Here is a 288,358-nt window from a genome sequence, read left to right as displayed (position 1 = left end):
TATTATCCCAAATGTCTCCATGTCCGTGAAATCCAGGTTTAAAGCAATACTCAAAATGACCTCATGTTTTACTTACCCTCTATTAATCTGAGATGCATATGTCCATCATCTTTTAGACGAGTTATTTTAGTAAATATCCTTACTTTTCTAAGCTTACAACGGTAGAAAACCGGGATCAGGGAACAACTTGAAGCTCAAAAAAGTGCTAACATCCTTCACAGAGGTAATACACTTGACTCCAAGGGGTTAATAAAGGTCTTTTGCGGATAATCGATGTGATTTTGTACGAAAAATATCCCTATTTTAAACTATAATAACTAGCACTTGGTAACTTGGACGCCATCACGCGATTCACGAAAGTCACTGCACAACGTAGCTATGGCGACCAACTCTCACTACGCTAACACACTCTCCAAGTCCAATATGGCGTTGGTTAGATTCAAGTTTAAAATATGGATATTTTTCTTACAAAATTGCATTTATTACCCACAGAAGACCTTTATTAACTATTTGGAGCCATGTGGATGACCTCTGTTAAGGATGAATGCACTTTTTGGGGGTTTAAAGTCATAAGTTGTTCCCTGATCTCTGTTATTTACCATTATATAGACCGTTTCAACGGACCCACGTGCGTTTGGACTTTACTTCCGGTTTCAGTTTTTTTAATGGTCTGACTAGTTGCTAAACTGAACTCTTAAACAAATACCTCGTCAAAATAACAAATGTTTTGGTTTCCTAGGTAATCTACCTGTTGTTAATTTAGTTTGTTATATAAATAAACTATGTTGAAAGGACTTTGTTGTTATTTATTCTTAGAGGCATCTACTGGAAGTTACATGTTGACCACGAAAGCCGCTTGTTTATGTTGTTACTGCTGAAACCGTCTGTAGGTATGATGACATAATTTTCAAAAACCCCAAAGCTCAAAATTTATCACATGGCTAGACAGACTTTTCCATTTACAAAGATACCTGGATTGTAAAAATCTAATAATAAAGATACTTTTAATATTAGAAATCAGAGGAAAAGGTTATATGGATGTGAATGGAAGGTGTGTGACCGAAAATCCTGCTTATTCACATGTTTTTGCTTGTAACTTTCTCATTTCATCAGATATTTGCATGAAATTTTAACAGACAGTAGAATTTTGTTAGTTCTTTCAAATAAAACATGTACTTATCATATTCAGCCTCAGACCCAGGCCCGGATTAACACAGTGCAGTGAAGTGCCCCAGGGTGACCAAATTTCAAGTGCCCCCTCCCCAAAAAATTATACATTATATATATGTAGCCCCTGACTGAAAATTTTTAGGAGTGCCAGCAGAAAATTTAGGGCACACCTTAAATTAACCTGCAATGCAATTATTCACATTTTTTTCCAAAATAACTGCATTACTGAAAAATACTAAATAGACTTAACTCTATGCAATTGCTGCACATGTCATTATGCACAACTGATGAAACTTTTAGAATAGGAAGTTATGAACCAAAGAATCATACAACCCCTTCACTAATTCTAGGCATAAGATACATACATACAATAAGTTATATCCAGATAGCATACTGTAATGAGGGGGCAACATACTTGTATCCTTTACACGTTTCTAATCTTTTATCTGGTTTTTCTTAACTTGGCACTGATGTCTGAAACCTTTATTCTCATCTATAATGTTGTTGGTGTTAATGTAGGGTAAAAGTTCTCCCGCTCTCTTTGTCTCTCATCTCTGCAGTTTAATTTTAAATCAGTGCCAGCGCATCTCCTCGCAGTTTTGACTGAGATGTGTTGATTTTACCCAGGCTGCGTAAACCCATCGGTAAAATCAACTGAGCGCATGGTAACATAAAACGATATACGTGTCATGCAAATGAGCGTTCACAACCCGATCACGCATTCCGTAGTTTTGTCATGGGTGCCGCACATTTGCGAGTACTTGTACAAAAAAAATACATTTTGGCCGCAGTCTGGAGTCCTTGGTGCCCCCCATTGCCTGGTGCCCCAGGGCACTCGCCCAATCTCGTTTATGGATAATCCGGCCCTGCTAAGACCCATGGTTTTTAGAACGATAAATACCTTCTCCTTACTAGGTTTCGATGAAATTTCATTAGTACCAAGATAAAAGAGATACATTTTGTCAACCCTAATTTTCAGTTGTGCCCCAAGTCTAGCGTGAGCACACCGACCAGTTGAAAGAGACACAAATTTTCAAACAGTTGCTGTAAATTAAAACCATCTGAGGACTGAAAGCTCAAAATATCAAACGCTTCCGGTGGTTTTTCTATACGTATTTATTGTAGTATTTAAATACTACAACCATGCGGTGAGAAGTGGATATTGCAAGACACGCATCTTAAAGTAACAGGCCGGATGAAACAATGTTTCGCCCCAGAAATTTGAAGCGCTTGCCCGCAAAGTCACCATTGCTACATAATAAACCTTGAAAGAGCAAGGACATTTCCTAAAATACCTCCAAATGTGCTCGTCTGAAAGATGATGGACATATGCATCTCGGGTTGCTTGAGGATGGGTAAATCATTTGATATTTGGCTGGAGTATCCCTTTAAGTTTAATCATCTACTGTAGTATAACATTGGGAGCTGTTGTTTATGTTAGGTGGTGTTTATATGTTTCGTTAGAAAGGAAATTTGACATCAATAAATCCTTTTAGTGGAAAACTACCTCTGTTTAGTGAAAATAGAGACAAATTAAGAATTAATTTGTTGCTAATTAAAAATTTAAGGTGTGCAGTTGCTGTTATACAGTATTTGTGTATTGGCTGAAGTAGACATTTACAACTAGTAAACTTATAAAAAAGTTTTTTGTATAACATGTCCTTTACCGAGAACTTATGTATTCTGTCATTAAATACTGGTGCAGGCTGGTGCTCGCGGCGACCTGGGAAAAAGGCTATCCATGTCTAAGAGAGAAAAAATCACAACCATTTTTCACAAAGGCAGATAGGAAGTAGGGCAAAGCGTCCATGTGAAACCTACCATTTTCATCTTTAGTCATTTTGAAGCCCACTCCAGTCATGGGTAAAAAAGCAAGATTGTTTCATCTGTGCACGGTGAAAAATGGCCCGAGCTCCAAATTGGTTCTCCCATTCAGGGGTGGAAGTGGAGGACGGGTGCCACAGAAGAGCTCTTTGTGACAATCACTGTAGTATTTGCCTCTTGCAGCAGGACTAGACTTCTTCTTCTGAAACTCTCATGACCGTAGAAAGACACCTGCCAAAGGGCTGGCGCCTCGCGTTAAGCATGGCTGCACGAAAAGGTAACGGCGTTCTGTTCTTTTAAACAGCCGTAACCCTCGCTTGCAAATTCGTCGCACGTCACTGGACATTCCAGCAGTTTACCGTGTCCTCTGACCAGCAGAGGTTTGGACAAAACAGCCCCAGGGGACGAGGCTTTTAAAGCTGAAATAATTGTTCCCAGAGGACACAATAAGACCTAACAAAAACACACCAGGAGGAGAAAATAGCACAGGTGAGAAAAAAATTGCATACTAATTTTGAAACTAATTTGAAAGCCAGCGGAAGGGCCTGGGGTGAGGTCACAGGATCTGGAGCCAACTGGTTTAGTCAGAAAGCATTAGGGTAGGGGAGAAGGGCAGACTTGTGACATCCATGCAATGCAGCTATTAAAACACATCTGTGTGCAATGCCAGCGTGCATGTAACCAATGCTTAAAAACATGGACTATTATGTTGGGCAATATTGAATATCTATTTACAACATAAAAATAACATTAAGATTTTAAGTTTTTAAGACAAAATTCACTGTGTTTAGATGGCTTTTGGAATTAAAATTGGCTAAATGTGTTTTTGTGGAAAAGGGCTGGACAGCCGGGCGTCTCGTGAGACTGTAGAAAACGAAATTTTGCTGACAACTCGGTTTGGTGAAGAACAGCGGGGGACGCCTGAAAACGACTCCCTGAGCAACCTGTTCTGACTCCAGTCTTACTGCTTTATTTAAGAAGCTCGGCGTTACCGGCGTGTTTTGACATGGGAGACAGTGTCAGACTTTAAGCAGCTCTCCTAAAATGTCGTTCAGAGCCAGAAGTGTGTTTTAGTGTCGGTGTATAGCAGGAAGGTGAACAAAAGATTTGTTTGATGGATATTGTGTGTGCGACAGCTGAAAACTCATAGCTACAGCACGGTGAGAAGGAGGGGATTTTTAGAGGCTCAGTAAGCTTATTGGTCGCGTCTCCGCCCCCGCCGTCAAGCAGAATTGGAGCTCACGGTAAAAAGAGTAATTATTCATGACTGAGCTGTGCACTGCAGACTCTGAGGAGCAGTTGAGATTGGATGCCTAATTAGCTCTGTGTATCAAAATAGAGAGAGAGAGAGAGAGAGAGAGAGAGAGAGAGAGAGAGAGAGAGGCTGGCTCCTCCCTATTCGGTTTCGGCTGACCCATTTAAGAAACACAGCGAGGCACGAAACGCAAAATCAGCTGAAACATCTAACACCTTCCACCCTCTGGGAAGCCTTTGTTGAAATGTGGATTGAGAAAGACGTGTTCGAGTTTGAAATCAAAAACTGGCTCTTATTCAGAACCATTTTGCTCTTTTCTTTTTCAAACTGTTCAATTAAAAAATCTAAATATTTTGTTGTATACATAGGCATTGAAGGACATTTATGGTTTAAATAGTCAACACGTATTTCTGTTGTGATGTCACATCCTTGAACATGCCAACTAGCATGAGCTGGTTCTTTTGATGAATCAGTCAAGCAGTTTTCAAAATCGGTCTTGAATTCATGAGTTACTGGTTTGAATCAGATTAATGACTCACTCGCTTGAGTGAATCAGTCAGAGTGGTTTCTTGACTTATTCACTGCACCGCGAGTCATTACGTGAGTCACAGTTTAAAATGATCTGAGGACTGGTACGGTTACATATAATGTGTATATTCAATAATCTTCAGTGAAATTACTAACTGTCCGTTAGTTGACAATGTGAAATAAAGATTCATATTTAATGTACTCTAATGAAGCAGAATGTACTGTAATAAATGATACTGTCTTTAAAAATAAATTAAACTAATAGTAGGGGAGAGCTGGGCACAACCTAACGCTTTTTGACTTCAGGGGTATCATTTAAAAAATATTTAAACCTTGTATTGTGTTTCATTTGTGTGACGATTTTGATGGAGCAGGTCAAATTGACCCGCATTGGATTCAATGCAATTCCTTAAATATCACATTATGAAAAACATGAAGGAATTACATATGAACAGGACCATTTTAGTATCAGTATTTGTCACATATTAAATACACTTAAAATAAAAAGTATGATTAAAAAAAATGCATTTAACCACATTTTTTAACATTTTTTAAATCAATTTGTTTTAACAAATGTTGCACAAAAACTGTTGCATTTAAACATTTAAAATTTTAATTCATTGTGCCAAAAAACATGCATGTTCATGGCCCTAAATGAGAAAAAGTGACAAAATGTCACTACAAGAAAATGGTAACTATTAGTAGTATTTCATATGCATTGTATATAGAAATGAAAGCTCACTTTTACAATCTGTGTCTGTAAAAGTCATTTTCAGTACTCAAAAGAGTGAGGAGAAGCATTTTTACCCCCATTTCAGGATAGTAAAACAACAATATAGCAACAAACACTAAAAATATATTTAATTTAGGTCTATACAGTTGCTTTGGAACAAAACAAAATGCGGGTCAAATTGACCCGCGAACCTCAAAATCGTTACAAAATTATTTTGGTACACTTCAAATTATATCAGCATCTCCAAACTTTGCATGCATGTTCATGGCCATAAATGAGAAAAAGTCACACAATTTCAAGAATAAAATCACAGGTTAACTGGTTTATCCGACAGCTTAAAAATCAAAACAGGTCAAATTGACTGAACATAATATGAGGGTTAAATTATTTATCATTTTTTTACAGAATCAACACACACCTGTCTGCTACAAATGAACACTTAAAGTTTGTGGGACCTATGTTATTGTTCAATTACACCAAAAGTGACAGGAGGGAAAACATGACAACTTACCCCATATGTGGGGCTAATTGTAACAAACAGAGGGTTTGTTGTAACACCCAAATGTAGTTTAAAATTCTGTCTATATACTAAAGGTGGGAATTGTTTATATATCTGCCTATAATACATATCCACACATTCATCCATTCATGATCCTTCATCTAACCATCTTTGTATTATGCATCAATGCATATAAATAGATTTTTTGAAAGGGCTGCACAATTAAAACAAAACAAAAAAAAAACGTAATTGTGAGTTATTTCCTCTGATATTGTATTAACAGTTATCATTATGTTTAATGGTATTGTTTTCATTTCATTATCAGTGTATACTGGAGGCAGTTGTAACGCTGTGTTACAACTAACCCCACTGTGTAAAAAAAATTTTCAATCCCAGCTATCAGTTACTAGGAGTTGCTGACATGTTTCAAAATGCTGTTATGTTTTAGGTAACTAGACAGTGATTACAATAATATAGGGTTGGATTTGGTGACTTACACGTCCAACTCAGAAATCGCAAAAAAAAACATAAGATGAATAAATGTACTTTTATGCCTCCGAAACACTCTTTGTTCAATATCTTAACCAAAACACATCAAATCTTTTCACAAATTTACAAGAGATCATCTTACAGTAAGAGAAAAAAACCAAAAGCACAGATTGCTCGGCCCTGTATAAATATGTAAAGTAGCTGCGTTACAATTAACCCCGCGTTAGTTTGTGGCCTGCTCACCCCTACTGTTGAAAAAGCACAAATCTGTTCTTTTTACAATATGTTATAATGTAGCGATTGTCCTTGTTCACATCTTAACAACAACACACAAGAAATGTACAGCAGTTTGTGAAATATAGACTGCAATGATTCTTTGTTACATCGAATGTTCAAAATAAGATATTTACAGTTAATTCAGGCGTATGCCTTTGGGATAATCTGTTTACATGACATATACATAATAGAAAGGGACCGAATTCTGATTACCACTGCAATATTCTTGTTTATGTAAACGCAATCAATGTGTCTCTTGTACTTCATAGATGTACTTCCGTCTCAATTGACATCATGTTAAATTACCTTTGCGAGGGGAATTGGGGAAGGACAAACAGGGATACGTGTTTATGAAATTACAGATGTTCCATTTAAACACCTTTTAAGCAGGTCGATTTGCCTGGGGTTTGTGGACAGTTTGAGCGTATTAAGATTTAGGAAAACAATTTAGATACTCATCAGCGGGTTTTTAAACAGCAAATGAATATTTGAAAAAAATTATACTAAATGTGTGTATGTGTAATTGCTCGGACAATTTACAAATCTAAAGATATATATATTAAATATTGATATTTTGTTAGAAACTAATTTTGAACTAAACTCTCTTTTTCTCTCTCTCTCTCTTTCATGTGCTGTTTATTATCTGCTGTTGTCTCCAATTAAAGGTAAGCTCGTTATATTATTCTTTACAATTCATATGGATGTTGTTGCATGGTTTTTATGCATCACTAGCTGTTGTAATTCACCACATTTTCAATGATTTATGTACAATTTACATCGATTCAATGCCCCATAACATACATTATGGTTACAGACGGTAATAATTACAACTAAAATGAATTAATACAATTTTATTCTTATGGACTTGGGTTTAACTTGTGGCATAATCTCTACTCTAATACAATAAATCATTATATGCAGCATGTTGCTTATTATTAAACTAAAAAAGCCACAACCCATACATCAGTGTATGCGACCATTGCTTTTTTTCAATAACCACAGCAGCACAAATACATTTATGGAAGAATTCACTAAACAATCACGCTTCATTCCCAGAAATTGACCGCAATTTGTATCGTGCTATTACTGCAAATTGAAAGCAGGCAGTGAACATTGCCTAGGTCGGCTATATATGAAAGAGATGTTTAGGTGAATATAGCCCTCAGTGATGCTGAATCAGAAAAAACGAATAAATTGATTTCAGGTTTTTTTTACATTCTTACTATATGTGTAGTTATGATTTATTAGCTCTTTACTAGCTCCACTCTTGACTTTATCTGTATATCTCTTTTCACAAACTCTCTCTTCTTCACTGGCCGTTAAATGGATGTCAGTGCTGATTACAGGACGTTACAGTGTTGTGTGCCAGTGCGAGTGTTCTGGAGAGACTGCAGCATTATTGAACTGACATCTGTAGAGCGCTCTTAAATGTGCTCTGAATTGGCTTTCTCTGCCTACCAGTGTCTCATCTCTCATAGGGTTCTTCTCCAAAAAACCTTCCATTAATCCTAATAAGCTTGAACTTCCCGTGAAAGGTTGTCAATTCTTTATCCTCTTTTTAAATATACAGTAAAAAATGTTAGCAGCACTTTGTGTTGTGTCAGGAGGGATTTTCACGATTCGTAATTTCAGCCTAAAATTGGTTTATGGTATATGTATCACAGCATATTCACCCTTGCACCTTTTTTTTAATAAATTGGGGTATGCAAATAGGTCATAAGCAAAACATACTTCACAACAATATGAATGCAGTATATTCATAAAATCAATTACCTTGTAGACATTTCATGTGGGTACTGCATATGCTTAAATCTACATACAGAAACTGACAAATGTTTTATTTCTGTATTGTGAGTGTATTTCTTCATTTCCTGAAAATAACAGTATGCATTCATCTTATAATTGGGTGATGCTCTGTATTGTGAGTGTGTTTTATTACAGAAATCAATTTGGATTCACAGCCCATTTAGGCTGTAAAGCACAACAAACTCATGGCTAAATGAGATTTCCAAAGGCTTTGGCTTTCAAAGCTTGTAAAACTAGTAAAATATTTTTTTTTCTAAATGATGTCCTCAACACTTTAAAAAATGATGGGTTAATTTGATGGTTTGGACAAATCCAACCCATTGGATTGTAATTTAACTTATGCTCGTTTGTTTCATTCCAAAATGCTTGGTCGTTTAAAGGAAAATACCACAATTTTTTAAATATTTTAATAAGTTCTTACCTTAAGATGAATTAATACATACCTATCTTTTTTTAATATGTGCACTAAATCTTTGTACAGCGCGTTGTGAATGTGTTAGCATTTAGCCTAGCTCCATTCATTCCTTAGGATCCAAACAGGGATGAATTTAGAAGCTACCAAACGCTTCCATGATTTTAAGTGGATAAAAAATGAGAACTATATGTGCAGTAACATCATTATTCCTGACTACTTCCCCTCTCGCTCAAACTTCCGGCAATATTACTGCAACCAAGGCCAAAGTCCTGCAAACTAAGTGCTCTTTCGCCATACAATATAGTTCTCTTTTTTTCTAACCTGCTTAAAAATCGCCACCTTTTTTATGCCACCATATTTACTTGTATAACTACTCATGTAACAGTCTTTAAATAGGGAAAACTTGGAAGTGTTTGTGTCAGGAATTGCGGAAAATGAACCCAAGTGCAGACAGGGGGGTAGAAAATCAATGAACACTTTATTAAACAAAAACAGCAAAACAAAACCCCACGATGGGGCAAACAACAAGAAACAAGACTTAAATACAAAAGACTAACAGGACTAGACTAAACTTGACAATAAACTAGAGACTTGACACTTAACTGATAAACTAGACTAGGAATAAATGGTCACAAAACTCACAAGAAGGACAAACGCACGAGTAAGGAACATCAAACACAAGGACTTTCAATAGGGACAAAATAAATAACAAACACCTGAAACAAATCACAAGTAAGGGACCGGGGAAAAAGTGACGAGACCCGGGAAATGCGTGGTCAGAATAAATCAATACTAAAACCACGCATCTCCCACATACTGACAGGACCCTGTCACAAAGACTAGATATAATTCAAGACACGATTCTGACAGGATCCTGATAGTTTGGTGGCTTCTAAATTCATTCCTGTTTGGATCCTAAGGAATGAATGGGGCTAGGCTAAATGCTAACACATTCACAACACGCTGTACAAAGATTAAGTGTACGCATTGAAAAAAGATCGATATGTAGGTAAGAACATAGTAAAATATTGAAAAACTGTTGTGTTTTCCCTTTAAGTTTGTCCATTTTTTACCCAATGCTGCACTGTCAGAAAAACAAAACTGTACCTATTAGGTTCCCTTTTGTATCTCTACAGGTATACAAAACATAATACAATGTTGTACCCTTTTGGGTACATTCTGTAAGAGATACGGTACTGTGGGTGTTATGACAGAAATAAGCTGACAGTATGATCAGGACTCGATGTGAAAAATTAAATATTGATTTGAAAACTCATTTTTTTAACTAATGTAAACCTTCCACACACTGTAAAAAATACTTTGCCGCCTTAAAATATTTTTGTTAAATCAACTCAGATTTACAAGTCATGTCAACAAAGATGAGTTGTCACAACTTATAAAATATAGTTGAGAAAAGTCAACTTAATTTTATAAGTTATAACAACTCACCTGTAGTTATAACAACTCATCTCTAGTCAAGATAAATAATAGTAAGTTGAAATGACTGGTAAATCCAAGTTGATTCAACAAAATGTTTTAAGGCAGCAAAGTATTTTTTACAGTGCAAGGAAAACCTGTTTACTTTGGGTTTTAAGATAAGACAAGACGTTTAAATGTCGCAAGCACACTATTTGGTTTAATAATTTGTGAATATAATGTTATATGATTAAAAAACCTATTTAAATGTATTTTTGTGTAATATATTAAACTGTACCTGTCAAATTGACTTGCAGCATCCGGGTTTTGTTATTAGTTTTGAGCGGTTGTTATCTGTGAATAGCACGAGTCTTGTAATAATGTACCATGATAACCTATTGTGAACCTTTTAAGGTACAGGTAAATGTTTTGTACCCCTAACATTTAACTAGTACAAAATTGTTTCTTAAAGGTACGCAATAGGTCCTATAGGGTTTATTATTGTACCCAAAAGATGTGTTGTATACCCATAAATGTACAAAAATAAACATTTGAAGCTACCCCAGTGACAGAAAAGGTACAGTTTTAAACCTGACAGTGTGGGTTGAAAATAACCCATCATTTTTTTGAGATTTTTTTCTGCACACCTCTACAAAGATCACAGAGAAAGATAATCAGATTCCAATATCAGTCAAACCTTCCTGGCAGCTTGCCATCTGTGAATTCCTAGAAATGTAATCTGTGGTGTTAAATTTAATTTGCACCTTTTGCCAAACATAATTATATGCTTTGAGAAAAAAGGTGTTCATGATCTTTACATACAGAAGATTATATTCAATGTATCTTTTAGTAAAACACTGTACATGTTTCTTTAATCTGCATATTTCAGTCTTATTGCACGAGAGGAGTGAATGGAGCTGTTCATGTCAGGTTTGTATAGAGGGTGGAGGGTTGAGGAACACACACTGAGCCCCTGTGGAAATGCTTTGATTTGTTTATCAAAGCTGCCTACCAAAATAGGACACCCTAGATATCGAAGCTTAATAAGTTATAGATACGGCTTACAGCTCTACAGCACAGCGGCGAATCAAAAACCTCAAGAGTCTCCACTGTTTACAGTAGCATTTAGTTATTCTTTGTAGACATCCAAGTCATAAAATGAAAATCTGACCCCTGTTAAAGCATTGTAACAAGTTTTTCCCTGATGTCAAGGCAAGACGTGTTTATTTTGTTAAAAGTGTGAAGCAAATATCCTCATTTGAACACACAGATGCGAGCAACACAGCTGAGAGCCATGCATCAGTGAGTCAGACAAGTTTTCAGAGAGCCACAGATGTTATTAAAGAAATATCACACTAGCATAAGTGTGTTATGACTGTATATCAGCTCAGTGTGATTACCTGCGTCTGCCATAAAAAAAATCTGTCCAGTAAGGGAATAACAACATGTCGTAGTATCTTTTAAATAGATAATGACATATAAAATGGCATCCTACAGTGCTTTTCTGGTCTTCTTATTGATTAAAATTGTAGGATTGGAACTTTCTGCACAGTATAATAGTCAAAGGTAGAGCATAAAATGTTGTAAGCTTTGTCATCAGGTTTAAAGGAAAACACCACCATTTTTCAATATTTTATATGTTCTTACCTCAACTTAAACAAATTAATACATACCTATATTTTTTCAATGCGTGCACTTAATCTTTGTACAGCACGTCGTGAATGTGTTAGCATTTAGCCTAGCCCCATTCATTCCTTAGGATCCAAACAGGAATGAATTTAGAAGCCATCAAACACTTCCATGTTTTCCTTATTTAAAGACTGTTACGTGAGTAGTTACACGAGTAAGTATGGTGGCACAAAATAAAACGTGGCGATTTTTTAAGCAAAAAATAAAATAAAAAAATATTGTCAGTCCCTCCAGAAAAACGTTATTATGCGATTGCACGATTCAACACTTAATCGGGCCGCATTTTTTCAAATATGCCGCACTTTCCCAGCATAAATTGCAGATTTCCATGCACAAAATATGCGGGGCTTGCATGATTTCATAATCCCTGCATTTTTGAAGCAAAAATCACATAAATCTAAGCAGAAAGTTGAAAATGGTTGCATTTACTTCACACAAGCGCAGCCATGTCCCCTGTTGCCATGGAAACATTATGAAGTGACGCGATTATGTGACATGAACATCATTCAAAAGCTGCATACAGATTTTGCAAGTTCCCGCAATTCTTGCAAGTTCCCAGAATTTCATTGCATAAAATTGCATAAATATGCAAATAATATTGACAGAAGTTTGAGCGAGATGGGGAGTAACCAGGAGTGATGATGTTACTGCGCGCCAATGTCGAAGTGCTGCAAACTAAGTGCTCTTTTCCGCCATACAATATAGTTTTTATCCACTTAAAAAATTGGCAAAAAATTGGTTTTATTTTGTGCCACCATACTTACTCGTGTAACTACTCATGTAAGAGTCTTTAAATAAGGAAAACATGGAAGTGTTTGGTGGCTTCTAAATTCATTCCTGTTGGATCCTAAGGAATGACTGGGGCTAGGCTAAATGCTAACACATTCACGACGCGCTGTACAAAGATTAAGTGCACGCATTGAAAAAAGATAGTATGTATTCATTTGTCTAAGTTGAGGTAAGAACATAGTAAAATATTGAAAAACTGTGTTTTTCCTTTAAAGGCCCTAAATTATGCAAAATCCACTTTGACAAGTTGTTAAGAAATAAATGTGTGTTGGCAGTGTGTGAACAGAACAATTTTACAATGAAAAAATCCACCATCTCCTTTTTTTTAATCCCCATTAAACCAAAGCAGTCTCCTTAGACATGCTGTTTTGATTCTTATGTTAATATGACATCACATTGATAAAGCCCTGCCCACAGCCAATGACTAACTGTTTTTTTTACCCCAAAGCTTTTGTAAATGTGTTTGTTAACACATTGTATTGCTAATATGGCTCAAACTACTATTGTCTCAGACTGTATTCACAGGATTCAGATTTATTTTTAAAAGGAGTGAGGAGCTGTAGCTCATTTGCATTTAAAGGTACAGACATGAAAACAACACGTTTTTGCTCCCACCCAAATAGGGGCATTTTTGACATGTTATAATAAATGATCTTTAGGGTATTTTCTTCACAGACACATTCTAGGCCAACCTGACTTATATTACATCTTGAAAAATAGACATAATATTTGCCCTTTATACAAAATAATAATCAACATTTACACATTTGACAGACGCTTTTGTCCAAAGCAACCTACAGTGCATTACAAGCACTGATTTCACATTGGCACATCAACCTTACATTCAGAAGTTTCCCCAACTGTCTCAAATCAAAGTAAAGAGAATTAGATGCCTGCTACTTCATAAAACATCTCTTTGAAGGAACTACGGTCCCTTGCCGAAGCGGCTCACACTGCGAGTAATTCACCGCCAGGTTTCCACAATTACAGAAAATTGCAAATATTTCAGTACTAGGCAGTTAGCCTAACTGCAGGGTACGAGTCTTCATTTGATTTCCATCCACACTGTCAAGTAAAAGTGCCATTAGATTTGATTAACCATGGTAATATGGTAATCTAGAGAAGTTCTCTAATAATACAGTGATGTTCAGGTGAAAATAACTTGCGTTAATTTGTTTGCTTTCTTTGTGATTAGCTATCGAAAAATGCCTATAGCGAAAGTTGCTATTTATTTATTTATTAGTTAGTTAGATATAGTGTAGCTTTTTAAATGGCTTATTTCTGGTTATGGCTGAGAGCCCAGAGTATTGTTATTGGTTCACACAATAAAGTGAATTACATTCGCAGCATTGGAAAAACCGACGATAAAATGCATCGCAGGTCCTGTGGTTTCAATTAAATTTTGTATAGCCGGCTATTTCGCATTTCTTTTTTATTGTAAATAGCTTTGTCAATATTAACAGACCCTACAATAACGCTAACAGGAATTTTTTAGATCCGATTTGGTTATTCTTGCATCCTCCCTTGCCTTGTCTTATCATAATTTTATATGCGCAGTTCCTGTTTGAAATGTGCAGGACGTTCTTGGCCTGCAGAGCTTATTTATCAAGTCTCAAAATTCTTCTTCCACACTGTAGGAAAATAAGCGTAAATCCCGGTGTGGTTTATCCCGCGTAATGTAGGAGGTTAATACACCCTGGCACCCGTGGAATGGTTTTTTGGGAGAGATGCATATATTGTGTTGCCAGACTTTACAAACATGTGAGTGGCTGTAAGGAATGCTAAGTAGATTGCGTCTGTTTCTTCTCTCACAATATTGAACTGCGACAGCAAGACAAACAACAACTCTGCCCAATTTTTTATAAGATTTCATAGTATTGCTGCCTTGCAGATGTGTGTATTGAAATGTTCTTGCCAACACTCAGCATGATCTTGGTTTAGCAGTAAATTTAGATGTTAGACTTGTGATCCTCAGTTGATGGGCGTGCAGATTTAACAGATCAATGCTTTTACTAAAAACCAAACCTTAAGGTTGCTTAGCCTTTCACTAAAGATTGACCTGGGTTTCGTACCGCATACATTCTGTATTTGAATTGCTCTGTTGTGCTATGGTACACAAGCTTGACACTACACTTCACGTAATTACATAGCTCAGAAATGAATGGCTTGGATGTTTGCCGTGTAGTTCGGGAAATTGTGCAATGCATGGTTAAAATATTTACCTTGTGAATCGGTCACAGAGATGTTATTCTGATGTATTTTTTTAATATGATCATTAAATTTGCATTACTCTTTTATGAATACACAATAAAGACACTGTTCAAACTTGTCTCCGCCAAAAAATAATTGTCAAATATAATTTTGGCAATAGTGTTTTCCCCAAACACAAAGAGAAAAGTGCAATGGAAAAACCCTTGATGAATATCACAATAACAGTCGAGTTGTCCCAACAGTGATTGCTTGTTTGTTTTTGGCATGCAGTCCACATCCAACAGGGAAAGGTCTTTTTATAATTTCTTTTTATCTTAATTACTTTTTGTTATGGAGCTTTAAATGGCTTTAATCATTTTAAACACGGGATGTACAAATAACTAACTTAGAACCAACTTTTCAACCTCTCTGACATAACACCACCCATGTTTAATATAACATAATATGTGACCCTGTCTGTGAAAACCCAGCTAAATTATTTTTTTAATGATTTTACTGTTTATCATCCTACATTTGTGAAAAATAACCTTAATATCTATAATATTGACCGAGTAAGGTCATGTCAAAGACTTTAAAAATAAATGACTGAAATCTAAATTTCATGCACCAAATTTCAAATTTAGATTATGAGACTTTAGCCTTGAGTTCACAGACAGGGGGACATACATTATCCTAACAGTAAAATGACATACTGTACTGGTAATTTTAAACTAGCTATTTTGGGCCTTATGAAAGAATATGAAGTTGGGCCCCATACCACACAAATTTTGTACAAAACATACAACTAAGCTAGCTATCCAAAATCTTTGACTGCAATTTAATAATAAAGACCTATTACTTTTGCTATTGCTTTTGGCCACTATTATCAGTATTTAGTCAGAGACCTACGATGTCTGTAGCTATAAGATGATTTATTGTGCACATGTTAATTTAAAGGGAAAATACTGAACAGTAATCAAATATTCAGAGAAAATTCAACTTTCTTCAAATTTTAATCATACATTTTATGGTGTGTATGAACCTTAACCCAAAAACCTTAATTTTCATATAAAAAATAGATAATTTTGACTCTGCCTGTGAAAACCCAGCTGAAGTATTTATTTGTTGTCTACTGTTTTCTACATAAAATCATCGTAAAGAACATTCTGTGAAAATATAACTTTGATATGTTAAGTATTGACAGTCATGCTCTTTATCTCACAATTAGATTTGAGACTTTAGTCTGGTTTTCACAGGCAGAGTCTAAGTGACATCCTGATTACCCCCTTCTTTATCTGGGAGAAGAGTCAGGGAACTTCCCAGGGAAGAGCAGGTGACAGCGATGCTTATCTGAGTCTGCTAGTATACACGACCATAGTAAGCTAAAAGTCCGCTAGCATAGTTTGCTTACAGGAAAATGCTAGCAGGTGCACTGAATAAAAGTATTTATTCAAAATACTCAATTTTTTAAGGTAAGTGGTTGCAATCAATTTATTTAAGCTACATTTAAACTAAAAAAATAGAGTCAGAGTAAATTTAATGAATAATTTATTTTAGTGTGGTTACAAATTCAAGATCTATCTGGACTGTTTGAATTGACTATTAGGTAGTGGTTGGTAACATTACAGCAAAATAAATTTAAAGTAAATAAATTTTATATACCTTTCTAAAAAATGTCTGATATCCAGACTTATAATTCCTCATCAAAGACATCTCTAATTTTACAGTTTACCATCTCTCACTCAGTGACTGACTGCCTCTAGTCTTGAGGCTACACTGTAAAAATACTTTGCTGACTTAAAATTTTTTGTTGAATCAACTCAGATTTATAAGTCATTTCAACTTACTATTATTTATCTTGACTAGAGATGAGTTGTTATAACTACGGGTGAGTTGTTATAACTTATAAAATTAAGTTAACTTTTCTCAACTATATTTTATAAGTTGTGACAACTCATCTCTGTTGAAATGACTTGTAAATCTGAGTTGACTTAACAAAAAATGTTAAGGCAGCAGCAAAGTATTTTTTACAGTGTATGGACGAAAGCATGCAGTGAATGGGGGGTTTATTTTGTCAGAAATGCTAAAACAAGCAATTAACATTGTTTTATTGCTAACTCATTGGTAGATACTTTTGTAATTTTTATAGCATTACTATTACTGTTGGGGCCCCCAAAAGTGCGTAGGCCCTTAAATCGTCCTAACCCCTACTACCCCCCCCCCCCCAAGTGGCGCCCCTGATAAATGTATATCCAGCTGCCTAAAAGCCAAATGGCGCTTTTCCATTGCATAGTACCCCACGGTTTGGTTTGGGTCGGGTCAGCTTACTTTTGGGGGCTTTTCCCCAAAAACATAGTACATAGTACCCGATACTTTTTTAGTACCACCTCAGTTGCGGTTCCAAGCGACCCAAGCTGATACCAAAACGTGACACAAAATCACTATTGGTTTGGGAGAATCATCACGACCAGCATCATCGCTACAATGTAAAATATAAGCTTTACCTTCATGCTAGCTTGCGCTGTCTCGAGCAAACATGTTGTCATCTGTGCTCTGCTATAAGTTCCAAAACTCCCTTTTAGCGATGAAAAACATCCACAGGTTGAGAATCAGGAACACCATAACTGTCATGACACGGTACATGGGGAAGACGAGGAAAAACCCAAAAGCAGACTTAAATAAACAATACTTTAATGGACATGAACATATGGAACAAAAACACCCACGAGGGGGTAAAACATAACAATGACAGTCATGAGAACTAACTAACTAACATTAACACTGGGAAACACTAACTACATAAACTTACACAAGAGACCTGGAACAGAGAGAAAACACAGGGACCTGGAAAGGGAACAGAGAATAATACCAACGCACGGAGGACAGGACAGAAGGGAATTAAATAGGGAATTCTAAACAACAAACTCCTGAAGCTAATCAAACATAAGGGAGCGGGAAACAATTCACGAACCCTGAGAGAAACGTGGACCGCGGAAGGGCCTGTCACACAACTCTCTCAGGGCAGACATGTACTGTCACAACCTAATCTCCCAAACTCGGATAAGACAAGAAATGGAGAGACCAGGTCGTGACAATAACAGTGTTTTTTCCAGACTTGCTTATATATGCATAAATCCAACTTAAATGGGGCTCAGAGGAGCGTGTCGACTGACGCCACGGGTGTTTATACAGAAACTGTCATGTGAGACAGAGGTAGTGATAAACTTGATGTGCAAACATCTATTTGTGGTGAAATAACGTTATATGAATGTATGGGGATGTATTCCAACAATGCTCTCATTTGTATGATGTCACAGCAGTAGACAGCGCAAATATAACAATGCGCCTATAATCCCTCCCACTTCAAAGTGTTACTTAACTCGATGGAAAAGCCAATCAAGCCAAAGTGAGGTGAGCTGACCCAACCTGACCCAAACCGTTGGGGTACAATGCAATGTAAGGGTCAAAAGTATAGTCAACTATTTACATGTATGTATTTTTTAAACACTGCATACATTATACGTGCGCGAGCAGGACTATGTAGTATGTAGCTCAGGAGATGCATTACATTTGGTCACAACGTCTGCATACACGTACGACTCAAATAAACTACTTTTCAAGGCTCTGCGTTCAACCGTGCACGTACGTTCGCGACTGCACTCCGAGCTTTAGGCTTACCTTTAGATGCCCACATTTATCTATATAACAAATAGGCTATTTTCTCCATACATGATACAGTACTGTTTGATTTATTGTACAATCACCTATAGCAGAAAGCTTTTTACAGCATATATCATCCTTTTATGATCAAACAGTCTTGTGGCGGGATAAAACCATTTATACAAAGACTATAATAAGCTACCATTAATACCACAAAGACACTGTTCTTTCAATTTTATGCCACGCTGTACTCATGCTCTTTAACGCATTACTGCAGCATTATTTGATAACCCTGAACAATTAATTGAAGGAAAATCTCCACTGTATGCGAGAAAGCCTGGCTGTTGTGTTGTGTTTATCGGCAGCAGAATCTACTGGCTCTGCTTTCAAGTCTGACTTTGATTTCCAGCACTGTGAGAAATCTCAGGTCCAGAAGGACTGAGCCTGTGCACACATGATCCAATGGACACAATTTCAATATCCTGCTCTGTGGGCTCCTGGGAAAACACAGCAAATAACTACATTGCTCTAAACTCACTTCCCTGAAGCCACCGTACGCGGGTTTTATCTAATCACAGCATCTCACCGGAGTGCTGAAGATATGAACTCTCACTGGAACACAATCCAAGGGTGCATGAAAAGTACGAGAATGAATCACTTCGCTGAAGTGTTCAATTATTAGGTAGGGCCGTAGCCAAAAAACGTTGTTAATTTATTTTTTTGTTTTTGTGTGTTCAGTATCCTATAAGGTTTTTTGTTTAGGCAAAATTACATGCACGGACTGGTTTTTATCAGAGGGACAATAAAAACTATTTCAAATTTCATCAGGAAGAAACATTAAGAACCCCATGAAATCAAAATTTCATCCGTGTCTATTGTTTGTCATGCTCCCTGTAGCCTGGTATACTTCTGAACAGAATAAATTACAGGTTTTTGAAAAGAGACTCATTTCAAATGTGTTTTGTGAAAAAAGATGAACATACTTGATGACTCATCGTGCACTACCCAGATTTTGTCCAATCAGACTAAGTGGGTGTGTACATTAAAACGCGGTTGAAAATTGACAAAATCTTGTGAAATCTCGCCTGATAAGCGCTGTTTTCATTTTAATCCTACCCCCAAGCCCAACCATAAACCCAACATTTCACTGTATTTAGGCCATTGTTGTATCCTATGTAGCCAGAATTACTGTTTTTAACCCTAATCCTACCCCCAAACCTAAACCCAACATCTCGCGAGATTTGGCCGTAGCTGTATCCCTTCTAGCTGAAAACAGCAGGCCAATGCTTAATAGCATTTCCTTAACTGAGCGCTTTGGTTGCATGATACTTCTGTTCTGTTTATCAGTCATTACGATGGGCTGTTTTTTGTCGTATTTGTCCCACCCCTCCTCAACTGTGGTTGGATGGCTCAGTGAAAAGTGACATTGACAAGCTGACCGTTTCAACCAAAGTTTAACATTTTTTAACCTGCCCGTTGCTGCCGTTTTTTAAAAGTGTGGTTCTTCCATTGGAAACAATTAAAAACATATGCTGGCAACAGGTGTAAACGCCTTAAAGGGGACATTTCTCAAGACTTTTTTAAAATGTAAAATAAATCTTTTGGGTCCCCAGAGTACGAATGTGAAGTTCTAGCTCAAAAACCATATAGATAATTTATTAAAGAATGTTAAAATTGCCACTTTGTAGGTGTGAGCAAAAATTTGCAGATTTAATGTACACGGCCCCTTAAGCTGCGTTCACACCAGCCGCGGTAGAGGCGTCAAGCGTGAGTGCTTTCAAAGTTAAATCAATGTAACGAGTTGAAGCATGTCTGGAGGTCTCGCGGCGCAAATGAGGAGTTTAGCGCAGGGCGGTAGATGTGATTCCGCCTCATTGGCCCGTCTAGTTTGCGCTAATGGCGCAAATTGAGCGTTGCCGCTGGAAACGCGTGACTTGAAAAATATTAACTTTGGCGGAAAATTGTGCCGCCCTAGTAGTGACGTGATTACAGGAAGCCAGCGGAGTTGCAGAAGCCCCTCCCATGACGCGAATTTCCGTGTGAATGTCTCGATGACTATTTCACGTGCGAATGAAGCGAGTACACTCAAAATGTTCAAGCCTCCACCTACGCGCGGTAGAAGCGAATTTGACGCATAAAACGCGTCTGGTGTGAACCCACAGTTAAAATTAAAATGACCCTTACCCAACATCACCTCTACCTGTCCAGCGATTAAAAAAGTTTATGGCTATAACTAAACCCTGCTGGCTATTTTCAATATCCCACCTGCACTTTAAAAATGTCACCAAAGAAAACGCTGCTCATCTTTCAATTACATGAGGTCTTTAAGTTTAGCATCTGTAGCTCATTGTCAGCTGACATCAGAGCATCCAAACAGCTGCTTGGGTCACATTGTGACTAGACTTACCTACTCTGCTCCCTATACCCTTTTAAAACCACATTTCCCCTAAACTTTAATAAAGGGCTGAGGAAGCCTATTACTTCCGTCAAATCACAAAGGGAGGTTTAAAAAAGTCATTTTATGATTGGCACTTTTAAATGCCACATGGCTCAGGCAATGTGGCAAGCTAGAAAGTCAAGCCGGACATGTTATCTTGCACAATACACAGGCCAAGTCTTTGTAGTCGAATTGCGGGAAGTAACTGAAGCAGGAAAATTGAATTTTTGCCTCAAAGAACTTTTCCCCCAAAGACTATGTGTGCGTGCGGACAATTTATTTAGTCTGTTTATTGAATTAAATGCTGTTTACACATACTTATCCTATCAGGTACTTAAAAGCACTGACCCTTACTTGTTCCAGTACAATAAGGCATAACAAAGAGTTGGAGTGCACAATAATGTCGGCATCTAAATCCTCTTTGTTTGAACAGAAGTTTATTCCCAAGAAAGATTCCTTTTCAAGAGAAATAGGGTACAGAATTACAAATGAGCAGACTATCAAGGTCAGATAAACAAGTATAGGATATATATTAGTATCCAACCCATCTAAGGGATATATAGTGAGACAATGTTATCGCAGGAAAACCTGAAGTGATATTGATTTATTCAGTGCAACCACAAAATGATATAGAGTGGAATCATATTCCAGTATTTAGAAAATAAGCAGACCGATAAGTTATTATTTCTTCTAAGCAAGGAAATCAATTCTGTTTTGGAGACTTTATTTACTTTTTGATTAAATCATGATAGTGTTTAAGTTTCACCTTCTGTGAGGCTTAAACTAAGCATGTCATCGATGCAATGCCCTTGGATCAACATCCCAACGTGGTCACACGGTTCAGCTAGCTTCTATATGCTTCATATACTGAGGCAGACTAAAATTTTAACCCAGTTTATATGAATAAACCTGCATGGTCTGCTAAAATCTAAGTTTTCATTGTAACGCCATAACTTGTGTTTTTCGTTCAGCACCTCTAACAGGTGTTGTGATGTGTATTGCCCCAAACTCAACAAGTTGGTTAGCAGCTTTTATGAGCAGGTGTTCACCACTCTATAACCCACAACCTGCCTAAGGGACGGCACGCCAGATAAGTTAATTACATTCCCCACACCTCTTCTGTTTGCTCATTTAGATGGCCACAGCCACCAGAAATGACAGGTGGCTCCACTTTGGCATCCTAATGGTTAGGTGAGATTCGAGGAAAAGCGGAAGATCGGTCGTTTTAGCTGAGCATTAATCAGTCAGGAATGCATTCGAGGAAATCGTAGCAAAGATAGACCAGTGATAACAAAAAATATACTCTTAAGGAAGTTTAAAAGCATCTAGCGTTAAAAAAAAAATTTTGAACACCAATTACAGATGCCTTGCTAGAAAGACCAGTATCAAAAATATATATTTATGAAACAGTATTTAAACTGTTAAAAATGCATGTAACATGTACTGGTAACAAAATGTACAGTAGCACATGCACTGTAAAAGAAGCTTGTTCAACTTAAAAATGTAAGTTACCCGGCTGCCTTAACATTTTGAGTTAATTTAATGATTTGACACAACAATTTTTTTTTGTTGGCTAATATTTTTTATGAATTAATTCAAAATGTTAAAGCAACCAGGTAACTTACTTTTTTAAGATAAACCAACAAATGCAAAACATTTTACAAATTAAAGCATGCAGGTTGTGCATACAGTGTAATGTTCATTTGTCCATTTAGTATTTTCTTCCCTCATAATAAATGGTCCATTTAGGGTTTTTTTTCAAATCTAATGGTACTCTTCACAACTATGATTAAAATGATTACAGTTATTTTAGTGTCTAAATAAAAAGCAATTTTACTGTGCATTAACCTCCTAAGACCCGAGCTTTGGATGGTCTTTTTTCAGATTTCTTCCAGCTATTTGGGGTTTGGAAGAACCAATAAATTTAATAACCAAATATTTTTCTTTAAACATGAAGCAGTGTAATTGTCCATGTTCATGTACAACAGGTTCCAGTTACACAGAAATAAGTATTAAGGTGCAAACAACAAAAAAAATTGAGGTCTTAGGTGGTTAAAGGCTCTTCATGTTGAGGACACATAAACAAGTATTTTGACCAAATTTGTCTTTATCGCTGCCACAAATAATAAATACATTAATACTTATAATCATTGTAGTGCTTTACAAAACAGAAACATAAAAAACAGGCTGGCATGAATGTATTGGGACCAGTATGTGACATCAAGCTGAATAAATATGAAAATAATTAGAGCTGCCTAACAATTAGTCCAAACTAAATTTTGACGTAGAGTCAAATCCTTCGCAATTTAGCATCGCAAAGGCCTTAAGATGACACTCACCAAATATGAAGATGATCCGACGAAAACTGTAGGAGGAGTTTGTTAAAGTATGACGCCTCAAAATGACAAAAACTGCAGCCAAATCACAAAAATAACTCAGAATAGCTGACTTCCTGTTTGGTTTACGGCTTCGCTCCAAGAGACTTTTTTGTAGGTCTTGTCATGCTACAGAAGCGTACCAAATTTCATAACTGTACGTCAAACACAGTCCGAGGGCTGTTGAAAATTTGTAGACGGTGCTATAGAGCCATTTTCCCACGCCTAATTCCAAAGCCTACACCACATGTAAATTTTCACCACTCTTGACATCTGTGCAAAATTTCATGAATTTTCGGGCATGTTTGGGCCCTCTAAAGTCCCGCTGAATTCGGAGAAAAATAATAATAACTCCTTGAAGAACAATAGAACGATGTGCTCAGGCCCTAAATATCTTGATGGAACATAATGTTTACTTAATATCCTAATGATTTTTGCCATTAAAAATGGATAATGTTGACCCATAAAATGTTTAGTTGGCTATTGCTACACATTATACCCGTGCGACTTATGACTGGTTTTGTGGTCCAGGGTCACATATATCCCTGCGACAGAGACTGACTTTTGAGCACAAAAGGTATTACAATATATGAAGTCACGCTTGACACTCTTTCATCCATTATCTGAAGAAACCATGAATCGCCATATATTATAATGGTCTGCCAGCCACTGCAGACCGGCACCAAACCAGCACTAGAAATTGATGTTTTCAACAAAAACCTTCTAGACCTTGGAGCTAATGTAGATTGGATAGATGGTTGTGCATTTCTCATGCATTGTTCATTAAATATATTTGGACTTTATTCACCCAGCCCATTTCTACCCTGGCAAAGCGGGCAGCACAGTTGCCCAGGTTAAATCCCTAAGGTTGTATCAGTGCTGTTAGCCTGGCAGTTCAAAATATGCCGGGCATCGTTCCCGCCCTGCGGTGATTTCTTACCATGCTGACGCAGCAGAGCCCTGGATCCATTTCAGATCACGATTGCTATACAGCTGCTGTGAGTCCATGCCACATTTAATCGAGATGAAATATTAGTGTCCAAGTTTGCAGCGCGGGTAACAAGAGGCTGAGATGTTCATGAAAGTTTGCAGCGTCCATTTTACCTTGAAACCAGTGCGGTGTGCTCCGGTCTGAAATTACAGTCTTGGAGATGATTGGCTTGTCACTGAGGAAACATGTTGCAAATGAGCATTCAAGGCACATCTGAACAGATGGCAACTTAAAGATAGAGGCACTTTTATCTCACATGAGGCCAAATGTGCAATATGAGAGTGTTCTTTAGCATCCATCTTTCCACACATGTACTTGCTGTTCCACCCCACCTGCTGTTCTGTTACTTTCTCTTCTCACTTTTCATTATTGCTTTTCTTCATCTCTTGTAACTTCTTAGATCTTATTAGACCATCCTCAATGTCTTGCTTTTTTTCTCAATTTGGCAGCTGGAACCACATATATTTTTGGTAGAGGCGGAGCTCTCATCACGTACACCTGGGCCCCCAATGATAGGCCAAGCACAAGGGCAGACCGCTTGGCGGTGGGCTTCAGCACCCAGCAGAGTGATGCCATCCTGGTGCAGGTGGAGAGCAGCCAGGGTCTAGGAGATTACCTGCAATTGCACATTGTGAGTATTACAGTTTGAATTAAAATAAATAAATACAATAACAGACAATGAACAGTACAGTTTTTCATCATTTTTTTACATTTTGTTAACATAAAAATTAACATAATTAAAAAAACATTTTTTTTACTTTTTTTGCAGTTAAATTTTATACTTTTACACTATTATCATATTATGTGTGAAGCTACCTGTGAACATTATTTTGTGATTTACTGTTTACATAAAATCATCCTACACAATGTTAAGAGCATTCTGTAAAAATATAACCTTGATATCTTAAGGTAAGGTCATACAAAAGATTGAAATCAATGTGAAATCCAACTTTGATGCTCTTAATCTCATAGTTGCATTAAGAGACTTTAACCTGGATTTCGCAGACAGGGTCACATATATTTTAAACTATCAGCTATCATTCAACCAGAAAGAAATGGCTTACGGGAGCAAGAGGTCCCTTAAAGAGCTAATAAGATTACATTTACACCTGCTGTTAAGATGCACTTTGGGTAATCAGATAAAACGTCAGTAAGGAAATGCAGGTGTAAACAAAATCCAAAATGTGAACTAAAACCGCATTCTGTATAAAAAAAAACACATGTGACTATTAATACCAGATGGAAACGGGGGTCCGACATCCTTGAGTTTTGATAAACACCTGTGACATTCTGTTATGATAAAACTGCAGTATGTATTTTATCTGTGGGCTTGCACAGATGTAGTCTGGCAGTATTATAAGATCTGCTGACAGGGAAACTGATGCAAGTTTGGATAAAAATCTTGAATAATTTCACGGTATGCTTCAAAGTCCCCACACATAGAAGGCTATATTTATACGATAATATATCATGATATATTCATATCAAACCATTAAAGGAAGCTACGTCAGTTGTTCCTGATGAGATCCAAAAACACCCCACCTACTGTATAACCCCCAACCAAAGGAAGAAAATATACATAAATATTCTTTTAAAAATAGACAGACTCATTAATTACTGTACAGGTTATGAAGAAAACATATTAATTTAGCCTATTAAAACAACATAGGGCTGAAATAGTATGACGGTAGATCTAGCTTGTAAATGCCTCATTGACCTCTTGGCTTATTACTTGCAATTATATTTCAGGGGAGTAAAAAAAGCTGCATTTTAATAAGGTTCCTATGAATGAATAATTAATTCAGCGTGAACTGTCGACTTTCACACTGTGAGCCTCTATGGCAGCACAGCCCTTAACAGTCTAAGAGCAGCTGCTCTGCTAGACACAGACTGGGGTTTGTTTTCACAGAGTTCTTCCTCTCCATGCAAGCACACAAGACTCCCATTCTGTGGATTAAAGGACGGATCTGTGTGGGATTTCTCAGAGAAAACTTGATTGCTCAAAGCTTGCTCTTTCATAGCCTCCGAGACTTAATGGAGCACTCAGTTATGTTTTATTTATGTAGTGATTTTTCTCAGATGTTTTCTCTTTAGCTCCTGCTCTTAATTTGCTGCATGAATCCATGAGTACAGAGCTATGAAGATGATGCGCAAAGCATAGCACTGATAATTTGGTCTTGATGAAAAGAGGCCTAGAAGATTGGGGGTGGGATTACTGGGGTCTTAAGAAAAATCACATGAGACTAAAGTCAGGCCGACTACCAAAACACACTTTGTAGCCAATTAGCAGTAAGGGGCGTGTCTACTAATTGACATCGTTACCTGATTGCGTATGTGTGGGGCGGGTCTAGCAAATGAAGGTCCAGATTCTATTGGGGTAGGGGCGTGTTTGTTTAGGTGATTTAAAATGTCAACATTGGCTTTCAGAGATCATGCACCCCGCCTTTAAAGGTGTAATGTGGGTTTTAGCAGCATCTAGTGGTGAAATTGCCCATTGCAACCAAGTCTTTGAACTGGTTCACGAATCGAAAACAAAAACTTTTGATGTTTTGCAAGGAACAGAAACGAAACCAGAAACTTAAAAAAATATATATGTTTCGGAACAGAAACGTTTATTTAAAATAATGGTAACTGGTTAATACTGTTATTTTTTCATTCTTTGACAAGATTTCTGTGCAATATGACTCGGTGAAGTTCACTTCCGGTCGTCGTTGACTTATCGAAGAAATGAAAAGCTTGCCACCAGCAAGTAGCCTACTCAAGTCCAAGTCTCTATTGCTCAAGTCATAATCACATTTGGCGAATAAAGCACTGAAAAGAGCGTAATTTTCACTAAATGTGGAGCGAGTGTTTATGCTGCATCTTCTTCCCGAAGCACCGGTTGAAATTTGTCCTTCGTCTGTGTATGTGCGCGTGTTTAAGTGCACTCAAAAGTGCATGCACGGAGAGACGCATTTTAAAAAGCAAGCAAACAATCTTTCTGTTCTTAATTTAAGTATAATGTCCTAATGATCAGCCTACTTATTTGTATGTCCCACAGCTGACATGGAACGTTATTAACCGGTTCAGGAACATAAATTTTAGGGTTGAACCGAAAACCGAAAACGTTAAAATACTGTTTCTGTTCGGAACGAATAAATTGAGGGAAAAAATCTGGTTCAAAGCCCTGATTGCAACCAACCTCAATTTTGTAACGCAATGAGAAGCTACAGTAGCTGCCACTGGACAAACATGTCATTGTCTGAGACAATGTAGGGATGAAACGCGCTCTGTTGAACAGTTTGTCCCTTTAGGGCTACTGTAGAAATATGGTGGCGACTTCCATGTAAGGAGATCAATAATAACGGCTCATTCTAAGGTAATAAAAACCATACAGTTCATTACGTAAGGTCTTTAAACACCACTGATAATATGGTTATGTATAATATATTGCATTTCTGTCAAGAGATCCTTCTATAAAGTTCCACATTGCACCTTTAGGTAAAATTTAAACTTACTACACTCCAGGAGAAACACTTAAGAAGTTAAAGAGATCTGATGGTCTTTCTCTGGCGACTCTTATGTTGGAAGCTATGAAAAAGAAATCTTCCTTCCCCATACCGTCACTCTCGATTACAGTGCCCCTTTATTTGACTCGGATCATAAATAAAATTTGGTAGTATATAAAAACAAGTGTGTAAACTTTATGGTAGACATAAACGACGAGTGGAGGCGTGGCGAATGGCATTTGAGGTTTCACGCTGCTCTCGAGACAACTCGGCTTACGCCTTGAACTTCGTCCTTCGTGTAGCAGGATTTACTCGAGCTTGTAAATTACAACCAAGGACAGATAATCCAATTGGTCGTGAGCATGACAGATGTAAAGAATGACTGACTACAGTGGGCGTAGCAAAACCCAACAACCCTTTGGCGGCTGACTTCAGGGTTTTCCCTTATTTTCCTTTCCGGCAACTCTTCCCACTATCCCTATCTCGCTCGCTGATGATGCTGGAGCATCTTTTATTCGCCCACGGAGGCTGAGGCTTGATGATAGTCGAGCAGAAACAGCCATGGCTGATGAATGAGACAGAAGTAGGGGTTGTTACTGCTTGTAATGAATAGCAGAGTCATTTCGAATTCCGGATGGGTGCGTATCGATCCGAAACGAGGTTCTGGCCTCCCTCTGTCTTGCTGGCATTGTGCATTTAGGGTGCCCTATTGCTCACCTGCCCACATGTCAGGGGTATAGAGTGATGGATTAATAGAGCTTTATGGTCTTGCGGGCCATGTTAACCAAGCAGCCAGGACGCCTAGAGAGGGAAGATTGAAACTGCGTAGTTTCACTCAAGACTGTGACCCTGCTGGTCGTGACATTGGCGCAGTGAGTTGTGTGAACTCGTGACCCTGATGCCATCTGCCAGCTGGCCCAGACCTCAAAAAGTGAACCCGGCAGGATGGCGGATTCATCGGTGGCCATTTGTTATCCTGCTTACCGATGTGTTTCTGTTTGTTTACATTACAGTGGGATCTTGGATTTGTGTCAGTCTGTGTTTTGCACCGTATACACTCAGATCTTAGCATAACTATACAGTTGGAGTGAATGAAGCTAAATGGGTATTTACCATTTTCTATGGGAGCTGAGAGACGGCGAGCATAGGTGACACAAGCAAATACTTGTGCAATAAGATGTGCAAATTGGCAGGTGGCAGTCAGATGCGGTGAAGGCATTAACCATAATTGTTTCATAATGTGCAGATTCTCTTACTTGTGGATTCAATGCTTAAACAAGATAGGCATTTCATCAGGACATAAGATTAGATGGGCATTATTCTGAGCTTGTGAATGATCTCTCTGAAAATGTAAGCTGGTGCGCCTCCCACTATAATTAGCTGCTCCCACAATGTGTTGGACTAATAGGCAGATTAAATTGCCCTTCGTCAATCACAACCCACTGTAAAGCCCCTTCATTAATAAACTTTAGAGAGCTACCCGTGGCAGAGGGCATGTCTGTTGAAGGAAACCTGAAGTAGTGCACAAAAGAACGGTTAAAATCTGTTATTAGAACATTCACATGAACACATTGTGCTGGAAGATAGACGAAGGCAAACTTTGTTTTCATTGCTGGAGGGAAAATGAATTATTCATTTCATTTGAATTTTATCTTACCAGCCTCCACGTACAATTAAAAAATAGAAGTGTTTTATTCAATAACGAAAAGCATTGTCTTCTAGAAATCATTTTAGTTCCTTTGTAGTGCACCAACTGGACGTGATGTGCACAGGTGATACCTACAGTTACAGCCTCTGACACTGAGTTACTGTCAATCTGGGGTACGTGCACCCCAAGGGGTGATTAAAACAAGAGGTACTTTGGGTTTTGCTTTTGTTACAGAATTTAAGGCTTAAAAATAAAAACAGGGTTGTAAACGATTCAAATAATTAACACTAGTTAATCTTGTGGGGTTTTTGTAATTAACACTTTCAGTCCCATCTGATGTCTTAGACGGAGATGTAATCAGAAATTCAAAATTAGAAAGACCAACTCATATAAAAGAAAATCATAGATGAGATCTCTTTAATATCTCAATTACTCTCTTAGGTTTAAAGAAGAGCACATTTTCCAGATATTTCTCTAGAGAAAAGATCAAGAAATATCAGCAATGTTTCCAAGCATCAGAGTTTCAGAAGAGATCCCAACAATGTCACAAACTGAGCTCAGATTTGCCCAGTCATGAAACCTCAATATTATTGAAGATTTCAAGATGAACTCATAAATTTCTGAAACTAACCCAAATTTAGATTATCTAAATTAATTTTACAGCTCTTTTTAATTTTTTTTTATTATTGAAGAGCTCAGAGGCAAAACCCTCTAAGTGCGTCTGACATGTTTTTTTGTAAATTAGTGGATTTTCTTGAAAATCTTAATGGATTCTGCCAACAAACCAGTATTTCTGAATGACCTGAAATAATATTTGGTGAGAGCATTTGGTTAAAATCATTATCTCATCAATGAAGGTGGCGTTTAGCAGCTTTTGCATCTGAGCTCCTCATAAAAAATTTTTTTATTTCTCCTAAGCATTTTCTAGGAGAAACATACATGAAAAACAACTGAGAACTCATCATATCTTTTGAGCTATGAAAGATAACATCTGAGCAATACAGTTTACCTCTAGATGTACGCCTCAACATTAAATTACACATTAAATTAATGACAATGTTGTTACAATGCAATGTTAAAGTTTTGACTTCTGAGTTAGCGATATATGCTAGTTAATGCTATATGCTAATGTTTAGGCTGAAGTTCTACTATTAACGTCACAGTTACATTTTGCTTGTCCATATGGAAAAAAACAAATAAACTTACCACTCATAAACGTCAATTTCCAATCACAAAAAATTGGTTGTTCCTCGAAATCTGTATCTTCCTCTGATACAGGTTCAAACATATTTAAGTCTGTTTACTTATGTTAGCTACTGACATGAGCCTAGCTGTGAAACAGCCAATCAGAGCAGAGCTCAACATTATTATTCATGACCCCTTCAAAGAAGGTAATAACTAGGGATGTAACGAATAATCGTGTGTCACATAAAAAATACCTGAAATCGATTCTGAATCGCAAGGCTGCGATTTTGTGTTTCATGCGCAGCTTGTGCATTTGGTCAGTAGGAAGTCCATATCAATCTAAAATCATTATGAGTCGGAGTCGTTTATAATGTGCATTTAAAAAAGCAACACTCGTTAAATAAAAATCATTTAAAATATTCTTTATTATCACAAAAATACCTGAAACAATTTGAAGAACAGCGATATAAATATTTCTGTAGACATTTCCTGGAATAGCGTTTGTAATGCTACTTCTTCTGTGGCACAAAGGGAGTTCTGCACGAGAGCGCCCCCTGGCTTTAGGATGTGCCGGGATTTTGCCGTAATTCATTCAAATTCATTTATTGAGAAAACACTCATTTGCATGATTAATCGTTACAGCCCTAGTAATAACAGACCATTTTATTGTAGAGAAAATTCTAAATGGACACATAACAACACCTCTGGATAATTTTTGCACTTAACAAAGTCATATACCTTCTATGTACAGTACTGTAAAAAAGTCCTAGGCCACCATGTCACCGTTAGATTTGTTATTTTTGCTATTTTTGCAATGGTATAGTGATCGTATATAACTATTTAATAGTCTCTTTATTATAATACAACCAGAAAATTGGTATGTAGTATTAAAAACAGTATAAAAGAATAAACTAAAGTGTCAAGTATTTATCAAATAAGGAGGTAAACTCCCTGTCTACTTGAGCAATAGCAGGCAACTGCTAACCTAAATTAAATAAAATCCTAATTTCTAATTCTAATCGAATGACTTCAGGACTTCAGTCTCCTCAAATTGATCAAGATGTGTTTCGTGCCAATAGAGGTCACACTAAATACTGACTGATGTCTGAAGCAGACGTTTAGTTCTGAAAATTGTTTTGTTTTTTAACCTTGTGTACATATATCCTGTATTGTTTTTTGTTTGTATATTAATAAACAGAGGAAAAATGCATTAAGACATGGTGGCCATAGACTTTTGAATAGTACTGTAGTTATCAGAAAACAGAAATTTAACATATTGTACCAATACATTCTTTGGCTCTTTTAATTTTTTACATAACACTTTTAAGTAGCTTGGAGTCCAAAACACCACAACTTCAAATGTGCAGAGATTATGGATTATCAGATCACTGGATACTACGATTGACCAAACACAATCAGGTATTTCAGATATCTGTGTAATAAAAGACTATGTTGACCGAGCACAACCTAAACATTTGAGGTGTTACGTTTCACTCAATGCCCATAAAGGTTATGCCCCTGATCTGAGCCAGTCATACCATTATCAAACTAAATACACTTATAATACACAACCTGGGGTGCGTTTACCAAAAGCATCGTTAGCCAATGAACATCGTAAGTTCCATCGTTACTAACATCATTCAACGATTTGGTGTTTCGACCCAAACGACCCAATTTTTTACAGAAAATGGTTTACCGAAATAAGGTTTTGGGTTTTCTAGGTTGATAGAAGCACTGGGGACCCAATTACAGTACTTGAACATGGAAAAGCCAAATTTTCACGCTATGACCCCTTTAATCCAAAACGCAAATCTCCTCCTCTCCTCGAAACGATCTCTCTTTACTTCCGGTGATGGGGTATGGTGGTTGGGTCTGGGAAAAGATTGCAGTGATTAGCAAATATCAACACGACCCAACTTTCAACGATCCAGCACAACCTGGGGTGCGTTTCCCAAAAGCATCGTTAGCCAACGAACATTGTAAGTTCCATCGTTACTAACATCGTTCAACGATTTGGTGTTTCGACCCAAACGACCCAATTTTTTTTACAGAAAATGGTTTACCGAAACAAAGTTTTGGGTTTTCTAGGTTGATAGAAGCACTGGGGACCCAATTACAGTACTTTAACATGGAAAAAGCCAAATTTTCACGCTTTGACCCCTTTAATCAAAAACGCAAATCTCCTCCTTTCCTCGAAACGATCTCTCTTTACTTCCAGTGATGGGGTATGGCGGTTGGGTCTGGGAAAAGATTGCAGTGATTAGCAAATAACAACACGACCCAACTTTCAACGATCCGGCACAACCTGGGGTGCGTTTCCCAAAAGCATCGTCAGCCAACGAACATCGTAAATTCCATCGTTACTAACATCGTTCAACGATTTGGTGTTTCATGAAACCATCGTTCAAACGAACATTCGCAAACTGCATCGCTAACTTGTGTCATTGGAACGACAGCTCTTCACCTGTCGTTAGAAGCATCGTTCCTTATTATCATATGTAGACTTACGTTGATCATGCTTTTGATCAAAATAAGCAAAAACATGTAGTAAAGTCTATATCCATCATTCGAAATATATTACAATTTTATTTTATGTCTTTAAATTTGTAAACAGAATGAAAGCGCTGCATTGGAAAACTGCGCATGTGCACAGTCTACAAGCTTTAAGACCCTGGGGAATCTCTTGGAGGACTGATGTAAGAGGGAACTTTCGCGGAAATTAAATATCTTGAAAATAAAGAACAGATAACTAAATCACGATAACACAATCAATCTTCCGATGCAATATATATTATTTACTGGAATAATCTGACATCAAATCGATGTGCACAGATTAATTAGTACTTCACCTCCCACGTGACATCATCAACTATATTGTTAAACCAACATGGTTCAAACGACGAATGTGCAACAAAGTTACTATGCTTTCGGGAAAGAGTCGTGACAAGGTAGTTCGTTTCTCCAACGATGCATCGTACTATGGTTGTTCAGCAACGAGTTACGTCATTGTTTGGGAAACACACCCCTGTATTTTTTTTCATCTGTTCCTGTTTGAGAGAAAGCTCATTTCTGTTTCATTTCATTCCCAGTATTGAATGTTTTTTGTTTAAAAGTGAGTAATGTGTACCTAAGACGACAAAGGTTGGGAAACACTGCCCTGTGGTATTTTTCATGGGCCATTGTGGCTTGGCTCAGTCAGCGTGTCTCAAACCATCCATCTTGTGACTGGTCGAGGTTCACTTTGGCTATGGAGCAGATGCCAGGGGTGGTAGCAGACCTGAGGGAAATCATTCTTTTTAGTGGTGCGTATCCCCAAGACATATGTGCCGTGATTAAAAAAAAGGAGGGAAAATCTGTCAAAAGGAAGTGTCTGGCGTAATAATTAAAGGTGCAATTGTTGTGAAAAGAGCAGACACCTGACCTTATAAACAGAGGTGGATGGTGAAGACAAAAATAGCTTTGCTTGGTATCAGAATAGTAGTTAATATGACTTTCTGTTTCGAAAATTAGATATAGATGCCCATACTTATCATATCATTTTATAATTGAGATACAGACCACTTTGACAGTTGCCGGTTTAGGAGTATCCATAAACTTTAAACATGATAAAGAAGACTGGTTTCTAGTAAATAGTAAATGGTACCAAAATCAAAGATGTCAATTTGCACCTAATTCATAGTAGTTCATATTAGAGTTCATTAGTACCTCATATTGGTACCAAATCTGTACCAAAATTGTATATATTAGGACTTTTTAAAAGGATTCTGCCTCAGTGACAGCTTGGGAACATTTTTTGACAGTTTTGTCTGACCATTGCGCCACAACTGTCCCATGACATTAATAGGGAACCATAGCAAACTGTTGTCATCTCCTGGTGTGGGAATCAGGCATACATTTTTTAGCCAAACTGCAGTAATATTAGTGACTAGAGACGGATTACCATGCAGTGTTTTTAAACAGTGCTCTCACTGGTCTGAAATGTATGGGTTAGGGCGCACTCACATTATCCCAACCAAACCAAACCATGCCTGGGCGCGATTGCCACCCCTCCCTACTCCCCCAGGTGCACGCACTCACACTGTACTTCTTATTGATCCGAGTCCGGGCGCGCTTTCGTCATTAAGATGCGATTGTTTTGAAAAAGCAGGAAGTAAAGCGCTCTCTTAACACTGGAACCCACCGTAATGATAAGTCTGTGTTTTTTTATTCGGAGTCGTTTGGTACGCGATTACAGACAGCCCTCTCACATGTCATCATATTGCTTAGTTCATCTGTCACGTGCGCAGCTCGGACATTCACGTAACCCCGCTGCGCGCATCAAAAGGTTTTTACGGAGGCAGATGAAGGTGAGTGGTCGCGCAACTGACGTCTTCACCTTTTGAATCGCGCTCAGGCGCGATTGCGCTCACACCACAGCCTTCCGCGCCTGAGCCCAAGTGAACCGCGCTCCGGCCCACCTCTGCAACCCGGCCGCGGCGCGATTAAACAATCCGCGCCCGGGCGCGGAACGAAGCGATCACACTAGTCAAACAAACCAGGCTTTGGGGGTCAAACGCGCCCGAGCGCGGTTTGGTTTGGATAATGTGAGTGCGCCCTTACACCGAGACCACAGATCAAAGTCTGCAGGCAGCTACCTCTTTCCCTGTGATCTCATGTGCGCTTTTATTTGCAATGTTGTCAACTAGATGTTCAGTCTGGCTTTGTACAGACCAAACAGATTTTGTGTAAATACTGTTGTCACTACAGTACCAACATTTTTTTTGAAGTTGAATTCAGTATGCATTTGTCCCTTCTGTAAATAATTAAATTTTGTGTATAATCCTGAACAGGATTTAGCACTCAGAAGAGGGGTGAAAGCCATATTTACAGTAGTTGATGTGTGTACATGGCATCTATGTGTACAGAATGGGATTAGACATTTAGAAGCCTTCTACAGTTACGCACTGGCTAACGCTTTTATCCAAAGCGACATAAAGCACATTTTTTATCAGCATGTGCATTCTCTGGAATCAAACCCGTGACGTTTATGACACCGTCATGCTTTAACAGTACCAGCAGCACGAACGACTACCATGTTGTGTGTATGTGGTCACGATTTGGATTATGTTTAAAATGGGCTTTGTTATCCTTAGTGAGATTAATTTAGCAAAACCTAGTGCTCATGTAGTTCAGTTGGTATGGGATTGTGTAAGCAGCCTAAAATGTTGCAGGTCTGAATCCCAGCGAACACACTGTGGATGAAAGCATCTGCCAAATGCATAAATGTAAAACAATAATTATGCTGCATTAAGGTGGTAAAGATTAACCACAAGGACAGTTAGCAAACATTAGCACCACATAAATACTCACTATAAGTCTATGAAGCCTGAGCAGAGGTTGTTTGCGGGGTGTCTTTTTGACCTCTATATTCAATTGAGCCGGATTCTCAAAATGGAGGCTCGGATTTGATCATAATCAACCATGAAGCAGATAATAACTCTGGAAAGCAGCTCTACCGTGGTGATCTTAGAGCGCTATGTCCCATTTGTCAAGCCGTTCGGGGGAGAGCTCAGTCGCTTGTCAGTCCCAAAGATGACAATTGATTCATAAATTTGCTTTGATAAATTGTGCAACAGAGCTGCGTGCTTCTAGTGCTAAATCTACACAGACCCCATGCTGCCTTCCTGTTTATTAGCAACTTCCTGAAAGACATCATGGGCTATACATTTTACATGAGATATTTTCAGCTGCGGCGAATAAATGCGGATGCCATTGCACGAGCGATGGTACGTCTCGATTGCGGGTTCGGTTATGTGTCTCTGGGCGCTTAACCATGACACGAAAACTGAAATGAGACATGTGATTTATGAATTCGTTTTCTTTTGAAATGCTTCATTCTGCATGCCTATGGCACATTAATGTTTTCAGCCGGAATAATGAAACGCATATTTTACACACACTCATGGAAAATATACTGTTTTTATGTTAATGTTCACAAGTTTTGGCTGCTGTTTTTCAATATATCGCATCATGAGCGCCGTGCCATAAAAGTAGTTGTTACAAACAACTGTTGTGTTTTTATTATTCAACATTGATTTCGCTCATGAGTGCCACTAGGTGTTAATAAATCAAATCTGTGAACATTTATCATAAAAATGTAACAGGATTTATTTTGATTTATTCATTAACATCGTTCATTTAAAAGTGGCAATGAAATTACATTTAAAAACTTAATTGTTTGGGAATGTTGTGGTAGGTTTGAGCTTCATTACTTAAAATCATGTGCCCTCATCATCTTTAAAGGGGTCATATTATTATATTTTTAAGATGTCAAATAAGTATTTGGTGTCCCCAGAGTGCATATGGGAAGTTTTAGCTCAAAATACCCCACAGATAATTTATTATAGCATGTTAAAATTGCCACTTTGCAGGTGCTAGCGAAAATGTGCCGTTTCTGGGTGTGACTCTTTAAAGAGTAACTAAACCCTAAACCAACTTTTTTTAGTTAATGATCTGTAAGAATGATGCTTTATTAGTGCTGTTCATTGATTTTAGTAACTTTTTTGACATTTGGATATAAAGTGTTTCAATACTACAATATATGGTGTAAAAACGTCTGAGTGCTGCCCTCTTCAGTTTGAACAATGGCTACTGCAGTTGAATTTTCCTATTGGATGTTGGGTCCAAAAAATGCCTTGTGACGTAAGCAGGTTCAAGCTCACCACGCCCTGGTTACGATCTTACCACACACTTGATACGAGCTTAGTTCGTCCCCTCGATCTCCGTTGGGATCTGCCCACTTTTCTTGCATTTTTCAAATATTGCCAGTGGGTGGAGTCAGGCTCAGACCATGGGTTTAGTTACGCTTTAAATGCAAATGAGCTGATGAAATGCAGACACTGATCGCATGGTGATGGTGGTTTGTTGAAATTGAAACTCAATTGTGTTGTCAATTATTTCTTCTCTCTTTCTTTCCCTTTGCACTAAATGGTAGTGCCGTGGTTGGATAATGCAGATTAAGGCGCAGTATTATTGTAATTGGACTTGCTACCTATGTCATAAAACAGGCGAAATCTAAACGACCCAATTTTTTTACAGAAAATGGTTTACCGAAACAAAGTTTTGGGTTTTCTAGGTTGATAGAAACACTGGGGACCCATTACAGTACTTTAACATGGAAAAAGCCAAATTTTCACGCTATGACCCCTTTAATCCAAAACGCAAATCTCCTCCTCTCCTCGAAACGATCTCTCTTTACTGCCGGTGATGGGGTATGGCGGTTGGGTCTGGGAAAAGATTGCAGTGATTAGCAAATAACAACACGACCCAACTTTCAACGATCCAGCCCTACTGTACCTTTTTCATTTAAGGAGCCGTTTTACTCAGTTATACGTCACAACAGCGAAATTAAGACCATTGCTACTTTCGTTTCATTGTGATTTTAAGCAGATATTGCTTTACAAAGTAAGACTGCATGTAGTTCTGCAGTACTGTTACTGTCAATGGGAGAAAGTGCAATGCTTACAGTCACTCTTGTAAATGAAGTCCCGCCTAAAGTAAAAAGAGCTAGCAAATTTATTTTACAATGTCAGGTTTAATATGTTTTTTTGTGACCTAAGCAAGTGATTTTATTAAAGTAGATAGGACTTGGTCTTGCATTTCTGAAAAAAGTCTTTGTCCAACATTTTTCGGATGGTACAGAAATCCAGGGCCGGCCCATGGGGTTATGGGGCCCTAAGCGAGATCTTGAAAATGGGCCCCACTGGTGTAAACAATTTCATAGCAATGCAATTTGACAAGTGAAATTAAAACAGACAAAAATTAAAATGTAAATATTTAAGTGTAGATGTTTTTATTAAGTGAAACATATTAAGCAATGTTGTTAGTGCAACAACTGTAGTGAAACAGAACTACAGTAATGTATGTATCAATACAAATATCATGGATATTAATACAAAATAATTACTATAGGGTGATACAGTATTCTGTATACTGTTTTTGAACCCTACTATAGTATATTTTTAGTATCTAAAATATTTACTATACAGTTTACTGTAATTAATTAATTAAGAAAGGGTGATGGACATTTTTCTAAAGTTTTTAAATTAGGCATTAGTGATAGGCCGATATTTGCGAGTTTTATGTGTATCGGCATCGGCCGATATGTGGCTGCCGTGTTTGCCGATTTTTTTCCGGCATTATTTACAGACTGGAAGCCGCAAGCGATTGCAGGTCATGTGACTAAAAACAACCAACGTTTCAAAAGATGGTTCCATAGCACCCTCACCTGTTTTGACTATTTGTTAAATATAATTTTTTAAGTTCTATACATGTTACTTTTTTAAAATTGAGACTTGTAACATTTGGCGTCATCATTGTGTCATTTTTATAATGTAAATTGATTGAGCAAAAGCAGTATCGGCTCAAAATATCAGCTCAAGAAAATCGGCAGCCTGTATGGGTCATCGGCTAAGGCTGATAAAACAAAATTCGGTATTGGCATCGGCACTGAAAAATCCATATCGGTGGATCCCAAATACCTTTACCTGTGATTGCTTTTCTTTCTCTGCTTTCCTCTTTTTCTCTTCAGCTCCTAAAAGGTATCGTTTTAATGCCATAGTTTGCCAAAGCCTACCACCGCAACCTCACTGAAATAAGTCTTGTTTTTATCTTTATTGAAAGATGTAACATAAACATTGCATTGTTATACGATACTACATTACCCATGATCCAAAACGTTTCATTTCCAAGCATGCGCAATGAGACACACATCCGGAAGCGCAATCGTGTCATTAACATTATGCAAATTAGCCCACTCTGTTCTTATTTTGTAATGTTTTATGTCTTTACTTATACTAAGGTTTTGTATTTATTATCATTTTAATGTAGATTGTTGTGTGGGGAATTTATTCTGTTGTTCAATCCCTGTGTTTTTTTCACCTATCGTCTTTATGATCCCTATTTTAATCAATAAGGTCCTTGCGCATGCAACGCATACTGCCTGCTGATCGCGTCTATGAGATTTGTGCAACGACAAAATATTTTTTTATGCATGGAGGCCCTCGTCTTGTCGCGGGGTCCCAGGCAATCGCCTGTATTGCCTGTTGGATGGGCCGGCCCTGAGTAATACAATTATTTCTCATGCTTTTTAATAGTATAAAACTGGAAAATATGAGAAATTTGTATGCAGTATTAAATATAGTGTCAAGCCATAACTATACACTTGAGCAAAAGCAGGAACCTGCAGCAGGTACAACAAAGCTGTTGGTGGCATATTCACAATACTGTAGCTGCCAGAATGGTTGCGAATATGTCCACCAAGCGTAGTGGCTTTCCTTAAATAGACTTTGAATAAGCTCATGTCATCTGTGAAATATTTGTCAAATCTGACCTTTCATCATTGCCTTAACATACACTCCAAGTTATGCATAAATGTGGGTTTTCATCTTGCTATGAAAATGTGTTCTCATTGTTTTTCATTCGGCAAAATGCGAGGGACGCGCCGTAATAATTTTATAGCGTAGTCCTTTGAAATTGTCATGACACAACCCTGTTATTCAATCAGGATCTCCATCTAAGAGCCATCGCAAGTGCATAATTCCAAACAAATGATTCATGTGAACATCCACCTCGCTGTCTCATTGCATTTTCTATAGAGATAGGATTGCTGCGAGTAGATGTGATTGGAGGGAACAGATATTGCTTCTCTTCAGAACGTTATAAATATAAGAACACACCCAGTCTGTGTTTTGCTTTTATTGCTTGTATCACACACGGTTTGTGCATGCGTCTGAGTGTCTATGGGTGGGAACGGTCGTTCTAGCTGTCACTCTCGTATTGACAGAGTGGCTTAGAGAGTTTGAAAGTCCCAGTCTCTTCTCCACAGTGTTTACTTTATATCAGACTCTCTTAACAGTAGCTATTGCACGGTGATTACTCAATCAATGTGACACAGGTGACCCTGCTATGGATGTCTCACCCCCACCCATGTATCCCACAATCCTTTGCGCACAATCTCCTCCTCTACCAAACCAATCGTCTCCTTCTGCGCATTCGAATCTGCAGTCCTTGCTCAGATTCAGCAGACTAAAATAAAGAGGATGTGCCGTGGGCCCGCAGATGATTTATTGTCGTCCGATATGCAGGGCCACTGTCAGAACCCGACCCGCCTCAGCCTCAGACTCTGCTCTGAATGCAAGACGGCACACCTTTAGGGAATGAGAATTTTGCCTGGGGCAGTGCTGCAGTGTTGCACCGGTGTGCTTTAAGGACGCTGAGAGCGAAAAAAACACAAGGTGACTTTCCACATCCTTTCTGAGGTGAATAAGATTATCTTATGGGCTTTTTATATTTCATTTAGACTCTGCGTTTGAGAATATTTAGCCATCTGTGTGATAAAAAATCCTGTTATAGTGACTGCATATCAGCACATTATATACGGTCACTAAACACACACTATTACAATTGCTCATACATTTATATTGGAGTTGAAATGAATACACATTGAAGACCAGTCCCAAGCCTGATCTAATGACACGAGTATCTTAGTAATTTGGAGGTGGGCTCTTTTGGACCTGTGTGGACAAGTTGGCAAGCACCTAGCAATTATCCAGAACACCCTAGCAACTCTTTAGCAACCAACATGAACGCTGCATTGTAAAGCCTGATTTATACTTTTGCGTCGGACCTATGCCGTACCCTCTACGCTGTACCCTCTACGCCGTAGGCTATGCGTCAGTTTTCATTTATACTTCTGCTTCAAAAAACAGGGCCTTTTACTTGTGTAACCCACAGTAGGAGCCGCAGCTTGTTGTGTTGTTGGAGAAGCATCAGCTGTGATGACAGCTAAAAAGCAGCAAATTTTGTTATAGCATCCTCAGTTTGATCCATTTTTATTTTTATGGCAAGCAGAAAAGCATATGAGGAAATGCAATGCTATATATTGCGCCCCCTGGAAAATTGATGCATTGTTAAATTTTTGTGGTGCGTGTCAGGGTACGGCTTGGCTACGGCGTACCTTATGCATAGGCTATGGCGTATCTCAAAGCAGAAGTTTAAATTGGGCTTAACTCACTAAAATGACTAGCAACACCATAACATCTGCATAGAAATGCCCTCGAAAACACTTTTTTATGGCAAGCACCACACTGCATATTTCAGTAGAGCATAAATCTAGCTAATTTTTGTGCATTTTCACCTAAAAGAGTCTCCTTTTAAAAAGCTGTTAGTTGTTGGTGATAACACTAACAGTCACTGTATTTTGATGGTCCTTTTTAGGAGATATTTTGACTTTATTCAGTATATTACGCTTCACCTACATCAACAAAATCTCAAGAGTATTTATTTATTTACGCCATCCCAACATCTGTGGCTATATTCATGGCGAGAACCAGTTAAACTCGACGATGTATAAACAAGTTAATCTAGTCTAATTCATCTGCATGTCTTTGGACTTTGGGAGGAAACCGCAGTACCCAGAGTAAACCCACACTGACACGGAGAACATGCAAACTTCACACAGAAACGCCTTCTGACGCAGGTCGTGGGCTTGAACCAGGGACCATCTTACTGTGAGGCAACAGTGCTACCCACAGAGCAACTGTGCCACCCCTCATTATTAATTTAGCTTGTTAGTGGTAGAGGTTAACTGCGATTTATAGTCGTGCATAGGCAGAGGCGGTCTTAACAAAGAGGCATAGGTAGGCGGCTGCTTGGGGCCCCCTACCAGCGGTCATATTAGGGGGCCCCCAACTAACCTAATAAATAAATAAAACCCTCATCATCATGAACACTTAAAAAGCATTGTAAATTGTATTCATATTCTTAATAAATACGTTGAAACTTTGAAATAATAGTTAAAATGTCTAGTTCATGTTTATCTGTCACTACACACATAGACCCCCTTCTTTCATAATCAAATATGGACTAGTCCGTGATGGTGAACGCTGTGCAGGGGCGAAAGATAAACACAAAGTGACAGGAGGACTGGGAAAGTGCATGAACAGAGATAGAGATGAATCAATATAAATATAAACCCGAAAATGGGGCTTTGGTGAGTCAACCGCCTAGTTCTGCTAGTAAAAGCCTTATGGTGCATTCCAACCAGTCGCGGTAGAGGCGGCAAAAATTAGTAGTTGGACGCTTGAACATTTGAGTCCACTCGCTTCATTCTCGCGTGAAATCCACGCCTGAAATTCTAGTCATTCGAGACATTTACGCGGAAATTCGTGTCATGGGAGGGGCTTCTGCGACTCGGCTGAAGCTCCACCACTCCGCTCGCTTCCTGTAATCATGTCATTACTCCAGCAAGGTCCTGATTGGTTAACGCGGCGCGGAAATCCACCGAAGTTCAGATTTTTCAACTCACGCGTTTCCCGTGGCAACGCTCAATTCACGCAGAACGCACCATCTGCGCCGTATCATTCGTGCCTCGCTTACCGAGTGTACTACACCGCAGGATGCCTAATCACGTCTTTGCATTGACTTAACATGTAAATCACTCACGCTTGCTGCTTCTACCGCTTCTGGTGTGAACCCTGCATAAGCCCTACACTGATAAAAATGATTTTGTGGTAAAGTAAATAACGCTACAGCAGAAAAACATGATTAACCCTTATGTTATGTTAGGGATGTTTTCGTCCACTATGGGAAGCTCCTGAGCGATAATTTCTCTGTGTTTCAGCAAATGGAATGATTTTTGGTGACACATCTTATTTTGACACATATTTTGGGAAAATGCTTTGAAAAAAATAAAATAACTCAACAATACACTGTGGGCAAATTCACAATCCTTTCGTTATGTTCGTGAGGAAAACATCCACTAAATTAAACTGCTGTAAAATAATTCAGGATCACATTTAAATTTTTTCTCCCTCATTTACTGTTCGTAGCAGTTTTTGCCCCATACATACCTTCGCCTTGGGCCCCCAATTTGCTTAATCCGCCACTGTGCATAGGTTCTACGCCGTACTGCTACTGTGGATTAAACATGTGGATACTGCCTTCTAGCAGTCTGCATGTATAAGTGCATGTCGACGCGGACGATGACGCAGAAGTATGAATGAAAACCGACATGTCGAGGCTACGCCGTAGAACTATAATGAGCCCTTTAGGGTCAGTAGAATAAGTTAACATGTATTAGGATAGTCGGTTACATGCTTTTGGGCAACCATTTTAATAAAGTGTTACCAGATATTAAACAGACAGTCCCTTTATACTCTTATGATAGTTAGTTGACGTAGGTGCAACATTTCTTATAAGAATATCAAAGGAGACCACCAAAATAAAACATGCGTTTGTAGCCTCATCTCCTCCAATTTGCAACGTCTGCCTTCTCAATGCAATATTAACATGTGCTGCAATTTGAACAGGCCACGGGGCTGCTTTCGCTTGCAGCGTCTTGCCCGTGTGCATGCCGCAATAGAGACGTGCCTTCAGGCTAGATTAGTCACAAGTCAGTCCTTCAGCCTGTGCTCAGACTTTAATTAGACTCTCTTCTTCTACTTCTGCACTGAGGATAGCAACCCTACGTCCTTTTGTTTTTTATATCTTCTCCCCTGAATTTCAATAAGATGCCAGGGCCTCATTTGTGTCGTACAAATCACACTTCTGGATGGCTCTCTCGGAAGTTTAGCTCATTTGCACAGATACAACCTACTGTAGGCACTCCTGTCAAGCCTTACCATTCACAGAATTGTTTTCTGTTTTGCGCAACTGTTGCTTTGCCTTATTACGACAGTCTGCATTAGTCGTCCATGCACCGTGCAGTGAGATGTCTAGACGTAGTCTCGTAGATTGAGGCCATTTCGTTCCTCACATTAGGAGGTCTGACTCAATTCTGCTGCGGAACCACAAGTCGTGACACGGCACACGACAAAAGCGGCCCGTGGCCACGGCGCATTTCTATTAGAAAATCTCATTAGACAGTGCCGTCGTTAAGCCCAAACACACGAAACACAAAAAGGAACTTCCTGTTCTTCGAGCTAAATGACGGGGAGGTCAACTTTCAGTAATACAAAAAGGAATTCTATTATTGGATGTAAAAGAGGAGCTAATAACTTGGCATTCAAGTGGGCCGCTCGGCATCAGATCTGCGTTATGCACAAAAACAGCACAGCTCATTAGCAGGAGAGCATCTGAAGAATATATTGCGGCAGCGTGATCTGTTGCCGAATGGAAAAAATTGAACCTCACGTGGGACATGCCAAAGAATAAAAATGCCCTCTCTGCTTCTCATAAAAAGCTTTTTTGTCTGCGCACAGACTTAAAAGGATGTGTTTCATTACCAGCCAGTGTGGCCAATATGAGACCCAGTCAGTCTCCAGAGCTCCATCTTAAGGAGAGATCCCTGCATCGCTCATTTTCCAGTGCTGCCATTAAATGATTAGTTTACATAGAAATAGAAATTCAGTCATTATTTAGCCACCCACCCACATGACTTTTAAGGTGCAACACAAAAGGTATTGTGATGGTTACTCTTTTTCATGCCGTTATAATGAAGGATCTGAAAGCATAAAACTAGTTCATCTTTATCTTGTGGAGCCATATGTGTGAGAAATAGCCTTTCCTCTCAATTTATTTAAGATCCTGACATCTGCCCTAGTTCTCCATGCCGCATTTATGAGAGAAGTAACAATGTCTGATTCATCAACAAATCTATTGAGTTTTCATTTCCAGTTCACAAACCAAGCCAAATGATACAATATATAGCACATACAGAGTCATTTAGAGCCTTTTTATGATATTTTAATGGTGCTTTTGCATCCCTATTGAAGCTTGAAAGCTTTAGTCCCTATTATTTGTAAATGCATGAAAAATGTTCTGTTCCACGTACATACAAAATTATTTGTACAGTTTTAGTAAGACGTAATAACATAAAAGCCAATTTTCGACATGACGGCAACTCTGACAACCCAAACAAGCTCAATCCCTGTGTAAGGGTCAATGGAACGTGGTTACATAACACAAAATTACAACCGGAAAAGAAACCGGACATTAGGGGACAATAATATGCTATAAAAGTGTTAAGTGGTGATATTTAAGAAAACGTAAGACAGAATTGAAGCTATTAGGCTCTAAATGCAGATTATTGGAAATGGTGGTGTGTTTGAGCTCGTTTAATTTTGCCAAATTAGCCGGTGCTTAAAAATATAAAACCCTTAGAGAACAATGGCACTTGTCTCTTTAAGCTTATCTTTACGCTCTGACTGACTGTGAAGGTCATGTTCGGTAACACCATTAGCCTTGGCGTGTGTGGGTAAACAGACAGGTGAGCCCATGCGTTAGAGCGGCACAGCCAAAGGTCGCAACGGCTGGCCCTCGTAACGCGCTCCCGGCACACCGATCCCGAAGACATGTTTACCTTTAATTAGTGTTATCGGTAATATGCAGAGCAGCCTGACGCTTATCAGATAGACTCTTCACCGGCAGAACAAAAGCCTGCGGTTCAATTTGCCTCTAGGGTTTACGGGCTCTCTTATTCCGAATTAGCTTCCTTAATAGTCATTGTCTCCTCCTCCTTACCTCTCTTTTGCTCCTTCGGAAAGTAGGGCAGAGATCTTCAAAGTGTTCATGCAAATGAAAAGAGGGCTATTCCAATTTGGAGCGAGGAAGGGTAAACACATCCCCTCAAAACAAGGTTGCCTGCCTCGTTTTGGAGCAGAGATATTGAAGTTGAATTGCCGCAGGCTCAGAGTTGTCTATTTAGACGTGTGATTTTCAGCTATACTCTCAAGATGCAGAGCTGAATAGTGGTCATGGGCAGGTAAATGCTGACAGGTAATGAATCTCTCAACTGGTTTATTTCTATGCTGGGTGTTTTCGAAACACCCATCATTCTGTGTCAGATATGTTAACCTCTTTCGGTTTCAGACGCAGCGAGCGTTTCTTAAACAGTAATTTTATACCTTAAAACAAACAATTGTAGCTCCATTACAAAGTGCTTTTCAAGAAGGCAGTGGAAGAGTGTTTTCATCAGGCGCGCTAGCTGTTATCACATTTTGATTACTTGCTTTCAATCCGTAGCAATTGTAGGTGTATTTTCTAAGAATTGACGCCTGTTTGATTTTTATTTTACTTTTTTTATTTACAAGTCAGAAAAAAGATATAAAACTGTACCATTTCTGTTATTGGGGTGGAACCCTCAACGGTTCATTTTTGTACCTTTATGGGTATACAACACATTGAAATGTTGTACCGTTTGGGCTACAGTATTTTACATTAAGGGGTTGTGCACACCAAAACTTTTAAACCTGTCTGAAAACGCCTAGAGGACGCCGAATGCCAGCTGTTTTTTCAGCTTTTCTTCAGCCGAGCGCTTTGGTAGCTGTGATACTTTAGCTGTGAGCTGGTTGGTTGCTGTGGTAATGTCTCGCCCCTCCTCCACTGTGATTGGACGGCCGTGTGAGAACTGACCTTGACGAGCAAAGCTTTTCACCCACAGTTGATTATTTTTCAACTCTCAGCGCTGAGCGCGGAAAAACCGCCGACCGCCAGTTTTCAATGCGGAAAAATGCTGTTTTAAAAAAAAAAATTGTTGAGCTTTCGTTGGAAAAAATTGAAAACATGCGCCAGCCGTGGTCGTAAAAGCTTTGGTGTTAGGGTGGCCATTCGTGCCATTACCGCCGGACACGTCCCGAACATGTTTTCAGGTTCGTTCTCTGGAAGTCACGTTGGTCGACCGCATACGTCATCAAGGTTTAATATTTCGGGTTTAATTTCAGAACAGCAACCGTTACATTTCAAGGTACGAATGAAACTATAATGATTGTATGTCTAAAAGAAATAAATCTTAATTTTCTAATGTATTTTAACTGAAATGTGAGAACCTCGATGATGTATGCGGTCGACTAACGCGACTTCCGGAGATGAACCCGAAAACATATTCGGGACGTGTCCGGCGGAATTGGCACAAATGGCCACACTATTTGGTGTGAACCCCCCTGAGGACCTATTGTGTACCTTTAGGAACAATTTCAATTAAATGTTAGGGGAACAAACGGTACACAACAGATCATAAAGGTACAGTAATGCACCCAAAAATGTACAACATTTTATATTATGTTTAGTATTCCTGTAAAGGTACAAAATGGAACCTTAGGGTACTTTTTTCTGACAGTGTGAGGAACAGGACTAGTGAAAGAGGTTAAACACAGTACAGTATATACTGGTTCCTTGTACATGTACATATCAGTACCAAAATGGTACATATATGGGACATTTTGAAAAGGTACCGTCCCAGTGACAATTTTTGTACCTTGTAGATTTAAACCTGTGCTAGGTTCCTTTATTTATTGCCAACACCCACTCCACCACAACTTTGACCTTATATTGCTGTTTTATTTTATTAAACCCACAAAAAAGTTCAATTACTAGGTATTCTCTTAGTATCTCTATGGCAAGTCATTTCACTTGGCGGCCATATTGTTGACACACCAGCCAGCTATTGTATATGCTACCCTGGACCACAAAACCAGTCATAAGGGTCATTTTTTTATTTAGATTTACACAACTTTCAATTGATGCATAGTTTGTTAGTATAGGGCAATTTTTGGCTGAGATACAACTATTTAAAAATCTGGAATCTGAGGGTGCAAAAAAATCTAAATATTAAGAAAATCGCCTCTAAAGTTGTCCAAATGAAATCCTTGCCAACACATTATTACCAATTATACATTTATATATATATATATAATAACAAAATGATCTTTACATAATATCCTAATGATTTGTGGCACAAAAAAAATCTATAATTTTGACCCAAAGTGTTGTGGGGTAATGATACAAATATATGCGACTTATAACTTGTTTTGTGGGACAGGGTCACATATGAAAATAAGGCTTCTATTTATTTGTATGGGGCATCTATTACAGTACATTACCATACATTATATCTATGAATTTGGCAGATGCTTTTAAAGTGACCTACAGTACATCTAAAATGTCAATTTTTGTGTTGCCTGCTAATTAAACCCACAACTGATTTGCCAACACAAATCTCTTTCAATTAGCTACAGGACCACTAATAACGATTTGTAGTATCTATTTGAATGGGTAAGTTAAAAACACCCAGAACCTTTTAAAAGTTTTTTTTAGGATAGTACGCAATAAATCAGATTGTTAAAGGGATATGTGCCAAGATTGGTCACCCAAAAATTTTAATTCTGTCATTATTTACTTACCATCATGTTGTTTCAAACCTACATTAATTTCTTTGTTCTGCTGAACACAAAGGAAGATACTTTGAGCAATGTTTGTAACCAAACCATTTTGAGCACAATCGACTTCCATAGTAATAGTTTTCCTACTATGGAAGTCAATGGTGCTTCAGTTTCCTGCTTGATTGTAAATATCTTCCTTTGAGAAATGTATACAGGTTTGTACTGTAAGGGTGAGTAAATGATGACAGAATTTTCATTTTTGGCTAAACTATGCTTTAAAATGAGCATGACATATTTCTACATTTACCTTTAAAGATGAAACTACCGTCGCCATATTGATTGTTACAGTTTCTCCATTTCATTTCCCTATGTGGTCCATCTCATTTGCTGTGTTCAGTCACTGGTATCCTCCAATTGATGGTCAAGTCGGTTTTAAACCACACAAACATAAAGTCTGCAAAGCTTTGCACTCTGTCTATTTCCCCGTCTCTCTGGAGTATCTGCAGTATCTGAGCTACAGTAAGTAACACAGCCAGCAGATGTCTGCGTATGAGCTGCGGCCGCTCCTCTGGCAGCTATACAGCCATGATAAATCATGTCCTGCTGGGCTGTAATGGTACAAAAGGTGTTGAGCAGCTCTGTGTTGTAAGGCATTTATACTACGAGAACCTTTATGAGCTGGTTTAAAAATTGAGGGTACAGATGGTCATAGTAAAGGTTGGGCCAACACGAGGTTATATTGCGAGAAATATCACAGGTCTTTAGGTTTGTTTAATGCTTTGAAAACCAGACAACTGTGTCATAGATAGCAGTGGAGATTTGAGTGCCTTCCTCAGTTAATCCCTTTCCTAGAGAATATTGGGAAATAGCTTGATGTCATAAATCCCAATTTTTAAGAACTGAGGTCTATGACTGTTCATGTTGTGGTCCCTTGGTGGTTTCTATCTTCAAAAAACAGATCACCATCGTCGGATACCCGCTCAGTCACCTTGCACTGAGGACATTGTCCATTTTAAAGCAGCATTGGGGTTACCCGCAGGGCAATAGGGGTGGGGATGAAAATGATTGTGTCCTCTCTTTCACCTTCCTCACTCTGCCTGTATCAGCATCCATCCCATCATGCTCCAACTCCTTCCCAGTCAATCCAAACACTCCCATCCCAAGCCAGAGCAGCAGCAGGTGGAGATGGCAGCTCACTGCCTGTGCAGCCAGATGGGGTCAGGTAGTAGCAGTGGGATGATGTGCATGAGAAGCCATGCGGAAATAAGAGAAATGCGCTTTATATCACATCGCAAGGGCAAATCGGCGCTCATCATGACAGTTTGACCATTGTGGTGTGTGGGTGAGATGATTATTTTCAGAGAAAGATTAAATGGGTTCACTGTTTAGGAGAGCAGAAAACTTTAAGCTTATCATCAAATCTAAGCATTTATAACTACAATAATGTTTGTTCAAAATAGACAGATTCACCCCCTTTTCCTTTTTCCTGTTAAAAGATCAGATTAGACACATACAATTCCGGTTTTATGATGTTTTTAACCTGGTTTGGCGTTATTTTAGCTGTTAGATCAGTATACCTATGCTGCACATTTACATTTATTCATTTAGCAGATGCTTTAATCCAAAGCACCTTAAAATAGACACAGTATACAAAGTTGTGTTTTCAAGTCTGAAAAGTGTTAAAGCTAGGAGAAAAAAATTACCAATGCTGTGCAGCTCATGCACTGATAGTAAATGGCAATAGTGAACATACACCTGTAGGAGTGTTTGGCAGCAAAAAATTTAGCATTTCTCAAGCTGATTAAGCAAGGAGTTCTTGCTGGTAAAACTAGTTAAGGAGCCTGTTGGTGGCACAATTACACTAGCATCCCACGCTGGGGACCAACTTCCAAAACAACACATGTTGGTGAGCTGCAATGGCAGGCTTTCAGTCGTGTTTTAGTGCCCTTGTATATCTTGGCATTTTATCTACATTATTTACTGACCTTTACGAAAATTTCTCTGTCGGTTTTGTTTTATGTTGTTTTTCCAGGTGTTTGACATCTGGGTGTTTTGCACTTTAGCCAACAGGGACAGGCTTTTGACAAGTGAATCTCCGTAGCAGCATTCGCTCATCGCAGGACACTCTAGAGAGATTGCTCACCCACAATGCCCTTCACTCATATGCATCATCAGTATTACATTCTGCTTCATACATCACTGTCATTTCCCTTTTTAGTTGTGAACGATAGCTTGTGTGATAAAACTGTACAACACATAAAGCGGTCAGACAGTCGGTGTGCTCCCAGGGGACCATTACTCGACTTTGGGGCCATAGGTTGCGCATTGGACTGAGAGATGCAGAATAAAGCACTCAACTGTGTCCTTCAGTGTTTCTACTGTACTTCATTTTTAAAGAGAGCCATCAAGCCACGTTGTACAGCCGAGGTAAACAACATTTAGGTTTTCTGTCTTCAGTTCATTTACATTTATGCATTTGGCAGATGCTTTTATCCAAAGCGATCCAAAGTGACTTAGAGTGTATTAAAGGGTAAATTTTTGTTAGTGTGTATGTTTTTTAGTGCTCTTCCAGCTTAGCTGCACTTGCTGTAGCCTTGCTGAAGAAAAACATCTTTCTGAAGATCTTTGCTCGGGGGCTAAAGAGCTTTAGAAAACACTTCAACGCAATTTTTTATATTGCAGGTGAAGGGAGATATTCCTTGAATAATCTTTTCTGAGAAGTAAAATATATCACTGCAGAATGGCAAGCAGAACCAGCATTAACCAGATACATAAAAGGATAGTTGAGAAAATAAAAGATAAAAAAATAAGGCAACCTGATGCACTGAGTTAAGTTTTAACATTTAACCAAATTAATTATGTTCGTTTATGTGATGCAGATTTATTTATTTTGCTAATTAAGTTAAAAAATAAAAAAATATTTGTTTTTATTTAACTTTGTTAGAAAAATAAATAAATAAATAAATATTATATATAAATTAAATATTATATTATATCTTCGATATAAGGGAGACCAAAACATTGGTCAAATAACTGAAGAGCTCAGATGCAAAACGTAAAATAATGATATTGACTTAAAGAGATAGTTCACTTTATAATGAAAATTCTGTCATCATTTTCTCATCCTCATGTTGTTCTAAACCTGTATGAAGTTCTTTTTTCTGATGAACACAAAAGAAGATATTTTGAGAAATGATGGTTAACACACAGCAGATAGTAACAATAGACTTCCATAGTAGGAAAAAATTATGATGGAATTTAAGGATACCGTTAACTGTGTGCTTACCATCATTTATCAAAATATTTTCTTCATCATTTATCACAATACTTCCAAAAAAAACATTTACTACTATGGAAGTCTATGGTCACTAACTGCTGTGTGTTGACCATTATTTCTCAAAATATCTTCTTTTGTGTTCATCAGAAAAAAGAAATTCATACAGGTTTAGAACAACATGAGGATGAGTAAATGATGACAGAATTTTCATTTTACAGTGAATCCCTTTAATGCTTTTTTGCACGTATTACACATTCATCAAATACAGTACTTTCAATTCAAAATCCATCAAGGTGCATGAGTTTTTAACCCATTTAAAGGTGGTTTACCAAATATATTAGTATATTGACAAAATTTTGGGAGATTTTTACATGTACTAGTTACAGCAAAAGACAATCAAATTTGATAACCATATTAATACCACTGAAATAACTAAAGTGACATTTGTGAAAATAAGGCATTTCAATTACTGACTAATAACCTTTTCAATGCCATTAAAGTGACAATACCCTAAACATAAGAGCCGATAAAAAAATAGCTCATTTAAAGAAAACATGTCAGACGCACTTAGAGGATTTCACCACTAGCAGTTGCTTCTTGGACTTTGACTTTAATACTGGAAAACAAACCTCAACCATGGTGACAACCATCAAATATCATTAATTTAAAAAACTACTCTACATACACAGATAACTAACAGAGACATCAACAACAACAACAGGATAAATATAGCAAGCAAGTACTAAACCAGTAATCATTAAAAAAACACACACACTGAAATAAACATACCACAATGGGAACCTTCAAAAAAAAAAGTAAAATAGTTTGTCCAGTGAACCAAAAAATCTCAAAAAATGTCTAATTTTATTTAGTATATGCAGAAATAATAAATTGACTCCAGGGTTGCACAATTAATTGAAAAACTAATTGGGATTACAAATGCCGGTGTAACAATTACATAATCGCCAAAAGCCTCAATTACAGCTGTATATTTGTGCAAATTTCTGTGCGTTTCGGCAGTATGTTTGGGCAACAAATACAGTGGTGAATCAGAGATTTTAAAATGGATAAGTTGACGTGTCCTTTGTCCATTCGTTTTGGATATTTTACTAAGAACATAACTCCCATAATTATTTGTTATTTATGTTATATCATTTAGTTTTGGATGTTTAGAATTTACCATGCAGCTGCTTCACAGAAAGTTACAAAACTTCAATAAAAATCTGTTAATCTGCAATAATTATCACAATTACAATTGTGAAGGTGAATAATCAACAATTATTTTTGTCACAATCATGCAGCCCTTAAAATATAGCCAAAATCTCCTTCGGGAGCAGCATTCAAGGCAATCCAATGTTGGTTTACCTTCCATCTCCTGAGATACCCTCATCGTCTTGTCCCAAAATTCTATGAGAGTTCAAAATATAAAATGATGGCCAAGAAAACGTCTGGATTCTCAAATGCATTTCCCATAGATAGTTGCTTTTATGCGCCCAATATCATCCCGCATTTCTATATCTGGTTGTCATAAACAAATGAGTAACGTCCACTCCAGTAACTGACAAGAGATGGATGACGTTAACTCCACTGCTCCGTTTCTCAACTTTGTCACTCAACTTTGTCACCAACGGTCACTCTTGTCAGTTTCAAAGATGATGTTTGAAGCGGGGTCGAGTGCATTGTCAAAACGAGTTAGTTAGCAAAAGTTTTCAAAGGCCGAAGGGGTCTAAAGTATGGAAGTACTTCAGATTAGCTGGTAATAAAAGGCTGGTTTGTAAACTCTGTAAGGTTTCATTAGCATATCACAGCAGTACCAGCTCGATGCATGAACATCAGAGAAAATTTACTGGGGCTATTCAGGATGATAAACCTCGGAAAGGGCAAAGCTTATTGTAAGTTTTTTTTTTTTTTTTTTTTGGATTAACTCATCCTTTTAGGCCAGGGGTTTCCAATCCTGCTCTTGGAGGGCCGGTGTCTCTGCAGAGTTTTATTCCAACCCTAATCAAGGTCTTAGGCAGACTATATACTTTGAGGCAGGTGTGTTGAGGGAAGTTTTAGCTAAACTCTGCAGTACACCAGCCTTCCAGGACCCACTTTGGACACCCCTGTTTTAATCAGAACTTTTAAAACCTGCTGTTCGTTTTAAAGAAAAGGGTCGCGAGGACTGGAATTTAATTGATGTTTCTATTGATCTGTGCCTGCATTTGTTTATGTTCAGGCTTAAAGGGATAGTTCACCCAAAAATGACAATTCTCATCATTTACTCACCCTCGTGTTGTTACAAACCTGTATAAATTTCATTGTTCTCATGAATACAACATAACCGTTCGTGGACTTCATTTACTTCCAGGGTTTTCCCGCAACACATTTCAGTTTAGGCGGCCCGCCTAAGCTTGGAAACTCTACCGCCTTAACTAGGTCATCCAAAAAAAAAAAAAAATGCTGCACAAAAGGCCGTAAAGTGCATCTCGGAGAATAGCGCGTACACGCTTCACACCGCGAGCAGGTCATCCAAAAAAAAAATCGCTGCACAAAAGGCCGTCAAGTGCATCTCGGAGAATAGCGCGTACAGGCAGGGACGCGCGCCACACGGCCGAAATGAGAAAGACGTGGTCTGGACTGTCACTATCTGGAGAATAACTAGCCAGTTAATAAAACATCTCGGAGAATAGTGCGGACACGCTTCACACCGCGCGCGTGCACGCGCGCCACACGGCCAAAATGAGATACGGACGTGGTCCGTCATGTCTGGAGGATAGCCAGTTAATAAAACGCATGTCCGTGAGAACTGTAAGTGGACTTATGTTTTGGGGTTATTTAAGCTTGTTATTGTATTAGTCTATAGTTCTTGCAAATTTAAAGTAAGTTAGCTCGTGATTTGGTTGTTTGAGAAACCTGCTAGCTAGGTTTCACGTGCCTGTTGATTAGATATAATTGTTGAGCGCTCTTGCTCACGTTCTATAACATCTGCTTCAGTTTGTGTTTATTAACCCTTTAGTTTCACTTCATTATGCAGCTATATATGTTAGAGGTAAAAACATTAAATTCATTAATAATCTAGTATGTGTTCACTTTCTGTCAAAATTCCGTTTTATTTGAGTGTTTTAAATAAAAATATTAAAATTTTCATCATGACGCATACGTCCGGCCCCTTCGATTGCCACGCCCCCAGCCCCGCCCACCTACCCAACCCTACCATCTAACTAACAAATTTTCTGCGGGAAACCCTGACTTCCATAGTAGGAATAAGAATAAAGAAGTAAATGAGGTCCACGAACGGTTTGGTTCAGTGTAATGAAGACAGTTTAATGGATATCTGCATATGTTCGCTTTTATAATGCTCATCTCTATTATTTGCAATATTACTGCTGCCATAGTCAATCGATGTTGTACATAAACATTCATTGTAAATAAAATTTTGATTACAGCCTGTAATAGCTCGGTGTTTATTGCACCAGACAAATAGCTTTAAGTTTTGTAAATACAACATCCATCTTTAAACAGTGGCTCAGTTAGTCTCTGTCACAGTGAAATGTGCTATCAGCTGGCAGCTTCAGTCAGATTAAGTCATACTCCTGTGATGAAGTCAACCATTTTCTCATGTCGTAAGAGACAATTTGTCACCAATGTCTTTCAAATTTCTAGACCCAAGTTTTTTACACAAGACACAAAACGGATCGACAAAGAGAATAAAAATGAGTCTTATAATGTGGTCCCATCCTAGCAGCTGACAGCTTGAAACTCTGAAATCTGCTTTGATATACCTGTTATAGGTGCAAAATGAATTTGGATGGTTTGGGAATGTTTATAACAGCCGAGGCAGAGCTTGAATTGATGTGACATTCAAATGATTTGTTTTGGAAGAATTTATCTTCCTTGTCTTAGCTGTAAAAATACACTACTGAAAAAGCTGGACATCAGCATATGTTGTGTTTTGGTTGGTGGTCCCATCATGAGATGGTAGGGTTTTTTAAACCAGGTTATGATTTACTTCCTTAGCCTAAAGACCATGCTTGTCTTTGCTTCACCAGTGCTACCAGCAAAACCAGTACTCACTGTGCTTGCAACACATAGATCTTGGGTTCAATTCCCAGGGAACACACATACTGAAAAATGTATAGCTTGAATGCACTGTAAGTCAAATGCATAAATGTAAAAGTCACATTGGTGTCTTATTGTTTTTGAGGGTCCTCATAGCATCTATGAACAACATAAAGGATTTTTAATAGATCTTTCCACATTGGTATGTAAAGTAGATTCAGCTTCATCAGTATGTAAAGTAGATTCAATAGATTCATCCTCATTAGTATGTAAAGAGATGTCAATATCAGACTAGCATTGACACACACTCGTTAGTTTTTCATCAACGCCCTTTAGATTCCCGAACACGCTCGTCATTCACCCTATGCTCTGTTTGATATTTGTCAGACATCAGCATTTCAATGAGAAGCTGTCAGTAGAGGTCAAAGGAAAGAAGGAATGTATCCAAACTCTAAACGTGTATGGAAGTTTTATCAATCCATGGCTTTGCGCCCGACAACACCTTTGGCTTGTTCCAAAGACCGTTCAGATGTGAGGATAGCGATCCGTGCTGTAGCTGCAGAATATTAACACGTACCACCCTAGCAGTGTGACCAGCAAACATCTCTTCAGTCTTAGGCGTCAGGTGCGCCACCCAGAGGCAGCTGGCGGCAAGTGAAAGTATGCTGAGAAGGGAATGAATCACTGTTCAGCTAAAAACAGCAGGAAACTGTCAGTAGTCGTACATGTCAGAATGTCAGTAGCTGGCGAGTCTGTGTGCGTGTATGCCTTTGCAACAGAGAGAGAGAGAGAGAGAGAGAGAGAGAGAGAGAGAGCGCAGTGATGAATGCAAAACATAGAGACACTCTATTTCCCCTCCTACATTACAGAGGACACTGTTTAGCTCTTCTCCCAAGGGTGAGCTGCTGCAGCATGACCAGATGTTTGTCTTCGCTCGTAAGATATTTCACATCTCTCTTGCTATAATTCATTTTTCATTGTCACATCTGATATCTTTGCATATTGCTATTTTGAATTGGATTGTGACTCTGTTAGGATTTTAATTTGATGGTGCATTCTGGGTAGACAACAACATTTGGGTAGAAAAATTAGAAATAATAAATAATAATAATAATCACAATACAAATAATACTACTACTACTAATAATAATAACAATTAATATTAATATTTATAATAATAATAATAATAATAGTGTTGTTATTATTATTATAATTATTATTATTATTGACGGTTTCATGATTTGTTTGCCTACAAGGCAACTGTTTTGTGATTAAGGGATGTTGAAACATAAGGGTGCACATAACTGGTGCGCATGCGCGATTAAAATAAAAACTGGCCTGATTGACCAATTTAAATATTTAAGATTACAATACTTTACTCACACATTTTTTTGTTGCACGCGCACCGATCCGCATCTCAAGGCTTCAGACAGCTTGCTAGTAACGTTACAAGTAAATGGTAAAGACATTCAAGTTTTCTTGCACTTGAGCGGATATTTAAAACAAAATTATCTCAAAATGCACTGAATATATTAGTAAAAGTCTTTTACACATTAAATAAATATAAGCAGTTGAGAAAAACTGCATGTGTAACAATATATTGGATTTGTGGATTTAAAGTGACAGTACACACAGCATTTTAAGAGTATAAACCTGATGCTGTTTTTAGTGTTAAGTAAACCACAGGCAACAGGCTTGTGCAAAATTCAGAATTGAATTGAAAATGACTCCTGAATTCCAATTCAATTCTCAAATTTGGAATTAATGTCCAAAACAGGATCTAGAATTACAATTCGAATTTGAATTAAAGAAAGCAGAATTGCAATTCAATAGAAATTCATATACATAATATTATACAGTACATGAAGTATTAAAAATGAAGCTTTCAGTGTCAGATATGATTTCATTACATATTCTATAAATTATATTAGTTTGAACTACTTGTACAGATTACATTAACAGGAAATGTTTTCCCCCAGCAATTAATGTTGAAAACTTTAGTCACATAACAAATAATTAAGTTAGATTTTTTTGTAATTTTGTGGAACACGATGGAACATGACTTCATTTCCTAGAATGCTTTACTTTAACCAAGTATTTAAAATGGTTGCCAAACAATTTTCCAAAGTAACTTTCCTAACACTGGATGTGTGTGAGATTCTTTCTGTCTGTGACTGTGGAATTTCTTTGAATTGCCACTTCCTATCAATCCAATTTAAATTCAACTTCCTGTAGGGCGGAGTCAATTCAATTAAAATTTTAATTCATGAATTGAATGGAGGCCAATTCTGAAATTTTGAATTGTGCACAAGCCTGACAGACAAAGAAACAAATAATTTCCTTGTTGACTGAATAACTTTTGTAACTTTAATAAGGATTAATCCAATTGACACAAAGAGTATGCAGTATTATCTGATTACTTTATTCAGTTTCTGAAAACTACAGACCAACCTGAAAACTCACTGTTTATTTCATTTGTATGTTTGTTATATTGTATTCATTTTTTTGCTATTGCTTAAAATTGTACCATTTACTTGTCTTTAACAAGCTAGTAGTTATTTATAAAGGTTACATGGGTGAAATAACAATAACCGGGCATATTTTATTTTATGTCCACCATCGTCTACCATGTTTAAACCAAAGAGATATGGCAAATAGTGTGAGCACCAAGCAACATCCCCAGGTGCTCCTTTGAGAACCAGGCCAAAAGAGTTATGTGCACCCCTGAATCCTTCCATAATGATATATAGTATTATTATTTCATAATTTTCTTTTTTGTATTTTATTGTTACGTTATATTCCACGTTTATAACTAACAATTCTGCTTACCCAGTGATGCATATGTTAAACAAAAAAATCCCTTGTCATACAGGAACAAGGGAAGGTCGGCGTGATCTTCAATGTGGGCACAGATGACATCACTATAGACGAGCCCGCTGTCACCGTGAACGACGGCAAGTACCATGTGGTCCGCTTTACGCGCAGCGGTGGCAACGCCACCCTCCAGGTGGACAACCAGCCCGTCATTGAGCGCTTCCCATTAGGTAAGACCCTGTGGATGGCCAGATGGTGGGGGGAGCCAACAAGGGGATCTCATTAAATATGTGGTTGATAGAAACACTGGAAGCAGCTTCCCCTGATAAGTACACACGGGATCAGAGAGAGATAACTGGCCTCAAATATTGACTGTAATGTTGGGAAGAGGAGAAAGAAAAAAATTATATTTTGACTCTCAAAATCAGTTTGAAGCTCCTGGCATGGATTTGAATCCATGTTGGAGGGATGCCGTATTCAGGGGTACAAATTGATTTATAATTTCAAATGTGAGTTATTTGGGTTTGAAGTGTACCATTTTACCCTCAAATTCTTCCCAGGGAGTTTATGAGTCACCACATGCAGGGCCCAGATAACCACCACATGAACAATCTAATAACAATTGCAAATTGACACATTTCCCCCCAAGCTGCCTAATACATTGAGCCCGAGATGGATTTGGAGTCTTTACAGTTTTTAACTTCAGCCAGCTTCGCTCTAGGCGGGCGAAGAAAGGCGTCTCTGCGCCTGTGAAGATGCTCCATCCCTGAACTGTGTGCAAACTTTGAACCACAAAGCTCACTTTCATTCTTAGATTTAGCCAAAACTCCTCTTGCAGGTTGCGCTTTGAAACCTAGCGCTCTCATACATGCAATGCCACCGAGCCGTTGTGCTTCGTCGACACCGTAACCCGATATTCCACCGCCTTTAAACTTGGGCGTCAAGCTGCGATTCATCTCCTCAACCCCGCTGTATTCACTCCATGAGCCATACTTGCCCTATACAAACAGTCCCATGGCCTTATGTGCTTTCCAATTAAACCTGAGCAAACTCTCTCTCTCTCTCCCTGTTGTGTACTTAGGGAGCCTCTTTCCTCTCACAGCTGCTATTGCACAGGAAGACATTTTCTTTGTCTCTAACAGCAATCCTTTCTTCCCCGCCCTCGTTTTCTCGATTTCAATCTGTTTCTGCAACGAGCTTCTTCACGCCAGGTCAGCGGAGTCAAGGAGTCTTTAGCGGAAACACGGCTTCGGCTAAATACAGAGCAGGTTCGTGCTCACCCGCTACGCTTCGTCCGCCTCCGCGTGTGGGGTCTTGTCTCGAAATCGCCAGAGGCTGAATGCGGCTGCGTCCCCGTGGCTCGGACTGGAGATTTCGTCTGATTTTTAAAAGGGAAAATTGGTTTTCTACCGCTGCGACACAGACCTCCTGTCTGCCAGGACTCCCGTAAGCCCCCTCAGGTGGTGCGAGTTGGACGGATGGGCAGAGAGCCGGGCTTCAAAAGCCGTCGCAGTCAAGTCACGCTTACTTTAAAACCAAATTATGTGCATTTAAATGGAACGGCAGGGCTGTTATATGGCACCTTTCATCCTACGGATTTATAAAAAGATGTTGTGCGTGTTATCCAGCGGCGGATTGTGTGCATAAATGAAGCTGGCGTTGTTTGGCTTAGATTAACAGCCTTGATTAATTCAGTTAATTAAAACTGGGTGTTAGATGACCAAATCTGCTCAGATTTGCCGTTCCCTGTGGATGCAGTGGTGAATGGGTCATCTCGTCGGTGCCATTTAGCACAACTGGCCTATTTTCCGCAACACACCATTATATAAATAAAACTCGGGAGAATCTGGAAGAATAGCAATGCATCTCTTATTGGTTTGTTACCGTTTAATGCTGCTTGCTTACAGATGAGACCTATTTCGAGTTTTCTTTGAAGGTTCGGTGCAGAATTTGCTACACATGAGGTCTTTTAACAGGCTTATGGGAGTGGGAGGTTTGGCCCCCATTTATGTTATGGAGGGCGGGTATTATTGAATTGTATATGACACGGTATGCGGCATGTGACAGAATTAACAGTTTATGCTAACATGACCCTCCAGGAAGACTCTTAACTGGAATATAATGCTGATATATAGTTTACAATACGTGAATTGTGCTGCAAACGGTATTGACCGAGCGGCGATGTTGAGATGATTTAAGTATTTTGACAGGATGGTGGAGAGATAGAGATCGGAGAGCAGATATGATGAGATTTTTCTCTTCAGTGAGTAACAGGACCCAAGAGCTAATTTTTAGCCCTGGCGAAGGAATCTGTCTGGATCTGTCTCGCAGATTTGAGGACAAAGGAAACTGCAGTATCTCATCAGATACACTCTGTCTGTTATCTGGCAGCCGTGACACATAGTCAATTATAACTACGGTGTCTTTTTGTAATTACACGTGTCCTAATTTATGCAGGTACCTCTGCAATGCGATGCTAGACGTTGAGCCGGGCCAATCGCATCGTAGAGACCAGAAGATGTCTTCCTGTGCACTATCATTATATAACTGCACATTATATCATCGCTGATGATTGTTGTTTTATTGATTGTATGAAGTTTTCCTCCTGAAGTACATGACATGATTCATAATCGAGTAAACCAAAATTAGAAGTTAAACCATCACTAAATATGTCCTCAAAGCTTTCTAAACAGATTTAAACATGCTCTAATTAGTCTCAAGCTGCTAAACTGTCTAACTAAGTGTAATCCACCTTAAAACCACATAACTTCCAGCATAAAGCTCGTTTAGACTTCCTAACTTGCTAAACTTGAAAGTCATGTTGCCATGTTTTTAACCATGTGACGCTTGAACTTCCAGATATTAACCTCTTATCTGTCTCTCTAAATTCTTTGAAGGGAGCATTGATAATGAACGACTTGCTATAGCCAGGCAAAGAATTCCATACAGACTTGGTCGGGTAGTTGACGAGTGGCTACTCGACAAAGGTAATAAAAATGGATTAATAAAACACTGACTTAATGACTTATTAAGGCTCTGCAAGAGGTGCAGTTCCCTTAAAACCGCCATATTCGGCTAAACTTTCTATAACCAAACGTTTTGCATTGGCACGCCCAACGTGCAGAATCGTGGGCCAAAGCAAACAGCGAATTGTGGCTGCCCACTCACCCTGTAAATCTAATCGGTCATCTCTATGTGGCTTTGGCTTTTCATCCATCCAGCAGCAATAAATTGTGTTCATAACAAGGTCAGAACTGCACCACTTCAGAGATTAAGGTTTAATCTTAAACATAATCCCTGACTAACATTCTAACAACGATCCATAACTGCAACAACTGTCTGTAAATAGTTGATATTTTTGCTGTCTTATGTTTTCCTTCATGTGATCCCCTCTGACCTTCGCAAACATTGAAGAAAGAGTCTTAAAAGTAACTTATACAAGCAGAAAAATATATTTATCTTTTCCATTCCCAGCAGTTAAAGGGACTATTGCATTTTTGCTCCTAACATTAATCTCAGTATAGAGTAAAAAAAGAAAGTCTTTTTCTTTAACCCTTTGAGTGCAATAGAAAAAATATATATATTATTTGTAACATTGTAGCAAAAACTTTTAATGAGATATTTCACCCAAAATTCTGTCATTTATTTATTAACCGTCATTTTGTTGTACACCTGTATGAGTTTTTTTAAATATTTTAATAAATGATGATAAGCACACAGTTGACATATCCATTGAGTTCCACAGTACTTGTTTTTCCTACTATGGAAGTCAATGGGTACCGCCAACAGTGTGCTTATCATCAAAATATCTTCTTTTTTGTTCATCATAATAAAGAAACTCATACAGGTTTACAACAACATGACGGTAAGTAAACAATAACAGAATTTTTGTTTTGGGGTGAACTTTCTCTTTAAGCATGTACACTGTAAAAATTCCTTTTTGTACCTAAATGTTAAAGGTTTAATTAACTTGAATTTACAGTTATTTATAAATTATAAAAATAAAGTTAAAATAACTTGAGCTAGTTTAACTCAAAGCGACACTCCACTTCTTTGAAAATATAGTCATTTTCCAGCTCCCTTGAGTTAATATTTGATTTTTACCTTTTTGAAATCCATTCAGCCGATCTCCGGGTGTGGCGGTACCACTGTTAGCATAGCTTAGCACAATCCATTAAATCTGATTAGACCATTAGCATCGCACTCAAAAATAACTTTTTTTTCTATTTTAAACGTGACTATTCTGCTGCCGTACCATGGTTGTAGGAGGCACAATGATATTATCGCAACTTTTAATTTTCTGTCGGTCTTAGAACACGATGTAATATTGAAACTCTTTGGTTATTTCTGAGCGTAATGCTAATGGTCTAATCAGATTCAATGGATTGTGCTAAGCTATGCTAAAAGTGGTAGCGCCAGACCCGGAGATCGGCTAAATGGATTTCAAAACTGTAAAAATCAAATGTTTAACTCTAGGGGAGCTGGAAAATGAGCATATTTTTTTTTAAAGTGCAGTGTCCCTTTAATTTTTATAATTTATAGCAGCTCCTCATTAGTCATAAAAGATTAATTAAATTGTAAATTCAAGTTGATTAAACTTGAACATTTAAGTGCAACAAGGATTTTTTTACAGTGTACAATGTAGTGATTTTGGACTCGTGAGGCATCTGTAAACAGATGTTACTTGCTAAGACCATTGTATTAGATTTCCCCCAAGAAACTTTCTCAGTTATTAAAGTTCAGAAACAATCGGCGAGGTCTGCGTCAGCACATTATTTGGGAATATTTTGCATTAATACCCTTTACTGTATGTGTCAGATGTTTTGGTTGGTCGCGCTGTTCTCATCAATATGCAAACACCTTTTACCGTTTGTGTACTGAGCAAACATCACATCTAAATGTTAAGTGTAAAACAAATACCCATGGCCTGTTTTTAAAGAAAAACTGACCTTTCAAACTCCGCATGCTTCTGTCTATTGAACCTGATAACTTGAAATAATGTTATTTAAATTTTATTTCCACATTTGTGTAAAAGTCAAGACGTTTAATCCCCCATCGTGAGATATACAACGCTTCGTCGACATTTAACTGCATTTATATACATATGCGATAAGTTTTTACTCATGCTGTGATTTGATTTAAAAAGGGCACTAAACTCAAGCTAAATCCGTCATAAACCTCACTAAATCGAAACTAACTCAGAGGGTTAAACATAAATATGAAAGACGTATTCGTAATTAAATAAAAAAGGAATATTGCTGTCAGCCTTTGCTAATTCGGATGTGATTAACAATGTCCCTTTAACATGTGCAATAAGTCATTTTAAAGCTCTCATACTGTACGTCAGCTCTGTGTTCTGTATGAATGATCTGTTTTACTGGCTTACTGAAAGATGTTTGTGCTTATTGAGGGTCTCTCCCTTGTGATCTGTGTCTCAACAGCTTTTGGACATCTCAGTCTACTTGTATTTATCTACAAAGAAACAATCTGTTCAACCTTGAATCAATCAAAGGAATCTTATTTTTACAGTACAAAAATGATATCTCATTGCAAAATAACACTTAGGTTCATCCACACCAGTTTTAACTGATAAATAAGCTTTGAATTGCCCCGTATGCGTTTTTTACGGGTACTTTGGATTATATCACGTAACATTTTTTAATGTCACACATTAATCAAAATAATGGTTTCAGCATGCGAATAAGAACACGGCCATCTGGCTTCTTTTCGCTTTATAGCGACGTGCTTTTTTAGAGGATATGGTCTTTTTATCTGCACTACAATGTCAAACTTGGTTATTTTCGACTGTTAAAAGCAAGACCCTACTTGTGTTAAATGGCAACCCTTCATTAAGCATTAAGTGGCTCTCACGAAGGGGATAACAACTGCCCACTTCATAATCAGCTGTGTCAGAGTACCTGTTCATCAGGTTTAAATAGATGGCGGCAGTCCAGATCTCATAGGCCAAAGGAAATGGCACTTTATATTATCTATCCTTTTCCTATATAAGTAATTCCAGAGGTTTCCTTTGCATCCAATTATATTATATAAATTCACCCTTTGAGTAATTGTCGCAGTATTCTTTATTTTATAATATTGGTTTAGACATAATTGTCGTGACATTATCTTGTTACGACTGCTAAGGTAGCATTATCAGATTATATTATTTTGCATAATTTTGTCAGCTGTCTATGCAGCCTATTCCCGGCATAGATTATAACTTTTTTTGACCAAATTGACTACAGAATGTAATATCACATGTATCCTTATCAACAAAAAATATCCCACGCCCAAAAAATCCCAAGAAATGCATTCTGGTGAGCTCAGACTCAGACTATAGAGATTCAGAGGACGAAATCCTCAATGCACAAGTGTGTGTGTGTGTATGTGTGTGTGCGTGCGTGCGTACCCCTATGTACTGTATGTTTATTCATGTGGCTGGAGGAAAAGCCCCTCTTGCCTTAGTGACACATTAGCATTTGAGCTGGCAGATGACACTTATTGGTGCAGATTAGCATCAACAAGGCCTCTGAATAAATCATATCCAAAACTCTTCACATACTCATAAATACTGTTTTTCAATTCAGTTGATTATCCACAGCTCAAGTCCTACTAGTTTAATGAGACTCAAACGATAATATATACCCATTATTCTATAATGATAGGGGATCTTTTATTCCTCTATTATCCAGCCCTCATAGAAAAGCTACCTCGGGCTCTGTGATTGATCTTTGCCATCATGTTTAATACAACATTTTGCTCCTTGCGCTATGCGGGTCAGTAGCGCCATTAGAATTGGAGATTTCCATCGCCAGGTTCAAATGTTCAAAGTGTTATCAGTCGACGTAGGCAGGTTTGCCGCAGACTCCAAATAGCTCATACTGATCGTCCACCTTCGATTCTCTGTTTCTTTCTGTCTGCCCTACTGTCGAACTGCTCTCTCTCTCTTCCTCTCTCTCTCTCTCTCTCCCTCTTTCTTTTCTCTACATCTCTGATCCACCACAGGTCGCCAGTTGACCATCTTCAATAGCCAGGCAGCCATTAAGGTGGGTGGTCAGGATAAGGGACGGCCATTCCAGGGACAGATCTCAGGCCTGTACTACAACGGCCTCCAGGTGTTGAAACTGGCAGCGGAGGGGGATCCCAATGTGCAGGTGTCAGGGAACTTGCGTTTGGTGGGGGACGCGCCCTCCGTCCTGTCTACCGAGACCACCTCGGCCACCCCTCCGGCTGCGGCAGATATGTCCACCACCATAATGGAGACCACCACCACGATGGCAACCACCACCACCCGTAGACAGCGCTCGCCCAGCCTGAAGGACAGTATTACACAGGTGAGGAGGAGATGATGTTGTTTATCGCTGAAAGAAACATTATTTTGAAAATCTCTGCCCCAAACCTGCACTAATGGTTAAGACGATGTTGCTGTATCATGTAAGTCGTGGTGCTTAGACATAAATAGTTTAATAGGCCCACAGTTTACCAATTCTCTGTGGTACTGCCTACAAATGGCTCTGGGATAAAAGAAAGTATTTTTGGCATTGAAGAAATTACAAACGCCTTTAAGTACCTTCCGAAGTGCTTACAAAGCGTTCCATCCTGAATGGGTGATTTTGTTACATTTATAAGAGTTTTGTTTTACAAGATGTCCAGTTGGCATCAGCAGTAAAAGAGCTGACAGGACAGACCACCGTAGGGTAGGAGATCTTTGTCATTTATTGCTTGAAAAAGAGCAATGCCTTTAAATCAGGAAGGCCCTGAAGGAAAGTATCGTGATGCACCAATTCACATATGTCAGGATTAAGCTCTCCCACATATTTTTTTCTTTCATTTCTCCCACACATAGTATTTTACTAGTCACATCTCCTTTGAGTAGTCCTGCAATTTTCTCAAGTCATTATTTTCAAAGCCTTGAGAAAAACATGTAGAGATGGAGTGCATCACTTGTGAAATGCACTGTAAGAACAAAACGTCATTAAATTGTCAGGTTACAATGTGGCAATCTTTTTAAAACTCAGATTGAAAGGCTGATTTGGGCATTAACTGACACTTGTGTTAGAGATGGCCATTTTGGTTATTGGATCATTTTGAAGTGCTCGAGCAGTCTGGGGTTGGCCATTATATCATCTTTACATTTTGTTTAATTCTTCCATATACAGCAAGGTTATTATTATGAACTTAAACTGAAAGATTTAATATATAAAATAATTAATATAAAACATTTTTAAACTAAAGTACACTGTAAAGAAATAATGGTCCCAGCTATCACTGGGGCAGTACCCTTTAAAAAGGTCCTAACATTTACCATTACAGATGCTCCATGAAGCTACTAATATGCACTCTTTTGTACCAATATATACCCCTGAGGTACTAATATGAACTTTTAAGGTGCAATTGGTGTACTTTTTGAAAGAGTACCGCCCCAGTGACGGCTAAGGAGCATTTTTCTGACAGTCAATATTTAAAAATGCTAAATTGACTAAAACTAAACAAAGCTAACAACAGTTAATGAAAACCTTACTAAAATAAAGCAATAATGGTCAAAACTGTAAAAATATATATTTTTGGCCTGTAAAATATTATTACTGTGTACATATGATACAAAAGAAAAAATGCATACAGGTCATGGACAGTCATTGCATGAGAATTACCTACACTGTAAAAAAAACTTTGCTGCCTTAAAATTTTTTGTTGAATCAACTCAGATTTACAAGTCATGTCAACAGAAATTAGTTGTCACAACTTATAAAATATAGTTGAGAAAAGTCAACTTAAATGTATAAGTTATAACAAATCACCTGTAGTTATAACAACTCATCTCTAGTCAAGATAAATAATAGTAAGTTGAAATGACTTGTAAATCCGAGTTGATTCAACAAAAAATTTTAAGGCAGCAAAGTATTTTTACAGTGTATTTGCAGTAATGACAAATGAAATTGGTTTCCTCTTTGGAGAAGCGTTCAGTCTTTGCTTTGCCAATTGTGCCATGTAAATAGCAAATCCACCATGGTGCAAGTGCAACTGGCTTTAAAAGGGAATGGGAGATGAGACTCTGATTGGTTTATTGCACGTTACGCCCAAAACACACCCATGACTCATTAAGAGGGCATATATACCAAAGCGTTTAAACACTCTTGAAAACGCCAGCGTTTCTTACTACTGTATAAAAAATGCAGCATGAACTTAAAAAAACTTGGTTTTGCAAGTCAATTCAACCTACTGTTTTAAAGGAACAGTATGTAAGAAATGTATATCAATTAATCATAAAATGGCCCTGATATGTCACTAGACATTAAAAAATCATTTTCATTTTAAATACTTATATCACTCACAACAGTGGTCTGGCAAGGATATTGTCATTTTAAAAGTGGAGTTGCAGCCCTCAACTGATGTTTATGTTGTCATTTTGTGTATTGGCCACCAGCTGTGTGATTGCAGTACCAGTTTTAGCCACAAGTTTTTGTGATTGCAGTACCAGTGTTGGCCACAATCGTACATACTGTTCCTTTAAATTTTGCTTTGTGATAAGTTGACATAATTTATAAAATCAAGTTGAAATTCTTTAACTTAATTTTTTTTTAAGTTAAAGTAACATTAAAATATATGTTGTTTTGAAAAAAAGTTTTTTATAGTGTAAGCGCTTTGGTACTTCTGTTTTGTATAACAGTCATTCTGACGGGCATGGAAAAGATGCCAAGCGCCTGCGTTCAGTGCGGACAAAACCCACTAGCTGCTGCTGTTTCGGAAAAGTGCAGCACTTCCATTGGAAACTATTTAAAAAAACATGTGCAGGTCGCAGGTGTAAATGTAAACGCTTTGGTGTACACGCCTCCTAAGGATAGATACAACCCTTTAGGATCATGCGCCAACCTTTTTTTTATTGTTAAACTAGCAAAAGTGGATTCGGATATGTAATAGGTGCCCCTGCGCCATGTGCTTCTCATCGAGTAGATCGTTAAAATAGACCTCACTGACGTCAAATTTCCAATCAGGCTAGCTTACGTTAGCTCAATAAATAGATGGTTACTGTTGTTACTAGCAGACGAGAGACATGCATGAATGATGTCTTGTTATAAATGGCAAAGTCCTTTTGGGGATTTCAACTTTTATTCTGCAATTGGAAATTAAATGATTTATTTTTGGGTATATCTGCATGCATATAAGCTTCCCTGTCTAATCAATCTTAGCATGCCTCAAAAGTTTGCTTCACATAGTTTGCCTCACATTTGTCATCCACAAGTCGGAGAAGCAATAGTTGACTGCATCGATAGCACCCTGGACAACTGGCATTTCTCACAGAGCAAGATACCGCTCCTGTTAAACTATAATTGGTAACATTAAACACTAAACAGAAATGTGTTCATAAATAAAAAATGAAACTAACAAAATTATTAAACAAAAATTTTTAATAATAATATTAAAATGAAAATTCATTAAAGATGCAAAACTATAATAACATTTAATTTAGCTTAGCATTTCACTTTTTTGTTTGCATTTAGTGTCGTACCATGTTAGCTTGTCAAGTCCTTGACTGTGACCCAATCAAATCAGCCATCTCAGGATCTCTGTTAAATTGCATTAGTTTATTTAGCTATATAACTGTTTTAAAGGATTTCAAAATGTGTCCTTGGAAAACATCCCCTAATCCTCCCTAGAGTACTGCACACTGCCCGGACTAAAAGTCACACAAATTGCTATTTGATAAACGCTGAAAGCTCATTATGAAATTATTATAATTTAAATTATTATAGTTACCGAATGTCGAGTGTTTTTGAATAAGAAAAATGTGCTTGGTCATAATCTACAGTATTGTTGATGTCATTCCTGAGTACACGTATCTTCGTGCACATCCTTAATTCATTGTCCCAGCACAGACAGACCCAAAAACATATTAACCTCGAACAACATCTGTACAATGCTGAAGCACAAGACTATTAATATAAAGATATAGATTTCCGTACAGACGTGTAAGTCCCTCACATATTTATGGTGAGATAGCACCGCTCCGTCTGCTTTCCCCATATGTTTTAATTCATGCAGCATTCAACTCCATTGATCAGATGATGTGCGTTGATAGGAATAAAAGACAAGCTTAATAACAATCAGCATCAATCATAGCAAAACTGCCAGGATCCATAGCCACTAGTGGCACGCATTAGCATAAATGAGGACAGACGTGGATCCTTTCACGTCTACTCTGTAAATTACTCCTAATCCTCACTGTCCTGGGTGTAAATAGTGATACAATGCAATTGGAGGAAAATGGGGATTTGAGTAGGACAGCTTAGTGCCAAGAAACTCTCAGAGCACCAATCTTCACCTTCCTCCCAAGATGAGTAAGCCGTTTATATGGAAAAGCACCAAGCACAGTGTCATAGACTACGAATTCATGAATTAAGCCCCGGATATGAACTATATTACCATTTACTGTGCAAAAAGACATACGGTCCATAAAGATGCTCTGTTTAAAACCTATCGAGGCAGCAGAATAAGCAGAATTATACTGTAGACGCACACTCGATGTGATGGCTGTTCCAGTAGTTTGCAGTTTATCATTTGCTGCCTTCTAAGATTCCTTTTTAGGCAAATTCGAAAGGAAGCATTGCCTGATAAATTCAATCACAGAATGCATTGAAAATATGCACGTCAGAGCTTTCGCATTGGAAATTGAAATCGTTTCTGTTTGATAAGGCTGACACCATACTATTCTTGTCTTTTAAAGGAAAACACCACCATTTTTCAATATTTTACTACATTCTTACCTCAACTTATTAATACATACCTATCTTTATTTAATGCGTGCACTTAATCTTTGTACAGCGAGTCGTGAATGTGTTAGCATTAAGCCTAGCCCCATTCATTCCTTAGGATCCAAACAGGGATGAATTTAGAAACCACCAAACACTTTCATGTTTTCCTTATTTAAAGACTGTTACACGAGTAGTTACACAAGAAAGTATGGTGGCACAAAATGTCATCACTCCTGACTACTCCACCTCTCGCTCAAACTTCTGTGAACTTACTTGTGAAAATTGAATAAGCTCTATGAAAAAAGAGGATATAAGGAAAATTAAAAGTGTGTTATTTTCTAATAGTATAATTGTCTGTGCTGTATTTAACGTTAAAATCTTAGTAACATGCTAAATGCAAACTCTGTGTCAAGCGGTATTCATGTAGTAAGCATACTTGCTATCTACGTAGGGTGTTCCAAATCTTTCACTTGAGTTTCTGTGATAGGTAAGCAACTGCTTATGTAGGACACGAGGTGCCTGTATATGCAGAAATATTTACATTTATGCATTCGCCAGATGCATTCATCCAAAGCGATTTACAGCGGTTTTAATTTTTTATCCGTTTTTGTGTTCACAACAAGTTCGTCTTTGGAAGCACAGTTCTTAACCATTCGAGATGCATAGACTCTAGAGGAAGAGGCATCTTTAGTTAAAAATGATTAAATGTGTGTAGTTCAGCATAAGGTAACATTAAGGTGAAGTTAAAATAAATCATCTGAATATTTGAAAGGCTGAACTACTCAGCACACATTTTAAAGCGTTCTGCGATTCGGTCAATTCAGGGTCAGACATATATTGTTTGCGCCAACATGGTTTGTACTATGTAGTATCAAAAAGATTTTAAAAATTCTGCTACGTTTAAAGAGAAGCAAGTAACGCAATGCACGTCAGAGCTTTCGCATTGGAAATTAAGCTGACACCATACTATGCTTGCCTTTTAAAGATTGGGACATTAAAAATGCCCTTGGCTGGATGTTTTCTCTCATGCACGTCAAAAAAATTAGTCATGGCGCATTTGTCTTGTGTATGTACGGACGTAACGAAACAACCTGTAATTCCATGCGCCCTTAATAAACTTGTCTTACCCAACATATAGGCATTGTGCGAAACTGCTGATAAGAGGCTCGCTAATTATCCTTTAATAAACGCAGTCACGCAAAACTAATGCGACAATGCGCCTTTTAATTAGAGGTTTGAAATGTCAGAGTCTTTAGTATTTGTAAATCAGACTGAAAACTAGGCACATTTTTCCTTGCACTTCTTTTGTCCCAATAAACTCTTTGAAGGTTCAAAGCAGAGCTTTTTTTTTTAAAGCAGGGGCTGATGGTACGGTCTATACTTTTGATGTTCACCTTTTCATTAAGGTTTTTCCTCTTCGGTTTAGCAGCATTCAGCCAGATCAATATTTGATGGAGGTCGAGCGCACAAAATGTTTTTGTATGTTCGGCTTTAAGGGAATGCAATAACGTTGCTGATGTGATGAAAAAAATATTAAGCAAAGCTTTGAAATGGGCTATTTTCTTCAATGGGCTTACCTTTAGAAAAAAATGCATTACTGGCTTGTTGAGCTTGGAAATGTTTTGTAACTGACAAGGGAACAGAGAAAGAACTAGAAGAGGTGGACTAGATCAATACTGCGCTATTGCAACCAGACCGATTAAAAATGTCTGCAGGCCAATTCAATTAGTATATGGACGTCAATCATGGTCAGAATTGCTGGTATTGAAATGCAGGGCCTGATGCGAATTTGCATATATTAAGCTAGAATCTCTCCGCGTCTTAAATGAAGAGGTAAAAATGTTATCTCAGTAATCACTTCATAGAAACCACACAAATGATCCTTTAGGCCAATATAATGTCTCCTTGCATTGACTCTTTAATGATGCTTATGAATCGTTTCATTTATAGTTCTGTTCATTTTCATTTTTTTATGTTAACTTGAAAGCACAAATGCAAATGTAGACGTCCCATTAGGAAATACGTTCACTTTGTATGTTCAGCACTTGCAAAAGACTCTGTGTTTCCCACCCTTGTGAGCGGTAAATATGCCCATACAAGTGAAGAGTAAAATTGTTCTGACCTCTCGGCAAGAAAGGACAAACTGATGCGTCCAAATCAGTCAAGGCCCAGATCCAATTACATGTTTTATGAGTGTGAGGTATGAGTTGGGAATGTTAATTTAAATTCAGGTCAGACTAAGGGCCAGCAAAACTATTCGCTCTAACATCTCTGCATCTAGCATCTCACCCTCAAATGCCTCTGCAACAGGTTTAATAAACGGAGGGGGCTTAAAAGAAAACTGGCCAAATAAGATAAGCTGAAGATAAACCTCAGATTGCTTTTGAAGGTTGTGGGGAAAATATATTATATATTGAATTAAACTAGGTAAAACGTCTGGGGTGGCAACAGTGGAGGGAATTCACTGTGAATAAATCGTGGCCGCCGGTGGCTTCATTATTTATGTGGTCTGCAATACCACCCAATTCACTAAAACAGTATGCAAATCGGTTAATCCTGCAAAAAAGAAGTGGAAAACTGTGCTGAATGGTGTAATTCCCTGTCTTGACTTGCTTCACATGCTTTATTGTAAGGTTGGACTGATGCAACATGCTTTAGTGAAAGTGTACAGCATCATTCCAGGCACCTGAATCAGCTCTTTAAAATGCCAAAAGTGCACTTAATTAAAAACCACATCTGCATACATGCATATTTACACACTCCTCACCGGTATTTGATAAATTACTGCTGTCACCTTTTTTCAGAAAATGCAAACGAATGTGTCTTCTTTATAAAAAGAAAACGTAACGCAACAGTAACTGCACCAAGCGAATAACCCTGGATTTTGTAAAAATTTGTAAAATCTGACCAAGAAAGGAGGCGTGTTTTGTGTTTAAATGACTGACATTGAGCTTTTGCTCTTTCAGAATTCAGATGATCTGCTGGTGGCCTCAGCTGAGTGTCCCAGTGATGATGAAGATCTGGAGGAGTGTGAACCTGGCACTGGTGAGTACGCACACACAAAAGTTTTAGATGCTCCCTTTAATCACCTATCACTGCTCACAAGCAGCACACACTGTTCCTGTCTACTCAGACTACTGACCTATATAGATGAACAGCTTTAATTAGAAGTACATGCTTTTAGGCGCTTGTGGGTATAGATTGATTTTACGCGGTTTTAATGCAGATAATTCCTAATTTAGAACAAACTAAAGTTTGGAGTTTGAAATAAAAATAACTTTTAGATTTGACGACATTTTACAATTTTTCTTAAATGCGTTCACTAAATCTCACATACTTTTAATGAACTTTTGTAGGTATTTTGTTTGATTTTCACTTTGGCTTTAGAATTACAAGCATTATTATAAAAAACCTAACAATACACTTAATGGTCAAAAATGCTCCCTAGCTGGCTGTACCCTTTAATATGTCTCCCCAATATGAACCATTTAGGTACAGATGTACACAATTGGTACTAATATTTACCTCTGAGGTACTAATATGAACTCTTTAGGTGCAAAGGTATACACAGCAAAAAGTCCAGTGTTAAATTTACTGTCACAGAGTTGATTTCAACACTTTTTCAAAGCTCCACACTTATCAGAGTTAAATGAACACTTTCAAGATAGTTACATTGTGTTAAAACTAGGCCAGAGTTTCTTTGACTCATAAAAGTGTTAAAGGGGTCATTTTATGAGATTTTTTTTAAAGGTGTAAAATAAGTCTTTGGTAGCCTGGTATAACCAGACTCTCGTACATTCATTTCATGTGTACAGAGAGTCTGGCCACGCTCCATTGCAAAGCTTTACTTCCGTTAAGGAGGGTCCATTGTTGAAGTTTAAAACTATTGGATCTGCCCAGAGTCACTCAGGGTCTGCCAAAGCCAATCGCTAAAGTGAGGTTGTGACCTATATCATGCACCGAAACTGTCCGGAAACAACAAGTCAGAATAATCAGACAAACAAAACTTAGCAAACCTGGTTCTTGCTCCGGCTTTGACTTCTGTATATTCGACAGTTTTGCAACAACAGACCGAATAGCTTTTCTCACGTCTTTCTCCGCTGCCATTACTGAACTACAACTCAAACTGACGCACAACCTCAACGTCATCGTTCTTAGCCACCCCCATCTGTTCGCTGATTGGTCCTGCAGATTTTTGCAGGAGAAAATGAAACTCTATAGAGCAATCCCAGACGTACTGCTGAAGCGAAATGAAAAATAAGCACGTAGGAGGGCGGAGCCAGGCTAAGTCTTTGGTGTGCCCAGAGTGCATATTTGACGTTTTAGCTTAAATAATAACATATTAATTTATTATAGCATGTTAAAATTGCTCACTTTGTAGGTGCAAGCAAGTGTGCCACACAACCCATGAAAAGTGAAGCCAAAACGTCTCGATCGCCCCCCAGTGACTGGTCCTAGTATAGGTCATAAACCCCGCCTCCCCCATGTTATTCAATGGGACTTGAGACCAACTAAACAATTTAAATACACTTCAATTATCTTTTTTCCGAAGCTGGTTTCGGTCATTTACTGTAGTTTTTATCACGCTGATGTAAATTCAAGTGTTTGTTTTTAAAATAAGTTTGTTTTTAGTTAGTTATTCAATGCTATAAAACGGTGGTGTCACGTCATGATGGACAGCTGTGATATGCTCATTCTGCGAGAGCGAGGGCGGGGCCTTGATTTCGCTGCTTTACTTCCTGCTCACTACTGCGCAGGACTGGCCCTGAAATCGCTACTGCGCAGACTCAGGAACCAAGATGTCAGCACCATATCGGGACACTGCCGGTTTCACTTTTAACCAATGGAAGAGAGCAAACGGGCACCGTCCATCTTTTTTACAGTCTATGGGTGCAAGCAAAAAATGTGCCTTTTTAGGTGTGTCCTTTATTTAAGAAAAAGTGAGCTGATGAAATGCAAACACTGATCGCAATGATGGTGACTTTAAATGAAACAGCCAGCAAGCTTTACAAGAAAGATGTAAAATGCAATTTTAGGTTTTAAACAGAGATGGTGAAAGAGAGAATAAAGTTAAAGATAACTTTTTTTTCCGTTCAATCTGGAGAACACGTGGAAATGGAAGATTGAAATGTGTTAGACTCTAAATATGTTACATTTACTTTTTAGGCGTTGAATTCAACTCCAAAATGTTTAATTTTAACTCTCCAATTTTTGCTGTGTACTTTTTTGCTCCTCTATACTGTAGCTCAGTGGTAGAGCACTGTGTTAAAAGGTCATGGGTTCGAACCCAAGGTGCACACACATACTGATAAAATGCACTGTAAGTCGCTTTAGGTAAAAGCAGTAGCGGCCTGTGACTTCTTTTTTTCGTCACAACATGTATGTAGCCCATCAAATGGTTCGTAATTTCAAAATTTGTGTTCTGCACGTCGAGTATTCCTATGTGCACGTGTCTTGTCAAAATAAGTGCCTGCTGCAGACACGTCTGAAGGGTTTATGATAAAAGAGACGCTCGCGTTTGCCACCACTGGGTAAAAGCATCTGCCAAATGCAAAAGTGTGAATGTAATGTTTTTGAAAGGGTACAGCTAGGGACCATTTTTTGACCATGCTTTTTGACAGTGTACGGTAACTATACAAAAAGTAACCAAGATCTAACATTTCTCAATGAATTCTGTTTGTCATAATGCTTCTTTACCAGAACTTCTTTCCCATAAGATTGTCACTTTAAACGTACAAAAGTCATGAGCTAAATTCTGGATATGTTTATATATGTAGGTTTACATTACTTGAAGCAATAGTGGTCTTGGTACTGCCTGGGCTATTCATAATGCTAAGTGGCCATTCCACCCCATCACTGGGTTCCACTTTGGGCATTCATCATTAATATAGGTGTGACATCATGGAGTTATTACTGTGTGCTCAGTTCTTGCTCTTGTGATTGTGCATTATGTTGCAATCATTTAGTGTGCTTGAGTGCTTGAGCTTTTTCCAATGGCCCGTCTGTAAAATCAGCTGCAGCTCTTTGACATTCTGGCCAAGCTGTTGGTTTCCTTTCAGCTTATTTTAGCTATAGAAAATGAAATTTACATAGGTGTTCTGGCCATTTCATTAAAATAATTGCTCTGAGTTTTTATTTTTTTGTCTCAAAACTCAGCGAGCTGCCTAGCTTGCTTATTTGAACATCATAGATCTGTTTCAGACAAAACATGATTTTTTTTTATCGTTTTTAAAAATGATGCTACTTTCTGAGATAGCTTATTTAAATTAGCATAATATTTAAGGCAGCATTAGGTATTTGCCATAAGGCAGTCCCATGACAAGTCAAATAAAGTAATGGCAACTTTTTATACATTTTCATTAAGAAAGCATTATTAGGACTTATAATTAGCAGGTCTGTATAATTAAAATATATATTTGAATCAATGTGCATGTGTGCTTTATATTTCTGTATGTAAAACCACATACTAACAGCAGAAAGTCTGCAGTTTATTTTTGAGTTAAACATATCAGAGGCTGTTAAAATCTCACTTTTAACAATGTTTATGTTAACAGTTTTAAATATAGATATTAGCCAGCTTAATAGGTTTTGAGACAGAGCGTTTAACCATTAGATCTTCAGTATGCATATAAGATTTTTTCATTGCAAAGCAAATATATTTATATAACAGTCAGAGTAGAAAAGAAATGAGTGTAGTAATAAAAGGTGTAAAGGGGAGAAAAGTTGTGTTTATAAAAGGACCATCTTACACACCTTTGTTTTGTAATTTGCTTTTTTCCATGCAAAAATCATGCGGCCTATTTGTTGATGTAAGTGACCCAAACTCCATGGTTTGCTATCTTGTTTAACCAAAGAAGAGCCAAGAGCTATTCAAGATATGAGCTGGTTCTGTTTTAGTTAAGCTTTGTGATTTGGAAATATTGAATAGGTTATTAAAATATTTTATGTAAATATAAATACCAAAATCTGTCTTAGAATAAATTACACAGAAAAGTAACCCAAACAGAATTATAGTTTAATAGTTCATTAGAAGTAATAGTAGTATAATTGTTTAATAATCAAAGTAAAATGATATTAATTCAGGTACATACATGGTTCTGTATTGTGTGCTTGTTTAAAAATTCTTGCTAATTCTTGTTCCTCTCACCCTTTCTCCTTTCTCATCCCAGGAGGTGAACTAGTGTTGCCCATAATAACAGTGGACACCCAAGATTCCCTTCCCATGGCCACCCGTTACCCCGCTATCCCCGCCCCTCCCACCTCCCTCACCCCTCTCCAGACCACCAAAGAGTCCCTCATTCTATCCGACCCTCGTCCGCCATGCCCTCCAGACCAGGAGGACTGTGGCGACCCCATGGAGGTGTCGGCCTTCGGCTCCGGAGAAATGACGGAGTCCGATGACGAGGACTTTTATAAAAACTCCCCCATGGTCACTGATAGGACGGTCCTGCCCCCACCACCTGGGGTGGGCAAAAGCCCAGGCGGTCACCGCCCACCAGTCCCTGCGCCCACCACTCACCCTAACCAGCTCCACATCCCCGCGGGCAAAATGAATACCCGTGACCAGGTGCTTCTTCCCCCCGCCCCGTCCTCCCGCCACACTCCTGGGCTTACCTACCCACCTGATTACCCTCATGTCCCCACAGCTCACCCTACAGATCTGATGGAAAAGGGCCGCCCGGGTGCCGTGGAGGTGATTAGGGAGTCCAGCAGCACTACGGGCATGGTAGTCGGCATTGTGGCGGCCGCCGCCCTCTGCATCCTCATCCTGCTTTACGCCATGTATAAATACCGCAACCGAGACGAAGGTTCTTATCAGGTGGACCAGAGCCGTAACTCCGGCTCGGAAAGCAACGGCGCTGTAGTCAAAGAGAAGACGCCGAGCACAACCGCCGCTGTCGCCAAGACGACCACCAAGGGCAAGAAGAATAAGGACAAGGAGTATTACGTCTAAAGAATGTGTGTGAGGACAAGGAGGAGAGGAGGTTAACAAGAAAGGGGCCGAGGATTTTAAAACTTCAAATCACCTCCTCTGCATCCTCAAACATTTAAGCCACACGATCTTCTGTTTACTTCTGCAAACGTTTTCTCCTCTTCTGCCACAGAAAGATACAAAGGAGTAAATGTGGAGGAAGAAATCCTGATGAACAGATCCTCCCTTTTTGTCTTACAAAGCCATTGTTGTATGTAATTTTATCCCTTTCATGTCTAAAGAAAATCTTTCATTACATTCCAGATGATGTAATGCTCTCTACGCTCTTGGCGATTAAAAATTTATGTTTCATGTGGCCTGGGCTTTCACGGGAGGGTAACCAAACACCATGGGCAGAGAGAGAAACCAACAGTTTTTACAACCGTCTCCATACACAAGCATTCGGTGCTATTCCTGAATATTTAACATATAAAATGAGTCCTAGACTGGCCCCCCATTGAAGTGATTTACGGAGAATAAGAAGTGTTATCAGATGTTTCTTTGCAAGGAGACAAACAGGTGCTCGTATCAGTTGTTGAAAAGAGGTGTCAAATCTGACACTTTTTTTAGTGAGAAAAAGGTATTTGGTTAGAAATGTGGCAGATGACATCACAGCTTGTTTTATATTCCTTTAGAATTGAAATACCAGAGGGGTCTGAATTAATTTCCACTTGGATATCTCTTGTCAGGTGTATAAATGAAGATTAAACTGCCCCGTCATGAAATACATGAATCTATTTCGTTCTTTGTTGTTTGACTGCCATGGTTTTATAAACAGGCTTTCTTGCATATTATCAGACAGCAAGGCCTGCTTGAAGTTTTGAAGGTAAAGAAAAAACCTCTCTTCTGGTCGCGATGTCTCTCTCTCTCTCTCTCTTTCCATGGTCCTGAAACATTGTGATTTGTTAGGCAACTAATTGTGTTCCATGCATGATGTATTCACATTCAGCTTTCGATGAGAGTTTTTTTTTAATATGAAATGCAAATCATTAAATTGATGACTCTCATCTCATCTGGAGGACCCCATATATACGACGAGAGAGCACAACACGGACAAAAGAGACCTCAGAAAGTTTGACTGTCCTGAACTGCGGATCGGCTTTCGAAAAGATGTTGTACCTATGTAAATACAGGACATTGCCGAAAAATACATCAGGATACAGGATTGTGTGTATTGTGCATACAGTATGTATGCGTGCGTGCGAGTGTGTGTGTGTGCGCTTATGTGTGTGCGTGTTTGTCCTCGTTCGTCCTTTGGCATGAGAAAGATATACGCAAGACTGCAGTACGAGAACTCTTTCTCTTGCCCGTTATATTCTCTATGGTGTGAAACTAAAGCCCAATACCCGTCAGAATGAGACTACTACAGAAAGTGAAGCAAACAGGATAAGGAGAACAGAGGGGAAATCGTCTTTGGAGACTCTGTGGCATCTCCACACAGGGAACTTATATAACTGCATCGAGATGCCAACTCACCACCCCCTAAACTTTAAAGGAAAAGGAAATCCATGACTTTGGATAAAGCAGCACAACCTTGTGTCCAGACTTTTGTATCATGGAAGGGGAGGAAAAAATTGAAAAAAATAAAAAAACAGTATATCGTCTAGATATTTCTCACATTTGAAAATATGGTTTTCCTGAATTGACATTCCTTGTTATTACAAAGAGTTTTTTGTTTAGTCCTTTATCTTCAAATAAAAAAGAAATATATATTATTCACAGCAGATATTACTTCAGTTACAGGAAGTGATTTTCAAATGTGAAATTCTGAAATGTTCTTAAAATTTGGTAAAAGCATTACACTTATACCTCCATTTTGCATTTGAGTTCTTTTGTTACGTCATCAACGGGGCTTTTTGTTTGTGTTTTTGTTTTGTTCGTTCTTTTGAAATATAATTGTCATTTACATATGCTGGTCAAAGTATATTCCCGTTCTTAATGTAATTGTAAAGTGTTACTGTGACATGAAATCTAAATATGTGTACATTGACAGAGGGAAAAATACACTTGGTTCTATACTTCGTACAGATTTGGTCAGCGTGGTCTCTTTTTTAAGTTTCATTTAATGTTAAATATAAAATGTTTTATGTTAGTCTTAATAATTTGAGGACAAGTATCTGTCAGCGATTGCCTAACCAACACAATCTTATGGCAGTTTGTGTTTTACGAGGTGGTTATTTTGTACGAATTCATATACTGTCTTTCGTACATTTTTGTACGATTTGCTTTCACCCAATTGATGTTGGGTTTATGGGCGTGGGTTTAAAGAGCAACTATGGTACGATTCACCATTTTACATTTCCTTTAGTGTGTAAGTGTGTATTAGTTCATGTTAATGTTATGCAAAAGGTACATACCGCAAAATAACCGATGATGCAAGTTATCGGGCTCTATTTAAAAGATCTAAGCGCATTGTCTAAAGCGCACGGCGCACGGTCTACATGGGCATCTCCAATGCTAATTTAACGACGGGAAAAATGGTTTGTGCGCCGAGCGCAGGGTCGAAAAGGGTTGTTCCTATTCTTTTAAAGGTGCTCTAAGCGAATTGAAGCGTTTTAGACCATAAAACATTTTTTGTTACATACCGGAAACATCTCTTCACTATCTGCTTGCTGCCTGTCCGCTGATCAAACTGTAAAAAAACGCGATCTCTGTAGACAGCCCAGGCTTCACAAACGGCAATATCAACAAATGGCCAAACCTAGCAGCACAAAACGAAACAAAGTATTCCAGCCAATAAACGACAAGAAGGATTTGGGGGTGGGGGTTGGGCGCGTTCATGAAAGCACGGAAGGGAGGGGGAGGGGGAGGAGTTAGCTACGCTCTGTCTGTTTGAAAACAGTTCAAACATCAACAGGAAGTGACGTCGCACATTATTCGCTTAGAGCGCCTTTAATGAGTAGTGGGTGTGTTTTGGGCGTAACGTGCAATAAACCAATGAGTGCCTTATCTCTCATCCCCTTTACAAGCCAGTTGCCCTGGCGCTATGTCTAATCCCTATTGAGAAGACGGACTTTGTAAACTGAAAAACTAAGTAGAGGAAAAAGACCCCCAGTTTAAGAATAATGTTAAAAAATGTGTTGTTTTCATTTTTATTGAAATTTTCATTTTTTGGATTATAACCTTTAAAAAGCCTTTTTCTTTCAGTCATAGAGGTACAATAAGCAGGCTTTTAATTGCTGTAAATGTATTGATATCCTACATAATCATTGTAATCTCATTAAATAATTTGCAAATATGCAAGAAAAGGTTTGTACTCTAAAACGACAAACAAGAGATAAAGAATTTACAAATGTGCAGAGAGCCGAAGCGTTTCAGCACTCGGACAGCGCCTTGGTATTTTTAAAAAGCATTAATAAAAAATGTTTCTCATTTCACCATATCCACAGGTACAGAGTCATCATATACAATAAATCCGTGAGGTAGCATTTAAAAAATTTTAAAAATAGATGCATTTGTTTAAAGCAAAGCATTTATTTACTTACCAGGATACAGGTGAAGCAGCTCTTTACGCCTTCTAACATCTCATAATCGGTCCTCATTTATGTCCAAGAGACTCAATAATAATCTTTTACATTTTAATCCTTTTAAGTGTTTTTGTGCTGCTGCACATACATGTGTGTGATAAGCAAACCCGCGTTGTCGTCCCATTAATAGGCGCATATTACTAATTCGCTCTTTAAATAACAAAAAACACACATTACGTAACATATTTTTTGTTGCCTCAAAATAGCAATGCGCCTGAACACACCTCGTTTTCAGACCAGAACACCCATGGGCACAAAATCGGGCGCAAATGCATTTGCTATTTAAACAACGTGGCACTAAACGTGAAAATGATAATTGCGCTGGGTTGAAACTAGCAAAAGACACTTGCGTCACGCATTGCACTTCATTGCGTCGGGTGTATGATAGAGCCCATCGTCTCCAAAGTAAATCTCTTTTCTTGGTCTACAGCAAACACACAGTTTATAGGCAACAGTTTACTTCCTGGGCTTGGTGATGTAGACAAGACCGACATTATCAAAATTCCTCCCGCTTTGACTCACAGCCTGTAAGTTAACTCCTGTCAGCATTGCATTATGAGCGAATCTTTCAAACATGATAAGGATCGTCTCATTTCTGGCTGACGTCAGAGGTATTCAGGCCAATCACAACGTACAGATTAGCTGGCCAATCAGGGATACAGCGCTTTTCAGATAGATGAGTACAAAATCAATGCGTTTGAAGAAAGCAGTATATCTGGAGCTACAAAAAAATGTGTTTTTAACCATAAACCACGCGAACACATTGTATTATGCCAAATACATATATTTTAGCAATGAAATAGGTGCTCTTTAATAAATGCTTATATCTCATGACAATTTGTATGTATTTGTACGTTTTGCTTTTAACCCAGTGATCCTGTGTTTTAAGTGTTTCATTAAAGGGATAGTTCACATAAAAATGAAATCGTACATATAGTTTATTTTTTCTGTTGAGCACAAAAGAAGAACATTTTACAGATATGACTTCCGTAACCAAATACTATTAAAGCCAATGTGTACCATCAGCTTTGTGCTTATCATCATTTATCAAAATAACTTGTGTTCAACAGAATAAAGAAACTCATACAGGTTTAAAACAACATGACGGTAAGTAAATGTTTATTGGGTGAACTATCCCACTAATGTTTTTTGTCATAATTGTACAAATCACTTTGTACGAATTAGCCACCCCATAAAATACGTACAAATCCGCATGAGAGGTTATGTCTATCCTGAAACTCATGACTTAGCCTTTGTAAGAACTCTCACATTGTGAAGTTAAGCTTTTGTCTTACACAGCGGTTTCATCATCTCTTCTTATATATCGATGGGTCTCTATCCATGAAGAGATTAGATTCTTCTCTGCTGTCACTCCACTTGGATCTACAGTAGATAGACAGGTCTCTACACAACACTTTTCCCTATAGTCTTATAAGATCTAAGGGAGCAGCCCCACCTTTCTATCCACTTCTCCCTGCACCGACTCTGTTGTTCTTGAAGTGTTTTTTGGAACTTATTATACACACTGCAGTACAGATGGAGCTATTTAAAGGTTGCAGCTAAGAGCATGTTTATGTAGAGCGAGTTCCTGGAATAAGTGGCAACTTAGATTTGGACAAATATTACGAATGATGAGGTTATTCCTAGAGCAAGGGCAATACAATGTTGATTGCTTTTCAATTATGAAAGCTGGCCATGACACGGTTCTATTTTGATCATTATTCTGGGTCTATAGTAAATTTAATGTAGTAAATCCTATTTGGCCAGTATGCCCAGAACACACTTAATTCAAATGAATGTTTTCATTCAGGTAGTGACTCTGCCAGTGCAATTATATCCTGGCAGATGCAAAACTCAAATTCCAATCTGCCCATCCAAATGTGTATGCAAATCACAAGGATAAATGCATGTCCACGTATTGTATAAGCAGAGGTTATATAAATGTAGGAAACGGTCTTGTGTCTGCAGAATACAATTGCGTGTTCTATAAGAATATTATAACTTCAGTAACTAACAATACTTAGTCACTGTCTATGTAAAGCGAAGCGGACTGCTATACTAACATCTCTGGGTTTTTACAGACTGGGTCAAATACACTACAGTATATTGCCAAGTTTTGAGACACCTGCCTTTATATGCTCATGAACCTGAATGGCATGTCATTCTTAATTCATAGGGTTTAATATGGAGTTGGCCCACCCTATAACAGCTTCAACTCTTCTTGGAAGACTTGCTACAAGTTTAGGAGTGTGTTTATGGGAATTTTTGATCATTCTTCTAATAGCACATTTGTTAGGCCTCACTCGAAGTCTCCGCTCTAATTCATCCCAAAGATGTTTTATTGGGTTGAGGCCAGTGAAGTTCCTCCACACCAAACTCGCCCATTCATGTCTTTATATACCTTGCATTGTGCATCGGTGGTCATGTTGGAATATGAAAGGGCCATCCCCAAACTGTTCCCACAAAGTTGGGAGCATGAAATTTTCCAAAATGTCTTGCTATGATGAAGCATTAAGAGTTAATTTCACTGGAAGTGATTGGAACACCTGAATTCAATGATTTGGAAGGGTGTCCCAAAACTTTTGGCAATATAGTGTATATGCAAAGTCATTTTTTGTAATTCACTGCTACGTAAAATCATCCATAATTTAAAGAACATTCTGTGAAAATATAACCTTGATATCTTCAATACTGACTTGAGTAAAATCATGTCAAAGATTGAAATAAATGTAAAAATCAATGAGTGAAATCAATCTTGATGCTCCTAATCTCAAAATTATGACACTTTAGCCTGGATTTCACAGACAGGGTTACAATTTTTCAAGGATGAATTAGCAAGAGCTTCAGATTTTGAGTTTTTGAGCTACAGACCTATACTGTGCAAAGAATAGACTCCAGTGGGGAAGTACCCTACTGAAAAAATCTAGCTAAAACCAGCATAAGCTGGTAGTTGGATTTTTCTGGTTTAAGGTGGCAGTAGCTGGTTTAAGATGGTCCTCCCAGCCTGGCAAAAATTGGTCAAACTGGTGAGTCAGCTGGTCTTCCAGCGTGACTAGCTAAGTCCAGCTTAAAAAGAGACCAGCTTGCTACATCAGCAAGCTAAAACCAAGCTGGGAGACCAGCTAAAACCAGTTCACCTTGGTTTTTAAAGAGATGACAAAAGCTTTGAGATCACAGACATCTCATTTTAATCTGCAATTCTACATCCCTGCTAAATTCTGATATTATTTTAAAAAACAATCATATTAAGCAAGTTAAAAAAAATAACTGTCAGCACATTTAATGTAATTCTCTACCACAACCTTTCACGCTGAGCCCTGGATTTCAGATGTGATGAATAATTTAGTACTTGGTTCCCCTTTTCCTTTAAAGTAGATGGAACTCACAATTTCTGCCAGTGCATGAGGCCTGCCAGAAGAAACGCATTAAGAGTACAACTGGAAAAACCTTTTCGAAATGTCATTAATATGAAAGTGTTTGATAAGCATGAATCAAAACTTTCCTTTGCCAGGAAGCTTTTCAATTTATGTTCTTTGTTTGAAAATAGTTGTCTGGGAGCAGAGACATAGACTTATCACACATAGAGGGATAATGGCGAGTTTTGATGCCACTGAAATGAGAAGCATTAACAGAGGAGCCTTATTAAACTGAGAAAGGGTGAGACTGCCATCTGCTGTCTAAATCCAGCCGTTCATCAACATAGACAGATACTGTAAAGAACAGCCTACACATCGAGTGATTTGTTTTAGTTCCAGGCCCACTCAAAAACAGTCATGAATTTGAATGTAATAAAATAAACCTTGAACAGTTTAACTTCACAAAATGCAGAATTCAACTCACTTTAATGTCACATTACTGACACATATGTAAGGAATAAAAAATTCTGTATACCCCTGTATATATTGTAATATACTAGAGATGCACCGATATATTGTCCAATAATTGGTATCAGCTGATATTAGCACTTTTTCACACTATTGGCTATCCTGTCAAAATGCAATGAATTTGAGCTCTGTGTATAAAAAATGTAAAGAAACATCACTAGTTTAATGGTCAATATTAAATCCCTTAAAATTCCAGTGTACCGTGGGGGGGACACTGCATTATTTGACAGAAAACTTAATTAAATACAACAACTCAAAAACAAAAAGCTAAACATGTCACATATCTTTGGAAAGCTGAAATCCTTTTTAGGAATTTTTTTGTCTTTTTCAGGATGCTAAGGGTATGGTCATTATAAATGAATAACATACAATAAAATCTTCAGAATTTAGTTAATGCAAGTTAATTTAACCATATATATATATATATATATATATATATATATATATATATATATATATATATATATGTGTGTGTGTGTGTGTGTGTGTGTGTGTGTGTGTGTGTGTGTGTGCGTGCGTGCGTGCGTGCGTGCGTGCGTGCGCGTGCGTGCGTGTGTGTGTATTACAACTTTGAAATGTAACAATAAATGAATATAAATTATTGTTGTCCCCCTACTAAATAAATGTAAATAAGCTATTAGAGTATATTTTTTGAATATATTTAAAAAGTAATAAATAGAAAATCTATAAATCATTAAAAACGATTTTAACTGCTTTTATTGCATTTAAAATGATCTTCATTGTGACCCCTCAGCCCCCTCAAAAAAATCATCAGTTAATTTGCTTGCTATCACAATATTTTTAAGATTTATCAGATTTGTGGAAACATAGTTCATGGGAATGAGAATGTATTTATCTGTGTGATTTATTTACTTCTACTTGCTTACTTATTTGTGACCCTGCCTGTGAAAATCCAATCTGAAGCCATCTTTCTGATTTACTGTTTTCTACATAACATCATGTATCAAGGACATAATGAGATTTTAGTTAGGACATGGTCGCATACATTAATTTACCTGCCTGACCCATTTGAGGAGAAGATGTCTTTTATGTGGTGTGGTGAATCAGTGGCCTTGCATTGAGTGACAGACGTCTGCTGCAGCCAATCATATTTAAGGATCACTTGGAAGGTGTTAAACGCTTGAACCAATCGCGTTGAAGCATCAGTTCTCTTCCTGTAGGTGGGTGTTTGCTACCTGTGTGAATGAACCGATTCGACACTGGAACTTAGCAAGCTCAAATTGTGGGCTTTTATCGCTGGAGTTATCACACAGCGAACCCGGACTTAACAAGGACATGGCTGCTGTGGTGACCACGTAGATATATTTTGCGTCTTATGTTTGTTTTTGTGTAGTTACCTTCGTTAAAAGGAGAAAACAGTCCGTGGTGTCGTTAGCCTGTGCTAACTCGCATTCAGTTTCGCTCTCCTGCGGTTTCCTGCTCTTGTTTCCGATCAGGATTTCTTGCAAGCCCGTCGACATCAGATATTAAGCGTTGAAGGAATTAAATTGTGCACTACCACCGACCGTTTTTGCTACTTAACACTTATGCCAAAGTCAGAGAGGTCTCACTGCTGGTTGTAGCATGCTAACTGTGTGGCTAGTAAGTGCTAGGTAAAATTTAGCCGTGAGAGATGTTAGTCAAAAATAATTTGAGGAACATTTAAATTGCTGTTACGTTTATTATTTATGTAGTTTAGTGTTTGGTTTGGTGCGTGGCAGACTGATGCAAGCTCAAAATGAACAGTTCGTCTTGGTGTATGTCTGTGTTAGCGATGTTGCTCTTTAATCACATTTGTTTACACTCTTAAAAATATTAGCACCTCAGTAACATTTTCCGTGAAGTGTTATTGGATAGTATGTTGTACACTTGCTTCTCTTTACTGTCTTAATTTGAATTGAATACAGTGTCAAAGCTACCCGAGACTATCTATGCTAACACATCTATGCTAACATTAGCTTAAGTTGATAGGAAGACTGGCCAAAGCCAAATCCATTGAGACATTTGTCATATCTCCATTATTTAGGAGATGACTTTTGCTTACTGAGGGTGCTCAGATTTTTCCATCTTTAGTTGTAAAGTTTACCTACTGCCATACAGGACAAGCTGAGATGTTCCTGTGTTTGTTCAGGCTTTAGGTAAAATGGATATAAATGGGGATAAATCAGACATCAGTTATTAAGTAAATAAATATCTAATATTTGTTATACACCCAATCATTACATCAAAAATCAACTGTGTTCATATTTACATATCTTTTGTTTAGAAGTGGAAAGGTTTACAGATTTGTTTTGAAAAACTAGGACATGTTAGAAAAAACTAGGACACGTTAAATTCTCAGGACTCTGAAGCTGTACATCATATTTCTAATAAGAACAACAAAAGCATAAAAACGTGGAACTTTTTTTGCATATAGACCAAATGCAGTTGTTTTTTGATCCAGTACCTGTTGACATGTCTAAAGTTAGATTATAGTCCATAAGAAAGAACCGTTGGCAAGTCACAGATAGGATAATAATGACCATTTTTAAAATACACAGTTCATCTTAAGCATGTCATCAGAACAGCTTGTTTATTTATGGAATTGTGTTTGTTTAAAGTGCTGGAAAGTTGCAAAGAAACCAAACCAGGCAGTTTTGATGATTCCTCAGGATGAATGTTTTCACGTAGCCTTTCGGTCGCTGTTGTGCCAAAAACTCTCGATGAACTGCACTACATATAGGGGTCTGCTGGATGAACATGTAAATGAGCGATTGAAAGGAACACAGACCTGAAGTTTTTCTGGATTGTCTCACTTACTGCTAATTTTTGGGCAGCCTTTCAGTACACGTTTATGAAAGTCCATTGAGGGGTTCCAATGGAAGTACCGCTCTAAAAACTTTGCCAAGGGAACTTTTAAAACACGGAGCATCATAGGCCTGGGTTGTGTTATTGAGAAACGACAAGATGGGCTCTCAGGCTCTTCAGATATTGCGGCAGGGAGTGTGGGCTTCATTGACCGGAGGATGGTATGTGGACCCTCATCAGAGTACCTTCTCCAATTGCTTTCACCTCTACCTCTGGATATTCCTCTTGGCCTTCCCATTTCTTCTGTACATGGTAAGTCTTTTTCTTACATTACCAACTACAGTATCAGTCCATGGGCGTTTGACGTGCAGAGTGTTCCTGGAAAATGTCCTGTAATGTGCAATTTTAGCTTGTTACTAATATTTCTTACCTGCTGATCTCCAGTTTTCCTCTGTGGAAAGATCTTTTAAGACTTGGAAACTCATGTCTGGTCTAATCGCAGCAATAGGGATTTTCTAAAACTAAAGTTGTGTTTTGAATAAGAACCAAGATAGCGTCACATGTCAGATTTTTTCCTGGAAAAATATAAATTGGTTGTCATGCTACGCATATCAAATAATGTTTCAAGATTCAATGGATATTAGAAAATGTTTAAGTGCTTATACTAGTACTAGTGCCAGTTTAATAATGTTTTTACACTTCTCTTTCTTACAAAGCTCATTTAGAGGAAGTTTCCCAGAAAGAGTTTAGATTAATCCAGGACTAGGCTTTAGATATATTAAGACATTTAAATATTTTTTACAAACATACCTTACAAAAAAAACTGGTGTGCATCTTGAGACAAAACACTGGAACCGATATATAGAGCCCCACCAATTTATCGCTTTGCTGATTTTTATCGGCCGATATGAGCCTGTTTTCAGTCAAGCATTGTCTTCTTAACGTTAAGTTTTTAACTACTTTGTGAAATATATAACTTACTGTAAAGCTAATAAACAGTGACTCCATAACTTTTCAACAAGTCCAATATAACAGTATTCTTGTCAAAACTGTCAACGATTCAAGTTATATATATTTTGTACTATTACATTTATTTATAATATGTAGTAGGGATGTAACGATTCAATCGCGTGTCCCATTAAAAATGTCTGTCTGAAATCGATTCTGAATTGCAAGGCTGCGATTCTTTGTTTCATGCACAGCTTGTGCGTGTACTACGGCTCTGTGATCAGTAGGAAGTCCTTATCAATCTAAAATCATTATGAGGTGAAGTCGTTTATAACGTGAAATTAAAAAAGCAACACTCGTTAAATAAAAATCATTTAAAATATTCTTTAATATCATGAAAAACAATTTGAAGAACATCGATCTAAATATTCCTGTAGACATTTCCTGGAATAGCGTTTGTACTACTACTACTTCTGTGGCACAAAGGGAGTTTCTGCACAAGAGCGCCCCCTGACATTTAGATGTGCCGGGATTTCACCGTAATTCATTCAAATTCATTCATTGAGAAAACGCGCATTTGCGCGGTTAATCGTTACACCTCTAATATGTAGGGATGCTCCGATCAGGATTTTTGCAGTCAATGGCGATTTGTTGTCTTTGTGATCAGCCGATACCAATGCCGATACAGATTCTTCAAGCTGACATGCAAGCTCTTTGATGACCGTAACTGTTAACATTTTTTCTAGATAAAGTAATACCACAGATGTTGCCTGTGTTATATTACTTGCAGTAATTGGGTATATTATTGAATCAAATAAATAAGCACAACAAATATTTCTTCTGCAAAGAGAAATTTAATATGCCTTTAAAAATCCTTATGTCTGTTAAAAGTAATGAAAATAAAACCCTTCAGTCTTTACTGTATGAATTAAATATACACGCATTTGTTTATAACACACCTGCTAATATTACATATCTTTGAAATCTGGTCATCAAAGTTTTTAATGTCCGTCTGCCAGCTAGATAATAAAACGGCAAGCATGAGATAAACATAAAGGGGTGGTTTCCTGGATAGGGTTTATCGTCGTCCCAGACTAAAATGCATGTTTGAGCTGCCTTAATTTAAAAAACATTCTGCACTGACATATCTTAACATACATCAGTGTCATTGTTTTGTTGTCAAGATGCACATCAATATGGTTTATTTGTAAAGTATATTTGTAAGAACTACTTAAATGTCCAAATATAACACAAGCCTGGGATACATTGTACGGTTTTTGCCATCTTATAAGACAGTATTTTCACACTGTGCAACATGGATCGTTTAAACTTTGGTATGAGCAGCATCTATACTGTATGATGATGACACCTATTGAATCGGAGGCTTTGACGACTATGACACACGTTAGCGCAACGTCACCCGCATGCTCTAGTGGTAAACAAATACTGGTATGCAGGTCAGGGCTCGCAAAATTTCTAAATCCCTCCCTGGTAGCCCTTCGGACAGCCACTCTATCAGTTATTCTATCATTTTTTGGTAGAATAAAAAATACATTACTTTTAATGTAGAATATTAAGACAAAACATCTATCAAAACACACAACACACAAAATAATCAGATTACAATCATCAATAAAAATATTTCTAACTGAACTGAAATTTCTATAAACTTCAGATTATGGATCTGAAATATCAAATTAAGTCACAGATAAGAAAATGCCACTTGACGTTGTGTGTATAGCACAGTGTTCCTTAATTAGTTTTCGCGACGTGCCAAATTTTGCCAATACAAAGCCTATAGGTCCATTGACCACAATGTTTGCTCTGCTATTCTTGTTGTTGTTTTTAAAGCTGTTGTTTTTTAACAAAAAAAACAAAAAATCTAGATTTCCATGCAAGCCAAATGTTGCTGCTCATCTCCTCACTGAATAAACTCACCATTTAATAGTGGTTCAATGGGTCACAAAACTCACAGTTTGGATCATACAATGTTTTTCCAGTTACAGATTGTATAATTTTTCTGATCAGCAAAATAGGGCCTACTGTCGCTTTAAGAATGAGTTCTGCATGGCGGCACATGCTGTAGCCTTTATCGTAATTTTCTTCACAGCACAGGCAATCTACATCCTTCAAAACTTGCTGCGGGAGATTTAATTTTTTTACATGAGGATGAGGATAGTAATGAAGGAGAGTATGACGTTGGAGGAAATTTTGAACCGATCCAGATCGTCAGTGACAAATCCGTACTCCTTGATTTCTGTACAGTTTGTGACTTCGCGCAATCGTGAAAGTAAAGTGCGAGCGCGCATTCGAACGCAATTTTAAATACGTGATTCCTGAATTACATTACGATAATTACCCATCCAAATCTGTGAGAAAATGCATAAGCATTATATTTTCCTCCCCATAAGTAGGGCTGTGCAAAAATATTGATACAACTAACCATCATGATAATTTTTCCCCGATTAGTGTATCAATATTTCTATCTCTAGTATAAATAAATAAAAAAACGACCTTCTCCGCCACATGCTGTAGTTGTCACTGTCCAGTTGTCTGTCATATACCGCCATTTGGCCAATGTCTCAGAAGATAGCGTGAGTGAGAAAATGGCAGAAAATTTGCAAGCCCTGCAGGTAAGGGTGTCACGATTTCGATTTTAAATCGAAATCGATCGAAATTAAGTCACAGCTTCGAACTTCGAATTAAAAAATGGGATCGTCGATGCTGCCACGCCCCCATGTCACGTCCGGTCGGCTTGCCAAGCGAGGGACAAAAACTCTCAGAGATGCCTTTAAAAACATCGGTCCGGCGGAACGCGATCATATTTTAAACACGAGGGATGCTACAACTCCTTGAAATGCATATCATAAACAGGATTACTACCTAGTGATCTGCCTTTGGACAGAGCGCAGCTCTCTCTGCACGTGCGTGAGAGTGATGTGTAAAAGATGCAGCGGGTTATATTTTAAACAAAGGAGATATTTTGCCTCAGCTCGCATGAAACGCATAAAACTGAACAAATACATAAGGATTACTACTTTAGTTTATGTTTACACTTCGGACAGATGCGAGAGCGCGTGCACGTAAGACAGAGAGAAGCACAGCTGCTTATGATGCTGGATTTATTTCAGATGCGAGGAGTCCAAGACGCGCGTATTAAGTCCATGTGCCTGCAAGAAGGAATCCTCTCTCTGCAAGCACTCGCGTTAAGTGAAGCCCACAAACCCCCATGCGAGTTGTGCAATGTGCATGTTAATGTGAAACTATAATAATAATAAAAAATGGCATATCATTTTTGTCTTCAAAAAAATATGTAAAAATCGAGAATCGAATTGAATCGTGACCTTAGAATCGAAAATGTAATCGAATCGAGGATTTGGAGAATCGTGACACCCCTACCTGCAGGTTGTACCAGCAAACACATTGTGCGTTGATCATGATCAATTTCCGACACTGTCAGACATAGGACCACCTATTGAGAGCCACGATCACAGAAATTGCCACAATTGTTTCATGATGGTAATCTTTCGTCTGGGACAGCCAAAAATCATGCAGTGTATCCCGGGCTTAAGGCCTAGTCCTGGATTAATTTTAAGCCTCTCCGGGAAGCTGCCCCAAAATGTTGTTGTCTTTAGTGATGCTTGATTCATCATGAGGTTGCAAAGCTTAAACATGTGATTTGTTGTCATCAAGAAATGAACAATGTATGTGTTCACATTTTATATCTTTAACAAAGTGCAAAATAAAACCTGTAATCTGATTTAATAATGCAAGTTAGAGCACCTTAAATAATGCAAAAGTCTATTGCTGTCTGTGTTGTCTTTCTGTAGGGTCATTTAAGAAATGAAATGAGGTTGTAAGTAGTGCAACCACACTGAATTGATTCTTAACCCCTTTTTTCTCAGGCCCTCCCTCCCAATTTATTAGTTGCTGGTGTGTACTGCGCTGTGATAGCAGCCTTCTTCACAGCCATAAAAGCAGTCAATTTCCGACTGCATACCATGTTTGACCTGGGTGAGATTGTGGAGAAGAGGCAGGCCTCGTTTACCACAGACCACCAGAGAGTGGAAGAAGGAGAAGAAGGTTCTGGAGCTCACGACGGAAGCCAACATCGGTACAGCAACCATTACATAGTCATTGCTACATTGTACACTGTCAAACTCTCTGTTACCACTCATCCCTCAAGGCAGCAAGTAGATATCATTAGTTTGTAACAAAATGCTTCTCTCTGAGACAAGACGGTCTTTGGGGAGTTGTGGTTGGTGAACAGCTGTTGATGGTGTTGAGCAGTCACTGTGCTGTAGTCAGTTTTAGCTCATGTCGGCATGCCTGTACCCACAGAGACAGTGGCGTCGGTGTGGAAATGACGGTGTTTCGAAAGGTAAACTCCACCCCTCCGGTTCGCTGCAGTTCCCAGCACTCTCTGTTTGGATTGAACCAGGTGTCGGTGAGGATATTGCAAACATCAAAAACCTAATTTCTTTACCATTATTCTTTTTTGCTCTAGGAATTTCCTCTTAATAGTTTTTCTTCCTTTGACCAGGATTTTTTACCACAGCTTGAAGACCCTGGAGGCTTAAAGGGTATGTTGTTTAATTGGTAACTATTTGGTAACATACCTAAGTAGTTTTAATTGACACAGATGTTGATGACTTTTTTTAATCATTTTTACATTCCAGATATCAAAGAGATCAGAAATAATGTCATAGTGACCTCTGCACACAGAGACGTCATTGGACGCAACTCTCGGGAAAACACTAGTAAGTACATTCCCATTTCAACTTCATAAGCACTGCTAAAATTTAATAAAATGTCATGCTTTGTTTATTAAAACTTATGAAAGTACTTTGAAATGGTTTCCATGGTTATAGCAACCTCTCTGATTGATGTATTTCAGGATTGTGGGTAATGTAGTACTGTACTTAAAGTTAAGATATTAAAGACCATTTTTTTAAAATAAAGTTGAAATTATACTAACTTATCATTTGCACAAATGAAATGTCTTCTCGCTCACTGCAGGTCTGAAAAGTTTTTATGGTATTCCTAGAAACCCCATTGTTATGCTTTATGGTATTGATCTCAGACTAAGTTAACGCTTTTTAATATAAACTGAATGGGGAAATGTGAGACTGGATTGATAGCTGAATGGATTGGTAACTTAATAAAAACCAATGGATTCGGTTTTGAAGTGTTCTGTCTACTTTGTTATACTACATGTGGAAATCCCCATTGCACTTAGTAGTAAGTGCTTTTTGTCTTTGCAGGTGTGGTGCCAGCCTGCCTGGCTGGGGATTACAGAGGACTAATGGTCGGTGATGTCATGTCAGCAGGTTTTGTTGGCCTTCGCCCAACAAATTGTCCTTCCATCCCACCATCCCCATCAAGCCAGGAAGATGGAGATGAGAGAGAACAGGTAGAAAACGGAGATGTGGAGCAACTATCTCCGCAGAGCCCTGATGAGAAAGGGCTTGGTGGCTACTCTCCCCTTGGACCCTCAGCTGAGTCTGAAAGCCTGGGAGATGCACCTATAAGTCCTCTCATCAAGAGTAGCTTGAGTGAGGAGTTAAGCGAGAATTTGCTGGGTTTGGGCCTTGATCCTGTCACTTTTGCACCTGGTGCTGAGCACCCAGGCAGCCGCACAGGGGTGGCTCTGGCTGCAGGCTCCACAGACAGCTGCTTTAGTGGAGGTGGAGTAGCCACAGACAGAGAGACTCTTAGTACAGTCAGTAGCTACCGCAGCGAGAAAACCGACTCAACCCAGCTTGAGAGCCCCTCACTGGGTCAGGTTCATCAACAGGTGTCTAATGCTCCTTCCACAGCTTTACCTCAGGGTAAAGGACATTTTCAAAAACCAGGAGATGAGTTACAAGGGGGCAGTGACACGGACGATCTGTCAGACAGCGTGCTGCTGCGCTCTCCTTCCAAAGAGCTTTCTTCTGGGCAGGTCCTAGACAGAACTCTGGTGGAAGAAGACCTTCCCCCTTTGCTTACGGACATTGTGCACCCCACCTTGCAGAACTCGTCACCATCTAGCAGTGGACCCTCTGAGACCTGTGATCTTGATGGTGGCATTCCCATTCCCCTTCCCCCTCTGCCACCACCCAGACAAGCCAGCTCTGTACCCTCAGGGTTGGCGCTGGGCTTTGTCTGCTCAGAGCCTGCCCTGCCTGTTTCTGCCCCATCCTATATCCTAGCAGAGCCACCATCTCTGCAAGCGCAGCAGCAGGTGGTGAGACCTAAAGATCTGAAGCTGTTACGTGCAGGAGGCAGTGTGGGTCACCGCCCTGGTCGCAGAAAAGCTCCTCGCAAACGAGGCACCGCTGGCAGTAGCAGTTTCGACTGTGGCTCCTATCGCCGGCACCACAACCGTAGCCAACACAGAGATTACATCCCCGTACGCAGTCGGCTAGGTGCCAAAGCCTACAGTGAGAGCTTGTTTGAGGACTCTAGTGATGAAGATGATGGTAGCGACATGAGTGCCGGATCTAGCCTGGGTTCCCCACGACGTTTCAGCTCTGGTGACGAAGATGATGATGAAGATGACGATTCAAGCTCCTCTACCTCCAGCTACTCTCCTGATATGGCAAATGTTGGCATTGCTTCCCAACCTGGCCCAATCCCTCAGCTACCTAGCCCTGGAGAGGGCGAAGAGTCTGATACAATTGGCCCCTCTCATACTCGTAGTGCCCAGCGCTCAGCCAGCACAGCCAGTGCCAAGACTCATGCCAGAGTGCTCAGCATGGATGGGGCTGGTGGAGGTTCAAACAACACCGGGAACCTTGCTTCTACTCTGGGACCTGTACCCCCTTCTTCCACTCCTGCCCCACGTCCTCTCACCATCTCTAAATCAGACCTGGAGGCTCGGACAGTGCACTCTGAAGGGTTTTCCAGGGCCCACCACAGACTTGACTCTCTTGGTGGCTCCTGGGCTGGGAATCAGACAGGTTGGAGAGCAGGAGAGCTTTTGGAAGAGGGGGCAGTAGGAGGAGGTAAGAAGCACTTTTGAGTACCTCATGCAGTTGTCACTTTTCTTTCACCAACTCATTATCATTTCAGCTTTAAAGTGTTTTATTACTTTTCCTAAAGTTTTATCTTTGCTATTTCTATCTCAGCCCCAGAGGAGGGTAGTAAACGTGACTCTGTGAGCAGCGTAAAGAGGACACAGGCCATTCGGAGGCGACATAATGCAGGTAGTAACCCCACTCCGCCTCCTTCTGCCATGGGCTCTCCTCCCAGTCTTCAGGACCTCCAGAGGGTCCGCACCTCATCTCACTCCCGAACACGGACGCTCCCCTCAGCCCTTCACTTTGCCGCCTCCTCCCTGCTGCTGCTGCCTCGCAGTGGCGTTCATGAAGCCTCCACCTTTGATGACACCTCGGAGGGAGCTGTGCACTACTTTTATGACGAAAGCGGTAAAGAGCCATTTATGTTTTCTTTGCAATTTTACACTAATGCTAGTATAACCAACATCCTCTTGAGATTTAATTTGTGACAAATTGAAATCTCATTTCAGGAGTAAAGCGATCTTATACTTTTGGGCCTGCTGGTGGAGGATATGAGGACCCAGTGCAGTATGTTTTAAAATACTGATACCTACAACTATTTGCATGCTCAAGTTTATTTTTAAATAGTACTTGGAGTATTATGTTGACTCATGTCAAAACTAAGGTAATTCTGAGTAAAATTATATACAGATTGGAAATAAAGCTATTGGGGAAACACTTCGGGAGTGACAAGGAGAACTTTTTACAGACTTTAAAATGGCCTACTTTTGTCTTGTGTCCTAAATTCTGCTGTCTGGTGTGCTATTATAAGAACTTGAATGAATTAATTGAGAGAATTAAATGGATTTAGTAAGCGTCTCTTCTATTTCCGGAGGGGCATAGCAGGAATAGAATATTTCAATAACTGAGACTTATGTAAATAACTTGTTAGGCTTAACCAGAATATTAAATTCAATAATCAGAAAAAGATGTACATGTAAATGTTATAATCATAATGATGTCCAGCATTGTTTCTCTGGCTCTTGTGTTTGACCCCTTTAACCTTCAATTGGCTTAGGGAGCGTGAGCGACAGTCACAGTCCTCCAGCTTCACCTCCACTGATGTCCAGGAGGTGGCACCGGTAATGTCCATGCTGCAGCCTAGACCGGTGGTCCTCCAGGGCATGCAGGTCCGAAGGGTACCCCTGGACATGCCAGAGGTGAGGCTCAACCTTTAACGCTCATCTATATAATCTACTTCATTCACAGCTTTCATTGACGTCCTCTCTGTAGTTTGACCTAGATCACGAGTCCCCACATGAATCCCAAGAGAACACGCTGATGATCGAGGAGAAGGCCAAGCCTAAACAGTATTACCGCTTTTGGGTGCTGCCAGGGAAGTGGCTACGAGTTCGTTATGATAGGCTAGCATTGCTAGCCTTACTGGACAGGTGAGATGTTTTCAAGCTGCCAAAATTTGCAGAATGTCACATGGCAGGTTATAAGCATGATTGACTCTGGCATGTTTTGTATTATAACCTGCCTGACTGCCATAGGAACCGGCGCGTGGGGGAAAACGTGTTTGCGGTAGTGTTGGCCAGCTTGGTGGCATTCCTTGGCTTCCTCCTGCTTCTTCAAGGCTTCTTTAGGGACATCTGGGTCTTCCAGTTTTGTCTGGTCATTGCCAGCTGTCAGTACTCTTTGCTGAAGGTCAGTGTGGAAGTTGAAACCTAAAACCAAACCACTTAAAACAATTAGGTAGTTTGTTATGTAGGCATAACAACAAAGTAAATACATTTGTATGGTCCTGCAAGTGTGCAAAGTCATATTACCAAACAATGCAAAAATATATTCACCCAAAATATTTTTGTTGCCATTTTTTCAGAGTGTACAGCCTGATGCAGCATCTCCAATGCATGTAAGTATTACATCTGTGTATTAGCCTTATTTAACTGTAAACCATACAGAAATGTATTTAGCATGGTCTGCATTGCAGGGACACAACTGGATCATTGTGTACAGTCGACCGGTGTATTTCTGCCTGTGTTGCGTGCTGATCTGGGTGTTTAACCTGGTGGGAAACTGGGACGGTTTGCGGCCTTTTACCCTCTACGGGGTAACCTTCTTCTCCGCCCACTTCCTGCAATGTGCTAGAGACATGCTTATAGGTCCGTTTACTCAAAGTCAGTGTTGTGAAAACTTCTTATAAATGGTGTTTTATAACATTAATGTGATTATTTCTTTATTTTTTTTACAGTGTTCACACTCTGTTTTCCAATGATCTTCCTGTTTGGGCTCCTACCTCAGGTCAACACTTTCCTTATGTGTTTGCTGGAACAGGTGGACATGCACATTTTTGGTGGAACTGGTGAGACATACTGTGTCTGTCTATTCATATTTTATAATATGCTATGGCTTTGATGTTCCTATAGCTCAACTCATAGAGTAGGACTATTTGGCACTGTTCCTGGAGCACCACTGTCCTGCAGAGTATAAGTCCAACTTAAATCACAAACATCTAAACAAACTTAACTAAGGATTACATAAAAGTTACAGGCAGGTGTTGGGTTTAAGCTCCGCTCTTCATGACAGTGACACTCCTGGACGAAATCCCAAAACCTTGTTAAAGCTTGCCACTGTGTACACCAAGGTCATGGGTTGTATCCCTGGGAAAACATGTACTGTTTAATGTCTACCACAAGACACTCTGGTGGAAGGTCTAGTCAGTTATATTTATGTGTGTTTCAGCCACTACAAGCCCACTATCGTCAGTCTACAGTCTCTTCCGCAGTGTGTTGGTGGCAGCTCTGGTTTATGGATTTTGCCTTGGTGCCATCAACGTAAGTGTGACATGATTTCTCTCTGTGAATCTGAATTTAAGCTCTGCCTCCTTTGCTCATTGTTTATGTGTGTGTTTGTAGGCTCCATGGGGAGATGCACATGTGCCAGTGCTATTCTCTGTGTTCTGCGGTCTCCTCTTAGCCTTGTCCTATCACCTGAGCAGGCAGAGCAGCGATCCTACCATTCTCTGGTCGACATCACATTTATTACTTATTCACCCTTACGTACAGTATGCTTCGTAACATTTTTAGTGAATCTAACATGTTGTCCATGCTGCTACCCCACAGGTCTCTGGTCCGATCCAAGCTTTTCCCAGAGTTGGAAACACGAACACCAGAGGAGCCTCCGATAGAGATTAAAGACCCTCTACCAGAGAAACTGCGCAACTCTGTGGTAAAAAGCACTTTTCTTTGTATTTCTTTTACTTAAAAATTTTTTTTTCTTTCTTTTCTTAAAACGCACTGTATCTTTGTAGAAGGAGACACTTCACTCAGACCTTGTCATGTGTCCTCTAATGGCCATCATTACCTTTGCTATTAGTGCCAGTACAGTCTTCATTGCTCTGCAGGTAAGTTGAGATCCAGTGTTTGGATGATGTAAATTGGGAATTTGTCTAAGTTCAGACATCATGTTAGCTCCTTTCTAAAGCAATGCTTTGATCTTTCTCAGCCTGCTCTCAGTTTTGTCCTGTACATCTTGGCTGGAGTGGTGGGGTTGTTCACACACTACCTCCTGCCTCAACTCCGCAAACAGCTGCCCTGGTTCTGCTTGGCCCATCCTGTGTTGCGCTCCCGAGAGTACAGTCAGTTTGAGGTTCGAGGTGAGTAGTCAAATCCACAGGCACAATAATACAGTGAGCGAAATCGGATAAACTGACCTTTCTCTCTCTCTCTCTCTCTGTGTCTGTCTGTCTCAGATGCCGCTCAACTGATGTGGTTTGAAAAGCTGTACGCTTGGCTACAGTGCGTGGAGAAATATGTCATTTACCCGGCTGTGGTACTCAACTCCCTGACCACTGAAGCTCACAGTGTCAGCCAAAACCCGGATAAACCTGGCGCCTAGTAAGAACATTCAAGATTTCTCTGAATCTCAGGCTGCAGGAAATTGCTACTTCTCAGTTTACACAGATTTTCCACAGTTCACTTGCAAAAATATCAGGATTTTTTTTAAAATATTAAAGACATGCAGTCTTTAAAGTCATAATATTTATCCCATGTGCAATTTGTTTAGTCTTAGGCCCAATCCCAATTCTATTTTATACCCCTACGCCTACCACTCACCCCTTGAAACAAAGTGGAATGGAAAGGGATAAAAAATTCCCTAAGAAATGGGACAGAACTACTACACCGTCATAAGTCATCATACGCCCTATGTTAAAGTACATGCAATGTTTATCATGCTGCCGTCACCTGTAATCATACGTTTAGTGGGTTAAAGCCTAAAAAGTGGCCCTGGACTTTCTCCCAAAGCAGCACATCTTTATATAACATGACCATAAATATAAACACATGATGAACGTAACATAACACAAATGATTATTTGTTAATAAAAACTTTATTAATGAAAAATAAAACACCTAAATTATAGTCGCATGACCAGTCATCATGGAAAATTTCTTACCCCTTTGTTTGAAGTAAGGTTCGAAAAAACTTTCTTTTGAAGGGCTATCAGGCCCCACCCCTCCAACTAAGGCCCTGTCCCAAATGGCACACTCCGGACTTGTGGACATCCTCAGAGACCACACCTAAATGACATCATGTAGTGCAGACCTTAGGGACCCTTGACGTGAATCCATGAGGGCACATCAGAGTTATATTTTTGAAACGGACTTGTGCGTCATGCCGAGAAGTTGCCCATTAGTGTGAACTCCTCCCATCCGTTGTCTGATTGTCTTTCGCAAGGACTTCTGGGTTGATAAAGTGCGTGAAGCAGTGCAGACTTCACCGAAATCCGCATAAAGGGTGCAAAGGAGGCGCTGATGAGCACACTTCTAAGCGTAGTGTCTCTGCAGAGTTTAGCTCCAACCCTAATCAAGCACACCTGAAGTAGCTTATTAAGGTGCTTGAGGTGTGTTTGATTAGGGTTGGAGCTAAACTCTGCAGAGACACCGGCCCTCCAGGAGCAGGATTGGTGAACTCTGCCCTACGGACTCGTAGACTAAGCGAGCACGTGCAATTTAAGGCCACAAGGCCGAAGTCCACATGAAGTGCGCTATTTGGGACATGGCCTAAGCTTGACATCCCTAGCTCTTCACGTTAATGTGCTTAACAGAGGTGTAAGTGGTAGAAGTAGGATTGGGCCTTAATTTTATCTTCTCCAAAAGCTTCTACAAATGTAAATCAACGTTTGTCTCTCTTTGTTTAGTGGCCGTGCTCTGTTCATCTCAGTGGCTGGAATGAAACTGCTTCGTTCATCGTTCTGTGTGCCGTGTCAGCAGTACGTCACCCTGTGCTTCACCGCGCTCTTCTTCCAATTTGATTACCCTCGCTTTTCCCAGACCTTCCTCCTCGACTACTACTGCATGTCCATCCTCTTCAGCAAGGTCTGAGAGTACACCCACATGTCTCAACACTTGAAACAGCTAGATGTGTTTTAATAATGTATCTGCATGCACCCTTTTGAAGTGGATTTGTGAAACAATTGCTAAAACTGATTTTTCTCTGATCGTTTTTTTGCACGCGGGAGAAGCTGTGGGATCTGCTGTATAAGCTGCGATTCGTGTTGACCTACATTGCACCTTGGCAGATCACATGGGGTTCTGCGTTTCACGCCTTTGCACAGCCCTTTGCTGTTCCCCGTATCCTTTACTCATGTAGATGGTGAACTTAACATTGTGTTTTTAAAAAAACTCCCCTTCTGTATGTACGGTTGATATGACCTCTCTGCTCGCTTAGATTTTACTGACAGTCACTTTGATCAAATGTGATTTCACCTCGTGGGTCTCATTTCACATTACAGTATTTATTTGTGGACTGCGGTGTATTTGTGATATTAACATGCGAGAACTTGTGGCAGCAGTTTAGCACTGCAGCTAAGTAATGCCTCAGCAAGACAAGGTGCTAAAAATGGAAACCGTTGTTTGCTTTTCTTTCTTTCTTTTTAGCTCGTGTCCTTTTGGTTTTATTTCAACATGCACAAAAGAGCACATGCACCTGTCTGCACAGCGATGCAAAGAATGTGAGCTCACCGTCGAAGGCCATTTCTGCAGGGACGAATAGCAATGAATATGCATTATGCAATAATAGGCAAATTATGCGGCCTATGCAAATAAGGCCTGATGGCTGTCATAACAATTTCAAACTCTACTAGATTTCACATGAGGTATAGCAAGCCCCTGTTTTTTAATTTGTTTTTTTTAACAGACCCAGGTGCATTTCTTGAAAAAATGTTTTCTCGCTTAGGGTGCTTTGTCGCTAATGTGTTGAATGTGACCTGCTCTTTTAAGGTCATTTGTACCCTTAACTCAAGTTATGCTCTTAGACTCGGCCATGCTGTTTGTGCAAGCTGTCTTTTCAGCGCTGTTTTCTACTCCTCTTAACCCTGTACTGGGCAGTGCAGTGTTTGTCACCTCTTACACTCGCCCTGTGAAATTTTGGGAGAGAGACTACAAGTAAGTCATACAAGATTTGAAGTAACATACATTTATTAAAGACAAAATTCTAATCTTTCATTACCGTTTTCTTTCAGCACTAAACGGGTGGATCACTCGAATACACGTCTGGCCACTCAGCTTGACCGCAACCCTGGTACGTGATCTTTATAGTACCCAAATAATACAGAGTACTTATTGTTAAGAGAGGTACTAGACATCATATGCAATCTTAAATTTTTTTTTACCTTTCCTCTCAAATAGGTGCTGATGACAACAACTTGAACTCGATCTTCTATGAACATCTGACACGCTCCCTGCAGCACTCCCTATGTGGGGACCTTCTGCTGGGCCGCTGGGGTAACTACAGCACAGGAGACTGTTTCATCCTGGCCTCAGACTACCTCAATGCTCTCGTACACATCATTGAGATCGGCAACGGCCTTGTCACTTTCCAGCTCAGAGGCTTGGAGTTCAGGGGTGAGCTTGCAAGATCTTTTTTTGTTATATGGGCTTTTAATGCCAAGCTCATATTTCTGAAACAAAAGGCATCCACTATAGCAGGGGTAGGCAACGTCTGTCCTGGATTGCTGATGTCCTGCAGAGTTTAGCTCCAGCTCTAATCAAGCATTCCTGAAATAGCTAATCAAGGTCTAAAGAGTCAGCTGAAAACTACAGGTAGGCAAGGTTTTATCAGGGTTGGAGCTAAAATCTGTGGGACATCGGCACTCCAGGATCGACAGTGCCAATCCATGCACTACAGGATATTAAAATAAGACTTCCATCATTTTTTGATTCAGAGTTGACTCTGAAGGGAAATACTTTGTTTTTATGCTTTTGTATTCGTGTATTACTTTATGCTTGGCATGAATATGAATGTAGACAGAATGGGTGTGATGAGATTAAAATGTCTCGTGATATCAGCATTAAGTTGATTTTATGGAAAAACCTTTTACAGTGCATGCATTATATTCTGTCTTTTACTGCATGTGCTTTTTTAGTTGGGTTTCCAATAATCTTTGTCTGGGAACTCATATAAATCAGAAGTGTAAACCCTCACTCTGAGTTTATATGATTTACACGAATGTTCTTGCTCAAGAATTACAGTGCTGTATCATTTTTATTGTAAGGAATTGGACAAATTTTGAAGATTTAAACCTACACTAATCTTGACAAACTATATATCGTTGGAAAGCTCTCAGATTCAGGTTTCGGATTTCATTACAATTTTGCAAAAAGTAAGAGTAATTTCCTACAATGTTACTGGCCAACAGGTGGGCCCATGGTGGTGGTTATTATATTTTTTATTACATATCCTATAAACCTGAAATAATCTTGACAAATCTGTAAAGCTCTAAGAATGTAGTTTTCATCTTTTAAATCCAATTAACTCTTTCCCCGCCAGCATTTTTCATGATTTTCACAAAATTTTAATGCCTTCCAGAAAATGCTCCTTTTTAAATATCAAAATACAATATATGAAATAAAAGACAAACTGCTTTCAAACTAAAAAATCTGTTTCATCCTGCCTTCATGTGTTCTGTTTTTATCACCTCTCAAATATGTGTAGGTCATCAAAAACACCAAATTTTGAGCAAATAGCAGAGATAATTCCATTTTTGTGAAGGACTTTTGATAGATATCAGATGCAGAGCGATCTTTAAAACATACACGGACATACAGCTGTTTGCCCTAGGGCAATACTTCCGGTTTTTATAAGTTGCGGAAGGTGGATAATAGCGGTATTGCAGATTGACAAGATAACTCGTCAATGGCGGGGAAAGAGTTAAAGATAAAAAATTACATAGACTGTTTCATCGGACGCATGTGCGGTGACGCAATGCACATCTGGTCCGAACTTTACTTCCGATTTCAGTTTAAATACTTCGTCAAAAATAACACATGTTTTGGTTTTCTAGGTAATCTACGTGTCGTTAATTTTGCTTTTTATATAAATACACTACGTTTAAAGGACTTTGATTTTATTTCTTCTTAGCTGAGTTTACGGGAAGTTAAGTGTTGACTAAGAAAGCCGCTTGTTTATGTTGTTACTGCTGAAACAGTCTATAATAAAAGTCATTTTGTTCATAGGAATAAATATGAATGGTATTTATAATTATAACACTACTATCCTATAAACGTGACGACATATTGACAAACTATATATTTTTGGAAAGCTCGAAGAATGTAGTTTTCATATTTCAATTTTTTTTTTGCATTATTAATAATAATGCAGTTACAGTAATTTATTAATTTGTGACAAGAGTATGCAGCAAACCGTTGTGTTCATTAGTTGTAAAACCACTAAAAGTCTGACAGCATTTTTTACTTGAATTTTGGATCAAAACTAGTTGAGACTTGTGGTTTTATTTTTCTAGTGTTATATTAGTTATTTTAATTTGAAGGTGTACATCACCTTTTAACCTTCACACTCAAAAAGGGGAGTGACCATTACAGGGTTAAATGGATTTAAATGTTGTATGGCCAAAATGTAAGCGTTTTGCCGCTTGATCATTTTGAGTTTACTCTCTTCATTCGCGCGTGAAATTCTAGTCATCAAGACAATGAAAGACATGCGGAAATTGGCGTCATGGCAGGGGCTTCTGCGACTCCGCTCCCTTCCTAAAATCACGTCACTACTAGAGCAAGCTCCGGATTGGTTAATGTGAAGCAGTTTTTCACAAAAGTTCAAGTTTTTCAACTTGCACGTTTCCCGCGGCAACACTCAATTTGCGACTAGTTAAAATGATGTGATTTCAGTGTCCCATTTATATATTTTTATATAGAGGATTTCCTAAAAAAAGTGTAAAAATCTCATTCTCATGTACCCAATCTCATAATTCGTCACTCTTCTAGATACCCTTTTTTAATTGCTTGTTTGCAGGTACATACTGTCAGCAGAGGGAGGTGGAGGCGATTACTGAAGGGGTGGAGGAGGATGAAGGCTGTTGCTGCTGTGAGCCAGGTCATCTTCCCCACATGCTGTCCTTCAATGCTGCTTTTGGCCAACGCTGGCTGGCCTGGGAGGTAGCTGCCACTAAATACGTGCTGGAGGGCTACAGCATCAGCGACAACAATGCAGCCTCCATGCTTCAAGTCTTTGACCTGCGCAAGATTCTCATTACATACTACGTCAAGGTAACTCCTCTCCACCGCCACTGCTTACACTAGTGTTTATCCAAAGCCATCCAAGCTTTAGATTTTATGAGTATGTGCATTCCCTGGAAATTGCACTCGTGACCTTAAAGTCATGCTTCATCAGAAAAGCAGTTAAAATGCAAATCAATCATTGATGTTTTTTTACCACAGAGTATCATCTACTACGTCACCCGCTCACCCAAACTGGAAGAGTGGTTGGCGAATGACTCCGTGCAAGATGCGTTACGGCCCTGTCTTAGCCCAGCATATGTGGACAGTGACCCCACCTTCAACCTGAATATAGATGAGGACTACGATCACCGGGCATCCGGCATCACCCCCTCGTCTTTCTGCCTGGTGTACCTGGAGTGGATCAAATACTGTAACAGTCGCAGACAAACGGTTTGATTCACAATTCTGTTCAGCCATTTATTCATTTACTGTATATTGCTGCTGCCCTGTGGTGAAAGGAAGCAAAGCTATAACAGTCACTGTGTATTTTTCCAGCCGGTCGAGAGCGAGAAAGATTCCCCTCTTGTCACACTTTGTTTTGGATTGTGTATTCTGGGCCGTCGAGCTCTGGGAACCGCCTCACACAGCATGTCGGCAAGGTAAGACCCCATGACATCAGTATTAGACTTGTACACCTTTTTGAGGTACATTACTTCTAAATGTAGTCGCTATTGTCCGAAGCTGATTTACTGTCAACACCTTTACCTCTTCAGCTTGGAGCCGTTTCTCTACGGCCTTCATGCTCTGTTCAAGGGTGATTTTCGTATCACTTCGCCAAGAGACGAATGGGTTTTTGCAGACATGGACCTGCTGAACCGGGTGGTAGCTCCAGGCGTACGGATGTCCCTCAAACTTCACCAGGTAAACATGAATCCTTCTGACGTTCATTGAAGACCTGTTTTTACACTAAAATTAATTTAGGAGTAGTTTTTTGTGTGCATTATATGCTGTATAAAACGGCAATAGTCTAATGGTGATGCAAGCAAATAATGTATACTTGATTCCGATTGGTCCGCGGGATTCTGCAGTAAAGTGTTTTTGAGTTTAAGCACCTTAACTATTAAGCTTGTCAGTGCCATAAAATATAAAGGATGTTGTGAAATGTGTAGCGCATTAATGGTTTAAGATTTAAACATCCAGCTTGTTTATGTGCATAAATGACAAACAGCCTTCATATAATATGAAGTTTTATGCGCTCTAATGTAAAGCAATGGGCCATCATCGCACAGATTTGAGTATGCACGTACTCCCCAAACCACCTCCCATCTACCTCCTTGTCCTCTGCAGGATCACTTCACATCTCCTGATGAATATGAGGACCCAGTGGTTCTGTATGATGCCATCACAGCAAATGAAGAGAAGATGCTTATCTCTCATGAGGGTGACCCTGTGTGGCGAAGCGCCATCCTGGCAAACATGCCATCTCTGCTGGCTCTCCGCCACGTCATGGACGACGGCAGTGACGAATACAAGATCATCATGCTGAACAAACGCTTCCTCAGCTTCAGAGTTATTAAGGTGCTTCGCTGTCTAAGCCTATGTGTACACTCACAAACATCGTAATACATCCAGTCTTAACAGTTTCTGGTCTGTTTAACGCATACATGAAGCAAAGCAACAGCTGCTCTTTTTGGCCGTCAGCATAAAGTGTGGAATGCAAATGTGCTGTCTGAGATTTTTAAAGTAGCAATATTAGCAAGATAAGCTATAAGTCTGATTGTAATTAGTCACTAGTAACTAATTATTCTCCATGTTGCTTCCTTTAGGTGAACAGAGAGTGTGTGCGTGGGCTGTGGGCCGGTCAGCAGCAGGAGCTGGTCTTCCTGCGAAACCGAAACCCTGAACGTGGCAGCATCCAGAATGCCAAGCAAGCCCTGAGGAACATGATTAACTCGTCCTGTGATCAGCCTATCGGATACCCGATCTACGTGTCCCCACTCACCACCTCCTATGCCGGGGCCCATGCTCAGCTGCGCTCCGTTTGGGGAGGACCTATCAGCCCTCACAACATTTACACTTGGTTCATCAGTAGCTGGGACAGGTTGGATATGGCAACATGCACATCTCATTTTTCACCATTTATTGTTAAGCTACTTTAAATTATGAGCAGCTTTTAAAGTTACATTTGGGTACAATAGGAGCTACTATCAAAAATCATATATAGGTTGTTTTGTCTTCTATCATTCACTTTAAGCTTTCCTCCTCCTCTAGCTGCTTTATATTTCTGACTTTTTGGAAGCCAGTGTCATACTATAGATAATATTGACAATATTATATAAGGTGACATAGAATGATTGAGCGGGGTATTTCTCCTTGTTCTGTGATGTGACATGTAGACAAACATTTTTTTGTTTGGGTCTGCAATGCCTTAGAAGCTACCTAAAAACCTCTCTCAGATAGCTCTATTAGGGTGGGGGAACTCATTACTGATTGTCTGACTTTCCTGCCACTCAAAAAATGTAGCCAATTATTTTAAAGTGGAGGGGCAGTGAGATCCCTGTGATGTCATAAGCATCAGTTTTTCAGATTGGGCCGTTTCCTGGCTGACATTTCTAAAAGCGAAATTTCTATGAGACTGAGATGTTTAGCATGTCTAGCATTTTTGTATGTTTGTGAATGCGGGACTACCATTATTCAACAAAGACAAGGTAAAAATTTTTTTTCATTCTCTGTCCCCTTTAAGACTATTGTAGGACGTTATAGGTCTTGTATAGAACAGTTTAGGTCTGGATTAGGATATTATTCATGTTATTGGTCAACAATAGGTCTTATAGAATAGTATAGTTCTAAAATAGGTATTTTGGGATATTACCAATATTATATTGATATTAAAGGGCTATTTTAGGTCTATTATGGGTATTGTTTGCTATTTTAGATCTATTATAGGTATTTGAGGATATTATAGGTCTATTATAAGTATTTTTGCATATTATAGATATTATATTGATATATGCTATGTTAGATCTATAATAGGTATTTTAGGATATTATAGGTTTTTGCAGATATTATAGGCTATTTTAGGTCTATTATAGGTATTGCTTGCTATTTTAGATCTATTATAGGTGTTTGAGGATATTATAGATATTATAGGTATTGTGTGCTATTTTAGATCTATTATAGGTCTATTGCAGCTATTATAGGTTATTTTAGGTCTATTATAGGTATTGTTTGCTATTTTAGATCTATTATAGGTGTTTGAGGATATTATAGGTATTGTATGCTATTTTAGATCTAATATAGGTATTTGAGAATATTATAGGTCTTTTGTAGTTATTTTGGCATATTATAGATATTATATTGATATATGCTATGTTAGATCTATAATAGGTATTATAGGATATTATAGGTTTATTGCAGATATTATAGGTTATTTTAGGTCTATTATAGGTGTTTGAGGATAGTATAGATATTATAGGTCTATTATAGGTATTGCTTGCTTTTTTAGATCTATTATAGATGTTTGAGGATATTATAGATATTATAGGTATTGTGTGCTATTTTAGATCTATTATAGGTCTATTGCAGCTATTATAGGCTATTTTAGGTCTATTATAGGTATTGTTTGCTATTTTAGATCTAATATAGGTATTTGAGAATATTATAGGTCTTTTATAGGTATTTTGGCATATTATAGATATTATATTGATATATGCTATGTTAGATCTATAATAGGTATTTTAGGATATTATAGGTTTATTGCAGATATTATAGGCTATTTTAGGTCTATTATAGGTGTTTGAGGATAGTATAGATATTATAGGTCTATTATAGGTATTGCTTGCTATTTTAGATCTATTATAGATGTTTGAGGATATAATAGATATTATAGGTATTGTGTGCTATTTTAGATCTATTATAGGTCTATTGCAGCTATTATAGGCTATTTTAGGTCTATTATAGGTATTGTTTGCTATTTTAGATCTATTATAGGTGTTTGAGGATATTATAGGTATTGTATGCTATTTTAGATATAATAAAGGTATTTGTGAATATTATAGGTCTTTTATAGGTATTTTAGCATATTATAGATATTATATTGATATATGCTATGTTAGATCCATAATAGGTATTTTAGGATATTATAGGTTTATTGCAGATATTATAGGCTATTTTAGTTCTATTATAGGTGTTTGAGGATAGTATAGATATTATAGGTCTATTATAGGTATTGTATGCTATTTTAGATCTATTATAGTTTTTTGGGATATTATAGGTCTATTACAGATATTATATGCTATTTAGATCTATTATAGGTATTTGAGGATATTATAGGTCTATTATATGTATTTTGGGATATTATAGGGATATTATGTTATAGGGATATTATTATATTATAGGCTATTTAGGTCTATTATAGGTATTGTATGCTATTTTAGATCTATTATATGTATTTTAGGATATTATAGGGACATTATGGGCTATTTTAGGTATTATAGGTCGATTGTTGGTCTTATAGGCTATTTTATGTTTATTATAGATATTGTAGGATATTTTAGGTCTTATTGGATATTATAGGTGATACAGGTCTTTTACAGATATTAAGGCCATTTTTATTATAAAACTTTATTATAAATTTTATTTATTTATTATACATTTTATATTACACATTTTATTTTATTATAAATATTGTAAAAATTATTGTTCTATTGTATGTATTTTATATGTCTGTTATAGGATATTATAGATCATAGATCATGTTTTGCAAACTGCTTGGGATTCTCATTTGTAAGTCGCTATAAATGCATCTGTTAAATAGCTGTTAATTTACAACTGTCTGATCAAACCTTTTTATTGCATCAGTTTTTGAGACACTTATACATTAAGTCTTTATTGGGGTGACAGCATTAAATTGAAAAAGACATGCTAAATACAGAGAACAACACTAGATAAACAGTTATGTCTGTATCATTGTAAATATGCTAAACTGCAGCAGTGTTGTAATGTCACATATGCTATCTGCTTTTCTCAGACTCCAGAAGGGGTGTGGTGCCGGTTGTAACAGTGGGGGTAATATTGAGGATTCAGACTGTGGTGGTGGATCAACCTCCATTAGTAATAATCCTGCAGTTCATCCACCCCAGAGCACAGCACCCAGCTTCACACAGGCCCATCCTACCACTGTACAACCTTCACTAGGTAAGACACCTGCTGCTTCTGTACTACTGTTCATGTCTTGTGTGAAAGTCCACCTACAATCAATAAATCAATGGTCTGTGAAAGCTCCGAGTTTCACACTCTTCCTTTCCCAAGGAACTGACAACCCCGTTGGACCTTCCTGGCCTTTGCATCCCCAGCCACTCCCACTCGCCTTGCTCAGCCAATCAGAGGGCAGCTCCATGCACCGAACCGCTTCCATCCATGGGCTTTTGGGACAGCATCTTTCTAGCTCCCAGCTGTCTTTCAGTGGCTCAGTGGCTCTACCGCCTGCAGATCGCTTTTGCCCCAGTAGTCTGCAGGACAACCCAAGCCACAGGACATCTCAGAGGGGTATGAGTCTGGGTCACGGCAGCGGGCTGCCCTATGAGGCCCTGTATAGCAAGTGGAGTCTGCCCGGGAGGAAGGGATTTAATGGACCTGCTGCGATGGAAGGGGACTTCTCAGTTTCACACAGCGTACGCATACAGGTAAGAGCATATTGCATGCTTATTACCTCAAAAATACACTTAAAATCTATGAGTGTCTTAACATTTAGATGTTGTGAGTTTTACAAGATTAAGCCAGGAGGAAGCCTTAGTTAAATTAGGACATTAATAAATTAATCTTTGCTTATGTGTACTGATATACATTTTAGTAAAACTGGGCCTAAGTGCCCTAATACTAAATTTGGTTATACTAATTATTCGCTTTAAATTTCACTTTCAAGCCTTCACAGCCACCCCTTCCTGTCCCGCCATCTGATATCAGCCAAACACTGGATCCAATGGGAGTTGCCGTACCTACAGAGACCACACCCCTTACGCCAGACCCACCCAGTGCACAGGACGAGTCAACAGAACTGCCTTTACTTGACCACCTCCGCTGAGCCTGCACAGAGACTAACCTGCACAGCTAAACCAGCACAGCCGGGATCAGATCAGCTGGAAGGAATTTTCCAGTACAGAATCCCGTTGAGGATCACAGCGTCCTATCTGCATATTTCTAGACGTTTTCTGGAAATATTCTTTCTGGTTTAGCTAAGTCTCGTCTCGTTGAACTTAGCTCCCGTTAGGCTTCTATTGGCCACTGTTTTGGCCGCGAGGCTCATAAGCCAAAATAAGTAGCCTGTCAGTGCAATGTTAAGGGATTTTAATTCAATATTTTTTATAAGTAGAGGGTTGTGTCATCTAAATAAATGCAAAACCATGGCCTGTATCAAAAAGGGAACTCTCTTTTCTGTAGCAGCCTTAAAATCACCCAAGCTTTTTTCTTTCCACTGAAGTCCAAGTGTCTCTCTTCTTGATTTCTGATTGAACCCCTGAGCTTTTTGCCACATCAGTCGCTCGCCTTTCAGGTCCACAGGAACTTTTGATTCGATTCATCCTCACTGAGCCTTCAGTTCATAGCTCACACATTCCAGAAAAACATTTGGGTTCAGCATTGGTGTGGGGGCGGTCCATCAGATGCATGCATATCACGTGATCTCACTCGTAAACGACACACAATCACAGTTTTTGCGAGCTTCAGGGATAAGACTCGAACATGCACAGTTTTTTCCCTCTGCTGGTGGTGCTTCTCCCAACATGGGCTGTAAATTGAGTTCTGGGATGGGAAGAAATGGACGACCACAGAATTGTCATCAAAAACACACCTATCAGTTTTCGTTTTTTTAGCCTGGATATGGGTTATTTATTTTCTTTATACATCACACAATCAAAGATGACCTTTCCTTCTACTCCCAGACATGCTCTCTATGCGATATGGTGAGGGGCTTTGGCCTCCCATTGGCTCCCCTGCTTTAGTGCTGCTGCAAGCACCTGCAGTTTGTCTCCCTCTATTGCAATACTACTGCTACTGCACCACCCCTCTACTACTAATCGAACTAACCAAACTACTGCTCCTTTGACTTCTAAACTCCAGCGTTTTAGTTGGAAAAACTTGGCGGGGATTAAAAAGACAAAGATAACGTATTTATTTAATTGCTGATCTCAAATGGAAATGGAGGGGGTGTGGCTTTGTGCGTTGGATGAGATGCTCTGATTTCAACTGTAACCCCCACCCCGTTTTTGGATCTAGCCAATGAGAGAAGTTTATCACCTTACTGTTCTCGTCTCAGTGTGTGTGTGCGTGCGTGTGTGTGTTATACAACTGGAAAGTTAAATGTTTTCTGTCATATATCTGCTGTTTATGAATGGGTAGAAGTTCAGACTGCCTGCTGTTGGAAGCATGGCACTTACTGCCTCTACAACAACAAACATATCAAATCCTTGCAGTCAAATCCTCGTGACATCTGACATCATGCCTGAAATAGCCACAGTTTATCTTAAACAGTTTGTGGTATAATTCGATCTTCTTTATAAAGTGGTTTAGAGATTAAAAGCTATTAAGCTGTTCTGCATATAATTTCCTAGCGTTTGACATGGCCCAGCTGTGATCTGAAATGGGTTGCAAAAGGGCCGCCATGGTAAAAATGGTGCCTTATAAATTGACACACAATGTCTTTGTGTAAACAAAGGGTTTAGGATTCTTCTCTATTTTTTTAATACTGCTACCAGTTGGTTTGTCTGCTGTTCAGTTTTATTTTTATTAGACCCGTCCCATATAGTTTTCAAAATGGATATAAATCTGTTTTTGTGTGTGTGTGTTTATGTCTGATAGAGTGTGCCGTTAGCCCTGCTTCATTTATTGCCATTATCATGTTCACTTCTTCATACTCGCTTAAACCACCGGACGTTAATGCGTTATAACACTGATAGATATATTTATATATAGTTTAGTATAGAGTTGCTATTCTGCCCATCACACAAAGTCTGATATCACAAGTTGTTTGAACACTATATTAAAAGTCTGTTTAGCTTAGTCTGATCTCAATCACCATACGTAATCTATGCTGTCTCAAATCTCTAAACTTGGCTCATTTATGGCCTTTTCCAGTGGACTTTCACAGCTGTCGAGTGTTTGGCTTAAATCAGGATTGGGTAGAGGCTCATCAATCTCTCGGTCTCTTCCCATCAGAAGCATTTCTCTGGGTTTCTTTTATCTTTAGGGCGGTGTTTCCAAAGCAACAGGGAGTACTTCTCTTTCCTGGGAGAAAGCACAATTTACTGGATAGTCTTGGGTGTCAGTGATTTTAAGGGATTTAACCAATCTCTGCCATATATGTACAGCATGTTTTGTATATAAATATATTTAAAGTATATATATATATAAATCTATTTTATTATTATTGGATTTCTGGTTATTTTTCAATGGAAGTCACTACTTGGAGTCTTAGGGGAGCCATGCTTCAGTGTGTCTGTGCTTGTCGAGAGCTCAGATTCGCTCTCAGCATGGATTCATGAAGTTTGGAGAATGAATCAGTTAAAACTGCTTTTGCACAACTATTGTAAAATAGTACACCATCCTGTTTTTTTTTTTTTTTTTTAGTTAAACGGGGGATTGTTTTATTTAAGAACTGTTATTCAATATTCAAAGTTCTGTACAGTTTTTTATGTGATACTTTTTGCCCCTCCTATTTAAATTAAAGCTTTTTGTGTCATTGTTTGCAAAATTGTTCTCATTTCCTCAGTATTTTAGTGTCTTGTGCATCCATTCAGAGGTAAAGTCAAACTCCTATAGGAAGGAATTATAAAATGGTGGAATTGAAGAGCTCAGATATGAAAGCCGCTAAACACCTCTGTCAAATATACGATCATGATATTGACCAAATGCTTTTAGCGTATATATGTTCATCAAATACCTTTGCTTCAAGCCCGGTATTCAGAAAAAAAATGGTTTGTTGGCAGATTTTGCTATGTCTGTTTTTTAGCAAAGCTCTCTAACTGCACGAAAGCTGAATTGGATGAATAACTGCGCAAAACGATGAATCCCATTCAAACTTGTGTCCATAATGTGTGATTCCGTTCCTTCCTTTATACTTTAACTTTTATGTGCACTGTTTCCAGTTGCATATTTATTGATTTTGCAACTGTTTACTAAGATTAAACCAAAGTAGATGTTTTTTTTAAAGCTCCTGTTCTTTCTGTGTTTTTGAAGCTTTGATTGTGTTTGCAGTTATTATTTTTGTTATTATAGCAACATTACACACTAACTAGGCTTTAAAAATTGGGATCGAAAAGAACGTGACCTTTAAGAAGTGGAGGTTTTTGCCAAAATTGCTTTAAAGGGATCGTTCGGCCAAAAATGATATTAAACCCATGATTTACTCACCCCCAAGCTGTCCGAGTTGCATATGTCCATCGTTTTTCAGACAAACACATTTTCGGATATTTTAGAAAATGTTTTGGATCTTTCAGTTGATTCAATGTAATGTTACGGGGTCCACCCATAGTCCACGACCTTCAAGTCCAAAAAAAGTGCGTCCATCCTTCACAAATTAAATCCAAACGGCTCCAGGATGATAAACAAAGGTCTTCTGAGGGTAATCCACGCGGTGTTTGTAGAAATATCCATATTTAAAACTTAAATACGTAAATAAATACCTTCCGGTAGCGCTGCCATCTTAGTCGCGCCCGCATTCAGGATGAGAGCTTACGCAGCCTACGGAGGCAACTCTGCTGCTCCCTCCGAATTTGTCATACGTCACTAAGAAAAGTGCGTACACTACGCTAATACTCTCTCCTGAATACAGAGGAGTCTAAGATAGAGGCGCTACCGGAAGGCAGTTATTTTCATTAATCAAGTTTTAAATATGGATATTTCTACAACAACACCGCGTGGATTACCCTCAGAAGACCTTTGTTTATCATCCTGGAGCCGTTAGGATTTAATTTGTGAAGGATGGACGCACTTTTTTTGGACTTGAAGGTCGTGGACCCCGTAACATTACATTTAATCAACTGAAAGATCTAAAACATTTTCTAAAATATCCGAAAATGTGTTTGTCTGAAAAACGATGGACATATGTAACTTGGACAGCTTGGGGGTTTTTGGAAGAACTATCCCTTTAATGCACTTAGCAGGTTTTGCAGCAAAATAGTAAAATTTGTTAAATACCATTGAAATGAATTGACATTTGTGAAAATAAGGCATTTCAGTAAATTACGAAAACATTTTAATTAACAGCCTGATAAAAATGCTCATTTAGAAGAAAACATGTCAATGTGCTCTTAGAGAGTTTTACATCTGAGCTCCTCTATTATTATTTTATTACAATCGAGTTAATGATAGTGATGCATTGGTTTGCATGCAATTTTGCAGTATGGGAGTTCAAAATTATCTCTGAGTTTTAATTACATATTATGATAAAACTGGTGCCCCAAATGCTTCATACAGTAGCATAAAATGAACATTAGTTACCAGTCCTGACAAAGCACATGCATACAATTTGGATTTGGACCTCTGGTGGACAGTGACTTTGATGGTCTGTCAGCTGACCAAAATAACTGCACTCTTAGAAAAAAGGTACAAAAGTTGTCACTGGGGCATTACTTTTAAAAAAGTACATGTGTGTACCTAAAAGGTACGTATTAGGATCTTTTAAAAAGGTATAGTTTCGGTGAAAACTGTTCTTTTCCTTTTCTGAGAGTGTACATTAGTAACTTGAAAATTAATTGCAAACTGTCACTTGGAATATTGATAGAAATAGAAATAATGTCATTACACATTTTGTGCAATACAAAGTGCTTTTTGTATTCATAACAAATGATACAAACAATATGTTGGGTCCAAAACCACTATTAATATACTGTTCATTCATATGTGCATAGGCAGATTTTTCAAAGGCTGACTTCCACAATTTATTCTAATTCAAATTAGACACGCAACTAACCCAAAACGATTGATCAGTAAATGTAATACCTTCACAATTTTTCACAGCTGGTCATTTCATGCCCTCATTCTTATACAAAAGATCGTTTAATAAGAGAAGGTGTGTACTTTATCTCATTATAACACTCATCTTCATTGCTGTTCCTCCATTTGCTTTCCTGTGCCGAACGGTGGAGCCACAACGCCAGCACCATCAGGGCCAGCAGGAGCAGAGCCATAGTCAAACTCAACATCACCCCCTGCAGGATCCCTGGAGAATTATCTGCTGCTACAGGGTCAGAAAAGCATTTTAATTAACTGAAGCTTACACACACACACACACACACACACACACAATCTAAACTCTTATTATTTAGAAAGGATTTCAATGCTCTTTATTACATAATATTTATGATATTATCACAGCAGAGACTTACGACTGTACACAGACAGGTTAACGTAACAGTGCTGGGTTCCCAGTGGGTTGGACACAGAGCAGCGGTACAGACCTGAGGTCTGCGCAGACACATTGGCAATCTGCACAGAGCCTATCATGCCCCCTGTGTGTGTGACACATATGAGTAGGGTCTGGAATTAATACATAGTAATTTTTAGCATTCAAAAGCAAATATTTACATTTGGCAGACACCTTATCCAAAGACACTGTTAAAGGAATGCTTTGCTGAGCAAATAACACTGTCCATGATTCTGCCATAGGCCATGGTAAAATGTGAACCAGTCTACCTTAAGTCATTTTTGTTTTGTGACTTACTGTTTTCTATACATAAATATAACCTTGATATATTGACTGAGTAAGATCATGTCAAGGATTGAAATCAAACTTTGATGCTCGTAATGTCATATTTAGATTGAGGCTTGATTTACAAATGTTCATTTTTCAGACTGTATACAGGGGTGAAATATCTGCAGGCCTGAAGTGCACTGGTCAGTATAAATGCTTTGATTAGTGTAGCGTACCATCCGTGTTTACTGGCAGGGTGATCTGATCCGGTTCCAGCTTCTCCCAGATCATCTGTGGAGTAGGGAAGCCATCCACCACCGCACAGGAAAGTCTGACATTGCCAGCGGCATCAGTGTCCCATTCCCACAGACACACAGGTAAAGATGGAGGCGCTATGAACACAAATACTGTTTAAGAATGCTACCACTGTAAGATTTAAACAACATCTTAAATGCTTGGTATATCATAAAGGTGTGGTTAACCTGATAAAATCACCTAAAACCTGTTTTAGTTAAAAACTTGTGTTAGCTGGAAACCATCACGGCTGTAATATTCAATACAGTCCAACAGAAGGATGTAGTAGGATATTTAACAGTGATGCACGATACCCAACACTGTGAGGCTGAGTTCCCCAATGCCATGGTCTCCTGTCTCGGGTGGATTGTTGACCACACAGCGATAGACGCCAGCATCAGAGATCCGCGTCTCATTAAGGATGATGTCAGCGTTCCACGGCATGCCCACAAACCCCACCCTGCCAATGAACGAGGGGCTCTCAATTACCTGCCCATGAGCATAGACAATCACCTGCACAGAAACATGCATACTTTTGTTTGATTGTGTCAAATGAGAGAAATATAGAAAATGTGCAGAGCAGTGGGCCTCCAGGAACAGAGTTGAGAACCACTGCTTTAGACAAACAAGGGGTGAAAAGACCAAGAAAGCACATTAGGGTGGGCTCCTCCTTGGGACTCATAAGTCTGGTACCTGTACCTGTATAGGGGATTCATGATGAGAGATGGGAGTTAGAGTCCAGATGATGCTGAGGCGAAATAAAGGCATCAAACTGAAGAAAGAACAGGTCAGTGTGGCAGAATCTCCCCGCACCACTTCCACCGCAGATTCCCTTACTGTCACCCGAACGGCACCTGGAGGAGATACGAGGACATCAACGCTTCAGGCCATAATATATGCATGTTTTTGAGGTTATGCTGTAGTTTCATGTATTTAAAACAAACACTTGTTTATTTGTGGTTCTGTTGGGTTGCCCTTCACCCCCGTCTTTTCATCTCGATGGCTACAGTATTCTCATTAGTGAAATGATGAATTGCACACCCACTGCCCGTCCGCCCTCACGCCTGGCTGAGTGTGTTGGAAAGCATAGTGATTATAAAGCTGTAATTACAGCTGACAGCCTCGGCGAGAACAAACACACACTAACATAAAGAACAAAGGCGTACATTTCCTCCAAAAGATCTGACCTACATTACAAATATTTCAACCATTGTGACCTCTTGAATAAAATTACATGTTGAAAAATTATAATTTGGATCGAACAATCATAACAAATGCAAATCTGGGATTTTTTTGCAGATTTTATGCATTCGCGATATGCTTTTATTCACAGTATTACAGTGTATGACAGCATAGGCCTATACACTTTTTATCAGTAGTGTTTGTTCCCTGGGTTCAAACCCATGACCTTTTGAGCTGGTAATGCAATGCTCTAGCAATGAGCTATAGCGGTTTTACCTTATATGTAATGCATTTATTTCAAGAGTGTTTTAACATAAAAAACATAGAAGTTGGTTAGGAGCCCCTAAGGGGACATGGAGCACAAATTTAAGTTAAAGTGAAACTTTTACGTGCGCACGTGAAACTATCACATGCGCAGGTGAAACTATTGAGTTTAGTTTTGCGTGCGCCCGTGAAACTGTCGGATGCTCACTTGAAACTTTCGCGTGCACACGCGCTAGTTTCACGTGCACATGCAAAAGTTTCACGTGAGCATGCGATACTAAACTTTAAAAAAAAATTCTGCACATGAAGGTTTCGCGTGGGCACATGAAACTAAACTTTAGATTTTTTTACTCCAATGTCACCTTAGGGGCTCGGTAATACGGCATATTTGGTATAGTTAATAATACAATGTTTTAAAGTAAAAGTTGGATCAAAAGTACCTCAGATTTTTATGCATTACTTAAATATTAAGGCAACCAGGTAACTTACTTTTTTACCTGAACCAACTATCAAATTAAACAAATTACTTCATGCCTAAAATCTTAAGTTTTTTCAACCTAAACTGTCTCACTTTAAGCGAAAAATTTAAGTTGAAAATGTATAAATATTTTTAGGTGTTACAAATTGAACTTTTTTTTAATTCACCTTAATTTTCACTTAAAAGGAAAAAAAAAATAAGTTGAACATTTTTTACATATAATAATTAATTATATAATTAGTTAATAAAAAACTATTACTTAGTATTTTTGTCTTTTTTTTCAGTAGAAATATCTAAAAATTCTTAAATCAAGATGTATTTTCTTGATGAGAAAAATAACCTAAGAAAATAATACTAGTTTTTAGACAAAAAATATACAATTTAAGTGAATTTGTGCTTAAAACAAGCAAAGATTATCTGCAAATGGGGTGAGAAAATTTTACTTGAATGAAGTGTTTAAGAAAAACAAAATCTTATTTCACAATTTTTTTTCTCACCCCATTGGCAGATAATTTTGCTTGTTTTAAGGACAATTTCACTTAAATTGTATATTATTTGTCTTAAAACTAGACTTATTTACTTAGGTCATTTTGCTCATCAAGAAAACGCTTCTTAATTTAAGAATTTTTAGATATTTCTACTGAAAACAAGATAAAAATACTAAGTAAGAAAGTCATTTTTTGCAGTGTTGTTTATTTAACAGGGACAATGCACTAAGCATTGTTACACAGAGTCAACTGATGCCATGTACATAGGTCATATAGCATAAAGCTAGTTCGCAGCCCTCGTCCCTGGTTAGGCTTTTACATAAAATTAAAACAACCAAATAAAAACAAGCACAATCATCACAAGAAACAAAACAACTTCAGATAAACATACATATATACAGATAACTGTGTGTGCCGCAAACAATAAAATGTGTAAAAAAATTTGTCGACTAAAATTTTTAACTTGAATCAACTCAAAATAAATAATACATTTTTTAAACTTGAATCAACAAATCTTTTTTTACATTGTGGTTAGAAACTATAAAACTATGCCATTGCCAAACGTGTTATTAGAGGATTTGTGTAAATGTAAAAACACATGAGTAAAACTCCTACTGCAATATATAGATTGAATACACTGTGTAAGCCAAGTGCATATATGTAAAATGTAAATGCCTCCCATCAGTTCAGCTTGTTTATTCCAATTATTTTTGAGATATTAATGAATTCATTTTCACAATTTAATCTTCTGAAATTTCTGAACACTCACCATACTGGAGAAAAGTGGACAGCAAGCAGAGCAGCCAGAAGAGTTTCCACCCTACACAGCCCATCACTGATGAGATCCTTCATTCAACCTACACATTCAAACCTCACTGCTCACACAAAACTGGGTTATTAAGCAACAAAAGAGGGGCAGATCTTTTTGAACACCAACCCCAATTAATCCACACAGAAATATATTTAACCAGAAAGGCATCCGTAAATGAAGTGTAAACTTGTGACAGAGGCGCTCAAAGTGTGAGCGGTCTCAACAAAAGTAACATTTACAAATTCACAAAATAATACACCACACACATCTCAACTACAATAGATTTATTACTCCTGCAATTATTTTATGTTTAATGTAAACTTCAAAATACCACACAAGAGCTTTATTGAAGAAAATATACAACACTGACTCTTGACATATAGACTGGGTTAACAATATAACCACCATTGTACTGCAATGTCATGCACACTAACAAGATTCAGAAAGGCAATAATGGTCCACAATTTCCAGAAATGGTCTTCTTAGGTCACTTGGAAGGTAGGAGGGAGGCATATGATCGGGTTACAGTTAACATTAGCTCTTATTGGATCATCTCTTTTTAATGGAAGGCATTGGGGAGGTAGAGACTTTAGTAATAGTGAATTAATCAATTAACAACAGTAGAAGAAACTAGATAGAAAAGTTCGTCGGAACAAACTTTATGTTGGCTTGAGAAAGCCTAGTCTGAGAGTAGAGTTTGACAACTTAGCATGAAGCTATCATGATTTAAGATAAAGCTAGCATGATTTAACATGAAGCGAACATGATTTAGCATGAAGCTAGCATGATTTAGCATGAAGCTAGCATGAAGCTAGCATAATTTAACATGAGGCTAGCATGATGATAGCATGATTAGCATAAAGCTAGCATGATGCTAGCATGATTAGCATGAAGCTAGTATGATGCTAGCATGATTAGCATGATGCTAGCATGATTAGCATGAAGCTAGCATGATTAGCATGATGCTAACATGATTAGCATGAAGCTAGCATGATTAGCATGAAGCTAGCATGATTAGCATGAAGCTAGCATGATGTTAACATGATTAGCATGAAGCTAGTATGATTAGCATGAAGCTAGCATGATGCTAGCATGATTAGCATGAAGCTAGCATGAAGTTAGCATGATTAGCATGAAGCTAGCATGATGCTAGCATGATTAGCATGAAGCTAGCATGAAGTTAGCATGATTAGCATGAAGCTAGCATGAAGCTAGCATGATGCTAGCATGATTAGCCTGAAGCTAGCATGATGTTAGCATGATTAGCATGATGCTAGCATGATTAGCATGAAGCTAGCATGAAGATAGCATGATTAGCATGAAGCTAGCATGATGTTAGCATGAAGCTAGCATGATGTTAGCATGATTAGCATGAAGCTAGTATGATTAGCATGAAGCTAGCATGATGTTAGCATAATTAGCATGAAGCTAGCATGATGTTAGCATGATTAGCATGAAGCTAGCATGATGTTAGCATGATTAGCATGAAGTTAGCATGATGCTAGCATGATTAGCATGAAGCTAGCATGATGTTAGCATGATTAGCATGAAGCTAGTATGATTAGCATGAAGCTAGCATGATGTTAGCATAATTAGCATGAAGCTAGCATGATTAGCAGGAAGCTAGCATGAAGCTAACATTTATTGCGTTGCTAGGGTAATAAGTTTGGTTGCTAGGGAGAAAATTGCCATCCAATAATGATCACCCTTCAAGCCACAAGTAAAACGGTCCAACCCCCGTGTCTCTACAATGTTCTGATGCGGAGATATAAGGCTTTGTTTATTCCGTTGCTAGGGTACTAAGTTTGGTTGCTAGGGAGAAAATTGGCATCCCATAATGATCACACTTCAAGCCACAAGTAAAACGGTCCAACCCCCGTGTCTCTACAATGTTCTGATGCGGAGATATAAGGCTTTGTTTATTCCGTTGCTAGGGTACTAAGTTTGGTTGCTAGGGAGAAAATTGGTATCCCATAATGATTACACTTCAAGCCACAAGTAAAACGGTCCAACCCCTGTGTCTCTACGATGTTCAGATCCAGAGATATAAGGCTTTGTTTATTATGTTGCTAGGGTCTTCATATTTTGTTGCTAGGGGCGTGGCTTAATACCTCAATAAGAATCCCAAGAGACTGATTGGATGCCTGAGTAAAATGAGCCCACCCCTATGTCTCTATGACACTCTGGTGCAAAGATATCCATCTGGGCTTTTTATAATGGTAGTCTATGGGAGATGTTGCTAGGGTACCCAAAATTGTTGCTAGGGGCGTGGCTTAATAGCTCTGGGGTGATCCTAAGAGACTGATTGGATGCTTGAGTAAAATTAGCCCACCCCCATGTCTCTAAGACACTCTAAAGTGAAGATATTCCATCTGGGACGCTTTTATTCCCTTTTATGGGCATGTTTCCTGCCCCATTATAAGTCAATGGGAAATTTTGGGGGCCCCTTACACCCCAGGGGTACAGCTTACACCCCATTGTGAGGTATGTTCTTACAGAGCCTGTCAGCCTCCTTAAATGTGGTAAGCCACAAGTTTCTACAAGTTTCTCACTCGCAGCTATGACCCGTCAAAGTTTGTCTCAATGTTAAGTCAATGGAAATTTTGGGGTGTTTCAGCGCCCCGTTTAGGAATTCGGAAGGTCCCATCAGTTAGAAAAGATATAGCAACTCGAGTCAGATCAGACCGAAGGTATGTCCAAAGTTTGATGGCTGTAGCTTGAAAGCTCTAGGACGAGTTAGAGTTAGAAATTTTAGTCTCAGAAGAAAAAGAATAATAATAACTAGATAGAAAAGTTTGAAGACAAACTTTATGTTGGCTTGACAAAGCCTAGCCTGAACGTTTAAAACAGATTGAGAGAAATTTAAAACAAGTTTAGTTTAGTATTATAACTTTCCGTAAACATGATACCAAAAGTTACCATGTTAGCATGTTTAGCAGTAAGTTAGCATGATGCTAACATGAATTAGCATGAAGCTAGCATGATGCTAACATAAATTAGCATGAAGCTAACATGATGCTAACATGAATTAGCATGAAGCTAGCATGATGCTAACATGAATTAACATGAAGCTAGCATGATGCTAACATAAATTAGCATGAAGCTAGCATGATGCTAACATGAATTAGCATTGTGCTAACATGAATTAGCATGAAGCTAGCATGATGCTAACATGAATTATCATGAAGCTAGTATGATGCTAACATGAATTAGCATGAAGCTAGCATGATGCTAACATGAATTAGCATGAAGCTAGCATGATGCTAACATGAATTAGCATGAAGCTAACATGATGCTAACATGAATTAGCATGAAACTAGCATGATGCTAACATGAATTAGCATGAAGCTAACATGATGCTAACATGAATTAGCATGAAGCTAACATGATGCTAACATGAATTAGCATTGTGCTAACATGAATTAGCATGAAGCTAGCATGATGTTAACATGAATTAGCATGAAGCTAGCATGATGCTAACATGAATAAGCATGAAGCTAGGATGATGCTAACATGAATTAGCATGAAGTTGCATGATGCTAATATGAATTAGCATGAAGCTAGCATAATGCTAACATGAATTAGCATGAAGCTAGCATAATGCTAACATGAATTAGCATGAAGCTAACATGATGCTAGCATGATTAGCAGGAAGCTAGCATGAAGCTAACATGAATTAGCATGAAGCTAGCACGACGCTAACATGAATTAGCATGAAGCTAGCACGACGTTAACATGAATTAGCATGAAGCTAGCACGATGCTAATATGAATTAGCATGAAGCTAGCACGATGCTAACATGAATTAGCATGAAGCTAGCACGATGCTAACATGAATTAGCATGAAGCTGGCACGATGCTAACATGAATTAGCATGAAGCTAGCACGATGCTAACATGAAATAGCATGAAGTTAACATGATGCTAACATGAATTAGCATGAAGCTAGCACGATGCTAACATGAATTAGCATGAAGCTAGCACGATGCTAACATGAATTAGCATGAAGCTAGCACGATGCTAACATGAATTAGCATGAAGCTAGCACGATGCTAACATGAATTAGCATGAAGCTAGCACGATGCTAACATGAATTAGCATGAAGCTAGCACGATGCTAACATGAATTAGCATGAAGCTAACATGAATTAGCATGAAGCTAGCATGATGCTAACATGATTAGCATGAAGTTAGCAAGATTTATTATGAAATTAGCATAAAGCTAGCACAAAACTAGCATGAAGCTAGTATGACTTAGCATGGAGCTAGCATAAGGCGAACATGACCAAAAGACCCAACCCCCATGTCTCTATGATGTTCGGATCCAGAGATATAAGGCTTTGTTCATTATGTTGCTAGGGTGCTCATATTTGGTTGCTAGGGGCGTGGCTTAATACCTCAATAAGAATCCTCCGAGACTGATTGGATGCCTGAGTAAAATGAGCCCACCCCCATGTCTCTATGACACTCTGGTGCAAAGATATCCATCTTGGCTTTATATAATGGTAGTCTATGGGAGATGTTGCTAGGGTACCCAAAATTGTTGCTAGGGGCGTGGCTTAATAGCTATGGGGCGATCCTGAGAGACTGATTGGATGCCTGAGTAAAATGAGCCCACCCCCATGTCTCTACGACACTCTAAAGTGAAGATATTCCATCTGGGACGCTTTTATTCCCTTATATGGGCATGTTCCCTGCCCCATTATAAGTCAATGGGGAAAATTGGGTGGTCCTTACGCCCCAGGGGTGAAACTTACCCCCCAACGTGATGTATGTTCTTACACAGTCTGACAGCCTCTTCAAATGTGGTAACCCACAAGTTTCTACAAATTTCTCGCTTGCAGCTATGACCCGTCAAAGTTTGTCGTAATGTTAAGTCAATGGAAAATTTGGGGTGTTTGAGCGCCCCGTTTAGGAATTCGGAAGGTCCCATCAGTTAGAAAAGATATAGCATAAATCTACGTACCAGTCTTAAAAGTTTTGTAAAGTTTTGTGGGTGTAGCTTGAAAGCTCTAGGAGGAGTTACAGTTAGAAAAAAGTGTGAACAGAAGAATAATAATAATAACTAGATAGAAAAGTTTGTTGACAAACTTTATGTTGGCTTGACAAAGCGTAGCCTGAACGTTTAAAACGGTTTGATAGAAGTTTAGTTTAGTAGGCAATCTGGCTGTTAGTATGTTTAAGTAGGAAGCTAGGCTGATTTAGCATGATGCTAACATGATTAGCATGAAGCTAGTATGATGCTAGCATGATTAGCACGAAGCTAGCATGATGCTAGCATGATTAGCATGAAGCTAGCATGATGCTAGCATGATTAGCATGAAGCTAGCATGATGCTAGCATGATTAGCATGACGTTAGCATGATGCTAACATGAATTAGCATGAAGCTAGCAAGATGCTAGCATGATTAGCATGAAGCTAGCATGATGTTAACATGATTAGCATGAAGCTAACATGATGCTAACATGAATTGGCATGAAGTTAGCATGAATTAGCATGAAGCTAACATGATGCTAACATGAATTAGCATTACGTTAGCATGATGCTAACATGAATTAGCATGATGCTAACATGAATTAGCATGACGTTAGCATGATGCTAACATGAATTAGCATGACGTTAGCATGATGCTAACATGAGTTAGCATGATGCTAGCATGATGCTAACATGAATTAGCATGAAGCTAACATGATGCTAACATGAATTAGCATGAAGCTAGCATGATGCTAACATGAATTAGCATGAAGCTAACATGAAGTTATCATGAATTAGCATGAGGCTAGCATGATGCTAACATGAATTAGCATGAAGCTAGCATGATGCTATCATGAATTAACATGATGCTAACATGATGCTAACATGAATTAGCATGACGTTAGCATGAAGCTAACATGAATTAGCATGAAGCTAGCATGATGCTAACATGAATTAGCATGAAGCTAGCATGATGCTAACATGAATTAGCATGACGTTAGCATGAAGCTAACATGAATTAGCATGAAGCTAGCATGATGCTAACATGAATTAGCATGAAGCTAGCATGATGCTAACATGAATTAGCATGACGTTAGCATGAAGCTAACATGAATTAGCATGAAGCTAGCATGAAGCTAACATGAATTAGCATGAAGCTAGCATGATGCTAACATGAATTAGCATGAAGCTAGCATGATGCTAACATGAATTAGCATGAAGCTAGCATGATGCTAACATGAATTAGCATGAAGCTACCATGATGCTAACATGAATTAGCATGAAGCTAGCATGATGCTAACATGAATTAGCATGAAGCTAGCATGAAGCTAACATGAATTAGCATGAAGCTAGCATGATGCTAACATGAATTAGCATGAAGCTAGCATGAAGCTAGCATGATGCTAACATGAATTAGCATGAAGCTAGCATGATGCTAACATGAATTAGCATGAAGCTAGCATGATGCTAACATGAATTAGCATGAAGCTAGCATGATGCTAACATGAATTAGCATGAAGCTAGCATGATGCTAACATGAATTAGCATGAAGCTAGCATGATGTTAACATGAATTAGCATGACGTTAGCATGAAGCTAACATGAATTAGCATGAAGCTAGCATGAAGCTAACATGAATTAGCATGAAGCTAGCATGATGCTAACATGAATTAGCATGAAGCTAGCATGATGCTAACATGAATTAGCATGAAGCTAGCATGATGCTAACATGAATTAGCATGAAGCTAGCATGATGCTAACATGAATTAGCATGAAGCTAGCATGATGCTAACATGAATTAGCATGAAGCTAGCATGATGCTAACATGAATTAGCATGAAGCTAGCATGATGCTAACATGAATTAGCATGAAGCTAGCATGATGCTAACATGAATTAGCATGAAGCTAGCATGATGCTAACATGAATTAGCATGAAGCTAGCATGATGCTAACATGAATTAGCATGAAGCTAGTAAGATTTATTTTGAAATTAGCATAAAGCTAGCATGAAACTAACATGAAGCTAGTATGACTTAGCATGGAGCTAGCATGAAGCTAACATGACCAAACGACCCAACCCCCATGTCTCTATGATGTTCGGATCCAGAGATATAAGGCTTTGTTTATTATGTTGCTAGGGTGCTCTTATTTGGTTGCTAGGGGTGTGGCTTAATAGCTCAATTAGAATCCTAAGAGACTGATTAGATGCCTGAGTAAAATAAGCCCACCCCCATGTCTCTATGACACTGTGCTGCAAAGATATCCATCTGGGCATTTTATAATGGCAGTCTATGGGATATGTTGCTAGGGTGCCCAAAAATGGTTGCTAGGGGCGTGGCTTAATAGCTTTGAGACGATCCTGAGAGACTGATTGGATGCCCGAGTAAAATGAGCCCACCCCCATGTCTCTATGACACTGTAAAGCGAAGATATTCCATCTGGAACGTTTTTATCCCCTTATATGGTCATGTTTCCTGTCCCGTTATTAGTCAATGGGGAATTTTGGGTACCTCTTACGCCCCAGGGGTGAAACTTACACCCCAATGTGAGGTATGTTCTCACAGTGCCTGCCAGCCTCTTCAAATGTGGTGACACACACGTTTCTACAAATTTCTCGCTCGCAGCTATGACCCGTCAAAATTTGTCCAATGTTAAGTCAATGGGACTTTTGGAATTTTAAATTCCCGTTTTAGGAATTCTGTAAGTCGGATCCCTTCAAAAAGATATAGCACACTTCTTCAGACCAGTTAGAATGTCCGTGGAAAATTTGGTGGATGTAGCTTGAAAGCTGTCGGACAAGTTAGCTGCAGAAATTTCGCTCAGAAGAAGAATAATAATAATAATAAGTTTAAATACAATATCAGAATGTTGGCTTTGTCAAGCCAACATAATAATAATAATAAGTTTAAGTGCAACAACAGTATGTTGGCTTTCTCAAGCCAACATAATAAAGTCAGAAACCACAGTGGAGTGGGTTAGGTGTCAATAGCAGCTTAGACAAACCCTGATATAACTGCACATCGTACAGCACATGCATGCATATGTTACAAAATCACATACGCAAACAAATAGGTATTTCTATTGTGCACCATCATAGTATATACTTCACACTATTTTTAAATCTTACACTGTAAAAGCTTTGGATGTGAGATTACTTGGTCAAATAAGGTGTTATTTAATATTACTTGATTCAAAACTTTGATGAAAAATAGTTACACATCAAATAACAGAAACAATACATCGGAGAACTCCAACATACTGAACCACTAATATATAGTGTAATTTAAATGTAAACAATATAATATATTATTGCATGACAGAGACGAAACACTAGTAGAAAAGGTTGATAAATAACATCATCAGTACACCAGTGATCCATCCTGACTTTTTGTTCTCAGCCCTTTATAAAAGCCAAAACAAGATTAAATAATTCCACCTATCGCCGATAGTAAGATCTAACACTTAAATAAGAAAAGCCGGTTCTCTGTTCTGTCAGGTGACTTGAGCATTGACCCAAGGTCAGAGGTCATCAGCAGGAAGGTTTGTTCAAGCTGAACAGCCCTATTGGGATGTACTTAACGTGAGTGGGCCATTGAGACGCCAACTGGAAGAACTTCACATCGTTCCACTCCATTCCATCTACAGACACTAAAACATGACATATGACATCACATTAGCGATGCTGTAACATTAAACTAACACAGATATAATTAAGGGTCAAACAATATGTAAGGGATAATGTAGAGGCAGCCGGTAGTTATTGGGAAATAAGCCCCGACAGTGTGATGACCCGACGCGAAGCGGAGGGTCTTGTATCACACTGAAGGGGCTTATTTCCTGATAACTACCGGCTGCCTCTACATTATCCCGCTTATTACACGGCTACTTGCCACATAAGAAAAAAAACTGGACATGAATATGAATTTGAAACATTTTATTGGCATATTTGTTTTAAATTAACATTTTTATCCTTCCGCGAAACTTTGCACAGATGGATAAAATGATCGTAATACCTTATTAAGATCCTCTGCTTCATACTTGTCTGTCTCCATTTTTTTCTCTTTTAGCCAGTCTTTGAGAAGTTTTAATGCCCATTCTGTATTTTTTGGTGTGTTGGCTTCGTAGCTGTCATGCTCTATTTTGTCAAGTTCAGTCTCAGTAAGCTCTCTGTGTCTTGTTGTTGTTCGTTCTTCTATCCACTGTTTAAATGTTTTGTTTTTTCCGTACATGTTAAAATTAATGTCAAAATGTTGTGGTTGTCCAGTGTTTTTCACAAGATGGCGCCAAACAGTAATCTTTATTGGCACGGAGCGATTTTAATCGTACAAGTAGTACCGGCTATGCGTTATTACTTTGGAGCGGTTATTATTTGAAAAGAACGAACCTGCAAATGTCTCAACTGACCAATCAGAATCAAGCATTCCAGAGAGCCTAGCCCCATTCATTCCTTAGGATCCAAACAGGGATGAATTTAGAAGCCACCAAACACTTCCAGACTGTTCCATGAATAGTTAAAAGACTAAGTATGGTGGTACAAAATAAAACTTTAGTTTGGAGCCATAGGAATGAATGGGGCTAGGCTAAATGCTAACCCATTCAGGAAGCGCTGTACAAAGATTAAAAGTATTAAAAATATTGGAAAAACTGTGGTGTTTTCCTTTAAAGTCATTTTTGTGATTTACATAAAAGCATTATATATACAGTATAAAGAACACTGGGTGAAAATATAATCTTGATATCTTAAAAATTGACTGACTAAGAATGAAATGAAATCAATGAAATCAAACTTTGATGCTCCTAATCACAAGATGATGACACTTTAGCCATGATTTCACAGTCAGGGTCACATATGGACAAACACAACCACTGGGTTCAAATGACCCTAAGGGTTAATTTAACTAGGGATGCACCGATACTGGTATCGGGTATCGGCCTTGATACCACATTTTCATAAGTACTCGTACTCGTTAAAAGTCCCCCGATACCAGGGATCTATACCATGGTCTGAGAAATGTCTATGTTTGAGCGACGTGTAAGGGGTTAATGCCTCTTGTGTTGTCCAAAGAGGCAGAGTTTACAACAAACTGGAAAACTAGTCCCTTGTTTTTTTGTTAAATTATATGACTAAAGCGGTTACCTGTAAATTTAAATCAGGTTTTTATTAAGTACTCGGTATCGGTATCGGCAAGTACTGAAATGCAAGTACTCGTACTCGTATTCCAAAAAGTGGTATCGGTGCATACCTAAATTTAACTCAACCCTGTTGGGTTTGTCCATATTTGAATCAATAATGTTGAAACAACTCAGCATTTCTTTGAGTTTAACTATATCAGAAACACGGATTTGGGTCAGTACTATTTATTCGACCAATGGCAGATGAGAGGAAACCTATATTCTGTATAATATTACCCAGCAATTAAAACAGCAATGATCTTGGAAAGGTTTGTTTAGATGTAGAAAGCACAGTATTGATCTGTACCTCTTAGACTGGTTTGTTGATTTTTGGCTGAGCAGATAAGTCTGGTGATACCCTCAATGATCTGGCTCTTTGACTCAGTGTCTCTCTCTTTTGGCTTCTTGCCGAGAAAGATGGTCGGCACTGGGGACACACAAAATAAGCCATTAAATGTGAGGAGAATACAAAAAGATAAGCTAAAATAAAGTTAGAGGAAAGACAGTATGGCTGAGAGAGATACAGGCATAGAAAACAGTGCTGGAAGAAAGAAAACACTGAGTCATGGTTAATAAAAAAGTGAAGCCTTTATACAGCCTGAAGCAGCATTTACAAGCCATTACCATACTGCTGCTGTTTATTTCCAAAGTAAGTCCTGAAACTTTCCATTACCTTCATATTGATATATTATAACATTTATATTTTAGTAACTACATGCACGTTCTCAATTACTGTAAATGTATGAAACCAAACACCCTGTTTTATTCATTTTAAGCTCATAAATGTCCTATACATTGTATTACCTATTCCAATAAGTAAACCATGTAAACTTTCACTTAGGAGTTTTCATGCTTTAGAAGCAACCAGCAGACAGCTTTCTGTAAATCTTATGGATCATAATATCACCTTTCTTGTTCTTCTCCTTGGTCACCACAGTCATGGACATGGTGTTGGTGCAGGTCTGGAGATCGACTGAACCAGAACCGGGCAGCCGGCTGACCTGTAAGGATCTGAAAGCACACTTCAGTGTGTTCTTATTGCCCATGTCTTTCCGCTCTCCATCTTTACGCTTCTCGGGCCCTGAAGACACCCAGTAATCCACCTGCAGGCCAACAGCATCCACCACGTGTGACATTATAGGGCTCCTACATTAAAGAATTGATTTAGAAACACAATTAGGTTTAATGCATGAGACATTTATTTAAAGCGAAAATAAAGCAATATAAAAACAGATTTTTTTGAAACATTTATGTAGAGTATAGACCGTTTCAGCAGTAACAATATAAACAAGCGGCTGTCACGGTCCGCACGTAACTTCCGGTAAACTCCGCTAAGAATAAATAACAACAAAGTTCTTTAAACGTAGTTTATTTATACAACAAGCAAAAAAACAACACATAGATTACCTAGGAAACCAAAACATTTGTTATTTTTGACGAGGCATTCGTTCAAGAGATCAGTTAAGTAACTAGTCAGACCATTAAAAAAACGAAACCGGAAGTAAGGTTCGGATCCAGACGTGTATCACGTGCGTCCAATGAAACCGTCTATATAATTAAATTAATAGACATCACACACATACCCTAAAGCAGCAAATCCACCAGTTAGTGATGGTGATGGAGGAGGCGTAGAAGAGTCTTTTATCGTCCCAGCAGGAGATCCATGAGCAGGAGGAGACATGGAGGGAACCGCCAAGCATAAAGGCAAACCCTCCTCACCATCTCCACCTTTAATGGGACAAACAACTTTAGTCAAGTCATTAGAAACCACAATGTTACTGTTAATAATTGCTATGGTATGTTATATCATATGTTATGATATATAATACATGCTGTTATGTTATATATGTTCTTATATAATTTTATTTGTTACGTTACACGTTGTAAGTTATGTTACGTTTTCTATGCATTACGTTTTAAATGTTATATGTTATGTGTTATATGTTATGTTACGTTTTATATGTTATGTGTTATGTGTAATATGTTATGTTACGTTTTATATGCTATGTGTTATATTTTATGTTATGTGTTATATGTTATGTTATGTTATGTTATGGGTTATATGTTATGCATTATATGTTATGTTATGGATTTTATGTTGTTACCTTTTTATGTTATGTTTTATGTTATGTTACAGTATGTTACATTTTGTGTTACGTTACGTTTTATATGTTATGTGTTATGTTATGGGTTATATGTTATGTTATGTGTTATATGTTATGTTACGTTTTATATGTTATGTGTTATATGTTATGTTACCTTTTTTATATAATGTTTTATATGTTATGTTACAGTATGTTACATTTTATGTTATGTTATGTTTTATATGTTATGCGTTATGTTATGGGTTATATGTTATGTTACGTTACGTTTTATATGTTATGTGTTATATGTTATGTTACAGTATGTTACATTTTATGTTATGTTACGTTTTATATGTTATGTTATGGGTTATATGTTATATGTTATGTTATGTTACGTTTTATATGTTATATGTTATGTTACGTGTTATATGTTATGTTATGGGTTATATGTTATACATTATATGTTATGTTATGGACTTTATGTTATGTTACGTTTTATATGTTATGTTATGGGTTATATGTTATGTTACCTTTTTTATGTTATGTTTTATATGTTATGTTACAGTATGTTACATTTTATGTTATGTAATGTTTTATATGTTATGCGTTTAAAGGAGTCCCAGAAGAGGACAGGTTATGTTCTGTATGTGATTTATGTTTGGTAGAGGATGAATTTCATTTTATGTTTTATTGTCCAGTGTATAGTAATTTAAGAGTTGATTTGTATACTAGGATGCAACAGAAAAACACGGATTTGTTTTGGATGCCTGAAGGTGAAACTATGTCTTGGTTATTTGAAAATGAAATTTTTATTATGGCAACCTTTGTTGAGAAGGCATGGACATTAAGACAAAAGACTTTGTATCCTGGGATGAGGTGATTTACGGTAGTTGTGATTATAAGATTAACTGCACGCCTTTAAAAAAATAGGTATGTATTAATTTGTCTAAGTTGAGGTAAGAACATAGTAAAATATTGAAAAACTGTGGTGTTTTCCTTTAAGTTATATGTTATATTTATGATATTTGTTGTTGTTATTGTATGTATTGTTTTGCGTAACATGTATTATGTTATATGTTATGTTAGCCAACTGGTACACAACAAACCTGAAGATCCTGGACTGGGCTCCACTAATCCCACCTTAACTACCTATTGCAAGGAAAAAAACAGGTTTCCATTTGTGTAACTTTTCCCACAATCTCTGTTTCAAACACAAAAAAATTGCAAGTTAATTCTTAATATTCTACTTTATATGCATTTCCCATGAAATCCAACTCGACAGCTCAACTTTTAAATAATTCAGCTTTATAAATCAACATAAACCTGCTTACAATTGAACTGGGGTACAATATGATTGTTTATGTACTTGCTCAAGAATTAATATTTGTTTATTTTAAACCACAAAAGTTACAGATTGCAGCTTTAAATCTCAATGCTGTGTGATAGTTGCAAAATAATGATCATGAATATGAATAATGAATATGAACTGTATATCATTCAAAATCTACTCACCCCCACGAATGGAACAAAATTTTGGTTGGAGTCATCATCTTGCCTGGAAATGCAAAAAGCAGCTGAAACGACTCCAGTAAAAAGAACCCATTAAAAATGAATAAGGCCGTAAAATTTTACAGCAAATGTACTATCAGCCAAAATGCTTCAGCTGCAGTCTCACGTCTTGTGCTTGCAGGTCAGCATGGCTTCAGCAATGGGCAGCTGATGGGTAACTGTGGAATTATTGATGTATTGTAGGATTCGTCCCAACACATCCACAATATCAGCAGAGGATGAGACTGAAAATACAAAACACATCTCTAATACAAAGGCCAAAGCAATACATACAGGGTCTAAGATGAACACTAGTAAAAAGTGACCTAGAACTGTTAAACACTGCTACTCCATAGTCTAGATAAGTGCTGATCATGTAACTAGTTAAAAATTAATAACACGTTCAATGCAGTTCAATGAAATGCATTATTTACCCATCTGAGGAGGCTCAGTACGGCTGAAAAACTCTCTCCATGCTGCGTCTAGGAAGGAAGAGCTGTAGTGGTTGTCCAGAGTACCCAAGTGTTTGGCCACAGGGTGAGAACCTGTAAAGACACCAAGGATTTTCATAGCTAATTTAGATATGCATGAGAATGGCTCCTTTGCACGCCACATGAATAAATGCACGCTAACTCTAATCTTTGAACAGGTCCATCATGGTGGTCCGTCTGAGGGCCCCCATCCAGCTCTGAGCTGGTCAAATATTGTGTTTAGGATTACGCACCTAAAGGAACCACAAGGAATTTCATGTGGCTCAGCCAGTCAGACGTCTTGTTGGCGAGCTGAGAAACAAAAAATCTTAAGATGGCCCCTAGGTAGCTCTGACCTCCAACAGCAACCACTTTCACTGGTTTGGGCATAATGGAGTTACAGTTGCAGCTGTAACCAAGAAGACATAAGACATATGGTTTCTATTAAACTATTTTTTATACAGTAGCATAAAACCGGGAACATAATAGTACCTGTAGATGAAGAAACACGTTTATATGGGCTTCAAATTTAGATCAACAAAATGATTCATTTTAACAAACATGAATGATATTAAATGTTATTTGACAGCTTGCCATCACTAGAGTTCATGTCAGTTCACATCTGTGTTCAATCGTACAGCTTCTGTGACACTTACAATTTTTGTATGCGTGTGAGCAAGGCAGAGAGGGCGGTCTGGATTTCTGATCCGGAGCAGGTGCATACCACCGGCAGCTTCTGTGCCTGCAGCAGTTCACCCACATACTGCACAGAGAGTATATACAGTGAATCAAACACTGCAGCATAACCTCACAAATGATAAAAATAAAACACTTGGCAGGTATTTTTATCCAAAGCAACTTACAGTGAATTCAAGTCATAAGTTTTAGCAATTGTTAATTGAGTTGTTAACACAATTCTCTACCAATTGAGCTACAAGTCCTGGATGCTGATTGGTCAAAACAGTTTCCCAGCTGTTTTATGTGTCATTTCTCCATGTATTGTGACCATTTCAGTCCAGTGTCTGTTGAATTTCAACAAAAGCAAACCTCAGGAGTGACAATAAAGTCACCCAAAAGCAATGGGAAAGTCTGAGAGCAGGCAAAGACACAGGGAAGATGTGTGTTAAAAATCAATACTTTTGAAATGTTCCTAAAATACAAGTACAAATTGTGTTGTTTAAAAATTACTATACTGTACCACAGGGATGAATGCTTTATTCCAGTGGTTCTTAACGTTATTCCTCGAGGCCCACTGCCCTGCACAGTTTGTATGTCTCCCTTATTTAACACACCTGATTCAAATCATCAGCTCATTAGAAGAGATCTCAATGAACTGAACTGAGTCTGCCAGATAAAAGAGACATACAAAACATGCAGGGCAGTGGGCCTCCAGGAATAACGTTAAGAACCACTGCTTTATTCTATATTGGTTGAGAAATGATGCAAGGGTATGCATTTTTAATAAACACACACCTAACCTTTCAAATGTCTTAAAATAACCACCAGAGCAATGTCTTAGCAATGTCTGTGGTAACTCTGGTATAAGTGTAATAATTGACTCAGGTCCTTTGAATTAATTAAAAATAATGCTTTTTTATTTATAGGAATGTTGTTGGTAGTTGACAGAATGAAAAAAAAAAGATAATTTTACTTTAACACATACAGTGGCAAGAAAACATATGTGAACCTTTAGGAATTTCATGGTTTCCTGAATAAATTAGTCATAAAATGTAATCAGATCTTCAAGTCAAGGGTATTGACAAACATAATGTCTAAAAATATTTACACAAACAAATTCAGATATTTCATGTCTTTATTGAGAACAACCAAAAAACATCATTGTGCTTGTGGAAAAAGTATGTGAACCCTTGAGTTAATGACCTCAAAAAAGCTAATTGGAGTCTGGAGTCATACATTTTGATAATAGATAATACTTTTGGAAATGTGGACTACAGCTACTTTGACTGATAATAAACTCTCAACTTTTTGTAGTGTGCTCTGAACAAGAACTATGTGAGCAACTACAACTTATGTGAACTACAAAGGGCATGGCATATCATCATGAAAACATCATCCCAACTGTAAAGTATGGTGGAGGAATCATTATTTGGGCCTGCTTTGCTGCATCAGGGCCTGGCCAGCTTGCAATCAATGAGGGGAAGAGGAGATCCCAAGTATATGAGACAATTCTTTAGGATAATGTGATAATGTCTGTACGTCAGCTGAAACTGTGTAGAAGGTGGGTGATGCAACCGGACAACAACCCAAAACACCGGAGCAAGTCCACAACAAAATGGCTAAAAAAACAAAATCAAAATCTGAAACCAAGTCAGAGCCTAGACCTTAACCCAATAGAGATACTATAGACCAATTTCGAGTAGACGTCACAGTTACGTCACTGCAAGCTGCACGCACACAATGCGGTTGCCGAAAAACAGTGGAAATGAATTAGACACGATTGAAACGAGCAAGATAACTCACTAAAGAAAATGTCCTGTTGTGCTGTTAAGTGTCAAAATAGGAATGCCAAAAAAGATGGCTTTCATTTTTATACCATCATCAAAGACACAATTTGAAGATAAACGTAGGCGTTTATGTTTGCAATAAGCCCTTTACCGGACAGACTGGAGCGATGAAATCATCTGGAAATCTATTAATAATTACAATAGAAAATAAACAGAAGATGTCCTGTGTTCTGTGGACGTCTGTTCTCTCTATGTATTTCTTATAGTGTTTTTATCACGTTATGTTTATAATTTATTTAGAATAAATGTTTTTTTATACTGTTTTTTTATATTTCATCATTTTTTTCGTTTTCTATTTTTTTTTTTCGTTTCGTTTTATTTTTATTTCCTTATATCTTAGCTTATGTCTTCTTCTTGTTTTTCTAAAATTATTATGGTTTACATACTTAATAAATATAGCACACACACACGATGTAAAGTGTTATTTGTATATAAACAGGCCTTTTTAATTTGTGTGTAAACAAATAGTTTTAAAACAAACACGTAGGTTATAAATATAAGGAAGAAATAATAGAAAACAGGAAAATGATGAAATATTTAATAAATGATATTATAAAGAATACATGATAGTATTGCTCTAAATGTACTTTAGTGATTCAAACTGTAAAAATAATTGATTTAGCGAAAAAAAACAATACATATACATCACATACATGCATATCAGTAGCCAAGCCATTTAAACTTTTTATTTATCTAAAAAATAAACGTAACGTGATTAAAATGCTATAAGAAACATTGCACTAAAGGGAAACATCGTGGAATCAAACAACACCGGATCCATAACAATCACGGTTTAATGCTAAAACACCTCTCACCGCTACTGCGGAGATATTACTTTCTGCAACCAGTTAGGCTCCGCCCACAAAAAACGTCATCTCTTTTTGCAAACACGAAAGTGGTCTATTGATTGACATGAAGAGGGCCATACACATAAGACATCCAAAGAATTTATATGATAGAGCTAAAGCAGTTCTGACAGGAAGAATGGGCAAAAATTCCTCCTCAACGATGTGCATTTCTGATCCACAGCTACAGGAAGTGCCTGGTTGAGGTTATTGCTGCCAAGTTATTAATTTTTTTTTTGTGTTATTATTTTTATGTTTGTCAATACCCTTGACTTAGATGAAGATCAAATAAAATTTTTACGAATGTTTTCAGAAAACCATCCATTTCAAAAGGTTCACATACTTTTTCTTGCCACTGTACCTAAACTAAAGTGGTCTCATACTTCATGATCCATTGCAATTTTGATTAAACTTTAGACCTTTAAAATCAATATGAATTTAACAAGCTACAAAATGTCCTGTCATGTAGAGAGTGATCAGATGAGGGAGTTAATGGATTGTTTTTTACCTGTCCTTGCCAATCGCAGCAATTGACCAGTATGAGGCTCTCAGGAAGAGTGCTGTCAGACAGCAGAATCTGGTTGAGCTGGTCGTATACAATCTTCCTTGGCATCTAAACTCAAAGAATAGAATGACTGAAAACATCTCTGAAAAAATGCTTGAGTTTTTTTCAACCTAGCATTGGGTCAGAAAGGGACAAACCCAGGTTAAATTAACCCAAAAAAATGTTTATGACAGTGGCGGCTCATGACTGCTCATCCAAGAGGCGCCAATTTAAAATAAGTGTTCGCAGTGTCATGTGTGTGTTTCTTTTTTCAAAAAACCCTGTGGTCTGTGTGGGTCCTAATGCCCCAGTATAGTGACGGGGACACTATACTGTCAAAAAAAGCACCGTCCTTCGGATGAGACGTTAAACCGAGGTCCTGACTCTCTGTGGTCATTAAAAATCCCAGGATGTCCTTCGAAAAAGAGTAGGGGTGTGCCCCGGCATCCTGGCCAAACTTGCCCATTGGCCTACTAATCATCCCTCATACTAATTGGCTATATCACTCGGTCTCCTCTCCACTAATAAGCTGGTGTGTGGTGGGCGTTCTGGCGCAATATGGCTGCCGTCGCATCATCCAGGTGGATGCTGCACATTGGTGGTGGTTGAGGAGATTCCCCCGTTCATATGTAAAGCGCTTTGAGCACTGGAAAAGCGCTATATAAAAAATGTAACTAACTAACTAATGTGTTCTGCGCATTGAGAGATCCTGTGTGCATCACGTGTTTTGTCAAAATAAGTGCCTGCTGCACACGTGTCAAAACCATTTATGATAAAAGAGACGCTCACGTTCACAAAATACAAGCAAGACACTCCCTTAACAGTAAACTTTGATTATGCATGAGATTATGAGAGTATCTGGCAAACGCGAGCGTCTCTTTTATCATAAACCCTTTAGACGCGTCTGCAGCAGGCACTTATTTTGACAAGACACGAGATGCACACAGGATCTCTCGCCATGCAGAACACAAATTTTGAAAAAAGGAACCACACACATGATGGGCTACATACATGTTGTGACGAACTTCGCATTAAGCACCCTTGAAAAAAAGAAGTCTCCAGCTGCCAGTGCTTTTATAATTGATGCAACAATGGGTTAAAACAACCCAGCATAGCTTATATTACAACCCAACAGCTGGCCTCATCCCTCTTTGTTCCAACGCTGGGTTGAAAATACCTTTTGGGGTATAAATGAACCTATGCTGTTTTATGGATGTTTTATAATATTAGACATTTTGTTTAACCAAAGAGTTGGGTTAATGGGTTTATCATTTTTTTGACCCAAAAATAACCCAGCATTTTTAGAAACTACACCATCTGGTTGTTACAAGCATGTTTCTTTATTGAGAGCCATTTAATGTAGCTGTACATTCTGACAAAATCCAACAAACATAAAAATCACAAATGTTTTGTCTAATAAATCACATTTTTCTACAGATGTTTTGACATTGATTTCCAACTGATCAACATATTGGCCAAATATGGGCCGTACCCCCACCATACACCTGCCGAAAGCAACCGTCAGAAGAATAAATCAGTAAACTTTTTTAAGAATAAACACCTTATTATTATAAACTTCAGATAGAGCCTACACTAAAAAAAAACCGCAACCATTTGCCTTTAGGGCTCTTGTATCTGGGAAGCATCTATTTTTGTCTCACTGTGTTTCACAAACATTTGATAAAGAACAGTAGAGAGTGAAAACGAAAATAAGTTTTAGTGAAATGTATCAAATATTTACTGAACCGCAGGGAGAATTATAAACAGCACTTTTATCATAATGGCTCCCACAGAATGAACCGCGAGATGAATCATGCCAGATCCAGCACTGAGTTACATAAGACGAATTATCACCCACTCGCTCTTCTGACAACACACCCACCCGAATCCTCCCGTACTAATCCTCACACGCAGCCTAAATGAATCACCATATTCTCTGCTTTGCCCTCTCCTCCGAACACAAACAACTTCCCGAGCAGAAAGCCCTTGGGTTATCGATTCGGCTAAGCTTCAGGCAGAGCAGCTTAAGGACAATAAAGCTCCTGGCTAAGTGCTTGCTGTGCACGTAAGGCTTTTACCTGAGGGGTAAGACTGAGTTCGGCGCATCTCTCGCTGTCCGTGCTGTTTGTGCGCTCGCTGACCGGTTTGGACAGCTGTCTCTCTTTCATAGGGGTCCCTCGCTTCAATTTGGGTGTATGCCCACCATCCAACCTAGGGAGAATGTTTTAATGCCATACACATTTAGACAAACGGAGCGTACAATAAGATTTAACAACAATACTATTTAAGAATAATATATATTTACACTATTATTGAATAATTAAGGGATACTCCAGCCACTGACCTGGGTGAAGGCATGTTTGTGCTACTGCTTCTCTGTGGGGTCCGCGGCCTCTCCGCCACAGATACAGTGATGCTCGGGGTCCCATCTCCTATAATCTCCACTTCACCGTGTTCCTACAGCATCAACCTCTCAATAAACACTAGTCCATCGACTTACAAAGGATAAACTAGGTATTACTACAGACTACATGAGAGAGTGCAGGGTTCCCACACCGTAGTCAACTTCAAATTCAAGGACCTTTCCAGGTGCAATACCCTCAAATTCAAGGACTAAATATGGGGACACATTTTAAGTGAGAGCAAGGTTACATCGTGTTACCTTTTAAGATACATTGTTACAGTTCCCTTTTGAGGGAACTTTTGCTGCGTCACTGCGTTGACCCTTTGGGGACGCCTCCAGTGGTAAGTGCATCTGAATGTGTATATCAAATTCAACTGATGGTGAGGCTTAACGACAAAGACAGGGTGACACAGGAGCCAGGAAGTATATCACTATCTGAAATATTGCCAAAGACGGCGTATGGCAAGGGAGACGCAGCGCCTCGTTCCCTTCTCAGGGAACAACAGTTACATAAGTAACCCGAGACGTTTTCGTGTGTCAAACACAACTATGCAAAAAAGCATTTTGGTATGAATCAACATTCACATACAGAAGATATAAGCATTTAAAGCAAACAGTTTAGCACGTTTTATGATAATTTTTCCTACACTACACAGGAATTATATGGATTTTTTCCAGAAACTTCTTGCATAAAATAGATACAAGCACTTTCAATGACCTGTATCTATGTATGTATATTACCAAAAACTTCCCAAGGCCTTGAATTTTTTCCCCAGATTCACAAACTTTCAAGGATGTCAAGGACCCGTGGGAACCCTGAGAGTGAGAAAACAATCTCACCAGTGCGTCCATCTCTGCGAAAGCATCTTCCAGGTGTGCGCTCGGGGAACGAGGGATTTTAATACATTTTCCAGGATGTTCACACTTCTTAAAAAGAGAGAATGGAGAGGGAAACATAGCAAGAGATGAAACATAGTGAGCATCGATAGGCCTTACCCACTACGAAGGGAAGAAACCTTAAAGGTGTCATGAAATGGAGAATCTTAATGTTAATGATATTTACATTTAAAAGACGTTACTGTACAACAAAAACATCCTGTGAGTTTCAGACCTCAAAACTAATTAAAATACAGTATGAATTATTTATTTCTACCCATCTGAAATGCACTCTGAATTCTACAGTCACATGTGTGCACCAAACAAACACCCTTACATGAAGACAAATCTTGTAATATACAACAACCCAATAAAGATGGAATGTGGACTTTTGGAAGATTCTCTTGACAAGAATTAAATATAATATAGATAACTATATTATAAGTGGTGTATAAACCCCTTACATAATGAACTGTATTGTTTTTATTACCTTAGATGGAAACGTTTTAACTACATACACCGTGGGTCTCCTTACATTACCATCATGTTTCTACAGTAGCTCTAAAACTGTTTTACAGAGTCCGTTTCGTCCCTACGATGTTTTAGCCGACGACATGTTCGTCCTGTGGCAGCTACTGTAGCTTCACTTTGCCTTTTCCTAATTATGATTGGTTGCAATTCGCAATCTCACCGCTAGATGCCTCTAAAAACCCACACCGGAACTTTAATATATTGAATACATCCATTTATTTAAAAGATGCTTTTATCCAAAGCAACTTACAAATGAGAGATCATTAACTCTTTCACCGCCAGCGTTTTTAAAAAAAGTTGCCAGCCAGCGCCAGCGTTTTTCATGATTTTCACCAAAGTTTAATGCTTCCAGAAAATGTTCTTCTTTAAATATATAAACATACAATATACCAAATGAAAGAACAGACCCTCTGCTTTCAAACAAAAAAACCCGTTTCATCCTACCTTCAGTGGTTCTTTTGTAATCAGCTTTAGAATATGGGTAGGTTTCTGCAAAAACACCACATTTTGAGCCAAAAGCAGAGATAATTCCATTTTTGTGACGGACTTTTCATAGAGATCCCATTCAGAGCGATCTTTAAAACAGACACGGACATGCAGCCGGTTGCCATAGGGCAATACTTCCGGGTTTAAAAAGTTGCGGTAATAGCGGTATTGCGGAAAGACGGAAAATCTCGTCATTGGCGGTGAAAGAGTTAAACATTATTAAACAAATCTTTATGTCATTGTAAATGTAATGCAACACAAAGTAATATAAAAGAACATTAATGATAAGGTTAAATATACAAAGCAAATCTGAATGGTGCTAAAATATATTTCTCTGAGAAAAACTTACAGGACTCAGCTTGTCTTTGCCAAGGCTGCACCTGCTATGCAAGCTACCAACCTCTGTCAGAGAGCTGGACTGTGACATTCCTTCAAAAAATGGCCTAATGCAAAAAAACAAAAAAATAACAAATAGAAATACTTAAAAAGATGTAGGCCGTTTGCTTAGACCAAATATCTTATGTGTTCGATAATGACGTTTCCACTGATTATTTTAGCCATACACTGTATGGTTATTCTTGAATTTGAGAGTGAAATATGTTGTTTATATACTGTATATTCATTATTATAGAAAATATATACGCAGGGAAGTTTTGTCACAATAACAATATGAAGAGCAGCAAGAGCTCAGATGCAAAATCCACTAAATGCCACCTCGGTCAAAAATTACCGGTAGATAGTGAGCTTACATGTAGCAATGATATTAACTGAATGCTCTCGGCACGTATTATATGTTTATCAAATACTTTCGCTTTAATGGTTCCGTTCTTCCTGTGTTTTAGAAGGTTTTTATGTTTACAGTGCGCAGTATAACGCGTTTATGTTTCACTATTTTTCACACAATTTACTTATCTATACCGCTGCTTTCACGGTCCTAAAAAACGGGCTAATGTCTTCCTTGTTCTATGAAGTCCCTCCTTCAGAAAAACGTAATGAGTTCTGATTGTGTAGTTTGTTTCGGGTGTTGTAATTCGACAGCAGCTTAGGTTAGCAGAGCGAGTTCACTATTATCAGTAAGCAAATCACTAAAGCAGTTTCTGAAAATGGGTGCCATGAGTCTAAACTCTATTTAGGGAAGGCTGTACCTGAGGATGGGTTTGGGCGTGCTGTGAATACTGTCTGTGTCTTCCAGCTCTGGTCCACTGTCACTGGGGTTATACCTCTCTAAACTGTCATAGAGCTCATCCAGTCCCTCCTCAACATCACGGATATGCTCCTGAGACACATGGTCCTCCAAATCAAAGCCCACCTGCATGCATAATATTACCCATCAAACACAAGTACTGCAATACTGATATACAGGTGCTGGTCATATAATTAGAATATCATCAAAAAGCTGATTTATTCCACTAATTTCATTCAAAAAGTGAAACTTGTATATCATATTCATTCATTACACACAGACTGATATATTTCAAATGTGTATTTCTTGTAATTTTGACTATAATAGATGATACAACTAAGAAAAATTCCAAATTCAGCATCTCAGAAAATTTGAATATTGTGAAAAGGTTCAATTTATTCATTAGACACTCAAAACACCTGCAAAGGCCTTTAAATGGTCTCTCAGTCTAGTTATGTAGGCTACACAATCATAGGGAAGCTGACTTGACTGTAGTCCTAAAGACCACAATTGACACCTTGCACAAGGAGGGCAAGACAAAATAGGTAATTGCAAAAGGCTGGTTGTTCACAGAGCTCTGTGTCCAAGCACATTAATAGAGAGGCGAAGGGAAGGAAAAGATGTGGTAAGAAGAAGTGTACAAGAAATAGGGATAACTGCACCCTGGAGAGGAGTGTGAAACAAAACCCATTCACAAATGTGGGGGAGATTCAGAAAGAGTGGACTGCAGCTGGAGTCAGTGCTTCAAGAACCACTAGGCACAGAGGTATGCAAGACATGGGTTTCAGCTGTCGCATTCCTTGTGTCAAGCCACTCTTGAACAACAGAAAGCATCAGAAGCGTCTCGCTTCTGGACTGCTGCTGAGTGGTCCAAAGTTATGTTCTCTGATGAAAGTAAATTTTGCAATTCCAAGATTTCTAAAAATCCTTTCTTTGTATTGGTCTTAAGTTATATTCTAATTGTCCAAATTTGGGATTTTCCTTAGTTGTCAGTTATAATCATCAAAAGTAGAAAGAAATAACATTTGAAATATATCGGTCTGTGTGAAATGAATGAATATAATATACAAGTTTTACTTTTTGAAAGGAATTAGTGAACTGTTTGATTATATTCTAATTATATGACCAGCACCTGTACCTGTAGCTTGAGAGAGAACATGGTAGTGATCAACAAACCTTACATAATCGGAAAAATAAAGTGTTACTTAATGCACCATAACATCAGTCACTTTTTAAACCAAGTAAAACATGCTTATGCACGGATGTTGTGGTAGTTGCTGTAGCATATGCCATTACAGGAACTGCAGTACTGCAGTTTTAAAGATTGTGTCATGCTTATCAGTGCATAACATTTTTGGCTTTCAGTAAGAATATGTTAACCTTAAGCCCAGAGTAAAGTCTGCTTTTATGCGCATGGTCGAACGCACAGCCTCACGAAGTATAGTTTATTTGACTCGTTCCTGTACACAGATGCTCGACACATGCACATTGCGCCAAAATGCAATGCATCTCCTGTGCTACAAATTAGGTTCTCCTGTAGGCACCTACACATACAATGTATGTGTGCACTCCTCTAATGAGGAGAATTGTACACATTAAAATATTTTTACTATACTTCGGCCTTTAAGAATATCTATAAACTAGTGTGTGTCAAAACATTGACAAAATTCACATTTAGAAGATAAATGTCTCTTATTTCCACCAATGCAGATAAGTGAAAAGCCTACAGGCTAGCTTAAAAGGAGGAGTCACTCTATATGCCCTGCCCTAACTTCCTGTTTCAGTGAAAATAATAGTAATTTAACATTCCTGTTCATGTATCAATGTAACAAAATGAAAGACTTCTCATAATAATTAATGCATTATTGTAAAATACTACCTTAGAAAGCAACATTTCTCAACATGATATGCAATTAAACTACACTAAGGGACAAGTGATTAAAGCGACATAAAGTTCAACCATCCTTGGAGACATAGTGATGGGTTCAGCTAAAATTTGACATTAAAGTATGAAGGGAAACCAGAAAGATAGGATGCATGAAACGACCCAAAGGCTGCAATTACCTCATCTGACACTTTGAACCATTTCAACACAGCCAAAAGCTTCTGTCTGATGTTAGGTTGCTGGATTTAAAACACAAACACCTTGTTAGAAAGAAAACAGAGTAGTCAGAAGCAACAATAGCAAACAGACACAAATTAGCAGCCTATCTGGCTGAGAAACGGCAGGAAAAAATAGCAGCAAGCAGATAGAAAAAAACTGTCACAACATGCAGTGATCTGGCAGAGGGACCACAGATTGTCAACTAGAATAAAGAACGCACAAGAAAAACAAAGCAGAGTAGAGAAGGCATCTGGGAAGAGGAAGCAGAAAATGTGTTCAGAAGACTCGACCAGTGAGATTAAATATGACTGCAAGAATTTCAGCATCTGCTGCTATGACTAAACAACATCGGTTAGGCCAGCATGAAGAAATAAAGCCAATCTGCTTTTATAATCCTGCATTAAAGTGGATATTTCACAAGGCTTTTTTAAGTTGTAAAATAAATCTTTAGTGTACCCAGAGTACGTATGTGAAGTTCTAGCTCAAAATACCATATAGATAATTTATTATAACATGTTCAAATTGACACTTTGTAGGTGTGAGCAAAAATGTGCTGTTTTTTGGTGTGTCCTTTTAAATGCAAATGAGCTGATATCTGCACTAAATGGCTGTGCCATGGTTGGATAGAGCAGATTAAGGGGTAGTGTTGGGCGATATGCCCCATTATAAGACCGTCCTATCGTCAGCATGTGAGATCGGAGATACACGATAGTATCGAGGGGGGGGGGAATCAGTAGTTTACTCATTTTTTTCATTGTTAATTTTTTACTCATAACAAGTCCCTTGATTGGTGGACAAAAAAGAACAAGAGCAACACCGTCATGACCGCAACCTTCTTGAAACTGATGCCATTAATGCGAGAGCGTCATTAAAACCCTAACCATGATTACTTAATAACTGTAAAAACATGCATATTCGCGCACTCACACACACACGCGCGCACATACAAACAATTCAATGCATTTGTTTAGTGCTGTTGCAGAACGCTACACGTGTCAAGCAGTGGTGCTCTCAGAGGTGCCTTTTTAAACACATTGATCCAGCGGAACGCGATCATATTTTAAACACAATCATATTTTAAACACGAGGGACGTTGCTACAACTCATTGAAATGAATATCATAAACAGGATTAATACCTAGTGATCTGACTTCGGACAGAGCTCAGCTCTCTGAATGTACGCGAGAGTGAAATATGCAGCGGGTCATATTTTAAACAATAAGTAAAGTTTGCCTTAGCTCGCATGAAACGCATTAAACTGAACAAATACATAAGAATTACTACTTTAGTTTAGGTTTAGACTTCGGAGAGATGCGAGAGCGTATGCACGTGAGACAGAGAGAAGCGCAGCTGGATTTGGTGCTAGAAGGAGTCCAACACAGAATTCTCTATTTATAAGCTCTCCGCATAAATTGAAGCCCACAAACCCTCATGCGAGGAAAAGCATGAAATGTGAATGTATACTATGATGATAATAATAATAATCATTCGCCAACTATCATCATGACTATCGCCATGAAAGCCTGCCATTGGCAATATGTCTGAAGATCGTCGATACACAATACTATCGTCACAACCCTATTAAGGGGCGTATTTTCCCTTCTGACATCACAAGGGGAGCCAGATTTAATTGACCTATTTTTCCACATGCTTGCAGAGAATGATTGTTACTGGGTTGATCTTTTTCACATTTTCTAGGTTAATAGAAGCACTGGGGACCCAAATATAGCACTTAAACATGGAAAAAGTCAGATTTTCATGATATGTCCCCTTTAATTTTACTTACGTTAGCTCTGGTGATGGATGCTGTTGAAGGTAATTTACGGCGGGGTTTCTTCTTTCTCAGTTCATCATCGTCATCGTAGAGGTACTGGCCAAAAAAATATGAATATCCTTAAAACCATCTCGATGAGCATAACAGAAGAGAATAGAATAATTTTCATCTCTGGATTAACTATTTAAAGCGATACTCCAGGCAAATATCAAAATGACCCCATCATTTACTCACCCTTAAGCAATACGAGATACATATGTCCATCATCTTTCCTACAAACACATTTGGAGTTAATTTAGCAAATATCCTTGCTCTTCCAAGTTTTATTATGGAAGAAAATAGGGATGCACCGATACGGAAACTGGTATGGGGTATCGGCCTCGATACCACATTTTCTAAAGTACTCGCACTCGTTAAAAGTCCCCCGATACCTGGAATCGATACCACGGTTTGAGAAATGCCCATGTTTGAGCAGCGTGTAAGGGGTTAATGCCTCGTGTTGTCCAAAGAGGGAGAGTTTACAACAAACTGGAAAACTAGTCCTTTGTTTTTTTGTTAAATTATATGACTAAAGCTGTTACCTGTAAATTTAAATCATGTTTTTTTATTAAGTACTCGGTATCGGCAAGTATTGAAATGCAAGTACTCGTAATCGTACTCGTATTCCAAAAAAGTGGTATCGGTGCATCCCTAGAAGAAAATAAGGATCAAGGAACAACTTCTGACTTTAAACCCTAAATAAGTGCATTCATCCTTCACAGAGGTAATGAAAGAGGCGCCAATATGCAGCGGGTCATATTTTAAACAAAAAGTAAAGTTTGCCTTAGCTCGCATGAAACACATTAAACTGAACAAATACGTTCAAAATCTTGGATTTACGCCAAAGTTTTAAGCAAAGTTTAGCGAAGCTCTTGTTGCCATGGGTACATTCCGCAGTGTCTCTCCTGAATTGCATGAGTCCAAGATGGCGTTGTTACCGGAAGGCAGCTATGATAGTTTATAAAGTTTAAAATATGGACATTTTTCTTACAAAATTGCTTTAATTACCCTCAGAAGACCTTTATTAACCCTTTGGAACATCTGTAAAAGATGAAGTTTTTAGACTAAAAAGTGGTTTCCTGATCCCCGTTTATAAGCTTGGAAAAGCAAGGAAATTTCCTGAAATAACTCCAAATATGTTCGTATGAAAGATGATGGGCATATGTATCTCGGATTGTTTGAGGGTGAGTATATCATGGGGCCTGAGCTTTCAATTTCCAGAACTTACACTATATTCCCCCTCTCTTCTTTTCTCTGCTATGGTAAAAATAATTATAATCTTGTATTATCTGATGTCTACAAAACAGTGCTCCACTGTTCACTTCACCCTAAGCATTCTGGGCACTGCTATAATTATCCAAACAGGAAATGGGCAAAATGGATGAACATCAAAATCAATGTCTTTAATCTGCCAGGCCTCATATAAGTACCTGCTCCTGTAGTTGGTCATCGCTGGCATCCTGCTCCGACGAATAACTTTCCTCTTCCTCCTCTGAGTAATTATCAATGTCTGTTGAGCGACCTAAAAAGAACACAAGCCATATAAGAGACAAGAGCTAACAGAAAGTGCCCTAAAAATTAAAAAGATGAGTTTTTATTACTTCTTGTTAGCTGCTTTAAACTGGATGTAAGATTAAAGTGTGTCACTCTTACTAGACAGCTTGGCCTTTGGTCCCTCTGGGTCGATGGGTTGACTGGAGAGGGAATAAACCCTGATCTCAGCAACAGGAACCGCTGTGTCCTTTACTGTCGTGTGCAAACCCAAAACCTGAGCTCCCTCTGTGGGGTGCTGCATTACCTGTGGAGAATAAAAAAACAAAACATTTGATCAACAGTGGAAGAAAAGAGGCAAGTCCGTATGTATGAATATGAATTATTAGATATTTGATATTTTAGTTTCTGACCTCAGCCATATTAATATGTCCAAGTGCGAGGGTCTTATAGCCCAGTATAGTGCGATTCTTGTACCTCTTGCGTCTCTGCAGCATAATCTGAAGTTTATTAGCATCTCTCTTCAAAAAGTGTGGATACTGAAGAAGATATTGGAACAGAAACATGTATATTTAAATCCAATTCATTACAAAAACAAGAAAAACTTGCTTGGGATACAGCAATACGCAATATTTAATGTACAAATGCTAATTTGATATTAGTTTAAACCATAGCACACTTAAAAAGTTAACCTGAAGTGTGAAGGTCAGCTGAAGATCAGTCTCTGTAAGGCCAGCACAGGACAGCATGATTTCATTAGACCGCAAAATACGCTTTGAGCCCTTAAAAATAACATTTAAAGTCATAAGTCACCTAAACAAAAACAGGTTTTTAAATAAAAACTACCAATTGACAGGTTTGGGGGTTGTAAACCAGTAAAACAGGTGTATTTACCTGAAGTTTCACAGCAATGACCACAGATGTAAGATCTCTGTCCAGCTCCCTCAAAATCACTAACTTTTTAAGAGTTAGACTAAGAAGTCTGCAAGAGAAAATTAAAGAGATAGGGGATGAAAGAGAGAGAGGGAGTGAGAGAGAGATAAAAAAGTTGCCCTGAGGACAAGTTGCTATGGTAGCTGAATGAATAGTCTGTCCCCAACCCATTTATAAAGTTTATGGTACAGGGTTGATATGTTGGCCCAAATCCCAAAAGCAATCGTGGTTGACATTTCATCTAAAATTGGAGACAACAATCGTGACCTTTTGTATTGAGCACAAGTACAAATCTAAACTTGGCTTATCGGTTTAAGATTTAAAACATTAAACAAATGACTGGTGCATGCAGCTATCACTGAATCCGGATATGAAAGCGATTTCCAAATGAGACAAGACAACCAAATGCCAAGCTCAGTGGCAGATAAGGGAGGCAATGTCCCAAAAACTGGGTTGTCATCTGTCTTCAAGGTGTGTTGAGAGTTTTTGGCCTGATGTCAAGAACATTGCAGTGGTGATATTAAATTAAAGTCATACATTTCAGAGTGACACAGCACTCAGGCACATGAACAAATTAGCTTTCTGCGACAGGTTGTATTTTTACAGAATGACAGACATAAATATTACAAAATACTGTACTTTATTACACACAAGCATATATAAACTATCATTAGAAGACACACAGCAGCACATTTATAAACATAATACAATTGTTTGTTGTCATGTCTCAAGTACAGAATGTAATTCTAATACAAATGCAAAGATTATACATTATATAGAGTAAAAAGCAAAACTTAGGCACAGAAATTGTGCATAAGTGCATCCCTAATATATAGTTTATTGGTATAAACAATATCTTATGATGCAAAGCTCAATAACTACTGATGTGGAAAGCAGTTTAAATCCAGTCCCATCTACAAAGTGAGTCAAATTGAACCTGCAGCTCATAGATTAAAGGTCTAATTCATTTATAAGTCGGCCTCTCTGCATTAGAGCGTAACTTTAGAGCAAGTCGACTCCATGCCAGAGAGATGGGTAATGAAATTGTGAAAGGAGAGGAAAATCAGACAAACATCTCACCTTTCATTCCTCTTATGTAAGACTTGTACAATATGCTACAACATTCACTTAGATTTTTACATTTATCAACTATCTGGTGTAGGTTACCTCGAAGGAAACAACTAAATAAGACGGTGCATTAATGTAGGCCTAAACTGTCATAAAAACCTGAATGTTACAAAAAAATCTTATTGTGATACCATGGGTAGATGCTCTTTACATGACCCACTTTTTTCAATTCATAGTGTCAGACTCAGTCACTCCACTACTGTTTTGTTTTTCTAATGGAAATGATTACAGTCAGACTCTTTAATGGACATTTTCTGTGGCAATCCCTGCATTAGACAGATATTACAGCAGTTGGCAGCTGTGTACTAATGGGGTTGCATTAAAAGCAACTATGCATCCTCACCTCCACACATGACAGTTACATACCATATCACTTTTCTACTTGTTGTTGTGTAAACAAAAAGGAGGGAGATAAATGCGTTTTCTTTTTCAATATGCAATTTTGTATGGCAATATGCAACAGCGCACTGATCTGAATAAACTATTGACTCTGTTATAAAGTAACTCAAGCTCCATACCTGGGAACACAGCTCGGAGACGAACTGTCAATCTCCCATGTCGCAAACAAGTTCATCTGCACCGGACGATTTGAGGGGATCGTGACCGACCTAGAAGGGTACAGGTGGGGAGACGGGACTCCCGTCCGCTGCTGAATCCCTCCGCGCTCCGACATGCTGAAATACCGGACTCTGTGTTGTGATCCTCAGTTCCCACCTCCGTTAACAGTTCATTGCCGCGGTGGCTCGATCACTGATTTGCGGTCAGTCCGGTGTGTGATCCGCGTGTGATCAATCAGGCGTTTAAAACACAGCAGCAGGAAGCGGAAACCTACTTAAAATCATATCTGAAAAAGAAACGCCTCTTCTTAATAAAGACGCGTGACATGGCGTGAGTTTTAATGCCACATCTGCAACGCTTGCGACGCAAATAAACTAGAGCGCGAGAATTTGCGTGCAGAGGAGACAGCATCCGGATTCAAACCAGCTGTCAATCAATGTGTGTGTAACACTTGTGGAAACATTTTGACAATTTTTTTTAATAAATAAAATATCACTATATTTTGCGCGTCGTTGTATTATAAGATACTGTATGTCAGTTTTTTTAAGTGTGTGTAGGTAAATGTGCTTTAGATAACCCCTTTTAACATGATTTTACTGTACAACCATATTTTTTTATTTTTTTTAGAAGACACAAATTAACCATGGTCTCAATTCAGGAACCATATGGTATTTGTAGATAAACTATGGAAATACAGAAAGGGACTGTATAAATAAAAATTATGATTATTATGGTAAACAATGTGCCCAAAACCACAGTTACTTCACTTTTACTATAGCATTTATATAACCATGGTTATTTTGTCTAAGGCACAACAACAGTGTCTCTCTCTCTCTCTCTCTCTCTCTCTCTCTCTCTCTCTCTCTCTCTCTCTCTCTCTCTCTCTCTCTCTCTCTCTCTCTCTCTCTCTCTCTCTCTCTCTCTCTCTCTCTCTCTGCTGCCACCCACAGTGACACTATTTAAAGTTTATCTCTCCCTGACAGATTGAAGTCACAGAGAAGTTTCAAACACTGAAACATGCAGAATGTCAATGATTATCTAAAAGAACCCAGAGTTCTTTACATAAAGTTTAAACTACAGTTTTTCCCTGAACGTTTAAATATCTGCTATAACCACCCAACCTTTAAATTACTGTTTCACAGTATCAAGTTCAAGTTATAGATTATTGTCATTATGTAGACATACGGGAACGAAAATTTGTCTCAGAAGGCCATGGTATTACACATTTCATTTATATTACACATTTACACATCTATCTCCCTCTTTAGATGCATAAATACAGTACATGAACCAGGGACAAAAAAGGATTAAGGTAAACACATGTTTGTTTGCTTTGATCTGTTCTTTTCTGCAGCATAATCCTGTAAATAAACATATTTAGATTGCTGTTGTCTTTTAGGCACAAAAACTAACATATTTCTGGAGGCTGCAGTATTTGAAATATATATAAAATATAATCCAGGAGGATTTGTCTGATTTCTCTCTTTTTAGATTGAGGAATGTGGGTCATATTTGCATCCACAGTCAGGTGACAGTCACATAGCTCTTTGGTGACCCCTGTTGGTCAAGAATTCAGTGACAAATTAAACACTGGTCACTATTTCATGTAGTTTCCCCAAAACGAATAATTCCAGTCATAATGGGAAAACGACAGATACAAATGTCTGTTGTATTGTTATCAAACAGAGATGAACATGAGGTAACTGTCGCTGTGTTTGCTGTAGTTTGCCGCAGTCTTGAAATCTGCAGTTAACACAGAAATCACAGTCGATAGAAGAGCATTTCACATGACACATGTCTTAAAATGGGCGTGGCATATTAGCCCGGACGTCGTTTCCAGTTCGTCAGATATTAATTTTAATGGTGTATTGTTTAAACAATTTTTTATATAAATTGCTAGTTAAACTAACAGATAAATTCATATTTATCCTAAAATTATTCAAGTCTAAATTATTAAAGCATGTTAGACAGAAACGACAAAGTCACGTGGAACTTGTTACTTTTCTCCGCGCCTGTAGGATGGACAAATAAAAGTCGTTTATGATAACTTCAAATTAAAGGTATAATATATAAAAAAGATTTAAAAATATATATTTTGTAGAAATTGGTTTGGCATATTTTCCCCTGTATATCAAATACCAATCTCTGCAATTAGTAAAGGCAAACATATATATTTAAAATTATAAAAACATTATGAGATTTTAATGGAGCTCTTTCAATTCTGCTTTTTGGGCACCAAAGCGCCCTCTAGAGGAAAATAATATACTGCTTTCTCATAAATGATTATTTCCCAGCAACATAGGATCATTTCCGCACAGTCACTACAGCTGGCCGTATATGCTGGGAGAAATCTTAATATGATAGTTTTTTGAACTAGACCTGACTGCAGGGACAGTTATCAGGAGTGTGTCATTTTAACTAAGGTACCGTTTTTGAGTCTAGAATAAGGTGTTTTTTATAAGGTGTTTATGATAGGCTTCATATAACTGTCTAGTTGGCAACAGCAGCTGTGTGTGTTGTGTGTGTTATATTTAACCTCTAACCAAATAAACATAATGGATCAAATTATATTTCTCTCAGATTTATTTCAGGCTTATAAAAACATGATCCAAATTTTTCTAGAATAGTTCTGAATGGGAATATAATTAAGCTTTTTTATTTTGGTATTGGTAAAAAAGGCAATGGTTAAAAAGAAGAAAGATATTATGTTCGACTTTATGCAATTTAATGCAGCAATAATCTGTATTCTGTATGCAACATTTCTCTCCTAAGGATCGTAGCAGGATGGAGCCGATTTGTGGCACAGGAGTCGCTGCTCGCTTAAGGAGTGAATGGGACAGGAATGAGGGGCTGGGTCAGAATGACAGAGCACTGAAGTTCTTGGGCCAAGATTTTGAAACCTTGCGTGCCCAGTGTCTCCAGAGTGGACGCCTGTATGAAGATGAAACCTTCCCAGCTCAACAGTCCTCACTAGGATTTAAAGAGCTTGGCCCAAGCTCTTCCAAAACCAGAGGTGTCCGCTGGATGAGGCCCACGGTGAGAGCATAGAAAACATAGCATGAACCTTCCACTTATGAACACGAGATGTCTATGCTTACATGCATAAACTTTAATATATGTAGCACAGAGATGTTCCTGTCATTTCTATGCCCCATCCGACCCATAGGTCTTCTCTGTATACCCCAGGAGTTCTGCACTGACCCGCACTTTATGGTAGATGGGGCCACACGCACAGACATCTGCCAAGGAGCTTTAGGTATGGACATGCCTTGAGTTAAAACAGAACAAAAAGATTATTAAAAATAAGCATGTGCACTAAAACAGATTTTAAAGAGCCGTCGAAACAGGAAGTTAGGGTGGAGAATATTGTGTGACTCCTCCCATTTTATAAAAGCCTGATAAGGAGCTAAAATGTAGAAGGTTGATCCATACTGAGAGACTGTGTCAATGTTTCAAAGCACACTAATTTATAGATATTATTAAGGCTAAACATATTCATACTAAAAGTCACAAAAATTGAATTTTGATTTAATGGGACTGGTTTATCACTTGGGGATACCTAGTGCTTTTATTCAATGATAGCATCAGTGGGTCTTTGGGATACAAGCTGAATGTTGATTACATGATTAAAGTGAAGAGTAATGAAGCCTGACAGCTACATTATTCTCATTTGCCCTCCATCTGCTTCACTACACTTGATGTTTGCTTTAATATGCGGATTGTAGGTGATTGTTGGCTGCTGGCAGCCATTGCGTGCCTTACCCTTAATGAACCTTTGCTGCATCGGGTGGTGCCTCATGGCCAGAGTTTTCATCAGCAATATGCCGGAATCTTTCACTTTCAGGTACTGAATACTGTGTACTCTTATTCTGTGTTTTTGTTCAAAGCTTTAGACTTCATATCACTATTTATGTACCAATATCCAATTTACTAGACCTCCATGTGCTGGTATAAATTTTTGCAAAAACAAAATAACATAGTCTGATATAGTCTGTATAAATTGCATAAAGATTTCTCCAAAATGTTGCATCATACATTTAAAGACACTATATGGGTTTGAGGTTGAGTAAATAACAATAGACTTCATTTTTGGGTGAGTTATTCCTTTAATCTTCTGATTCATTCTCTAATCCCCTGGTTTTGTGGACAATTGGGCTTCTATCCAATGCAACATGTAAACCGATCTGTTCCTTTTTCATAGCTCAGCAGATCTACATTGAGCCACCGTGCCTAAACATCAGGCCAGCCTGTCTGATGTTGCGACTATATATACACAAACCTCACCCGTAAAAATGGAATGATCAGACCTGATACTCCTCTGCTAAATTCTTCTTCTGTTTATCAGCCAGGAGCCATTAGGATCAGTGATTCAGAGAATGCTTATAATGCTCAGAGCAGTAGTGCTGCAGAGGGACTTGGAGTAAAGCCAGAGCCACCTAGTGTACTGTTGTTTACATGAAAAAAGAATGTACGAATTGTATTATAGTAGCCTATAACTAGTAACTTACTAAGGTACCAAAACTGTTCCTAATATTCATCAGATTTATATTACTTATATTAAAATTGTATAAAAGCTTTTATATTTTTAGTTTTCATGTTATAGTTTTTTGTGTGTAATTTTAATTAAAAATTTAGTTATTTTTAGTTATCATGATATTGTATTTAAACTAGTTGATTCTTATTTTAGTTTTTATTTTCTCAGTTAATAATTTTAATTTAAACATATTTTAGTTTTTTTGGTAATGCAGCATTTCTAACTTGCATCTACTTAAAGGCGGGGTGCACGATTTTTAAAAAAACACTTTGGAAGAGGGAGTCGGGCCGAGTACCAAAACACACTTGTAGCCAATCAGCACTAAGGGGGCGTGCACACAAAGCTTTTACGCCCACGGCCGGCGCATGTTTTCAATTTTTTCCATTGGAAGCGCAGCGTTTTTCAAAACAGCCAGCAGCTGGCGGATTTTTTACGTGCTAAAAGCCAGCGCTCGCCGTTTTTTCCACGCTCAGTTCTGAGCTTCGAGAGTTAAAAGAGATTCAACTTGGGGTGAAAAGCTCCACTCGTCAATGTCAGTTCTCACACTGTGTCCAATCACAGTGGAGGAGGGGTGGGACAAGTATCACAACAACCAACTGGCTCACAGCTTAAGTATCACAGCTACTAAATCGCTCAGCTGAAGAAAACTGGGGCTCAGCTGAAAAAACAGCTGTCATTCGGCGTCCTCCAGAGGTTTTCAGCCACATAAAAAAGCTTTGGTGTGTCCCGCCCCTAAGTACTAACTGACATCTTTGTCTTGGTTGCTATGTGTGGGGCGAGTCTATCAAAAGAAGGTCCAGATTCTATTGGGGAAGGGGCATGTTTGTTTAGGTGATTTCAAATGTCAACATTGGCTTTCATAGATCGCACACCCCACCTTTAAAGTTTTTCAACTACTGTATATACCCGTATATTAGAATAGGCTGAAAATGGGGGGTTGACTTATATTTGCGATATAGAAAAAAGGGAAAAAGCAGGGGGAAACTGTAGAGGGCGCCAACACATGGCTGTAATTCCAACATGATGTATATGCAACACTGAATTCAACAACAAATGTTCACTCTTGTTTTTCTGTTGTTTTTTTTAGTTCTGGCAGTTCGGGGACTGGATAGATGTGGTGATAGACGACCGGTTGCCAGTCAGAGATGGAAAGCTCCTATTCGTCCACTCTGCTGAAGGGGCTGAGTTTTGGAGCGCCCTGATAGAAAAGGCATATGCAAAGTAAGATGGTGAAGCAAGTGCCTGCAGTCAAGCTGCCTTTAAATTCAGGAGCTTACTTGGCTGCGTGACCATTGTTACTATGCTTGTATATGACAGATTGAACGGCTGCTATGAAGCTCTGTCTGGAGGCTCCACATCTGAGGGCTTCGAGGACTTTACTGGTGGAGTGACAGAGATGTACGAGCTTAAAAAAGCTCCACCCAACCTTTTCAGCATCATAAGAAGGGCCGTGGAGAGAGGCTCCTTGTTGGGCTGCTCTATAGATGTTAGTGTTCAGATACAGAACAACATTACCATTAGCATTATTCACATATTCACAATTGTAGACATTGTTTTTTAAGGGACACTCCACTTTTTTTGAAAATATGCTAATTTTCCAGCTCCCCTAGAGGTTAACTTTTTGGAATCCATTCAGCTGATCTCTGGGTCTGGTGCTACCACTTTTAGCATAGCATAGCATAATCAATTGAATCCGATTAGACCATTAGCATTGCGCTCACCAAATAACCAAAGAGTTTGGATATTTTTCCTATTTAAAACTTGACTCTTCTGTAATAATCAAGAACTTTGCTGTCGTAACATGGCTGTAAGAGGTGCAATGATATTACGCAGCACCTGAAAATAGTCCCCTTGGTATCTTTCAATAGCAGAGGACTATTTTTGGGCACCGCGTAATATCATTGCACCTCTTACAGTCATGTTACGGCAGCAAAGTCCTTGATTATTATGCCAGAATGAGAGTATAGGTCCTAGCCATATCTGCCTAGAAAATCACAACTTTACACAACTTAGTACACAATGTAACTACAGAAGAGTCAAGTTTTAAACAGGAAAAATATTGAAACTCGTTGGTTATTTCTTAGCGCGATGCTAATGGTCTAATCAGATTCAATGGATTATGCTAAGCTATGCTAAAAGTGCAACCGCCAGACAGATCAGGTGAATGTATTCCAAAATGGTAAAAATCAAATGTTTAACTCTAGGGGAGCTGGAAAATGAGTATATTTAAAAAAAAAAAGAAGTGTCCCTTTAATAGTAAATAGAATAGTATTCGAGTTTAAGATGAAGGATAGTATACATACTATATACGGTTCTTTTTCCACTTTTTAGATTACAAGTGCCTTTGACATGGAGGCAGTCACCTTTAAAAAGCTAGTGAAAGGCCACGCCTACTCCGTCACTGGAGTCGAGGAGGTATGTGAATTTTTTGATTGACAAGAACCACACAAAAGGTTTTTGTTATCATCCTCATCATCACTGATGTAAACCAACTGACCAGGTGCAGCACAAGGGAAACCTCACAAAGCTGTTGCGCATTAGAAACCCTTGGGGAGAGGTGGAGTGGACTGGAGCCTGGAGTGATGAGTAAGAATTATGAAATGTATTTTTCCCATTATAATAAATGAACGTACATACAGTAAGTTTTAAACACTGACAGATTTTTTTTAATTATTTCTGACCCAATCAGCTCAAGAGAGTGGCGTGAAATTGAGCCATCAGTGAGGTCACGTCTGCACCAAAGCAGAGAGGATGGAGAATTCTGGTACATTCTTTTTTACAACATTTGTGAGTTAAAATGTGCAATTTTTTGCATATTGGTTCCTAGAGAAAAAATTGTTTTGCTCAGATGTTGCTATTTCATAGCCCAGGTGATTTGATGGATTTCTCATTTGTGTTCCAATTAAGCATTGATCCTTTAAGAGATTCTGTTTTCTGACTGATGCTTTCTCACAGGATGTCATTCAATGACTTCATGCGTGAGTTCAGCAGGCTGGAGATCTGTAACCTGACAGCAGATGCACTAGCAAGCAGCGAGGTGAAGAAGTGGAACACAGCTTTATATCCTGGTGAATGGAGAAGAGGCAGCACTGCTGGTGGCTGCAGAAACTATCCAGGCATGTTGCCTTCAGCCAGATGGCCTTAGGATGCTCATATTAACTTATCAGAGACCGTGTTCTCATGTCAAGGTCTGTCTCTCTATCTACACAGCAACATTTTGGATCAATCCACAGTTTAAAGTTGTCTTGAAGGACCCAGATTGTGAAAGTCATGATGGCTGCACTTTCCTGGTGGCACTGATGCAGAAAAATCGAAGGAAGTTACGGCGTGAGGGCAAAGACATGGAGACAATTGGATTTGCTATCTATGAGGTAGAAAACTCTATTACTCTGTTTTTTTTCTGGATGTCTAACATGAACTCTTGTTTCATTAAATGTTCATTTAGGTAGCCAAACCTCAGCAATATTTTTTTCTTACAGGTTCCCAAAGAGGTATGAGTGAAACTCACAAGTATGTTTAACATTGGTAATCCTTTTGTTAGCAGTCAGGTTAGTGCCTAAAACTGAACTGATCTTTAGGCTGATTGTTAGTTAGCTTAGCTGATGTCACACAGCATTTGTATTGACATGGATCTTCTTTTCTGTCAGTATTTGGGACGGGTGGGCGTGCATCTAAAGCGTGATTTCTTCCTTGCCAACACGTCCAGTGCACGATCTGAGCTCTTTATTAACCTGCGAGAGGTGAGCACGCGTTGCTGCCTGCCTGCTGGTGAATACATCATCGTCCCGTCTACCTTTGAGCCTCAGAAAGAGGGAGACTTTGTCCTGAGGGTCTTTTCCGAAAAGGCTGCTGATTCCCAGTAAGTGAGCATTTGATAGTAGATGTTATAGCTCATATAATGTTTAACAGAGCATTATTGTACATTAAATTATTGTAAATTGTAATATTCACATTTTTCTGTTTACAATGGGGCTCAAAAATCTGAGACCATTATTTTGCATTTTTCTAAGTTGATACAAAAACATTACACATGTATCAGTAACAGTTTAGGTAAAAAGCTAAATATAATTAAATATAAATAAGAGTGAATCTTAATATGATAATGTCAATTTCTTTAATTAGTGAATCATTTTATCATAATCCTATATAATTAATTATATAATATATAATCCTATATAAAAGTTACCTATGTTTTAGACTTTTTGGACCTTAATGTATATATTTACTGATGTATTAATGAAAATTATTGTTTATATTAAATTATTATAATTTATTACATTTGACCCTTTACCACAACAGCAGTCATAAGGATTCATTTGTTTTAAATTCAGATTTATACATTATTCAAAAGCTGAATGAGCTTTCCGTTGATGTATGGTTTATTAGGATAGGACACTATTTGGCCTAGATACAAATATATTGAAAACATGAAAAACATGAAAATCTGGAATCTGAGGGTACAAAACAATCAAAATATTGCGAAAATCGCATTTAAAGTTGTCGAAATTAAGTGTGTGAAGTAGCAACACAAATTACTAATGATAAAAACATTTTTTTATATTTTTACAGTAGAAAATATCTTCATGGAACATGATATTACTATCCTAATGATTTTTGGTATAAAAAATGGGTAACTTTGACCCATGCAATATATTGTTGGCTATTGCTACAAATATACCCATGTTACTTATGAAGTTTTGTGGTCCAGTGTCACATATTATAATTTATTATATAAAAATATTATTAAAATAATGCTAACTTAAATGACATTTTGTTCTTTCGCTATAGGGAACTTGATGATGAAATCTCAGCAGATGTACCAGAGGAGGTAAATGTAACCCATAAGAGTTTTATGTAATGCTGTACAATATAATACTGGGTGTATTCTGTGATGATGTGATGCTGATTTTTGTGTTGTTGTCACGGCAGCCTAAAGTTCCAGAGTGTGACATTGATGAGGGCTTTAAGGCGCTTTTTGCTAAACTGGCAGGGCCGGTAAGAAAACTGTAGGAGTAAATGGGTTGGTGTAATAAAACTCAACAAACTTTATTGACTCTTTCTCTCTGGCCAACAGGAAATGGAGATTAACGTGTCCAAGCTACAGATGATTTTAAACCGGGTTGTTGGCAAACGTGAGAAAACACACTTCACATGCATGCTATAGAGAGGTCATAATAAACCAAAAGCCTTTTAACAAATGCAGTATATTATAATTATGGAAATATTTGAGGTCCAATACATCTTAATTTATATTTACAAATTCTCCAATATATTGAGTATTTGATCTTTAAATCTTACATCAAGTCTTTTCCTGCATCCTTGTTTAAATGTTCGTATCCAGGTATCCTTATTTAAAAAAACAACAACTCTATTGTTTCTCACTTTTGTATGTCAGTTTGGATAAGAGCTAACTGACTAAATGTATAATACAAAAGTTACCAGAAAGATAGGTTAAATTTAGAAAGCTTTACCTGTTCAAATGAAAAGACACACAGTCATCTGGGGAACTTCTCAGTGAATTGCAAAATGGAAATTCAATATGCGGCCAGCAATCTTTCACCCTTTACCTGTTTTTAAAGTGTAATAGATCTCCAACAGAAGAGGGCGATATTTTAACAACAACAAACACAATAGTTATGAAACATAGCATCCCCCATTTATCTGTTCTAACACTTTAGCCTCATGCCAACATACAGAATGTCATGTTTAAGTGATATGTTTCACTTTTTCCAAGCAATGCTATAGACTTGCCCAATAGAAAGAATCAAAATCATTTTTATGGTAATAAACAGCATGAAACATTTGTTTTTAAGCTGGAATATTTCTCAAAGAATCTAATTTTCCTCCTTACAGATAAAGATATAAAGACGGATGGATTTGACAAAGAATCCTGCAGAGCCATGATCAATCTTATGGACGTATCCTTTCCAAGCTAACAATTATGAAAGAAAGGCGGTCTCTTAAAAAATTCTTAAATTTAAAAAAACTTGCAAGCCTTGACCTAGCATGAAGACAACTGGCACTGGAAAGTTGGGTCTAACAGACTTCCATGTTGTCTGGGAGAAGATCAAGAGATATCTTGTTGGTTGCTTTATTTCATGCATGCTTTCTATTATATGCAAATATACTTTGATGCAAATGTGAATGTTGAAGCTCTGTGTTTTTCAATGTACCACAAGGCTGTGTTTAGGAAATCTGATTTGGACAAATCTGGCACAATGAGTTCTTACGAAATGCGTTTGGCACTAGAATCAGCAGGTACAGTTTCTGACACATCACAGCATCTATAATAACCTTCTGGTTGATATATGACTTAAATATTGCATTGTATCGTTTTGTAAGGCTTCAAGTTGACCAACAACCTGTTCCAGCTGATAATCTTGCGCTATGCAAAGCCAGATCTAAACGTGGACTTTGACGGCTTTGTGTCCTGTCTCATTCGACTTGAGACAATGTTCAGTAAGTGTAGAAGACACATTCAATAAGTTTTGAACAATGTCAACTAGTTTAATTGCTCTGTTCTGTTTTAATGGATAAATATAATTTCCATCATTATTTTAACCCTACCCTGTATTCTGCAGACCACAAAGGAAAAGATTTTAAGTTAAATGGACAACTTTTATAGTACTTTTTAGCTTTTTTTTTTAGCTAAACAGTCATGATCCCAAAGAGCCTTTGGTTTTCCGAAACAGGTTGCTATTCTTTATTTAGCAACTTATAAAATAAGTCATACTGATAAACAAATCAAAATTGAAGGAAACCGATGTTGTTACCTAACAATGAAGAAATCAACCTGTTGAAATATAGTGGTGTTATGGCATAATATTTGGTTAAAAAGGGCTATTCATGTTATTTTAAAGCCACTTTAAATTAAAATGTTTTTCCCCCAACAGAAACTTTTAAAACAATGGACACAGATGAAGATGGCCAAGTAACTTTCAGCTTCACCCAGGTTGGTTTTAGCAATGAAAAAAATCAATTTCCAAATGTTTTCCTTCTTCCTAGCCAAGTAATGTAGATCTGCAACTTCCCCCTTTGTTTTCCTGTCTTCTTATAGTGGATCACCCTCACTATGTTTGCTTAGATGGATGTCCCTCCTCTTCACTGCTTCTGTTTTTTTTATCTTCTTTATTATGTGACTCAGTTGTGTTAATGCAGTGGATACGCGAGCTCAGGCAACATAGCTCCTATACTATTAGCTATATGGCATGATACAGTATTTGAAATGAATGAGCATGTTTACTCTTCACTTTAGTAAACTTGTCTTTATATTAATTATTTTTAATGTATGCATTTTCATTGAACATGGCCCTATGCAACAGCCAATACTAAAACAGAAAACATCTTAATTTCATAATTTTTGGACAAAACTAACTGCCACGAGGTTTACATACACGCAAATAGCAGTAAGATAAAACCAAATATATCTGAGCCAAAGAACATTCTTCTGTCAATACAGAGATTTTGTTAGTATAACCAGGGGCCAAAATTAACATTAACCTACACAAGCACCATATGCAAGCACTATGTATCTGGTAAAATATGATACATATGATTTACATAAATGATATTCTGGCCAATGTAGGTTTTGCTTTAAAAAAAAAGTTTATTTTGGACCCCCCATATACGGTGACTGTGCAAAAGCTTGCTGCTCTTATACTAAACATTTTGTGACCTCTCACCCCTGTGCCTTTTTAAATATTAAATCCTTTTTTCTGTAAACATATGCTGCATATATTGCATGTTACCCACAATAAAACACAACCGTTTATTTAAATAAATGCATTTTTATTCAAACTAAATCATAATAAAGGCTCGCTATCGATAGTGCAAGATCATATCAAATGTTTTGTGTGTGGTCATTACTTACATAATAAAAGTGCTTTTACATACAAATATACAAGAGTAATCCATTTTTTTTTTTTAAATAGACACCATAACATCTCCTACACACTCCAAACTATATGACCTACAGTGGGGTGCTTGGACTTCAAGCCTTCGCTCAAATGCTCCAATCACTACCCATTAAAAGTAACTCATCTGTGAGGACACACCTCCTTTAGTCCCGATCTAGGCTACAAAGCACACTGGCTCTATGGCCAGCACAAGCTTTTCTTAACTCCTGTGATCATAAGCTTTGGGTAGCTCTGTGAAGAAGCATTGCCTCTAAATGCTCCAAGGAGCACAGTGAGATGTAAAAACGACTGTGAAGCTACAGGCCCCAGTTTTAGCACAGTGCAATTCCCTCACTCACAGGCATGTTGATGTGGGCAGTAAGGATAGGGGTACTTCTTCCTTCCTTCAGCACGAACACCTGCAATATAAAAAACAAATATGCATTATAGTCCTAATAGACTATATACACACACACAGTGTCTCCACATTGTGTGCATATTCAGTATACATACTACAGCAATAGCATGATATTTTAAACATAAGTGCTCACTTTGATGACGTCAGAGATTCCTTTGTCACTCGAGCATTCAACAAAAGTGTCTATAGGGTAATTCAGTCCTGGAACCAGTAGGGGAATCTAAAGACACACAACAATTCACCATGAAACATTTGATGTTGTTTCAATCACTAATAATAAAACAACCTAAAGAAGGTCACCTTGAAGAAGGCTGTCCTCATGCTGTACAAACGTTCATCGTATAGAAAGCTTATAACTATGTTCATGACCGGACGTGCCACGGCTAAGTTCTGAATGTTCAGAGTGAGCTTGAAGGATGGACCCAGCCCTTGAACCTGAGCAGAAACAGGAAGCAGAAATAAAGATCAAAAGTCATCTCCCGTCATTGTGGTTAATTTACTCCTAGTGTTGCTTAACTCACCACAGCATTCATTTTGAGCGGCTCGGTCGGGCTGACCGACATCGGCGTGAGGCTGGACTCGAGGGCTTTGACATAGGCCCGTGCCGCAGCTAGACGTAGCCTGCACAGGTCCATCTGAAAAGCTCTGTGCATGGCTACATAGAAGAAGGCAACAACACTTTAGGGTCCAAATCACAGCACATGTAACAGATGTTAAATTCACTTAAAGTGATTTAGGATGGATTGGAATTCCATAACAACTTTCCATTAAAATCCTCTTTGAATTGGAAGAAATGAAAATTAAATGAAAACATTTACTCACTCTCATGTCATTCCATACCTTTAAGAAATACATAGACCTCACAACAAAAAATATTTTAAAAAATCTGTGTTTGGTTCTAAAGAACAATGAAAGACATTGGGTGTTCAAATGACATGTGGGTGAGTAAATAATGATAACGTTTTTATTTTTTGATGAGCTATGGGTCAGACCAAAACCTCTATTATAAAACATATGAGGAGTTCAGATGCAAAACCCTCTAAGAGCGTCTTGTAAATAAGCATTTTTTTTAATCAACCTCTGTTTAGCTTCAGTAAATTCACTTTAAAGGCAATGAAAAAATGTTATTAGTCAGTAACTGAAATGCCTCATTTTCAAAAATTAATTGGTATCTAACAAATGTGACTGTCTTTTGCGGCAAAACCCTTTAAGTGCATGCAAGCTTTTTTGGCAAAAACCTCCTCCAAAAAAATCCAATTCTTCAGACAAGACATAGATCACTAAAGATGCAACTAGAAACATTGCAAATGATATTCAGAATGTAAAAATGAAGAAACTGAAGTAAATATAATGGGGTGCTGTGATCTATGTCATTGCTACATGTGGATTGTATTTAGGTCCAAATAGTCACAAGGGACACAAGTTTAAATTTGAACCATGGTTGTTTCACACGCTTCATGGTTGTTCATCCAAATCTTCTTCCGTGCATTTAGAGGATTTTACTAAAAAATCATTGTGGATTTAGCCAATAAAGCAGTATTTTAAAATGGTCACGATGCAAAGGTATTTGATGAACATATGAGACATGCAAAGAGCATTCGGTTTATATAATTATGTAATTTTTGACATTTTTGCATATGAGCTCCTCATATTATCTCAGCTGTATGTGTTGAGTTGAGCTGGAACAGACAAACTGCATTTTCCCGCTCTCTCAGGGTCTGGTCCACATAAAGCTTGGTTTTCTTGGGAACGTTAAGACGGATGCTCTGGGCTACTGGGGGGCCCATGGCCGAGTCCCTCTCATCAAACACAGCTGTCCTCTTTAAGATTTTCACAATCAGACCTCCTCCTGATTGGAGATTTTCACACATACACACACAGATTAAGACAAGCAAACTGAAAAATCTTTGTAGCCATTTATGGAATTGGTGTAAACTGTTGTGTATCTAACAAGCATATACATATAAAAACAAAACCTTTTGTGGTCATTATCAGGGTGCAATCTTCTCTTCCATAACGCCCAAAACAAATGCTTGTCACAACATCCTGCAAGATATAAATGATAAAACTCAAGCAGAGTTCTGCTTTAATTTTCAATATAAGACGGTTCTTAAACACTTACTTGTGTCTTGATGGTGTTGATCAGATTATTATCACGGTACATGTGTACTTCACAGTTGGCCAGAGCTACCAGCACAGCCTGGAACCCACGCGCTGGCATGTCCATCAGAGCCATGGTGGTAACAGGTGCGGGCAAATAGGCCGTCCACAGTTTTCTACCCTACAGGATATTTTATGAGATTGTGAACAAGCATTATCATAAAATAAGAAAATAGTAGCAATTAAAACACATGTATTATGGGTTGGTGTAAGGTAAAAAAACTGATTCATACCTTTTGAGTATAACCATGCAGTGTCTCGTGAGTACATCCTACCACTACATTCTTTCCTATTCTCACCAGGCCGACTGGGTGAGAAGACAACTCAATGCAGTACTTTGGCTTCGGTGAGTCCCTTCAACACAAAATGGGTTGACATGTATTTCAAAGTGAAAGTTTGTTTCATAGGTTAATGAACTCATAGGCTCTGTACAAACTATGTGACACTGATAACACCGGTGTCACATCATATTATAAATCCAAATGAAAACAAGAAGGGCATTGATTCCAAAGCAAAGACAAAGTGGCCCTAATGCAGCATTTAGTTTATGAAAACCCAACCTTGTCAATGCATTTTCTTCAGAAAATATAAATCACATTTTTAACACTGTTGTGAGTTACTCTATTCTTGCATGATTTTAGAGTCTTCGCATTCACATAAATGCACTAACCTGCGTAGTATGTAGATGTTGCCATTGCGACAGGCCACAGTGATACGAAACTCCACATCAAACTGACCTGTCACATCCATGAAGGTGGGAGCACTGGGCAGTGACATCTACAGACACAGGGTATACTGTACTTTATAAAACTATCAGTTACGGTTTTTTATTCCGATTGGTCAACAACCGCTGCATCCAACGATTTGGTGTATTACTGCGCATCAATCACTGTTAGCAACGTTAACTTATGTGATACATTTTTTTTTTTTGCTGTTCACAGTCAGTCGGGGACTATTTTTTCCAAGCGAAAGGAAGGCTTTAAGTGATTTTACCTTATGAAAGTTGCATTTACACATTTTTTTTTGCTTTAATATTTTGATAACTTTTTTATTAAAGCAATAAGGTGCTCAATGCTATAAGGTATAGCATGAATAAGTCATGGCTGAAGGGCATTGTTAGGCATGCAACCCCTTAAGCCGTGACTTATTCATGATATACCTTATTGCTTATGTAAGCACTGTAATTGTAAAAAAAGGCTTGTATTTAAATAGTCGATAAACAGGGTTCCTACACCTTGGTTAACTTCAAATTCAAAGACATTTCAAGAACTTTCCAGGTCCAATATTTTCACATTCAAAGTGTGGGGACACATTTTAAATGAGAGCAAGGTTACATTGTGTTACCTGATATATTGTTACAGTGATAATGTGTCAAACACAACTATGCAAAAAAACATTTTGGTATGGATAAAAATTGGCATATAGAAGATATAAGCATTCACAATGAACAGTTTAGCACATGCACTAAAAAAGTCTTGAATTTTAATGATGTCATCCTACACTATACAGGCAATAATATGGATTTTTTCCAGAAAACTTCTTGCACAAAATTGATTCAAGCACTTTCAATTACCTGTATCTAAGTCGGGAATTTTTTTCCCCAGATTCACAAAATTGCAAGGATTTCAAAAACCCATGGGAACCCGAGATTAAAATATATTCCATATGCATAAATGTAAATTTGACCCATAGACTTACCTTGTAGAGGATGGTAAAGGCTTCTGGATCCAATATATAAACGTCACAATTCTCTGTGCCAATCACCAGACAGCTAACTGCATCGTCATCTGCCATATTCTTCTTTAATGTCCCTATACAAGTAATGACTGTCTGTGATAAACAAAAAGACAGAAGTCATGTTATGGACGCCTATTTTGTGTTCATGTGCGCATGATGGTTTTTTCTAAATTCAGATTTGGGTACCTGGCGACGTATAGGCTGTTCTTTGTGAAGATGAACAAAAGTCTCCATTTCCTGTGGATCAAGCATGAGGAACCTGAACAAACATATGACAAACAATTATATTTTTGTAGCTAATCCAAGGTGCTGTTGAGAAAATGTTTTCAATTTATAATAACAATAACAAGGTGTATGCATGAATCATATAATAATAAACATGATCATATGCAGACAATAACAAAAAATATGAGAGGGTAAAATGTTACCGTAGTGATCTGACGGAGAGTGGAATTTCTGCTTTATCCCTATTCAAATGAAAATGATTATTTAGTACGATTAATAAAAGTCTTTAGGAAGCACATCATTAAAATAACAATGTATTGAGGCTAGAACAAAGCATGTACATACCGTATCCCTTCCAACATCTCTTTAAGGGTCATTGGGTCAATCATGTCCTAGGAAGGGCAATAAATCCCATAATTAAATACATACATAAATACATACTAAATTCCCAATATAACAAACAAGTAACATAATAAGATGAAACCCCAAGCAGGCAAAAACATGAGTGTGATATGATGTATAGCTCACCTCCCGAGCCTGACTCCAGAGATCCTGCTCCAAAGGATTCACCTCCAGACTAGGAAGTGTGAACTTGAAGTAAGGTCTTAAGTTCTTATAGACATAAATGAAGGGGCCAGAGGCTACAGCAATGGCTGGGGTTCGTGGCTCATGAAGGTCCATCAGAAAGGAGACCAGGCCAGTCGGTAAGTCCAGTAGGGTGCTTTCACTCAACAGTCCCGTACCACGGTACACCTTTAGCTTTATGTTACACACTCCTGTGCCAAGATCACCCACCACCAGCTGGTATACAAACAAACATATCTCAGATGAGACTTTGTCATCAGTGGGCATTGATTTAACCGTATATAGACCAGTATTTTTTTCAAGCCTGTTCTACCCTGAATGAACTTTGAATGAAATCAGTTTACAAATAAAGTGGCTTATGACCTGAGTTGATTGGAACCGACAGGACCTAAAATATGAAATTTTACCAAGACAGTCTGCTAATACTTTATTTGGTTGAATACAAAAATTGTGCTGACTAGAAAGGCTGGAATGTCTAAATAGTCAACAAAGTCAAATATAATCTCACCTTATTCTCACCATCTCCATGCAAGTCTGAAAGAGCTGTGGAAGAAAGCAGTAAACTTCAGCTGGAGCGTAACGTCAGTTGCTAAACAAACTGCAGCTCGTGATTGTTTTCAGTAGTGTACACTTACCAATGCAAGAGGAAAAGGTATATAGATTGGCGACTGGATCATAATGTGCATCGAGCCATTTGGAAGAAGCCACCGAACTATAAAGAGCACAGGTGAACTCATTTACTACAGTAAACACTAAAGTATATCACTATGTTTTTCATGTAACAATGATATGGTGTGTTATGTAAGGAATTACAGCGCGGGTGTGGACCGGAGTCAATATTACTCTTATATCACATTTACCACAAACATTGTTCTGGTGCCTATTTTTTAAGACATTTAAAAGGTTAGGTGTGCGGTTAACAGAAAAATAATCAACAACCATTGAACATGTCTCAGCTAATCAGAATAAAACATTCAACAGGCCCGTGTATATATTTAATAAGTATATCTTAATATATATCTATTTATTAGCTGGCGCCAGTAGCACCGATCACTTACGATTTAACGCGATGTTTTTGAGAGAAAGTATGTTCATAACTAACGTTACTCACGCGTCTTTCGTGTCTTGTGGAAGAGATGACATGATGATTTGATATCGTTCAATGGTCTGATCTAATCTGTGACCATTGAAGTACTTGGATTGCTTGTGGTTGTAATCCTCAGATCGGCTTTCCCCGTTTCTATGACAACCTATGATCGGATATGCTTACATGCGCTACACAGAAATATTTCCGCCAGGAATTATTGGTCTTAATAAAGAGTTCCGACAACGAATGTTTTTTTTATTCAGCAGTTTTAAAGGACTTACAAAATTGTATCATGTTCCCATTTGTAATAATATTAAACAGGAATCAACAACTAGAAGGAAAAAATAAAACTTGCACAAAAAAAATGAAGATACACCAGATGGGAATTATAAAAGGTTAAACATTAAAGCAGTTTTTGACCTTTGAAAGATTTTTTTATGCCCAACAAAGACAAAACGTAAGAATAATAATCACCCAGAAATATTGATAAGAGGGGCTTCTTTCTGAGGAATTTGCATTTGTGGATAAAGAATTTGCCGAATAAAATAAAAAGATTTATAATAATACTCAATACAATGTTTTGAATTGTGATGAAAGAAAATAATATTAAACGTGTTGATGCATATTTCCAAAAGAAATCATTCCAAAAGGCTTTAACACAAACACACTCACAAACAAGATATACAATTGTCTCTTCCATATCACATTTTTTTTTCAATGCTTTGAATATACTTACTGAGAACACTATTACAAGGGTAACATCTATGTAATATTTTAAAGGTGACTGCTTTGACAACGAATTATACATTTCGCACCAAAAACTCATCACATGGTGTGTTTCATGATTTTATATGTAATCTTTTTTATTAATTTTAGTCTTTTTACAACTAATAGGTTCCATAAATAAAGATAATTTAAGAAATAACAATAGAAAGAAATACGCTCTCGTACGTGGCAGAAATAGAGTGTGCACAACTTTAAGAATTTTTAAGTAAAAAAAAATTAAATATGTATTCATCTGTGAAGATTGGACAAAACGTGTAACAATATTATTTATTATAATTATTTTCAGAGTATTATGTGATAAATTTGCTTATTACTGTATGTCAAAATTCTTAAAAAAGAACCAAACTTTCTGGAGCTTGCTGCTATGTTTGGCACTATGTTCTTTCAATATCTGAGTGTAAAAAAAAAAAAAAAAACGTTTGATCATATGACCTGTGTAAGCTCTACAAGATATGTCATTTTTTTGATAACCCTTGACCTCCCTGGCTTATTTGTGATTCGCCCATATTATACAGATTTTTTTTTGCTGTATGTTCTATTTTTGAAGTAATAATAAAAAAACTCTGTTGTACGGTTGTACCACTCTTTCGTGCCAATATGTAGCCTACTTCTGATGTATGAACTCTTTAGGTGGGAAGGTGTGCTTTATGAAAGGGTATAGGCTACTGCCCAAGTGATAGCTATAGACCATTTTTTTCCACCATTGTAGGCTTATGGTTTTGAATCAGCTTGTTGCATTAATCCAACCTTTTGACCACAATTCTGTTTCTGGTAATTTTTCATTTTTTCCTGTTATATATTAAAAAACATTTTTACAAATACTGCCTGGGTTAAATGTTTATTAAATTAAACATGTAAAAAGTATAATGAATCATTGATGAAAATTCAGAATGAAGATAAATTGATGCATCCATTTTTTTATTTGCCTTTATTATGCAAAAAGACTTTAAACGATTTTCACAAATTATCACAAAGCTCAAAGACACAAAAGATTTACTTCACTGAGGTACAGTGGTGTTCAAAAAATAGCAATGCTGGGCAACATCAGTAGCCTGATAAACCACTGTTATAAACCACTTACAAACAATATACCCATTGGTAATAATATCCACACTTGGTACATGACTGATTCATTGTAAAGTTTAATTAGAAAATTAGTTAATTTTGTGAAAAAAAAACATCTCCCTGTTTTGGTCTCTAACTGAGAAAGGGGGGGAGCAAATGTTTGTTATAAAATATCTGCTGAATTTCTAAGTACAATGGGCTGTTACAGTACACACATTGCTCAGATGAACAATGTAACCTGATTAAAAAGTTGATTTGAGAGGGGAAAATATATAAAGAAATGCAGCAAAGTTCAGGATGTTCGGCTAAAATGATCTCAAATCTTTTAAAAATGGCAATAAACCCAAAGAAAACAAGCAACTACTGTTAGAACAGATTGAAACAGAATGAATAATCAGGATGGCAAAAATTCAGCCTTTCATCACATCTAGAAAGGTCAAAGATTATCTTAAATTATCTGTAAGTACTGTGACAGTCAGATCTCTTTAAACACCACTGCACATGCACAATGTTGCTGAGTATGCATATAAGCTATTGTTACATAAATGTTCATAAGAATGTTAGAGGAGTTCCTATTCTTTCATTTCCCAGATATTGTTTAAGGAATGAACGTATTTCTGGACTGAACAGATTTGTATGGTAATCTCTGGAATCTTTCTCAGATTTAGGTTTAGGGCTGCGTGCACACATGTCCTTCACTCCCCAGCTTACAATACCGACCTATCAAAGATATTTCTTATATTAAAAACAAACATCTCGCAGAACAACATGCACATCTGCTTGTAAAGGGAAATTAACAAACATAAGTGGAAAAATGATTCAAAATGAAATGTGCATTGTATTTTAGTCGCTACATACAGTGAGCTCGTAAGTTTGCACACCCCATGCAGAAACCTTGCGATAAAATATTGCATTTTGCTTGTTTTTAGCTCACCATGTTTTTTGCACGTTCCCTCTCGGTCTGAAAGTTTTAGAGCTCCACTGGTTTCCCTGGTGCAGGGGATGCAGATTGGTCTGAACAGATAAACAAGATATTTTAATAATATGCACTTTCTTATAAGAGTAAAATCACTTCGATCAGCTGTGTTCCTTACTGAATTTCAGGACTCATGATTAAAGGCTCTTCCAGTTGAAGAAGGGCTATGTCAAATTCATAATATTCTGGTATACCCTTGTGACGCTTTGCTGTGAGATTATAGCGAGGATGAGGTATGTACTCTTTAACTTTTATTCCTAAGGGTGGAAACGGAAAACCACAGAGGTGTAGCCACTTCAATTTTTCATTATAAATCAGCTGGGGAAGTAAAAAAATTATTTATTATACAAGTGAAGACATACAATTACCTTCAGACTTTGATTCCATGTCAACAGTTATCCTATCAGGTGTATCGTCAAACTTGAAGCAGTGAGCCGCTGTCAAGATGAAGGTCGATGTGACTAAAGACCCCATGCAATTTGACATCTTTCCATCACTATGCTGCAAAAACAATTAACAAAGTAAGTAAGTAAGTAAAATTTATTTCTATAGCACATTTCATAGATAAAAATCACAAAGTGCTTCATAACAAAAGAAGAATACACAACAATAATAAAAACATTTAAAACATCTAAAACCAGCAAAAGTACGCATTAAACAACAGAGGTACACATAAAACCAGCCCAAAACAACCCTACAGACTAGTTAAGGACTCTTTAAAAAGAAGGGTTTTCAACTGAGTTTTAAAAGTTTCTACACAATTCAAACAGCGAATGGAAGGAGGCAAGGCGTTCCACAACCTAGGTGCCACAGCTTGAGTCCTCCACAGTCAAATTAATGTGAACAATAACAAATGATTGAAAAGCACTTCATTTGTTTTGCTTAAAAAGACAAAGAGATGCCCACATCCACACTGATCTTTGCCAACCAGGGGTATTGACGACGCTTATGGGAATCTGAGCCATCATCATAATCTTTGTAAAGTCCACACAGTTTTATCCTGGGACCCTCATCTGTTAAAGAAATGGTAAGATTAATTCATATACATTATCAATTTAAAGTGTATAGGGTCACTAACTTAATATTTACTCACATTATTATTTTAGAATAATAGTAAACTTGTCAAATGATGAAATAACACCAGCTTTAATATACAATAAATGTTATTTTTGAGATTTATTAAAGGAATAGTCAATTTTCTTAAAAAAATCCAGATAATTTACTCACCACCATGTCATCCAAAATGCTGATGTCTTTCTTTGTTCAGACGAGAAGAAATTATGTTTTTTAGAGGAAAACATTGCAGGATTTTTCTTATTTTAATGGACTTTAATAGAGCCCAACACTTAACACTTAACTCAACACGTAACAGTTTTTTTCAACTGAGTTTCAAAGGACTATAAACGATCCCAAACGAGGCATAAGGGTCTTATCTAGCAAAACGATTGTCATTTTTGAAAATAAAAATAAAAAATATGCACTTTTAAACCACAACTTCTCGTCCAGATCCGGTCGTGATGCACCAGCGTGACCCCATGCAATACGTCATGACGTCAAGAGGTCACGGATGACGAATGCGAAACTACGCCCCAGTATTTACAAGTTTGGAGAAAGAGGACCGTTCCAACGTTGTTGTATGTCGAATGATAATAATTAATGTCTTTGTGTCAGGTTTTTGTTTACAATGGTCCACAATTGTGCGTTTCATATATGTAACACGTGACCTCCCTACTTCACTACGCATTTACGTTAGGTCACGCTGGACCGGACCTAGACGAGAAGTTGTGGTTTAAAAGTGTATATTTGTTATTTTTCTTGTCAAAAATGACAATCGTTTCGCTAGATAAGACCCTTATGCCTTGTTTGGGATCGTTTAGAGTCCTTTGAAACTCCGTTGAAAAAAACTGTTAAGTGTTGAGTTAAGTGTTAAATGTTGGCCTCTATTAAAGTCCATTAAAATTAAACAAATCCTGTAATGTTTTCCTCAAAAAACATAATTTCTTCTCGACTGAACAAAGAAAGACATCAACATTTTGGATGACATGGTGGTGAGTAAATTATCTGGATTTTCTTTTAAGAAAATGGACTATTCCTTTAAGCAGTGTCTTGAGGTTTCACCCTGAAATGCTTTTTAAACAGTACTGAAGAACTTCCCATCTAATCTGGACTCTTACTGGCTGCTTTTTCTTTATTATTTAGTCCAAAAGAATATTTTTTGTAATGTAGGAGTTTTTTTTTCTTTTATATTGTAAATAATTTTTAGACAAATGCTTTCGGATCAAAGGCTTTAAAGATCACAAAAAACATTTCAGTCTAGTAATCACAAACTTTTATATAAACAGAACAAGATAAATTGAGAAACATGATAACATAATACAGTACCAATCATGGTGTCAAACGTCTTCTTTAAATCATGCAGATCTCGAAGTTTGAAAAAAAACTTTTCATTTCCTCTGTCAGTCTTTAAATGATTTATATCCTCAGCATTTACATCATCACCCATTCCAAACACATAAAGGTCTGAAAAGAAAATGTGTATGAGTAATGAGGAATTTTGGACAATATAATACTATAATAATCTTAAAATTACTAATATATAAAAACATTATTCTCAGTTACTGTGCTGCTGTATGTGAATGGCAAAAATACAGAATATTGCCGTCTTATTTTTACAATAAATAGTTTTCTGCTGAGGTGCACCGTGCAAATGCACCAAAATAAAAAGTAGCTTAGATTTTAACAGTGATATAACAACAGACTAAAGGTTCCTGTAAAAACAATACATTTCAAATTCATCCTCACCAAGTTTTTCCTCACGTGACGGATCCTTTTGTATCACAAGATCTTTTATTTGGTCCACCTTAGGTTTGGGATTTCCACCCATGTTGGCTTGACCTACAGTGCGAAATAAGGTGTACAGTTCACTGAATATTATAAACATAAATGAACATTATTAAATTAGTTAATTTTCCACTTAGCAGATCTGCAGCACAATTTTTTATGATTTCAAATTTCACATCAAAGGCCCTTAAACAGATACACTGCTAACCACTTGGAAAAAAGTCTACATTGAAAAAAGTAAAATATATCCAATACCATCAGAGAACAAGATGACAATATGTTGAGTCTGAAGAAAGCTCTTTTTATCAATGATCTTCTCAAATAGCATACTCTCATAAATCCTCCAGTAAACTTGGGCAATATTAGTCCCTGGTCCCGTCCCTTTACCTGTTAGATTAACACAGGGAGATTAAATGACGATATCATACAGATTCACTCTCATATGAGAAACTCATTTAAGTGCTTATCCAAAGAAAACACTTACTGCTATATTTATAATCTCCTAGTTTATTAAGAAATTGTAAGAGGTTATCTTTTTGACCAATCTTAAAGTCTCGCATAGAGACAATCCTGGTAACATCTGTGGCAAAAATCAGGATCTCATAATTTGGGGAGACCTCATAGTAACTGATCTGTGGGTAAAGAATGAAGTCAAATCCATTTTAATTAGGTCCATGTACAGCTGCACGTTACTATAATAAGAATATACAGTAGTACACAATTATGCATTGTCACACGAGTGCTGTTATACTAAATATATTAGCACAACTGTGATTTATTTACTATGGGATATGTGGTAAAGAATAGAAATGCTGGAAATACCTTTTCTATAAGTTTACTAATGACACCTTTCGCATTTTCAAAGTCGTTTTCATTTATGCTATCAGATACATCCAAGGCAATGTAGATATCAAGCTTTCCACCTAAAAAAACACCTTTTATTCACTGTAATTGTTTTTCCTTGCTGAACTTAAGGAATTAAGAATAGGTTTCATGCAATATGCGGTGACAAAATCTCTCAATATGTCAAAACAAACTTGCAGAGGAAGATGACAGTACAAACCTATTTCTTTATACTGTTGAGAAACCTGTAGATTTGTCTTTAGAGAAGAGATTAAACTGTCGGATGCTTCCTCTGGGGTGTCATATGTGAAATCAGCTGTATTTACAAAACAACAACAACATTAAGTCCCAAACAGCCCATGTTTATTTTTAGAAACATTTACAGTCAATGTGGTACAAAGGTCACATGCATGTCCAGTACTCTTGTGTTTCTGTGAAGGAAGTAAGAAGGTTTACCGTAACATTCTGGTTCTGACCCCGTCCACAGGCCACCTTTCTGACAGACTCGCTCACGGGAACCAATCAAGGTCAGTTTACTCTCACAGTTGTATGTGACTTTGTCATCAAAATTAAACACATTTCCTGACCTTGTAGTGCCAGGGGGAACACCAGGATCAGGACAGTGATCCGCTGTGAGAAACACATATGACACAACTTCTTATTGACATGATTTTGTCTCACTATCTAGTTTTTTATACTCCAAATCCCAGGTAACTCACAAAAAAGACTGTTTATGCTACTTTTTTTAAGTACAACTTACCTACTAAAAATCTACTTAATAATGCATGAAAAAAATATTTACTTAATTATTTAACTGTTACTTCATAATTTTTTTATAAGTTAGATTTATTTTAATAATTCCAGTAAATTCTAATATTTTTTTTTTTTTGAAAATTGAAGCATTGTTGTCCTAAAAATATTAAATAAATCGTATTTACTGTGTTATTTTCTTTAACATAGTTCTATGGACTTAGTTATTTTTAGTGTTATAAATGGCATTATAACACAAAATACATTAAAAGTCAGTCATTGAATAAACTTGGGTTTTGACATGCATTGTCAGCACTGTGTAGAGAAATACAATATAATGTTCCGAACCGGGTTCATGTAAAGAAACACTGATCGCCTAAATGGTGACTTCACAAAATTATCATTTACAACAACAATAATATAAGAGCTTAAGCCTTTATAATATTTTATTAACAAATATTTAAGTAGTTAAATTCTTATTCGTTCTTATTCTGTGATAAAGCTTAAAAAAATAAAAATATTCAGGCGCAAAAGATTGTGGGTATTCCTTACAACATGTGCAAATAAATTTAAGTTAATTTTACTTGATTTTTTTAGTTTAATGATTTCATATTCTCCAGTTAAATTAACTAAGATTTTTTACTTGAATCTGTAGATTTTGATTAAAATTTACTTTATTATTTTAGGACTATGTGCAGTGACTATAAAACAGTTAAATAATACAAGAAAATATCTAATAAGACTACCATTCCCACACAGTTCATTTTCTACATGAATTAATTGTGTATTTATCATCATTTTAGTTAGGAAAATCTAGTTCTCAAAATGTTAATATTATTATGTAGACATAAGAGTTAATCTAATATATATTACTACACCAAAAAGTTCGTTTTTTTTCAGTGTAGCCTGTTTGTCTTTGGAATGCAAGGATACACAGGGACAACAAGCAGCTCCACACAGAAAGGCCTCCCAACCCAGCCGAGGTTCGAACCGGGGACCCTTTTGCCGGGAGGCAACAGTGCTACCCACTGAGCCGCCCCTAAATTGCATTACTTGTTACTTACAGTTTCTTCCACAGATTGGTGTGCCACCACTCCACTTCCCATTAGGTTGGCAGATTCGGGACACTGAGCCACTGAATGTGTAGCCAGATTGACATGAGTAGCTGGTTGTGTTGTTCACAAAATACCTCTGCTGATAAGGAGAGACATCGCCGTTTTCAAAACCACGAGGATCGGGGCATGTGACCACTAAGATACATATAGACGCAAATGCAGAATATATAACTCGAATTATGTTTTTGATAGTTTTTAATAAATAAGAATGGATTATAGAGGGATACAGATGTCATAATCTATTGCTTACTCTTGCACTGTGTTTTCCTTGTTGGTTTTGGGTCCCATCTTCCATTTTTACACTGCCGACTCTTAACAGATGGGTAATAACCTTCTGGACAAGTATATCTCAGAACGCTACCTTCAGAAAAACCATTTGAGAGAGAAAATCCCCCCATACTAATGTCCAGATTCTCATTAGAGCACAAAGTCGGAGCACCTGTAAGAAATATAAAAATGATACATTTGATTACAAGTATACATTGAAAAAATATTTCATAAATGTGTTCATAACATCGCTAAGTGTATCTTCACATACTTTTGTCATTTGCAAATGTTAAAGTTTCATGACAGTTCATGTGAATACTGTCAGGATCCTGTCAGAATCATGTCTTATATTATAGTCTTTGTGGCAGGGTTCTGACAGTATCATGTTTTGTGTGGGAACACGTGGCATCAAGTGTTTTTACCCAGCCACGTGTTTCTCTTGTCTTGTCACTTTTTACCCGCTCCCTTACTTGTCATTGATTTCAGCTGTGTCCCTCATTAGTTCTCCCTATTTATTGTCCTTGTGTTTGCTGTTCTGTTCACGTTCGTCTTGTCTTATTCCCTGTCGGTTCCTGTAAGTTTTTGATATATCCAAGTCTTGATCTGTTTATGTGTTGGAAGTTTATTGTTAGTTTTTGTTAAGTTTAGTGTTAGTTTAGTATTGTTTTCCCTTGTCTTGTTTTGCCCCCTCGTGGGTTTTGTTTTTCTGTTTTCCCCGGTTTTGTTAATAAATTCCTTTGTTATTTATGTCTGCATCTGGGTTCGTGTTTTGAGTGTTCCAAACCCTGACAGAACGAACGTGACAAATTAGAACCCAGCAGACATGCATAGCCGTCTTGCACGGAGAGGTCGGAGCTATCGCCTGGAGTGTGAACCGGGTCCTATCTGGTTTGATCCTCTTGTGTATGGACCCGGGATTAACTCCAGGCAGAACCAGACCAGAACCGCCGAGCCCCGTCCTCTTTCATCTATCCAAGAGGGACGTACCTTGGGAATGTTGGGGCTCGGTGACCCAGAACTTTCTTCTCCGGCTCCAGAGAGCCATTCCCCACCTGTATCCCTTCGAGGGAAGCGTGAGAGGAGGATCTCCTGGGAGTCTTCGTCCGGGGGGTCCTCCTCCGACTTGGTTACACCATTACATCCACTCTCTGCTCCACGACCTCGAAGGAAGAAGAGCAGGAGGGGAACTTGTGTCCAGCCGCAGCCAGAATCTGCGCAGCCAGCCCAGCCGCAGCCAGAATCTGCGCAGCCAGCCCAGCCGCAGCCAGAATCTGCGCAGCCAGCCCAGCCGCAGCCAGAATCTGCGCAGCCAGCCCAGCCGCAGCCAGAATCTGCGCAGCCAGCCCAGCCGCAGCCAGAATCTGCGCAGCCAGCCCAGCCGCAGCCAGAATCTGCGCAGCCAGCCCAGCCACAGCCAGAATCTGCGCAGCCAGCCCAGCCGCAGCCGTGTGCGCAGCCAACCCAGCCGCAGCCGTGTGCGCAGCCAGCGCAACCCCAGCCGTGTGCGCAGCCAGCGCAACCCCAGTCAGAATCTGCATCTTCCTGTCATGTCTTTCACAAGTCCTCCACAAGACCTCCCCGGACTCCCTCTGCTTCACCCAGAAAACCAAGGACTTCTTCCTCGCCCAGTCCCACCCCATCTGGACCTCCCCCTGTGAACTTTCTTGTTCCCCAACCCCCCCTCCCTTGTTTGTTATTTTTATTATCCCACCCCAACCCATTTGTCATTATTGCTTGTTTACCGTTGTTACTATTTGTAATGTTTTCTTGGGTTTTGTCTGTGTGTCAGTCTGTTATGTCCCGTGTTTAGTGTTCCCCTGAGGAGCGTCTGGTAGTCGCTCCTTAAGGGGGGGGTACTGTCAGGATCCTGTCAGAATCATGTCTTATATTATAGTCTTTGTGGCAGGGTTCTGACAGTATCATGTTTTGTGTGGGAACACGTGGCATCAAGTGTTTTTACCCAGCCACGTGTTTCTCTTGTCTTGTCACTTTTTACCCGCTCCCTTACTTGTCATTGATTTCAGCTGTGTCCCTCATTAGTTCTCCCTATTTATTGTCCTTGTGTTTGCTGTTCTGTTCACGTTCGTCTTGTCTTATTCCCTGTCGGTTCCTGTAAGTTTTTGATATATCCAAGTCTTGATCTGTTTATGTGTTGGAAGTTTATTGTTAGTTTTTGTTAAGTTTAGTGTTAGTTTAGTATTGTTTTCCCTTGTCTTGTTTTGCCCCCTCGTGGGTTTTGTTTTTCTGTTTTCCCCGGTTTTGTTAATAAATTCCTTTGTTATTTATGTCTGCATCTGGGTTCGTGTTTTGAGTGTTCCAAACCCTGACAAATACTACTTGACCCAAAATTAATGTTTGTGAATTTTTATATGTTACATGAAATGTTTAAAAAAAAATGAAATGTTGTAAAATAAAACAGTATAATGGTAATTTGATGAATTACTGTGATTTTATTCAAATCCAGTTACAAGACTTTCTGTTGTTTTAACTCGATGTTTTGGATCAAAAAGCAGTGCAAAAAGACCTACCGCTTATAAGAGCACATAAATTTGCAAGTATGAATAGATGAAGTGCTTCATGCTCCATGATGCTCTTTTTGTCTCTCCAGTAAACAAAAAACAGAGGACTTTCACTGACATATTTATATACCAGTGAAAGGAAGTGACTGTATGCTGTGGACATATTTAGCAAGTAACAGAAAAAACATCCAACCTAAGCAATAATCATTGACAAAGTCAAGTTTTGTTTATTTACAGTACTTTTGTTTATAGATTATTTAAAATGGTCAACCGTAAATACACAGTCAAAACCGGCCTGAATTATGAAAATTATTTTATTAAAAGCTTTTAAAATGTTTAGTTTACACTGTCTGCTTTCTTCTAGTGCGTTTTCGTAGTCCTTAACAGTATTTTATTCATATATTTATCTCATTAGAATCACCACAAATAATCACAAAACCACCAAAAATGCAACAGTTTAGTTGTACAGCATTTTGTCCACATTGTTTGCATATTCAGTATACATACTACAGTAATAGTATGCTATAAGATATATTCTATTCTATATATATTCTATTCTATATATTCTATACAAAGTATCTATAGGGTAATTCAACCCAGGAACCAGCAGGGGAATCTAAAGACACAAAACAATTCACCATGAAACATTTGATGTTGTTTCAATCACTAATAAAACTACCTAAAGAAGGTCACTTTGAAGAAGGCTGTCCTCATGCTTTACAAACGTTCATTGTACAGAAAGCTTATAACTATGTTCATGACCGGACGTGCCACGGCTATGTTCTGAATGTTCAGAGTAACCTTGAATGATGGGTCCAGCCATTGAATCTAAGCAGAAACAGGAAGCTGAAGTTAAGATTAAAGGTCATCTCCTGTCACTGTAGTTAATTTACTCCTAGTGTTGCTTTACTCACCACAGCATTCATTTTGAGTGGCTCGGTCGGGCTGACTGACATCGGCGTGATGCTGGACTCGAGGGTTTTGACATAGGCCCGTGTGGCAGTCTGCACAGGTCCATCTGGAAAGCTCTGTGCATGGCTACATAGAAGGCGGCAGCAACGCTTTAGGGTGTAAATCACAGCACATGTAACAGATGTTAGATTAATTTGAGTGATTTAGGATGGATTGATTTTGTACTATTTTAAAACTGAATCCCAACACCTTTCCATTAAAACCCTCTTTGAATTGAAAAAAAATTAAAATTCTTTCTTCATTTTCTGACCCTCATGTCATTTCATAGCTGTAAGAAATACATAGCCCCCTATTGATTTACACTGTATGAAAAAAATCTGTGTTTGGTTCTGAAGAACAACGAAAAACATTGGGGGTTCAAATGACATGTGGGTGGGTGAGTAAATAATGATAAAGTTTTTATTTTTTGGTCAGACCAAAACCTCTAATATGAAAAATATGAGCAGTTCAGATGTAAAACTGAATGTAATTTTCAATATAAGACGGTTCTTTAACACTTACTTGTGTCTTGATGGTGATGATCAGATTATTATCACGGTACATGTGTACTTCACAGTTGGCCAAAGCTACAAGTACAGCCTAGAACCCACGTGCTGGCATGTCCATCAGAGCCATGGTGGTAACAGGTGCGGGCAAATAGGCCGTCCACAGTTTTCTACCCTACAGGATATTTTATGAGATTGTTAGCAAGCATTATCAGAGTCTTCATTATCTAGCAAGCATTATCTCAGTCTTCATATTGTAAATGCACTAACTTGCATAGTATGTAGATGATGCCTTTGCGACAGGCCACAGTGATACGAAACTCCACATCAAACTGACCGGTCACATCCATTGTGAGAGAATTTAGGGGATTCATATTGCATTTATATTCTGTATTTGTTTTATTATCATTCACTGATTTCATATACTGAGTGTTTTCATATCTTAAAGTTTAATATTAATGTGTTTTCTGCACCAGAATAGAACTGTTTTGTTGTTAAGTTTTGGTTCATCAAAAGCACTGAGTGCATTGCCCTTTTTATTAGTTCATTAAATTCATTGCAATTGCATTGTTAAGTTTCCAAGAAAAGTTCAGTTGCATTGAAACAAAAAGAACGAAGGAAACCTAATTGCTGATTGGAGGAAACTAAAAGGTTGAAAAAAAACAGTGACATATGCAGAATTAGTAGCTGATGCTATGGAAAACACAGAGTCTGGGTTTTAAAAGGTGATCATCAGGCTGAGCCAGTAATGTGTTTATGCTGTCTAGATACAATTCTTTAATAAAACAAAGTATTTTAAATATCTCTCTTCTGCATCCATTATTCCATCTGGAAAATCCACGACACCATGACGGTGGTAGCACTGGGCAGTGACATCTACAGACACAGGGTATACTGTACTTTATTAAACAATCAGTTCCGGTTGTTGATTCTGATTGGTCAATAGACGACCGCTGCACCCAACGATTTTGTGTATTTTTGCTCAGCAATCACCGTTTGCAATGTAAATGTTTTGTTGCTGTTCACAGTCAGTCGGGAACAATTTTTTTCAGTGGAAGGAAGGCTTTTAGTGATTTAAATCATGAAAATTGCGTTTATACCTGTACATATTTTTTCTCTTTAATATTTATATCGTTTAGCAACAGTTTTATAAAGCAAAAGGTGCTCAAGGCTATAAGGTATATCATCAATGTGACTGAAGGGCATTGTTAAGCATGCAACCCCTTAAGCTGTGACTACTTGTTTCTCAATACCAAGTACGTCAAGTTTGGACTTGCATCCTTCGTAGTTCTGACTTGCAAGATCAGACTCGGAAGAACGAACTCCCGAGGATAAAAAACTGAATAATGCCTAAAAGCTGCTGTGTGACAAGATGTACAGATAACAAGCCAAAAAACCCAGAAATAAGTTTTTATAAGCTGTTGAGCCGAAAAAGTGGATCACTGACTACTTCGCGCTGCGCAGGTCCTTGAAGAATCCCGCCTCGTCCATGTCTCGGAGGAGCTTTGCCTGGTAGACGTGCAGCACTGCCATCATATGGAGAGCAGATGCGGCGTGGCCATCAGCGGTGTAAGATTTCAACGCCAGTGAAGACGTCAGGCGGCAGGGCTTGGACGGGTGGTTAAGTGTCGATCTCCAACCGCCGGCCGAGGACGGGCAGAGGTGGGAAGCAACAGACTCTTCGAGTGGCGGCAGCTTGGAATAGCCATGTTCATCAGTGCCGTCCACCTGGGAGGACCTGGGAGACGGCGCTCTGAGCTCGAGTGGTGTTAGGGGCGCGCCAAGATTTCGTGAGCTCCTGGTGTACCTCCGGGTTGCAGAAACCTTTCATCAAGCCTGCTGAGTGCAGGCTCCGACGGCGGCGACCACTGAAGACCGAGCTCCGCAGTAGCTTTTGAAAGGATGCGGACGAGCTCCGAGTGATGAAAGGGGTGTGATTCGCTGGGTTCCTCAGTAGCCAACTCGTCAGAGGATGACATCATCTCAACCGGCAAGGGAATACGGCAGGCGTTGAATCCGTTGCAGGGCTTGTGTCGACAGCGAGTAAGGCTTCTTCTTCTACGGAGCAGCAAGAGGTTTGCACTGAAGGAGAATGCAAGTGAGCTCATGTTGCTCTCTCCCGGACTATAAAGGGTTTCCCCCATAGCGTCAGCAACTGATGCAATGCAAAGTGAACCACATTGAAAGGGAACCATGGTTTTACTACACTAACCATGGTTTTACTGTGGTTTTTGAAAACCATAATTGCCAAAATCATGGTTATTTTGTTGTTACCATGGTTTTACTAGAGTTACCATGTTTTTTTGTTTGTTTTAAATGTAGTAAAACCATGGTTCATTTTTGTAAGGGTTGTGTCCAGATGCACACCAGTATTGTTTGTAAATATGTTTGTAAAAACACTTAATATACCTAATATAACTAAGACCTGGATTCATCTAAACCTTGTCCTGGAAACCGCACCTAGATTTTATTAAAACAGTATTAAAAATATATTTCTTTTAACTCTTAATAAATGAATGCTTATGTGTCTGACTTTATAGACTACATCTTAGCCTTCATAAAGAAATCATAATGTATGGATGTGATTCATTTACATTTTTAACATTATTTCTGAACAAATAAGCAGCATTTAAAATGTAATGTAAACAAACAGAAAATGACTAATGTGAAAAAGAGGAAATTGTTATTAAACTGTCTGGAGATGCTTGAATTGAAGGCCGGTGCTTCTGTTAAAGTATTGCGGGATTGTTGCTCTTCTGATGCATGGTGTGCATCTGATAAACCAGCGAGTGCCTCTAATGTACTTGACGACAAATAGTGATGTTGGTTTTATTTTGTCGTTACTGTTATTACATTAGCTTTGTTTCAGTTCTGAAACTTTGATAGTTGGACGCAGATCTGGAGTTGCCTCAGCCATCGTTAAAAATCGGTAGACAGAGCAACTCTGCCAAGAGATCCGCCCTCCCTTTGACCCTGATTGGTCCTGACCTGTTTCTGACTGTATTAAACAAACTAATCAAACAGATGATGGCAGTGACATTTCCCAATCAGAGGTAGAATAGCAAGAGTCTTCACAGAATGCGGGTGGGGATGGTTTTTATGAATGAATGCTGCAGAAACCCTTGTAAGCTAATATTTCATAATAAATGTCCACATATACTGGAAAAACATTTATGTTGTCAGGGTGCTGTTAGATCTTGATTTCAGATCAACGTTGGATTTTGACGTCAGGCCAGCGTTGGGTCTTGACATCGGATGTAACGATACTATTAAGGAAACAGTAGCAGGATAACGCAAAGCTTTATTTAAATGTAAATAAACACACACACAGAGCAAGAACAAAACAGAGTCCAGTTGATGGCAATGGTGATCGAAGGACTACGTTGGTGAGTGAGTGTTGGGAAATGTTGATGGAGTATGGTCAATGGTGAGAATCCAAGAGAACACCGGAATATCCACACGAACTGATCTACCATGTCTCGCAAAACATCATTAACGAGTGCTTTGAAAACCGCGGGCGAGTTCGTCAACCCGAAAGGCATGATGGAGTACTCAAAATGGCCTCTAGGGGTGTTAAAAGCGGTTTTCCATTCACTCCCTCCCTAATGCGGACCAAATGATAAGCATTAGGTAAGTCCAATTAAGTGAAGACGGACGCTCTCTGCAACCTCTCTGAAGACATCAACGGAAAGGATAAGTATTCTTTACCGTTATGTTGTTCAGCCCTCGGTAGTCAATACAAGGTCGCAAAGATCCGTCCTTCTTCCCCACAAAAAAACCCCCGCCGCTGCTGGAGAAGAGGAAGGGCAGATGAACCCCATTGCTAGAGAATCAGAAATGTATTTCTCCATGGCCTCCATCTTAGGAACAGATGAAGAGTATAACTTGCCTTTAGGCGGAAATGTACCTGGTAATAACTCTATAGCACAGTCATAAGGACAGTGAGGAGGAAGAGAATCAGCCCAGGACTAACTGAACACTTCCTCCAGGTTGTGGTACTCCGCAGGCATGTTAGAAAAATCCACTGCTTCCCCCTGAAACACAGACTCAGAAACAGTTAGACAGCCAGACAAAAGACAGGACTTATGACACTCCTCACTTCAGCTGGTAACAGAACCTAAATGCCAGTCACCTTTGTGGTTGTGTTTATGGAGCCAGGTGTGTCCAAGAACGATCTGAGAAAGTGGGGAGTCCGTAACATAAAAAGAGATGTCCTCAAGGTGATTGCCCGACATGATGAGAGATGTGAGTGATGATGGGAAGCTTGTGTCCATTGAGTGCGAAGGGAGCATTTAGATGAGTGAGTGGCGTGAGTGGTATCTGGAGCTTACGTGCAATGGTGTGGTCGACGAAGTTCCCCTTGATTCCTCCTGAATCCAGAAGTGCGTGACTGTTGTGTGAACAGGTGGACCACTGTAGTTTCACTGGGAGGAGCGTCGAGGTGGATGAGGACTTCTTGGCAGAGATCCCAACCAATAGTAGCCTCAGTTTTACTGTCGTGCTTGGTCTTTTAACAGACACCGATGGATTTGGTGCCCGGCACTGCCACAGTACAAACATAACCCAAGGGACCTCCGCCGGAGCTTCTCCTCCCGGGAAAGCAGAGCTTTACCCACCTGCATGGGCTCTTGATCGGTAGGAGGGCTGGCCGCACCATCGTTGCTGTGTTGAGGAATCTTCAGTCTGACAGGTGAACATGCTGAAACCCTCCGGCGTGTGGCTTGGGTGAGACGTGCGTCAACCCTGATGGCGAGACCAATAAGACCGTTGAGAGAAGTGGGGTCAGTCAAAGTCCCTCTCTTCTTCTTCTTTCACCTGCACTCCGCCGCCAGGGTGCGAAATTCAATGGCGTAATCTGAGACTGACCTCTCTTCTTGGCAGAGGTGGGAGAGGAGTCTCGCAGCTTCCCTCCCAGCAACGGAGCGATCGAAGACCCTCTTCATTTCTTCTGACAGAGTGGAGAATGAAGAACAACAGTCATCATGATTCTCCCACACCACCATCCCCCCGAGGGCAACCTTTCCAGTCAGGAGTGACAACACGAACGCCACTTTCGTCTGCTCGTTGTTGAATGTCCGGGGCTGTAATGCAAAATGAAGTGAGCAGTGGGAAAGAAATGTACGACAGAAGTTGCGCTCACCTGCATATTTCTTGGGGATAGGAAGGCGTAGTTCCGACTGGAATGTTCCCTCTGGAGATGTAGGTGGCGTGGGTGGCGCAGTGGGAGGCTGATGTTGTTGTGTCTGTAGGGTCAGATCGGACACGTTCATCGCCATTGTACGGACGGCTCTACCCATCTCCTCTATGGTTTTATCTTGGCAATCCATCCTAAAAAATGCTCGCTGGAGAAACTCTTCGAGAGAAGATGGGGACCAATCTCCTGCTGCTTCCATATTTGTCCAGATCCTTCTGTAACGATACTATTAAGGAAGCAGTCGCAGGATAACTCACAAGGTTTATTTAAATATAAATAAACACACAGATAGAGCAAGAACAACACAGATTCCAGTTGATGGCAATGATCAAAGGACTACGGTGGGGAGTGAGTGTTGATAAATGAAGGTGGCGTTGGTGCAGTATGGTCAATGGTGAGAATCCAAGAAGAGACCTGAACATCCACACAAAGATGACACGCAACATGACAATCCAAACAAACAGAAAGCAAAACCTAGAACAAGGATCTGGCGAGAAACAAAGAGTCAAGTGAGCATTTATGGAGTGGATGTAATGAAGATCAGCTGGAGTGTGACAATCAACACACAGGTGAAAGGGATCAAGATGACAAGCACATGGCAGTCCACGTAAGAAAACACAACACACATGACACGGAGGAAACATGACACCGTACATAAGGGGGATTGCAGGCTGAAAAAGTTTGAGAACCACTGGTCTACATCACCAATCCCAGGAAGTAAACTGTTGCTTATAATCTGTATTTTTGTTATAGTCCAAGAAAAGAGATTTATGTTGGAGACAATAACTTGCATCATAGTTTACATTGGAATATGTACCTTTTGCATATCGTTAACATGCACTAATACACACTTACACACTAGAGGTATTGTAAAATTGTGAATCGGACCATAGTTGCTCTTAAATCCAACATTTTGACCACAATTCTGTTTCTGGTCATTTATCTTTTCGCCTGATATATATTCAATTTTTTTTTACAAATAATGTCTGCATTAAATGTTATGTTTATTAAATTAAACATGTGAATATGAATTAGGAATTATTGATAATGATTAAATAAAACCTGGAAAGTCAAAATAAAGATAAACAGATGCATGCATTTTTTATTGTCCTTTATTATGCCACAAGACTTTAATTGCATAATTCTCACAAAGCACAAAGACACACAAAATGATAAACCTCTGTTATTATTAGCAGTAATATTTCTGCATTGGATATTATTTACTTACAGATGTAGTAGTTAAAACGATTATGTTGCCCTTTACAGAATAGGAAATGCCCCTAAAATGGGTGTTTTAACAAGACAACACCTCCAAACACACAAGCAAGAGGGCAAAATCTTGGATCCAGACAAAAGGATTGAGGTTATGGAGTGGCCCGCTCAATCTTCTGATCTCTACCCCATTGAAAACTTGTGGGGTGACATTAAAATGCAGTTTCTGATGCAAAACCTAAAAAATGACAGGAACTGTGGATCCTGAACTGAAATACATGTTTCTAGCTGCCAGAAGTTGGTTGACTCGATTTGACACAGATGTGCTGCTGTGGGATATGCAACTAAATATTACTAATTCAATAGTTTAAAGTGAAGTTAAATCTTAAAGGGGCCATGGCATGAAAATCTGACTTTTCCATGTTTAAGTGCTATGATTGGGTCCCCAGTGCTTCTATCAACCTTGAAAATGTGAAAAAGATCAACCCAGTAACTTAGTTTTGGTAAACCATTCTCTACAAGCACATGAAAAAATATAGCTGCAAGCAGCGAAACGGGGCCAAGCAACAATGGTCCTGCAACACACCATGAAGCCGAAAGGACATGCAATTGAAGAATGCAATGTAGCAGATATGTATGGAAACTTACAGGAGTCAGAGATGAAAATGCACATATTGAATAAATGAAAATTTTGAAGTATAATATGTATTTGCATGCTGAAAGAAGGACCGATTAGTCCAATGCTGACCTAGAAAACAATTGAACCGCCAAAGCATTATACTTGTTACACATGAGACTTAAACCAAAAGAGCACAAACACAGAAAAAAATAATAAATTAAAATACAAATAATGAATTGAAGCTTTTGACTCTAAAGTAAGAGATTTCAATTGCTGCCATACCCAGGATTTGAACCCACGATCTCCAGGTCTGATGCCTGTCACTCATTTGGTTGAGCTACAGGAGATACATACTTACACACAGCTGCTGAAGCTAGGTAGCTGAAGTGACAATGTGTATGTTCAAGTTTGGAGACCTGTTCGAACATTTGACTCTACATGACACAAAATTGTCAACCATTTTTATTGCTGCTGAACCCACAACCTCTGGATTTCATGCCCATCACGCATTTGGTTGAGCTACTGGGAAGGCATACATTCCTTCTTAAGATGTACTCAGTAGAAATTTAGATGATTAAACAGTTTAAAAGTTATTCCTGATTGAAAAATTTATTACTTTTGAACAAAGATAAATATCAAAATTCTGTTTGGTCATTTCTATGCGGCTCAGTCCAAAGATAATCTGAGCCAAATTGTGTAACAATTCAACAAACACTGCAAAAGTAGTAGCAAAAAAACTGAATACTATACTTTTCAAAATGGCCGCTACTGCATTTTTGAACTGGTGGTGATGCTTGGCCACCAAATTATTGCAAGCCATGCAGAACATAGAAAACAGACTGGTTGAGAATAATAGGTGAGAATTAACTCAAAACAAAATCTTAATAGAAAAGCACAACACATGCATCAGACAGGATTCGAACCCTCAACCTCTGAGTTTTCATGCATGTGATTTATTAGACTGCGCTACACAGTTGGTGTAGTTTGCTGAGGTTTTCGGAGCTGCACGCATTCAAATGGCCCAATCAAGGTAGGCGCAGACAAGACATTGCAGAGCAGAAATAACAAAATTACAATTTATATGAGAATCAGACAGTTTAAGTGAGAAGAGTTACAGTTTAAGTCAAGAAAAACTTTTTGTATAGTAGTGCACAACATGTTATAATACAGTCATAATAATTTAATATGACAAAGAGACAATGTCACAAGGACAGTAAATTTTGGCCAGGTATTTCTCGGGAATGGCAAAGAATATCAAAAATGTGTTTGGTCATTTCTGTGCGGATGAGCCTGGCATAAAATAGACAAAATTTGCAACAGTAGTAGCGAAAAAACTACTTCATATATGCTTTGAAAAAAGACATGAACAGAATGTTGGAAACTGACAAATGAGATATCGTTGCAATCGACATATACCAGTGAATAAAAATTCACAAAGAAAATGAATATCAGACAAAGTTTTCAGAAGTTATAGGCTGTTTTATATAGTTTATAAACCCTAGGTGGTGCTGTTTTCAGATTTCCCAGGTACCTTCAGGACATCATACCGAAGCTCCCTACCAATTTTTGTGCCGATACATCATATAGATTAATAGTTATCACAATTTATGACAAAATTCAAAATGGTGGACCGCCTGTCTGTTTAGTAATTTCCGGCATAATTTATATTGACAGATTTGTCATGAGCCAAAGAATCCATAGAAACCACGATCACAATTTTCCATCAAACATTTTAATAGTTATGGGCAAAAATAGCCATTTTTCATATCTCATGACCCGTAGGTGGCGCTGTCCTTAAATTTGGCATGGTACCCCAGTTCATGGTCCTCATGAAGGGTACCACGTTTCATTTCAATTGATCAAAGAATGACCAAGATAATGACTCAGAACAAATTTTGGGTCGACATTGATAAATGTATGCATTTATATCTTTTGAACAAAGATAAAAATCAAAATTCTGTTTGGTCAATTTTCTGCGGCTTGGTCCAAAGATTATCTGTGCCAAAATGCGTAACAATGCAAAGTAGTAGCGAAAAAAACAAAATACTGTACTTTTCAAAATGGCCGCTACTGTAATGGGTGGAGTCTTAATGTAAGGTGTTCATTGTAATGAGCGTGAGGAGAGCAATCAGATGTACTAGGTAAAGTTTTTGTTGATCAAATTATTCTAGAGTTACAACCATTTGAATATTGAATTTTTGAAGTGCTGGTGGCGCTATAGAGTTAATGCTAGAGACCCCATAGCTGGTCACATGACTATTTAGGACCACCACTACAAGTGTGCCAAATTTCATAATTTTCCTATGTACGGTTCATAGGGCTGCCATAGACTCCCACTGGGGAAGAAGATGAATAATAATAATAGGAAAACCATCAAACGCAAAATAGAATTTTGAAATTTGGCTCTCTTTATGATGTCATAAGGAGCTCTTATTATAATAATATAGCCCCTTAATTTGCACTGTCCAACCACAGCACTGCCATTTAGTGCAGAGAAGCACAATTGAGTTTTAATTGCAACAAACCACCGTCATTGTGATCAGTGTTTGAATTTCATCAGCTCATTTGCATTTTAAAGGACACACCCAGAACGGCACATTTTTGCACACACCTACAAAGTGTCAATTTTAACATGCTATAATAAACTGGGGTATTTTGAGCTAAAACTTCACATATGTCCTCTGGGGACACCAAAGATTTATTTGACATCTTTAAAAAGTCTTGTGCCCTGGCCCCTTTAAGAAATTTATTTTCTTTATAAGTATCTAAAGGGAAAAATGTTTACACTGTTATTTTTTAACAGCTTACTATTCATTTTCTTTGTTTCCCTTTAAAAGTAGAAGACAGACTTGATACATTTTGTTAATTCTTTGATTTGGCATTAAATATCATGTTTTCAATATATCTGAAATAAAGGAAATAAAAATCTATTTATAACATTTCTGCACTTTTTCACTTTTATTAGTGCTATTTTTAAACACCACTGCACATGCACAATGTTGCTGAGTATGCAAATAAACTATTGTTAAATAAATGTTCACAAGAATGTAAGAGGGGTTCCTATTCTTTCATTTCCCAGATATTTTTTGAGGAATGAACGTATTTCTGGACTAAACAGATTTGTATGGTAATCTCTGGAATCTTTCTCAGATTTAGGTTTAGGGCTGCGTGCACACATATTCTTCACTCCCCAGCTTACAATTCCGACCTATCAAATATATTTCTTATATTAAAAACAAACATCTTTCAGAACAACATGCTTGTATATAAAGCTGAAGTGGAGAAATGATTCAAAATCTCACCTGTACTATTCGAGCACCAGGAACAAATGTGGCACCTCCAGAATCACCTGTCACAAAATGACATGCACAAACTAAATCTTTGTATACGCCTGACAAAACTTAAATATGAATCCTTAAACAAATGCTATGAGTATCTAATGTATCTTTTGTAATACCAACACCAGATATTGCCAAATACAACACGCCCTACTGCAAACATCACACTACCTTTACAGGCAACATAATCTGTGGTTGGTTTAATACCACCGCTGCACAAAAAATTGCGTGAAACAATATCCTTTGCATTTGTCGCAATAATTCCTTTTGCTTTTTTTGCATCTTCAATACAAGCATCCCACTGAAAAAAAAAACAAATTGACATGAGACTATTGAATGTTGAGCATTTTCAATCATAATAAATGCACGCATGAATGATCATATACACCAGGGCTAGTCAACTAGATAGCGCCGGTCACGTTTGGTCGTTTCTCAGGCTGCAGCCTCCGGAGGTCGCATATGCAGACTGCATACGTCATCAAGTTTAAGTTAACTGAGCATTACATTCACAAATCATAAGCATATTACAACAGTTTACGATTAACTAAGAATAATAGTCAACTTTATAATTGTTAAAATTCTGAAATAAGACTTAATGACGTATGCAGCCTGGAAATGTGACCCCCAGAGGCTGCAGCCTTATTGAGAAACGACAATGGTCTGATTTAAATTCAGCATGGTTACTTTTACCTTTCCACTGTACAAGACAACACAGAAAGGGGCTGTGTGGGGTGCCAACCATCTGCGGGTGAGTAATTATCTGATCCAATTTGAGCTTTGGATGCATTAAAGAAAATAAACTTATGCGACTACAACGCATGTGACACGGTGACCGGAAGTGATGTATTTCAGTGTGTTCCACTCAAAACTGTGTGCATAGTTAAAATTATCAGTAACACTTGAATACTTTAATTACTGTTAAGTAAATCATTAACTATACATATATTCATAGATTAAAGGTTCTCTCCCATGACAGATTTACGATTTAGGGTGTATTCACAAAAAAGTTTGAAAATTACTTACCTACAGTAATGCACAAAAGCAAAATTTTCCCTATAATGTGTGTTTACTTTGTGTGTTATTATTATGTGTGTATGTGACCGGACCGTTCAAGTTCAAAGCCTAAAAGGAAAAAGATCGGTCCTCACGCGCTGACAGCATGCACAAGTTTGCTAACGCTGAGATGAGATGGTAGTGGACAGATGCCTTTCTTTTGTGTCCCAAGTTTCCAACAACTTAATATAAGGACTAAAAAACATTAAATTGAAATGAATTATTGCTTAACCCAGTTTTTGTCATTTATGTGAGACAGCAGTGCGACACACAGCTCACACAGACCTTTCACATATGTATCCTCATGAAAATATTCATTATACTAGATAACAATTAAAAACTTTAAAATAAAATAAAAATGTAGTAATATGTGCACAGGAGATTTTGATTGACTGTTGTTTGTGGGGCGCGGTGTTGCTGGTGATGGGGTGCAGGGTGCTGGAAAAAGATTGAAGTAAAATAAAGCCAGAAATGTTTACCAAGTTGTCTAACTCTGCATCAAAGAATATTAGATATTTTTATAAAAAATATAATAAGACATTTTAAATTACTGCTATTATTTTGCCATGAAATAAATTTGAAAATGAAATAAAATAGATTTTGCGTTTTGTTCGCGATCGCGGAAAAGTTAAATTACGCGGATTTAGATGCGCTGTTTGTAAGCATAATATTCTGCTATTACAACAAGGTATTTAAAATCATTGCCGTACAGTATATGCACGACATAAACTGCTTGATAGCGCGTCTCATAATTTTCCATTACTATGAATGCTTTATATGTGTTTATTCTTATTTTTATTAAAACAGAACAACAATAAATTAGTAAAATTACTCGCTTATATTTAATAAAACGAATAGACGGAAAACATTGTACCCGCCTTAGCCTATAACATAAATAAATCTTAAGATCCTTAGATTTTTCTAAACAAATTATTGGCTTGCATTTCTTAATGAATATAAAACTACAACAATATAAACATGGACAAACTCACCTAAGTTAAGCAAAGAAATAAAAAGTTTATTATTACAATAAAGGTATTCAAAATCATTGCTGTACATTATATGCACGACATAAACTGCTTGATAGCGCATCTCACACTAGCAGAATAAGAATAATACAATACATTTGGTGCGAATCGAGGTCGGTACATGTTCACACCTTAAACGATTCGTACCAGAGTTCGTTTGGAACCGGACCGAGACCACCTCTTCAGCTGGGTCTCGGTGCGGTTGTTTGGTCCGCAGAGTTCGATTGCTGTATTCACACCTGCCCAAAAGGTCCGCACCAAGAGGGGAAACGAACTTGAGTTCGATTCAATCGAACCAAACAAGGCAGGTGTGAATACACCCTTAACTACATTTTCATTACGACTGCCACTAGGCGGCAAACTCCCGACAGTTATATCTGTATATAATGTACAATGGAAAGGCTGTTTATCTATAAAATATTTAAAAAAATGTAGTGCAATTTTAGTCATTAGGAGAAGACTATATGTTGTGAATACTTAATTAATGAAAGTTAAACAGCTATAAACACAATATAGGAGTATTGATCTTTTACACTTTTACTATTAACATTTGGCTCTTACATGTTAAACTGCAATTGTTTTTAAATATTAGTAAAGAAAATATGAGTTTTCAGTAATTAAAAGGCTTTTAAATTAAAAAATTTTTGAAAATGCATGTTTTTAATATGTTTTTTTTTTTTCAAATATACTACAACAAAAGTAAAAAAACGACAACAACACACCCACATATATGGTAAAAGTAAAAAATATATCAAAAGTAAAAATAGGGGTAAAAGTTTGGCCTGCGTCATATTTACAATTTCAAAATCTGTCCCCCGAAGAAAAGTAGTTGAAGACCCCTGATATACACAGTAAAAATGTAAAGTTCAAAATTGGACTGTTTTCAGTAATGTTATTTTATATTACTCATAATTACCCAATTTCCCTGTTTGATTGTGATGTCCTTCTGTTCAATCTTGACTCCGATATTTGACATGAAAGCAGCATTCACGGTTTCTGCACTCAATAGCATCTCCTCTGTAACAACATTGTCAATGAAATGTGCATTGTATATTAGTCGCTGCATATAGTGAGCTCGTAAGTTTGCACACCCCATGCAGAAACCTTGTGATAAAATATTGCATTTTGCTTGTTTTTAGCTCACCATGTTTTTTGCACGTTCCCTCTCTGTCTGAAAGTTTTAGAGCTCCACTGGTTTCCCTGGTGCAGGGGATGCAGATTGGTCTGAACAGATAAACAAGATATTTTAATAATATGCACTTTCTTATTAGAGTAAAAAATCACTTCATCAGCTGTGTTCCTTACTGAATATCAGGACTCATGATTAAAGGCTCTTCCAGTTGAAGAAGGGCTATGTCAAATTCATAATATTCTGGTATACCCTTGTGACGCTTTGCTGTGAGATTATAGCGAGGATGAGGTATGTACTCTTTAACGTTTATTCCTAAGGGTGGAAACGGAAAACCACAGAGGTGTAGCCACTTCAATTTTTCTTTATAAATCAGCTGGGGAAGTAAAAAAAATCTTTATTATACAAGTGAAGACATACAATTACCTTTAGACTTTGATTCCATGTCAACAGTTATCCTATCAGGTGTATCATCAGACTTGAAGCAGTGAGCCGCTGTCAAGATGAAGGTCGATGTGACTAAAGACCCCATGCACTTTGAAATTGTTCCATCACTACGCTGCAAAAACAATTAAAAAACCTCCATGGTCAAATAATGTGAACAATAACAAATGATGCAAAGCACTTCATTTGTTTTGCTTAAAAAGACAAAGAGATGCCCACAATCACAAAAATCTTTGCCAACCAGGGGTATTGACGACGCTTATGGGAATCTGAGCCATCACTGTAATCTTTGTAAAGTCCACACAGTTGTACACTGGTACCCTCATCTGTTAAAGAAAGATGGTAAGATTAATTCATATACATTACCAATTTAAAGTTTATAGGGTCACTAACTCAATATTTACTTACATTTTTATTTTAGAATAATAGTAAACTTGTCAAATGATGAAATAACAACAGCGTTAATATACATTTTAGCATCTTCAGTGAAGTCACTAAAATTTTCAAAAATGTTCTCTGAGATTTATTAAGCAGCGTCTTAAGGTTTCACCCTGAAATGCTTTTTAAACAATATTTTTTAGTCCAAAATAGTATTTTTTTTGTAATGTAGGAGTTTTTTTCTTTTATATTGTAAATTTATACAACAGTTCTTTCTGGTTCTCGAATCTGATTGGCCAAGAGGCCTGTGATATTCTACTGATAACGGCACAGTAACCGATTCAAAATTTTGTATCATTCCGCCACCTGTTGGTCATTTTAGTATTAGTGAATGGACGTCCTTTAAACAGGCTCATCTCTGACTGGAAAAACTGCACGCACACACGGACACACACAGACACACACAGACGCACACAGACGCACTGTTTTTAAACACTCTCCGTGTGTCTCATTAGTTCACTAGCTCGTAAATCAGTGTGTGAATCCCAATCTGAACAGATTATTCCGTCAAACATCAGCACTCTTGGATGTTATGTTAAACTTAATGTGAGTAATGTCTTGTCACAACGTGTGGACGATTAACACTTGGAAAGAGGAATGTAAACAATATTTTTTTCTGGACCGATGTCTCTCCTCAGAACACGAAAACACAGTGGAACTGCAGGTAAGCACCTTTTAAATGTGGACATTGATCATTTATTTTATCGTGACGTGACTATTAAAACACGTTATGAGATATCACCACTGATATATTTATAAGCAGCATGCAAAAACATCTCTCTGACACTTATAAAAAAACTGTTTTATATAGTACTGACAAGAACAAAGTCTTATAACAAGCGAGTGCTCGTATCGCATTAAGATTAAACGGGAAAGCAATAGTAACATTATATAAGTATAGTTTTATTAACTTTTACCTCGCGCCAAAACAATAACAACACAAAAGACACTAAATATGAATAAGAAAACAAGTAATAGTTTCATCATGACACCAAATACTGCTGATTTGATCTCATTTTTGACCATCAAACACAGACAGGGCCAACATCAGAGCCAGGGAATCCCTGTCAGAGATGTAGCCCAGAGAGGGCAGTGGTCAGCGAGGCGAGTGAACACAGACGTCCGCTCATCCTCTGGTTCTCATACGTACCGAATCTTACTAAGCAAAACAGGCGCTATCTTTACTAATTGACTGCAGATTTAAATATAATACATATATATTCTTGACTTAACTAATCTTAAAACTACACGTTGTGACCAAGAAACGGTAATATTAGGAAACAGCTACTCCATCGATTGAGTTATTATGAGATTCAAAGCAGCCGAAAGTGTTACCTGTCATTCTGGCCGCCCTCAAATGGCGAAAGAAAGTAGTTCCCAAACAAAGAGGCTTTTAAAATAACTCCGTTGTTGTTTTCTAGTTTTCTTTTTTCAAACGTGTGCCATCGAACTGTTGTATAAAAGCAATATCGTTCTCGGAGTCGTGTGATATAGCTCTATATCATCACGGCTGTGATTGCCTCCGGCACGAGGCCTACGGCTTGACAACTCATCAGAGAGGCCCATGAGAACACAGGCGACCTAGTTGTTTTGTGGTTGGACCTGGCCAATGCCTATGGGTCCATAACGTACAAGCTGGTCGAGCTTGCTCTACACTGCCATCATGTTCCCAACAAGATAAAAAAATGACCAGGGGCCTCATGTATAAAACTGTGCATAGGATCCTTACTAAAACTCTACGTACGCACAAAAGCCAAAAATGACATACACCAAAAATTATGAAGACTTGTAAAACAAAGCCATGTTCCCTTTATAAATCACAGATCACCTGCAAGTGAGCGTACATTAATCATCCTAATATCCCACCCTGCAAGCCCATTCTCCCATCAAGTTTGTTTTTTTATAAATCACAACCTTTGCGTGGGAACTGGCGTACGCACATTTCCAGCCCCGTTTTGTGCGTATGCACGCTTCATAAATAAGGCCCCAGGTGCTTAAGGTAATTGCTGAGAGTTTAGCCTTAGCCATTCGCACCAGCAAGAACCACCGTGCTCCAAAGAAGGCAGTCTCATTCATTAAAGCTGGAGAAAAACCCATGGCACGCTCACAAGTGACAACAGGCCTCCTCCATAATGCCTTGGACTGGCAGCTGCAGGTCGATCTAGGAAAACAACTGAGGGTCCCTCAGCATATCCTAACAACATGTCTCCACCCAGACATGATAGTTACCTCAGAGGTTTCAAAACAGCTGATCATGCTGGAACTTACCTTGCCCTGGGAAGAGCGGATGGAGGAAGCAAATGAGAGGAAATCTGTCACCACCGGGGGCTGGCTGTTTCAAACTAAAGCCACGCCCCTTTGCAACTCCCACCTCGAGGAGGTCCCCAAAGCCAACCCAATGACCAGACAAACACGGGAACAGGTAAGTAAAATTTAAAACAAGCTTTATTTAGTTAAATATTTAAAAGAACTGGGAATTTGGGGAAAGGGGAAATTAAAACTAATAGGCCTCTTCTTCTCCCTCCAGGGAGACTGCAGCCACGGCAGACAGGCCAAGGGCAGCAAGGGTGCCAACCACCATAAGCTGGGGGAGAACGGGAAACGTCAGGCTCCAGCCTGGACCCTACTAACCGTGGCGCCCTCCTTCTTCCGTCCTGGAGGCAGAATAATTTTGGTGTGACTGGTAAGGAAGATCTCCACGGTCGGTGTACCTTTCCTCGGGCCGGCAGGGGGTCCTCGCCCCACGTGCCTTTACGTTCCCTGTCGTACGTCCGTCCACGTCCTCCTTATGCCCCACAGATAGTCACTGCTACACAAAAGCACTGTTAGCTTGCACTTGAGGTGTCTCTCACCGGCTCTGCTGCTTGCAGCTCTCTGGGTGGGTATCACGTTACACAGTCTGTTCTCCAATTGTTTCTCCTTGCTCTCCACAGGCGGCCACTAGGACACAAATGACACTGTTACTTGGACTTCGGGTATTGCTCACCGGTTCTGCTGCTTACAGCTCTCTGGGTAAGTATCACGTTCACAGTTTGCTCTTCAGTGATTCGCTCTCGTTCTATTCTCTCTCCACAGGTGGCCGCTAGAACACAAAGACACTGTTACTGGGACTTCGAGTAATTCTCACCGGCTCTGCTGTTTACAGCTTTCTGGGTAGGTATCACATTCACAGTTTGCTCTTCAATGATTCACTCTCGTTCTGCTCTCTCTCCACAGGTGGCCGCTAGAACACAAAGACACTGTTGCTGAGACTTCGAGTAATTCTCACCGGCTCTGCTGTTTACAGCTTTCTGGGTAGGTATCACGTTCACAGTTTGCTCTTCAATGATTCACTCTCGTTCTGCTCTCTCTCTCCACAGGTGGCCGCTAGAACATAAAGACACTGTTACTGAGACTTCGAGTAATTCTCACCGGCTCTGCTGTTTACAGCTTTCTGGGTAGGTATGGTTCTCAGTTTGCTCTTCAATGATTCACTCTCGTTCTGCTCTCTCTCCACAGGTGGCCGCTAGAACACAAGGACACTGTTGCTGAGACTTCGAGTAATTCTCACCGGCTCTGCTGTTTACAGCTTTCTGGGTAGGTATCACGTTCACAGTTTGCTTCTTCAATGATTCACTCTCGTTCTGCTCTCTCTCTCCACAGGTGGCCGCTAGAACACAAAGACACTGTTACTGAGACTTCGAGTAATTCTCACCGGCTCTGCTGTTTACAGCTTTCTGGGTAGGTATGGTTCTCCTCCGTAGGTCAACAGAGGGGCGAAGGTCACACACCACCTCACCGGGTCGAGCGCTGCCCTATCTCCAATGCCCATAGGCCGATCGATTCCTAGACGGGGGCGCCCTTTTCGTAGAGACCACGGGGCGGCGGACCCTTTCGCCTCTGACTCTGCGACGAAAACAGACACAGGTAAGTTCACACCACGAAATGTTTTCCAACGGTTTACTCACGGTCACGGACAGCTCTTAGTCTGCGTCCCTTCGCACTCCAAACAGCACACTACTTATAGTAACAGTGATTTCTGTAGTCGTTGGCCTCTCCGTCCTCTGCCCAGTGGAAGAAAATGGATGATGCGGGGCTTCGTCTACAAGACACACAGCAACCCACAGCAATATACACAGCACCACTCCAAACGTGAAAAAGATTTAATACACAGTCTCACTCACCACACTATAAGTGTACCACAACAAGGGAAGCGCCCGGTGTCCTCCACTGCGCTTGGGCTACGATAAGGCGATGGAAAATACGACCACAATAAGTCTCGTTGCGGTGGCTGTTTGAAGTTATACTTCTAACGGCTCGCCCACCACACTCTTATAGGGGTAGGGCCGCCCTCCTTCTCCTGGAGGTTTCCAATAGTTACACAAGTTAACTTTTGCCAGTTACTCCACACAAAAAGGGTATACTCACGGCGAATAGCCTTTGTTTACGTTGTACCAGAAAGTCAATTCTCTTCCTGCTTTACTCCTTCAATATTGGTTAGAACAAGTTCCTTTTTACCCATAGGATTTTCCTGTTTACTCCAGCAGATCCACAATCAAGACTGCAACGAGAGAGAGAGAGAGAGAACCACAGACAGCCACCACGTCCAACAATGAGCACAGCTCCGTTTCCCAGCACACACTAAGCACTCTAACTGTGTTCTAACTGTGCTTTATATACTCCTCTCTGTACTATAATCATCCAATTGCCAGGCGATCTCTTCAACTAGGCGCAGCTGTGCCCAATCGGCTGATTACAGCCTCCGTGAATCTGCCGGATGTCCGGTGTTTCCGTTTTCCGGTCTGGACGGAAACATCCGGGCGGAACCAAAACTTCCTCAACTTTTGGTTCCGCCCTGAAAGATCGTCACCCCGTGACATCCTCCCCCGCCAATGCATTCCAGTCCCTGGAATGTCCTTGAGTAGTCCACTCACCGTAACGGGAAGGGGGTCGGCCTCGATTCTCCCGTTGGGAGCGCCTCACAGGGGAGTCAGGTCCGGCGGGCTCGGGCACAACCTCAGGTTGTCTTTGGGCGGCCGGGGGTTCAGCTGGCGCTGGTACTGGCTCTGGTTGTCTCTGGGCGGCCGGGGGTTCAACTGGCTCAGGTGCTAGCTCTGGCTCTCCTGGGGCGGCCGGGGGTGGTGCTGCCACGGGTAGGCCTGGTACCACAGCCCATCCTTCCATCCAGGGGGCCGTCGGTGCCGGTTCTGCCACTACCTCCTTCGCGACCTCGGGATAATTTGGGCAAGGGCGAATCATGTTTCGGTGCACCACACGTTCCGGGCCGGCCTTTCCTTCCGGCCGGATGGTATACACCGGCTGTCCCGGCCTCTGTTGCCTGCAGACTACGTACGGGGTGGGCTCCCAACGGTCACTCAGCTTTCCTTTGCCTTGCCGCCGATTGTCTCGTACCAAGACTCTCTCTCCTGGTAACAAGGGGGCGTCCCGGGCCGTCCGGTCGTACAGCCGCTTGTTCTTTTCCCCTGTAGCCCGTATCTTCTGGGATACCTGCTCGTAAGCAAAGTGTAGCCGTTGGTGGTGGCGCCCCGCCCATTCCGTCACGCTCCCTTCCTCTTGGCCAGCGGCCACTCCCAAGACCAGGTCCGTGGGCATCCGCACATGTCTGCCGAACATCAGATAAGTGGGGGCATACCCCGTCGTACTATGAACGCTGTTATTATAAGCTTGCAAAAGATTCGGTAGAGCACTCACCCAATCGCTCTGCTTCCGTTGGTCCAGGGTCCCTAGGAGCCCCAACAGGGTCTGATTAAACCTCTCACAACAGCCATTTCCTTGAGGGTGATACGACGTCGTATGGGTCTTCGTGCACCCATACAGCTGGCATAATTCTCGGATCACCTTTGATTCGAAATTTGCCCCTTGGTCCGAGTGCAGGAACTCTGGACATCCGAACGTTTGGAAGACGTGCCGCCATAGAGCCGTTGCGGTGGTGTTTGCCGTCTGATCAAGGGTGGGAACTGCCCATGCGTATTTTGTAAACAGGTCGGTGATTACTAAGATGTTCGGATAGCGGTCCTGTGGCCGGCCCAGTGTCAGGAAATCCATCGCCATGATGTGGAGGGGGGCTTTGGCATGTATGGGCACCATCGGCGCTCGAGCCTCTCGTCGAGATTTAAACAACATACACCTGGGGCAAGCTTGGACCAAGCTGCGTACTGACGCTTCCAGCCCCGGCCAGTAGAAAAACCTGCGCAGCAACGATACTGTCCGTTCCTGTCCCTGGTGCCCCAGCTGATCATGGTAGGCGGACACCAAGGCTGCTGCTTGATCGGCGGGCACCACGATCTGGCGCACCTCTTCGTCCAGCTTCGGGTCACTAACCTTCCGGCAAAGCACCCCTTCCTGTAGTTCCAGCTTGTCCCACTGTCCCAGCAGTCTTTTTCCCGTCTCTGTTTGAGTCAGCCTCTCAGACGCTGTTGGCCGTCGGCCCTGCTCCACCCACATCTTTACCTGACACACATCCTGATCCTGGGCCTGCCTCGTTTTCCACCGACAGGGGTCCCAGCCCCAATTCTCCGGTACCGCCTCCTGCCGGCCTCCGGGGGCCTCCACGGCCCCTATCAGATAGCCCTCCCTCTGGCTTTCTTCTTCCTTGCCTCCCCGGCAACCGGGGTTGTCCGCCTCTGGCAATCGGGACAAGGCGTCCGCGTTCGTGTGTTCTCGCCCAGGCCGATACTGCAGTTGATACTCGAAATTGGCAAGTTGTGCCACCCAGCGCTGCTCCACAGCTCCCAACTTCGCTGTCTGTAAATGTACCAAAGGATTATTGTCTGTAATCACCGTTACCTTAGCACCCCAGAGGTAGTCCTTAAACTTCTCGCTCAGGGCCCACTTCAGGGCCAGCAGTTCCAGTTTAAATGAGCTGTAGTTTGCATCGTTCTTCTCAGCTGGGTGGAGGCTTCGGCTTGCGTAGGCAATCACCCGTTCTGTTCCCGCTTGTCGTTGGGCCAAGACCGCCCCCAACCCCAGGTTGCTAGCGTCTGTATACAAGATAAATGGTTGAGTAAAGTCTGCATAGGCTAAGATAGGAGCCTGTAACAATTCCTGTTTCAATCTCTGAAATGCCCCCTCACAGGACTCATCCCAGTCAATCGGGGGTGATCCCCGTCCCCGGTTCCGCCCTGTACCGACCAGCAGCTGGTTAAGTGGTTTAGCGATCTTGGAAAAATCTTTTATGAACCGTCTGTAGTATCCCACAAACCCCAGAAATGAACGTACTTGCCTCACAGTCTTGGGCGCACTCCAATCTCTTACTGCAGAGACTTTCCCAGGGTCTACAGCCACCCCAGCAGCGCTGACCACGTGACCCAGGAACTGGACCTCTCGCCTCAACAGATGGCATTTATCGGGTTGCAACTTCAGCCCATATTTCTCCATCGCCTGGAAAACCTCCTCGAGGTGCCGGAGGTGGGAATCGAAATCTGGGGAGTACACAATTACATCATCTAGATATACCAAGACTGACTCCATTAACTGACCTCCCAAACAGCGCTGCATCAGACGTTGGAACGTGGCTGGGGCGTTGCAGAGCCCGAAGGGCATCCGTTCCCACTCGAATAGTCCAAACGGGGTCGTGAAAGCGGTCTTCTCCCTATCGGCCTCGGCCACTGGCACCTGCCAATACCCACTGGCCAGATCCAGGGTGGAGTACCATGCAGACCGCGTGAGACCCGCAAGGGAGTCTTCGATCCGGGGTAGGGGAAAAGCGTCTTTCTTAGTCACCAGGTTGAGCTTACGATAGTCCACACAAAACCTCCAAGCTCCCGACTTCTTCTGCACCAGTACGATGGGGGCTGCCCATGGGCTACTGCTTTCTCGGACGATGCCCCGCCCCAGCATGCCCTGCAATAGTGAGCGTACCTCTGTATATAAGGTGGGTGGGATCGGCCGGTACCTCTCCCTGCTGGGTCCTGCATCTCCAGTCGGAATATGATGTTCTACCACCTTAGTGCATCCGTAATCCTCCTCGTGTCTTGCAAACACATGTTGCCATTTCTGAAGGAGGGCTTGGAGTCGTTGTGTCTGCGCCTGTTCCAGCTTTTCCCCTTGCAGGGACTCACCTGCCAGGTGTCTCGGCATGTCCCTCTCCCCGTTGTTTGAGGGGGCTTCCATCTGCGTCAGGGCCACCTCGATGACAGTGGGGCACACCTGACGGAAACTAACATCTCTCTCTTCCCTCACCTGATGGGGTGCAACCCCCGTGAGTCGGGCCAGCCGCTGGTGTCGGTGTAAGTGCACTGGGTAGGGGTGGTCATTTCGAACCTTTACAGGGACCCTCCCCCGGTGGACCGCCGCTAGGCCTCATGCTACTTCCACTTGGGGGCAATCAGCGTGGGGTTCAACCAATACCCACTCTTCGGGGCCAACTCCTCGGGGGGCCACTCTCACCCACACCATGGCCTCACTCCTAGGGGGGATAGATAAAGCATAGCGACACATCACTCTTCCTACCTCTTCCCGGCTTCTACGGACCTGGGTCATCTGGACCCGACGACAGTCGGCGACCACTCGCTCCCATAGGGGCCTCTCAACAGGGGAGATCCTAGGGCCGGGCCTAGCCCGAAATAACTCCTCCCAACACTCGGAGAGCACATTCATCCCTAGTAGGGCTCGGTGGACTCCCAAGCACCTGTCTTCCACGATGATCACCCCTTTTTGGGGAACTAACACCCCGTGCACTTCTAAGTCCGTCAGCCGATAGCCAATGTAAGGAATCTCTAAGCCGTTGGCGCCCCGCAACGTCAGCCAGGGGGCCTCTCCTCCTTGGGTTCTCTGCTTCCCGAATACTTCCTGCGAGAGACTTTCGGCAAACAATGTCACTTGAGAGCCTGTATCTACCAGGCACTGTACCGTCTTGCCACATACCTTCACCTCCGCCATTGGGCTATGCCCCACCATCTGGCCTCTTGAATTATCACGTCTTTCCGGGTCTCCTCGAGGGGTCCCGGCCACACGACCCACTGTGGCCGGTCGTCCTAAAAACCCCCCTCCGATGCCCTGCGAGGCCCACACTGACGGCTATAATGCCCTGGTTCTCCACAACGATTGCAGATTGGCCGCCCTTGGTCATCCCACTCAAAGCGGGGCCGGTTAAAACGGTTTGGGCGCCCCGGTGGCTCTCGGCCCCTCTCAGAGTAGACTCGCTCTCGGGGTGCCGGCCTCGGTTCCTCTTGCGCCCTACCTTGACGAAGTTCTCCCAGAAGAGTCTTAGATAGTTCCGACATCTGCTCTCGGACATCTTTCAACAATTCTACTCTGAGGGCTTGCTTCCAATCTGCGTGTTCAGGTGGTGCTGCGGTGTTCCCACTTACGGCTGCACATACAGGGGTTTCACTTACTTCGACCTCATCACCTTCCAAGGCCAGTGCCTCCTTCTTTAGGTCCTCAAAGGTAAGCCCGGAGTCCCGTCGAAACTGGACCCTCAGACTTTGTCTCACGGGGCCCTCTTTCATCCCCAGGAGGAACTGGTCGCGTAACAAGGTCTCTCCGTCTCCTAGCCCATGGTCTCGTCGGGCCTGCAGGCGAGTGAACTGCTCTCGCAGCCTGAGGGCAAAAGCTCTAATAGGTTGTCGGGGGCCTTGCTTACAATTAAAAAATTGTGAACGGAGGACAGCTACGGGGGTATGGTCGCCATATTGTTCAGTAAGGAACTGGAACACAGTCTGGGCGGTGGCTCGGATTGCTTCGGGGGCGGCTTGTACCTCTCGCCGTGCTTCTCCCTCTAGGGAGTTCAACACAAACTGGAGCCGCTGAGCGGCGCTAAGGCCCTGCAAATCGGCCAAGTACTCTAATTGGGCCTTCCATTCGGTCAGTCGTACCTCCGACTCTGCTCCTCCATATTTCTGGATCCATGGGCTTCCCATGATAATAGATGTGGCACGGGGTGGGGCTGCAGGCCCCGCGTTGTCAGTCATTGGGTGACCTTGGTTACTCAACTCGAGGTGGGATCCTGCCGACTACGCCAAAATCTGTCACCACCGGGGGCTGGCTGTTTCAAACTAAAGCCACGCCCCTTTGCAACTCCCACCTCGAGGAGGTCCCCAAAGCCAACCCAATGACCAGACAAACACGGGAACAGGTAAGTAAAATTTAAAACAAGCTTTATTTAGTTAAATATTTAAAAGAACTGGGAATTTGGGGAAAGGGGAAATTAAAACTAATAGGCCTCTTCTTCTCCCTCCAGGGAGACTGCAGCCACGGCAGACAGGCCAAGGGCAGCAAGGGTGCCAACCACCATAAGCTGGGGGAGAACGGGAAACGTCAGGCTCCAGCCTGGACCCTACTAACCGTGGCGCCCTCCTTCTTCCGTCCTGGAGGCAGAATAATTTTGGTGTGACTGGTAAGGAAGATCTCCACGGTCGGTGTACCTTTCCTCGGGCCGGCAGGGGGTCCTCGCCCCACGTGCCTTTACGTTCCCTGTCGTACGTCCGTCCACGTCCTCCTTATGCCCCACAGATAGTCACTGCTACACAAAAGCACTGTTAGCTTGCACTTGAGGTGTCTCTCACCGGCTCTGCTGCTTGCAGCTCTCTGGGTGGGTATCACGTTACACAGTCTGTTCTCCAATTGTTTCTCCTTGCTCTCCACAGGCGGCCACTAGGACACAAATGACACTGTTACTTGGACTTCGGGTATTGCTCACCGGTTCTGCTGCTTACAGCTCTCTGGGTAAGTATCACGTTCACAGTTTGCTCTTCAGTGATTCACTCTCGTTCTATTCTCTCTCCACAGGTGGCCGCTAGAACACAAAGACACTGTTACTGGGACTTCGAGTAATTCTCACCGGCTCTGCTGTTTACAGCTTTCTGGGTAGGTATCACATTCACAGTTTGCTCTTCAATGATTCACTCTCGTTCTGCTCTCTCTCCACAGGTGGCCGCTAGAACACAAAGACACTGTTGCTGAGACTTCGAGTAATTCTCACCGGCTCTGCTGTTTACAGCTTTCTGGGTAGGTATCACGTTCACAGTTTGCTCTTCAATGATTCACTCTCGTTCTGCTCTCTCTCTCCACAGGTGGCCGCTAGAACATAAAGACACTGTTACTGAGACTTCGAGTAATTCTCACCGGCTCTGCTGTTTACAGCTTTCTGGGTAGGTATGGTTCTCAGTTTGCTCTTCAATGATTCACTCTCGTTCTGCTCTCTCTCCACAGGTGGCCGCTAGAACACAAGGACACTGTTGCTGAGACTTCGAGTAATTCTCACCGGCTCTGCTGTTTACAGCTTTCTGGGTAGGTATCACGTTCACAGTTTGCTTCTTCAATGATTCACTCTCGTTCTGCTCTCTCTCTCCACAGGTGGCCGCTAGAACACAAAGACACTGTTACTGAGACTTCGAGTAATTCTCACCGGCTCTGCTGTTTACAGCTTTCTGGGTAGGTATGGTTCTCCTCCGTAGGTCAACAGAGGGGCGAAGGTCACACACCACCTCACCGGGTCGAGCGCTGCCCTATCTCCAATGCCCATAGGCCGATCGATTCCTAGACGGGGGCGCCCTTTTCGTAGAGACCACGGGGCGGCGGACCCTTTCGCCTCTGACTCTGCGACGAAAACAGACACAGGTAAGTTCACACCACGAAATGTTTTCCAACGGTTTACTCACGGTCACGGACAGCTCTTAGTCTGCGTCCCTTCGCACTCCAAACAGCACACTACTTATAGTAACAGTGATTTCTGTAGTCGTTGGCCTCTCCGTCCTCTGCCCAGTGGAAGAAAATGGATGATGCGGGGCTTCGTCTACAAGACACACAGCAACCCACAGCAATATACACAGCACCACTCCAAACGTGAAAAAGATTTAATACACAGTCTCACTCACCACACTATAAGTGTACCACAACAAGGGAAGCGCCCGGTGTCCTCCACTGCGCTTGGGCTACGATAAGGCGATGGAAAATACGACCACAATAAGTCTCGTTGCGGTGGCTGTTTGAAGTTATACTTCTAACGGCTCGCCCACCACACTCTTATAGGGGTAGGGCCGCCCTCCTTCTCCTGGAGGTTTCCAATAGTTACACAAGTTAACTTTTGCCAGTTACTCCACACAAAAAGGGTATACTCACGGCGAATAGCCTTTGTTTACGTTGTACCAGAAAGTCAATTCTCTTCCTGCTTTACTCCTTCAATATTGGTTAGAACAAGTTCCTTTTTACCCATAGGATTTTCCTGTTTACTCCAGCAGATCCACAATCAAGACTGCAACGAGAGAGAGAGAGAGAGAACCACAGACAGCCACCACGTCCAACAATGAGCACAGCTCCGTTTCCCAGCACACACTAAGCACTCTAACTGTGTTCTAACTGTGCTTTATATACTCCTCTCTGTACTATAATCATCCAATTGCCAGGCGATCTCTTCAACTAGGTGCAGCTGTGCCCAATCGGCTGATTACAGCCTCCGTGAATCTGCCGGATGTCCGGTGTTTCCGTTTTCCGGTCTGGACGGAAACATCCGGGCGGAACCAAAACTTCCTCAACTTTTGGTTCCGCCCTGAAAGATCGTCACCCCGTGACAAATGTACTAAGTACCACGATCTAGTTGTGGAGTGCAGGGAGAGAGGCTGGAAAATTTTCAGTTGGCTGTAGAGGCTTTGCCAGTTGGTCTTTTTGCAAAGTCCTCACCCATTTGGGCATTACAGGGGCGGCCAAGAAGAGGGTCATTCAATCCGCAAGTGAAGCTGCAGAGAAGGCCACAAGGTGGCTTTCGATTAGGAGGGCTGATCTGTGGACTGCTACTGGGACGCAAGTCAGGGCCTGATTGGGGTCGACTGGGCGAGGGTGTATGATATTGTGAGACCCGAAACATCCAATGATCCCAGGATACATCACTGAGGATGCGTCCCAGTGTATTCCATGAGATGATTCTTGCTATTAAATAGTTTTTAGACATATGCTTTCAAATTAAAAGCTTTAAGATCATGAAAAACATTTCAGTCTAGTAATCACAAACTTTTATATATTAACAGAACAAGATAAATTGAGAAACATGATCACATAATACAGTACCAGTCATGGTGTCAAACGTCTTCTTTAAATCATGCAGATCTCGAAGTTTGAAAAAAAACTTTTCATTTCCTCTGTCAGTCTTTAAATGATTTATATCCTCAGCATTTACATCATCACCCATTCCAAACACATAAAGGTCTGAAAAGAAAATGTGTATGAGTAATGAGGAATTTTGGACAATATAATACTATAAAAATCTTAAAAATCAGTAATATATGAATACATTTTTCTCAGTTACTGTGCTGCTGTCTGTGAATGGTAAAAATACAGAATATTGTCGTTTTCTGCTAAAGTAGCTTAGATGGTAACAGTGATATAACAATAGACTAAAGGTTCCTGTAAAAACAATACATTTCAGATTCATCCTCACCAAGTTTTTCCTCACGTGAAGGATCCTTTTGTATCACAAGATCTTTTATTTGGTCCACCTTAGGTTTGGGATCTCCACCCATGTTGGCTTGACCTACAGTGCGAAATAAGGTGTAAAATACATTGAATGTTATATACATAAATTAACATTAATACATTTTGTCAATTTTCCACTTTGCAGATCTGCGGCACAATTTTTTATGATTCCATCTTACATTAAAGGCCCTTAAACAGATACACTGCTAACCACTTGAAAAACAAGTCTACATTGGAAAAAGTATAAATATAGTTCAAATATATTCAATACCATCAGAAAACAAGATGACAATATGTTGAGTCTGAAGAAAGCTCTTTTTATCAATTTCCTTCTCAATTAGCATACTCTTATAAATGTTAAAGTAAGCTTTGGAGATATTAGTCCCTTTTCCCGTCCTTTTACCTGTTAGATACAAAAACACAGGGAGATTAAATGACGGACGATATCATACAGATTCACTCTCATATGAGAAACTCATTTAAGTGCTTATCCAAACAAAACACTTACTGCTATATTTATAATCTCCTAGTTTATTAAGAAATTGTAAGAGGTTATGTTTTTGACCAATCTTAAATTTTTGCATAGAGACAATCCTGGTAACATCTGTGGCAAAAATCAGGATCTCATAATTTGGGGAGACCTCATAGTAACTGATCTGTGGGTAAAGAATGAAGTCAAATCCATTTTAATTTGGTCCATGTACAGCTGCACGTTACTATAATAAGAATATACAGTAGTACACAATTATGCATTGTTACACTAAAATATTAGCACAACTGTGATTTATTTACGATGGGATATGTAGTAAAGAATAGAAATGCTGGAAATACCTTTTCTATGAGTTTACTAATGACACCTTTCGCCTTTTTAAACTCATTTTCATCTATGATATCAGATACATCAAAGGCAATGTAGATATCAAGCTTTCCACCTAAAAAAACACCTTTTATTCACTGTTATTCTTTTTCTTTGCTGAACTGAAGAAATGAAGGATAGGTTTCATGCAATGTGCGGTGACAAAATCTCTCAATCTGTCAAAACAAACTTGCAGAGGAAGATGACAGTACACACCTATTTCTTTATACTGTTGAGAAACCTGTAGCATTGCCTTTAGAGAAGATCTGAAACCCTCGGATGCTTCCTCTGGGGTGTCATATGTGAAATCAGCTGTATTTACAAAACAACAACATCAGCATTAAGTCCCACACAGCCCATGTTCATTTTTAGGAACATTTACAGTCAATGTGGTACAAAGGTCACATGCATGTCCAGTACTCTTGTGTTTCTGTGAAGGAAGGAAGAAGGTTTACCGTAACATTCTGGTTCTGACCCCGTCCACAGGCCACCTTTCTGACAGACTCGCTCACGGGAACCAATCAAGGTCAGCTCACGGTGACAATTGTATGTGACTTTGTCATCAATATTAAACATATTGCCTGACCTTGTAGTGCCAGGGGGAAAACCAGGATCAGGACAGTGATCCGCTGTGAGAAACACGTATGACACAACTTATTATTGACATGATTTTGTCAAGCAAAGTAAATATTGTCATTCACAGCTCTCACTATTTGGTTTTTAAAACTCCAAATACCAGGCAATTCACATAAAAGACTGTTTATGCTTCCCAACCCAGCCGAGGCTCGAACCGGGGACCCTTTTGCTAGGAGGCAACAGTGCTACCCACTGAGCCGCCCCTAAATTGCATTACTTGTTACTTACAGTTTCTTCCACAGATTGGTGTGCCACCACTCCACTTCCCATTAGGTTGGCAGATTCGGGACACTGAGCCACTGAATGTGTAGCCAGAATAACACGAGTAGGTCGTTGTGCTGTTCACGAAATACCTCTGCTGATGAGGATAGACATCACCGTTTTCAAAACCACGAGGATCGGGGCATGTGACCACTAAGATACATATAGACACAAATGCAGAATATATAACTGGAATGATGTTTTTGTTAGTTTTCAATGAATAAGAATGGATTATAGAGGGATACAGATGTCATAATCTATTGCTTACTCTTGCACTGTGGTTTCCTAGTTAGTTTTGGGTCCCATCTTCCATTTTTACACTGCCGGCTCTTAACAGATGGGTAATAACCTTCTGGACAAGTATATCTCAGAACGCTACCTTCAGAAAAACCATTTGAGAGAGAAAATCTGCCCATACTAATGTCCAGATTTTTAGTTGAACACAAAGTCGGAGCACCTGTAGGAAATATAAAAATGATACATTTGATTACAAGTATACATTAAAAAATATAGATGAAATATACATGACTTATATGTTACATGAAATGTTTTTGAAAAAATTGAATGTTGTAAAATAACACAGTATAATGGTAGTTTGATGAATTACTGTGATTTAATTCAATTCCAGTTACAAGACTTTCTGTTGTTTTAAGAGATAACTCAATGTTTTAGATCAAAAAGCAGTGCAAAAAGACCTACCGGTTATAAGAGCACATAAATTTGCAAGTATGAATAGATGAAGTGCTTCATACTCCATGATGCTCTTTTTGTCCCCACAGTAAACGAAACAACAGAGGACGTTCACCGACATATTTATACACCAGCGAAAGGAAATGACTGTAGGCTGTGGACATATTTAGCATGTAACAGAAAAAACATCCCACCTAAGCAACAACCATCATCAAAGTCATTACTTTGTTTTTTGACATAATTTTTGTTTATAGATTATTTAAAATGGTCAACTGTAAAACACAGTCAAAACCGGCTTGAATTACGAAAATGCTTTTATTAAAAGGTTTTAAAATGTTTAGTTTACACTGTCTGCTTTCTTCTGATGTGTTTTCGTCGTCCTCATCAGTATTTTATTCATATATTGATCTCATTAGAATCACCACAAATAATCACAAAACCACCATAAAACGCAACAGTTTAGTTGTACAGCATGTTATCCTAATAGATTATATGCTCACACAGTGTCTACACATTGTGTGCACATTTAGTATACTTGTACAGTAATAGTATGCTTTTCTATATATATATCCTATTCTATATACTCTATATAAAGTGTCTATAGGGTAATTCAACCCAGGAACCAGTGGGAGAATCTAAAGACACACAACAATTCACCATGAAACATTTGATGTTGTGTCAATCACTAATAAAACTACCTAAAGAAGGTCACCTTAAAGAAGGATGTCCTCATGCCGTATAAACATTTATCGTACAAAAAAGCTTATAACCATGTTCATGACCGGACGTGCCACGGCTATGTTCTGAATGTTCAAAGTGAGCTTGAAGGATGGACCCAGCCCTTGAACCTGAGCAGAAACAGGAAGCAGAAGTAAAGATCAAAAGTCATCTCCCGTCATTGTGGTTAATTTACTCCTAGTGTTGCTTAACTCACCACAGCATTCATTTTGAGCGGACATCGGCGTGAGGCTGGACTCGAGCGCTTTGACATAGGCCCGTGCCACAGCTAGACGCAGCCTGCACAGAGCTTTCCAGATGGATCTGACATTGAAGAAAGCATCAACATTTATGGAATTGATGTAAACCGTTGTATCTAACAAGCATATACATATAAAAACAAAACCTTTTGTGGTCATTATCAGGGTGCAATCTTCTCTTCCGTAACACCCAAAACAAATGATTGTCACAACATCCTGCCAGATTTAAATGATAAAACTCATCATTTAATATATTTTTAATATAATAGGGTTTTTTAACACTAACTTGTGTCTTGATGGTGTTGATCAGATTATTATCACGGTACATGTGTACATCACAGTTGGCCAGAGCTACCAGCACAGCTTAAAACCCACGTTCTGGCATGTCCATCAAGGTCATGGTGGTAACAGGTGCGGGCAAATAGGCCGTCCACAGTTTTCTACCCTACAGGATATTTTATGAGATTGTTTCAAGCATTATCAGAGTCTTTATTGTCTAGCAAGCATTATAAGAGTCTTCATATTGTGAATTCACTAACTTGCATAGTATGTAGATGTTGCCGTTGCGACAGGTCACAGTGATACAAAACTCCACATCAAACTGAGCGGTCACATCCATGAAGGTGGGAGTACGGGGCAGTGACATCTACAGACACAGGGTATACTGTACGTACGTCATTAAACAATCAGTTCCGGCTGTTGATTCTGATTGGTCAATTAGACGACCTTTGCACCCAACGATTTTGTGCACTACTGCGCATCAATCATAGTTTGCAACATAATTGTATGTGATATTTTTTTTGCTGTTCACAGTCAGGGACTATTTTTTTCCAGCGGAAGGAAGGCTTCTATTGAATTTACTTCATGAAAATTGCGTTTATAAATTATATATTTTTTTGCATTAATATTTATATCGTTTGGTAAAAGCAATAAGGTGCTCAACGCTATAGGGTATAACATGAATAAGTCACGGCTGAAGGGCATTGTTAAGCATGCAACCCCTTAAGTCGTGACTTATTCATGATATGCAGTGTACAGCATAAATGAGTACACCCCCTTTGAAAATTAGGATTTTTCTCCATTTGTTAATAAATATGAGACCAATTTGCTTTAATTTTACACACCAGTTTTATTAAACATTTATGTTTCTTAACATAAGAGTGAAAGTCACTTACCATCTTAAGAGTACAAAAAACACACATTTAAATCAAATGAGGTGATGCAAAAATGAGTACACTATACAAAAATTCTCTAAAAAACCTATCTAATATTTTGTATGGCCTTCATTAAAAAAAAACAGCACTAATTCTTCTAGACATTGAATAAACAAGTTGACAACATACAGTTACATCTTTTATTCTCCATTATTGAACAATGACCTCTTTCAGATCCTGGATGCTGGATGGAGAATGACGTTCTGCTTGTATTTTCAGAACTCCATATATCTTAACCTGAGGTTGAGGTCTGAATCACTTTTACCTTCTTCTAAAATGAATTACTGACCTACGATGTGTGTTTTGGGTCACAATCATGTTAAAAGATTGCCCTGTGATCAAGGGCACAGAGTGATGGTTGAATCTTCTCTATAATGGATTTCACAGTACATCTGTGTATTCATGATGCCATCTATAAAATTCAACTCTCCGACACCTGCAGCAATCATGCAAGCCCACAGAAGATCACTGCCACCACCATGCTTTACTTTTGGTAGCATGCATTTTTCATTGTACTCCTCACCCTTGCCACACCATAAAGTTTGGAACACCTCGGCACCAGAAATATTAATCTTTGTCTCAATACTCCAAAGTATAGAGAGTTAGAGACCCAATAGTCTTTACCTTTCTCAATATGTTTTTTGTGCATCGGCTTTACCAGTGGCTTTCTCTGTGGATGACAGCCATGCATGCCTCTCCTTTGCACGGTACGTCCGTCGTGTGGTGTCACAGGAAACACTTTCTAATGATTTAGCCAACTGTGCTGAACTGTGCTAATACTGGGTAGGCTAATACACACTTACACACCAAAGGAAATGTAAAATCACAAATAGTTGTTCTTTATTCCAACCTTTTGACCACAATTCTGTTTCTGGTCATTTATCTTTTCGCCTGATATATTAAAAACATTTTAACAAATAATGCCTGCATTAAATATTACGTTTATTAAATTAAACATGTGAATATGAATAAGGAATTAATGATAATGATTAAATAAAACCTGGAAAGTCAGAATAAAGATAAACAGATGCATGCATTTTTATTGTCTTTTATTATGCCACAAGACTTTAATTGAATAATTCTCACAAAGCTCAAAGAAAATGTTTTATTTTAACTGCGGTACAGTGGTGTTCAAAAAAATAGCAGTGCATCCTGATAAACCTCTGTTATTATTAGTAGTAATATTTCTGCATTTACAGATTTAGTAGTTAAAAAGATTATGTTGCCCTTTACAGAACAGAAAATGCCCCTAAAATGGGTGTTTTAACAAGAAAACCACTCCACAACAACACAAGCAAGAGGACAAAATCTTGGTTCCAGACAAAAGGATTGAGGTTATGGAGTGGCCAGCTCAATCCTCTGATCTGTACCCCATTGAAAACTTGTGGGGTGACATTAAAATGCAGTTTCTGATGCAAAACCTAAAAAATGACAGGAACTGTGGATGCTGGACTGAAATACATGTTTCTAGCTGCCAGATGTTGGTTGACCCGATTTGACACAGATATTTAAAATCTCTTAATCTTTAAAAAATTATTATCTAAAGAAAAAAAATGTTTACTGCTATTTTTTAACAGCTTAATATTAATTTTCTTTGTTTCCCTTTAAAAGAAGAAGACAGACTTGATACATTTTGTTAATGCTTTGAATTGACATTGAATGTGTCATGTTTTCAATACATTTGAAATAAAGGAAATAAAATCTATTTATAACATTTCTGCACTTTTTCACTTTTATGAGTGCTATTTTTAAACACCACTGTATATGCACAAAGTTTCTAAGTATGCAAATAAGCTATTGTTAAATAAATGTTCACAAGAATGTAAGAGGGGTTCCTATTCTTTCATTTCCCAGATATTTTTTGAGGAATGAACGTATTTCTGGACTGAACAGATTTGTATGGTAATCTCTGGAATCTTTCTCAGATTTAGGTTTAGAGCTGTGTGCACACATGTCCTTCACTCCCCAGCTTACAATACCGACCTATCAAAGATATTTCTCATATTAAAAATAAACATCTGTCAGAACAACATGCACATCTGCTTTTAAAGGGAAATTAACAAACATAAGACTGAAGTGGAGAAATGATTCAAAATCTCACCTGTACTATTCGAGCACCAGGAACAAATGTGGCACCTCCAGAATCACCTGTCACAAAATGACATGCACAAACTAAATCTTTGTATACGCCTGACAAAACTTAAATATGAATTCTAAAACATACACTATGAGTGAGGTTTAATAATAATCTTTTGTAATACCAAGATATTGCCAAATATAACACGCCCTACTGCAAACATCACACATACCTTTACAGGCAACATCATCTGTGGTTGGTTCAATACCACCACTGCATAAAAAATTGTGTGAAACAATATCCTTTGCATTTGTCGCAGTAATTCCTTTTGCTTTTTTTGCATCTTCAATACAAGCATCCCGCTGAAAAAAACAACAACAGATTGACATAAAACTAATGAATACTGAGCATGTCCTCAGTCCATCAAAAATCAAGCAATGTTAAATCATAATAAATGCACAAATGAATGATCATGTACAGCATACAGAGTAAAAATTTTAAGTTCAAAATTGGACCGTTTTTATTAATGTTATTTATATTACACATAATTACCAAATTTCCCTGTTTGATTTTGATGTTCTTCTGTTTAATCTTGCCTCCGATATCTGACATGAAAGCAGCATTCACGGTATCTGCACTCAATAGCATCTCCTCTGTAACAACGTCCATAAAATGTTAATTGTGTTTTAGTTGCTACATATAGTGAGCTCGTAAGTTTGCACACCCCATGCAGAAACGTTGTGATAGCATTTTGCTTGTTTTTAGCTCACCATGTTTTTTGCACGTTCCCTCTCTGTCTGAAAGTTTTAGAGCTCCACTGGTTTCCTTGGTGCAGGGGATGCAGATTGGTCTGCACAGATAAACAAGATATTTTAATAATATGCACTTTCTTATAAGAGTAAAATCACTTCATCAGCTGTGTTCCTTACCGAATATCAGGACTCATGATTAAAGGCTTTTCTAGTTGAAGAAGGGCTATGTCAAATTCATAATATTCTGGTATACCCTTGTGACGCTTTGCTGCAACATTATAGCTAGGATGAGGTATGTACTCTTTAACTTTTATTCCTAAGGGTGTCAAATGAAAACCACATATGAGGTGTAGAATAATTTTTCTTTATTAATCAGCTGGGGAAAATACTCTTTAAGATACAACTGAAGACATACAGTAGAGTAGGTTACCTTTGGACTTTGATTCCATGTAAACACTTATCCTATCAGGTGTATCACCAAACTTGAAGCAATGAGCCGCTGTCAAGATGAAGGTCGATGTGACTAAAGACCCCATGCATTTTGAAACTGTTCCATCACTACGCTGCAAAAACAAGTGAAAAACCTCCACGGTCAAATTAATGTGAACAATAACAAATGATGCAAAGCACTTAATTTGTTCTGCTTTTGTTTAAGACAAAGAGATGCCCACAGTCACAATAATCTTTGCCAACCAGGGGTATTGACGACGCTTATGGGAATTTGTGCCATCACTGTAATCTTTGTAAAGTCCACACAGTTCTACACTGGTACCCTCATCTGTTAAAGAAAGATGGTAAGATTAATTCATATATATATATATATATATATATATATATATATGACTAATTTAAGGTTTATAGGGTGACTTACTCAATATTTACTTACATTTTTATTTTAGAATAATAGTAAACTTGTCAAATGATGAAATAACACCAGCTTTAATATACATTTTAGCATCTTCAGTAAATTCACCCTGAAATGCTTTTTAAACAGTATTGAAGAACTTCCCATCTAATCTGGACTCTTACTGGAACCTTACTGGAGTTTTTTTCTTTTATATTGTAAATAATTTTTAGACAAAAAGTTTTCGGATCAAAGGCTTTAAAGATCACAAAAAACATTTCAGTCTAGTAATCACAAACTTTTATATAAACAGAACAAGATAAATTGAGAAACATGATAACATAATACAGTACCAATCATGGTGTCAAACGTCTTCTTTAAATCATGCAGATCTCGAAGTTTGAAAAAAAACTTTTCATTTCCTCTGTCAGTCTTTAAATGATTTATATCCTCACCATTTACCTTATCACCCATTCCAAACACATAAAGGTCTGTTAAAAAAAATTGCATGAGTAATGCGTCAGAAATTTGTGGAATTTTGGACAATATAATACTATAAAAATCTTAAAAACCAGTAATATATGAATACATTTTTATCAGTTACTGTGCTGCTGTATGTGAATGGTAAAAATACAAAATATTGTCATCTTATTTTTACAAAAAAAGTTTTCAGCTGAGGTGCAAATGCACCAAAATAAAAAGTAGTTCCCTTTCAGTCTGTCACTACAACGTCACATTGTGACCAACGAATTGGGAACGTGTCTTGCGGGACCAATCTACTTCAACTTCTAAAACACCAATGAACTGCCTCGCAAGTATTTAACGAGTTACAGGTGCAGTTACCAAATTAGCTTTTTCACTTCAAAATCTGGCAATGATCTGCTCACGAGAAGCTCTTATAGAATAGAACTCTGCGTGTTCGAGTTGGTTGGTCAAAGGCACCACAGCGGAGGCTCGCAAGTGTTTCCACCTTTTCTTTTTTCTCTCACTTTTGAGTTGAGTGTGTGCGTGGCGGACATGCGGAATGCCGACAAAATCCAGCTCCTGAATGCTCCTGTGTCCCATGCCAGCCTGTTCAGCAAGGCCATCGAGAACATCGCACAGCAGTTCTCAGCCACCCAGAAACAGACTGAGGCCATTGGGTCACACTTTATTTTACGGTATCACTGTTACAGTGTAATTATACTTTTAAGTACTAAGTAATAATCATTAATAACATGTACTTACTATAGGGTTGGGGTTAGGATAAGGGTTTGGTTTAGGGTTAGTTGCATGTAATTATGCATAATTAACTGTTCTTACTATAATAATTACATGTAACATGTGTAACAAAGACACCGTAAAATAAAGTGTTACCGGCCATTGTTTAGATCATGCCGCATCAGAAGAGACCAGCTCCTCGCCCACCGATGCCGGCACATCAGTCTTCCCCTCGCCAACAGTGTCTTGCTGCAGCCGCCTCCGTTCCTCCCTGGGCAACTTCTTCAAAGAAGTCAGCAGCCCGCCCCGCCTGCTAGACGTGGTGGAAAACGTAAGACCAAGCGGCCCTAAGACGGGCGACCTAGAGATGAAGAGGATCGCTCTTCGGGAGATGGTGAAGGCACCACTCCCCACACCGGAGTCGGCTGGATGGGGAATCCTTGTTTTTTTTATTTCTGTTCTGCCGGCTATTCAGCCAGCACCCACAAAAATGCAAAAAGAGTGAATTTCTCTTCCTTCTCTAGGTCTACATAGGTGTTCGGGAGCGACGGATGGGCTCATAACCCTATGTCTTCTCTCTCCTCTATCGACCAGCAGATGTGCCGAGCGGTCCGGGACCTCCACAACAGAGTCTTGTCTACTCAGCCATCAAACAGTGGAGCCGGGTGAGTGTTACATTACACAAAACTTCTGTCGACTCAGCCAAAGAGCGCGCATCAACGAGCACCTTTGGTTCGCTCGCCACGAGTACACTGGTCGTGCCTTTAGTCCCTCTCGCACGGTTTCTGGAGGCGTGGCAACAGCTTCCCAACTCGTCGCGTTGGCTTTTATGCACAATTTGTCTCATGCGATCCAATTCGCCCGGTGACCCCAAAAATTTTCGAGCATTCACTTCACTACGGTGAAAGCTGCCGATGCGCACATACTATTGGCGAAGGACACGATCAATCCGGTCCCTGCAGCCGAGATGAGTTCAGGGTTTTACAGCCCTTACTTTCTAGTACCCAAAAAGTGTGACAGGCTGCGACCAATCTTAGATCTGCATGTACTGAATCGAGCACTTCACAGAATGCAGCAAAAAATGTTGACGCAGAGGAGCATATTTCAATGCATCCGCCCACAAGATTTTACTTTCATTTCTCAATTCTCCCCCGGCTGACACAGGCCATTTCTCCGCTTTGCGTTTGAGGGGCGGGCATATCAGTACAAAGACTTACCTTTCGGGCTTTCTCTCTCCCTGTTTCTTCACGAAAGTCGCTAAGGGGGCTTTAAAACCCCTGAAAGAGAGCGGTGTGCACATTTTAGCTTATCTAGATGATTTGCTCATAATAATAGCTCAATCACGTCAGACGCTCTGCGAGCACATAGACAGTGTGCTCAAACACCTCGCTTGTTTAGGTCTTCAGGGTCAACCAAGAGAAGAGCAAACTTTGCCCCATGCAGAGGATCTCTTTTTTCCGTATGGAACTGTATTCGGTCGAATGCACGGCACGGTTTACGGAAGCGGGTGCACAGTCAATACTGACTTGCTTGAATATGTTCAAATGCAAGATTGCGGTTCCACTGAAACAATTTCAGAGGGTTTTGGGCATATGCAGCTGTGACAAAGCGACACAGAGTGTGGCACAGCTGTATCCACTGAGTAACGATCACACCGGCATGCCGTCTCACTTTCACCCCATGGTCAGACCCATCGTTTCTCAGGTGAGGTGTTCCGCTAAGACAGATCTCCAGGAATGCCATTGGGTGCAAAGATGCCTCCACTACGGGGTGGGGGGCCACGTACGGCAAGGTTGCAGCCTCGGGGGTTTGACCTCACCCCAGCTGCACTGGCACATAAATTGCCTGTATATTTTGCTCTCGTCCGTTTCAGCAACGAGCTCCGAGGCAATGATGTATTAGTTCCCACCGACAACATTGCGACTGTTTCGTATATCAATCGCCACAGCGGTTTGCACTCTCGTCACCTGTCGCATCTCGCCCATCATGGAGTCTCTTTTGCGCCATTCACATCCCAAATGTCGACTCCACCCCAAGTCGGTTCAGCTGATTTGGAAATGTTTTGGCAGAGCGCAGATAGATCTGTTTGCATCTCCAGAGACAACCCATTGTCGCCTGTTTTATTCATTAACAGAGGGAACACTCTGTTGTCGGGGGGTCCGCGCAAATACGCATTTCTCCCAGAGAGCCTTCTAGCCTAGACAGTGTGCAAAGTCAGGGAGGACGAGGAGAGCATTCTGTTAGTTGCGCAGTATTGAAGAACAAGGAGTGGGGTTTAAACAACTTACACTCCTCGCGACAGGCCGCCCTGATGGATTCCCCTGAGGAAGGACCTTCTTTTTCTCAGGGAGGGGGTACATTATGGCACCCGCACCCCGACCTGTGGAACCTCCATGTGTGGTCTTTGGACGGGGAACGGAAGTTATAAGTGATTTACCACAAGCGGTATTTAATGCAGGATTCACACCAGACGCGGTAGAGGCGGCAAGCGTGAGTGATTTACATATTAAGTCAATGCAAAGATGCGATTAAGCATCCTGCAGGCACGGCACGGATGGTAGATCGCGAATTGAGCGTTGCCGCGGGAAAGGCGAGAGTTGAAAAATCTAAACTTCGGCAGATTTCCCCACCACATTAACCAATCGGAAGCCCCTCCTATGAAGCAAATTTCTCAAATGACTAGAATTTCACACGCAGCTTTCACACGCAAATGAAGCGAGTAAATCAAATGTTCAAGTGCCCAACTAAGCGCGAATAGCGCATTTTTGCCGTCTCTATCGTGGTTGGTGTGAATGCACAATAACACTATTGCTGCAGCGCGAGCAATGTCTAAGAGACAGGCTTACACACTAAAATGGAACCTGTTTGTTGACTGGTGTACTTCTCAATGAGAAGACCCCCGAGAATGTCCAATCAGAGTCTCCAGCACCGGGAGGCTGCACCATCTACTATTAAAGGAGATATTGCTACGATATCCGCACACAACACAACACGCTTTGTTATGCCCTGTACGTGCACTATGTGTGTATGTGGATCGAACTCAAAGCTTTAGAACCTCAGACCAGATTTTTGTCTGTTACGGTGGTCAGCAGAAAGGAAAACCTGTCACCAAGCAGAGGATGTCTCATTGGATTGTAGACACAATTGCCCCTGTTTATAAAAAGCATGGCACTTCATGCCCCTTTGGTTTGAGAGCCAACCCTACAAGAAGTGTGGCATTGTCTTAGGCTTTGGCTTGAGGTTCCTCGTTAATAGACATTTTAGACACCTAACATGTTTACTAGATTCTAAAGTGTCCGTATCGAGCCGGTATCCTCTGAGGTTTTCTCCTCAAACCGATGTGAACACCCAGGGTCAGCTCCTGTGTCGGCTTGCAGCCTTCTTTTTGGTGCTTCATGACTGCACCATTATGGAAGGCCATTAGTGCAAAACCGTTTCAAAAACTGCTTTTTTGTACTCCTCCACTGCTTGGTGGCCGATGTTGCGGAGCATCGGCGGTCAGCTTCTCACTACATGTATCATTGAGAACCTGTATTAGGCTAGCGCCCACATTGTGTCCCCTTGAGGGTTCTGGTGGGAGTATTCCATGGAAGTGTTAAAAGAGCTAATTTGGTAACTGCACCTGCCTCTTGTTAAATACTCCCATGGCGGGGGCATTCGTTCATTGGCGTTTTAGAATTTCTCTAAGTAGATTGGTCCCGCGAGATGCGTTCCTAATTCATCGGTCATGACGTGATGTCTCCGTTCCCTTACTTGGTCCCTTCCGAGACGCTTAGATGGTAACAGTGATATAACAACAAACTAAAGGTTCCTGTAAAAACAATACATCTCAGGTTTCTCCTCACCAAGTTTTTCCTCACGTGAAGGATCCCTTTGTATCACAAGATCTTTTATTTGGTTTACCTTAGGTTTGGGATCTCCACCCATGTTGGCTTGACCTACAGTGCGAAATAAGGTGTAAAATACATTGAATATTATATACATAAAATAACATTAATACATTTAGTCAATTTTCCACTTTGCAGATCTGCGGCACAATTTTTTATGATTCCATTTCACATCAAAGGCCCTTAAACAGATACACTTCTAACCACGTGGAAAAAAGGTCTACATTGAAGTATAAATATAGTTCAAATATATTCACTACCATCAGAAAACAAGATGACAATATGTTGAGTCTGAAGAAAGCTCTTTTCATCAATTTCCTTCTCAATTAGCATACTCCCATAAATGCTCCTGTAAGCTTTGGCGATATTAGTCCCTTTTCCCGTCCCTTTACCTGTTAGGATTAAAAACACAGGGAGATTAAATGACGATATCATAGAGATTCACTCTTACATGAGAAACTCATTTAAGTGCTTATCCAAACAAAACACTTACTGCTATATTTATAATCTCTTAGTTTATTAAGAATTTGTAAGAGGTTATCTTTTTGACCACTCTTAAATTTTCGCATAGAGACAATCCTGTCAACATCTGTGGCAAAAATCAGGATCTCATAATTTGGGGAGACCTCATAGTAACTGATCTGTGGGTAAAGAATGAAGTCAAATCCATTTTAATTAGGTCCATGTACAGCTGCACGTTACTATAATAAGAATATACAGTAGTACACAATTATGCAATGTCACATGAGTGCTGTTATACTAAAATATTAGCACAATTTACCATGGGATGTCTAGTAAAGAATAGAAATGCTGGAAATACCTTTTCTATGAGTTTACTTATGACACCTTTTGCCTTTTCAAAGTCTGTTTCATTTATGCTACCAGATACATCCAAGGCAATGTAGATATCAAGCTTTCCACCCTTATTCACTGTTATTCTTTTTTCTTGCTGAACTGGAGAAATGAAGAATACATGGGTTTCAGTCATGTGACTTTTTACGTTATGCCGCCATCTTGAGGACCTACCGAGTACCAGTAGGCTACTGACAAGCATTGGCTGGCTTGCTACAATTTACGGATTTCTTATCTTTTACTGTCTATGATTCTTATGGATACGGGAAATGGCTACGAAAGACAACATGTCGCACCTCGACTGTCATGAAAAGAAACGCGACTTTAAAAAAATATACCTTGGTTTGGGTGTGATGCCTACTCAATCCCCGATACGTTCTTCCAGCCGCTGTTCGCTGCTACCGAACTACCACTATTTTACAACACTAAGGCGGCGCGTCACAACATTAAACTTTGCTCGAAGTATCACCTGGATCTCTACTCATGAACGCGAACATTGAGAACATTGTTTGTGTACACAGAGTTTAATAAAAAGAAAGTTTTGTAAAACTGATTTTGGCTGTTATGGTGTCTGCTCGTCATCCCTGCCAGACGGAAATAATCGATTTCTGAATGCGAATGAATGAATCTCATATGAGGCTCCTTTTTCAACTAGAAGTTTAATATTGTTTTTCACTTGCGACAAAACAACGAATTATCTGTGCATTTATATGGAACTATGCTTTAGGAGCTATCCATCTTTACTCTCCTCCCTCCTTACGTTCCATTCGCAGATCGATACATCTAGACTGGGAAGATGGCGGCGAGCGGAAGCCAAATCAACCAAAGTCAGTTGTTCAAAACCTTCTTTTTAGTAAACTCTTTGTTCACAAACAATGTTCTCAATGCTCGAGTTCACGTGTAGAGACACAGGCGATACTTCGAGCAAAATATCATGTTTTGTCGAGCCTTCTTAGTGTTGTAAAAATAGCGATTTTGATGCTCACAACATATTGAAGGCATAGCTTCTAGTTCTTTTGCGACCACTTCAGGTACTCAAAATGGCGGAAGACAAGAGAGTGAGGCCAGCTGAAACCCATGTATAGGTTTCATGCAATGAGCCCTGACAAAATCTCTCAATCTGTCAAAACAAACTTGCAGAGGAAGATGACAGTACACACCTATTTCTTCATACTGTTGAGAAACCTGTAGAATTGCCTTTAGAGAAGAGCTGAAACCCTCGGATGCTTCCTCTGGGGTGTCATATGTGAAATCAGCTGTATTTACAAAACAACAACAACAGCATTAATTACCAGAAAGCCCATGTTCATTTTTAGGAACATTTACAGTCACTGTGGAAAAAAGGTCACAGGTATGTATAGTTTCTGTGAAGGAAGAAGGTTTACCGTAACATTCCGGTTCTGCCCCTGACCACAGGCCACCCTCCTGACAGACTCGCTCATGGGAACCAATCAAGGTCAGCTCACGGTGACACTTGTATGTGACTTTGTCATCAATATTAAACACATTGCCTGACCTTGTAGTGCCAGGGGGAACACCAGGATCAGGACAGTCATCGGCTGTGAGAAACACGTATGACACAACTTATTATTGACATGATTTTGTCAAGCAAGGTAAATTCAGTATCATCATTCGCAGCTCCCACTATCTAGTGTAATGGATTTTCCAGATGGAATAATGGATGCAGTAGAGAGATATGAAAAATAATTTGTTTTATTAAAGAATTGTATCTAGACAGCATAAACACAATACTGGCTCAGCCTGATAATCATCAAAGAGATATGAAAGCTGAACTGCCTCTCCAAACCCCCAACTCCTATTCTTATAGACCACTTTCGTGTTTGCAAACAGAGATGACGTTTTTTAGAAGTGTTTTAGCATTAAACCGTGATTGTTATGGATCAGGTGTTTTGTCGAAGTCTGATTCCCCTCTGTTTCCTTTTAGTGCAATGTTTCTTATGTAAGGGATAATCCACGGCTAGCCATGCATTAAAGGGTTTTAATGCACGACGTAGAGGCTAAGAACCACCCGACGCGTAGCGGATTTTATTTAAATGAATTATCACATTTATTTAAATTCATTATTAAAAGAGAGAGAGAGAGAGAGAGAGAGAGAGAGAGAGAGAGAGAGAGAGAGAGTAACCTGTGGCTGTGTGCATCTCTTCTTTAAAGTCTATCCCCTCCTTGCTTAAGCATATAGCTAACTTAATGATTCCTTAATTGATTTATAAAAATAATTTATGAATGACAGGCAACACTGACAGTGACAAGGCAATCTTTATTTGAACTAATCATGTCATTTATTTAAATGAATTATGTAAAGTGTGAAACTCTCTCTCTCTCTCTCTCTCTCTCTCTCTCTCTCTCTCTCTCTCTCTCTCTAACGCTCTCTCTGCAAGTGTAACTGTGTTACTATGGTTACCAATGTTTATAGTAGCGGATTAATTTCTAACTGTAATCAAACTGACTGGAACTACCTGTGCATTAAACGGTTTTAATGCACACCTTCCAGCCAATCAGAATCGAGTAGCCTACGTGTTTGTTCTAAAACTATTATAAAAGTATTATGTTAACACACAAATTAAAAAGGCTTGTTTATATATTAATAACACTTTACATCATTTACATTTAAATTTTAGAACAAACAGGAAGAAGACATGAGCTAAGATATAAAGAAATAAAAATAAATAATAGAAAACGAAAAAAATATGAAATATAAAAAAATAGTGATATTATTGTTTTTTCAGTATAAAAACGTTTATTCTAAATAATTTATAAATGTAACGTGATAAAAACGCTATAAGAAACACATAGAGGGAACAGACTTCGACAGAACACCGGACATCTACTTAATTTATATTCTAATTATCGATAGATTTCCAGATGATTTTATCGCTCCAGGGCTTATTGCAAACATAAACACCTACGTTTATCTTCAAATTGTGTCTTCGATGATGGTATTTTATAAAAATGAAGACCATCTTTTTTGGCATTCCTATTCTGACCCTTAACAGCACAACAGGACATTTTCTAGTAAGTTATCTTGCTTGTTTCACTCGTGTTTAATTCATTTCCACTGTTTTTCTGCAACCACATTGCGCGCGCACCTTGCAGTTATGTAACTGTGATGTCTACTCCAAAATGGTCTATTTAACAGGACCATGTGACGTCACTGTGTGTTGTCGCCGCCATTTTTGTGTCCGGTCACAGCTGCAATCTCTGCTTTATGGTCACAGCAGCCACAACTACCAGATAAAGATCAATAAAACACTCCCAGAAGGTTCACAACAAGATTACAATTTGCCCGGGATATGTTGTGATGTTGGCTGTAACAATAGTCGTCAGAGGAACCCCGAACTACAATTTTATCCTATTCCAAAGGAGTTAAATCGGCGGAATAACGGATTGCCTTTAATCAAAAGTGACCAAGGATAACTTAAATGTTTGCCTCATATTAAATGAATAGTAAAAAGTTTTCAAGTAATTCAATAATCAAGTAAACAATAAGTGATAATAATTTAAGAACAGAGAAACAAATTAAATTTATTGTCAAATAAATAAATATAACATTAAGTAGCAGATTGTTTTTTGATTAACATATACAGTTAGGGGTTGTGTACACCAAAACTTTTACGCCCGCGGCCGGCGCATGTTTTCAATTGTTTCCAATGGAAGCTCAGCGTTTTTCAAATAAGCCAGCCGCAAGCGGGTTTTTTCCGCGCTGAAAACCGGCGCTCGGCGGTTTTTCCGCGCTCGGAGCTGAGCGTCGAAAGTTGAAAGAGATTCAACTTTGGGAGAAAAGCTCCGCTCGTCAATGTCAGTTCTCACACGGCCACCCAATCACAGTGGAGGAGGGGCGGGACATTACCACAGCAACCAACCGGCTCGCAGCTGAAGTATCACAGCTATCAAAGCGCTCAGCTGAAGAAAGCTGGCACTCAGCTGAAAAACAGCTGGCATTCGGCGTCCTCAAGGCGTTTTCAGCCGCGTTTAAAAGTTTTGGTGTACACAACCCCTTAATCACTTTACACATAACCTTTTTATACACATTTATATACGCCAATGGACATTTGGACTAAATTGTGAGCATATGTGACCGTCAAAGCCTGAAAGATCACAGCTCTGCATGTGCACGTTTTCTCCCTGTTGAGATGTTATGGACAGCAGACTTTTTTTGTGTCCCAGCAACTTATTTTAAGGACCACAAAACAATAAATTGTAATACATTATGATATTGCTTTACCAGATCCTTGCATATGAGACAGCATGTGCGCCAAGCAGGTTTGATCACGAGGATTTTTCATGTGTGTATCGTCATGAAAATAATGCATTATAACTTACCATTAAACTTAAAAAATATAGTAGAGATCATGGTTTTATGTGTACTCAGAAGATGTGATTCACTCTTAACTGTGGGGTGCATGGCTGTTATGGTAACGGGATACAGCGTGCTTTGAGAGGGATTGTTCATTCGTGTTAGTAAATTAAAGCCAAAAATATCTACCAAATTGTCTACTCTATTTATAAAGACAGCAATATTATTTATTTTTTTGTGAGACATTTTTAATTTCTGGAAATATTTAATACAGAATATGAAAAAATAATGCATGATCCCAAAAACACGAGATTTTGATTTTGCACTCTTCCGCGATCGCAAACAACTGGAGAGACTGACTGGCATCTGACATATAACTCCACATTGTAAAATCAGTAATTTGTCTCTGGTAAACCCTCAATTAAACTAATAAATGTGACCATTTAATTTAGTGCATTAGAAATGCTGTGTTCGCTGCCAAAAAGGACCCAAATACGGCGGTGGGAATGGCGGAAGTGACGTCTTTGGTACCCATGAATAGTTTCATTGCAAGCTTTCAACGCACACATTTCCTGTTTTTAACACCTTTTAAAACCCACTCTGTGTTTTCCATATAGCTACTAATTCTGTATTTGTCACTTTTGCTAATTTGAGCTTACCAATTGTCTGTTTTTTTGTTTGTTTTCAAACTTTTAGTTTTCACCAATTAGCAATTAGGTTTGCTTCGTTACTACAGAGCAAGTTATTTTTGTTTCAACTGCACTTTTCTTGAAAACTTAAGATGCAATGAACTTGATGAACCAAAACTTAACAGCAAAACAGTTCTATTCAGGTGACAGAAGACACATTAATATTCAACTTTAAGATATGAAAACACTCAGTATATGAAGCCATATGATAATAAAACAAATACAGAATATAAATGCAATATGAATCTCCCAAATTCTCTCACATTAGTTTTTTGAACTCCAAATCCCAGGCAATTCACATAAAAGACTGTTTATGCTTGTAAAAAATATTTCAAATTTAACAATTTTTTTATTCATGTTTTCTCATAATGCAGGATATATTTAGGATTCTCATCTAAATTGCATTATTTATTTTATTAGCTCTGTTCCAGTATCCAGGGCTATATTCACGGTGAGAACACACACCAGAAAATCCACGCACAAGTCGGAAAAATTGGCATTGCCAATCCAAATAGCCTGCTTTTTTGAACTGTAAGGAAACCGGAGTACTCAGAGTAAACCTATACACAGGAAGAACATGCAAAGCCCTCACAGAAAGAACTCCCAACCCAGCAGAGGCTTGAACCGGGGTCCCCTTTGCTGGGAGGCAACAGTGCTACCCACTGAGCCGCCCCTAAATTGCATTACTTGTTACTTACAGTTTCTTCCACAGATTGGTGTGCCACCACTCCACTTCCCATTAGGTTGGCAGATTCGGGACACTGAGCCACTGAATGTGTAGCCAGAATAACACGAGTAGGTTGTTGTGCTGTTCACGAAATACCTCTGCTGATGAGGATAGACATCACCGTTTTCAAAACCACGAGGATCTGGGCATGTGACCGCTAAGATACATATAGACACAAATATATAACTCGAATGATGTTTTTGTTAGTTTTTAATGAATGGATTATAGAGGGATATAGATGTCATAATCTATTGCTTACTCTTGCACTGTGGTTTCCTTGTTGGTTTTGGGTCCCATCTTCCATTTTTACACTGCAGACTCTTAACAGATGGGTAATAGCCTTCTGGACAAGTATATCTCAGAACGCTACCTTCAGAAAAACCATTTGAGAGAGAAAATCTCCCCATACCAATGCCCAGATTCTCATTAGAACACAAAGTCGGAGCACCTGTAGGAAATATAAAAATGATACATTTGATTACAAGTATACATTGAAAAAATATTTCATAAATGTGTTCATAACATCGCTAAGTGTATCTTCACATACTTTTGTCATTTGCAAATGTTAAAGTTTCATGACAGTTCATGTGTATGCACATGACCCAATGTATAGCACATGCCCCAAAATTATTGTCTGTGAATACCATGAAATGTTTAAAAAAAAATGAAATATTGTTGTAAAATAAAACAGTATAATAGTAGTTTGATGAATAACTGTGATTTAATTCAATTCCAGTTACAAGACTATCTGTTTTTTGAAGAGATAACTCAATGTTTTAGATCAAAAAGCAGTGCAGAAAGACCTACCGGTTATAAGAGCACATAAACTTGCAAGTATGCATAGATGAAGTGCTTCATACTCCATGATGCTCTTTTTGTCCCCCCAGTAAACGAAACAACAGAGGATGTTCACCGACATATTTATACACCAGCGAAAGGAAATGACTGTAGGCTGTAGACATATTTAGCATGTAACAGAGAAAACAAGTTACTATAAAAGGTGTAAAGATGGAGCAAGTCCAAAATTTTTAATATTTAGGCACAATCATTGATGACAAACTTTCATTCTAGGATAATGTTTAAGTCTACTTTTCAATGATTGAAAGCATTTTAACTTACAACATCGTTTCATGGTATGGAAATTTAACAATGAAACGTATTAAGTATTGTGTGTTTTATTATGTGTTTTTTATTATGTGGTGTGTAATGTGTGTAAAAATCATCATGAAAGTATACTCTTTACCACCCCTAAAAATGCCTGTGATACCAAATTGTCCCTCCCCCAACTTGTGTATGAATCAACAGAGGAATTTTTACAGCATCCTGAACCTGATTTTGCTATAATAAAGCTATACAATATTTCAAAAGGAAATCTGACATTAAATGTACATTTACTTCTGCAAAGTCTGAAGTTCCTGGCAGCTATGCCATTGAATCCCCAGAAGCCTACAGACTTCGTGACGTACCTGACCAGTAAATTATGTACCCTGATCAGAATCAATAATGTTTCATTTCGTCTAAAATGATGTCTCGAACCAGCATATTAGCCATAAAGGCAGCAAATCCTTTCTTTGTGGTGAAAAACATTACACCCAACGAGAAAATTTATCAGTTAAAACATCTTGACAACCCTTTTTAGATGTAAGGATATGAAGTCACACTGCAACTTACGAAACCCTGAGGTGTTATGATTAAAACTGATAGAATTGGGGGTGCGAATTGTGGTTTTGACAAGTTACGCCTCGGCAAACCATTTCTTTTACATGTTTGCCCACCAATTTGCATTAAAATGTGAACACATTTGAAAAATGCCTAAGCGTCCGACACTGTGTATCTGTGTAACTAAATAAGGAAACAAGGCTTTTGGAGTTACGAATCGGTGGTGAAATCTCCAAATATCAACTATTTTCAATCCATTCTCATTTCTCTTCTCGGTAGCATTGATTATTCATCTCAGCTATGTCTGTGAGCTGTGAGTAGTTTGTCACCATAGATGACTTGGTAGGTGGGTAGGTAGTTAAACTTTATTATCCCACAAGGGGAAATTTGTTATACAGCCACCAGTAAAACACAATCAACAAAACAAAACAACCAACCACACTCACATACAAAGATTCCATAAAATAGTTACCTGAGATTATTTAAGAAACCAAATGCAACTGGTACGAAATATTTTTTAAGTCTATTTGTCTGACAAAGGGGCACATAATATCTACGAGTAGATGAGAGCAATATTAAAAGCCTTATGCAAGGGATGGCTAGAATCCCTAATAATTAACTCGGCCTTTCTCAGAGTCTTTGCTTTGTACACAGTATTCAAATCATTCAAGGAGGTGCCAACAATCTTGCCACACACTTTAACAATGCCCTGTAATCTATTTCTATTTTTAAGATTAAGTGACCCGTACCAGCACACAAATGAAAAGCATAAAAGTACTATTCACATTAAAACCACAAAGTTTCCTTAGCACAGCATCCACCTGAGCCTCAAATGTCAACTTGACGTCAATTACAGTACCCAGGTATTTAAACTGATGTACCACTTCAATGGCATTATCATTTATAACTATAGGAGAGATGACTGTAGGATTCTTCCTAAAATCTATAATCATCTCTTTAGTTTTAAGTACATTGATGTCCAAAAAGGACAAGTAACACCAATCAGTAAAATCTGCCAATACAGAACCATGATCCAGATCTTCATTATTAAGGATAGAAACAATCACAGAATCATCCGCAAACTTGATGATGCGACGCCTCTCCAGTTGCGTCTGAAACTCATTAGTAAACAGTACAAATAAAAGAGGCGAAAGAACACATCCCTGCGGTGACCCAGTTGAAGACAAAAGTGCATCAGATAAGATATGGTTTACCTTCACACGTTGAGACCTCTCCATTAAACAATCCATTAGCCAAAAAATCAACCCAGGGTCAATATTATAAACACTCTTGAGACTTGTTGCTAAGATATGAGGCTGTATACAATTAAAAGCTGATGAAAAGTTGTTTTAAACTAGTCAAACAACAGTCTTCGTGCCCTCAAGATGTGAAAAGATCATATTTAACAGAGTGCTTATAGCATCATCAACACCCTTACCTGGCCTGTAGGCAAACTGAAATGGATCTACCTGTACCATAGTCAATAGTGCATCCTTCACAATTCTCTCGAATGCTTTCATAATCAGAGAAGTAAGTGCTATTGGCCTAAACTCATTTAAGGATTTTGGTACATTATTCTTAGGCACAGGTACAATAATAGATTTCTGCCAGAGACAAGGAACCTTATGAAGACACAGTGCCTTTCTAAAAATAAAACAAGATAAAGATATCAGCCAGTTGAACTGCACAATTTTTGATAATACGTCCACCAATGCCATCTGGACCAGGACCCATGGTTTATTATTTGGGTAAATACAAATTTCTTTCTTAGGGATTACAAGTTCCGGCTTAGTTTTCTTCAGGACAGATTTGTATGACAGAACCAAATACACAACGTTGTGATCAGACATGCCTAAGGGAGCTCTACAAAGTGATTTATAAGCTCCTTTTACGGAACCATAACAGAGATCCAAACATTTCATGTTACGTGTAAAACAAGTCACATACTGATAAAAACCACGCAGGGACTTCTCCATTTTACAATGATTAAAATCACCCATGACAAAGTTTGGTGCATCTGCCACCAATGATTGAAGCTTTTGTACAGTTTTTTCAATAGTATGGGTAGCCGTATCCACATTTCCCTTACGAAAAAGAAGTTTATTCAAGTGTGCTATAGCCTAAGTATACTTCTTTTAAACTTAAAGGTGACATAGAATGATTGAACGGGGTATTTATCCTTGTTCTGTGATGTGACTTGTAGACAAAAAAAATTTGTTTGGGTCTGTAATGCCTTAAAAGCTTCCTAAAAACATCTCTCAAATAGCTCTATTAGGGTGGGGGATTTTAAATAAGGGGTTTTTGCACCAATTTGGCTCCCCCTACTGGCTTAACTTGCAATCTCATTACTGATTGGCTGACTTTGCTGACACTCAAAAAATTTAGCCAATTATTTTAAAGTGGAGGGGCAGTGAGATGCCTGTGATGTCATAAGCATCAGTTTTTCAGATTGGGCTGTTTTCTGGCTGACATTTCTAAAAGAGGAATTTCTATGAGACTGAGATGTTTAGCATGTCTAGCACTTTTTGTATGTCGTGAATCCGGGTCGACTACCATTATTCAACAAAGACAAGGTAAAAATGATTTTTCATTCTCTGTCCCCTTTAAAATAAGAAAGTATACTTTCAGTTTACTTTTTATGTATTTCTTTAAAATGTACTTTAGATACTTCTCAGAAATATACTTAAATTGTACTAAAGTATACTTGACCTATACTGACCGAAATGTCTAAGTATATTTGGCCTATACTTGTTTACTGACATATACTTAAAAGTATTAAGTAAAAATGCAACAACGAAAACTACATCAAGAAAGCTGCAAAAAGCCATATGAATATCCCTTGTGGAAAAATAAATATACTTTATTGTATTTCAAGTATATTTAACTTTGCAGTATTACATTACAAATATACTTAGAAAGAAATGTAACATCTTTGAATATATTGAAAGTATGCTTACAACATATTTGCTTACAATTAAACTTTTAACATATTTCAAAATAATTATAATTTAGTATATTTTCTAAAAGTATACTTTAAAAAAATATACTTGCAGTTAAAGTTCTGTGCAAAGTATACTAATTTGAACTTAAAGTTTATTTTAGGTTTACTTTATCTGTTAAAGTTATCATTATAATAATGCACTGACAGCATATTTATAAAATACATTATTTAGCATCCTTTAGAAACAGTATATTTTAAAGCAACACTATGTAGTTTTTTTACCTTTAAATAATGTCTTTAAAATTATTTCAGTGATAGAACAACTTTTAACTGGACAAATTGTACTGTTGCTGCAAACCGAGCAGCCTCCTAGCTGCTACAAGCACACTCTGAAAGTGGCGGTGGAGGGTAGGAAACACAGCCCGGCCCCTCCCCCTGCCTGCAAAAGAGTGTCTGATACCAGGCACTGTTGCGCTTTTCAACCACATGGGGGAGCTGTAAGTCATTTTTACATGAAAACTACATAGTGTTGCTTTAAGTAAATTTTGAAAGTATATGTAGTGTACAAATGTATATTATTTTTATGGAGAATCTTTAGTGTTAGTAAACTAGTAGGTTATTCATTTTGAGCTGCAGGTATACTTGCAAGTATTCTTTTACTATACTTTTAGTTAACTACTGTAGTGTACTAGTCATACTGAAAGTGTACATGCAATTGTTCTGTTAGTGTACTCTTAGTAAACTAGTAAGTTACTAATTGTGTGCTGCAGGTATACTTGCAAGTATTCTTTTACTATACTTTTAGTTAACTAGTAGTTTACTACTCAAATTTAAGTGAACTTAACATCATACTATAAATATATTAAATTGCACTTAAAGTACAATACAATGTTCCTGTGTATTAAAAGATACAGCAGTGCAGCCTTACTGAAAGTTGCCATGAAGGATATAATAACTGTGTCTAACACTGTACAACATGTAACAGTGAAATCCGCCATTACGTGAGATTTTTGTTACAGAGCTGGCAGAGACAGAAATGTCTGAATGCACACCCTATTTATTTTCTTTATTTGACAAAAACACAAAGATATCTTGTTATTGTGAATGTACACTAATTAAAGAGGACATTTCACAGTTTCAAATGATGTCAAACACGTAAGTGTATGAATATTAATGATGGAGTATTTTAAGTTGATTCTGCTATGATAAGGAGAAAACACGACAAAACGCCTCGCCGCGTTTTTGGACCCCTGGGGATTAAAAGAACACTTGGAAGTTTACCTGCAGCACACAATAAGTAATCTACTAGTTTACTAAGAGTACACTAACAGAACACTTGCATGTACACTTTCAGTACATGACTAGTAAACTACTAGCTAACTAGAAGTATATTAAAAGAACACTTGTAAGTATACCTGCAGCACAAAATTTGTAACCTAGATTACTAAGAGTACACTAACAGACCATTTGCATGTACACTTGAAGTATAAGTCTAGAAAACTACTAGTATACTCATGAGTTCACTTGCAGTACAAATTAAGAACTAATTGTGCACTAGTTGTACACTTAAAGTTGACTACTCTTACACTTATAGTACACTTAGTAGTATTCTTTTATATACTAAAAGTGGGCCAATTTAGTCCCAAGCGGTACACTTACAAGTATACTACTAGAACATACATGTTAGTACACTTACTACATAAAGTATACTTAAAACTATACTCCAACATTACTTGAGTATACTTAATAAAATTATTAATGATGGAGTATTTTAAGTTGATTCTGCTATGATAAGGAGAAAACACGTCAAAACGCCTCGCCGCGTTTTTGGACCCCTGGGGGTTAAAAGAACACTTGGAAGTTTACCTGCAGCACACAATAAGTAATCTACTAGTTTACTAAGAGTACACTAACAGAACACTTGCATGTACACTTTCAGTATATGACTAGTAAACTACTAGTTAACTAAAAGTATATTAAAAGAACACTTGTAAGTATACCTGCAGCACAAAATTTGTAACCTACTAGATTACTAAGAGTACACTAACAGACCATTTGCATGTACACTTGAAGTATAAGTCTAGAAAACTACTAGTATACTCATGAGTTCACTTGCAGTACAAATTAAGAACTAATTGTGCACTAGTTGTACACTTAAAGTTGACTACTCTTACACTTATAGTACACTTAGAAGTATACTTTTATATACTAAAAGTGGGCCAATTTAGTCCCAAGCGGTACACTTACAAGTATACTACTAGAACATACATGTTAGTACACTTACTACATAAAGTATACTTAAAACTATACTCCAACATTACTTGAGTATACTTAATAAAATTTACTTGAAGTATACTTCTGTTTCATAAGGGATTGCTTCGGGTGAATATATAAGCGTAACAAATAACTACGGGAACTCCCTTAGTAAGTAATGGGGTCATAGCGACACAGATAGTAGTTCAATACCAGGCGTACATAATGACTCCCTAACGACCACTTGGTTACACCAGTTGTTATTAACATAAAGACATACGCCTCCAAGACTTTCTGTGATTAATCATGCCAAGTGCAGGAGCTTCGCATAAGGCATCTTCTAATCCCTCAAAAGCCTATGCTATGGCCATTTCCAACTTTAACAATTTCAGCCATCTTTAGTGTTATAACCTTTCTGAAGTTATATGTTTTGAATTGAATCACACGGACACCAGATTGAACTTATCTATCCACTTTACTTTTCGTCGATGACGTCACTTCAATACACAACATCCCCCCTTTACTTGAATATGAACTTACCCCACTTAAGTTCTCATTCATATTTACATTCTATCAACTTAAACTTCAAACAGTTCAGCATATTCAAAACACATGCAACATTATGCCGCTTTTACAACTGAATAGAACATCAGTGTTTTACTTTTTTTTTTTAAACCAGTGATTTAAAAACAAGTGTATTTAACCATAACACAACTCTCTCTTCTTCTTTTTTTTTTAAAAACACCACTTAACATCTCTTAGTCAATACTTTTGGCTTTCATTAATCACTCTAATACATAGTCTCTAAACCTTTCAGGCAATTTGATTTTTCACTAAGGTCTGCATGGTGTGGAAATCTGTTCCTCTCTCTGAATTGTTTCACAGTTCATTTTGAATTCATCTGCATTTCCCTTTTGCTCCACATCATACCTTGTCTCTTGATCACGTTTGATTTCATCACTCACTGCTGGCATTTCCTCAGAATGAAACTTTTTGACAAATGTTGTGTTCCGTGCATATGTTGCTCCCGTGGGTGACTGAATGACAACACTGTTACCTTCTCTGTGTATGACCTTGTGAGGTGTGCTTTGAAATGTTGTTGTGAACTTGTCTATATTATCTTGCTTCACAAGCACTTGATCTCCAACCTCTATGTCTGATGACTTAGCACCTCGTCTGTTGTCTGTGTGTATCTTAGCTTTTCCTTTCTTCTCTGCATCTTTGTCTCGAGCTTCAAGATCACAGTGTGGTGTTGTAATATCTGGTAACTTTCCTCTTATCTTCCTCTGAAAAAGAAGTTCTGCTGGACTTTTGCCTGTTGTGGCATGTTGAATTGACCTGTAAATAGTCACATATTTACGAAGCTCTCTTTTCCAGTCCTGGCCCTCAGCTTGGGCAATCCGTATTCGTTTCATCAGTGATGCATTTTGTTTTTCTACTTCTCCGTTTGCCTGTGCCCATTTTGGAGTCATTTTAATATGGTGTATGCCGTTTTCCCGACAAAATGTCTGAAACTGACTAGACTTAAACTGTGGTCCACAATCTGACCTGATTGTTAATGGAAGTTCATGCCGACTAAAAATGTCTTCTAAGCGGTCAATTACTTTCTCTGCTGTTGTGGATGTCACGGGGTGACGATCTTTCAGGGCGGAACCAAAAGTTGAGGAAGTTTTGGTTCCGCCCGGATGTTTCCGTCCAGACCGGAGAACAGAAACACCGGACATCCGGCAGATTCGCGGAGGCTGTAATCAGCCGATTGGGCACAGCTGTGCCTAGTTGAAGAGATCGCCGGGCAATTGGATGACTGAAGTACAGAGAGGAGTATATAAAGCACAGTTAGAACACAGTTAGAAGTGCGTAGTGTGTGCTGAGAAACGGAGCTGTGCTCATTGTTGGACGTGGTGGCTGTCTGTGTTTCTCTCTCTCTCTCTCTCTCGTTGTAGTCTTTATTGTGGACCTGCTGGAGTAAACAGGAAAATCCTATGGGTAAAAAGGAACTTTGTTCTAACCAATACTGAAGGAGTAAAGCAGGAAGAAAATTGACCTTCTGGTACAACGTAAACAAAGGCTATTCGCCGTGAGTATACCCGTTTTGGTGTGGAGTAACTTGCAAAAATTAACTTGTGTAACCATTGGAAACCTCCAGGAGAAGGAGGGCGGCCCTACCCCTACAATAGTGTGGTGGGCGAGCCGTTAGAAGTACAAATTCAAACAGCCACCGCAACGAGACTTTATTGTGGTCGTATTTCCCATCGCCCCTATCTTAGCCCAAGCGCAGTGGAGGACACCGGGCGCTTCCCTTGTTGTGGTGCACTTATAGTGTGGTGAGTGAGACTGTGTAATAAATCTTTTCACGTTGGAGTGGTGCTGTGTATTTGCTGTGGGTTGCTGTGTGTCTTGTAGACGAAGCCCCGCATCATCCATTTTCTTCTACTGGGCAGAGGACGGAGAGGCTAACGACCTCAGAAATTACTGTTACTATACGTAGTGTGCTGTTTCGGAGTACGAAGGAACGCAGACCAAGAGCTGTCAGTGACTGTGAGTAAAATATTGGAAATATTCGTGGTGTAAACTTACCTGTGTCTGTTTTGTCGCAGAGTCAGAGGCGAAAGGGTCCGCCGCCCCCGTGGTCTCTACAAAGGGGCGCCCCTGTCCAGGATTCGATCGGCCTACGGGCAGTGGAGATAGGGCAGCGCTCGACCCGGTGAGGTGGTGTGTGACCTTCGCCCCTCTGCTGACCTACGGAAGAACAAACTGTGAACGTGATACCTACCCAGAAAGCTGTAAACAGCAGAGCCGGTGAGAAATACTCGAAGTCTCAGTAACAGTGTCTTTGTGTCCTAGCGGCCACCTGTGGAGAGAGAGCAGAACGAGAGTGAATAATTGAAGAACAAACTGTGAACGTGATACCTACCCAGAAAGCTGTAAACAGCAGAGCCGGTGAGAAATACTCGAAGTCTCAGTAACAGTGTCTTTGTGTCCTAGCGGCCACCTGTGGAGAGAGAGCAGAACGAGAGTGAATGATTGAAGAACAGACTGTGAACGTGATATCTACCCAGAAAGCTGTAAACAGCAGAGCCGGTGAGAAATACTCGAAGTCTCAGCAACAGTGTCTTCGTGTCCTAGTGGTCACCTGTGGAGAGAGAGCAGAACGAGAGTGAATAATTGAAGAACGGACTGTGAACGTGATACCTACCCAGAAAGCTGTAAACAGCAGAGCCGGTGAGAAATACTCGAAGTCTCAGTAACAGTGTCTTTGTGTCCTAGCGGCCACCTGTGGAGAGAGAGCAGAACGAGAGTGAATAAATGAAGAATAGACTGTGAACGTGATATCTACCCAGAAAGCTGTAAACAGCAGAGCCGGTGAGAAATACTCGAAGTCTCAGTAACAGTGTCTTTGTGTCCTAGCGGCCACCTGTGGAGAGAGAGCAGACCGAGAGTGAATAATTGAAGAACAGACTGTGTAGCGTGATACCTACCCAGAGAGCTGTAAGCAGCAGAGCCGGTGAGAAATACCCGAAGTCCAAGTAACAGTGTCTTTGTCTCCTAGTGGCCGCCTGTGGAGAGCAAGGAGAAACAATTGGAGAACAGACTGTGTAACGTGATACCTACCCAGAGAGCTGTAAGCAGCAGAGCCGGTGAGAAACACCCCAAGTTCAAGCTAACAGTGCTTTTGTGTCGCAGTGACTATCTGTGGGGCACAAGGAGAACGTGGGTGGACGTACGACAGGGAACGTAAAGGCACGAGGGGCGAAGACCCCCTGCCGACCCGAGGAAAGGTACACCGACAGTGGAGATCCTCCTTACCAGTCACACCGAAATTATTCTGCCTCCAGGACGGAAGAAGGAGGGCGCCACGGTTAGCAGGGTCCAGGCCGGAGCCTGACGTTTCCCTTTCTCCCCCCGGCTTATGGTGGTTGGCACCCCTGTTGCCCTTGCCCTGTCTGCCCGTGGCTGCAGTCTCCCTGGAGGGAGGAGAAGAAACCTATTAGTTTTAATTTTCCCTTTCCCCAATTCCCCAGTTCTTTTAAATATTTAAACCAAATAAAGCTTGTTTTAAATTTTACTTACCTGTTCCCGTGTTTGTCTGGTCATTGGGTTGGCTTTGGGGACCTCCTCGAGGTGGGAGTTGCAAAGGGGCGTGGCTTTAGTTTAAAATAGCCAGCCCCTGGTGGTGACATGTACTTGAGGATTGCATATTCGTAATACCTGCTGTAATAGTCAACAAAAAACAGAATCGAATGTCCATCAGGAAAAGGGCAGAGCAAGTCTGTGGCTAAGTCTTTCCGTGGCCCGTCAGGCATCGCTGTGGGTGACAGTGGTTCTGGAACATCTGGTTTTGCTACCAGCTGACACCCGTGACATGTCCTCACAAATCTTTTTGCAGCCCTGTCCATTCCGGGCCACCAAACCTTTGTTCTGAGGTGTTGTTTTGTTCCTACAAAGCCAAGATGACCCTCATGGGCCAACTGTAATGCTCTTCCTCTCAGTGACTATGGCAAAACAATTCTTGTTCCTCTGAGTATTATTCGGCCAATGACACATAGCTCACCCGCAATATGCCTGTATGCAGGGCAGTCATCGAAAAAACCTGTTTGAATGGCCGTTCTCAGTGTCTGTAATTCCACATCCTCTGCTGAAATCCGCTCGACTTCTTTGGTGGTCAGAGCATAGGGTGTTGCACAAACAGCTATAAAGCGCACATATTCTTCTGCTTTATGTGTGTGCCTCTCACCTTTGGCAGATGGGCCCAGCAGGCGTGACAGAGGATCCGCAATGTTGTGTGTTCCAGGTATGTGAATAACTCAGAAATCGTATGCTGTAGTCTCAAGACCCACCTTTCGATTCGTGCACATGGTTTTGAGCGAGGGCTATAGATTGCCTCTAACGCTTTGTGGTCTGTGACCAGATCAAACTTTCGTCCATAAACGTAAGGGTGTAATCGTTCACACGCCCACACCAAGGCAAGTGCTTCTCGTTCTGTTTGCGAATATCTTTGTTCACATTCTGTCAAACTCCTGCTCACATAACAGACAGGAACTGTTCCTCCTTGTTGGTCCTGCACTAGTACTGCTCCAATTCCCTTTGGTCCAGCATCGGCAATGACTTTTGTTGGTGCGTCCTTGTCAAAATACGCCAGTGTTGTGGCCTCGGCCAACTTGTCTTTGAGAATTTTGAATGCTTTCTTTTGTTCAGTTCCAAAATGAAATTTGTCATCTTTTTTTGTCAGTCTGCGCAGAGGTTCAGAGATACTTGCAAACTGAGGTATGAAACGGCTACTGTAGCCGGCTAAACCAAGAAAACTTCTCACCTCTGAAACGTTTTCAGGCTCTCTTGCCTCCACGACTGCTCTCACCCTTTCTGCTGTTGGGCCTATGCCTTTCTCTGACAACAGCATGCCCATAAACACCCATTTGTCCATGTTAAACTGGCACTTCTCTACATTCAGAGTCAAGCCGCAGCTTTCCAGTCTCTTTAGTACTGCATGCATTCTTTTCTCGTGAGTCTCTTTGTTCTGTGCATGGATGATGATGTCATCTGATATGTTCTCTACTCCTTCGATGCCAGCTAGAACAGTGGCTATTTCATTCTGGTACTGCTCGCTCGCTGATGAAACTCCAAACACCAGTCTTTTGAACCTATATATACCATTATGAACGGCAAAGGTTGTGATGTCTCTCGATTCTGGAGTCAATTCCAGCTGATGATACCCCCATTTCAGATCTAGTTTGCTGAAAACAACTGATCCATTCATTCCTTGCAACAGTTCATCCACCGTGGGGATCGGAAACCTTCCACGAATGATTGCAGTGTTTGCTTGTCTCATATCCAAACACATCCTTATTTCCCCGTTTGCTTTAGGCACAATGACAACTGGGTTTACCCAAGGGGTTGCTCCATTGACTTTCTCAATAATGTCCATGTGGAGCAGCTCATTTATTTTTTTCTCAACAGCCTCTCTTAGATGGAACGGAACACGTCTAAGGGGCTGTGCAACAGGAGTCACTGCGTTGTCTATGTGCAAACTAATTTGTTTTGTGTTTAGTTTGCCTACTCCACAGAACAATTTGGGGTATTGCTGTCGTATCATGGACATCACGTCACTCACCACTGCGACATTAGCTCCAATCCTCAGCACTCCTAATTCAACTGCTGTATCTTTTCCAAGCAGTGGCTCACCTCTCCCGCAAATAACTGTAAACTCAGCTTTTGTGCTGCATTCTCCGATTCCGACGTCACACCAGAAAATTCTTTTCACTGGCAGGGGTTCACTTGATGAGTATGCATACAGTTTTTTGTCTGTTTTAGCAGAACTGCACTTGATCTTTTTGCCTTTCAATATTTCCCACGTTTCTTCATCCACTATATTGCTTGTTGCACCCGAGTCAACTAACATGGGTAGCTTGACACCTCCAACTAAGAATGTTAATTTGTCCATGTTGTGTTGTTCTTTTACAACAAATGCAAACTCTTGATTCTTCTCATCAGATTCAACTCTTTTTACTGTCTGCTTCGATCTTTCCTTTGTTTTACACATTTGTGCAAAATGATCTCTTCCGTTGCACTTTCTGCATAATTTTCCACGTGCGGGACATTTATAATCTTTTGCAAAATGGCCTGTCTGTCCGTATCTGAAGCAGGTTTTGTTTGAATCTGTATTTCCTTTACTATATTGCATTCGTTTAATCTGATCTCTTGCTACTTTTCTGGACACATGACTAGCCGTCTCTTTAACTTCATGGAGAAATGTGCATCGCCGCCATCTGCAGTTCAACACATTCACATTGAGCACCTATTTCTAAAGTGCGAGCAAGTGTCAAATCCGTGCCTTCCTCTAGCAATTTCCTACGCACGTATTCAGAGTTGCACCGACTTAAAACAGCATCCCTTATTTGATTGTCTTTATCAGCTCCAAAATCACAATCTTTTGCCACTTGTCTTAAACATGTAACAAACTGTTGTGCGGTCTGTCCCGTCTTTTGCTTTAGCTGATAAAACGTCTGTCTTGCGAATGCCGTGTTTACCTGAGGCACAAAGTATGCATTCAGTGCTGTTACTGCTCGCGCATAATCCGTTGGCTGAATCGCTGTAACAGTCGAACTTGGGAACGGTACCATCCATCTTTCACGCACACCGTCTATCTCCGTTAAACTTTTCAACTATCTGAGAAAAAAAAACGACTGCGTGAAACGCGTCTAACTCACTTTCAGATTTAACTACGAGTTAGTCCTTATATTAACATCCTCGTCGCCAATGTTATAACCTTTCTGAAGTTATATGTTTCGAATTGAATCACACGGACACCAGATTGAACTTATCTATCCACTTTACTTTTCCAGACTTACGTGATGACGTCGATGACGTCACTTCAATACACAACATCTAGCATCTTTGTCTCAGCAATAGGGCATAGTAAGCTAAACAAATTGTCTGGTAAGGTTGCAACTTTGATACCAAAACCATCAACTGGGGTGCACCACTCAGAGTGTTCAAAGATGGACGTGTCGAACATCAAATCAATTAGAATTTCACCTGTCTAATATGTGTCCATCTAGGTTTACCTAGCAACTTCACTGCTGAGTTTTATTGCTGAATTTTATTGCTGAAAGGGGTGACTAGTAGGACCACATAAAATGTTGTATTTTTTATATAAATCATTTTCCCTGGCACAATACTATGTTGTCCGTCCCCCCTTTAGAGGAATTTTTACAGCATCCTGAACTTGATTTTGCTATTTTTGTGCTGCTTCAGTCAAAGCCATACAATATTTCAAAAAGGAATCTGACATTAAATGTACATTTACTTCTGCAAGGTCTGAAGTTCCTGGCAGCTATGCCATTGAATCAACCCTTTTTAGATGTAAGGATATGAAGTCACACTGCAACTTACGAAACAGCCCTGAGGTGTTATGCTTAGAACTGATAGAATTGGGGGTGGCAAATTGTGGTTTTGACAAGTTACGCATCCGAAACAATTTCTTTTGCATGTTTTCAAAAAACCCTCGCCCACCAATTTGCATTAAAATGTGAACACATTTGAAAAATGCCTAAGCATCCTACACTTATCTGTGTGACTAATTGAATTTGAAAATCAGCTATGTCTGTGATCTGTGAGTAGTTTGTCACCATAGAAGACAAATTTGAGCAGTAAGAGTTTCTGCTGTTCATGTTTCATTAAAACAAAACTTTTTGTGGTCATTATCAGGGTGCAATCTTCTCTTCTATAACACCCAAAACAAATGCTTGTCACAACATCCTGCAAGATATAAATGATAAAACTCAAAGCACAGTTCTGCTTAAATTTTTAATATAAGACGGTTCTTTAACACTAACTTGTGTCTTGATGGTGTTGATCAGATTATTATCATGGTACATGTGTACTTCACAGTTGGCCAGAGCTACCAGCACAGCCTAGAGCCCACATACTTGCATGTCCATCAGGGTCATGGTGGAAACAGGTGCGGGCAAATAGGCCGTCCACAGTTTTTTACCCTACAGGATATTTTATGAGATGTTAGCAAGCATTATAAGAGTCTCATTACCTGAATGACCATACTGAACTAAATAAAGGCTTTCAGCATGCTAACAGAGCATATAATTATATTTACAGTTGTTTCCTTTAGAAAAACTTACAGGAAATAGGTTTTTGTAGTAGAAAACTAAGGACCCTGCGTTTGACACTAAATTCTTCCTGACATTTACATTTGTAGAACTTTATAAGCATTACAAATGTTGTTGGCCAAAGCAACTGTTTTACATGTTACTACTGTATGTCACCCTGTATATTGAGTTGTTTTGATGCAGTGCAGTAATGTGAAGTAATATATGTAACACCAAACATGTTTGGAATTTGCATATTCAAGAGAATGCGTTCTATTTTAAATAGTAACACAAATTTAAGCTTAAATTTATTATATTGAAATTTAAACTTTGTAATGTAGCATCTTTGCATTAATGTTTACAAATATAATAAAACATCCTTGCATCCGATATAAAAAAAACTAAGTTGACGTCAGCATTCTGTGGGGTTTCTAAAGAAATGAGCTTTGCATGTTTGTGTTTGTTTTACTAAAGCACACCATTTAACCACAAAAGATATTTCTAAGTATGACTCATTAACACCTTTAGCCCGATTTATAGTCGTGCGTAGGTTCTACGCCGTAGCTCTGCGTAGCCTGACGTGCACCTCGCAAAAATTTTAACAGCGCGTCAGATCTACGCAGACCGCAAGTGCTGTGATTGGTCCACCAGAACCCCTCCCGTCAGGTAAAAATAAGTGTCATAGGTATTTCCATTTGCGACGGTGAAAACAAAGATAAATTATAAAGGAACAGTATGTTGTGGCCAAACTGGTATTGCAATCACAAAACTTGTGGCTAAAACTGGTACTGCAATCATACTGCAATATCCTGGCCGGACCACTGTTGTCAGTGATATAAGTATTTGAAATTAAACTGATTTCTTAATGTCTTGTGACATATCGGGGCCATTTTATGATTAATTTATATAAATTTCTTACATACTGTTCCTCACAGAGGTGGAGAGGAAATAATGCTCGTGTGACCAATAACAATGTCCAAATCTTGACTCTTGCTCTTACAATATTAAAGGGATAGTTCACCCAAAAATAAAAATTCTGACATCATTTATTCCCTCTCATGTTGCTACAAACCTGTATACTTTTTTTTGTTCTGATGAACACGAAGGAAGATATTTTGAGAAATGTTTGTACCCACACAGTTATTGGACCCCAATTGACTTCCAAAGTAGGACAAAGAATACTATGAAAGTCAATGGGGTCCACGAACGGTTTGCTTTTTGGGTGAACTATCCCTTTAATGTAAGCAATTGTGAATTATGTTGTTCAAACTTTTTAATAGTGAGTACTTAAAAATGTAACATCCATACAGTAAGTGCATATTATTAGTTTTCAAAATACCAAAGATTAATAATAATGAAAAACTATATTGCTCAATGTTAGTTCATGTTAGCTTATGGATTAACTATAACCTTATTGTAAAGTGTGACCATAAAATGCATACATCAGCAACAAACAAGCCTTTAATGTACATGTTGTTGTTGCAGTTGTTGGTTGTGGTTGCTGTTTGGTTCCTGTCAGCCTATCATCTCCTCTAGGCTTCAAAGCTCTGTCAGTTCCCTCTCCAGGGGCATCGTTAGGCCATTTTTAGGGGGGCTTTAGCCCTTCCAAAATTCTTCTCAACCCCCCTAAAAATGTTAGCCTCATAAACTGTAAAGCAATTTGTGATTGCTTCATTTCCCTATAAATTTCATTTGACAATGGCACCAGGGCAGACTTTGGCTATTTCCCCTCTGCGACTTTCAGCACGTTCAGCCCATCTATGCAATACAGTAAAATACTCCAATTTTGTCTTCAATTTTGTGTACATATTTCCTGTATTTTTGTTTGTATCTTAAAAAGTGTGAAAAATAAATATGGATGGACATTAAATTTGCTAAAACAACAAAGCTGGTGATGGTGACCTAAGACTTTAGTACCGTACTGTATATACAAATAAGTATTTGAACACCCTGCTATTTTGCCAGTTCTCCCACTTAGAAATCATGCCCTGCTGAAAAAACCAGCAAGACCAGCATATGTTGTGTTTTGGTGCTGGTTTGCTAGTGAACACCAGCTAAACCAGCATTAGCACCAGCTAAACCAGCACCAAACCAGCATTAGCACCAGCTAAACCAGCACCAAACCAGCATAGACCAGCATAATTCCCATGCTGGTCCATGTTTGATGCTGTTTTTTTTCAGCAGGGTGGAGGGGTCTGAAATTGTCATAGGTCCACTGTGAGAGACAAAATCTAAAAAAATCCAGAAATCACAATGTATGATTTTTAACTATTTATTTTTATGATACAGCTGCAAATAAGTATTTGAACACCTGAGAAAGTCAATGTTAATATTTTGTACCTTTGTTTGCAATTACAGAGGTCAAACCAGGGGCGGAGTTTGCGCAGTTGCCATACCCCAGCATTCATACAAAACACCAGAAATCAACAGGCTATAATGAAGCTCATTAAAAATAATGTTAAATATTTTCAGTAGAACATATCTGAACATTGGTACATCACTAATATGGATAATTTACGCGTGTGCTTGACTTCATGCTATAATACAGGAACCGACATCTGGATGACATCAACGTGCCGCGAGAGCGGTTTGAAAGCAAACTCTTCCGATGATTTCTCGCCTCACCCTCGCGGTACTGTGATGTCATCAACCTGTCGTTCTTGCAGCGCAGCTTGAATTGTGCAGGAGGTTTCATGATGACCGCTGTTGGTATAATCTTTATTTTCGCAAGTAAACTCCTTTTTTTGTTTTAACATTCAAACAGACTCACGGTTCTCCCCCACATTCGCCCAATGCATATTGCATACATTTTTCCAGAAGTAAAATGATTTGTTCTCTGTGGATGAATAAACATGTTCTCTTACACTGGGAAATTGTAGCGCAGTCAAAGTGAATTGTGTTAATTATTTGCACGCATTTTTGAATATGGCGACTTGTGGAACAAAAACTGCACGACGACAAAAGGTAAGACTTGTTTTTGCATTTAGCCCTGTTTTACTAAGAGTTTTATTTAGTGTTTTAGTCTTAGTTGGTTAGCAGGCTGGGTTAACTACGTGTGCTCTATCACATTAAGTCTTTATTGTGTTTTTATAAGTGTTTATTGGCGGCTGTCATGACAAGATTTGTGAAGGGATGTTACAGTATGTTTTGATATTATCATGTTTTAGTTTATCTGTTGCTGGAGTTGCACTTAGTTAAGAATGACAACATTTGAAAAGCATTTTAAACAACCATGATTTCTATTTTTGCTTCCGTATTGTTGTCAGTAAGTGAACATCCGTGCAATCATAGTATGATTTTATACAGGTTGGTGGACTGGAGTATGTACACATATCATGTGGTTTCATAGATTCGTTATTTGAATGGCCTTCTTGTACGAATAATTTTTGCCATACCCTAGGTTTTCGTGAAACGCCGCCACTGGGTCAAACGTTTCCTGTAGTTTTTCACCAGGTTTGCACACACTGCAGGAGGGATTTTGGCCCACTCCTCCACAGAGATCATCTCTAGATCAGTCAGGTTTCTGGCCTGTCGCTGAGAAACACAGAGTTTGAGCTCCCTCCAAAGTTTCTCTATTGGGTTTAGGTCTGGAGACTGGTCACGCCAGAACCTAGATATGCTTCTTACAGAGCCACTCCTTGGTTATCCTGGCTGTGTGCTTCGGGTCATTGTTATGTTGGAAGACCCAGCCTTGACCCATCTTCAATGCTCTAACAAAGGGAAGAAGGTTGTTACCCAAAATCTCGCAATACATGGCCCCGGTCATCCTCTCCTTAATACAGTGCAGTCGCCCTGTCGCATGTGCAGAAAACACTCCCAAACACATATTGTAAATGCACTAACTTGCGTTGGTAGATGTTGCCGCTGCGACAGGCAGAGCTGGGTAGATTACTTATGAATTGTAATCCGTTACTGATTACGAATTACATGACAAAATTTGTAGTCAGTAATATAATCTCTTAGATTACATATCGATGGTAACATAATCTGCCTACTTTTGGATTACATTTAGATTACATTTAGATAAATATATAAAGAGGGGAAATATATTCAATTCTGTTTCACCAACAAACTCATTTTTAAAGTGCAATATACGGACAGTTAATACTTCAGAATACTAATACTGATTTACTTTGCTATTAGTGTCAACTGATAGTAACACAGTGAATAAAACAAAATCACTATTAATGATTTAAAAAACATATTTACTTAATTTTAATAAACATTTATTTATTACTTTTGCTTAATTCTAACTTTTTTGTGATGCCAATAAAAATTCTGGCATGGCAAGTTAAAAACTGATCCAAAGTATTTCCTCCAGATCTGCTCCATCCAAAAAAAAAAATGCAGAAAAAAGTAACACATTATTCTTCAATAGCCATCACAAAACACATGCCATTATTTACTGAACTTTGTCAGTTGAAGGAAACAAAGAACAAAAATATAATTGCTAACTGCATCTCAGTGTGCACTATATACTGTACACACTCTCAGAAATAAAGGTACAAAAGAGATGCTTTAAATTGTGAGCCGGTGGATTGTTGCTCTTCTGTTGTGATTGCTGTCGTGCATCTGACAAACCAGCGAGCGCCTCAGTAACTGTTACTCGACGACAAATAGTGCTGTGATTTAATTTTGTCTGTACTTTTACATTGGCTTTTTTCAGCTCTGAAACTTTTGTAGTTGGACGCTGATCTGGAGTTGCCTCAGCCATCGTTTAAATCGATAGACAGAGCAACTCTGCCAAGACACCCGCCCTCCCTTTGATCCTGATTGGTCCTGACCTGATTCTGACTGTATAGACCATAGACATTATATACGTAGACACCTCATGACGTGCTGGAATGCATCAAGCGTCGGCGCCATATTGGATGGGTCTCCTAACTGTACGCTAGCACCAGAGTCAATGGGAGTTAACGGAAAGAAAGCCATACTATTGCCGTATTTTGTGCAGCTTACGGTTGCAATAACTGGCGCAGTATTAATTCCAGATCACATGGGATTACATTTCACAAGTAAGATTGAACAATCATTTTGGTTATTTTACGTTATTATTTATAATATTATGTCAATGTTCAGCAGGAACTGGTACTCTCTCTCATGATCTCTCGCTGTTTTTTCTTCACATTTGAAGGTTTCCCTGTGATACAGGCATGAGGAGGCAATGGAAAGTTGCTATAAAACGGGAGGGTTTTGTTGTGACAGAGTCGTCAAAGCTCTCCAGAAAAGAGTATAGAAGAACAAGAGGGGAAACTCTGATTCGTTTTAGCAACAGCCACTAGATGGCGCTTCAGTAGCGCTGCCGCTATTTGAAATGAAAATTCACACAGCCAATTCATTCTCAATTCATTCATATTAAAATTAATTTAATACCTAATTACATAAAATACCTAATTACGTAAAAAATACATAAAAATTGTGTACTAAAGTACTTTTTAAGTAAAAGTAGATATTTAATGTACTTAAATATAAATCAAAAACTTTAAATTATGAAATGTAGTGGAGTAAAAATTATGATAATATGCTTTGGAATATAAGTTTTCCAAAGACAAACACTGATAAAATACAGATACTTGAAAATTTACTTTTATGTAGAAAGTAAAATACTTAAGTAGTGTCTGCCTCTGTAATAATACAATAATAATACAAAGTATTTAGCATGAAAGCCGTATTTTTCAATGTGTGACAGCGTCCTGTATCATAACTAAATCTCTGCCGCTTATAACAACTCAAACCGTGTGAAAATCTTAATTGTGGGCTGTGGCGACACAGAGGAAGAAGCCATCCAAGATCATGATGCAAACCTCATCGCACTGATGGACAGATGCAGGGAAGTAAAATTGAGGCTGAGTTTGAAGAAGCTGCAATTTCGAGTTAAGGAAGTCTGCTTTCATGGCCATGTCCTTTCAGCAGAGGGCCTCAAAGCTGACCCTGACAAGGTCAGAGCAGTTCTAGACATGCCCAACCCCACGGACACTTAAGGTGTGCAGCGTTTTGTGGGGTTTGTGAACTACCTATCCAAGTTCATGCCGCGCTTATCAGAAGTCTGTGAACCACTGAGGAGGCTGTTGGACAAAGACGTACAGTGGCACTGGCTGCCGAAGCACGATGCGGCCATTAAGGAGATCAAGACGCTGATTACAGCTGTACCTGTTTTGAGGTATTACGACATCGACTGGCCAGTCACCATACAGAGCGACTCCAGCCAGACGGGCCTGGGCTGCTGTTTGCTGCAGGAAGGACAGCCAGTTGCATTTGCATCCCGTGCATTGTCCCAAACAGAGCAAAATTATGCTCTAATAGAAAAAGAGTGCCTGAGCATTGTGTCTGCCTGTCAGCAATTCCACTACTACCTGTATGGGAGAGGTGATATTACAGCAGAGACAGATCACCACCCGCTGGTGTCCATCTTCATTAAGCCCCTTCTCAGTGCACCAAAACGCCTCCAGAGCATGCTCCTAACGCTTCAGAAATACTGCCTCAAAGTGGTGTACAAACCAGGCCCGGAAATGTACATTAGTGACACGCTCAGCAGAGCTGCTACCCCGCCACAGAGCACGGACACGCAGTACAGCCGGGAAATGGTCTGCAGCTTGCAGCAGGAACAGTACGACACCGCGGCAATTCAGCAGACAGACTATTTGAATGTCACCAGCCAACGCCTCACTCAAATCCGACAACACAAGGAGAAGGATGAGTGTCTTCAGATGCTTAAGACTGTCGTGCTTGAAGGATGGCCAGACTGCAGAGAGGAGACGCCCATAGTGATTAGAGGGTACTGGGCCATCAGAGACGAAATCAGTGTGCAAGACGGCGTACTCTTCAGAAGCCAGCATGTTATCATTCCTAAAACTTTGCGATTGGAAATGCTGAGACGGATCCACTACAGCCACATAGGGGGAGAAGCTTGCTACAGGCAAGACCGTGACATCCTATTCTGGCCCAACATGCAGGGGGAAATCAAAGACTTTGTTCAACAATGTTCTGTGTGCAATGAGTACGCACACGAACAACAGAAAGAGACCATGATGTCATATCCACTACCCACACGTCCCTGGCAGATAGTGAGCATGGACCTGTTCAACCATGCAGGAAAGGATTTCCTGCTCGTGGTGGACCATTACTCTGACTTCTGGGAGGTCGATCTGCTTCCTGACCTCTCAGCTGAGACTACGATCCTGAGGTGCAAGGCTCAATTTGCACGCCATGGCATACCAGACCGGGTCATTTCTGACTGTGGATGTCAGTTTGCATGTGGAGCTTTCAGGACTTTTGCAAATGAGTGGTGCTTTGAGCATGTTACCTCATCGCCAAGACACCCAAAAGCCAATGGCAAAGCTGAGTCGGCAGTTAAGATTGTAAAAAGCTTTTGCAGAAGAGCTGCGTTCGCTTGCGAGGACCCATGGAAAGCTATTCTTCATTGGAGGAACACGCCCTCAGAAGGACTGCACTGCAGTCCTGCCCAGCGACTGATGTCGCGGAGACTGAGAACGCACCTCCTTGTGACGGACCAGCTCCTGATGCCCCGGGTCATCAATGAGGTACCAGACAAACTGTGTATGAAACGCCAGAGGGCAAAACTGAGCTATGACAGATCAGCCAAAGATTTGCCTGAGCTGAACATCGGTCAGCCTATCAGGATGAAACCACTCCCTGGGGACAGGACTGGCAGATGGAGAAAAGGCGTGTGCCTGTAGCAGGCGGGTCCCAGGTCCTATGTTGTTAATGTGGAGGGGACAACGTACCGTCGTAACAGGGTCGATCTTAGACCAGCACAGGGAGTCCCCTCGTTGTCATCAGGGAATCTAGAACATTCCCCAGAGCTTCCTGGGGATGCACATGCCACAGCGGAGGGCGCTGCGAGCACCCCATTCCTCACAAACCATTCCTCACAAACCATTTGCATGCCACACCGAGCGGAGCAGGGCCAGTCATACTCCCATAGTGGCCGGCTAATTAAACCTCGGGATAGATTGAACCTTTAAGTGGGGCTAACTGAACAAGACAACAAAACAATGTTAACAGCTGTAGTATCAGTATTTGTGTTCTGACAGCTGTGGTAGGTAATAGCCTGTTAATAAGTTGGGGTGTTCTTTGCAGAGTTAACAGGGGGAGTTTAATCAAGTTCAGGTTATTGACAATGTCATTTAATGTTTGAATATTTTACTACAGGAAGGGAGATGTTACAGGGTATCCTGTTGTACTGCCTAGGCAGCAGCTACACCTTGTGGGGACTTTATGTATGTTACCTTGTAACAGGAAGTTTTCAGTGTTGTGCTATGAGTGCATGTCAGTTGTGCAATATATAAACAGATAAACGCACTGTTCTTGACACGCCGTTTGTGTAATGTCCTTATTCACCGACATACAACAGCGTCTCCCTGATTGGCCAGCTAATCTTTACATTGTGATTGGCCTGAATACCTCTGACTACAGCCCGAAGCCATCTGTTTGAGAATAATGGCTGGCTGATGAAGTTATTGGCTGGTTAGCCGGCTCAGCCAAAACCTAAATGGCTGCTGCAGCCACAAAACTTTTCATAGCTGCAAATGGCTGAAGCTGCCACTTCATGTCTACAGATGTCTATATGTTATACTGATTAACTAGATCTCAATCTTTCCAAGCAATGAGAAAAACTGAAATATAAACACACACTCTTATCAGTATTATTTTGGATAATTTCACTTCAATGTACACTGAAGCATGTGTCGTGAATTAGCAATGTGGAAACTGTGGTTTGTTACTGCAGTAATATCACGTTCAGTGCTATAAATATCTCCGTTCCAGAATATTTGGTTCATAACATTAATCTTTGATTCAGGTGTTTGTGCAACCGTGCCCAAGAATTAACAAAAGTCTGGGTAGGTCTAAGTAAAAAAAAAGTAAGTAGGAATTGGGAAAGTATGTGAGAAGTGAAATCAAAATTACCTTGCTTGCTTCTTTCCGCCATTTCACCTCAGTGCGAGAAAAAAATGCATCGCTTCTTCTGTAATAGGCTTTATCCCCAGCTGCACTACTTCCTGAACTTCAGCCAGCTCCTTGTTTCCTGTCTGCCATTATTGGACAAACTGATTTATCCAGGTGTGTCTGATTATTGTTGTTGTGACTACTGAGGTCAGGTACACCTGGATTAATCAGTTTGTTTGTGACTACTGAGGTCAGGCACACCTGGATTAATCAGTTTGTCCAATAATGGCAGACAGGAAACAAGGAGCTGGCTGAAGTTCAGGAAGTAGTGCAGCTGGGCATAAAGCCTATTGGTCGTCAATTCTACTGTGAGTCTCTGGCCGTTTCCCAATCCGAAGACTGCAGCCTCCGGAGGTCGCATTTGTACGCTGCATACGTCATCAAGACGGTCTTATTTCAAAATATTAACAATTATAAAGTTTATTCTTATTCTTAGTTAATCGTAAATTGTGTAATATGCGTATGCCTTGCGAATGTAATGCTCAGTTAACTTGAATAAACCAGCCTTGATGACTTATGCAGCCTGCATATGCGACCTCCGCAGGGGGTGGGAAAATAAATCTTGTGTATTGTTAATATATTTCGTGTGTGTATGTCTCTATGTGATAGAATTATTATTTGATGCAAATAATACTAGCCGACTCAGCCAAACTTTATCAGACGGCGGCTCAATTTGGCTTATGATTGGCTGGCAGCGGCTGGCGGGGGCTTCAAGGTCTACCTCTGACGTCAGCTGGAAATGAAAGATAGCTCACAATGCCTTGCTAGTTAACTGTAAGTCGAAGCGGTAGGAATTATGATAATGTCGGTCTTGTCTACATCACCAATCCCAGGAAGTAAACTGTTGCCTACAATCTGTGTGTTTGTTGTAGTCCAAGTTGGAGACGATAACTTGTGTCCTCGTTTACTATGGTATTTGTATCTTTTGCATATCGTTAACATGTACTAATACACACTTACACACCAAAGGAAATGTAAAATCGTGAATCGGACAATATGTTGCTCTTTAACCTTTTGACCACAATTCTGTTTCTGATCTTTTCGCCTGATATTCAAAAACATTTTTACAAATAATGCCTGCATTAAATGTTATGTTCATTAAATTAAACATGTGAATATGAATTAGGAATTATTGATAATGATTAAATAAAATAAAATGCATGCATTTTTTATTGTCCTTTATTATGCCACAAGACTTTAATTGAATAATTCTCACAAAGCTCAAAGACACAAAAAAAATATTTTAACTGTGGTACAGTGGTGTTCAAAAACAGTGCAACCTGATGAACCTCTGTTATTCTTATTAGTAATATTTCTGCATTGGAAATTATTTAGTAACAGATGTAGTAGTTAAAAAGATTATGTTTCCCTTTACAGAAGAGAAAATGCCCCTAAAATGGGTGTTTTAACAAGACAACCACTCCAAACACACAAGCAAGAGGGCAAAATCTTGGTTCCAGACAAAATGATTATGAAGTTGCCAGCTCAATCCTCTGATCTCTACCCCATTGAAAACTTGTGGGGTGACATTAAAATGTTTCTGATGCAAAACCTAAAAAATGACAGCAACTGTGGATCCTGGACTTAAATATCTGTTTCTAGCTGCCAGAAGTTGGTTGACTCGATTTGACACAGATGTGCAGCAGTGGGATATGCAACTAAATATTACTAATTCAATAGTTTAAAGTGAAGTTAAATCTTAAGAAATTTCTTCAGTTTATAAGTATCTAAAGAGAAAAATGTTTACACTGCTATTTTTTTGAACAGCTTAATATTATTTTACTTTGTTTCCCTTTAGAAGTAGAAGACAGACTTGATACATTTTGTTAATTCTTTGATTTGGCATTAAATATCATATTTTCAATACATTTTAAATAAAGGAAATAAAATCTATTTATAACATTTCTGCATTTTTGCACTGCTATTAGGGCTATTTTTTAAACACCACTGCACATGCACAATGTTGCTGTGTATGCAAATAAGCTATTGTTAAATAAATGTTCACAAGAATGTAAGAGGGGTTCCTATTCTTTCATTTCCCAGATATTTTTTGAGGAATGAACGTATTTCTGGACTGAACAGATTTGTATGGTAATCTCTGGAATCTTTCTCAGATTTAGGTTTAGGGCTGTGTGCACACATGTCCTTCACTCCCCAGCTTACAATACCGACCTATCAAAGATATTTCTCATATTAAAAACAAACATCTCTCAGATCAACATGCACATCTGCTTGTAAAGGAAAATTAACAAACATAAGACTGAAGTGGAGAAATGATTCAAAATCTCACCTGTACTATTCGAGCACCAGGAACAAATGTGGCACCTCCAGAATCACCTGTCACAAAATGACATGCACAAACTAAATCTTTGTATACGCCTGACAAAACTTAAATATGAATTCTAAAACAAACGCTATGAGTGAGGTTTAATAATAATATTTTGTAATACCAACACTAGATGTTGCCAAATATAACACGCCCTACTGCAAACATCACACATACCTTTACAGGCAACATAATCTGTGGTTGGTTCAATTCCACCGCTGCACAAAAAATTGTGTGAAACAATATCCTTTGCATTTGTCGCAGTAATTCCTTTTGCATTTTTTGCATCTTCAATACAAGAATCCCACTGAAAAAAACAACAACAGATTGACATAAAACTAATGAATACTGAGCATGTCCTCAGTCCAGAGTTATCAAAAATCAAGGCATGTTAAATCATAATAAATGCACACATGAATGATCATATACAGCATACAGAGTAAAAATTTTAAGTTCAAAATTAGGCCGTTTTCAGTAATGTTATTTTATATTACACATAATTACCAAATTTCCCTGTTTGATTGTGATGTCCTTCTGTTCAATCTTGCCTCTGATATCTGACATGAAAGCAGCATTCACGGTATCTGCACTCAATAGCATCTCCTCTGTAACAACATCAATGAAATGTTAATTGTGTTTTAGTCGCTACATATAGTGAGCTCGTAAGTTTGCACACCCCATGCAGAAACCTTGTGATAAAATATTGCATTTTGCTTGTTTTTAGCTCACCATGTTTTTTGCACGTTCCCTCTCTGTCTGAAAGTTTTAGAGCTCCACTGGTTTCCTTGGTGCAGGGGATGCAGATTGGTCTGAACAGATAAACAAGATATTTTAATAATATGCACTTTCTTATAAGAGTAAAATCACTTCATCAGCTGTGTTCCTCACCGAATATCAGGACTCATGATTACAGGCTCTTCCAGTTGAAGAAGGGCTATGTCAAATTCATAATATTCTGGAATACCCTTGTGACGCTTTGCTGCGACATTATAGCGAGGATGAGGTATGTACTCTTTAACTTTTATTCCTAAGGGTGAAAAAGGAAAATCACAGATGACGTGTAGAAGATTTTTTCTTTATTAATCAGCTGGGGAAAATACTCTTTAAGATACAACTGAAGACATACAGTAGAGTAGGTTACCTTTAGACTTTGATTCCATGTCAACACTTATCTTATCAGGTGTATCACCAAACTTGAAGCAGTGAGCCGCTGTCAAGATGAAGGTCGATGTGACTAAAGACCCAATGCATTTTGAAACTGTTCCATCACTACGCTGCAAAAACAATTAAAAAACCTCCACGGTCAAATTAATGTGAACAAATAATAACAAATGATGCAAAGCACTTAATTTGTTCTGCTTGTGTTTAAGACAAAAAGACAAAGAGATGCCCACAGTCACAATAATCTTTGCCAACCAGGGGTATTGACGACGCTTATGAGAATCTGAGCCATCATCATAATCTTTGTAAAGTCCACACAGTTTTACACTGGTACCCTCATCTGTTAAAGAAAGATGGTAAGATTAATTCATATATATATATATGACTAATTTAAGGTTTATAGGGTCACTTCCTCAATATTTCTTCACATTTTAGAATAATAGTAAACTTGTCAAATGATAAAATAACACAAGCATTAATATACATTATTCACCCTGAAGTGCTTTTTAAACAGTATTGAAGAACTTCCCATCTAATCTGGACTCTTACTGGCTGCTTTTTCTTCATTATTAAGTCCAAAATAATATTTTTTGTAATGTAGGAGTTTTTTCTTTTATATTGTATATAGTTTTTAGACAAATGCTTTCGGATCAAAGGCTTTTAAAAGATCACAGAAAAACATTTCAGTCTAGTAATCACAAACTTTTATATATTAACAGAACAAGACAAATTGAGAAATATGATCACATAATACAGTACCAATCATGGTGTCAAACGTCTCCTTTAAATCATGCAGATCTCGAAGTTTGAAAAAAAACTTTTCATTTCCTCTGTCAGTCTTTAAATGATTTATATCCTCAGCATTTACATCATCACCCATTCCAAACACATAAAGGTCTGAAAAGAAAATGTGTATGAGTAATGAGTCAGAAATTTGTGGAATTTTGGATAATATAATAATACTATAAAAATCTTAAAAATCAGTAATATATGAATACATTTTCATCAGTTACTGTGCTGCTGTATGTGAATGGGAAAAAATACAGAATATTGTCATCTTTTTTACAAAAATAGTTTTCAGCTGAGGTGCAAATGCACCAAAATAAAAAGTAGTTCCCTTTCAGTCTGTCACTACGACGTCACATTGTGACCAACGAATTGGGAACGCGTCTACTTCAAAAAACTTCTAAAACGCCAATGAGATTGGCATGCAGGTGCCGTTACCAAATTAGCTATTTTTCACTTCAAAATCTGGCAGTGATCTGCTCACGAGAAGCTCTCTACCTAAAGGAATAGAACCCTACGTGTTCGAATTGGTTGGACAAAGGCACCACAGCAGAGGCTCGCAAGTCTTTCCACCTTTTCTTTTTTCTCTCACTTTTGTGTTGAGTGTGTGCGTTGCCGCTCCCCTGTGTGCTTCATCAACTTCAGCACAACTAGAAGAGTGTTTCCTCTAAAAGAGTCTGCAGGTGAACTTGTGTCTTTTTAAAGGAGCATTTCACCCGTAGAAATATTAATTTTTATGGAAAGTGTGTCATATTTGTAGTCGAAATGTAACATATTTAGAATTTGGTGCCTATCTGACCGAGAAAAGGGGTGTTTGTAGTCTCACTCCCTCAACAAAGATATTGCACTTCCTTCTTTCAATGATGCAAAATGAGGATTTTTACATCATTGAAAGAAGGAAGTGCAACACTGAAATCTGTATTTCTCCTGTCTCAGCGGCAACTGAGGAAATGATGCATGACCATTCAAAAACATGACTGGGGTTCTAACTATACAAAGCTTAATGCAAATGGGTGAAGTGGCTTAATGCAAAGAGTGCGCATCGACGAGCACCCTTGGTCCACTCGCCGTGGGTACACCGGTAATGCCTTTAGTCCCTCTCGCACAGTCTCTAGAGGCATGGCAACAGCTTCCAAACCGTTGCGGTGGCTTTTACGCATGATTCATCTTGCAATCCAATTCGCCCAGCCACCCCCCACATTTTTCAGCATTCGCTTCACTACAGTGAAAGCTGCCGATGTGCACGTACAGAGATTAAGGACGCGATCGGGCCGGTCCCTTCAGCCGAAATGAGGTCAGGGTTTTACAGCCATTACTTCATAGAACTCAAAAAGAGTGGCGGGTTGCGACCGATCTTAGATCTGCGTGTACTGAATCGAGCACTTCACCGAATGCATCCGCCCACGAGATTGGTTTGCAGCCATCGACCTGCAGGACACTGCTTTCATGTCTCAATTCTCCCCTGACATAGGCCATTTCTCTGCTTTGCGTTTGAGGGGTGGGCATATCAGTACAAAGTCTTACCTTACTGCCTTTCTCTCTCCCAGTGTCTTCATGAAATTCACTTAGGGGGCTTTAAAACCCCTAGGAGAGAGTAGTATGCGCATTTTAGTATATCTAGACGATTGGCTCACAATAGCCCAATCACGTCAGACACTCTGCAAACACATAGACTGGTGCTCAAACGCCTTGCTTGTTTATGTCTTCAGGTCAACTGGGAGAAGAGGAAACTTTGGCCATGCAAAGGATCTCTTTTCTTGGTATTGAACTGGATTCGGTCGAATGCACGGCACGATTAACAGAAGCACGTGCACAGTCAATACTGACTTGATTGAATATGTTCAAATGCAAGACTGCGGTTCCACTGAAACAATTATAGAGACTTTTGGGGCATATGGCAGCAGCTGCGGCTGTGACACCGCTCTGGCTGCTCCATATGGACTGCTTCAGCATTGGCTTCACGACTGAGGCCCGAGGAGAGCATGGCACAGCGGTAACCACGGAGTAGCGATCACACCGGCATGCCGTCTCACTTTCACCCTGATGGTCAGACCCATAGTTTCTCAGGTCAGGTGTTCCACTGAGACAGGTCTCAAGGCATGCCATTGTGTGTACGGATGCCTCCACTACGGGGTGGGGGGGCCACGTACGGCGGGTTTGCATCCTCGGGGGTTTGAACCTCACCCCAGCCTCTACTGGCACATAAATTGCATCAAGGGCTGTATATTTTGCTCTCGTCCATTTCAGCAATGAGCTCAAAGGCGAAGATGTATTAGTTAGCACCGACAACATTGCGACTGTTGCAAAAGTCAGAGAGGACGAGGAGAGCATTCTATTAGTTGCACCGTATTGGACAACCAGGAGTTGGTTTCCAGAACTTATGCTCCTCGTGACAGCCCCGCCCTGATGGATTCCCCTGAGGAAGGACCTTCTTTCTCAGGGAGGGGGCACATTATGGCACTCACGCCCCGACCTGTGGAACCTCCATGTGTGGTCTCTGGATGGGGAACGGAGGTTCTAAGTGATTTACCACAAGCGGTATCTAACACTATTGCTGCAGCGTGAGCGATGTCTAAGAGACAGGCTTACACGCTAAAATGGAACCTGTTTGTTGACTGGTGTACTTCTCAACGAGAAGACCCCCAAGAATGCCCAATTAGAGACATGCTTTTATATATCCAGCACCGCTTGGAGAAGAGGCTGCACCATCTACTATTAAACTAGATATTGCGGCAATATCAGTACACCACGTACCAATAAACGGTAGATCAGTGGGTGAGCACGACCTTGTCATTAGGTTTTTAAGAGGTGCACGAAGGCTGAATCCTTCACGCCCTCCCTCTATTCCTCCTTGGGACCTGTCCATGGTGCTGAAAGATTTACAGGACGCTCCCTTGAGCGAGTATTAAGTTTCTTACGATGAAAAGTTTAACACTCCTTGCCTCTGTAAAGAGGATAGGGGACCTTCATGCATTTCAGTCAACGGTTCGTGCCTTCAGTTTGGTCCTGCTGAATCCAGTGTAACACTGAGACCCCGGCCCGGCTACATGCCCAAAGTTCCCACCACTCCTTTCAGAGACCAGGTGGTCAACTTGCAAGCCGTGCCTTTGGTGGAGGCAGACCGAGCCATGGCTTTATTATGCCCTGTACGTGCCCTACGTGTGTATGTGAATTGAACTCAAAGCTTTAGAACCTCAGACCAGCTTTTTGTCTGTTATGGTGGTCAGCAGAAAGGGAAAGGTGTCACCAAGCAGAGGATGTCTCATTGGATTGTAGACACAATCGCCCTTGCTTATGAAAAGCAGGGCACTCTACAAGAACTGTGGCATTGTCTTAGGCTTTGGCTTGGGGTTCCTCGCTAATAGACATTTGTAGAGCTGTCGGCTGGGTGACACCTAACATGTTTACTAGATTCTACAGTGTCCGTATCGAGCCGGTATCCTCTGGGGTTCTCTCCTCAAACCGATGAGAATACCCAGGGTCGGCTCCTGTGTCGGCTTGCTGCCTTCTTTTTGGTGCTGCATAACTGCGCGATTGTGGAAGGCCATTAGTGCAAAAACGTTACAAAAACTGTTTTTTTGTAATCCTCCACTGCTTGGTGACCGATGTTGCGGAGCATCATCTGTCAGCTTCTCACTAGATGTATCCTTGAGAATCTAGGTTAGGCTAGCGCCCACATTGCATCCCCTTGAGGGTTCTGGTGGGAGTATTCCATGGAAATTTTTCTCTTTACCACATTTCCCTTAGCAGAGCTCGCTCTGCGCCTCTATAGTATGAGATATTACTAAGAGGATTTCAGGTTATGACCTGAGTTTTCAAGATGTCACCCAAGTGGTAGACCCCCTAGAGCAGGGGTGTCCAAAGTCGGTGCTGGAGGGCCTGTGTCCTGCAGAGTTTAACTAAAACTTCCCTCAACACACCTGCCTAGTAAGACCTTGATTAGCTGGATCAGGTGTGTTTGATTAGGGTTGGAATAAAACTCTGCAGAGACACCGGCCCTCCAGGAGCAGGATTAGACAGCCCTGCCCTAGAGGGTAGTTCCGCAGTGTTCCTAGTTCCGCCTGGTGTGTTCGCTTCACAGTTCGCCTAGTTCACTATTGTAGGTTTAGGAACAAGTAGTGACCAGCCTTCTGCTCTAAACCCATTTCCGTCTCCCTAAAAATGGGAGAGTCGGGGGGTTTACGCAGGGCCATGAAGGGTCAGACAGATGCAAAGACCTGCATGAAAAGTTCTTTGGTGATTTAGAAGTTTCTGGAAGTAGATTGGTCCCACGAGACGCGTTCCCAATTTGTTGGTCATGGTGTGACATCTCTGTTCCCTTCCTTGGTCCCTTCCGAGACGCTTAGATGGTAACAGTGATATAACAATAGACTAAAGGTTCCTGTAAAAACAATACATTTCAGATTCATCCTCACCAAGTTTTTCCTCACGTGAAGGATCCTTTTGTATCACAAGATCTTTTATTTGTTCCACCTTAGGTTTGGGATCTCCACCCATGTTGGCTTGACCTACAGTGCAAAATAAGGTGTAAAATACATTGAATATTATAAACATAAATTAACATTATTAAATTTGTCAAATTTCCACTTTGCAGATCTGCGGCACAATTCTTTATGACTCCATTTCACATCAAAGGCCCTTAAACAGATACACTGCTAACCACTTGAAAAACAAGTCTACATTGGAAAAAGTATAAATATAGTTCAAATATATTCAATACCATCAGAGAACAAGATGACAATATGTTGAGTCTGAAGAAAGCTCTTTTTATCAATTTCCTTCTCCATTAGCATACTCTCATAAATGCTCCAGTAAGCTTTGGCGATATTAGTCCCTGTTCGCTTCCCTTTACCTGTTAGGTAAAAAACACAGGGAGATTAAATGACGATATCATACAGATTCACTCTCATATGAGAAACTCATTTAAGTGCTTATCCAAACAAAACACTTACTGCTATATTTAAAATCTCCTAGTTTATTAAGAATTTGTAAGAGGTTATCTTTTTGACCAATCTTAAAGTCTCGCATAGAGACAATCCTGGTAACATCTGTGGCAAAAATCAGGATCTCATAATTTGGGGAGACCTCATAGTAACTGATCTGTGGGTAAAGAATGAAGTCAAATCCATTTTAATTTGGTCCATGTACAGCTGCACGTTACTATAATAAGAATATACAGTAGTACACAATTATGCATTGTCACACGAGTGCTGGTATACTAAAATATTAGCACAATTTACCATGGGATGTGTAGTAAAGAATAGAAATGCAGGAAATACCTTTTCTATTAGTTTACTAATGACACCTTTCGCCTTTTCAAACTCTGCTTCATTTATACTATCAGATACATCCAAGGCGATGTAGATATCAAGCTTTCCACCCTTATTCACTGTTATTCTTTTTCCTTGCTGAACTGAAGAAATGAAGAATAGGTTTCATGCAATGTGCGGTGACAAAATCTCTCAATCTGTCAAAACAAACTTGCAGAGGAAGATGACAGTACACACCTATTTCTTCATACTGTTGAGAAACCTGTAGATTTGTTTTTAGAGAAGAGCTGAAACCCTCGGATGCTTCCTCTGGGGTGTCATATGTGAAATCAGCTGTATTTACAAAACAACAACAACATCAGCATTAAGTCCCACACAGCCCATGTTCATTTTTAGGAACATTTACAGTCAATGTGGTACAAAGGTCACATGCATGTCCAGTACTCTTGTGTTTCTGTGAAGGAAGTAAGAAGGTTTACCGTAACATTCCGGTTCTGACCCTGACCACTGACCACTTTCCTGACAGACTCGCTCACGGGAACCAATCAAGGTCAGTTTACTCTCACAGTTGTATGTGACTTTGTCATCAAAATTAAACATATTTCCTGATCTTGTAGTGCCAGGGGGAACACCAGGATCAGGACAGTTATCCGCTGTGAGAAACACGTATGACACAACTTATTATTGACATGATTTTGTCAAGCAAAGTAAATATCGTCATTAACAGCTCTCACTATCTAGTTTTTTGAACTCCAAGTAATTCACAAAAAGACTGTTTATGCTAGATAAAAACCTAACATGTAAAAAGACATGTTTAAACATTTGTAACATCAACAGCATGCAAATAGTTATAAAACATAGTTAAAGTATTGCAAGTTTTTATTCATTTTCTCAAAATGTAAGATATATTTAGGATTCTCATCTAAATTGCATTATTAATTGATTAGCGCCGTTCCAGTATTCATGGTGAGAACTCTTCAATCCACACACAAGTTGATCCATACAGCAGAAAATTCACACACAAGTCGGGAATTTGGCATTGCTAATCCACCTAGCCTGCTTGTCTTTGGAATGCAAGGATACACAGAGAGAACAAGCAGCTCCACACAGAAAGTCCTCCCAACCCAGCTGAGATGCTACCCACTGAGCCGCCCCTAAATTGTATTACTTGTTACTTACAGTTTCTTCCACAGATTGGTGTGCCACCACTCCATTTCCCATTAGGTTGGCAGATTCGGGACACTGAGCCACTGAATGTGTAGCCAGAATAACACGAGTAAGTCGTTGTGCTGTTCACGAAATACCTCTGCTGATAAGGATAGACATCACCGTTTTCAAAACCACGAGGATCGGGGCATGTGACCGCTAAGATACATATAGACACAAATATATAACTTGAATGATGTTTTTGTTAGTTTTCAATGAATAAGAATGGATTATAGAGGGATACAGATGTCATAATCTATTGCTTACTCTTGCACTGTGTTTTCCTTGTTGGTTTTGGGTCCCATCTTCCATTTTTACACTGCCGGCTCTTAACAGATGGGTAATAGCCTTCTGGACAAGTATATCTCAGAACGCTACCTTCAGAAAAACCATTTGAGAGAGAAAATCCCCCCATACTAATGTCCAGATTCTCATTAGAGCACAAGGTGGAAGTGGGAGCACCTGTAGGAAATATAAAAATGATACATTTGATTACAAGAACACATTGAAATTAAAAAATAATCATAACGTGATGTAACATGAATTTTCACATACTTTTGTTATTGGCAAATGTTAAAGTTCCATGACACTTCATGTGTATACTTGACCCAAAATTAAAATGTTTATGAATTTTTATATATTTGAGTAGATTAAATATATAACATGAAGTGTAAATGTTACAATTAAATGTTTTAAAAATAAAATGTTGTAAAATAAAACATTAACATTTTGTAATTAATTACAAACATTTTTATTTTGGTTCAAGTATATATATATATATCCAAAACATTTACTGGAGTAGATGCCATTTTCTGGTGGTATATATATATATATATATATATATATATATATATATATATATATATATATATATATATATATATATATATATATAGTTATAATTAATAAATAACTTAAATAACTGAGATTTAATTCAATTCCAGTTACAAGACTTTCTGTTGTTTTAAGAGATAACTCAATGTTTTGGATCAAAAAGCAGTGCAAAAAGACCTACCGGTTATAAGAGCACATAAATTTGCAAGTATGAATAGATGAAGTGCTTCATACTCCATGATGCTCTTTTTGTCCCCCCAGTAAACGAAACAACAGAGGACGTTCACCGACATATTTATACACCAGCGAAAGGAAGTGACTGTAGGCTGTGGACATATTTAGCATGTAACAGAAAAAACATCCCACCTAAGCAACAACCATCATCAAAGTCATTACTTTGTACTAGTTTGACATTACTTTTGTTTATAGATTATAAATTAAGAAAAATAGTATTTAAAATGGTCAACCGAAAAACAGTCAAAACCGGCTTGAATTACGAAAATGCTTTTATTAAAAGGTTTTAAAACTTTTAGTTTACACTGTCTGCTTTCTTCTGGTGTGTTTTCATAGTCCTCATCAGTATTTTATTCATATATTTATCTCATCAGAATCAACACCACAAATGATCAAAAAAACATCTTGAAAGTTCATTTTAGGATGAGTTTGAGGCAAAAGGGAGTTGGCTGTTGATCAGATGATGTTGAAATGTGTGTGCCAATACTGTAGGTCGACTCAAATTAAACTATGATGTTATCTTGGTCACATTTTTACATTCATTGGTATACAGAATGATGAGATAATCCCATTAGGGTGAACTATGAAATTGACCTTTAAAACTGCCTGTAAGGATGCTTGAATCTATATTAAGTCATCCAAACAAATCTTTTGCAAATGCATCAGCAATCCAGAGAATTAGTTCCTTTAGTTAACATAAAAAACCCAGATGACCAAGCAATATTAACTGGGAAAGCCCAGCATGTCCACTTGTTTTTAAAATGAATGCAAACATATACTGTTGACTGTAGGCCTACACAAAAAATGATTAAACAGATCCAATCTATCTTACTGAAAGATAAAAATATTTAGCATAAAAACAAAGACAAGCTTATATTTTACAATATGTGATGTGGAAGACGAGTTTTCTATGTAAAGATTTACATTTTGTTTCATTATATGTTAATTGTCATGTTTTGGGAAATACAAAAGGTTCACAACCAAAGCGCTGTGATGAAATCATGTAAAAACCTGTGTGTCACAATTATTAAACAGTTATGCAATACTATTAAAAGACTTTACCAAACTTGAATCATTTTATAGCTAATTCTGTGAATGAAAAATCCTAATATGTGTCACATTTTTGATAGATATTAAGCATAGTAACTAAAAATGACTAAGGTGTACCAATGTACCACTTTTCCTGGATATATTGTCATTCTTTTCTTTACTGTTTCGGTTCATTTAAACAAAACATTTAGTTTGACCTCCTGAAGTTGAGTAACATTTTCTTAAAGTTAAGCACAGTGGCGGCTGGTGACTTCTCATGCGAGGGGCGCAAATTTAAAATAAGTGTACGGCAGTGGCGAACCGTGGGTACTTCAGCTGGGCCTTCAAAATATGCAATGAAGTGCAAATGCCTCTCCATCCATAATACTAGGCTATTCGTATTTCCTTAAATCATACAGTGAACGTGTAAAAATTCTGAACACGCAAAGTTGAATTACAGAATGGGCATTGTCTGCCTTTAAATGCAGTTTTAAAGTTTAAAATGACTTTAATCTAACTGATAAACACAAATACAGATTCTGCTGCTCTGTAATGACAGGGGCTCTGTAAATTTGCATTTAACAAGCTTAAATTATGTTCTTTTAATTTATTTTTTATTTTTTGGAAATATATATTTAGCTGTAGGATACCTTGTTAATCTTTTTCATAAGGGGAAATATAGCACCCTGCGTTCTCAGTGCACCTCCTTGTGGTTTAAGATATCCAGGGCTCGCAAAATCGCTAGCCCGAGTCCCCAGGTCCCGGGGCTATTACGAATTCTTGTTGGGCTACCAAAATGTATCTCTGCCCTGCCCATCGGGTATAGCGAGGTAAAAAATATTTGAATGTTTTCGCATTCTCTCAGATTTAGTTAGGAAATTATATTGTATGTAATTCGGCATCGTCTGTCAGTCATTACTATCCTCACGTAACAAGTGAAACTGTCAGGAAGTAAAAGTATAATTAAACCCATAATTTTTCTCGTGTTCGCGTCATATGCACAGGCTCCTCTGCACGCGCTTCTCCCAGCTGTGCTCTTCACGCGGGTACTCGTGAAGTAATTTCGTTTTTACCTCAGCCCTATCAAGCTAGCCACAACGTCAATCACGTTTTCCGCCATTTACCTCAACCACTCTCACCGCAGAAATTCGGGCCATTAGACTGTATTAATATTAACGGTCTATGATCTTCGTCTTTGGTGTTTTACAGCAGCTCGCATCCAGTTTGTTGCATGATTAGGACTTCATGAAGGCTTACAATGCTTTGTTTTTTGCCCGCCCACTTGAAATCAAAACGTGATTGGTCGATTTGCCCGTCACTCTCCACACCAAAACACATAGCTTGGCCTTCCCTGGGATTCATGAAGTCCTAACCAATGAATGAGCCAGATAACCGGGCCTTAATAGAGACAGACGATTCTGATTGGATTAGATGTTTTCATGACATGAACCTGACAGTAAGCTTAACGTTAGAACATAGATGAGAGAAAATATATTACATGTATTGTATTGTATTAAATTGAATTAAATAGAAATGTAAAAATGTAAAAACATATTTTTATTGAATATTATTTATTTGTATTATTATAATAAAAAATCTTTTTATGAATTTTTTTAGGCCTTCTCTGAAGGCGTAGAAGGCCCTGAAGGTTCCCCACTGGTGTACGGAGTGTCATGTGTGTTATTTATGATTTCAAAATATGTGTTTTTCCCGTCGAGTGATCCTATGTGCATCACGTGTTTTGTCAAAATAAGTGCCTGCTGCACACGCGTCAAAATCGTTTATGATAAAAGAGACGCCCACGTTTACAAAATACATGCAAGAAACTCCCTTAACACTAAACTCTGATTACGCATGAGATTATGCGAGGATCTGGAAAACGCAAGCGTCTCTTTTATCATAAATCCTTTAGATGCATCTGCAGCAGGAACTTATTATGACAAGACACGTGATGCACACAGGATCTCATGTTGCGCAGACCACATATTTTGAAAAAAGAAACCACACACATGACGGGCTACATAAATGTTGTGTCAAACTTTTCATCGAGCGCCCTCGAAATACCGCCACTGCATGGTTAAGCGCTTATATTCCCTTATGTTCTTTAAATAAAGAATGCATATGTGGAAGAAATTTAGTTATGCTCTTATGCATTGTAGTTATCTTGTGTGCTTTCTGAATGTGCAAAAAAGTTACTTTTATACAGAGAGTTGTTACCTAATACAGTGGCACTATTAGCAAATGTTTCAAATGTAACCGGCTGTGAATAAAACAGATGATATAGCCGTTTCAAAATAAATTCTGGAGTCGTCCATCTTGCCGTTCTCTCTTTTTAGCTTATTAATGTGAATATGGAGAACGTTTAGTAAATATATTTTATAACAACTCTTTTCACAATTTGAAATGTAAACACTGTGACCCTGTGGCACTTGCAACATTGTTTTGTTTGTTTGCAACATAGAAACATTGACTCAGAACAGTTCTTAGAATCAGTTTTTGCAATTTCGTTTGGTGGCACGTTACACTACACGACACCACAAACAAAACACTTTGTTAATAATAAACTGGATTTATTGCACAGTGGTTAGGATAAACAATTCCCAGCAATCTGACACAAAAATTGTCCTATTTAAGCAAAATATTTACTCACAATTGAGCACACAGTCAAAATAAATGTACAGTTTTAAATTGGCAAGAATGTGAGAGGCGTTCCTTTTCTCTCCTCTTCTGGTCCTAGGTATTTTGCAAGAAATGAGCGTACTTCTGGACTGAACAGATTTGTGTGATAATCTCTAGTATGTGGTTTAGAAAGTTGATTCTCCTTATTGTCTTTGCACATCTCCTTTGAACCCCAGCTTACAACACCAACCTATAAAAGATTTTTCGAATGTAAAAAATGCTTGAAAAATTAGAACATGCATGCATGGGCGTCGGAAGCAGAAAATGTAGGTGGATCCAAAACATTTACTGGAGTAGATGCCATTTTCTGGTGGTATTCTGGTGCCTTTTAATTAAACAATTGCTTTCATAGTCTAAAAACTTTGTTTACAGTGCATGGCACGTCAAAGCAGTGGACTCTAAATGAGGCAAGGGGAATGGATTTGAGAAAGCAGCAGTGTGGAAGTCAAGGCTTAAACTAAAACGCGGAACGGAGTTTAATTTCTTAGAGCATTGTTCTAGTGGAATGGATTTGACTGACGGCGCTCTAACAAGTGAATAGACATATGCGCTTAATTAGGAAAAAAGTGATTGGGTCCAATATCATTGGTCTTAAAAGTGGGTTGGTCTTGTCCCACCCACATATAATGGTTCTGACGCCCATGAATGTATGGTATGAAGTACCATTAGATTTGTTGTTTTTCCAATTGTATAGTGATCATACATAAATAATTTCTCAGTCTCTTTATTAGAATACAACCAGAAAATAGTATTAAAAACAGTGTAAAAGTATAAGCTGAAGTGTCAAGTTTTTAGGGTAAACTCCCCTTCCACTTGAGCAATAGCAGGCAGCTGCAGGATCTCTTAAACCTAAATAAAATTAAATCCTAATTTCTAATTCTAATCGAATAACTTCAGGACTTCAGTCTCCTCAAAAAAACTCAAGATGTGTTTCGTGCCAAGAGAGGTCATACAAAATACTGACTGATGCCTGAAGAAGACGTTTTGAAAAAAAATTAGTTTTGAATTTTGTGTACACATTTTCTGTATTTTCTGTTTGTATGCATGGGAGGGGCTTCTGTGACTCCACTCGCTTCCTGTAATCACGTCACTACTACAGCAAGGTCCTGATTGGTTAAGGGCAATTTATAGTCGTGCGTAGGTCCTACAGCGTAGCCGCGACGGCGTAGGTTCTGCGTCGGCTTTCATTTATACTTTTGCGTTGTCCTCCGCGTCGACGTGCAAACACACGCGAAACTGCCGGTTGGCAGTATCCACGTGTGTAACCACAGTAGCAGCGCGGCCGTCAGAGAAGCAGCAGCTTGGCAAGTTAACCCACAAACGAAGAAGAAATATCAACTTGTTGTGTATAATTTGAGAAGACCAGCAATGATGGAAGTAAATAAACAGTGACTGTTTCAGTTTGAGTTAAATCACTCCTCAACTTGGCTCATCTTTGTTTTCACCGTCTCAAACGGAAATACCTATGATGCAGTTTTTTTACCTGACGGGAGGGGTTCTGGTGGACCAATCACAGCACTTGCGGTCCGCGTAGAGCCGATGCGCTGTTAGAAATTTTGTGAGGTGTGCGTCAGGCTACGGATAGCCTATGCCGTAGCTACGCACGACTATAAATAGCCCTTTAATGCGGCGTTCAGATTTTTCAACACCATTCTGCACCATTCGCGCCGCAGGATGCCTAGTCGTGTCTTTGCATTGACTTAACATGTAAATCACTCACGCTTGCCGCCTCTACTGTGTCTGGTGTGAACCCTGCATAATGCTACGTACACACCAAACGTGGGGCATCGCATTACTCACTCTAAATTACTCGTGGGATTTTTAACTTTGTGTCATGCGAATTTTCCGCTCGAGTTGAATATTTTCAACTTGGGCGAAGACGCGTTATAGGCGAATGTTTTCGTGCCAAACGCGCCGCCCATATCGCGTCATTCGCATCGCCCCACGCAAGGACGCGTCTGATTGCGTTTTTGCATTGACTTTGTATGTAATCTACTCGTGCAAATCGTTGAACTTGCATCTGGTGTGAACCCACAGTAAGACTTTTGCACAGTACTGTATATATGGACGTATATTCGGCGCCAACAGAATAAACAAATGGCTTTTGTGACCCAAACTCAACTTCTGGTAGACCTCCGCAAAGAATTTATAATAACAGAGTCCCTCTCAAGAGGGTCGCACACTGGACGAGCAGTTCTATGAGTAAACGCACACCGGCGCCGACAGGTGGGGCCTGTCCGCGGCGCCATCTATGACTCAGGAAGTTGCTCAAATCCCTGTTGCACAAAAAAATGCCACTCACATAGTTTACATTAAATAACATCATAATTGTCCCAAATCAATAACCATTAACATGCTGCTAACGTAGATTTAGCATTTTGAAGTAGACGCTATCTGACTAAGCGTGTACGATACCTTCGAGTTGTCCTAGACGCGACGCGGCGCTGAACTGAGCTGTGCGTCCGGGGTGTGACCCCCTTAATAAGTGAAATATATAACATATAATAATAATAATTAATAAAGTAAAGTAAGCTGAAGTTAACCTCGGTCCAGGCACGAAACCGGGGCAACACGCGTGCGTCCGATGAAACCGTCTATACAGTACTTCATATTAGATGATTTGTCAGATTAATACCTGCTAATGTAAATCAGCTGACAACAATAGATAAAATGATTTAAAATCTAACCTGAATTACTCGATCATTCTTATGCAGGTAAGTGGCCCCACCGGAGTCACCTGTTACAAAATGAGATGCAGAACAATGTAAATGCTTTATTTAATTCAGATCAATAGTTCATTAAAAACTATTACCAGCAACTGCATGCCAATTATGCTATTTATGTTATTATAACTCAAAATGATCAAAACTGAGACATACCTTTGCAAGCAACGTTATCGGTGCTTGATGTAGTCATACCACCACTGCACAAGAAATTGTCTGTAACTACGTCTTTTGCGGTTAGTTTTGGGTTCGTTGAATCCTTGATGAGATCTGCTTTCATTGCATCTTCAACACATGCATCCCGCTAAAGAGAAAGCACATCAATTTGTTTCTTTTCTGTTGTGAAGAAGTGTTTTTTACAAGAGTAAATCTGTTTCGAGATACAGATTGCATGGTCTGTAGAACGATGATATGTTGTTTGCTTAAAAAAATCAATAATTTCATTAAAAAAACCATTAAGGTTATTTTGGCTAGAAGTCGGCTACTCAGCTGGACTTTATCGGGTCGGTGAAATGATGGCTATTGCTAGCTGGACTGTGATGGTTTCTAGTGTATTGTTTGGAAGAGGAAAACCGATAATACTCTAATGTATTCCTTATGTCTACGTTATGCATTTAAACTCTCCTTGTATCTTCACATGTCATATTACTAACAAACATACGTAATAGGTTAATCCTACCATTCCTCTTTGCTTGATCGTGATGGTTCTTATGGCTTTTGGAGTATTATCCTCTGTCTTCATGTCTGATGTGAAATTAGCGTTCACAAGATCAGGACCCATTATAATTTCCTCTGTAACAAATGCAGGAAAATGTATGAACTGGATTTTCATGTTTGAAATGTTGCATTGTTCTTTAAACAAAGGCATATATTAAATACATATATGTTATGAACATATAACACACACATATTATCATAATATCTGACTTATCTATTTTATTTGAAAGAGTTGCTATCTCACCATGTTTTTTGCATGTTACTTCATTTTCTGTAAGTTTTAAAGCTGCACTGGTTTCAACGGTGCAGGGGATACAGATTGTCCTGTACAGATACATAGAATAATTGATCATTTCTTTTATTTTCTAACATGGTTTTAATTCTTTAAATCATGTGTTGATGAGCTTTGCTCCTCACCGAAGAGCTCGATCCAGTTCAACAGCTTTTGTCAGCTGTATGAGAGCTACATCAAATTCATAATATTCCTTAATTCCAATGTCTCGTTTTGCTGTAATGTTATATCGAGGATGAACAATGTATCGCGCCACCTTTACAGCTGAAGAGAATAAAGTAAAGCTATTACAATTTCCTCCATCGTTTATAGATGACCTTTATAATTAAGTAAAATAAGTGTCAGTTAAGAACACCGTATTACACAGGTGCTTTTTTAGATCAATGCTGATGGAATCTGGGTGGTCTTCAAATTTGAAGCAGTGAGCTGCTGTTAAGATGTAACTCGATGTGACTAATGACCCCATGCAATTTGTCATCCCTGAAGAACGCTACATAAAAAACAAAAACAAAGCAAAAACATGACATACTTCATGCCTGTGGTCATACACAATTCTCTTAGGTCGAATTTATTTGTATCTCTTAGTTTGGAAATTCAGAAACTAAGAGTTTTTAGGACTTTGATTTGCAATTGCCTACTTCCCACATGATTATATCATGAGTCATAAGATTGGGTTAAGGTCAATTAAAGCAATAGTTCAGCCAAAAATAAAATAAAGAAACTCATACAGGTTTAAAACAACATGAGGGTGAGTATTTTTGGATGAACTACCCCTTTAAGGTTCAAATGAATAAATTGAATGTACCGGCATATATGTAAGGGATAACTGATGGCGGGCCGTTGAATTATTCGAATTGAATGCACACCCAAGTTGGTAATGCAGCACGGCGCGAAAGCAAAGACATCTGACAGGTCAGGTGTGCATTTATCAAAAATAATGTTTAACCGTGGAACATTTATCAACAAAGCATTCAACAGATCACTGATATAAGAAAATATAACACATATAGCCTTTGATAAAAAAAAAAGGTCTGCTTACTAAAATTTTAATCTGGGCCAACCAGGGAAATGCATGGCGTCTGTTTTTGGTGTAATCATGTTGAATCCCACACAGTTCGACACTAGTGCTATCATCTGTGAAAACAGGTACATAAGTCAACCTCATGAACAAACCCAATGAGTTCATTTTCAATGCTTCAATTAACAATTTACACAAAACCAGACAGACGGCACCCTGTTATTTCTTTCTGTGAATCACAAAAGGAAACGTCGTTGATTTCAGTTCCTTATTCAAAATGCTTACAAAATCAGTAGGATTCGTATATTTATAGTAGTCACATGCAAGGTTTCGTGTGAAAGTTTTTTACTTCCCCATTGGGTCAGTTTTAACTCAGCATGTGTTCTGAACTTCTGTCCAATATTTACCCATATATTACCCCAAAATAACCCACATCAGAGTTTAACACTTAACATGAAATATTATCCATGTGAGTTTCACAGATAAAATAACAGTATGAGTTTTTACTAAAATCCCCTTATGTAAGACATGATCTATATTATATGCAGTGTTCGAATTGAAGGGGGTCTGGGGGGGTCCCGGACCTCCTATAAGCCTTAAGGGACCCCCCATAAAGCACAAAAATATAAATTAGGGGGGTCCCCTGGTTTTTATTAAAATTAAAATACTACATGAATTTAAAATTCTCATGTTGCGTGTCACAAAGCGAAACTGTCTTTATTTGTCCCAATTTCGCAATAAACTAATTCAAATGACTTCTGTCTGAAATAAATAAACTCGCAAGTGCACCTCATGCGGTTTTCTGGAGGAATTGACAGACAAACAGTAGCAAATCTATCCTCTCAGTCTGATGGCTGGTCCACCCAGTCACACAAAATATTTTATTGGGGAAGCAGAAGAAATCACGCTTAAATGATAATAAATGATAGTCTCTTTAATACTTAACACCAGGGCACATAAATTCCACTTGAGTGTGTTTGTGGTTTGTGACCAACCCTTATTGACGACAAGCACACATACGCGCGTTTGTGAGCGGCATTGACAAGTACATAAACCCTGTGCGTGTTTGCTGTGATTGTTTTTAATGATAGAGAACACGAACCATTTGATATTTCAGATGAAATAAAACTTATCACTAAGTTAAGCAGATCTTACTTGTAATTGTCATCTATGTGACGCGACAGTCGGCACTCAGCAGCACATCATCATTTCAAATCCGTTTACAAGATGAATTCTCTTGTTATGTTAAATATGAAGTTTACATTGCGTTGTAAAAATGATGAAATTATCTTCATACGTGCTTAATTCGTAATGAGAACGTATTAATACAAGCTTTTTTATGCTGCTATATTATATAACAAAATAAACAATACATGTCATTTTATATACAAACTATAATTCTATCTTGACAAGCACATTATCTGCTTCATGTTGGTCCGGTTAAATTCAGAGGACTCATTGCTTTGGTGTATTCATTTTCATTTTAAGCCTTTAAAAAGTAATTATTTTAGATGCAATTTTGTAATATTTATAGCTTAAATTATCTAATATAATTTTTAAAACATTTAAAATCATTTTGCAGAATTCCGCAGATTTTTCCAAAACATTTCCAGAGATAAAGCAAAAAAAGTCTGCATATTTCGTCTGGCCCTGTTTATCGCTCAAATAGCATCATTCAGAAATAAATAACTATATTTATAGAAAGTACCTTTTGCATGTGTTTTTTTAAACCTTGCAAATGTTAACATGCAAGCGATTTTAAACAATTTGAGCGGAAGATGTTAAAGTGGGCTGTTTTATGTGCGCAAAGACAAGGACGCGTCGCGCACACAAATGGACGCAACACTCATAAGCGGACGCACGGAGACGCGCGATTCCTAAAGCATGCAAACACAAAATTATTTGGAAATACCACAGTCTTGGCACCTATTCTCATAAAAACATTCAGTTATGTTTTAAAGTAAGTGCAATCAGTTCAGAAAGAAATCAGATGTTTGTGTTGGTCTGAAAGTAGCAGTTCTTATCTGCTTGTGTTTCTGTCATTTATATTAATTAAACAACAGAAAACAAAGGAAAATCACTTCTGTATCTAAAAACAGATTAATTATTCGATGAAGAAGACAGTGTTATTATTCATACCTATTATTCGTTCCTAAATATATCTTACTTTATTTGTAACTTTGTTCTTTTCTATTTTTTATGCTCATAATTTCTTAATTTGTTCTTATGTTATTTTCCCACCCCCAGTTTTGCTGATCTGAAAAGTATTCGATCTATGACTCAAAAAACGCAATGTAATCCATTTAACCACTACTATACTGTATAGTAAAATTATGTAATTTAAAAATGAGGTCCACCCTATTTCACCCCTATTCTGTGTAAAATTTCTGCCCTTGCCAGTGTTTCACACTAATTTGAGGGGTAAAATTTTTTTTAGAGTTTGAGTTAAGGGTAATTTGGGGTTTCTTTGATTAAAACCAGGATCAGATGATTACTGATCAAGGACGATCACATCTTTGTGAAATCACAGCGACCCTATGATAAGGGGGTGGGGCTTGGCCAGGGGGTGGGGCTTAGCTAGGGGACCCCCCATAAGCTTTGACATAATTCGAACACTGATTATATGGAATGATCTATATTCAGTATGCATCACTTGATATAAACACTGATAAGAAGATTAATGCATACTATTACACATAATAGTAACAAAATACCTATCATCTGGTCAAATGTCTCTTGAACTTCTTGCAAGTTTGGAAGATTGAAGAAAAACTTTTCATTATCCCTTTTTGTCACCCAGTCATTTATGTCCTCTTTATTTATATCACTTCCAACTCCAAACACATAAACCTCTGGAAAGACAAAAGGCAGATTCATATCGATATCAAATTTGGACAGCATTAATTCATTTTACTAGTAGTAAAGACCTAAATAACTAAATATTTAAATGTATACAAAATCCACTAATCGAAACAACAAAGGTTAACCGAATGTTTCTTACTTCATCAACATGTCAAAAAGATATCACACCATTCCCAACAATCTGAAAATATAAGATTATTAACATGTTAATAATAAACAATTACTCACCCAGTTTATTATCTCTTGACGGATCCTTTTGGGTGACAAAATGTTTGATATTTTCCACTTTAGGTTTGGGATTACCCCCCATGTTTGCATGACCTATAAAGTAGGATAAAATATAGATTAAAGTGCATGAAAACAAATAAAGCGCACTTTGTTTTACCACTTCAGCCTCAAATCAGATGTGTTTGTTTTGAGGCATACTATCTGTTTGAACAACTATGTAGTTTAGAAAGAGGCTTTAAAAAAAAAAAAGATATATAAAATATATTTGTGACACTGAATTATTTTACTTTTAATTTGTTCTCATAAGACCCTCACACACTGCAAAAAATGACTTTCTTACTTAGTCTTTTTGTCTTGTTTTCAGTAGAAATATCTAGAAATTCTTAAATCAAGATGTATTTTCTTGATGAGCAAAATGACCTAAGAAAATAATACTAGTTTTAAGACAAAAAATATATAATTTAAGTGAATTTGTGCTTAAAACAAGCAAAAATAAATATCTGCCAATGGGGTGAAAAAATTTGTTTTGCTCATCAAGAAAAACCATCTTAATTTAAGAATTTGTAGATATTTCTACTGAAAACAAGACAAAAATACTAAGTAAGAAAGTCATTTTTTTGCAGTGCAGTAAATTGGTTAATGTCAGATTTATCTTTACTAAGTACGTTTACTTAAGTGTTTGGGTATAATTTCAGCAATAATGTTAGTCAGTACCATCAGTGAACATGATGACAATATGTTGAGTCTCAAGGAATTGTGTCATATTGTTCTGCTTCTCAACTCCCATACTGTCCAAAATGGTGGAAAAGGCTTTGGCAATATTACTCCCTGATCGTTCGCCTTTACCTGTTCATCACAAAAACACTACAATATTAAAATGAACACAACACCAAGAAACATTAGTACACAGTAGTAGTACATTTACAGTAATAGTACACTTACTGTATTTAAATGCAGTATAAAGTGAAACATTAAAGAAATTAAAAAAAATTTACTCAACCTCAAGTCACAGTAATATTAAATTTCCCGGCTCTTTTAGTTTTGTAATGGAATAGGCTTTATGCCCAGCTGCACTACTTCCTGAACTTCAGCCAGCTCCTTGTTTCCTGTCTGCCATTATTGGACAAACTGATTAATCCAGGTGTGCCTGACTTCAGTAGTCACAAACAAACTGATTAATCCAGGTGTGCCTGACTTCAGTAGTCACAAAGTCACAACAACAATAATCAGACACACCTGGATTAATCAGTTTGTCCAATAATGGCAGACAGGAAACAAGGAGCTGGCTGAAGTTCAGGAAGTAGTGCAGCTGGGCATAAAGCCTATTGGATAATGTTCCTTTTTTAAAGCTCCAAAAAGCTTATCCATCTATTAAAACTAATCCATACAGTCATTAAATGTCTTCTGAAGCGAAGTGACAAGTCTTTGTAATGTTGGGTCAGAGGTCAGGCAGAAGGGCAGGCAACTCTTTTGTGAAGACGAGTACTTCCATAATTTATGAAGTTTGAAATACAAACATTATTTTGTCTTGGAAGACAAATAAAAAACAGTATGGAGATTCATTTTTGATGAATAAATGCATTTCTTTGAGCTTTAAAAATGGGGCACTATCCAACGCCATTATAAAACTGAAAAGAACAAGGATATTATTTAATATAACTCTAATTATGTTTGGCTGATATAAGAAAGTCATACACATCTATAGCTTGAAGGTAAGTAACTTATGGGTTAATTTTTATTATGGGGTAAACTGTTCCTTTAATTTAGTTTAAGATTTTTATTTTAAAAAGTAAAAAATAGTTATTAAGTGTTTAATGGCATGACTTTGGGACAGCGTCAAACCAACATATTTCCCTTGGTGCTCAAAAGTTTATATAGACCCCTTCACAGTTCACGTCACAGGCGGTTCCCACTGCGCATGTCGGGGTCAGAAAAGTCATTACAGCAGATTGAGTTGCGTATTATTCGGTATCGCCAAAAATGCCTACTTGCGCCGTGGGCTTTGAAAATCGCACCAGGTCTGCCGTTAAGTTTTTCGGGATTCCTGCAGAATCTCAAAAACAAAAAATACAACATCTGTGGCTGCAAGCAATTAAACGTGCAGACTGGGACAATGCAAAGATCAAAGAGGCTTGTGTTTGTATAGTGCTCACTTCATTTCAGGTACTGTAAGTCATCATTTTTCAGCCCTGTTAGATTAAACTAGAAAGCCTTAACAGTTTGACCCCATGCTGCGCACGCACCCGATAGTCATTCAATGTTTACAAACCTTGAAGGGGTCTATAAAACTTTGTACTAATCATCATTTAATCTGCTGAAAATCTAATGAATGTGAAAAAGTCTCAGCAAAGAAAAATACTTACTTTCATATGTAAAATTGTCCAGCCTTTCAAAAATCTCTATTAGGTTTCTTTCAGAACTAACACTCTTGTAGTTTCTCATAGTGATTATGGGTGTAACATCTGAGGCAAACATCAGGATCTCATAGTTTGGGGAAACCTGGTAATAACTAATCTTTTGGAAAAATACATTAAGAAAAGGTGTAATCAGTTTTAAAAAAATTGGATTTCAAAGCAGTTAATGTACATGAAAATTGCATACAGACTTCAAAATGGAATGAAATTCGTGTTATTTTATTTCCATAATTTTTTAAGTAAACCAGAATATTGAATAGCCCAGAATAGTCTTGGGTTGTCTATAGTTTTAAGAAATATTTTTGTCATGAAATTGACATTGGATATTTGTGAATTTGTATGCCTTCTGATATTTTACATACCTTATCTATAAGTGTTTTGATGACTATCTTTGCTGTGTCAAAATCAGATTTTTCTATGCTGTCAGATGCATCAAGAGCAATATAGATGTCAAGTTTTCCACCCTGATCCAATCTTATTTGCTTCCCCGCTTGATCTATAGACACAAAGTGCATTTTATTTAAATGTATTGATCACTGTTTTTGTGCCAGGATTTTTTTTTTAAATATGCCTAATAATTTAAATAAAAAATGTAGGTCAAATATCACTGTACCTGTTTCTTCATATTGTTTATTAATTTCCAGATTTGTCTTCAGAGAACTGCTGAACGATTGTGATGCTTCCTCTGGGGTGTCATATGTAAAATCAGCTGTATTGACACAACAGCAATGTTAGAAGGGCATTATTCATCAAAGCTTTTTATCTTTTATTAAATATTGTGACTGATATCTTCATTTAAGAACAGTATGCACATGATTTTGTAACCAATACAAGAAAGCTTACCGTAACATTGCGGTTCTGTCCCTGTCCATTGGCCACCTTCCTGGCACATTCGCACACTGGAACCAATCAGAGTCAGTTTATTGTCACAGCGGTACGTAACAATGTCCTCAATATTGAACATTTGGCCTGTTCTTTGGGTACCAGGAGGAACGCCCGGATCAGGACAGTGATCGGCTGTGAGTGAAATACACAAAGACGCATGTAGATGTGATTTAAAAGTCAAGGAAGTACTAATAGTTTATTATGAGGTGAATTATAAAAATGTTCACTGACATTCTGTTAAATGAAATTTGTCAGACGTCAAATGCAAACAGATTTGAAAATACATCAGTACAAACTACCTTCCACTGAACTCCAGTGGTTTATATGATTGAAGTATTCACATTCTTGAGTTAGTTGTTACTAAAGTATGTTGATCTACAAATTAAAAAACAAAAAGTAGCACTTACAGTCACGTCCACAAACAGGTGTGTCTCCACTCCACTTCCCATTAGGTAGGCAAGTACGTTTTTTTGAGCCACGAAATGTAAAATCGGAATGGCACGTGTAAGTGGTTGTGTCGTTGACGTAGTACCTATCTTTATATGGAGCTATCTCTCCGTTCTCCAAAACACGAGGATTGGGACATGTGATCTCTAAGATAAAAACATGCATGAAAACAGAAAGAGTTTCTCTGAAGCAAAATTGATTTCTAATATGATGCAAAAAAATTGTTTGTCTTACTTTTGCACTCTGCCGGTTTTTTTAAGGTTGCTGGTGGATTCCATTGTGTATTTTGACAAATGCGTGTCTTAACACTTGGGTAAAAGCCTACTGGACATCTGTATTTTAGAGTACTTCCACTAAAATATTCATTAGAAAGAACAAAGCTCCCTCCAGTAATAGACAGATTCACTGTGGGACAAAGTTCGAGTCCTGTGGAAGATCGAGCACCTAAGGAACAACCAGAGCCATAGCAAATCACATAAAATATAAAAAACAGTAAAATTTCAGATAAAAAATAGTCCTGAGGTGTCATTTGTTGCATTTTCATCTTCAACAAAACCTTTTGAGCCAAGCTACAGTAACATACAAATAAAAAACACCTCATTAACATTCAATTCTAGGCAGTATATGATGAGGATTATTTCTGTGTATGGAATGCTATTGGTGAAGGCACAAATTTAAAGCCTTCGTTGACCCTAAACTGCATCTTAAAGACACTTTTAGAAACCTACCTATGATCAGAGGACAAATCAAAGCAAGCATTAACCAGTTCAGCCACAGCTTACACGCCATTGTGCTTCTCCAAGTCTTTTGCTGAGATCAAATACAAAGAATCAAATGGACAGGGGGATGTTTTTATAGTGGGGTCACCCAGATTATGTTGTGCACATTTCATAGACAATGTTTAACCTCAAGTCAAATAAAGAGGGTCAATGTACAAATAAAAACAGTCAATTTCCCGGCACACGCTGCAAAGTCATCAATGCGTAAATATGCAATGCAAAAAAATCGAGCGTTGGGTTTCAATTAAACTAGAAAATGTTCATATGTATACATAACCCAGAGTTTTAGAGTTTGTAGTGTCTTTTTTTGAAAACATAGGAAACATCAGAATCATGTTCATATGCATCAGAATATTTTTAGGTTCAACACAATAATTTTGATCTTTGGGTCAAACTTGTTCCTAATCTCATTATTAGATTGTGAGACTTTAGACTGGATTTCAAAGACTGTTGGAAATAATGTAAAATGTACTGCTAATTTTCTCCCAAGACAATATTAATTGTATGGACTTTCAATAACACGAAAGTTCAACGCAATGCAGTGAAAATTCTAAATATAGTTACAACAGAAATAAAAAATATATATGTAAGACTTGCTTATGTTAATCCAGCATATTGTTTCTTATTTTTGAGTGCAGTGTCACATTTTGTAAAGGATAGGAATAGAGCTGTGGACAAACTCATCTTTGGAACCAATCAATAAATTTGTTATTGACTTTGTGGATGATCTCGATAAACAAATGGCTTGTTTCCTGGTACCTCTTTTAACACATAGAAGGAGAAAAACTTACCATATGGAGGAATTATGGCACACTCTTGTTTTTTGAGTATAAATAAATGTATGTATAAAAAAGGGAGGCAAGTGATTGCATGGGAAGTTTTAGGTTGAGTCAACTTGCAACTTTTTTTAAGTATATTGAACACACTTACATTACCTAATATGAATGCAATAAAATCGAGTTGAGTTAAATAATTGTACTAGTATTACTCAGTTAGATAAACCTACTTTTCTTGGTACAGGTAACATATCTATGGTTAGTTTTTTATTCCGTGAGATGAGGGCAAGAAACGTTTATTTTCGCAACCACTCAGTTTCGTTTTGGGCAGCTGTAAAAGACTTCAGTATGCAGTCTATGCACAAGCACCAGTCATCTGAACAATGGTCACTACAAAACTCAAAGAAGAAACAGAAACTCTTCCAAATATCGAATATAAATGAACATTAAACACTAACAAGTCTTTTTATTTAAAAACGAAACAAAAAATGATTCAATTCAGATTTTACTCTCCAAATGCAGTCCCATGCAAAGCATGCTGGGAACTGCAAGTCCACTGCCTAGTTATGTTTACTAAAATAATTAATGTAGTTTTAACACAAAATTATTAAGTTAATTTCTTTCTTACAAATTTAAATGGATTAAACATAATAAAAGGAAGTTGAATTTACTCAATAATGTGTTCATTAAGAATTACTCAAATTATTCCAATTTTTATGTTATGTTAACTAATATTTTGATTTAGAAAAAACAAGAATTTAACATTTTAAATACAGTTTACTCACTTTATTTTGTTAAATATATATATATATATATATATATATATATATATATATATATATATATATATAAACCAACATGTCTTTATAGAGTCAAAAGCTTTTTCATGCATTCTAACTTATTAACACTGACTAAGAGTTGAATTCCTCATGCTAAACATAAGCAAAGTGTCAAAAAAGCACTTGGGCGTATGACAGAGCATTTATGTGTCAAATGCAAAGGTTCGTACAATTTTCAGAAAGTTTTTTTACATGAAAGGTTCATATGCAACAATCTTGCTTTATTTCTTTTATGGGCAATTTCAGTGCTGGAATGGACTCTATGCACGCTTAACTTCCGCGTTTGACTCAAGGCTGCTCTTCAGTTTCCGGTACGGGAGATTTAAAGCGGAGTGACGGCAGAATCGCTAAATGTACTCGTTGTTTGCTGGATTTACCCAAATTTACAACCTGTGATGTGTGAAGAATTGTCCAGATGTGCAAACTCGAGAAAGGTTACAAGTCGTCTTATCTCTGTAATCATTATGATATGTTCATCATACTAGCAGATTGTGCTGTTTTTATGATTCAGGATTAATGTCTTTGTAATGTTATCTTAAAGTGTCAGGTAAATTAAAAGACGTAAATGAAATCTCACTGCTATATGAGGAAAAAGCAACACGAACTGCAGCAGGACTGATATTAAAGGTGACGTTTAATACCTTTTTTTTGTATATTCACGTCGATTGTCAAAACATTTTTACTTGGATATTTTTTTGTTATATCTTGGAACTTTATAGGATATAAATAACAACGCAAAAAGAACTATTGACTATGGTAACGTCCATTTAAGAAATCTATTCCATTATTTGTTTATTTCTTGTGCTGTTTGTTTATTTTAATACCCCGTGTATTTAGTTTGTTGTGTGTGTGTTTTATTTTTCTCTTAAGTTATTCTTGTTGTCATTGATATGAATTTTCTATTTGTCTTTTGCATTTGTTATTAATAAAGCATACATAAATGCGCAAAATACACGTTTTTTTTACTGTTCTAACATTTTGCTTGTATAACCACAGATGTTATCTTCGCTAGTACTGATGATAACAATTATACAAAATTCATAAGTATATCAACAACAGATGAATATCACTGTTATCAGTGCAATTTCTATCTAAAACTAGTGTTAATGCAGATACAGGGTAGCAGTGTAGAAGTTGTCATGCTTGAGTCTAATGACACACACCAGTGGTGGCTAGAAGTTCGGTTCTCCCGTCTATAAAAATATACTTCATACGTTTAAATGTCATTATGGTATTAAATGTGAAGTATAAGTTATTTCTATGTAAATTAAACAAGCATCAACAAAATTTGCAGTGTTATTTTGGCAACCAACGTTCCTAAATATCATTGAGCTCTATGACTGGCGGAAGTAGTCCAGCATCCTGAGATTTCACCGGAAATACGTCAAGCACCGCCGTGCATAGAGTCCATTACAGTGGAAGTCCTTACATGGGCACTTTAACCAGAACAGCACATGCACACGCTAACTAAGAGATGACACAAAATCAACATCACCAGCAGTGGTGGCTGGTGACTTCTTTAAAGGCATGAATTCTAAATAGTCTCCTTTGTGTTGCTTGTCACTCTAAAATATGTGTTTGTTACATCATGTGAACCATGTGTCTTGTCAAAATAAGTGCCTGCTGCGCACGCGTCAAAACGGTTTATGATAAAAGAAACGCTCACGTTCACAAAATAGTCACTCATTTAACACCAAACTCTGGAGAGTATCTGGCAAATTGAGCATCACTTTTATCATAAACGCTTTAGACATGTCTGCAGCAGGCACTTATTTTGACAAGACACGTGATGCACATGGTTAACATGACGGGCTGAATATGTTTTGAAATGAAGAGGCAGGCAGTGTTGGGAACAGTTACTTTTAAAAGTAATGCATTACAAAATTAAGTTATTCCCAAAAAAATAACTATTGCATGTTACTTTTCATGGAAAGTAATGTGTACATTACTTTTTAGTTAC

At 38.7% G+C, this 288,358-nt stretch overlaps 11 protein-coding genes across 27 annotated transcripts in view; 3 read left to right on the top strand and 8 right to left on the bottom strand.

The window, feature by feature from the left end:
- Positions 1-80,879, top strand: part of nrxn2a (neurexin 2a) — a 467,328-nt gene extending 386,449 nt beyond the window's left edge. For 7 of the 12 annotated variants that reach the window (XM_065287126.2, XM_065287125.2, XM_065287124.2 and 4 more), the window contains 6 exons: positions 24,992-25,173; positions 59,191-59,362; positions 62,030-62,119; positions 66,138-66,466; positions 73,849-73,927; positions 78,052-80,879. In XM_065287126.2, the coding sequence (XP_065143198.1) occupies positions 24,992-25,173; positions 59,191-59,362; positions 62,030-62,119; positions 66,138-66,466; positions 73,849-73,927; positions 78,052-78,836 (1,637 nt within the window). In that variant the 3' untranslated portion in view covers positions 78,837-80,879. The remainder of the gene's footprint in view (positions 1-24,991; positions 25,174-59,190; positions 59,363-62,029; positions 62,120-66,137; positions 66,467-73,848; positions 73,928-78,051) is intronic. The other 5 variants (XM_065287128.1, XM_065287131.2, XM_065287129.2 and 2 more) reach the window with 3 other exon arrangements.
- Positions 80,880-87,452: 6,573 nt separating this feature from the next.
- Positions 87,453-115,427, top strand: LOC135776423 (pecanex-like protein 3). Its single transcript, XM_065287120.2, has 34 exons — positions 87,453-89,364; positions 93,906-94,114; positions 94,342-94,447; positions 94,544-94,583; positions 94,680-94,760; positions 95,265-96,989; positions 97,113-97,412; positions 97,514-97,571; positions 98,062-98,203; positions 98,277-98,434; positions 98,540-98,693; positions 98,869-98,901; positions 98,980-99,151; positions 99,241-99,351; positions 99,732-99,823; positions 99,905-100,014; positions 100,112-100,217; positions 100,300-100,392; positions 100,494-100,644; positions 100,741-100,885; positions 102,189-102,366; positions 102,513-102,621; positions 103,305-103,434; positions 103,512-103,570; positions 103,678-103,893; positions 106,298-106,551; positions 106,723-106,953; positions 107,059-107,162; positions 107,277-107,424; positions 107,851-108,081; positions 108,330-108,604; positions 111,533-111,699; positions 111,814-112,187; positions 112,427-115,427. The coding sequence occupies exons 1-34, from the start codon at positions 89,212-89,214 to the stop codon at positions 112,583-112,585; spliced, it is 6,774 nt and encodes a 2,257-aa protein (XP_065143192.1). The 5' UTR covers positions 87,453-89,211; the 3' UTR covers positions 112,586-115,427.
- A 1,903-nt stretch (positions 115,428-117,330) lies between these two features.
- LOC135776881 (immunoglobulin superfamily member 11) lies at positions 117,331-123,536 on the bottom strand. The gene is made up of 6 exons (XM_065287797.2): positions 121,665-123,536; positions 119,183-119,337; positions 118,798-118,996; positions 118,426-118,581; positions 117,885-118,007; positions 117,331-117,736 (listed from the first exon to the last, which is right to left on the bottom strand). Exons 1-6 carry the CDS (start codon positions 121,726-121,728, stop codon positions 117,540-117,542), a joined length of 894 nt encoding a protein of 297 aa, XP_065143869.1. The 5' UTR covers positions 121,729-123,536; the 3' UTR covers positions 117,331-117,539.
- A 5,298-nt stretch (positions 123,537-128,834) lies between these two features.
- Positions 128,835-153,787, bottom strand: pacs1a (phosphofurin acidic cluster sorting protein 1a). 4 transcript variants are annotated; one of them, XM_065287116.2, is made up of 24 exons: positions 153,332-153,787; positions 151,647-151,734; positions 151,445-151,534; positions 151,166-151,291; positions 150,915-151,059; positions 150,692-150,783; positions 149,235-149,318; positions 147,410-147,469; positions 145,308-145,471; positions 144,512-144,605; positions 143,110-143,193; positions 142,210-142,322; positions 141,944-142,076; positions 139,830-139,934; positions 136,608-136,714; positions 136,206-136,360; positions 135,916-136,026; positions 135,609-135,726; positions 135,446-135,488; positions 135,040-135,082; positions 133,433-133,577; positions 132,757-132,995; positions 132,157-132,276; positions 128,835-130,325 (listed from the first exon to the last, which is right to left on the bottom strand). In XM_065287116.2, exons 1-24 carry the CDS (start codon positions 153,484-153,486, stop codon positions 130,207-130,209), a joined length of 2,733 nt encoding a protein of 910 aa, XP_065143188.1. In that variant the 5' UTR covers positions 153,487-153,787; the 3' UTR covers positions 128,835-130,206. The 4 variants fall into 4 exon arrangements, with proteins under 4 accessions (XP_065143188.1, XP_065143191.1, XP_065143187.1 ...); XM_065287115.2 differs by having other exon boundaries at positions 128,836-130,325; positions 143,110-143,196; XM_065287118.2 differs by lacking the exon at positions 147,410-147,469 and having other exon boundaries at positions 128,836-130,325; positions 143,110-143,196.
- Positions 153,788-155,662: 1,875 nt separating this feature from the next.
- LOC135776419 (calpain-1 catalytic subunit) lies at positions 155,663-165,833 on the top strand. Of its 2 annotated transcripts, XM_065287112.2 has the most exons (22): positions 155,663-155,794; positions 156,144-156,407; positions 156,558-156,627; positions 157,097-157,215; positions 158,993-159,126; positions 159,223-159,391; positions 160,237-160,320; positions 160,406-160,491; positions 160,595-160,669; positions 160,861-161,021; positions 161,116-161,276; positions 161,385-161,396; positions 161,553-161,764; positions 162,694-162,733; positions 162,835-162,900; positions 162,980-163,037; positions 163,759-163,823; positions 163,918-163,986; positions 164,085-164,163; positions 164,248-164,364; positions 164,799-164,857; positions 164,963-165,833. In XM_065287112.2, the coding sequence occupies exons 2-22, from the start codon at positions 156,156-156,158 to the stop codon at positions 164,987-164,989; spliced, it is 2,115 nt and encodes a 704-aa protein (XP_065143184.1). In that variant the 5' UTR covers positions 155,663-155,794; positions 156,144-156,155; the 3' UTR covers positions 164,990-165,833. The 2 variants fall into 2 exon arrangements, with proteins under 2 accessions (XP_065143184.1, XP_065143185.1); XM_065287113.1 differs by lacking the exon at positions 155,663-155,794 and having other exon boundaries at positions 156,278-156,407; positions 156,538-156,627.
- Positions 165,834-166,046: 213 nt separating this feature from the next.
- On the bottom strand, positions 166,047-172,179 carry bbs1 (Bardet-Biedl syndrome 1). Its single transcript, XM_065287114.2, has 17 exons — positions 172,037-172,179; positions 171,561-171,637; positions 171,434-171,468; positions 170,869-171,141; positions 170,686-170,732; positions 170,544-170,582; positions 170,302-170,374; positions 170,077-170,208; positions 169,049-169,155; positions 168,612-168,732; positions 168,341-168,499; positions 168,195-168,264; positions 167,909-168,067; positions 166,740-166,873; positions 166,519-166,653; positions 166,352-166,438; positions 166,047-166,219 (listed from the first exon to the last, which is right to left on the bottom strand). Exons 1-17 carry the CDS (start codon positions 172,066-172,068, stop codon positions 166,133-166,135), a joined length of 1,767 nt encoding a protein of 588 aa, XP_065143186.1. The 5' UTR covers positions 172,069-172,179; the 3' UTR covers positions 166,047-166,132.
- A 1,543-nt stretch (positions 172,180-173,722) lies between these two features.
- On the bottom strand, positions 173,723-215,065 carry LOC135776417 (complement factor B-like). 2 transcript variants are annotated; one of them, XM_065287110.2, is made up of 18 exons: positions 214,949-215,065; positions 214,518-214,706; positions 214,217-214,402; positions 213,808-213,981; positions 213,569-213,664; positions 213,328-213,428; positions 213,005-213,152; positions 212,768-212,899; positions 212,462-212,554; positions 212,092-212,229; positions 198,868-198,974; positions 198,631-198,763; positions 198,381-198,519; positions 198,220-198,299; positions 197,992-198,092; positions 195,166-195,295; positions 194,959-195,005; positions 173,723-174,583 (listed from the first exon to the last, which is right to left on the bottom strand). In XM_065287110.2, the coding sequence occupies exons 1-18, from the start codon at positions 215,058-215,060 to the stop codon at positions 174,413-174,415; spliced, it is 2,277 nt and encodes a 758-aa protein (XP_065143182.1). In that variant the 5' UTR covers positions 215,061-215,065; the 3' UTR covers positions 173,723-174,412. The 2 variants fall into 2 exon arrangements, with proteins under 2 accessions (XP_065143182.1, XP_065143181.1); XM_065287109.1 differs by lacking the exon at positions 173,723-174,583 and adding an exon at positions 190,955-194,864.
- LOC135776784 (complement factor B-like) lies at positions 175,641-180,822 on the bottom strand. The gene is made up of 10 exons (XM_065287702.2): positions 180,639-180,822; positions 180,338-180,523; positions 178,980-179,153; positions 178,744-178,839; positions 178,503-178,603; positions 178,165-178,312; positions 177,936-178,067; positions 177,642-177,734; positions 177,222-177,359; positions 175,641-175,852 (listed from the first exon to the last, which is right to left on the bottom strand). The coding sequence occupies exons 1-10, from the start codon at positions 180,784-180,786 to the stop codon at positions 175,722-175,724; spliced, it is 1,347 nt and encodes a 448-aa protein (XP_065143774.2). The 5' UTR covers positions 180,787-180,822; the 3' UTR covers positions 175,641-175,721.
- Positions 215,066-218,183: 3,118 nt separating the features above from the next.
- On the bottom strand, positions 218,184-233,379 carry LOC135776418 (complement factor B-like). Its single transcript, XM_065287111.2, has 18 exons — positions 233,281-233,379; positions 232,733-232,921; positions 232,445-232,630; positions 228,128-228,301; positions 227,903-227,998; positions 226,711-226,844; positions 226,384-226,531; positions 226,151-226,282; positions 225,849-225,941; positions 221,157-221,294; positions 220,631-220,737; positions 220,390-220,522; positions 220,137-220,275; positions 219,978-220,057; positions 219,760-219,860; positions 219,440-219,569; positions 219,232-219,278; positions 218,184-219,113 (listed from the first exon to the last, which is right to left on the bottom strand). The coding sequence occupies exons 1-18, from the start codon at positions 233,336-233,338 to the stop codon at positions 218,943-218,945; spliced, it is 2,256 nt and encodes a 751-aa protein (XP_065143183.1). The 5' UTR covers positions 233,339-233,379; the 3' UTR covers positions 218,184-218,942.
- Positions 233,380-258,035: 24,656 nt separating this feature from the next.
- Positions 258,036-268,811, bottom strand: LOC135776415 (complement factor B-like). The gene is made up of 18 exons (XM_065287107.2): positions 268,658-268,811; positions 267,910-268,104; positions 267,616-267,801; positions 266,916-267,089; positions 266,674-266,769; positions 266,446-266,579; positions 266,119-266,266; positions 265,887-266,018; positions 265,582-265,674; positions 261,140-261,277; positions 260,614-260,720; positions 260,361-260,493; positions 260,108-260,246; positions 259,949-260,028; positions 259,724-259,824; positions 259,397-259,526; positions 259,184-259,230; positions 258,036-259,065 (listed from the first exon to the last, which is right to left on the bottom strand). The coding sequence occupies exons 1-18, from the start codon at positions 268,767-268,769 to the stop codon at positions 258,895-258,897; spliced, it is 2,316 nt and encodes a 771-aa protein (XP_065143179.1). The 5' UTR covers positions 268,770-268,811; the 3' UTR covers positions 258,036-258,894.
- Positions 268,812-272,287: 3,476 nt separating this feature from the next.
- cfb (complement factor B) lies at positions 272,288-284,877 on the bottom strand. Its single transcript, XM_065287108.2, has 18 exons — positions 284,733-284,877; positions 284,239-284,448; positions 283,965-284,150; positions 283,516-283,689; positions 283,286-283,381; positions 283,035-283,168; positions 282,622-282,772; positions 280,973-281,104; positions 280,259-280,351; positions 279,883-280,020; positions 277,190-277,284; positions 276,514-276,640; positions 276,276-276,414; positions 276,103-276,182; positions 275,821-275,933; positions 275,298-275,445; positions 275,106-275,155; positions 272,288-272,608 (listed from the first exon to the last, which is right to left on the bottom strand). The coding sequence occupies exons 1-18, from the start codon at positions 284,791-284,793 to the stop codon at positions 272,423-272,425; spliced, it is 2,313 nt and encodes a 770-aa protein (XP_065143180.1). The 5' UTR covers positions 284,794-284,877; the 3' UTR covers positions 272,288-272,422.
- Positions 284,878-288,358: the final 3,481 nt, after the last annotated feature.

Source organism: Paramisgurnus dabryanus, chromosome 18 (assembly GCF_030506205.2).
Source record: "Paramisgurnus dabryanus chromosome 18, PD_genome_1.1, whole genome shotgun sequence".
Taxonomy (NCBI): domain Eukaryota; kingdom Metazoa; phylum Chordata; class Actinopteri; order Cypriniformes; family Cobitidae; genus Paramisgurnus; species Paramisgurnus dabryanus.
This window is presented reverse-complemented; position numbering and strand designations above follow the sequence as displayed.

What these genes read in the sequence shown, in the direction of transcription:
- LOC135776423 (XM_065287120.2), top strand. Translation starts at nt 89,212, where the DNA reads ATGGGCTCTCAGGCTCTTCAGATATTGCGGCAGGGAGTGTGGGCTTCA. An exon ending in GCACATTTTTGGTGGAACTG is followed by an intron (nt 99,352 to 99,731) that starts GTGAGACATACT and finishes TGTGTGTTTCAG; the next exon opens with CCACTACAAGCCCACTATCG. An exon ending in CAGAGGCTTGGAGTTCAGGG is followed by an intron (nt 103,894 to 106,297) that starts GTGAGCTTGCAA and finishes GCTTGTTTGCAG; the next exon opens with GTACATACTGTCAGCAGAGG.
- LOC135776881 (XM_065287797.2), bottom strand. Translation starts at nt 121,728, where the DNA reads ATGGGCTGTGTAGGGTGGAAACTCTTCTGGCTGCTCTGCTTGCTGTCC. An exon ending in GTCCACTTTTCTCCAGTATG is followed by an intron (nt 119,338 to 121,664) that starts GTGAGTGTTCAG and finishes TATCTCCTCCAG; the next exon opens with GTGCCGTTCGGGTGACAGTA. An exon ending in ATCATGAATCCCCTATACAG is followed by an intron (nt 118,997 to 119,182) that starts GTACAGGTACCA and finishes GTTTCTGTGCAG; the next exon opens with GTGATTGTCTATGCTCATGG.
- pacs1a (XM_065287115.2), bottom strand. Translation starts at nt 153,486, where the DNA reads ATGTCGGAGCGCGGAGGGATTCAGCAGCGGACGGGAGTCCCGTCTCCC. An exon ending in GACATATTAATATGGCTGAG is followed by an intron (nt 151,060 to 151,165) that starts GTCAGAAACTAA and finishes TATTCTCCACAG; the next exon opens with GTAATGCAGCACCCCACAGA. An exon ending in CAAGGAGAAGAACAAGAAAG is followed by an intron (nt 132,277 to 132,756) that starts GTGATATTATGA and finishes GTGTGTCCCCAG; the next exon opens with TGCCGACCATCTTTCTCGGC.
- LOC135776419 (XM_065287112.2), top strand. Translation starts at nt 156,156, where the DNA reads ATGGAGCCGATTTGTGGCACAGGAGTCGCTGCTCGCTTAAGGAGTGAA. An exon ending in CATCTGCCAAGGAGCTTTAG is followed by an intron (nt 156,628 to 157,096) that starts GTATGGACATGC and finishes TGCGGATTGTAG; the next exon opens with GTGATTGTTGGCTGCTGGCA. An exon ending in ATAGAAAAGGCATATGCAAA is followed by an intron (nt 159,127 to 159,222) that starts GTAAGATGGTGA and finishes TGTATATGACAG; the next exon opens with ATTGAACGGCTGCTATGAAG.
- bbs1 (XM_065287114.2), bottom strand. Translation starts at nt 172,068, where the DNA reads ATGTCATCTCTTCCACAAGACACGAAAGACGC. An exon ending in TACCTTTTCCTCTTGCATTG is followed by an intron (nt 171,469 to 171,560) that starts GTAAGTGTACAC and finishes TTTCTTCCACAG; the next exon opens with CTCTTTCAGACTTGCATGGA. An exon ending in TCAACACCATCAAGACACAA is followed by an intron (nt 168,265 to 168,340) that starts GTAAGTGTTTAA and finishes TATATCTTGCAG; the next exon opens with GATGTTGTGACAAGCATTTG.
- LOC135776784 (XM_065287702.2), bottom strand. Translation starts at nt 180,786, where the DNA reads ATGGGGGGATTTTCTCTCTCAAATGGTTTTTCTGAAGGTAGCGTTCTG. An exon ending in TCAACAGTATAAAGAAATAG is followed by an intron (nt 178,604 to 178,743) that starts GTTTGTACTGTC and finishes GTGTTTTTTTAG; the next exon opens with GTGGAAAGCTTGATATCTAC. An exon ending in TTAGTAAACTTATAGAAAAG is followed by an intron (nt 178,313 to 178,502) that starts GTATTTCCAGCA and finishes CTTTACCCACAG; the next exon opens with ATCAGTTACTATGAGGTCTC.
- LOC135776417 (XM_065287110.2), bottom strand. Translation starts at nt 215,060, where the DNA reads ATGTCGGTGAACGTCCTCTGTTGTTTCGTTTACTGTGGGGACAAAAAG. An exon ending in ACCAATCTGTGGAAGAAACT is followed by an intron (nt 213,982 to 214,216) that starts GTAAGTAACAAG and finishes TGTTTCTCACAG; the next exon opens with CGGATCACTGTCCTGATCCT. An exon ending in CTGGTGCTCGAATAGTACAG is followed by an intron (nt 174,584 to 194,958) that starts GTGAGATTTTGA and finishes TATCTTTGATAG; the next exon opens with GTCGGTATTGTAAGCTGGGG.
- LOC135776418 (XM_065287111.2), bottom strand. Translation starts at nt 233,338, where the DNA reads ATGGAGTATGAAGCACTTCATCTATGCATACTTGCAAGTTTATGTGCT. An exon ending in GGCAGAACCGGAATGTTACG is followed by an intron (nt 227,999 to 228,127) that starts GTAAACCTTCTT and finishes TTGTAAATACAG; the next exon opens with CTGATTTCACATATGACACC. An exon ending in GACGTTTGACACCATGATTG is followed by an intron (nt 220,738 to 221,156) that starts GTACTGTATTAT and finishes TTTCTTTAACAG; the next exon opens with ATGAGGGTACCAGTGTAGAA.
- LOC135776415 (XM_065287107.2), bottom strand. Translation starts at nt 268,769, where the DNA reads ATGTCGGTGAACGTCCTCTGTTGTTTCGTTTACTGGGGGGACAAAAAG. An exon ending in GTCAGAACCGGAATGTTACG is followed by an intron (nt 266,770 to 266,915) that starts GTAAACCTTCTT and finishes TTGTAAATACAG; the next exon opens with CTGATTTCACATATGACACC. An exon ending in GGGAACGTGCAAAAAACATG is followed by an intron (nt 259,825 to 259,948) that starts GTGAGCTAAAAA and finishes ATGTTGTTACAG; the next exon opens with AGGAGATGCTATTGAGTGCA.
- cfb (XM_065287108.2), bottom strand. Translation starts at nt 284,793, where the DNA reads ATGGCGTGTAAGCTGTGGCTGAACTGGTTAATGCTTGCTTTGATTTGT. An exon ending in CGATAACGTTGCTTGCAAAG is followed by an intron (nt 275,156 to 275,297) that starts GTATGTCTCAGT and finishes ATTTTGTAACAG; the next exon opens with GTGACTCCGGTGGGGCCACT. An exon ending in AGAATGATCGAGTAATTCAG is followed by an intron (nt 272,609 to 275,105) that starts GTTAGATTTTAA and finishes AATCTTTTATAG; the next exon opens with GTTGGTGTTGTAAGCTGGGG.